The 288,358-nt window shown below is 34.0% G+C and overlaps 1 protein-coding gene across 3 annotated transcripts; it reads left to right on the plus strand.

The window, feature by feature from the left end:
- The first annotated feature begins 10,044 nt into the window (after positions 1-10,044).
- Positions 10,045-202,118, plus strand: LOC118200071 (CD151 antigen-like). 3 transcript variants are annotated; one of them, XM_035371990.2, is made up of 9 exons: positions 10,045-10,156; positions 132,913-132,967; positions 173,903-173,974; positions 178,140-178,331; positions 178,846-178,920; positions 184,326-184,421; positions 193,406-193,579; positions 198,002-198,085; positions 199,533-202,118. In XM_035371990.2, the coding sequence occupies exons 3-9, from the start codon at positions 173,909-173,911 to the stop codon at positions 199,578-199,580; spliced, it is 735 nt and encodes a 244-aa protein (XP_035227881.1). In that variant the 5' UTR covers positions 10,045-10,156; positions 132,913-132,967; positions 173,903-173,908; the 3' UTR covers positions 199,581-202,118. The 3 variants fall into 3 exon arrangements, with proteins under 3 accessions (XP_035227881.1, XP_035227883.1, XP_035227882.1); XM_035371992.2 differs by lacking the exon at positions 10,045-10,156 and adding an exon at positions 59,764-59,851; XM_035371991.2 differs by lacking the exon at positions 10,045-10,156 and adding an exon at positions 132,682-132,780.
- The last annotated feature ends 86,240 nt before the right edge of the window (positions 202,119-288,358 follow it).

The raw sequence follows: 288,358 nt of genomic DNA on the forward strand, positions 1-288,358 counted from the left end.
AGTATCCAAATTAAAAATGACCAATTAAGAGGCATTGTAAATTATAGTTCTGATTTACATTTTTATTTTTATCTTGCATGTACATAAAAGACGAATCCATATTTAATGAAGAAAGCTTTATAGATTTTATAGAAACAAAAGAGAAAACTGGTCTGGTTTAGCAAATAAAATTCTTTTTAAGTTAGGACCAGGATGGCCTCGACATTCAAAATGTTCGAGGACAAGGTTATGATAACGGGGCCAATAATGCTGGATTGTAGAAAGGCGTGCAAGCCATTATTTGTTAAAGAAATGATCAAGCTACATATATTCCTTGTTCAGCTCATAGTTTAAATTTACTAGTATGCAAAAATGCCGCTTCAACAAATTCAAGTATGTTAACATTTTTTGGCACTGCACAGAGGATTTATAACGTATTTGTACCTTCAACGAGTAGGTAGGCTGCACTTATCTCCGTTTTGAAAATAACATTGAAAGGTCATACGGATACGCAATGGTCATCAAGTGCAAATGCTGTTAAAGAATTAGATCTATAAATAACACAAGCACATAGATTATTGAAAGCTATGTGATTAAATCACAAATCTTTGAAATGGGTCGAAAATGAGAGCATTTTGAAGCAAATCAATTTTAAATTTTTATGTTTGTTATCTGCATGGAATTTAATACTGCAAGAAATCGGAAAAAAAAATAAATAAAGCCTTGCAGTCAAAAACTGTCTATAAAGTCGCACGCTTAATAGAGGAACTATATCTTTCATTACAGGAAATGAGAGAAAATATTTCTCAATGCATTTTCGAAAAATGTAAAACTTCAGTTTTACAGATTTTACATCATCAGAATATGAAGACAAACGAAAACGAAAAGTCAATAAATCAAATTGTGAGGAATCAGTTGATATAAATTGTAGTTTTTCAGAAAAATATATTTTTATAGAAATTAAAGAAGTGTTCGACGTTTTAATTTCACAACTGAAATGACGATAAGAAAAGTTAAATGAAATCTCTTCCGATTTTCAGTTTCTAACTGGTGAACGATAAATGTCATTAGATTTAAGTTATTTAAATGTAGCAGCTTATAACTTAGCACTTAAATATCCGAATGATATAAACGCTGAAGAAATTCAGTCAGAAATATATAGTTTTAAAAACCATACTATTTCAATAATTCCGGACACAAAAGCAGCTACAAGCTTAGAACATTTAAAAATAATTCATGATTATAATTTAGTTCTGTCCTATCCGAATTTAGAGCAGCGTTAAATTTTTTTAAAGATTTTTTTAACGTTGCCAGTTATTGCAGCTAGCGGCAAAAGAAGCTTTAGCAAACTTAAAATAATAAAATACTTATACGACATCTTCACTAGGCCAAGAAAAACTTTCACACATGGCCATTCTCTCTATAGAACATAAGTAATCGAACAGATTTTGAAAAAAAAAATATTGATGATTTTGCTTCTTTAAAAGCAAGAAAAATTAAATTATAAATATGCTTGAAAAATTTATGCCATAAAATTTTGAGCAGATGTTTTATTTATACTACTAAATATTATTTGCCATTTTTCAAAAAGCATATTTTTAATGTTTTCCATTTCAAAATTGTTAATCATTTTATGTTTCACTTTGTGGAATATACAAATTTATAATTAAATATTACTCTAAGAGTTATTGTATTTTCACTTGAAATAGTTACTTTTAATGTGCATAAAATGTATATAAATATAGTTAGTTTGTTCTATATGTGCGATAACGCATATAGTAGATTCTTTAGTAGAACGCAGGCGGCTGTATCCGCAGTGAACAGCTAGAATTTTGATGTCGTAGAATGTTGAAACGACGATTCACAATGAATAGAAATTTGGCAGTCAAGTATATTTAATTCAACTTTTACTTCAGTAAACATGTTGGCACATTAATTGTGCCTATTCCAAGAGGTTTATATTTTTGATAACTTTGCAGCAAGAAGGAAGCAGAAGACAGACAGCAGTCCAGCTAGGCGAAAGCGTCGAAAGCAAATGTGTTATGTTCAGGGTGAAATCTTAATTCAGACTGAGTTAGTTTTGGTTCTCAATGCATTTTGATTAGATAGTTAATATTACTGTAAAATTATTATTGGCTGCTTGAGTTTTAGTTCCATTTACATCACCAGAATTATGTAAGAGTCATATGATATGGATTAATCTAGAAATGACGCAGTGCAGAGACATGTTACTATTTTTAGAATTGAGAAGGGAAATTTGCTTTGCTAATTTAATCTTTAACATATTCTTTATTTTTCTTACCTATATATATATATATATATATATATATATATATATATATTGCGCCTGTTTGTATAATGTTATGATTTGAAACATCATTTAGTATTATTTATTTATTCTCCCCCTCCCCCCCCACAAATAGGTAAATAACTAATCTTGTATTGTATTGTATACAGGGGGGCACATTTACCGCTTTGCCTCAGGTGAAAAAATACGTAGACACGGCTCTGTTACTGATGTTATATCAAATTATATTAGTTGATCATAGCAAAGTACACAGAGATTATCTGTTGAAGGTTAGGGATGACTTCGTGGTGGACTTTATAAGAGAGGGATTCTCAATTAGGAGAAATTCCCCCTGAAGGGAATTTCATGATTTCAAGGGAAGAATGCGATCAGTCATTTATTTAGGTGTTAAGTATTTAGTTTTTGTTCATGAATACAAAAAAACTACTTTTATTTAAATTTTGGTATTTATCAACATTTTCTACAATTTTTGTTGCTTAATTTATAAAGTATATTTAAAATAATCAAAATCCAAATAAATGGGTATGTAACATGTATTTTCCGGGTTTTAAAAGGAAGAAGGCTGATCTAGCGATGCTGAAAAGGGGTGCATAGAGCAAAACAAATTGAGAACCACTGTTGTATGGGGAACTGACTCGTATTCACATTGTACATGGAAAAAAGCAGGAAAACACCCATTGGTATCTGAGAACTTTATACCACGCTTTACCTACTACCTGACTCTCCATGGAACTTTTCAACCGATAGATTTTGCTTACTTCTGTTCTGCGTAGAAATAAAAAATACAAATATCCATGCTTTGAACAACTTGTCACTTAGGGATAAATGCGTATTTTTCTACTCTCATGTTCTATCCTGCTAAGTAAAGAAATCCTATGAATCGCCGAAATCGTGATACCTAGGATAGAAAGTTAATAGATGGAAAGAAGCTGTGCATAGAAAGAAATATATATGGGTATAATAGTACACACAGTCTGAACATGTTGTTATGAGTAATAAAAATATATAACATATAGACGAGAGTTTGCATTATGATGTAACAGTAACATAGTGAAATATATATTTTAAACGCAGAACAGTGATACTCATTCTGCGTTGTAAACTAAAAATATTCATAGTTTATTTTGTATGTTGAGGTCTGTGAAACTTCATGTGAATTTGGCATATTTACTAGTGGCAAAAACATCCGGGGTCAAAATTAATGCTAACGCACTGTCTTTTACTGATAGTTTAGAACATGAACAATTAAAAAAAGTTTGGGGCATGACACCAACTTGCCACTTAGCAGCTCTCAATATTTCAAATAAAAAGTTAGCTTATCTCAGACTTTTCATGCGCACAAATTTTTTTCGTCACAACTTTCCCTTTTGACAGTAGTGGTGTAAGCTGCGAAATTTGCTCATGCAGTTATAGCTTATTATATGTATAAGTCTCGATTTTAAAACAGGGAGTGAAAATATGAAACAGGGATTTGAACTAGGGTCTGCCGACGGTAGAGTTACCTTTACGACATTGTCTTAAGGAAAAGGATAAGTCTTGGTATGCTTATAAGTAATTATCGCATTCACCATGTGCACTCTATTGATGTAAGTGGTAAGATGTCCAGCTAGCACTTGGAAGGTCTGTGGTTCGAATCGCGGCGAGGACGCTTAGGTTGATTTTTCGTGTTTCCTGGTCCAAGATAACCTGAAGAATCTCTTCATACTAACGCTACTTTCTCATAACAGTTTTATGGAGGCCATCATTCAAACTTGGTGTTCTTTGGGTTGATTTTTTTTTCCTGTAAGAGATAAAAGCAATTGATAAAATGCTTCAAAGAAATTACTAATTCAATATATAACCAACATACTTAATTCTGAAGTTCGTTTTTTTTAAATGTCAACTATTATATATAGAGAGACTATTATATATATATATATTATATATATAATATATATATAATCTGTTATGGAATACATTTACAAATAAACACTTTCCTCCACTTTGAAGATTTATGCTTTAGATCAAAATTTCGGCACTGATCATATCAACTAATCTAAAGCAGACAAAGTGCAAAGAGAAAGGATTTTGTTAAAGAAACAAGAATTAAGTTCAGCAGTGCGAGGAGATCCAGTGGAACAAATATGGAATGGAGGAGAAATAAATTTTCCAAGGAAAAAAAGGGGGGAGGGAAACACGAAAGAGAAATAACCATGTTTATGCCTTTAAAATAATTTTGAATTAATTAACTTCCGGAAGCATTTAAAAATATTTTTTTAATTTTCTGTAGAAAAAAGCGGTTATTTGTTTAAAGAGCACAAATGCTTTTTAACGATCCTACATCTCTCTAACAGTTTGTAAAAATACCGTGCTTCTCTTTTTTTCTGGTTTTTCCTCAAAAATAGAGAGAAAATTTATCGACTTACATATCTGGTTACTTGGCATTTTTAATTATGTGACATTAAGTTTTGTTATCGGAAACAATATTCTGTTATGGAATACATTTTAAGTTCTGCAAGGATTAAATCAGGCTGTAAAATAAATCCAGTATTAAACATAAGGAAATTAGCCTGAACTGAAGTTTTTCAGTTTTGTATTGTACCGAAATGGGAAATGCAACCCTTTTTAACACGTTGCTGAAACAATCAAACTGCTGCAGTAGTGGTGTCATGCAGAGTTCGTGTTTGAGGGATTCGTGTCTGATTATTGAGGTTAGCTTTCTAACGAATGAAATCTTTCAGCTTCTTCTGTTAATCTGCGCTTCTTTAAAACCATAAAACGTAAAAAAGGAAGTTGTTGTTGTGACTTAGCTCAGTTTTCTGACAGTAACATCAGTCCAAGTCCACGAATTTTGTCATGGTAAAGAGTGCAAGACTGCGCCTGTCGTTGGGAAGACCTTTGAGCACCAAACAGGTGGCAGTACGACTTTTGCTCAGTTCCGCCTCCAGTTTTGATGGAGAGCACGCCGGAGGAACGAGTTCGGTCTCCCACCCCTCTTCTCCTACCACAAGCCTCTCAAGATGACTTATGGTTCACCGAATATTTATATATAATCACCATCCTAATATATATAAAATCACCATGCCGCACAGACACTATACCTTTACAAACATCCATGCTTTCTCTGGAATCTGGAACGCGGCCCTTAGTTACGGCACTCAGCGTCGCTGACTATTATCCTGGTTGGACAGCAGAAAAGAAAGTATAAACATAAAAGGAATCTCGCCGCAGGAACTATTTATTACCTTCGTCTCCCCGATGTAGATAGTACACCGAAGTGAATTGTGTATATTTACTATTTGTTGCTCATGATTACTATTTGATGTAGGAATACAATACTTCCTTAACTGAATGCATATTTATTTAATAAACACGCTACTTCTTACATTGGATCTTTCCTGCATTTCTACTCTTTCGTCCAGGGGCGTAGCTAGAGTTTCCAGCGCCCGGGGACAATTGAAGAATTTGCGCCCCTTTCTGTGTGCCAAGAATATAAAACGTTTCATTAAAAAATTTCGTAGCATGAATTTGGCGCCCCTTGGACGCTGCGCCCGGGGACAGATGTCCCCCCTTGCCCCACCCTAGCTACGCCACTGCTTTCGTCTTTTCTGCCAGAATATGTAAAGTAAGTTTTAAATCTAATCATTGGCGATCTCCGCTTTCCCACGACACACTCACCTGTTACTGTCTGCCTTTGAGAGCTAGTGGTACGAGATGGTAAGATAAATTTAAACTTTGATTTGTAAACAAGTAATCTGAGTTATTGTGTCTGTCCAGCAGCAAATAGAGGAAGTTAAATTTTGTTAATTGTTTTAGTTTTGTAATTTCAAGGTTGAAGTTCAAATAAATCCTTTATTTGTTTTACGTTGTTGTATTTATATACTTAACGTTCTGGTACTGAAATGCAAATCCGGGACGATTGTGTTTCTATGTGTTTAGTGAGCCAGTCTAGAAGGTTAAACTAATGTTTATATTAAGAACCTTATACATAGTGTCTCCAATTAAGTTGAATTTAATATTTTACATAGTATTTCCAATTAAGTTCATTTCCATTTAAACAGCGTTTACCAAACGATGTTCCAAGAAACTTCAGGTTTTCGTAACAGTATTGTGGTTAAAAGAAAACAGCCAAAACTTTCCCCGGAGTGTTTCTTTCTTTCTTTTTTTTTTTTTTTTATTATTTGATGAGTCCGAGTGTATATTGTTTTTATTTATATTTTTTTAGTTTATATGTCTATAAAGGCGTTCTTACACTTCGAAACTGCAACTTGCTTAAAAGGATCATTTTCATAAGATTTTTGTTTAAATTAAAGGGCGATTTTAAATATAACATTTGATACATTTACATTATTTCACTTGTCTTCTTAATCAGTTTTAATTTTAAATCTCGTTCAGAGGTAATTCTCGATAATGGAATTATGTTGTTGACAGTGGAAAAAGTTTGGATTAATTTCCAAACTCCAAATGAATTTTTGCAAAGAAATCAAAGGCAGTTTTAAATCTCGCAATAAAATTTTAATATCTTTGATATTGAATTCAGAAGATAATGGAAATTTTTCTCCAAAAACGATGACAGTAAACATATCTTGCATTTTAAATTCATTTCGCATACGAAAACTATCGAATTACTAGTTGCACACGTGGTATGGAAACCTAATCGATCTGCTATTATAAAAAAATGAAAAGTCAATTTCTAGTTTTCAAATGAATTTTGAAGGAATAGGAAGGAATAAGAATAATTTGTATATGTAAATTTGAAAGATGTTTTACGTTTATCTTTCATTAGTATATGTTTATGAAATAACTGAAAGACGTTTTATTTTCATCTTTTATTAGCACATGTTTACGAAATACCGTTTTTCGTAACGTACCTCTTGATAAAACCTAAGTAATTTCATAAATGATATAAATAAACTGATATAATTTAAACCAAATTTGAGAGAGATCATGGCTAAAAACTATACTGTATTTTTATAATCGAGAAATGTTAATAAATGTCTTCATGCCCCCCCACCCCAATTTTAGGCAACCTAGTTACACTTAATAAACTGCGCTATTTAAAACTCTTTACAATTGTTTTTCTTTTAGCATATGTACTTTGAACAAAATTTCCTTGCAGAAGTAATAGAGTAACTGAAAATCGAAACACAGGGTAACTTGCTAAATTGCTACAGGAATTTTCGTAGCTTCTTTGACTAGAATCCTACAGCACGAACTGTAACGGACAAAAATAGAGAATCAACTAATATTTGAATTAGTATTTCAGCATGAAGCTGAACAACTAGAATGATTAGCAGAAACCGAGCTTCTGTTCCTTGCGGCCTGAGAATACAATAATAGTTCAATTATTTACGATTCAGTTATTAAAACGTAAAAACCTGGCTTCTGTGCTCACGCACTCTCAAGTACTACAAATAAAAATTAGCACACAAAGTGTCAGCTCAACACTCCAGCAGAGCGAATCAAAATTACAATGCTCCAGTCTTCAGATTCTTCTTACTTAAGTTGCATTTTCTGGTGACGTAGAAAATAAAATACCGCCCAGACGGTATACTAGTTAGGGGATCCAACTACGATACCGAAGGTCCAGGTTCGAATCCCGTAAAAGGCATGGATGTAAATTGTCTGCCTCCTCATAAGGTAAAGGTGGCTGCCTATTAGGTGCCTCCATAGTAAAATGACCACAACTTCTGGCTTTAGTAGCGGCGAAAGCCTAAAATGGCTAATGCCCGCCATTAAAAAATAATAATAAATAAATAAAGTGCAGGAAACAACAAAAGAAATAACGTGCTAACTTACATTAAAAAAATAACATGGCTTATAAAGTCTCCGCAATAATATTAAATTTAGAAACTCAGCTTTAAAAAGATATCTTCACGATAGAAGAGCATGATTTCGTCCTGTTCAGAGATAGTAATAAAGCGTTCATGTAACACTAAGAGTAGTAGAAAGACACGATAGGTTTGATTTGTTTTATTTAACTATGGCAAAGCACTCGAAGGCTTTCTGCCTAAGAGGAAGGCCGTCTTCTTGGAGGACTTTCTAAAGGATAGTTCGCATACACGTTACACATGAGGAAAACCACGAAAACGCCCATGCATCCAACTCGTTAGTCAAGATTCAAACTTTCGGGCCGAGCTACTAGTGTTCAGGGACTTTACCACTTGGTCGCTGGTGAGCCTGATATCTTTTAGATTTTTCACAAAAGTCTGTAATTTAGTTAATTAATTTATTTAACTTCTCACGTATAGTATTGACCTAATATAAAATTTCTATATTATTTCTGAAGTTTCTGTCTATTGCTGCAATCTTTTTATTCGTGCAAAATTTCGATCTGTTTATAAGCAACCTCAAAAAAGCGTCGGCAACTCATAGGCGACTTTGTGAATTGCCAAAACATTTTTGTTTATCTACCTTTGAGGCTCATAGGTACCGTTCCATTTATAAATAATAACAAAAAGAAATATTTTGTGAAAAATAAAGAAATTTTATGAGGGGAAAGTCAATAAAGTATTTACATTTTTACAGTCGATGGTAGCTTTAAGTCCACGTGTGCAGTACGCGCATGCGTAGATTAGTTGCTGTCTCGTTTATACTGCAAAATACGCCAAAAATAAGGCATTGCAATAAATGCTGAAAGTGGGGATCCTGGTAGTCAGAAAATACCAAAATTTCAATTAAAAATGCTTTTAACGGTATAACTTTTATGAGGAAAACAATTAATAATTATTTGTCAATACTATTGGTTATACACATGCAGTTCATACTCTGTTTTAAATACATTTCTACTGCACTTTTATAAATATTATACCTATGTCATGCAATTTTTGTTGAATTTTTCTTTTAAGTAGTTTTAACCTCTTTCAAAAATTTAAAAGCAATAAGAAATAAAGAAAGGTAAATTTTTAATAAGGGATGAAGAATAAGTACTAAAAAAGACCATTTTTGATAAATGATAAATAATTTTGTACATCTAACTTCAATATACGGAAATCGAAGGGAGCTGAAAAAAAATTTCGGCTACCAAAGATATCAATTTCAAATTTATTATTTCAATATCAGATCGACTTATTGATGATTTTGACTAAAGGAAACTCGAATAAGAAAAGTTATGTTCGGTTACTTTTGCTGAAATAAATTATTTTAAAAACTAGTTTCACTAGAACAGTAATTACTGAAATAAATTAGTATTATTTTTTACAAGCATTCCCGATGCAAGTAAATTTTTAAATCGAAAAAAGCTGTACTTTATTTTGAGGTACATTTTCTAAATTTAATTTTGATTTGAAAAATTGTAGTGGGATAATTTTAATGGAATAAAATTGCCTTGATTATTGAATTCTACCCTGCCTAGACCAAATATTTACTGAAATTATTAAGTTTTCTGGTTAGAGAAAATGTTCATTGGAATTATTATATTAAGTATTTTACCATCCAATTTCAATAAAACCTTTAAAATTATAAATTAATAAATTTTTGAAAAACAATGAAACAGATATGAAAAAACATATTTTATTATCATTGCAATTTGAAATCATGTGAGATTCCTTTTTTAAAACCTACATGCAAATGCTGTGCAAGGATAAAATTACGAAATGAATATACGCTTTATCCACGAATCAATTTCCCATCATACTATATTTCTAAGATTTCCTTAGCACCCAACGTGGGGGAAAAAAGTTAAAAAAAAAACGGTCTCGCTGTCGACTTTGGCGATGACAACAGTTTGGCAACCTCAAGCAGGTTAGTAAAACTTCCACTTTAGTGCGATTCAACTCAAAGCAGAAGGCTCCATGCCTTGGTACAGAGAGAGATGTGTGTGTGATGAACACGGCCTCACACTTCTGCATTCGTGGCTACCCAAGATCCGGAGCTCCTAGTGAGCTTCAGGTGAGTGTACATTTTTGGTTACTAAGCGACTGTCAATACTCTAAATAACGGACGAACATGGCGGCAGTTTCAAAATTCCACGGGAATTACTGCGCCTGCATTCCTGACGCACACAGCGATATCTTCTACCATCTTTTAACTATTCACCGAAAACATTTGTACTTTTTATAAAACTTTTGGCCTAAAACTGTGAGTATCCATATTGGCGTGTGGTTTATGCTGTATACGGCTTTAAATAAACAGATAATATTAAACAGTAGCAGTGTTGACACTGTTTTCCAGTGGTGGCAAAGAAAAGTAATAGTTACTGACCTTCCGAATGAATCGGTTTACTTGTGAGCAATAGTAACCTTGACAGTGATGTGATTAGTGATTACGTGATAAATTGCATCTTGGTGTAAAAGTCTACCGAGCTTTTTATTTTTTAGTTTTAAGATAATATATACTTAAATGAGGGAGGGAGAAAATGCTGCTTTTGGGTGATGTAGTTGCAAAAACAAAATGTGCATAATTGCGGATGAATGCAAATTAAGCTTAATACACGCTTCGAATTTCTATCTTCAAAAAATTTTAAAATACATCAGACAGATACAGATGTACGAATTTGTTATGTGCATATTCATGGCTTCTGAATTTTTTACTTTAGAAGCGCTTAAAACTATTCTAAAATTTATATAGATATTTGGCAGCTATATTTATTTCATTAAATGTTTGTTTCTTTTAGCTTTTTTATACATATTTACGTGAGATTCAACGAATTTCACATTTGTTGGAATACAATTTTTTGATAGCGTGATTTTCATTTTTGATATACATATTGATAGCATGATGAGACTATTCATAAATCGAAGACTGTCAAGATATTTTTCTTTTCTCAAATCTATATTGGGTGCTATAGTGTTACTCATTTATAGACGGGCATTTATTCCTAGCTTGATATAATTCTGAATACTATATTTCATCTGCGCAAGATGCAATATTTTTTCAAATTTAGTGTTATGCGTTGATAGCTCATTATAAATATTAATATGTTTCCGGTTCCAGTAAAATTCGTCAGACTTTTTACTTTTGGACAACACTGTATAATTCTACTGCACCAATATCGTTTTCTTAACTATGTAACATATAGTAAGCTTTTATATTTTGGATATATTTATTGACAGCCTGATGATTTGTCAATATACTTATTGATAGCATGCTGGAAGTTTAAGAATATTAAGCTTTCTAAGCTGCAATAATTTTTCATATTTATTTAGAAACGTTTATTAATTGCATGATATGACTATACTGGAATAATGTGAGGTATTTCTTTTCTTACATATGCAAAATGCGGGAGATTTTCGCACTTATTGATAGCATGATAAAACTAACTGGAAGAAGTATGAGAAATTTTTTCTTATTGTAGCTGTTTATGTAGGATTCCGAAATCGCATTTTTAAATAACTCATTTCTCTGGTTATACTGCAGTAGGGCAAAATGTTGCTTACTGATAACTGAATAAGCAAATGGCTTGAAAAGGTCTTGTTAATTCGTTGTACGTACGTAAATAAGCATCAACAGAAATTTTATTGTTTGGGCTTTTGGTAATGTTGAATTGAACAAAATTAATACACCTTTACACTCTATGTGAAGAAGTTTATTAGAAACGAGTATAGAAACTTTTTCCTAGGCATATGAAATATTTTACTGATATTTATTAGTATATCTAATTTCATTATTTTACAATATTTTAGAAGTGCCCTTAATTATCTTCCACGTTAATATTAGACATCATTGAGTGCCTTACATTTCAACCGTGCACACACAGGCAGGGTAGGAATTCACATAAAATCCCATAGAATGAAAACGTTTAGTACGAATTGAACGTGCAATTAAGCTTCGCGAATTCAATGATTTTATGTACTCGGCGCCTTGTTTATATCAAAGTTTTACAGAAGCACAACAGATAATTTACTTCTATAAATTTACTTTGATAAAGTAGAATCTTGTTATAAACTTAATATAAAATACTCAGGATGGATTAATGTTATTTAAAGACGTTATTTCTAATAGCAAATCAGTGATATTCAAAGCGTTTCAAAGGAAGAATCTGTTTTGTTAAATGTTTCCACGAAAATTTAGAGGTTTATCAAAAATTTATATTTTTAAAATTTCTTTCATCATTTTGCAATATATTCATTGGCCTTCCTCAGATGTTTCAATAATACTTTAATAAATTTATATAAATTACATAAGCAGCATACTTAAATTAATGAATTATCTATTGTTATAGGTAATTCATTAATTTGATATATACCAAATTAATGAGTTCCATTTAATTTGTTGGCTCGTAAATTGTGCTGTATTGATGATCGAGTCAATACTTTTTTTTTTAAGAATCGAATGGTTACAATATTCGCTCATTCTTTTCTTGAATTTGAATTTCGTTGTTAGCCAAGATCCGATTCATACTAAACTCGGTATTCGTTTGGCAATGATCCTTTGACTTTTCTTTCTTTAGGAAAAGGAAAAGTGTAAAAATGTTGTTAATAAGTTGAATAAAATAAGCATATCCTCAAAAAAATTCTTTTCTCAAAATAGTATTGCTTATGACCCTTACATTATTACAGCTGCAATTTATTGACGAAGCTAATGCTACCGCTCGTAGCCATATGTAGTATTTCTTTGTAAGGAGACTGTATGGTGTGAAAAATATTTCAAAATTTCCTTCAGAAAACAAAAGAGGTGGCAGAAAATGTTGGAGAAAAGCTGAAATTTTGCCTGTAAAGTATTCGAATGCTGTTTATATAAGGAAAAAGATTCCTTCGCGGAGAATTTTTCGAATAAAAATCATATATATTTTATTATTCTAATAAAAACAATAAATTCGTTGTAAAATATTTCGGCCAATTTTTCGAGTAAACATAGATTTTTTTCCCCCATTTAACTTATTAAAGCACAATGATTTATTTCTGGATGGTCTGAAGTACGGAGATTGTATAAAAAATTAGATTCGATATTTACAGAATACTTCCACGCTGAACGCTGGAACTGTGTTCATAAAGTTCTTCACTTCATTTTGAGAAACACTTTAATTGAATGTCTAACATCATATTTAAGAAATTAAAATCTCTAGCCACCTTCTTCGAACATTCTGTGTGAAGTATTTTATTTAGCGACACAGTATAGAGTAAAAGCACTCATTCATTAGGCAGCGTAATGAATTTTTACCTGTCCCGCCGAGACGGTATAGTGGTTTGGGGAGCCTAATGCGATATCGAATGGCCCGGATTCAAATCCCGGAGAAGGCATGGATGCTTGTAAATGCATAGTGTCTGTGCGGCATGCGAGCACTCTAAATATGCGACGAGCCGAAAACTCTCTCGAGAAGTTAGTGGTAGAGAAAAAGGTGTAAGGAAAAAATTATATTCTGAAAGAACTCTATTCTGAAGGAGAGCACGCCGTCCCCCCCCCCCCGGCGTGCTCTCCTTCAGAATAGGGGGCGCAACTGAGCAAAGTCGTATTGTCATCTGTATGATGCTCAAGGCTCTTGCCAACGACCGGCGCAATCTTGCACTTCTTGCCGCGATAAATTTCGTGGGCTTGTTCTGATGTCACTTTCAGACAAATGAGATAAGTCACAACATTTTTACTTGCAGTAAAACATTGGCGTTTTGGAAAAGAAACATAGAAATGAAAAATTGAAAACATCCCCCCCCGAAAAAAAAAACGAAACAAAACAAAAAGAATAGAAAATTTGAGAGAATTCAGATTCCAGGAGACTTTTTATGATATTCTTGAGCTCGCAATTTATCAGTCTGCCGTTGGATTCTGTCGGCTAACACATTTTTTTCCTTTTTAATTTTATAGTTACATACCAATTTCTTTTCACTTGCGCTCCTTAAAATTCAATAGTAAAATCAAAATATTTTTAAAAGCAGTGTATGCTTTAGAATTCCTGATACAATATTAAGTGTAACTATTAATCTTTTTATATCCGCTGTCATATTTCTTTAACAATAATCCATTGCGATATCATTGGGTGACAATACCCTTTTATCTGAAAAGTGATACACACAAAGAAAGTCGGGATCGAGATTAATAACACTTCTGTTGCTAAAAAAAGGTGACCTAGTTTGGAGTAAATTTTGACTGAAAGTGCTATCGATTTAGAGGGCGATAGGTTATAGGATTCCAAAAATATTGGAAAATGAATCCGATATAAGACTCTTCTTCAAGATATTAAAAATATTTAAAAATGAATAAATGGTGATAAATGTGAATAAAAGGTGACGGCTAGATATTTAGTGTAGCCCTTTGTTTAGAGATTTTCGCATCAACTATTGTAATGGTTTGCTTGTGTTTTGGGGAACCAAAGTACATTTTCGTATTAGGAAAACACTGGATTTGCACGTTGATTCCGGTTTCCGATAAAGAATTCTGATCCTAAACTGTCGAATGAACACGTATATTTATTTTTCTGCTGTGTTCAATCATACACTTGTTTCGTTCCGGTAACAAAAATATCCACAAAAGCTAGATTTCCTCTAACACGATGACAGAACATCCCTACTCAGCAATGTTTGTTTGTGTGGATTGAATTGGGAGATTTACGATGCACGAAAAGAGAGAGCCCAGAGCATTCGCGCCCAGATTAAGGGCAATGCGGTGCTTGGTATTCTTCACCGTCTCGTCCACATTAGCTATGCCGGGTCACCCGTTTGCGAAAAACATAACTATTTAGGAAGTTAGCGCTCAACGAATAAATATGCAAATTCAGAATGAGAGTTATAAGTTTTATCTTGTATTTTATGACTTTCTGTTATGTGTTTCATTTCGGATGTATGTCGGTATAGATTTAACAGGACTGTATCTATATGGCCATTTCATTACTTTCTCCTCATTGATATTATGGACGTAACTCTTCGTCTGAGGAGTTTTGATGAGTCTATTTCATAGCTTTCATTTCAATGAAATGTATACTGTGACAAAAAGCCGTAGATAATTATCCTTGAAGCGTTGTTACCTACTTCATAATATTCGCCTTGATTGCATCGTTCCGTGTACGGTACAAGATTTAAAGGACATTTTTGCCTGATTGCTTCGTAAATTTCAGCGTATGGGTATGTGATGTTTCAGGATTCACAGATATAATGCTTCCGGATGCAGAGTTTAAGGTATTTGAATTGTATTTATGATCATACTGAATTCATGTCAGACATCGGCCGTCCTGTTCGGAATACTACCTGCCGTAGCGCTCGGTAAGGGATTTGAATTCTACAGAAGGCTTAGATGCTTGTCAGCGTATCGTGTATTTGCGGCATTAGGTCATTTAAAAAAATAGCCAGTACTCTCGAGTAGTTTGGTGCTAGAGGATTAGGAGTGGAAAATCGATCTCCCGGAGGATTCCCCTTGAAAAATGGGACAGAGCTGGTCAAAGTCGTACTGTCGCTTGTAAGGTGCTCAATGCAACATGCTAAGTCCCAGCAATATGTTAGATATCGAGATTTACTTTAGATTTTGAACGAAAACAAAAGAAAAATTAATAGTGATTGCAGATGCATTATTTTGCCTCCCTATAGAGATTAGTAATATTTTTATTCATAAAGTACGTATGTAATGTATAGGCTTACATCACATTTTTAGAATAATATCATATATTTTTCAATAATATCTTTCATAAAACTAAAAGGCCTTTTCGTTTTCCCACTGCGTGCTGTCATGGTGTATTTAGTAGACTTCCGATAAGCAATCAAAAGATCCGGAATTCGAATCCTGGCGAAGGCAAATTGATTTTTCGTGTTTCCTGATTTCCAGAAAACAAAGCAGATAAATGCATTATATTAAATGTAAGGTGAATTTCACATTATGTACACTAGATTTTTAAATTCAAATTATTTTTGTTCGTGGCTAAGGCAGTCACAGATGTCTTCGTTTGAACGAAAAATTTGCTTCTTTACATCAGCTGTTACTACAGTCATTAATATGATAGCATCAATGGTGTCTAATAGTTAACATCAGTTACTGTTGTAGAGTCATTAGATATTTCGAAGCAGAAAATAGGAAAAATAGGCTATGCCCTTGCCAGAATTCGAAATCCAGACCTTCCGATTGCTGGCCGGACGTGCTTTTCTGTCACAACACGAAGACACGTAGTGCCGGCTAACCGGGATAGTAGTTAGTGACTCTAATTGCTGTATCGAAGGGCCTTGATTCGAATCCCGGAGAAGGCATGAGGGCACTCTAAATATGCAGCGAGCCGAAAGTCCTCTCGGGAGGTTGCTGATAAGGGAAGAGGGGTGGGATACCCTCGGACTCGTTCCTACGGGGTGCTATCCATTGAAATTGCGGGCGGAACTGAGTAAAATCGTACTGTCACCTGTATGGTGTTCAAGACTCTTGCCAACGACAGGAGCAATCTTGCCCTTCTTGCCGCGATGAATTTCGTGGGCTGGGTCTGATGTTATTGTCAGACAAGTGAGATAAGTCACAACAACAGCAGGCAAGCGCTAAGGAGAAAGAGAAACATTACATTCTTCCCATCTTAAATTAGCGTCTAGGGAGGATCGCCAATCACCAAATCCTAGTGGTGACGAATTAATTTGAGCATCAGATGTACAGTCATTTAGAATTTATCGAAGAAAATTAATGAAATTCACAATGCCTTCTCCAGGACTCTGATGTTCCGATTCCTAGCCAGACGTATTTTCGAATTACAAGACGAAGGCATGCGATAACGAGGGAGAAAAATCTGACGCCGTTACTGGAGAAACATTTCTTCCGAGATTTCAATAAAATATTTAGTATTTTTATTAGGCTTAGCATAAACTCTGTGGAGTTCGAGGGCAATCAGACTATGGATGATTTGTATTTGAAATCAGAGATTTTTGGACGAGCGTTTTTTGATGAGTGGATATCATCTCATCCTATCCAGTATTATCGGATAGCCCAAAATAAACCAAATCCAAAGCAAGTGAAGTTTCCCATGCTCGGTTCGGTTTGTCTTGAGCCACCCGATTATATTGTAAGACCTCTAGATAAACTCCTTGTCATCCAGCAGCATCCTTCCAAGACACACAAACCTCGTGTTTAATGTAATAAACGAAATTCAAATTTAATTCTCAAAATTAAAAAGGCTACAAGAGAAAATTTTAATCTTTAACTATAGAGTAATAGTAAATTTTATATTATAATGATTTATAGTAATTTGTGTAGCATACTTATATCCGTAGTAGCAAATTAAAATGCAAGAGTTGAGGAAGTTACTATTTATTAAGCAGTTATTTCACTTTGAGTAAAATCAATAAATATTTTTCGTTTAGCCCTTATTTATTGTTTTGTACTTTAGCTTGTATATTTCCTTAACCCTAAACCTGGTACTCCAGTCGTTATTATAACATGGTAAATATTTATAAATTAGTTTCAGGAATGTGACCAGTTGTGCATCTATGTTCTTTTTTCAGTACTATGCAAATAACGTATTTTCTTGTCAAATGATACTTAGTATTTTCTTGTCAAATGATACTTAGTATTTTCTTGTCAAATGATACTTATTCTGAATATTTTACCATTTGAAAATATATGTTTAGCATATGTTTTAACATTCGAAAGGGCGAAGATAAAAGTACACCGTTCTTTATTTGTATGAAGAAAGGGCATTTTAGATTTGATTTTTGTAACATTTTAGAAATATATATAACATTTGCCTTCATATTTAGTTTTATATACTTGCCATCAATCATATGTGAGACGTTGCAAAATTTGAATCGAGAGCTTCGTGAAGGGAATTTAAAATTTCTATTTATACTACTTTTCATTGAGAGTTTTTCAAAATATATTAAACAGAAATATCTTTCATTTTTAACATTTTAAGCAGAAAACTGAATAACTGCACTTCTCATGATTTTGTTGAAATAAATTAATCAGTGTCATCACATAATAGCTATGTTATCGACTCATAATGCTTCACGTTTCCTGCTCACTTTTGTTAATGGTAAAATGGTATTAGAGATTTTTTAAAGTCATCGATGCTTTATATATATATATATGAATTGCCTTGCTTTTATTCCAATTTACTAATTAATTTAGATGCTTAAGCTTACTCTACTCCAATCCTGCAGCTATAGCGCAGGACGGGTTTAAAAAAATTATTCTAATTTTTAACCTATTTGTTTTATAAATTGAACTTGGACTACATTCTAATTCCTAATATTTTTTTATATACTATATATACATATATTTATTGGGTTTATATTTCAGTGATGCCCTTACCCGTAAAATGTTTCTTCACGGTTTCTTAAATGGCAAAGTGGCATTAAAGCAATTAAAATCTTTTTGGGTATAGAAAATCATTTCCACAAATGAAAAAAAAAGTTACCGAAGAAAGCAATTACTGTATCGATGTTAGTTTTAATGCTAGTATATATTTAGTCTAAATATTTACAGTACTTGTTTTCTTGGATTATCATATACGACCAAGCGGATTACGAAAATATTTTCTTATGTGAAATTCAGTATACCTTTAATGAGTTGAAAATATAATACTGATTGTAGAAGGAGTACTAGAATAGAAATGCCATTGTTTTACTTGTAGCTGAAGCAGATGTTTGTAAATATATTTTCTCGTTATCTCATTAAAGAATTTTTATACGATGAACTAGCTATGTTTACTGATAGAAAAATCTGTCTTACTTGATATTTTGCGTTTATATTTTAAGAAACTGGTTTTAGCATAGTTCTTGTGAATTACTACTTGAAAAACATTGGAAAAATGAGCGATGGTGATGATAGCACTCTCGGAAAATAAGCCTTATCACCCCAAGAAACGTTGAGGTTCTACCTCTAATTAAAAATGAAATTTTGATCCCCTCATTTGGCAACGATGGGCTCCTGAGCTTTGATAAGCCACTGGTTTCAATCTAAATTTTCCGTAAAATCCAGGTAGCAAGTTTGACATTTTTTTATTAAAATGTGAATTTAATCGTGTGTGTTTACGTATTCTAACAGCTTTGTTTTATTAAAGAGGAATTAAATTTGTGTTTCACTGCAAGTGGATGAGCTACTCGGTAAGTAAGCTTTTTATGATTTGCTGCAAGACGTGTGCTGTTTACAGAGGTTTTTTTTTGACTGAAGTGATTTTGTTTAAAATTTGCTTCTTCCGGAATTAGTTTGCGTTATACTATCAAATACTGAAATCCCCCCCAATTTCCCACTGTTAATTATTAATGCCAAATTATTTTAATATTAGTTTAAGTCTAAAAGTATGAAGGCATGATACAAAGGTTTCCTGAAGAAGACTGTTTACTTTAAGCTTATTATCGTACTGTGAATGAGCATATTTATAATTTTCTCATAATTAAAATACTTAACATTCCTCTTGATAAAATGATAAACAGAAAGTTAAAGAACTCTGTTTTAAAATTATGAATTACTGTTCTCGATATTTCCTTGACCTAAAATGTTTAGTCTTTTTATGTCTGCAATTTCCACACTTTTACAACTTTTAAAAAAAATTTTTGGGGGTGAATTTACAAAGTAATGTTTTAGGTACGAAATCTGTGCGTGTCATTATTATTATTATTATTGCTGTAATTGAAGAGCTAGATTAACCCATTACTTGCATGGCTTAGAATAAATTAGCGGCTTAGAATAAATTATTGGTAAAAGTATTTAAAGTATGCGATTAGCGGCCTAATTGTCGGCAAATAAAAAAATGATGCAGTATTATTGAGATAAACATGTAAGAAATGCTGAAATAAAAAATAAACATTTATATAAGAAATAATTAAAGTTTTTAAAATAATACACGCAAGAACGAATATTGTAAAATGGTATTAAATTTATCTATTATTTTTATATTTTTTTAATTATATATTTCAATTAAATACGGTTGGCTATCGCACAGCGCCGAAATTAGGGATAAAAGCCTCCCATACTGCCGGAAATTCTTATATAATATTGCCTTAAATTAATAAAGTACCTCAAAAGCTTTACTAACAGCTTATTGAACGCGAGAGCTACCTTTAACACACATAACAGTCTATTAAAACATTCTGCAAAATATGGTGGTAAAGCATACAAGGAAGCCTTTGTGAAATGCTGAGAGAAAATGCCTATATTCTTGTTACATATTCGCTGGTATTCCAACCCGAATCAAACACTGTAAGCTAATACACCATACCGGATCTTTAGCTGTCTTATTCACTAAGCTAATGGAGGTTAAATATCTGATTTCTTGAGGGAATGACTAAGATAAAAATGTCGAATGCACCCTATTTGTGTCACAATGGTGACGTAAAATGTGATCATTTTGGTACTTGCGTGTTATTACAACCACCTTAGGTAAAGTGGTCAAATTTTCAGAATGTGGCAAACTTTAGCAGTCATGAGTATAATCATTCTTCAGGCAACCATGCTCATAACAATCATTTAATCGAGCAACGTCGCCATTTTCATATGCATTCTTTATGATGTAGTCGAAGTTCGAAGAAGTCGACTCGATGATCTAGTCGAAGAAGGTTTTTATAAAGAAACAGTAATATTTTTGGCTTACTTAATTTTAAATTATGGGCATGTGGAATTTGCCAGCAATGAAAGGCTATGCAGTAAAATTTCTGCACGAATACAGAATTCGTTGTAAAAATGAAGGGAATAACGAGAAGATGCGTTTGGTAGATAGCCACTGTTGCCGAGGTTTGCGCGATGCCAGGTCTCTGCAATTCTGTGATGTTTTTTAAGCAGATACTTCTTAAAAAGAATAGCGCAAAAATAATAATAATGCAGAAAGATTTTAAGAAGAATGTAAGAGTTTTATTTTTTTAATGTATCATGCAATCTATGTTGATAAAGTTTGCAGACTTACGACTAACGATTACTTACACACTGCTTCATGTATCCACTCTTGAATGCCAGATTTCCGTAGCTATTCCAGATTTAAGAAAGTATTATTTACTTTCTCAGGAATTATAAAAACGTCTGTTCTAATATAGGTTATGTGGCAGTCGTAACGAATATATTCTAATATAAAATTCCTAGGTTGATAAAGAATCCCATTTACAATTCCACTAAAAACGAGTTTTTTTTTTTTCTCAAAACTTTATAACAATTGCTTAACTGTAGAAGAAATACAGATGATAAAATACAGATTTTTAAAATAGCTTGATATTTTGTTAAGGTTGTATGTGGAGAAAACGTGAAAACGCAGTCCAGGATTAAAAACGCTGTGCTTCTGTAACATAAATAGTATCATCTTAAAAGAAAAATAATCCGTATTGTAATATATACTAGCATTGCAATACGGATTACAATACTGAAGCAAAATGGCTTAGAATTAATTAACGTGGAATTCAGTGTTGTAGACAAACCAATACGCAACGCATGATAAGATATAAACTGACAGCAAGGTTCTCGTAACTAAGAATAAATGAATTATTATTTTTTAACTATACTATACTTTTTCGGAATGAATACAATAACATTTTGCATATCAATAAGTAAATACATATAAGTTTATTGCACATTGTTTGTTTACTTATTTTCCAAGGAAATTGTTTAACGACTGTAGATAATAATCGTCTAACGAGAAACATAAACTTCAACTCGTTCGAATTGTCCCAATTTGAGGTTTCTCAGCACGCTCTGCTGGAATGCTTCACCTTAAAATGCGATGTTCGGTCATGTATTAAATTGCGAAACACCAGATTAGCATCGAGATCTTGTAAAAATCGAAAACAATGAACTAAAGTTATGGCCTCAACAATTGCTTGTTCTCTTTTGGGCACAATAGAAATTAAAAGGAAACTTCTCTCAAGAATCTTTTAACCCTATTTATTTTGGACAATGGCCTATGTTTCTCTGGATGCAAATATTTGTGGTTCATCATTTAACAGTAATGTAGTTTATTGAAGGGTTCTGCAAAGAACTAGTTTAAGTGACTGAACGTGTGTCTGTGGAAATTAATAGCCGTGTTTTGTGATTTCAACGCAGTGCTTGAGTTCTGGAAATGAACGTGAAACCATCTTTTCAAATATTTAGCACAAGTCCTTCTAAACCTTAATAAAAGTGTATTTGGCTCTGTTGCGTTATAGGGCAACAAACGCAATTTTTTATATAGCGAGATATATGCGCCAACGTTGCTTATTATGTTTTTCTTATAACGGTACTCCTGTTTCTAAAGTAAGTGTTGTCAGTAGAAGGTTTTTAAAAGCCTGGCGTTCTATTTCCTTCTGTATATTTTGAAGTAACTAAATATAAGATATTTCTCATATTTAGAAAAAAATTATCACAACTTAAATGAGCTGATGAGGAACGTATGTTGGAAGTATCAAGTTAGCTCATGTATCTTTCTACAGAAAAAGCTTTTTATATGTATTGTGCTACAGCAAAAAAGTGCCCTCTCCAGAGGCCGAGAGGTAAAGTTGCTGACAGTGGTAGTTCGACCTGGGTTCTATTCCATATGAAAGAGTTTTTTTTTCATAGTTTCCATAAATCCATCGTTATCCAGAAAAAGATTACATGGGGTTCCCCCCCTCGGTTTTCCCATATATAACATGGATATTAGTCAGTTTTTTACAAAAAGTCCTTCATGAAGGCATCCTTCCTTCTAGCCTCAACGTGTTTTTCCGTAATCAAATAAACCAACCAAACATGATCTTTCGTAAGTAAAAAAAATTTAAAAAACAAGATCCATTGGCTAAGTATTTTATAACAAATGAAGAGAAAAAAACTGAATTTCTGTATCGTTATATAATAAAAGAAAGTGGAAGGGAGAAACAAAATTGAAGATTAACAACATAATGATTTATTAAAATATTAAGCGAAAGGAATAAGATGAGCATCAGTAATTTCTATCAATGAAGAAAAGTTGCTAAAAGAAATCTAGATTAGCAACAATAACAAAAATACAAGAAGCATACGGGAAAGTAAAAACAAGCAAAAATGTTTGTCTTCTCCAAAACTGTGATATATCAATGTGGCCAAACATTTAACTTCGATTATGTAAGATTTTATTATTAAAACCAGATCGCTGTCAAATGTGAATAGATTAAATCATATGTAAGTGCTACAGTTTGAGAAGAAAATTAGAATCGTTAAAAAAGGTACTTTGGTATTGAGGCAACCATGCGCAAAACAATTCTTCAGGTAACAATATCGATAACTGTAAGTTTGAATAAGTAAATTCACTATTTTCGTACATGCTATTTTGGTTGTATTAGAAACTGTAAAGGCAAATTGCCATATTTTTGTCTCCAGCTGAATTTTTAAATACGCACCTTCTGTGAAATTTTTACAGAAATATATGTTGCCGCAGAGACGGAATTTTCAGATTCACATTTGATGGTGATGTATTTTGGAAAACCTTTTTGGAAATGCAACGTGAAAAAGTGTAACGAGCACCTCGGCATTAGAAGCAGTGCTTGAGTCCCAGAATAGTCGTCTGCCATATACTACAGCAGTCAAATTTTGTGTACTGTTGGAGTAAGGAATTAACAAGTGTTAAATTTTGCTTGGAAGAGTTAGAAATGACCAGTAAGACTATGGTAGTTAATGGCATGCGGGATTTACAACTTTTAAGTAGTTTTATAAATTGTTTCCGTGGTAAATATCGAACTAAAATTAAAATATGTACCTAATAACATGCTTGATATGAAATGAATAACGTTCTCCGATTTAAAATTACTATTCTTTTTCTTCGGCCCACCAGCGGCCGAGCGGTAAAGTAGCTGAACACTGGTAGTTCGGTCCGAGGTTCGAATCCCGCGAACGGGCTGGCTGGATGGGCGTTTTCGTGGTTTTCTCCATCTGTAACGTGTATACGAGCCAGTTTCCCTTAGAAAGTCCTCCACGAAGGCATCCCTCCCCTTAGACAGATAGCCCTCGTGCGCTTTGCCATAACTTAACACACCAACATTATTTTTCTTCAAAAAAATTCGCCAAATTACGCAAGTGGTTGCGATAATACTAAAGTACCAAGAAAACCTATTTGTATAAAATTAAACAGTGAAAAGAGAATAGTCGGTGCCAGAGTGACCTCACAGCAGAAGTATTTTGTACTTATTTTTGTTCAACAAGGTATAGAACTGAAAGGTAAAAGTGATGAGTATTTGTTTTCTTTCGCTGTCCTTTAGGATATTTTACAATATTTTCTTAGCATAGATAAGCTCAACGTAAACCATCTAAATTAACATATTTCCGAAAAATACTTACCTCACTGTAGTCACCTAGAAAGCTTAAGCATTTTCTGCTGTTTAATTTTTCTGTTTACATGTACACACCGTAGTTATTTATATGCAGTTTACATATAGATATATCCTTTATTTAATATGCTAGTTATATTTGTAATATATAAACGGAATATAAGTAGTATATATATAAACAAAAAAGGTGCTTTCTGATTATTCACACCCTCAGGTCTAAATTTCAATAGATTTGCCGAATTTTTGGCATAATTTCGAAAATACATGCTTCTCTGTTAATTATTTATAAGTGCATTGTTTCTTATAAAATGCTTCAATTTATTAGTGTTAATGAAAAGAATAATGCACATGACAGTAAAGATAGTCAAACAAAGGTTTAACGCAGATTCATAAAGTCGCCAATGCTTATTTTCGTAGAGATGCGGGATAATCAGAAGTATCAGAGAAAGGCTTGAAGTATTTATTCATTATTAACAGCATATTTAGCTCAATTATTTCTTATAAAATTATACAAACTTGTCGCTGATGAATACTAATTTTTTCTTAATCAAAAGAGTCAATCTGCGAGTGATTTCGTATTTCATTTTTTTATTCATTCTCCATAGCTGGAAAGAATCTTTCAGTTGCTGTTGACGAATGAGGAAAGTACAATACAGCTTTAACTAATATTGTGAAATCGCGAAACAATTTCTTCTCTTGCAGTTTTTCGAAAACTTTTTTCCACGGCACTTAATAGATGCCGTTCTCTATGAAATTCTTTGCGGTTATTTTCCTCAATAGAATTTGAGAATTGCAAAACATGTGGAAAGCACATACAGCTTTCACCTATAACATTGAAATGCGAAAAGATTCCACACATTTTAGAATCAGCATTGCTATGAGTTTTATTAAGATGCTTATTAGGTGATCTTTAAAATTTGTTTGCTTGAAAACTTCGTTTGGAAATTAGCAGTGGATGGACGAATATTCCCCTTAAAGTGTCTTAATGCCTTTTTCTGAAACTTCACACTCATTTCAGAACTTCCACTGCCGCTAATAGATTTCGACTTCGTACTTATGAAATTAGAAAAAGAAAAATTTATCCAGCCAAAAGCAATATTCTAAATTTAGATAATTTCTTTTGGTAGAGTGAATGTCATGAGAAAAAAATGCCTTACTTGAGGAATTTTCAGCGATATTAAAACTGATTTGGCTTGTTGGCTCAAAGGGGACTCGGCACCTTTTGAATGATTTTTTTTTATTTAAGAACTTTTATCTACTTTTTATGAATAATATTAAGTGGTTTTATGAGACAAAACGTTTTTAAGCTGAAAAAAAAATTGCTATTTTTTAATTTAATTTTTTTTTTAAATTCAACAATTAAAAATTCTGTCTTCTTCCACAATTTTCAATATTTTTGCTTCAAATTTTTTATTGTGTTTATAATAGTGTTCTTAATAACTTTAAGGATCGATTCTGCAATTAATGAAGTTTCTGAGAAAAAATAAAAAGCTCATTTTTATATAAAAAACTTTAAAAAAATATGATTTCAGTGACATTTTCACTTCCAATAATTTTTCTTTTCACTATTTTTTAAAACCCATACTTGATTCTATTAAGTATATAATTTTAAATAAGCAATAAAATTATTAAATAATTTGGTCCATATTTGAACAAGTTTTAGGACTTTAAGTAAAAGGATATATTGAAAAATTGCAAACTGAGAAAACGCAGTTTAAAGAATGTAAACTGTCTGATGGTCATTAAATAATTTCAATTTTTTTTAAAATTTTATTACTGAATTTAAATACATGTATATATCAAGTAAAACTTAGTACTCCTCAATTGATTAATATGAACATAAATTACAAGCTTTTACCTTATCTGGCTAGAAATATTGCAAAAAAAAAAAAAAATCATGAAACGAAAGTAGAAATTTTCTTTACCTATTTTTGTTTACTAAAACACGCTCAAAACAATTTTAATGCATGAATTAATTATAATATATTTTTAAAATGCTTATTATCATTATTAATAATATTAATTTGTCGTTTTATTCATTTTTTTTAAAAAGCAAAATTTGGAATTTTAAGACATAAAACATTTTATTTAAAACCACTCAGCAGCTTATGAGATTTCTTCTCTTATTTTAGCCATTTGTTCTCGTATATAAATCACATTTTAAATTAATTTATGTGCATTTTAATTAAAGAGTTTAATGTTGGTTCCTGCACTATTTCAGTAATGCTACAGTCAGAAACACTATCTCATTACACCATCTCTTTCTGTTCGTATCTAATCACAGATAATTTCAATTTTTTAATAAGCATAGCAAAGTTGACTGATGATACACATAAAAATATTTCCTGAGCTCAGTATAAATATATAAACTTGCCAGTTTAAAGGTGAAACAATTTTTTTTTCCAACTTTAATTTGTTTTAAATAAATCAGTATATACACATAAACAATTTTTTTATAGTTGGAGTCATATTTAATTACACTCCTTTTCATTTACACTGATTTTTAGTAAGTTACTGAAAAAATTAAGAAGTAAAAAAAATAAACACTGAGGGGGGTGTGGCATTTAAAGGGGTGTCAAAATTTTTAAAAACATTTTTATAGCACTTATTATCGTCAGATCATTTCAAAATTTCTCTTCAGTGTAGTAAGGGTATTAAGGTACTTTTCCAGCAAAAAATTGAAAAATCGTTTATTTCATTGAGTTTGGGGTATCGAGTCCCCATCTTTAACTGAACTTATGTTGAAACAGAAATGAATACGTCTAACCACTATCGTGCTATTTTTGTTGTTATTACTCAGAAAAGAATAAAAAACACTACAAATTTATTAAAAAAATAGATCTGGAAGCATTTAGTACCATTGTTATATCCTGGTCGGTTTACAGCAATAAAAGTAAATTAAGTTTAATATAATTTTTTTCTTTCATCAAGATAGTTTTTCACTGAAGACAGGAAAAGTGTTGGTCAACTCCTGACATAAATAAGTGGATCACAAGAATTCTATAACATTCGTAGCAAGAATTCTGCAACTGTCGTGTTGATATATACATTGAAATTTTTTTATTTTGGAAGAACGAAATATTGGAGAAAGTCTTTCAAAGAGTGACTGCAACAGTAAAAATTTTGAGGAAACACATTTTACATTCATGGTGATAGAGATTCAGATTATCATTTGGATTCAGTGGAACTACACTGGATTTTCTAGTTCAATCTGATTAATTTTTAACATTTCATATACAAAAGCATGGCTTAAAAACGGAAAACAAATTAGTTATCATCGACAGTATGTGATGAATTAATTGAAATTGTTAGTAAAAACATTATCACTTTTAAAACTGAAGTTAAGAAAGCAAAGCCCGTGTGTATTCCATACGATATTTAACACATATTGATTCACTATGATTTTGCGTAATTTTTTTAGATAATGACTCAATATGTGAACCGTTTCTTGGTCTGTTGTAGATATCTTTGCATACTGCCGCATCATTGGAAACCATAGTAGTGGACCAGTTAAATTTGTTAAATATAAATATTAAATATTGCAGAGGTCAAAGCTACGATAACGTAACGATCATTTTTTTATCCATATAAAGATATGAAAATCAGGCTAAAACAATATCATCAAAAGCACATTATCTACTTTGTGCAGCACAAAAAGTTAAGGTATACGTATTATAGCAACCAGGTTGGCGCAATTTGTAAGTTTGAGTAAAAAAGTATGAATAGAAAGAAAATGTACATTTATTAATCACAGATAATTTTTAATGCAGTTTTTTATATTATTTTGTCTTAAAATATAAAATAGCAATTAAACCCTTCCGGTTTCGAATTTGAATAAGTTGCAGAATTATTTTTTCGGCGGAAATCTTTTGGCTATTGCTTTTAGCACTGATTGAAAACCGTATTCGCCATAACCATGTACACGTCGACTTATTTTTACTTAAAAAAACATCTCAGAATTGCACAAAAATGGCATTGCGCACACTATTGACTTTATCCATGTACACTGCTATTTTCTCATAAATTACAAAAATTTGCACGAAAATGCAGGAAAATTTTGTGAATCTCCACATGCTCTTTTTACAAAACTACGTATAACACGTAGGGTTGCCGTAAGTAGGGTCGCCAAATTTTGCAATTTATGCGAATTTTGGCCTGGTTGCGTTAATACGTAATTACCAAAGTGGATTTAGTTAGAAATGCCGCTGATCGTTTTGTTTGCAAGATATATATATATATATATATATATATATTTTTAAAATTTAGTAGGGATAATTTATACATTCTCTTCTGCTTCCATCTAGGCATTGAAAATCTAATTTTGCCAAAAATGGAAACCAATTTATTGTCAAGAGACACCGTAGCGCCCACCAATGACCAAACGGTAAAATCACCGAACGCTTGTAGTTTGGACCTGGGTTCAAAGCCAGGTGAACGGGCTGGTTGATTGGGCGTTTTTGTGGTTTTACCCTTGTGTAACGTGTATAAGACGCAGTTTCACTGAGAAAGTTCTCCACGAAGGCATCCCTCCTCTTAGGCAGTTAGCCCTCGAGTGGTTTGCCATAATGAATTAAACCAAATCAAACTTAAAGACGTTTTGATAAAAAGGCCTAGAGGATGTATGCATGAATTGTTTCTAATAGTAAGTTTTTGTTTTAAATTACTGGGATTGTTCGATTTACTTAGAAACAAAAATTATAAATAAAGTATAGAATATTTTAAGATATCAAGTAGAAAAGTATAAAGTAAAGGGAACATACCTTTGGCTAATGTACAAACAGAGTAATTTTTTAAACTAATTACGACAAAAAAATGGCCCACCAGCCGCCGAGCGGTAAAGTCGCTAAACACTGGTAGTTCGGTTCGAGGTTCGAATCCCGCGAACGGGCTGGCTGCATGGGTGTTTTCCCCATGTGTAACGTGTATACGAGCCAGTTTCCCTTAGAAAGTCCTCCACGAAGGGCATCCCTTCCCTTAGGCAGATAGCCCTAGTGAGCTTTGCCATAACTAAATACACACCAAAAAAAATACGACAAAAAATGTAGCATTACACCAAATTTTATGTAATTTAATCATATAAAAATATTTAAATCTACTTGTGCTTTCCTGGTTTCCAAACTGCAAATTCTGTCTACTTTCGAAGTGAATTTTAAATTCCTTAACATTTCCTAAATGTTTTCTTCATTTCATATTTTGCTTCTATTTCAGTCTCCTGTCACTAATCTTCGTGCTTTATTGTTTTAATTTTTCTTTGAGTAGGACATATTATTAAAAGAGAAAGAAAATTAATTTGTGAATTAAGGACTAAAATAAATTTAGAGAGGATTAAAATTTAGACATCAAAGTGCGTTTTCATCTTGAATATACTTAATACAAATCTGAATTTATTCAATTTTAACTTCGTATATTATTTTTGTTTGCGTGCAAGAGTTTTTGCTTAGTATTTTGATATATCGTCTTCGAATGTTCTTTGTTTGTTCCCTACAAATAAGACACGGAAGTAAATTAATGCAAAATAAAAATTCTGATTTAATACATATTATTTACTCAAGCTGTAACTAATTATTTTTTCTTAATGGATTTATTATATTTTTGCTTTTTGTAGTTCTGATCACCTTAAAGTTGGTTGGCTGATGAATTAAATTGATGAATTTTTAGCGCACAACCTAAAAGGTTATTATGCTCCAAACATACTGTTAAATTGCATCATAAGCAAATCATAAAGCAAAAGAACAAAATTCTAAATTCAAATAAAATAATACACTATTTTAGTAGCATACACTTAATTAGGAAAAAAATAAACCAGAAACAAAATTTTAAAGCAAAAAATGTTGAGATACTAATGAATACTGATAAATTCTTTGAAAAGGAGGTACATGAAATTCGCAAGATGAATATTTACGTTTACAGAGTTTGTGTAAAATTCTATAGCAAAATCGAAAGCGATCGCGGCGTTATTCAATAATTTAGCTTCCTAAAATTTGAAAATTTTAGTCGCCAAGGAACAGTATGTTTAATTTAAAAGTAAGCCCATCTGACTATGTTAAATTTGAAAACAATGCTTATCTCCTAACAATGACCGTCAACGTCCTCTTTTAACATTGAAATACATTATCAAAGAATCAGTATACCAGCAAAACGGTTTTGTTTCATCATTGCTTTAATTTTAATCCTTTGTGTGGTAACGACGATTCTTACCAGCAAAAATTCTATCGCCAAATTTACCTTTGGCGGGTCAGTCCTGCCGAAATATTTAAGAATCATATTTGGGAGAAAAAAAAAAAAAAAAAAAGCCTTGATTAGTATAAATAAGTAACTAAAGAAAATTTATAAGTGTGCCTACAGATCTGCGATAAAATTAAATGGTCTAAACGGTACCTTTTGCTTTTAAGAAACTAAGTAAAACAAGGTTTCAAGTGTTCAAAGGCAGGAAATTAACTATTCCGGATTTAGTTTTGAAAAAGTAGTTTGTAAGTTAAACATCTGATACTGTATTGCCTTGGAATCACAAGATGACAGAAAGAAGCAGCAATGTGGTTAGAAGTTGCTCTTGTTCCCCAAAATTTGCTTTGGGATTCAATAGATCGTAGGCCTACTCTGCCTGTGGTTCAGATCTTGATAGCCCTAGAAATTTGGCTAAAAAGCCATCGTTCGCCTCATCACAGAGCCTCCTCTCGTTTTTTTTTTTTTTTTTTTTTTTTTTTTTTTTGTGTACTACTTACAAGTATATTTGCCTAGAATTTCTATTTTTCGTGAATAGGACATTGAAACCGGGATTTACATTTTTTTCTTAACTTTTCTTGGTTGCAGCGCTGTAAAATTCTATTAGCTTCTTTTCATTGGTTAATCTGAAAGCAGTATATGTATTAGTCACCTTTTGCAAAACAATTAATTACAGAACTTACATTTTTATTTAACGTGTTTCATTCCTTTATTTTATCTTTTTCTATTAATTTACTGGAAGAAAAAATGCATTTTTGTAGTGTGTATCCAATTGTGCGCAAGGAGGGGGAGATTTTCCTTTGGCGCGTGGTCTTTCATATTGTTATATGTAATTCTTTTTTAACTTTACAGATTTTGAAGACTCAGGTCACAATATCGTTTTATATTCTTCGTTTTACAAAGCGATGGAATGGCCATTATTTCGCGATTTGTGCAGAGCCAATCTTTTCTAGATCCTGTTTTCAGCGGCCACCTTTGGCCTTCACACGGCTGACCCTGTACCGCAAGTTATTTGACCGCCGATTGTTGTCTGCCACCTACGCTGGAAATACAGCTTTACTTTGACATATGCAGCAATTTATTTTGTCTCTGATTCCTATTGAAATATATCAAAAATTTTATTCTGCTGAAAAGAAAGAAATTTTTCATTCAACCTTCAAGCAAATTCATAACTCTGCTCGAGAGCAAAATAAGCTCTTGTCATCAGCAATTTTTAGCTGGTTGTGTCCAAGGCAATTCAGTGAGAGCTACTTAAGTGTGAGCGAGTGTCTTTTGAAACTCAAGATGAGAGAAAGAAACATATCGGGTTTATTTCACACGTCCTCGTGTTATAAGCGTCATCACTTTGTTTTCATTGTGAAAATGTAGGTTTAATGGACTTTATTTCAAATGTTTAATTCATATTGGATAATAATATATCTTTATTTTCTAATTGGACTTCGGATTCACTTATGAGGTGATCAATAATGTATCGTCCCAAACTCTTTATCACGCAAACTATTCAGTATTTTATAATTTGGCTATACTCCGGACTTTTGAGTTCACTTTTAACGTCTAATAATGTTTCATCCCAACCTCTTTATCACATAAACTATTCATAAAGCATATACACAGCAGACGTTCAGTATTTTAAATTTCAAGGCACACTCCGGATCTGTTCCGTTATAGGACAATATATCAAAATTATTCTAAGAATTATTTTGAAGAGAATTAGGTCACTTAGGTAAGTTATCTTAATAAACAAAGCGCAAAAACAAAATAACGCATTTATTTTTTATTTCGTAACAATACTTACTTTGAAATCAATGACAGTGTTTTAAGAAATAGCAAAACGTTTTTATTTAAGGTTGTCAACAGGAAAAAATATCGGCTAAAATCTGTTCAGATGAGTTTATACTGAAATAGAAAAAAAATCCTACCTTCTTAAACTTTGAAAATGTTGGTTTATAATGGTTAGAAGTTCTACGTTAATTATATCGGGAATCGGTAATTATAAGCGTAAATATCAAGCAAATCACGAATTCAGATATTTGGAGACACCTGTTTTTTAACGGTTTAGAATTTATTTTAAACAAAACGTTTTGGATGAATAACTTATGTTTTATATAACATTCATGAAGAAAAAACAAGATTCCATCAACAACCCCAGACAAGGATTTAGTAGTCTTCGTTCTTCTTAATGCATTTTGAGAAATAACGACATCTTCAAGGTATAAATACAGTTCGCAGAGAGATATTGTCTTTACGATACCATTCAGAGTTTAAATTTTCATCGACCGACACTTACCATTAATTGTTTACTCCACATCAATTCAAAATGCATCTTTTGTCGCTGCAAACAAGGTGATTTGTGTAACGTTTACTTGGTTTCTCCGACTCTTGTTATTGTCACAAATAACAGCACAGATTTACCATGAAGTTCTAAGGCACAAATGATTTCAAGAAGAAAAAGTGGCCGGATAACTCTTTGAACAATGAACCATTGTGAGCAGTGAACCGTTAAGCATATCATCATCTTTTAAGTTGAAGGTGTTGAGGATGATCAAAACGGAGGACTTTACAAGTCATATCTTGTTATTCTGTCCATAAGTCGTGTTTGTGCCCTGTTGAGAATACTTTTTGTTTATTCCAGCAACGTGACATTTTGACATCATATTAATGTTATAAAGGTAAGTTTACTAATTTTTTTCAAATTATCGTTACGACGACTTGTACTTCTGCTACGAATGTTCTGGGTAAGGGGACCTGCAGTCAAAGTTGAGATATTTTCTCACCTGTTGCTGACATCTGGATAAAGATTCACTGTCGGATATTTGTACATTATTTGAAAAACTTTTCCTCAGGTAACTAAATGCTTAGATTTGTTAGTTATAACATTATTCCAGGAGTTTCAAATGGCGGCTGACATTTTCCTTTAAACGCCAATCAAAATGCTAAAGTCGAGAAGCACTGATATTTTGATTCTTGTCAGATTATCAACAGCTGGATCATCTGCCTCGGTGCATATTTTATGGATTTCCCTGTCTTTTAATGCCCTTTTGAGAGGAAGATTTTCTCAGAAAGTCGTTTACAGAAACTTCCTTTTCCGTGATATATGTGCATATAGCTTACGTACAATTAACTGATAAATGAATATACTAATTCAGAAGTCAAACAACAAAAATCAGCGTTATATTTAAAAAATTTTCACAGGACTAGTTTCGATGGTTTTACCGAACCATCATCTTCAGCTGCAAAACCGCAAATGAACAAGATAGGAAATAATGTTTAGATAAGATAAGAAAGCCTGGACAAGAATAAGCAAGTGGCGCCATCTGTTGGCGAAACCAGAACTAAAACATAATTTCTCTAAAAGCCGAAGGCAAATTTGGATTGGAATTAGGATCGTTAACTAGAACAGAAAGATTTTTATGAATGTGAAATGCCTCTAGAAAATCCAGTTCTCCAATGGAAGATGTTTTTTGAATAATTTTGGCAGCAGAAAAATTGAAAGTGTGATTTTTGTTTTCATGTCAAAATTGTCAAAATGTGTTTCCAAAATAAATATTACAAGCAAACTGAGGGATTAGCCATGCGAAGCCCCCTCAGTCCCATCCTGGCTGATATCTACATGCATTATTATGAATCAAAATTGTTTGAAACTTTAAAATTCCCGGCATGGTTCCGCTACGTAGACGATACTTTTACCCTGTTTGAAGGTAATAAAGATGATTTGAATAAAGTTCTTTCAACAATGAATTCTATTGATCCTGCTATTCAGTTCACTTTTGAACTTGAGACTTGCAATTCTCTTCCGTTTCTCGACATTCTGGTCACACGTAACACATCCAACTTCAGTACTACAGTTTACCGTAAACCTTCATCGGTTTGCCTTCCACCACACTTTAAATCATGTCATCCGACTAAACAAAAGTTAGCTTCATTTTATTCCTATGTTTTCCGTGCTCTTCAAGTTTGCTCCTCCAAACTAGCCCTTGATGAAGAACTAAATTATTTAAAAGCAATAGCTATTGACAGGGGCTTTTCACCCAACATTATTAATCAAGCAGTTAAAAAATTCTCATCTCAAAACACTAAAAGCCACACTCTTATTTTAGGAGATTATAAAAATTCTGTTGTCATTCCCTTCTTTCCATCAATTAGCTATAAAGTTGCACATATTTTGCAGAAATTTAACTTTCGGGTTGTTTATTCTCCCATCAATAAAATTCCAACTTCTATACTCAAGGACCCCATTCCGGATATGAATTCCTGGGGTATTTATAGGATTCCTTGCCAGTGTGGTTTAATTTACATTGGCCAAACTAAGAGAACCTTAAAATTTCGCGTCAAAGAACATGAGGCATATGTTAGAAAAAAGGAAACACAGAAGTCTTCTGTTGCTGAACATTGCTGGTCCGAAAATCACACTTTCAATTTTTCTGCTGCCAAAATCATTCAAAAAACATCTTCCATTGAGAACTGGATTTTCTAGAGGCATTTCACATTCATAAAAATCTTTCTGTTCTAGTTAATGATCCTAATTCCAATCCAAATTTGCCTTCGGCTTTTAGAGGAATTATGTTTTAGTTCTGGTTTCGCCAACAGATGGCGCCACTTGCTTATTCTTGTCCAGGCTTTCTTATCTTATCTAAACATTATTTCCTATCTTGTTCATTTGCGGTTTTGCAGCTGAAGATGATGGTTCGGTAAAACCATCGAAACTAGTCCTGTGAAAATTTTTTAAATATAACGCTGATTTTTGTTGTTTGACTTCTGAATTAGTATTTATTCGGCGTGTTATTGTGTCTTAAATGAATATACGTTAATAAATTCAGTAATATAGTATATATATATAATGCATTTTTATGTATTCCTATTTACTTTTTATTTAATATAACGCATTTCTATATATTTATTTTATTATTTAATGCATTGATATATATATTTATATAATGCATATAATAATTTACTTACTAAAGAAATATTGATTATATTATCTCCTAATATAAATTTAGTAAAATGTATCATAATGCCTTTTTGGAAATTTTAATCCGAGTTCTTAAGCAATTGGCAGCTATGAATCTACACTTTTTATGGAGAATTTTGTGCATTTTTAAATGGATGTTTAGTTTAACTCTTTTAAATATATTATTAATTTTTTGTATCTTGCCAGACGAACTTATTAGTCGTATGGGAGATTTAAATAAATATCATCAAAAAATTATAAATTAAAAAAAATTATTAATTTTTTTAGTTTAAAATTTATTTAGTCTGTAGGTTCCACATAAAAAGTTTTTTAAAAAATCGGAAAGGTCCCAAGAATTTAATATAAACAATGAACTGAAATTTCTAAAATATGTATAATGATGAAATTATATCAAAAGCAAACTCTTAAGTCGTAAGCAAAATTTATATTAAGAAATATGTGGTCATATTACGAAATATGTCTTAAAAATTATTATGAAAATAATTAAATAAAGGTTTGTATAAATGCTCCAAATTAAAAAAAAACTGTAGATAAACCCGAGTATTAAAAAGGAATTACCTTCATTACCATATCATCTACTTCATTCTTAGAAAATGCAAGTGGAAAATTAAAATTATTTTTATAGTGCCTTTGCGTTTCTCTGATTGCATTGTATTTCTAATTCTATAGCTTAATATATTTTCTTACCTTATCATTATGTATTTTTACAGTTATTTGCGACGTGATCTAATGAGTTATCTTAAAGTCTATTAGCGTTGAAAAATGATTTCCAACAGCTTTCTCTTAAATTCTGTAACTGATACTTTTTTGAAATCGTGATGAAACAATTATCTGCCGGTGCATAAGAAGTGTGCATGTGTGTGTGCTGTTCCAGGATCGTGATCATATGAACTTTTCTTTTTTAGAAGCGTTGAAATATAGGATGAAAAATTCTTTTTATAGCTACATAATAAGAGATTAATTTACACCCTGAACAATGAATCAAAAGCGAATCATATGTTGCCCATCACGACACTGTTCCAGGCAATAATTCGGGACTCTTAACGCGGAGCACGAGTGGAAGAACGACGAGGGAAATCGTTTTTCTGTTTCTCCTCCATCTCCCCCCGTCCTCCTCCGTTAAGATTCATTTAGTGAAACTCGATGGGATTCTCATCACCAAAATCGAAATATTGAAGATTTTGTCGTGACATTAATTGTTAAAACGTCTAGCGATTTAAAAAAAAAATTCACTCAAATATTATAGTGCCACAACAGGAAGTAACGTACTCTTTCTTCAGTCACGTTTTCTTTCTGTCGTCATTATCTGTTTGCCGTATAGAGAAGTACAAAAACCATAAGTGTAAAGCATTGACTGAAACACACGTATTTGACCTTCACCTATCCCAAATCGTCTATTTTTGCAGCGATGTCACTCTGAACATGTCTAGTATTAATAGCAGACAACACTAGTTGCTTGATAAATTTCCCACTGACGGACGAGATCTCCCTACTTTGCTTAGCATCGAATTGCACTCTGCATATATTCGTAACATATGCATTTAGGTACCTTATTAACAAGTGCGTGAAAACTGCGTTACCTAAGACAAAATTTTCATACTGAGACTTATTTTGTGAAGTCTCTAAAAGAGTAAATAAAATTTCACATTAAAAATAGTATAAATATAGAAAGTATGTTATGTGCAGAAATATACAATCTTGTATAGTAGCGCCTCCTTTTAAAAGCCCTGGCCCACCAGCGGCCGAGCGGTTAAGTCGCTGAAAACTGGTAGTTCGGCCCGAGGTTCGAATCCCGCGAACGGGGGCTGGCTGCATGGGCGTTTCCGTGGTTTTCCCCCATGTGTAACGAGTTTCCCTTAGAAAATCTTCCACGAAGGCATCCCTCCCTTTAGGCAGATAGCCCTCGAGGCTTTGCCATAATCACCCACACACCCTATGTGTAACGTGTATACGAGTCAGTTTCCCTTAGAAAGTCCTACACGAAGGCATCCCTCCCTTTAGGCAGATAGCCCTAGTGTGCTTTGCCATAATTAAATAAACCAAACCAAACCTTTTAAAGGCCCACCAGCGGCCGAGCGGTAAAATCGCTAAAAACTGGTAGTTCGGTCAGAGGCTCGAATCCCGGGAACGGGCTGGTTGCATGGGCGTTTTCGTGGTTTTTCTCATGTGTAACGTGTATACGAGCCAGTTTTCTTAGAAAATCCTCCACGAAGGCATCCCTCAGGCAGATAGCCTTTGAGGCTTTGCCATAATCATATAAACCAAATCATACCAAGCAATGCTCCTTTTAAATTGGCTACCGCATATGCTTTTGGCGGTTAAAAAGATTGGGTGAAGAAGTTTCTCAATTCTGACGACTAAGCGCGGTTGCCGCTCTAACAAGGAAGTACTCAACTTTATGTTGAAAAAATGTACAACACAGAAGAGAAAAAAAAGAAAGGAAAGCACTTTTCAAATAATAGAATAACGGTAATATTGTGTTTTGTGTAAATTAAACTGCTGGAGTATTTTTTATGTCATGAATTTTTATTAAACTGTTTCATAAAATAATCATTATTTTATTATTTGAAACGTTATGTTTACTTTTATAGATTTCGTAACTTTAAGAATGTTACCGCACTTCGTTTGCGTCAAACACGGATAACCAGCATTCAGGTATGTTTTGCACGATTAGCAGTATGTCAAGCCATATTAACAGAGAATTATATCTGAAAAGATTTGAAAGTACTTTTAATGGAAAACGATACCTTAATGGCAATGGAAATGCTGAATTTTGTTTAGTATCTATTATAATACACTTTTTATAAACTTGGAATAAAGAAAATAACTAAATTGTGCATTTTCAAAATATACATATTTCCTTTGATGACTACCCACCCCCGAACTTAGATTTACATATAAATATTCTTAAGGTTGGCATTGTTGGACATTTATGTGAATAAATTAGAGTCGGGAAGAGGTGAATAGCGTAAAATCTTGAAAAATTCACTTCAAGCGTCCTGCGCGAGATCTATGAACACCCGGCTGAGTATGTTAATAGTTGAATCACAGTAGCAAACAGGGAGAATGCTTTTTCTAATTCTTTCCAACTTTTTCAAAATTAAAATGAGCGTTTTTGGTACATTAATGATATCAATTTTTATTTTATTGTTTTGTCGTCTTGATTTCCTTCATATTTTTTTGGTATGCAACCACGTTTTTGGAAGCACGCATTTGTGAAAACACGTTAAATACGAAGTTTGTTTTGAATTTTTTTTTTTAAATCAATAAAAAGTACAAATCTTCGGTATCTCTTCTGCGTTTAAATGAAGATTTTCCTTTTTTTTTTTGGTAAGTGATGAACAGAAGGACAGAATATCCAGTACCTACATTCTGAAAGTTTTGTTAAATAACCTTGATAGAAAATAGACATTTGTGCCTCAGTGACCTACGACCGTTTCGCCTTAACATTGAATACGATATTAATGTCAAGAACTTGTGTGAATCTAAGACTGATAGACTCATAAAAACTGAAACTCATAAATTCATTTATGTTGCATATCTCATAAAGAAAATGTAGAGATTTAAATAATTAATATTTGGAATGTTAAGGAAACGACAGAATTTTCAGTGAACAGAAACAGTTTCAGAACTTGAAATTTGTTGATGCTGTGGGATTAGGAGTTCTGTTTTCGTCCGGCTGACGATCTACCGTAGCATGTATCTCGGAAAGGGTAAATTTTTCAGCGATATGGCTAGTTGGAATGATTCCCCCAAATGCCACGAGACATACTTTATCCGCTTAGGTAAGAAGTCGAAACTATGGCGTGAGACAACATTTAAGACTCCAACAGAAGCAGCATTGAACTTCATCCTCATGGCCATTAAATAATGACCCAATGGCCGTGGTAAATTAGATCAGTTCTAATTCCCAGCATCAAGCTCAACTGTGAAATTTTATTACCTTTTTTATACGTTAGTCAATTTGCTTTTTTGAAATTAAAAGATAAAAAAAAAAACTTATCACTTGTAGTCTGAAGTTCTACGCTTTAACCTTGAATAGTAAATACTAGAGTTTTTCAAATACTGTGTTTTCGGAAGTACTTTACTTATGGCTTGACCTTGATTGAAGGATGACCAATTTTACCGATTTTCCCTATGTGTAAGGGAAGTAATTAATCAACCAATGGACCGATGTTTGTATTCAACGATATAAAAAGAAGAAAAAAAAATTGCTCTTTTTTTAAAGTGTTTTCACACGATATTCAATCATCCTTGCCTTAAGGATTTTGAAAGAATGCGTTTATAATGTGTTTTTCATGCGAAGGTATTCAGCTTTCACTACGAATGCAATCAAGGTTAACAAAATGCTTCATTTTGACGAAGTGTTTTTGAAAGACTAAGTGTATGCTTATCTAAGTGTAGTTATCACTTAGATGTAATTGTAGATAAGTGTTAGTAATGTTCACTTAGTCATCTTATTCTCGAACGAGGGTTTTATCCCTTATTATTCCGATTGAAAAATATATTGCAGATTTTACAAAATCATTTCATGTAAAAAATGCTTTTAATTACAGTATGTACATTTCTGATGACTTCTGTTCACGTGTAAAATATCTTAAAAGTTTGAATAAAGAATAAAATATTAAAGCAAATTATCTTAATATTATCTTTAAATATTAAAATAGCAGTATTAAAATTAAAATAGCAAAACGAGACAGGGACTGAACTAACTGCCATTATCTCCCTCTTTTTTCACAGAACAACACAGCTATTTTGGCGTCATATGAGTTATAAAATTTAGAACACTTTCCGTGTCAAGACTAATACCAAGAAACCGACGAGTTAAAAACAGTAAATTAAACGATTTTCTTTTCTTTTCTTCGTTAACATATATATCTGCCGTGAAAATTATAGTGACGATCTTTCGAAAAGTACCTTTAATTTTTTATGTACTATCTCCTTACAACTTTTTGTTGTTATACTGGCAGGATATTATTCCTTCTATTATGAGGATTCAACCAAAAGCGTTCATTTTTAATTTCAACAGTTTTACATCTCTTGTGATGCTAAAGCGGTGTGAATTGGTTTCACAACATTTTCTTTTTATGTCCGCAAATCGGCAATGATATCTTTTCTGAATCTCGTTTATTTCTTTTCAGAATTTAGGCGTGTCAATCTCGTTTTTCAGGTGTGTATTGTTTCTCGTTTTGTCTTTGACTGACCTTGAGCTTATTTTAACACTGCCTTAGAAACAGCATAACATTCAATGAACTCCAGTTCAGAAGCTTTAATGTTGTTTTAATTCCTGTCATCTTCTAAAAAAAAAGGTTGACCACAATTTCGTTTTTCTTTCTTGTTCAATATGTAGTCACCAAAATGATTTCTTTTTCATACTGAGAGATTTTTTCTCTATCAATTAAGTGAAATCTTATATGAAACACCTAGACAAATTTCGATTTTGTTGGAGATTATTGTTGCTCCATGAACTTGGGCCAAAATCACGACGTTTTGAAGTTTGTTAAATAATTTCATCACGACATGCATCCATTAGGGGCCGAGTAGATAAGATCGCTGAACATTGGTTGTTCAGTTATAAGGTATTTCTCCCGCCTTTTTATCATGCCTTCGTGGTGTAACAGTCAGCACACTCGGCGCGTATTCGAGAGGTCCGTGGTTCGAGTCCCGGCGAGGGCATTGCTCATTTTTCACCTCTTCTGCTTAAAAAAAAGTAATCTCTCTTCAGTGGCGCTCGAACTAAAAAGGTGGTGGATAATGATTCTCCTTCACCAAGATTTGGCGGTAGAGGTTTCTTAATCCTCATTCGCATTTTAAAAGGAGTATATAAGCTATTTTCCCGCCTTCTTAGCGTGCCTTTGTGGTGTAATGACCAGCACACTCGGCACGTATTCGAGAGGTCAGAGTCCCGGTGAGGGCATTGTTTATTTTTCATGTCTCCTGCTTCGAAATAACCTAATGTCTCTACACAGTCTGGGTTCAGATTCCAACGAATGGGTTGGCTGCAGGGGAGGTTTCTTAGAACGTCCTCTACTAAGGCATCTCTTCCCTTAGCAAAAGAAAAAAATCTCCATAACCTTAATAATCCAACCAAAGTTCTCCTAGACGCACAGTACCATTTCGGACTTTTGTTATAAATTTCACAAGCATCCAACTTCTAGATGAGTATCTAGGACCATAAAGAATTTCATAGAATCTGTTCATATTGGTATGCCTTGTATACAATGAATAGATTCGGTTGATACCTTTAGCATCGTCTATACATAAGAATCCTATCACTATCGACAGCCCAACAATAGCCGAATAGGTAAGACTGCTGAAGAGTGGCACTTCCAACTAAGTTTTAAACTGGTGAGTGGGCTGGCTGCAAGAGTTTTTCACCATTTTCCCATATGCAACCTAAATACCGGCTAGTTCTCCATAAAAAATTTTTCTACGTAAGCACCTGTCGTACTCTTTATATTTACTAAATAATCCAACCCAGTCCATCATCAGATTAGGGAAAACTATATAAAATTGGAAGTGAAATACGCTAATGTAAAAGTAGGCAAGAAAGCTGTCTTAGTTTGGCATAGAATTTGAATACAACTATCGATTTCGAGGTGCGATCCGACACAAGTCGCTTTCTTTGAAGAGTTAAGAAAATTAATACACTGTTTTGATTTTTTTCATATTCTTTGGTATTGAACTACTTTTCTCAAAACAAGTGTTTATACAAACCCCAAAATAAAGAATTTTGTATTTTTCAGACAAAAAGCTTTTATTCTTGAAGAAAAGGTGCCTTTGTCTGATTGCCCTCGTAATCGATAGTTTTATTACAACGCCCAACTCAGGTTTGGCTTCTGCGTAATTTTAAAAATTTATTCTTGTTTATCACTTTTAAGCCAACAATTCAATTAAGGAAGAAACTTGAAAATCTGTGAATGAAACTTGAGTAACTTAAAAGTGCAATTACAGTTTTTAAGATTTATTTAAATTTTGAAATAGGAAAAGGTTTCTTGCCGTCGGCAAACACACATCAGTTCAAATTTGGTAAATTCAAAAAGAAAAAAAGTGACCTTTAAATGAATAAATTATAATAAATGCCTGTTTATTATACAGGTGGGACAAAAGTTTTCTGCTTGCATTAATTGAGCTTCTCCTAGTTTGTCGTCATTAAGTTTGTTGCACGTGTATCATCGTCTTAGGATCAGCGCCTAAGTCTTCAAACTCAGAACCATGGAGGGGACGACGTACCCTGGGTTCACCAGTTCCCTAATCGGGTAAGACCTCGCCTGTTCACTCCCCAATATGTTAAAAATCTTCTAACAAGATAAAATAATAAAAATTTAGAAAAAGCTAAGGAAAACTGATATGTCCTCCTCTTCACACAAGCAGATGGTTTGTAATAATTTAATAGTTAAAAATGTGAAAAATAGATACATAGACTATATTATTGCAATACGGTAGGCGATATAATTGCAACTTATAGACACATAGACAATTTATCTAATTCGGATGAAGCCGTTTTGCCTAATAAGGCAAAACGGCTTCATCCGAATTAGATAAATTGCCTGTTTTTTAAAGGTTTAAAATTAAACAATAAGTAACATTTGTAATAATAATGACTGGTTGGAAAACCACCACATTATTATCACTGTTAAAAACTGCGATACCACCACCACCACCACCACCCTTCCGTTTTCTTTTCATCTTTATTTATTTATTTATTTTGTTAAAAGCAAACTTATTCAATAGAGCATTAATATCTAAAACCTATGGCCAGTAATATTCATAATTAAGACATCAGTTATTAAAATTTGTTAATATGCAACACTGTTATAAAGGAATTGGCATGCAAATTAGTTCGCTAATTTATTATATCAATGAAATGAATCTGTGCAGGTACAAAAGATACTGCAGAATCGTTCTAAATATTTTTTTTTAACTCTGCAAAAAATGTTTCGCAGAAAATTGTGAGAGCATTAACTTAAACCTATTAGCAGGTTTTGGCTAGAATGTATTATTTAAATTACTTTTTTAATATAATTTTGATGCTAAATAAATCGGCCTATTTTTGTTCTAAGTCTCTACGTAGAGTGGTAGAATGAACTTGTCTAACATTTTTTTCTTTTGCTTTCCTTCTGTTTCATACACATTTCAACATTTACGACACACTTTCAAAAATAGCACTTCTTTCTATTTACTTAATTTTGCCCATTTTCAAAAAAAAATTATTTTTAAAATTAAACTTGATATTTTGAAATTAATTTTGTCTTTTTTACATTTCGTAATTTCATTAAAAAATGGTCTCGCTTCTCATCGCCCAGATTAATTTTAATAGGCGATAATTCTTTTACTATTTTATATTTGTTACTGGTTCATTTTATTTGCTTTATTGTTTAATTTTACTTTTTTTTTTTTTTTTTAACGGATTCATGTATTTTTGGATTTTTCGTCATTATTTACATTTTTCATCATTCTTTTCTTTGGTTTTCTTGAATTGAGCTGTTAGCTACAAGTGATGCAATTAAGCACATACAGCTCTTATGAAACATACCTGCAATAACTGCGTTATGAAAACATTGTTGTAGCTTTCACTTTCATAAAATAAAGAAGTGTTATATCTGTGGCAAGTTCTTACGCAATATATGAACGATGTTGCAATTTTCATACAGATGTGCTTCTAATTTAACGAATTTTATACTGCATGAAGCAACTCATGGATTTCAATGTTGAAAATTCGGATATTCAATATACGTAACAAATTTCCATCTAATCAATTGATCTGAAATAAACATATGTGGTGCTTTAAAATAATATTAAATATGATACTATTGAAATCCGTATTCGAGAACAGCTTATTAGTTACCGAATTGTGTTACAGAATAGTAAGCCACGATTTTGACGAAGTATTAAATACATTTGGCGATTCAGCGTAGCATAATAACCACAAAGCAGTGGGAAAAAATCTTCATATGTTTTGAGAAGGTGGTTGACATTGCAGATCAGAAAAATCTTCATGCAATAGTAATACGGTAGAAGTAAATTGATTAGGAATAAAAAATTATGCATATTTTGCTTCTTTTCTACTATGTTTTCAGTCATTAAATGTATTTGTAGAGCGACTGTGTTCAAAGCTTAACTTAAGCTTGGCGATAAGTTAAATTATGTCCATAAAATTCGTTCTGAATGTTAAGTCCGATAATCTGGCTTATTTTGATAAATCAGCATTGCCGAAATCTCGAACTTGCCGGCTTTTCTAGATCTGTGTGGTATGAAAAGATATGTAGTTTATAATGTGGAAAATACATGGAATGTGCCATATTTAAAGTAACATAATATTGCGAATCGTTAGACAAATTTCACTGGCCTAAAACAAGATTAAGGAACTAGGCGTTGCGGTCTTTTTTACGGGTCCTCAGTATTTTCTTTAAATGGAAGACTGATAGGATGCGGAGGGGGAAAATGCTAGCTGAGTGAAATGCCTCATGCCTTATTTGCAAAATTGACCTCTGCATTTAATATTTTGGAAAATTATTGCTGAATGTGATGGTATTACAACTGCAAACAGTAATAATTTTTGATGGGATTGCATATATAAAAACATTATGTAAATACTGTTTATTCTTGATTACTGCTAATAACATAGACCTTGTAGGGATTTATATTTATTTTAACTAATAATTTACATTTTAGTTCAGACTTTCTTATAAGCCTTCATTCCCCTAATTATCAGTGTCAGAATAGTTAAATTTGGTAGCGCGCGTGGATGAATGCAAATTGTACCTTGAGGAGGAAAGTTTAAATACCGAGGTTTTGAAGGGAAGTTAGAGTTGGGCTCTAGCTGCCGTCTCTGCCGTAGGTACGTTTGCTTATTGCATTTATCTGCTGCCACTAGTTTTAGAAGGGGGTTGAAGTTCGGGATCTCGCTGAGCCCTGTAGGTTAATTTAGTACTTGTTAAACATCTCAACTTTTGATTTTCAATTACCTGCTGTTCAGTTATCGCTCAAGTAGAGGCGAAGTTTGGTAGCGTTGAGTTGACGCAGTGTAAATTTTAAAGAGTTAATAGAGGGTTTGAACCCTTCTTCTGTGTAGTTTCTTGCTCCTCCTGTATCCAGATAGAAGTGAACTCAACTGGACACTACAACCTAATCACAAGTAAATGAGACAGTGAGCCTGTAAACATGACTACAAAGCCTTATTTCCTCAAATTTTGATCAGACTGTTTTCCCATTTATCGAAGTGTAAGTTGTTGCTATTATTATTATTAATTTTTCATGCAACTTACGCATCGACAGTTCTCAAAGCGCTGTCATTTGGTAACTAACAGAATCTTTAATGAATTTTTTTATTCATATTTAACCCCTTAACTGCCGCGGGCGTATATATACGCCTTGCTCAGCCGATGCGTTAACTGCCCCAGATGCGCAGCCGATGCGTTAACTTTGCGAATAATTTTAGGTGTAGCAGCGCAAAGCAAATGATAGCAGTTTGGAAGGACGTATATATACGCCTGCGGCAGTTAACGCATCGGCTGAGCAAGGCGTATATATACGTCCGCGGCAGTTAAGGGGTTAAAACTGGGAAATCTGAAAGCAATTAATGTATTTCTGAATCAGTTAAATAATTATTTTATTTTTAATGTATGCATTATATACGTTAATATAAATTAAAGCATATTTAATTTATATTGCTGCGTTTCCAAAGTTAACAAAATATTTTAACGTCATATATTACATTATGATATATTATGAATCTTGTATAGAATCGTTTAGTTTTAGAACAATAAAATTATTTTTCTAAATGTTGGTTTTAGATTGCACTTTTGGTTTTATAATAATATAATTATTTCTTTGAATATTGGCCTTAGATATGCACTTTGTATCATTTCGCATCATAATAGTAAAATTATTTAAATATTATTTTTAGACATATACTTTCAATGGTTTAGTTTCATAATAAGATTACTTCTTTAAATATTCGTACTTTGACTCTTTTGTCATTATAATAATAAAGTTGTTTCTTTAAATATTGGTCCTAGAGATGTTTTTTCAATCATTTCATTTTATAATATTAAAACAGTTTCTTTATATATTGATCTCAAACTTGGCAAATATTCTTTGCACATGTTAATCCACTGCTACTAAACTTAAAACCTTCTTTATTTCCAATAAAGCTTGTATATTTTAATGCTTATTTTTTATTTAATAATTTGATTCTTTGAAAATAAGGAGAATGCTGAATGATTTGGAAAAGAAATTCTAAATCACCCTCAGCTAGGAAGCCTCTGATTCTTTAACCTCTTGAGATTAATAAAGACTCGAACAAGTGAATGCGTATGGATTGCATGGGAATAAGAATGAAAGAATTAAGTACAGAATAAATCTAACTTTAAAGTTGCATATATAATTTTGAGATTTTGGAGATAAGATTAAACGAAAATTAAACGAAATCAAATAAATAATATTGAATAACGATTAAACGAAAGCGGATGATTTATTTTATTGTTTTATTTTATAATCTAATTCAAACATTGCTCAATAATGAGCTATAAAATTAACAAATTAATTAAACTCATGACATTAATCAGAAACTTCACTGTACACAGGTACAGGTAAAAGTATAAGGGACACCAGCGATGTACCTGGGACGACTGGTATTGCCTTCTCATACTATAACTTAATCTTTAAAAAATATGAAGTTTTGTAAGTTTTTACAAAGAAAGGTTGAGGAAATGAGCAATTAAAGCTTTTCAAAGGATCTAGACTTTATCTATTATGGTATATTGTGCAATCCCACCGTACACACAGTATCCAGTATTTATGAAAGGACATAGTTTCAATGCAATTTGAAATTCACAAATTATATTGAACATCTGTTTTAATGTAACAAAAATAACAGATAAATATAAATACTGGGAACACAATGTTATAATGAACTGTAATAATAATACGAAAGAACTATCCATGGGGTTATTACATTTATAAAGTTGACAAGTGAAATCCTTTTGAACATATTTTCACAGGATGTAAAAGTTCATTAAATTTATGCTGTATAAGAACTTATACTTGACGGGTATCTAAACCGCGGGAGGAGAGTCTTTGCAAAATGTTTTGAAGTTTCGGATACTGATGTTTATCGCACTTTTCAGAGAGAAACTGAGAGGGATTATGTTACATGGAAGCACAAAATTCTTGTCCTTTTTTCTGCTAAGTACTCGATATTTTTTTCATTTTTATCCGAAGGTGTTTATTTGCTGTTGCATATCTTAAAAACGGATCAAAGTTCTTAGTCGGTTCTTTAAGATGTAGTTCCTCTGTTATGGATCAGTCAAAAATGTAGTGCTCCCTATAGCCCCTATCTCCACATACACATTTATCACTTTCAAAGCTATTTCTTTCATAGAAATACGTGGGGAAGGAGCCGTGTCCAGTAATATACCAATTTATGTAAGGGTTAATGCTATTGTTCGTCTCTTTGATGCTTGGGATAAATCTGAAGACTCTTCTGCCTTATTGTGCGTTTTCCCCCCACGTTTTTTTACTGTATGCAGTATTTCGGGTAAACACATTGTTAAGCATTAATAAATATTGATATGTTGAATGCGTTCATACCACACACAGTGAGAGCAAGGGCGGCACTAGACTTTTTTTCACGTTTGTGCGATCTCTACAAGACTTTAATTCTGCTGACCCTTTCCTCCTTAAATTCTAAAAGTTTTCCAGTTCGTTGCGGCGGCAATGGTTGTACCGCGTCTGGCAATAGCCCTGAATAAAAGCGTAGGCTGAAATCATATTAGACATGTAAATCGTTTAGGTAATTGAAATGTGTCCATTTTAATATTCTTTTCTTGAAAAATTTTCACTTTCTAAAAAGTCTTCCAATAATTAATTTTTACTATTTTTGTACAGAAAGTAAAATTATAAAATCCTTTTATTTGTAACTGTTGTACTTTGCCATCGGACAAACTCACCGTGCATAGTGCATATGGCAACATAAATAATAGTTTGAATGCAAAAGAGTTTGAAAAAGTGAGAGATTTTGTTGCAATGCGTTTTTTCTTTGCACTAACAAGTCTTTCTCTGATATTATAATGATGGTATAACTAAGAACAAAAGCAGGAAAATAAGAGAAGAATGTGTAATGGAGCGTAAAGGAATCCTCCTTCCTTCCTCCCTCCGCAGTAACCACTTAATTTTTTTAATAAATATCCTGTTCTTTTGAATGTAATTTCCTGTTTCTGAGACGTACTGTATCTTCCATTTGGGTAATCTAGCAGTGGATTTTCCAGGCTATAAAAGACAACAGAAAAGAGGTCGGCTGAGATAAATCTTGATCTGTTGCATTATTTCCGAACTGATTTGTATATTATAGTGACTATCAAAACTGCTAAAATTCTTTCTTACGAGTAAAAAGACGATGTTATGTCGGTTATCAGTTGCAGACTTATTCAGTGATATGGTTGTATAACCATATCAAGTATATGCTCATGGCATGTATATGCCAGAAAATTTGCCGACTGAGCCTACGAAATAACTTTGAAGGATGTAAATATTTTGCGAATTTCAAAAATATTTTCTAAAGTAAGTGGATACTTCCATAGATAGTGGTTATTTTTAGGGTAAGGTGGTTCAAAGGAGCTGCATTCTGAAAACTTTTGATTCTCTATCTAGCCAAGAATTTTAAGAGCGTAACATGAAGAGTTTTAGCATGACGCTTTGCTGCTTTTAAGAACTTCTTAATAAAATATTTAAAGGATGTATGAATCATAAACAGTAAAACTATAAAAAAATATAATGCCAATATGCTTAGAAATCCATTCAATAAAGGTTAAAGAACACATTTAGATCCAGCAGCTGCCGATCGTAACACGGCTCAATTCTGTTATTTCGACTCGCATTCAGTTTCTGGAAACGGGCTGGCTGCATGGAAGGTTTCGTGGTTTCTCCATGTGTTACTGAAATACGAGATTGCTTCACGTAAAAAGTCTTCTACGAAGGTATATTTCTCTTGAGGCAAATAGCCCTTGCTTTCTTTGGTTTATCTAATTATGACAAAGCACGCGAGGGAAGAGATGCCTATGTGGAGGACTTCCTGAAGGAAACTGGTTCGTTTCCATGGTACACATGGGGAAAACCACGAAAACACCCATGCAAGCAGCCCGTTTGAACAAATGTCGAACTACCAGTGTTGAGCGATTTCATGTCTCTGCCAGTGATGGGCCTTCGCACGCTTTACCGTAAGCCAAATATGCATATTGCTTTGGAAATCTTCTGTGAAGGATCTCTCCCATTAAGCAGATAACCCTTTTCTGTAAACACCTTACTTTTAAATTGTTTGGCTTTTGATTTTTATTACAATTGTCGTATTATCATTCCATTTTTTGCTTTAAGTAAAGAAGTAACAACCGTAATCCCTTCGCTGGGATTCTATCATCTGTCCTTAGCAATCTGTACTTTTTGCTTAGTAGATACGTAGCCGCAGGTACTTAAAATCCTTATTAATAACTGAGATTTAGAAGCTCCCCCACCCGTCAGAAATAATTTCTGAATGAATGTAGTTGAATGGTAATTTAAGAAAGATGATGGCTTAATTTAAGATTTAATTGGATTGATTAGGCGCGAAGATGAGAAGAATGAGTTCAAGAATAAATATATGTGTCGTATTGACACAAACTAGCCTCTGGCGGCGAATTTTCGCTTTTCCGATTCTTTCCTAACTTGCTGTCTCGCTTTGAAGAAATGTTCTTAACACTTGGAGGGGTGTTGCTTTTATGAAGGTAATTTGTTATAGCTCATTCATAACTGAAACTGCTGATTTTTATCTATGGATTACTAAGGAAGAGGAAGCTCATAATGCTCATTGTGATAAACACGTTGCTTGTTTTCTTGACAGTTTCTCGTTACTCCATTTCAGATGGAGTATTGTAAATCACGAAATCGGAATTACAAATTGCATGCAGCAGTTTGCTTTCATCTTTTTCCTTGTTTTCGGAAAGGGTAGGGAAAATTTTACACAAATAATTTTTGAGCAGTGAGCTTAAGTTTACCGCAAGGTATATGAACAACTAATGTGCTAAATATTGATATGGTGCTGTAACTGATTTGTAATAATGCGTTATTCATTTAATAAATACGAAATATATTAAAATATTATAGAGAATTTGTTAATCTGCTTTATAAGAACTTAAAAACCCCGTTATCTTTTTGTTTGAACTGTATTATCAGTTTTATTTTCCGTTAGCTCTCACCAAGATGCAAATGTACGGGTACATAAGAACAGGATCCTTGAAACTTTTTTGACAGCGACTCTGATCGTTGTGATAGTTCCCTCGAGCAGCTTCGAGACTTACGTTATCCGGCGTTAGCTTTCTTGCTAGCCAAATTAAGTCATGCACTTAGTTAGAATTTAACTGAAGCTTGTTAGGCTTTTGCACGGTAAACTCCAGCATTAATATTAATTCACTATGTTATCTGTAGATTAGCAATCTTCGGAGATTCAAGCCGCAAGAACAACCGACGCATAAATTACCCTACAGTCTTCAAGAGATTAATTAAGGATTGAAACTCTACAAATCGACCGTGCACATGCCCGGAGTAGAATTGGGATTGATTAAATCTTGGATTCCTGGCTTACCGTTATATCACAACAACACAGGACCTTTTTTATATTTTTACATTAAAAACCTTTTTTTTTTTCCCATTTCCCGCCATCTAAAGATGACTGAGAGTAGTGTGGAACGGTGCATTCTATACTTTTCTTAGTGCGTATAGTTCCTGCAGGAGAAGGAACTGCAACATGGTCTTCATATTCAGGTTACAAATTAACGCTTGAAAAAATTTTAATCAATGTAGTTTTGGTAAGCTTACTACTAGTTTTTAAATTAATCCGTAGGATTTCAAGGTACAGAATATTATCATACATTTTAAGCAGCTGATAGGATTAAAAAAAGTATTATTCTATCATTAATTAATTCCAGGTGGAAAATTTTGCAACTGTTTTTAATAGAAAAAAAAAAGGCAATTATTCAAGGCCGTGGTCTAATTTTTTTTTTTTTTTCCGCCCAGGGATCCTTTGCCTTCGAGCAACAAATAGGACCGCTAAATGAAATGGCAAGCGTTTATTTGCCAGGACAGGAAATCTGTGTAATTGAGAATAATACCCGATTTCAAACCTTAAGAAGAAGGAAAAAAATTTAAAAAGATTTTAAGATAACCTTTTTTAAAACATATAAAATAATTAATGAACTAAAAGAAGAGAATTTATCATATAGTTTAATAGGAACGAAATATTATAAAATTCATCTAAAATTTTATCACGAATAATAAAGGCGTGGTTGATAATTTTTAAAGGTAAAGGCTTGTAATTCTGACAATACAATTCCATTGGTACATTTCATTATTTAGGCGGCCGCGGTTTTATTAATCAGGATGTTAAAATTGTATTTGAATTTTGTAAAAATAATTATTAAATATCTGTTTCCTGTTAAACCATACGAGTAATTATTTTTTCTTTTCAGTTCATTAATTATTTCGAGTTTTAAACTAAAATTTGCTTTATAAAAACTTAATTTTTTTTTATTTTCAGATTTTTAGTTTCAGTGAGTCATTTTCAATACAATTATTCAACTGAAAAATCATTTTTCAACATAAATAATTCTTTTATTCACAATAATTATGTTACGATAAATGTTCGAACTAATCAGTACGTAAAAAGATTTTTTTACAGCTCTGTCCCATGATTCAAACTATAAAATTATGAGAGTTTTAGTTTGTTCCTGAAACTAACGTATGTGCGAAAAATCGTTTAAGCATTAAATTTTTAAAACATTGCTTCACCACACTGTACTGTCATCTACAAGGAGTGTGTTTGCATAACTTGAGCTTGATAGCTTGTCAGGTAATAGTTTAGAAATGGATGGCAAAGTTCTGAACATGGCGACAGAGACTTTGAGCGATTTAAATAAAATTTTATAAAAACGCATTACTATTGTTTTGAAAGAGGATAAAGAGTTTATTTTATAACCTCCGAAAATTTCAAATTTTCATGAGTCTAATTTAAGAATAAAATACTACGTTCCACAATAAAATTAGGAAAATCAGCTTTTGAAATGAAATGCTGAGAAAAATGTATATAATTTTATAAAACAGAAAACATTCAAAACGACGCCATAGATTTTATCCGAATAGTTTTGAACTCTAATCAGTCCTGTTATTTGAGATTAATGAAATGAAACGAATCGTACATACAAAATGGATTTATAAAAAGAGGGAGAACTAACATTTATAAAACTGCAAAAGACTTCTGTGGTACACTTATTTTCTTTGTAATTCTTTGCAGCAAGAGGAGTGAGATAAATAACTAAATAATATCAATTCTGGAGAAATCCGTACAGAAGCAAGAAAATAGTGTGACATAACATCATAGCCTTGAAATTTTGTTTCTAGGCGATGCCCAAGGAAGAATCGGTATTTTCCTTTCTGCTTTATTCTGTATTACATTAAAAAAAACTATAAATCGCTTCATTAATTCTCGCTTCATTATTTTCATAATTCTTGTTTTAATAGAAGGTGAAGAATTTGTTTTATAACCTGTGATAATTTCAAGACTTTGTAATCGATGCATTTTTATGTGCTGAAATTTTCGAATTATAAGCATAAAATATTCGAAAAAATCGAGCGATTTTCGAGAATTCCCCCCCCCCAATCAAAATTACGTTAACAAATTTCGTATAAGTTTCATTTAAAAGTTTTTTTCTCGTTCCGTCTGATGGCGCAAACAGAAAATTCTGATATTTTTAGTTTGCGGGTGAACCGGAGATATGTATAAAAAATCATTTCAACCTTAAATTTAAAAAAAATTTGAATCGAATAAAAAAAAAAAAAAAAAAAAAAAAAAAAGATGCTCCACCTCATTGTATTGTTACCCACAAACAATGTATACAATGTGTAAACTCGATAGCTTGTCAAGAAATTGTTTTAAAAGTCGATGATAATCACGACTCGTCCTTCTGTGCTGTTTTAGAGGACATTTATGGGCAATTAACTTTGGGTAAATATTTATATATGACTGTGGAAATATTATTTTTTCTTGCTAATTTGACCATTTTATAAGTTAAACTATAGACAAATTGTGATGCAGTAATGTCACCGGATGATAAATCTGTTGAACATATACTAATAAAACAATTTCGTTCTCGTTATTGTTGTACCCTTTTTATTCCCAGTGATTAAAACTTTCTAATTTTCCTGAAAATATTAAGTCTCCATATTTCTAAGTGTACTGAAATTAACTAATGACTGCTGAAATAAGTACAAATTATCAGTTTGCGACAAATGAAGCGAGAATGTGCACCATTTCTATGGCTAGTTAAATGACTAATGTGAATGCAGATTTTAAATGCGAAATGGGAATGAAAATAAATTGATGTAGCAGTATTTCATTTTTTATTCTATTATTTTTTCTTAATATTTTTATTTTATAAATGCGTTGTTAGAAATATGAACCTTTGGAAGAGAGCTATACTTTGATCAATATATTCATAGCATTTCACTGACTGAAATATATTCTCTATAGTTCGATTAACTCTCAATCGTGCTTGTGCATTCTTTCACTTCAATTTCTCTTTATTCTTTCTCTCTTTTTCTTGTGTGTGTTTGCCAGTCATAGTTTTATGTTCAAAACTGAAATCAATGCTGTCTGATTTAAAATCAATTGCTGTTAATATTTCATTTTTAATTCTGATAAAGGAAATGACAGAATGCTTAAAATATCATACCATTCTAATTTTGGACAGCTATTTCAAAGTAAACTCAAGTATATCAACAGGTTGAGCTCTGTTTAAATTAATTTAACAGTTAAGGAGGGGGAAACACATTTATTTAACGGCACTTGGAATCAACAGAAGGTAATATTCATTTTGGCGCCATATACAGATGGTCGTTCGTACTTTATGGAAAAAATTTCCTATTTAAATTTTCTTAGCATTTTGAAATACAGATTTGGTATTTTCAATACAATTGTCTGCTACTCTTTTGTTTGGATCGGAATGTAGAATAAGAAATTTATTTTGGAAATGGTTCCTCAAATTGATAGATGGCTCGAAAGTTGCGTGAATGCACTTCCCCAGGAAAAATCTTCTTATCAATAAATTGTAAAGCAGGGTAAAAATCGAAGTTATTGCATTTCAAAGAAAAGTATTTTTTATTATATTAAAGTTGACAAGGAAAAAGCGTCTGGCTGAAAGTAAAAATGAAAAAAAAAATCGCCGCAAAACCGCATCCTTAGACTGTTTGAATGCGGGTAAGTGTCAAGAAAGGTCAAGTCTCTGTTCCTGACAGAAAATCCATCGACTCAAAGATTCATTGCATCGTAACTGAAAAGATCTTCTGCCACTCTAAGCAAAACAATTCGTAAAGATTTGAAGTTAAAATAGTTTAAACCTAAAATTCCTGTACTTTTGCCAAAGTATCATGCGGAAAGAAAAACAAATTTTTGAACAGTTAATGAAAAGCACGTGGCTGCTGATAAATGGAAATGTATAGTAACAATGGATTGGGCATGAGTGTATTTAAATAGCTAATAAAAAGAGATCCATTTTTTTTTTTTTTTTTTTTGCTTAACTGACAAAAATGACCGCAGGACATGGCTTCATCGATATACAAAAATGTTTATGAGGTCTTCATGATAGTTGCAGAACTATGCTACAAAGGCAAATTAAAACTAAAAAAAGTTTCAGGTAAGGCTGAAGTTAATTCACTTTACTATCCGCAGAATATTTTAGAACTAATTTTTAAGTTGAATTCCAGCCTTATGTGGAAAGTAGATCAATAAATTTGAGCTTCATAAGGACGAAGCCTCTAGTCACACGTGACAACTGCCGCTTATTTAGCTAAAAAATAATCAGAAACGTGTCCCATTTAATAAAATACTCGTAAAAATCACCTGACTCTTAATCTATGGACTTTTGCGTTTTTGATTTGCTAAAATGAGGCTTATGAAAACAGCATCCAAGGACACCGAACGGAATTTAGTAAAATTGACATGTCGGGGATAAGAAAAAGTTAAATTTCATGCAAAATCCGAATCAAGGCTATCAGATAGAAGCAAATCGTTATAAGATATCCTCCCTTTATGCATAAAAATTTATTATCAAAATCGTTTTCATAAAATGCGAATCAACTTCTGTAGCGTCATCCGTCGGTAACAGTAACCCGCCATAAAAATGCAGGAACCATTTTGCAAGTTCTGCCTTTTTCATAAAGGTGCCTGCACCTTAATAAGCGAAGTAGTTTTGCATAAAGATATCGTGGCTTTATTTCATTCACTGTTTAATTATCTATTCAGTAAAGCAAACGGAAAAAAAAAAAAAAAAAAAAAAAAAAAACTTGCATACGTTATAAAGGTTCGGGCATATGTATGAAGTTTGCTTTTTTTCAAGTCAAAAACTGATCTCTGTAAGTGTAACACATTTATGTTAGGATGCTTGCGGCCGATCTGTGTGTATGAACAAGCAAATCAAGGCTGGGCACCGTTATGAAGCGGTCCGCCTTAAAAACTGCAAGCACGAGAACGGAATTTTCGTCAACCTTTTTAGTAGAACTCGAGAAACACGTGCGTTGCAGTAACAGGATTTTAGGTGGTATTAGGTATGCGAATAATCCTGACTTCAGTAGAAACCGAATGGGAGTTTATACTTAAACTTCAGCAGTGTAGCGGTTTTATGTGAGGGTTTTTTTTTTTTTTTTTTTTTTTGCTTGGTTTGTATACATAAGTGAATTACTTGTGCCCGTCTTATTTGCAGTGAATATTAATCTTTACACCTAATTATAATTAAGAACAAATATTACAATTTACTTTGTTACTTATATATATATATGAAAAGGCTTTTTAGAACAGTAAAAGGTAAGGAAGAACGTAACAAAGTAGTCAAGTTATTTTGAAGTTTTATCTGTTGGAGTCTTGTATATATTGCATTTGAGTTGCAAAAAAAAAGTCCGTTTTGCTGTCTATCCAAAGTTATGATGAGAGGGGCATGCAAGAGAAGCTCATTATTATACATACTTGGGTTCAAAATTCGATATAAAATATTTTGATATGTCACGAAGAAAAGATCAGATTTTGCATTGGAAGCCGCCAGCCAGAACAGGTTTTCGTCCCCACCCTCAAGTCAAGCGTATAGCAAGAAGAGGCTGGAACTTTTCCGAGAGGAATCCTTTGGCAGATTGCAGGACCTTTTGAATGCGAAAGTGATGAACGGATAGAATCGATCGAACTTAACGAAAAACTCTAAAAAGCGCAATCTGGCAATAGTGCCACGGCTACAAAATGTCAGTGGAGTTCGATCGACTATTTTTAGAACCATCTTCGTCTTTGGGATACGTGCAAAAATAGTATAATATTAAAAAAGAATAAAAAAGTCTGAACTGAATCACGAAGGTCCCAGTTATTTCACCACATTCAAAATTTAAATCTAATGCTCTTTTGGGTGTGGCTGGCCTACAAGCGGGACTCTTTCTTCCCCTTTCTCAACCCACCTCCTCCACGCTCTCCATTTCCCTTGTTTCTGCTAAAAGGTGCAAAATTTTATGACCTACCAATCGGAGAATCTCTTACGCGCGAATCCAGATCTTGAATAAGATTCTCAAAATGGTAAATGGATTCTTTCCACGGAATTTATCTGTTATATTGCGCACAATAGTGCACATCATGAATCTATTAAAATACCTGCTCTCGGCAATTTTTTTTCCTATCCATATTTTTCTACGTTTACTTACCTCGGTTCTTTTTCCATTAATGCACTGCAGTTTTTCTCTAGTTGCAAGCGTGTCTTTTTTAAAATCATCTAATTAGCGCAATGGGTATTCTTATGAAGAAATAAACAATGTTTCATTCCAACTCTGAATTTAATGTCGGATTATAAATAAAACAGATTTTTGCTAGAAAATTATTGTATATTACGTTAAAATGAGATTCTAATATAGGCTGTGCGTATAAGAAAGAAGAAACTAAGTAAAGTAAATGAAGCTATTTCGCATTTCAGTTGGAAAGCCTTGCAGACATTTTTTTTTTAGATTTAAGAAATTTATATAGTTTTTTAATCTCATTTTTTAAAAAGACCTGTCTTGCGTTGTTGGTAGGGTTTGCAATATAAGTTGGAATTATTTTATTAATATTTCTCATGTATGCTAAATTGTTCTTGTTTAATAAGTCTTGCATTCTCTACAGGAATAAAAACGCGATTGGTAACCACAAATATGCATGAGCATTCCGAATGGTGTATTGACCCCCCCCCTTAGTAGCTGATCGGTAAAATCGCTAATACTGTTACTTCGACCTGGGTTTAAATCCCAACAAACGAGCTGGGCCCGCGTGGGGTTTTTCGTGATTTCCCCTTGTGTAACGCGAATGTAATCCAGTTTCCCTCAAAAAATCCTCCCCCAAGGACATTTCTCTCCTTTAGGTAAACAACCCTTGCGTGCTTTGCCATAACTTTTATTTGGATGGTGTGTTAACGAAACAATATAAATGACTATGATTCCCGCGACAAGTCTTTTTTACATTTCTCCTTTTTAATTTTTATCAATTTCAAGAAACGTATAATAAAATAAAGAATAAACCAAAACGTTAGTAACTGTTTAGAAAACCAACAAAATATTGTATGCTCACAAAACAAGCCACGAAACTGCGTTCTTGAATTCTTCATATTTCCATTTACCTATTCGACAAACTTGCTGACTAGTTCAAGCATTTTGGCTCAATACCATCAACATTCGCGCTTCTAGCGGTTTCCGAGTATTTGTCCACGAGAAGAACAAAACTTTGCTCTTGTGCTTATCTCTGTATTTGTTCATAAACCGACAAATGCTGAATCAAACACTGATTAAATTTGAAACCGAATAAATCTGAACGAATGATCCGAGATCTAGTTCTGTAAAGCTTCACTGGCAGTGTACACTAACATTTACCTTGAATATATTTTAGCAGCTATTTTACTGAAAAAGTCGTAGATCTTCACTTCAATAAATGCTGTTTCTAAGAAGTATTTGTCTGTTGTGAATTTCATTATTGCTTCCATCAATAAATCATAAACCTAACTGACTTGATTTAGCAGTTAATGATGTGAACATACAATCTGCTCAACAAAAATCTTTATTCCCTAATTCTTCGTTTGTAGGGAAACCAATTCACTTATTTCAAAAGGCTCGAAAAATTTGGAGTAAACAGTAAATAACAATTGCATTTATTCAATATAATAGGAAAGTCTGCATACTTAGCAGAAATTAGCAGCATTTAATAAATTATTTTCGAAGTCGTTATGGTTACTTTAGCATTGTGAAATGGCTTTTGACATCCCTAGATCTCCATCCACTTGACTGGTATCTGAGAGTAAGGACACTTCAAGGCTACAATGTAGTACAGTGTTAATTTTTTCTATGTGGAGACTTGAGACAATATTTAAATATTATTGTATCTAACATAATACAAATGTGAAATAAACATTTTCTATTATAAATGACTCTCAGTTTTCAGTATTGAATATTATTTCTACTATAAGGTACTTCGCCTGTGGGAAAAAATATATTCTATTTTCAGTCACACTGTATTATAGAAGTGTTTCTAATCTAATTATATGACACACAAATATTTAAGAGTGTATTTCTAACTCACTTTTGTCAATTAATTTTTGTTTGTAATTCAGATGCTTCAAAAACAATCCTTTTGACACATTGCACATAAAGCATTAGTTTAAAATTTTGAGCTTTACTTTAATTCTAAATAAATTTCTTGTTCAGCAACAAAGATAAAAATTTAACGAAGTAAAAGCTGGTAAAACAAGTGGCAGGAGAAAACTATTTTTGTGCTTCACATGCTGCAAAAACAATCCAATTTAAAATTTTCGGTTTCTTTCTAATTTCAAATAAATTTCTTGTTGAGTAAGAATGAAAAATAATTTATGAAGAAAGAAAAGTGGCTAAAATAACCAGTAGGAGAAAACTATTTCTCAAGGATTTTCTAGATTTTTTCCCATGCAGTTTTAAGGATGACTTAAAATAGATTTGCCCTTTTATTTTACTGTATACACCGCTTTGCTCCTTGAAACTGCGCTTAAAGTGCCGGAATGACTATCTTCCACAAGGTACAAAGCCACTATCGAAATGCATTTCGTGCGCCCTTTTGACTGAATCGTTGCCGATCGCTCATTGGGTGTGGTCCTCGCGCTCTTTTGCCTTGTTGCCATGACAACTGGCCCTCACCTCCGTCGTTCCTTCTCTGGCCCGGGTCCCGAGCTGCAAATGACTATTGCCGTAATCCAGGCATCACAAACAGTGAACGGACACGGGAACTGGGTATGTATGCTTTTGAAGTTTCAAGTTTTAGCATATCCGCAGAACATGTCATCCGATGTATTCTTGACAAGTACGCATGCCGCGGAATAATATTATTACTGATCACTCTATTTTCCTTTTTACGATCATCTGGGTTTATTGAAGGTCTATCAAATTGTGAATTCTGGGATAAGTTACAGAAGTTCTGAAACTGTTACCGAGCGATGTTTTCATATCCCGTTTGAAAATGGTATTTTTGGCAATCAAATACTGTTTAATTCTAACGCTGGTAATAAAAATAAATTGTACTAAATCGCATGGTTCAGTAATTGGAAATTAAAAAAATCAATGTCTGTAATTTTCAATAAACTGCAAAATGTATGTTGCATTAATCCGTCTTTCACTTAGCCGATACCCTCTAGAAAAAAGAATGTATATATATACTGGTTTCATTGATTATAACAGGTGGTTTAAATTTAGATGTTTTAACGAGGTGTTTTAATTTAATGAGATGTTAATTTGAATTTATTTCAGAATTCCATCTTTTCTCTTTATATCTGCAGCTTACACATTATTGACTTACTCCTTTGTGTTGCTTACACTCATATACCTAGTTTTTTGCGCTGAAAATATATTAAGGCCCTGGCTGAAAATTTCGTGTATAAAGGTAATTTCAGGTTGCATTTAGTTAACTTCATAGAAACCTAATTTTAAATTACAGTTGTTTAAATATTTAATAACAGTGCGAATTTTCGACTTTTTCTCTAGTTAGGATATTGAAATATTGTAGTTTTATCACAGAATCCGATACTTATCAAATCAATTGAGAACATGGAATTTTTGGGTTTCTTCCCGTTTTGTTAAGCGTAAATTCGTATCAGGTAAAACCTTCTGTGAAGATAATTTTTCAGAAGCAAGGAGCCCTATTGTACTTTCCCATTATCATTCATCAGTTTATTACAACATAAAAAATGATAGCATTTGCTATTATTTAAGCTCACTATTGACGGCAATGCTGTAAAACACAAAAAATTCGTTTCAGTAGTTGAAAGACGTGGTAGCTTTCTGAATATTTGTAGTCTGACCTGGATTCGAATTTCTGAGAATTTGATAGCTGCACCGATTTTTTTTTCCTCCAAATGCATAATATAAATACAAAGCAGATTTCCTTAGAAAATTCTGTACGAAGACGACCCTTCCCTTATGCAGATATTCATCGTGTGACCTTTGTCATATTCAAAAAAGCCAGCAAGCATGAGGGTTTTCACGATTATTCTCGGATGTAACAACTTTCTGCGGGAAGCTGGCGAGTATTTATCTGTAGTGATCCTCTACCCATTGGATGATAGTTTTAGTGTGCTTTCCCTATTATCCATTTATCGAATACAATTTATTTACTTGAATTACTTAACAGTATGTTATACCTGTAGTATTTACGTAACATGTTCCTTAGCACAATGTCCTTAGCAATATTATGAATTGGTACAAAGTGATTAGATGTTTTTCTTGTTCAATAACAATACAGCAAATATTATACCAGTATTTTCACTTAATTAGCCATATATAATGCAAAAAATAAGTCTACGGTGAACGTATATGTATAAATCATTTAAATTATGCAAATATTTCCATAATTCTATTCAATGTGAAAAATGGGTTTCTGTTTCTTATCAAATTTGCCAGGCAAGTTTTTATAGTTTGCTTAAATCGTTATTTATCACCAATGGCTCTCGGTAAAAATCTATTACACTGCCATGAACATCCAGAGTACCGCTTAGTACATAATACCGAAACTTATGGGTCAGGGTTTAAAAACTTTTATGTTGCGTTGGAAATTCTTATGCATCTCACTTTGATTTAATGCGTGTTGCCGTGTAATATATACCCGCGTGTTATGTGGATTCAAAACCAATCATAGGTAGAATAAGGCAGAACACTCACAAAAAAGAAGTGAACACAGTAGGAATAGAATTCTTACTTGTAAAAGTTACAAGGAAAGAAAGCTACTTTATATACTTGGTTTCTTAGAATCTCTTGAGAGATATTACTTATTAATATTCAGGGCATATAACTAACTATAGCTAACATAAAGATCATAGGTGATTTCTGTTTTGAAGCACAAAATGTTTAATGTTTTATATTTTTACGCATATTTTACCATTTTTCAGTTAATAAAATTTGTCTTTTGAAATTTTTTTACTGTGACACTGGGTTAATAAACTTTATTTTGAATGATTCTTGCCAACGAGTTACATGGATAATTTTGAAATAAATTTTAACTGAGAATACAAGCAGCAGCATGTATTGTCAACACTAAAGTTTAATGTAGCCGGGAGTTTGAAGGTAAAACTCAAACATACAAAGCATAAAATTTATTGTGTTTATACACCCTATTCATTGTAATCAAAAAGTTAATTTCCATATCCTTTAAGTTATCTCAGACGATTCTAGAATGAAGAGAAAGGCTGTAAGCAAAGTGTAAATGTGTACAGTGTTCTACTACGATTTAAAAAGGGATTATTACAGTTATTGCAATACTCAGACACAGTTTCAAATTCATTCGACTACTGCATTCTACATGAGAAGTCTTCGCGAAAGTCCAGCATATAACCACTTAAGCATAAAAAAAATTTCTATTTTCAGTTTTAATTCGCGATGTTTTTAATTGGATTCTAGCAAGCTGTAAATTGTTTTATTGCCTTATATAATCCCATTTGAGATTTTAAAAAAAGATTCATTTATAATATAAAATATTTAAATTTCTTTTATTAGTAACGTAAAGATTTATCATTTAGTGCTCGTTACTGTTACGTAGTATCTGTTGATTATCATCTAAGTAGTTTTCAAAAAATAGTGAAAAATTTCACTCTTTAATATACTGTGCAGGAAGAGTAATAAACTGCTAAAATGATATGAGCGGATAATAATATATAAATAAATGCATTTATCGAAAATATGCTAGAGCTCTTGAAAAGTAAATGGAATTTTACAGCTTTTATTTCGTGAATTATATTTCAGATCCCATATGTTACGCATATATTATGCATACAAAGAACGTATTGCTAGTACCCAATAGGCCATGTATGGTAACCAGTTGTTAAATATTTAATATGGCAGGATCGTGTGCCCGCGCCCCTCTAGTCCTTACCATGGAAGAATTGCGTGAATCAAATTTATTTCATATTATGTTCAGGTTTGATAAGAGTACTGAAATATAACTCCGTCACTGATATTTATGTGAATGGATTATTTTTGTTTGAACAAGGAATAAATTTTACGGCATTTCCATTTGAACGCAGTTGTATTTTTACATTCAGTTAAATTCCACTGCTTTTGAACTCCAGTGTGTAAAGAGGATTTAATGAATCAAAACTAAAAAATTGTTTTAAATAAATTTTACAATTATTTCCAAAAATACAATTTTTCTTAAGGGATTGGTATTTTTAAGTGATTCCCAAAGTTCCTGTGCAGGATTTTATCGAGTTCCATACGTATATTTAATCTATGAAATCCTCTAGTAAGCTGAAGCGATTATTAGAGCTCTGCAAGATTTGATCAGAAGAATGCTATGTATTTCGAATAATTATCGTGCAGGCTATTAATCAACGCTATGAAATGCGGGGGTAAATTATTTCTCATAAAAATATCTCATTATATTAGCTTTATATACATATTTCTCTGCAATATAACTATTTAAACGCCTTGACTACAAGCATAATGAAAAGTGAATGTATGAGTTAAAAAGCTTATAATCATAATGGCATAGAAAGTTCACAAAAACTAATATTACTAGTTGAAAAATACGTTATTACAAACAAAATATGAAATATTATGCTCCAAAACGTGAGCTAATTACCTTAAATGAAAAGTTCAGAAACTAAGTCATTATGTAGAAGTGTGCCTTTTCTTGCACGTGTTTCCGTAGAGAATCGCCCTACCAGTGGCCGAGCGGTAAAGTCGTTTAACACTGGTAGCTCGATCTAAATTCGAATCCAGGTCACCGGCTATTTGCATGGCAGTTTTCGTGGTTTTTCTCCATGTGTAACGTGGCTACGAGCCAGTTTCACTTTGAAAGTCCTACTTCACAAAGGCATTTTTCCTAATCCTGATCCCTAAAGAAAATCTTATTGCCTCAGAAACATCTTTCCTCGTCCCACTGAAATCCATTTTCCTCTGCCCCTGCATCAGAATCTATGTTGAATTATCAAGAGTAATGTCCACCATAATATGTAGCATAGAATGTATATTTTATTAAATATAGCAATGAGTTTTCTAAATTCTTAAGCACAGCACAGCACAGTGCAGTGATCAGTGTAATATTACGAAATGTATAGTGCAACGAGTATGTGTAGCAATGTTATAAGATATTTCTCCCGCCTTCTTAGCATGCCTTCGTTGTGTACTAGTCAGCATACTCGCCGCATGTTCGAGAGGTCCGTGGTCCCGGCGACGGCATCCCTCATTTTTCACGTCCTCTCTTCCAAAATATCCTGATGTCTCTACAATGTATTAACATGCGATGTAACCATGAGAATGTAATTACAAAGTTATTTTGGGTATGTTTTCAAAGTACAGCAAAATTTACGCAACAATGAGCTTTTAGATAATGTTATTCCATCAAAAGTATATGAAATGTATTGTGTCCTTGGTTCTGTTTCCTGTATTTTGTATATTTTACTTTATACAACTCGTGCTGAATAATCTGATACTTTGCCTTTGTATGACCATATAATGTCTTTATTTTGGAGTGTAGCTTTAGATCCGGACGATTAGTCTATGCAAGCCGCCTGGGTGTGCGGACCTGCTCTCACCTGTCATAAAAAGCCACATGTTGTCCTCACCCTCCGTCACTTTTCACTTTCTATAAATACGAAGAATGAGAGGGGAATTAACATAAATATATTTAAAGAGGGGGACAAGCATATTATTTACTGAACTTGCATTAGAAACTAGCAATAGTTTAGTTTTAATGTAACTTGTGTTACTAAAATCTGATTAATTTCTACGAAGTAGAAACCTACTACATTGTGCTAAATTTGCTTGGAACATTGATTCAATAAAATGAGTTTTTTAACTAAGGTTTTAATTACAAATGATATTGTATAATATAACCAAATTGCATTTTCCCAATTTTGCTTCATTTCAAAGTTATTTATATCTCAAAATTTCCATTTAGTTTTCCTTTAATAAAATGTATAAATTTACTGTAATAATTTTGCTGTTACGGTAATGAGTTGGATAACTCGGTTTGAAAGCAGTCTATTGAAGAATGTGCTGGTCTAAGACAAAGTTTCGTGTAAAAACACGAAAAGATCATAACTTAATTATTAAGTATAATACACTGTACTTTTTAATAAACAGAGCTCGTTTAAACCTTAAAAGAGTTGAGTTCTGTCTCTCTCTTTTGAATGACTTACGTCTCGACTTCAGAAAGTATTTTTAAAACGCAGTATTTCATGTTTCTATTTTCAGTGCTTTTTCTCTTAAAATTATCGATTCAGCTTAGAATTCTGTTAGCTACAAAATTACTTACTTTTCTTCCATCATACAAAGTACTCCGCTCATAAAAAGTTTAATTTCACGCTCCTCCTCAAATGATGAATACGAAATTTTGTACTTTGTAACAGAGAAAAGCCTCTATATATTAGTATTCCCCTTTTATTCTTATGATTGTGTGCGTCTCTTCCCCCCTCTCTCTATATATACATATACACACACACACACATACTTTTTAAATCTCAAAGAAATAACTAAAGATGGACAACTGAATCGAAAAAGGAGTAAGTTATGTTCGAAATTTTAGAGTATGGTTTGGGAGAGGGAGGAAAAAACCTTCCTCTGGTTGGGAAAAAGAAACTTCCTTTCTATTCTGGCTCACATCGCATTCAAAGTGTTTTTAAAGCAGTTCTGAGCGAGAGGTTCGTGACACTTCTTCATTGTGTGTCTACCTTTGTAGACATAATTTATGCAAAACCTCATAATTTCCGGAAAATGTTAACTCATGCCATTCCTAATCTTACTGTCTCAGGTTACTGACATTTTCGGCTTTCTTATTCTTATTTAACTGGGGTTTAAGCGACATGTAAAAACAATGAAGTAGTGAGCTTCTTAAAGAAAAATGAAAGTTTTGAAGTTTGGTAGCTTAGCGACAAGGGTTAAGTATTGCTTGCTTTAAATAGTTATAAGTTTTCATTCTTCGTTTGAATGGCAAAAATCAAATAAAATGTTACTAATGGGGAGACTAAAAGAAAGCTATGCTGAAGAATGCATTCTAGTATCTATGATCAAACTTCTGAAAGAAATTTGATATAGTGGTTTGCCATTCTTTAGCTGCGTGTTAGATAAGAGAGCAATTCCTAACATTTCAAATTTGGATGGGTTATTGAAATTTTTATGGTTCTTTCAGGAGAGCAGCTTGCGAAGTATGAGAGCATCCACATCTTTTCGCCCGATATTTCTTTTATCTCCGACCAGAGACATAAATAAATAAGAAGACAGGTTTCTGATTTCAAATGAGAATTGGAGAGTTCCTATCACAAAAGCTGTCCCCTTTGTGAGAAAAACAGGTATTGCACGATCCTATCAGCAGATAAATACTTCCTAGAAGCAATTACTAAATTACGGCAACGAGGGACTGGCGATAAGAGTGGGATGAACAAATCACGGCAGACTTTTCTTGGGTGTGTCCCTACTTTAATAATGGATTCCGTTAATCGACAAACTTCTTACAAGGAGACGTCATTGCCAAAGACGAACCTTTATCAAGAAATGGCAGTATCCTATTAGACTTTATCCAGGACTCTAAATAAATAGTTAAGTTATGCTTTATTTGTATCTTATGAATTTCCTGATCAGTTTAGAAATGCTTCCGATTGAGAACGAATAATTCTAGGCTAGGTAGTATATTACCGCGTGGACCTTTTCGAATTTGTTAGTTTACTAACTCGTTATCACTTCGCCTTTACGTTTGCCGCCTCTCATTACAGTTTAACAGCAAGTGAACAATAGACGCATTGTTTGACGATTGCAGAAAACTTGTATATACTATCTCATCAGATCTTCCTGTTCTTTGAAATGCAATAATGAGTGCAGTATTGACAGAGAGAAGTATTCTTGCCTTAGGGAAGTATTTTATAAATCCTGTTACAGTTAAATCGGAGTGGGATCTTTCAAAAAGTTTTGTAGGGCATATTTCTTGTTATGGAGGTAAAGTATGTGCTAGTCTTTATCCATTTTCTGATCACAATGATTATAAAAGAATAGATCTCTTCTTTTTCCTGAATCAGATCTTTGTTCATAAGGCTTGTACTCTTTAAGATATACGAATTCAGAAACATTTATCACTGTTTTAGGGAGGCTGCAGAACACTCGACATCTTCAAAGAGATGCTGAACACGAGATTTAATAGAAAAGAATCGTCCTTGCAAGAAATGGCTGTAATGACTGCGCAGCCACCACATAACCTACGCGTAATATTATTCTCGTAAATTACAAGTATTTCTAGTTTAATGAATTTCTTATATAATTTTTAGGGTACTTAACGTACTATCCCGTCGACCGTGAAAATTGGCTACTTTCCAAACATGAAATTTTGCGGAGATGAAGCATCCACCAATCGGTCCTGTGGAATTCGCATTTCTGTCTGCACCTTTTGTTATAAAACATTCATCAGTCTCTCTTTGCAGTCCACCAAACAGCCGCCGCTGAGAAAATATTCAACGAACTTCGTTTCTTGCCCTTCGTAAAAAGGTCTCGTCGTATTTTGTTAGGCAAACCGATTTTACCGTAAGTTCTATTTAGATCGTTACAAATACAAATTTCTTGCAGTAATCATTCCAATCTAATACTGCTTCCTCGGCTTTACCAAATTGTTCATTTCACTATTCAACAGGTCCACCAGCGACCGAACGGTAAAGTAGCTGAACACTGGTAGTTCGACATGGATTCGATTCCAGGCTAACGGGCTGGTTGCATGGACGTTTTCGTGGCTTTCCCTGTGGGTAATGTAGATACGAGCCAGTTTACCTTAACCTTAACATTCTTCACAAAGGCAGCCCTCCCGTTAGGCAGATATCCCTAGTTTACTGTGCCGTAATCAAATAAATCAAACCCCATTGAACAGATGTTAATTCTGTGGACCAGCTGTAAACGAACCGGAGTACAGACATATAACCATTTTTTTTTTCAAAATGCAAGAAAAAATACAGCAGTAACAGTTGATCTATATCCTTTTTCATAAAAACAAAAGGTGGCTTAGAGAAAAATTGGGATTACATAAAACGAAATTGCAGTTTTTATGAGTGTATTGTAACTTCACGCTTGCTCATAATTGTTGCTAAATTACTTTGCTTAACGAAAATTAAATGGTCGACGGGATACATAATATGTAATTACCATTTTTAGATTATTATTGTAAGGTAATAAAAGTTCATGAGACTGCTAAAAATGTATTTTTAGCATTTGAATTACTCCTGTAAAAATTCATTTAGCATACTAATTGCAAAACGATTATAAATTAAAGAACACACACTTGTAAATCACAAAAGAATATCACTGAATGCATTTAAGGGGAAAAAATGAAATTCGAATTATTCTAAATTATATAAACCGACTCTTAAGGCAAGTTGAAAATGACATCAGAAATCCCAAATTTGGAAATTGGATATCTCTGTGAATTTTTTGTCGTACGGAAGTCAAACTTTCAGCTTATGTTTCCATACTCTAAATATAGGTAATGAGGGACTATATAAAACCTTCGATTTTGTAATTTTTAGAAAATTAATTTTTTTAATTTAAAAATGCCAAAACAATCCGAGTCATTTAAAACACTTGCAATCAAACGTATATGTCTACAACCAACAATTGCAAAAATAAAGACCGCGTAACGACTTTTGGGGATACATTGTGTTATATATATCCCCACACATTAATTCTGGTTGAAAAAGCATGATTTTTAAGGTAGAGCCTGTTTTGGAGAAATACTGGAGAACAAATCTCCGAACTATAAACTTTCCACTTTTTGTTTATTTGTGGCAGCAAGCTTTTTAATTGGTGACCACCGGCGGCCCAGCTGTAAACGTCGCTGAACACTGGTAGTTAGAATTGGGTTCAAAACCCGACAAAGGGCCTGCTGCATGGTTTGTTTTCGTGGTTTTCCCCCTCCCCGTCATGTGTAACATGGATACGAGCTAATTTCCCTTAAAACGTCCTCCACGAACGCATACCTTCGCACAGGCAGATAGCTCTGAGTTTTTTTGCCTTAATCCAACTAAATCTTTTGATTGGGATCCGTGCAGGCAGCAGAGTACACCACATCACACATCTGGCATTTTCAGTGCCTAGGAACTAAATAATATTTGAAGGTAGACAAGTAACTTTAAGGCTATGTTTGTACAGATTAAAAAAGCAATTTCCGAGCTCAAATTTGCGTTTTAGACATGAGAGGCAGTTCTAAGAGATTTTGAAATTCTCGAGTATGTGGTACGAATTTTCAAATTCTTTTCCAACAGTATCGTATTTGAATATCGGATGGGAGAATTGTTGCAGCGTTCGTAAGCTAATTCTGAAACAAGATTTGTTCTCTAAATCTAATTCGAGTTGAGTAAATGATAAAACGAAGTTGCTGTTTTAAATTAGGCATGCTTGGTGTGCTTAATTGCTAAATAATTATGAAATATTAAGTTTATTTTATGCATTAGGAATACCAAACAAAAATTAACAAAATTAATTGCATTTTATTCATCTGAAAATAAACTTCTTAAATATAAATTCCCGTTTGGTAAAGTATGATGTTAACTATGTTTAAAATATCACATTAAGATTGCTTTATTTCACTAGTATGCATGTAGTCGTAAATTGATGGAAGTTCATTATATGAATAACCCATATATATGTGTATATATATATATATGTAAGATAAAATTATATGAATCAGAATTATAATATAACTATAAACATTAATTCTTTCTCTCTATTCTAAAATCGTAATAACTTCTCTGCATTGCGTCATTCAAATTAATCATGCGATCTTACGTAACCCTTAATACCAGATGCCTCTTGACGACCAAACACCGAATTGCAAACAAAAATTTTTCTCTTCGCGTGCTTCCATTTTGGCATAACTACGCACTTCAGCTTTTGCTCTCTACCGTGCTAAAATGTAATTTCGCTGGCTTGCTTTCTATCCCAACAATATCAAAAATGTAAATCTTCTGTGGAAAGGCACGACTAGAGTGCCAAGTAAGCCATCCCAGTGCTTTTGAAGGTCGTTAATCTCTGTTTATAGAATGTGCTTCAAGAGCGCACGCGATAAATTTATTTTCGATTTCTCTCTTCGTTATTAAGGTTTCGCTCGCCAATCAAAAAAATCAAAATTTGAATCTCTGACAGATTCAGAATTATTTTGTTTCAATCATAGTGCGTTAAATTTGTCTCTTCAGTGAAATAAAACTCATAGTGCTGTGAATTTTAAAATTTTACATTGTTTTGTGAATTAAAAACGTTTTTAATTACTGCAACTAGAAATATCGTATGAAAATTGCTCATCATTATTATTATATTGGAAATCCGAATACATAATGCTGTTTCTTCTTATATTGGATTAAAATTGCAGCATTGTTCTATGAAAAATGAAAGATTAAATATTATGTGGTATTAGAAATTCGAATTTTCTTAATTTCGTTTAACAAATTAAAAAATTTTAAGATTTTATTTAAGGAAGGTTATTAACAGGATTAATATGTTTTTGAATTATTGTTCAAATACATTTGGGTTAATATTTTGAATTTTTTAATTGTTTTAACAATGAGATAGTTCTTTAAAAATTTGAAGTCTAAAAATTTTCTAATGATTTTAAGAATGAAATGAATATTAGCTTTGAGAGCTCTTTCGAATGCAATTTTGCAATTTTTTATTGGAATTATTTTTATTTTTTAATATAATAGTCTTTCTATACATTGTGTACTGTATTAGTGCAGCTCACAAAAGCCAGTTACCTTATACAAGAAACAGAGGTCTTTTCGAGTAATTGCCATAGCCTCCCTCGGTCAGTGCGGCAGAAAAACACATCGTTTAGCTCAAGTGGATATGCCTTGTTGATGGAAATGTTTATTTAGAAGTACTGCGAGGCCTTCCACTTCAGTAAAATAAAGAATTGCAAATGACAGTTAAACTATAATTTCTGCAATATTACTGCTATTATATTTTCGATGAAATATAATTTATGAATATGAAAATTAGTATCATAAATTTTCACATGTTTTACAGTTAATTAGAATTAGTAATAGTTATGTAAAAGCTTTTACTTGCGATATTCTGCGAGAACCCTGAAGAATTAAGATTATGTGGTCTCTAAAACAGACAGACTTTTGGACTGTAATACTGAAAAATTTAGCAGGACTCTAAAAATTACATTATTAAAAAAAAACTTATGCTAAAAATTATTCTTTTTAATTATTTAATTATGTTGATCAAAATTTTATGATTTATATTTCTTTTCATTTGCTACTGCTTTAACACTTTTTCTTTAAAAAGGCTGCACTCTCCCTACGCCTTTTTTCTCCTTGAAGGAAGGAATAAGAAAGCAGAATAAAAAATATGTTAATATAAATTATAGTTAAAATTACTTCCTTTAACACTTAATGTTAATTTGGTATTTCCTTTCTCCATTCTAAAAGAAGTAATCTTTTTCTCCACTGTGCCATTTCGAGACTAAGCCATGTTGTCATAAGACTTGCATAACGCTGGTGATGTGAATGGAACTACAATTTAAACGACCAATGATAATTTTACAACGGTATTTACTATACATTGAGAATCGAAACTGACTCATTCTGAATTAAGATTTCAACCTGAACACAGCATACTTGCTTTCTACACTTCGGCCTAACTGGACTGCTGCTTTATTCTTACTGCGTAAATCCCAAAACTGTAAATGTTTTGAAATAGGCAAGAACTAGTGCTAAGTTGTTTGCGGCCGCAACGTGTTTACTGAAATAAAAATGAATGTTTAATCTTCTTTGATTGCTAGGTTGCTCTTCATTATGGACTAACATCTGCGAAATACAGTATTTCTACATTTACGCTATCGGTGCTTCTACGTCATAACGTCCACGTTTGCTTTTATCCCAGTGATATATATATATAAACTTGTTTTCTCTTTGAAAATCGTAATAAAACTATGAAATCTGAAACTGAATTCGTAAAATAAATAACTTTGTAAATTATGAATTCATACTAATAATCCGTCAATATGTTTATTCATATTAAAAAACTACAATTAAAAATGCAACCATCTTATTATCCCCTGCCATGCAGTCTTGAAAAGGAGTTAACAGATACGTGCGGTGATGAAAATGCATTTTAAGTACAAAACTAAATTAAACCTTTGCAATTTAATTTGGAAAGGCTTATTAAAGAATTACTTATGAAACAGTAACTGTAACGTTCACGAAAAAAATTAAGTGTGCTTTCCTTTTTTCGCGAATATTCACTGATCATCGTCATGCACTTTTCTTGTCACGAGTTACTTAACCACTGCAATTGTAACTCTTTTAAAACGCTGCCGCTGTGTAGTTTAAGCCTTAGCAACAATTATCTCTTATAACAATGAGTTTTCTCATTACTATTTATGAAACACAGCTAAAAATGGCTCCGGAAAAATCGCTTTATTATTATGTTAAGACGTAATAGAAACTTGACAAGCCCCAAAATCTTCATAACGAAGCATATCGTGACTTTAAGAAATTAGAATCTGCATGTTATTACTCTACGAAAAAAGCGCAAGAAGTAAGAAAAATTCAATTTCATAATTTTTGTTACTTCGAAATAAATGCTTTTGTAGCACATCTTGTATTGCAAATGATAAGGCAGTATTTATAAAATTTGCATAAAATAAAAAGTGCCTTTATTGTTATAACTGAAGATTTTATGAAATATGCTTCGAGGGGAATGAAGTTAAATTAAACGATAACATGTCTGTATGGCTAATGAATACTCCAACTGCTGAAATGAATGTTTACTGCATCGCGAGGTTATAAATTTGGACTTGTACTTATTACGACAAAACAGTTGGCGGTTTTTTCTGCCTTGGAAAGGATATTCTAAACAAATGTTTCTTTAAGAGTCCATTGCATTATTTCATAGATCTTCTAACGAAGCAAGATATTAAACACTAATTAAAAGATTGTGTTTTTGTTAGATAATTCTAACCTAAATATGCCTATTAGAAGTCAAGTGTATAATGTTGTTAAGCACTGGTAGTTTTACCCAAATTCGAGTACCGGTGAACGAGCTGTCCGTACGGGAGTTTTCGTGAATTTCTCCATGTGTGATATGAGCAAAGTACAGTTTCCTTTAGATAAACCTCCATAAAAGCTTCTTTCGCAGCAGTCGCTTACTTTACTATAATTGAAGCAATTCTAATCCCATACGTAACATGAATCTGAGCCATATTTTCTTTAGAAAGTACTCCATGAAGGCGTCCTTTGCTTTAAGCAAAACTGTGTACTAAAATCAATCAAACTAGTTTAGGTTATGCTGTTGAATCGATTATATCTAGGCATGATGTCTAACTTCAGGCTGTCATGATGCTCATACCCATAGCATGTAGCGTTTGTATTCATCACCAACATCCAAAATTTAATTTTTGATCCTGCGAACGTTTATTAAGTAACGGTATTTGCAGACTTCCAAATCAACCTGTATGATTATCTTAGTTGCGCTTTAACTTCCACTTCAAATTCCTTGTTTACATCTTCATGTCCTTTCTCTGATAATACATTTAAAACATTACTTTAAAACTGGACAGCAGTTTTTGTCCCATAATTGTACTTTATTGTTTTTGGTTTCTACTCATTAGTAATCGTGTGACAGGAGCAGCGAAACCCTATATTTAGTTTCAGTTTCTAGTTCGCTATAGTGATAGACACGGGCTGGGTGCATGGAGTTTTTTAAACCACATGCCCAACAAAAGTACACCACTTTCTCTTGGAAGGTTGTCCAGACAATCCTTACGTTGCCACAAAATTTTGAGTGCAATTTGTATGTTACATTATAGAATGTAGATTGCTATAATTAAAATGTTTTTCGTTTGATTTTTTTCAATAATTTTTTACTTTTGAAGAATAATTTTAGGATTCAAAATTCTGTGGATTTTTTATTCCTTCCTAATTATCATTTATGCATAGCCTAGAAGTTTGAAATTCAAATATATCATAAATATAAAACATAATAAACCAGGATTTTCAAACTTTTCATCACATAAAGACCCACCAGCGTCCGAACGAATTAAACCGCTGAACTGAATGTTAGTAATTAGTCTGGTTTTCTTCCCACGGGATCGAGCCGATTCCGTGGATCCTCTTCCTTTCTTGAAGTTGTGAATAGTTGCATCGTGATAATATTTGTGAATTTGACTGAAAAGTTAAAAAATGCCGCTCAAAAGTAAAACACGTCTAATCAGATTTTGAACAAATAAGCAGCTTTGAGATTGTATTTTTACGTACGTGGCATTACATATATAGACATAAACTTTAGTTATTGAATTATTCATAAAATTCAAAATACATTTACCATTCTAGGTACTTTTTAGATAACCCCTTTGTGAGTCGCGACTCCAACTTAAGAATAAAATATTAACTAACACTTTTCTCATCGCAGCCGTAAGTCTTTCTAAAATTACCTAAATATTTTTTCTCTCCGCTGTAAACTTTGAGTTATTGTCAATGCTGGTGAAAGGGACACCCGACAGTTTTTGTAAACATATTCGTATTTTAGTCGGCATTGAACAGCAGGTGTCCGCGGAGATGCTACTCTGTATTTCTTAGCGTAAATATTTCATATTTATAGATTATATTTTACTTAGGGTTAAAATGCTTATAAAAGAAATTGTTTTGGAGAATTAAATTTATGAGTTTGTTCTACTTTATTTGTTCAAAGATCCTTCACACTATATCTTTGACCAGATCTGCTGTTTTCCTCATACTGTTTAGTGCTTGTAGAGCAAACAGGAATGGTTTTTAATGGCTGTTCTGTTTGAATGTTTTTTAACTGAAATTTCTCATTCTTTTTTCCCACGATCTTTCTGTTTTCCTGGTACTGATGCGGCAAGGCAAGTTTAAGGAAATGGTGGAGTTTGCTTTTATAGCGTGGGGATTGTGTTAATCGTTCCATTGGCAATCCAAGAAAGGATGGAGACAGCTTTTCGAATGCAGAAATCCCTCAGGTGAATACACCCGGAAATGACTCGTTGCGTCACCTCATGGGCCCCAGAGGTCGACTAGCTCGACAAGGGCCCCCTCGCATTTTTATTGTTCCGTGCGCGCCACGGGGGCATTCCAAAACATCCGAATAAATTATACTTCTGACACCGTTCGCCGTTGCTTTTCTTTTTGTCCAGTTTACAAACATCAGCCCTGTGGCCAACTTATTCGCGCGAACTAAATTAAATTCCTTTGAGAATATGCTCACATAAATTGAAGAAATCTGCATATTCAGTCATATGTAATCATATCGAGAATGAAACTTTCTTGGAGGTATTCACCTGTGGTCAGTTACCTTAATCTTGTCGATTTGATTTTGCTTTCGACAAGCAATCTGTTTAATTGTTGTGAGTGCTGAAGAATAATGCTTTCTTCAAGTAGCATTCGACTGCTTTGTTTTCAAACTGCAATTAACTTAAATGATATCTCCGATGTATGGCTGTTTTTGTCTAATGAAGCCCCTAACTACTGTAATGAATGTTTACATCATGACTTTTGTTATCATTATGCCTAAGCTGTTATTATCAGCATGTTTATTACTGTCATTATGTTAAAGCTGGGAATTCCTGTCAGATAACTCCTATTTAAAAAGAAAGATTGATTTGTTCCCCATTCGATTGCTTTCTGAAATATCTAAAGTTAAATTTAGTTTTTCGCGCTACATTTGTTTATTGCTTAGCACAGTTCATAGATCAGAATCTATAGATCAGAATCTGTTTAGTTTAAAATTGTTTGAGATGGACATAAATATTTTTATCGCTATTGGAGGAAGCTAGACATTTCATTGGTAAGTGGATTTATTATCTGAGGGATTCAAAAGTAACATTTTCTGAGTAATTTTAATGTATCTCGGCTTTTAATTTGTTTCGTGTAGGATTCGCTCATATAAGAGATACAAATTTTGGTACAAATAGCCGCATATGCTTTTTTTTTTTTTTTTTTTTTTTTGTAACAACAACCAAAATAAATAAATAAATAAATAAATAAAAATCAGGTAATAAAAGAAAAATATTTGGCAAAAGATTTTTAGATAATCAGTAGTTCATCTTAAATAAAAAAAAGATCAAAAAGTGATATAAATATTCATGTAGTTCTTGTGCGGCAGTTAGAAGTAACTCCCAAACTGAAAAAACTGGATCTGAATTCCAAAGAGGGGCATAGAACCGTTTGTGTGATTGCCTCTTCTCCTTTTAAGTCTAGTACATGTATCTTTGTCTCCCGCGGTGCACTTTTCCCTGTGAATGCCAAATCAGCAAGTGCCGGCTGACTGGAGAGAAATATTCTAGATAAAATTCGTACTAGATTCCTCGCATTACCAATAAATTAATTTCGACTTACTAACTGCAAAGTGCTCACCTGTGCAAGATCAATACTGATGGATTTATAAACCACATACACTTCATATTTTTCCTCCCTCTTATTTATTTTATTGTATTCTTTTCCTTCCTATTTCAATAAAATCTGTATCAGTTCAAAACAGTAAATTTTTCATAATGTCCGTTTATAAAATATTTATATTAAAGGACATTTAGGGAGAAGATTTAAATCAATATACAGCTAATGAAGAAAAAAAATTCGTAACTCCAAACCTATTGTGCCAAGCCAAAACCACGAATTTATATTTGTTTGGTATATTCAGTTAAGTATACTACTTTAACTTCCTTTTTATGCTTTATTGTAAGCTAAGCTGTATAAGAGAACATTAATGAAGTTCCACAGAGCTTAACTCTGGGCATAAAAGCTTCTTCTAGAGGGAGAAAATTCTGGGCTTGTTTAAAAGCGAAAGTTTTGGTTTGAGGTGTTATTTGATTATGACAAAGTACGCCAGCGCTAATTTGCCTAAGGGAAGGGAAGGCTTTGTGGAGGACATTCTAAGGGAAATTTGCTCGTGTCCTACGATACCCGTGGGGGAATCCATGAAAAGCCCATACATCCCTTTCACAAGAATTCGAGCTCATGTCGAACTACCGGTGTTCAGTGCCTTTACCGCTTGGCCACTGTTTGGCGCTTAAGGCATGGAAAAAAAGAAAGGAAAACATTGGGCTTTCAGGATGACTGAAAGTAGGGCATTAGTGAAATCATCAACAAATGCTAAGAAGAAAAGTTATTAAACTATTTAATCTAATTCCCTACTTTTTCTTCGCATTTCGGCAAAATGTGGATAAATTGTACAGAAATAATATAATGTTCAGAAAAACGTTTTCAGTTTGATTTTTGCAAAGGGGGGGAAGCTTATTTCTGAAGTTCAGACAGATGCATAATTTGTAATAGCAAAGTACACGAAAAACTGCTTTTTTGGAGAAATGCCTCTGTGACATTTCTGGTATTTACATCAGCCACTAAGGATATCCCGAAGATACTTATGTAGCTACAACATTTCGTTGTTCTGAATTAAATCTGGAGTGAAAATATCAATATTCAATAGTTTCAGTCCCTTGTAATCGAATACTTGGTAACTCCAAAATTATTATAAAAAATCTTTATATTTTCTATGTCATTAAATATTCTCATTATTAATATACTAAATAATCTGAATATGAGTGTTGAGGTTATTTAATATGCCTCCTCAGGTCTCAGGTTTCTGAGGTTATTTAATATACCTACTTTATCTAAAATGTGCGATAATTAGCATCAAAACAATTTTAACGTTCACTTAAAAATATTATAATTATCTGTAATATAGTTACGTTTATCAACAAGGCTGACATAGGTTAAAAATGAATAAACACAGGTTTTTTTTTTTTTTTTTTTCTGATTTCAAGTCCGATGACGTAATGGATTATTTGGATTGCGACAAAGTACATGACGACTATGTGCCCAAGTAGAGGTGTGGCTTCGTGGAGAGCTTTTCGAAGTAAACAAGCTATATATACACATACAAGTATAATGTCGTCATAACAGTGTCTTGGGGTTAAATTTTGATGCATTTTATTTTAAAATGCAGCTGTGAATTTACGCAAGCAATTTCAAATTGTAAGATTCATCAAGAAAATTAGTTGAAATAAAGTGGTAGATTATAAAATATTGTAGTCTACTTCCTTGCAGTTTTTCATAACAGCTCCATTTCTGCCTTTCTTTCATTTTCCATTTATTTAAATGGAATTTATCTTTTCGGCTGACCAACGATAAGGAATAAATAAAAAATTTACAGTTTTCTTACGTAAATGTAAATATAGTTATAAAAATCTAGTCTTCATTTTAAATTCATATTTCACTGAAATAGCATCGAAAAGGCGTGATAAAAGAGCATTGCAATCAAAATACAACCACTGCAGGAATCTGAAATAATTGCTGTCAGCGCTTTATTTAGTTACCGATTTTTTTTTCAAAATTATTACCTTCAAATTTCGTTTTCGGTATACACATATGTACACATTTAATTAAAAATGAAAGTTGAAGTGAATTACGAAATTGAAGAAAAAACACAGGGAAGAAATGTAAGGGAAAAAATAGCTGTCATACAGATTTTTGTCTCTGCAAACGTAAAAAACATAGATGAGATAAAAAAAAAAAAGGATGAAAGAAAAAAGAAGAAAAAAAAATAAGAAGAAATAAGGTATAGATGAAATAGATAAAAAGTTCTCTCATGTCGCGGCTCATCGAAGTAGACGCAACGCATGACATACAAACAATTACTACCAGTCACGTTTTGGAATGTTCAGCTTGAACCTTATGCAATTCAGTAAAATTTAGAAAAAAAATTATCAATTAATAAATACCACCTCTTTTTTATGTATATAAAAATGTGTAATGAATACACATATATGTGTACATATATAATTTTGCATCATGTTGATAAATTTTTCGTTAATGTTTTCTAATAAGTCATGTTTTCCGTGCCAGGTTAAAATTAGACGACAAATTCTAAAAGTACCATGGGTAAATGAATCTCGTGCCTTAATTTTAGTCATGTCTTTAAGCCTTAATTTTAGTGTTTAATTTGTTCATAGCGTTTTTAAATAGAATTGAAGAACTGTGTGAACTAATTTAACTTATTTTATTTACTGAGCACTTAACTAACGGATTAAAATGATGAAAATCGCTCTTCTCTTTTGGCTTGTTGCTGAAACAAATTCGGGGAAGAAAATTTCGTTGTATTCGGGACAGACCTTTTATTCTTAAATGGGAAGTTGGCGTTTTCTTAAGGGGACTCGTACACCTTAAAAACCCATAATATCTTCGAATATGTGATTGTTGCAAGAATTGGGATAATTTATTTATTTTAAAAGCAATTACTTCCAACTTTTTACCGCTGACTACATAATATAGCTGCTTTCTGAAATAGTAATTAGAAAGTTTGTGTTGCCACAAATATTTTTATAATTTAATCCGATTTTTGACAAAATATTTCGTCAAGTTTCCACCTTGCGCGCACAGTTTGAAAAATTCTGTTGTATAATTTAATTCCATACTCAATATATAGCTTTTATAACATTTGGAAACTACTATGAACCTAAAATTCTAAGAATTTCATGTTAAATTTTTATTTTATTTGGAGTTGAGTTTATAAAATGTATTTTGTTAAAAAAATCTGTAATGTTTTCGTCCATAAAATTTTTTAATATTAAAATATTCATCAGATTTTGGGTTCAGTTAGAAAATAGTGCCCATATAAAGAATTCCATCAAATTTCAAGTATGTACCATTAGCCATTTTTAAAATAGCATGCGCGCAAGGTGGAAACATGACGAAATATTTTGTCACAAAGCGGATTAAATTAGAAAATTATTTGTGGCAACACAAACTTTCTGGTTACTAGTTTCCAAAGCAGCTATATTATGTAGTCAGCTGTAAAAAGTTGGAAGTAATTTCTTTTAAAATAAAATATTCCAATTCTCGCAACAGTCACATATTCGAACATCATAAGGGGTTTAAGGTGTATGAGCCCCCTTAAAGTAAAATTTTAACAAATGAATGTATAAGTGTGCTTCATACCACCTTAAAATGTAATTAATGATGCCAAAATTCGAAAATGAGACAAAATTCGACTGACCTTTAATTGGCAAATGGTGAAAACGTGTTGCTTCTGAGCAACCGTGCCAGATGAAAGGTTAAATTACAGTTCCTTTTAAATTTTGAACTAAATTCTGGCAAAGCACGCTACGGCTGTCTGCCTAAAGGAATGCCTTCATCTCAAATTAGACTTAGTGCATTTCAAAAGAAATTCGAGACCATCCATATTGGGAATACGTGACCTTCCGTATTCCTAATATGGATGGTCTCGAACGTACAGAATATTTGCTTCCAATGGACAAGTTGACGCCTTTTATTTAGTTTGCAATCATTTCAAATCAAAGACTGGCTCATTCACCGAGTAAATTAGACCAATAAATAAGGCAAGTTCATGCACACCAGTGGCCTTGTAGTTCACATTGCTGAAAATTGTTAATCCGGCCTGGGTTCAAATTCCGGCGAATTGGCTATGAATGGTAACGAAATCTTCACGAAAGGCAACCGTAAATATAAACCATTTTCTCTTAGAAGGTCTTCTACTAAGGCATCACTTCCCTTAGATAGGCTTAAGATATTTGAATACTGCAAAACACCCAAGGGCTATATGCCTAAGGGGAGAAATGCGTTCATGGGATACTTCCTAAGGCTTCATTCAGATGACGGTTTTGTCGTCATGCTTTGTGTTCTAAAGCATAAAAGATAAAAGTAATTAAATCCATTCAAACCTATTTAATAATGTTTAAGCCATTGCCCATCAGGGAACAGTGAGTTGCATAAATATGTAGCTGATTCAGCGAAATCATCGACCGATGTATCCATCACTGTGATTGGTGGTTCTTATACCAGCTTGGCATAAAGCTAAAAGGTTAGAACTTGCAGACAAAATCCTTAAACCAGCTTTTGTGATGTAGCAAGGTCTGGTTGCTTGGCAAGGATGCTCGGCTAAAGCCTGTCGTGACTATAAAACCACCGCGTGAACGAAGTTTAAAAGAATCTGACTCGAAACATTGGACTTCGGGAAATCTAGGAATCAAATCGAAATTCCAGTATTCAACGGTCTTAACCACTTCGCCACTTCTGGGCCTCACTCGGTCAGAAGCTCTTGTGTGTCTTACTATGTTCAAATAATTCATTTGTTTATTTCGTTTCGTTTCTTATTCTCGTTAAAATGAGTGTGCTGATTGCGTGGTCTTTTTTTTTTTATACAAATGGCTGGCACTTGCCTATAACGGCATTGGCCACTGCTAAGGCCAGAAGCGGTGACCATTTTATTATGCAGGCACCTAATAGGCGACCACCGTTACCTCCTATGAAGGGATAGACATTTTTACATCCATGCCTTCTCCGGGATTCGAACCCGGGCCCTTTGGTATAAGCAGTCAGGCTCCCCTAACCACTATACCGTCTGCGCGGCGCGTGGTGTGTTTGTTTGTCTGTTTCTCATATATAGCGTGCCTATGATCCAGTTTCTTTTTAGGAAGCATTAGAAAGTAGTTCTACATAGCAAATAACTCTCGAATGCTTTGCCGTAGAAAACACCTAAAGTTTACCAATCTAAGACTAAAATTTATTTTTATAATTAGCACTTCATAAAAATTACCAGTTAATCAAAACTGGCCCTAGATTTTTGAGGAAAATGTTGAATTTTGACATCTAATAGCATCAAAAATGCCCTTTACGGGACGAGCGATAAGACTGGACTGCTGAACATTGTGTTGGAGTTGCAAACAAGTAACTCTATTTCTGACTGAAATGCAGAGCAGTCATCCGCAGAAATTTATGAACGCTATACTCATCGATATTCGCTTGCAATAAATTGAACTAATTTACAATTTTTTTCTTGCGAATATTTTGAAAATGAAGTGTACAATCCCATGGAAATTTAGCAATCTACTACCCATTCTACTGAATATAAATCTTTTGCATTTATTTCCTAATATTTTCGTGATTAAATAAACATACGACGACAGAAGTTTATGTAAGAATTCCGAAAAGCAGAAAAAGGCTTTTCCAAAGCTCAGAATGTAGTACATCAGGTGCACGAGAAGAAGCAAAAAGATTATTGCTTTAAACTTGTAGGAATAATCATTTATTAATTTATATTGCGAGATTTCAAATGAAATCTGCTCTCTGCGGAGTAACCTCCAACGATTCTTTCCCGAATAAAGAGGAGAGGGGAAATTCAGTGTTCTTCATTTGGTTCTTATTATTTAGATTTCGTGATATAGATTAACTTATGCACTTTTTTTCCATGATTGTTTTCATAGAGATGCACACCTTATCTTAGCGCAATTTGACTTCAGAAGATGGACTCCGGCTCAAATCCTGGCGAATGGGCAGGCTGCCTCGAAATTTTCTAGGTTTTCGCCATATGTAACGTGAATAAGAGTTTCCTTTAAAACGGTTTTCATGAAGGCACCTCTTTCCTCAGGCAGATAGCCGTCGCGTGCTCTGCCGTAATCTAAATGATCAACATCAAGAATATTTGCTATATGGTAGTTTAATATTTTTTGCTATGGGCAAATTTAGGTTAGTCTTCCATCACGGACTAACTTAAATATTCAGAAAAGTTCCCTTACGAATTATTGTTTCTTGACGGTAATATCAAATAAACATGCATTGTAGAGTAATGCATACATTTATGTGCAACAGTGTGCTATGAATTAAATTTAATATACTACATTAATTTTTTGAAATATTTTATATTTATGTTTGAATGAAATACTTCATGTTATTTAGGATAGCTACCTACAAGGGTTTTTTCAGTAGTTCCAAAATGTATAATTAAAAAAGGTAAAATTAAATATGGATAAAGTCGGCTTTGATTTATTTGATCGCAGATGTTCAAAATGTCGCTTGAAAATTACATTATCGCATAAACTTTTATTCGAGGAAAGAAGCTAGTAAATATTAGAAGTAGGCTGGTCTTAACTGCAGTTTGCTGTGTGACTATTCACAAATAATTAAGGCGAGCTTTTAGTCTTCCTAGTAATTTCAATTAGTTAGTAGTAATTTCAGTTAATTAGTTAGTAATTTCAATTACCTGATCTTAAAAAAAAATGGCTTTAAATAAACATTCATTAGAATGCAGTTGCTATGTTTAAAAACATAAATAAAATAAAAGCGAGCTCATTATTTCATTCTATGGATCTAAAAAACAATCTATGATGTTCTCTTACTTTTGCTGTTTCTCAGCAATAATATCATATAAAGGTACACTGAATAGAAAAGTAATACAAACTTTTATGTGCGTAAAATAAAATTTGATATAATGATTCAGTGAGATGCTACATATTTTATGTTATGGCTATTTTGTATGATACTAAAAGAGTCACGACCTGATTTTTAATTAGTACATAATTGAGGTACATTTGCTTGTATGATGTTCTTTTTAAGTATCTTGAATTTAAATTTTAAGGGGAAATTTGAATTTTTCCTGAAAAAAAAGCTCTCCAAAAAATGTATTTTGTTTCCGCAGCAGCGTTCTCTATCAAAGATAAATAACTGTACTGGAGATAACGCCACGAATCTATTAGCCTTCGACGCACCAATAATATATACTAATTATTCAGAGTTGGCACATAATGTTTGACAAACAAAAAATTCAGTTAAAAATCTTCTAGAATTGATGTTGCTTGCTTCTAAAATCTCCTAAAATGAAAGAATAATCTGCTTCTTATGCTATAAAACACAGACTAGAAGAACCTCCAGATAGTCTCCCTCAAAACTCTAAGGAAATATGCTGCTTGTCAAGTGCTCCGTTGGATAGCCACTAATTAGAGCACTTACATTTAATTATCCACTTTCGCATTAGATAGCTAATGCAATATTAATACAATTCGTCTGCTGAATAAAGAGGCGAAAATGTAGTCTGTGGTTTGATTCCCGGCGAGGGCATTCCCCATTTTTCACGTCTCCAGCTTCCAAATAACCTAATGTCTCTACAGTGACGCTCGAACTACAAAAGGTGGTGGATGGTGATTCTCCACCACCAGGATTTGGCGATTGGGTTCCTAATCCCCCAGTCTCCCTTTAAAAGGGGGAGTAGGTAAGTTGTTTCTCTCGCCTTCTTAGCATGCCTTCGTGGTGTAGTGGTCAGCACGCTCGGCGCGTATTGAGAGGTCTGTGGTTCGATTCCCGGCGAGGGCATTCCTCATTTTTCACGTCTCCAGCTTCTAAATAACCTAATATCTCTACAGTGACGCCCGAACTACAAAAGGTGGCGGATGATGATTCTCCACCACCAGGATCTGGCGATTGGGTTCCTAATTCCCAGTCTCCCTTTAAAAGATGGAGTAGGTAAGGTATTTCTCCCGCCTTCTTAGCATGCCTTCGTGGTGTAGTGGTCAGCACGTTCGGCGCGTATTGAGAGGTCCGTGGTTCGATTCCCGGTGAGGGCATTTTTCACGTCTTCAGCTTCCAAGTAACCTAATGTCTCTACAACCTTTTTTCACATCTCGCAGCTTACTATTCTTTTACCAGAAAGATGATTTAAAGAAACGTGTTAAATTTTTTTCAATTATAAAACTAATTTTAAATAAAAGCAACTCAAATAATCCACAACTGTTTTGCCAAGACATATTTTGTATTTTATTGATGTAATGTTTTTATGAAATTTTGAAAACATTTTAGGACATGACTTTCAAGAAAATTAAATTAATAATTTTCTTCTCTTGCTGGGAATAAAATGCTGAATAAAACTGATATTTATTAAATTAAAATCAAAGGAGATGGCATGTTTAAAGATAGACGAAGGGATGGCAAGTAGGCAAAAGTGCAGTAAGATACTCCTCTAAAAGACATAGCCGTAAGCTATACGTGTTTTCTTTTACCTTGGCAGTTAACAATCCGTCTACCATGTGCATGAAATTCCTGACGCAATTTTTTAACCCTCTGACCACGGGTATCAAATTCATCGAAACGTAAAACAAATTAATAGCTATTCTTTCTGCGAAACTGATCGAAGTTAATTCCAGTTTCTCCAACGCGATAAGAAAGTTTCCCGCGTATATTCAAGATAAAAGGTGGACTCTTCATTCAAGGATCCCGCACTAAAAGAGTTAATTTTATAGTGCTACGTCCCATTAATGGATAAAACTTTTATTTATAGAATTTAATATTTTGTGGTTTCATGTAACAGTTTCATAAGTTTGTACTCTAAATGCACTTAATATAAGCACCGAGTATCCTTCCTAGACTGTCAGACGAGTTCTTGTTCCATGTTTAGTTTAACATACAATAATACAAAATTATTACTACAAACAAAAGTAACTAAAACATTTATTTGTGCTTTGAATTTCAGCTACAAGAGCTAAAATGCTAATCGAAACTTAACCACGCGTTTTACCGTAACTACAAGAAAAGTCCAAACATCATCATCAACTGACACAGCACTTTGGTGAGTAGAATCTGACAGAGAGAGAGACCGTACCTGGAATAGCCGTCAACACACACACACACACACACACACACACACACACACACTCTCTCTCACCTTACATTCTCGCTCATTATTTAAAGTGACTTAGCAGTTTCGGAGACTGCATTTGGCGGAGTTCACAGAAAGTAAAAGTGGAGAGAAGATTTAGCATATAGGACATTAGGGTGTTAAAATAAAGTTTAACAGTTTAAGTAAATTTCACAAGCAAGTTTCTGCTAGAAGCTAAGTGGAAGCATATTCTGATTTGTAATTTCAAGAAATCCGATCATCTGTAAAATTCATTTAAAACTCTTGTTATTTTTTTTCCTTTTATTATCACCTTATAGAGACATTAGATTAATTTTTAGGAAGTAGGCAAGATGAAAAATGAGCAATCGCCTTCGCCGGGAATCGAACCACGACCGGACCTCTGGAATACCGGCCCAGGTGCAGAACCACTACACCACGAAGGCATGCTAGGAAGGCCGGAGAAATACCTTATATACTTCCCCTTTTAAAGGGCGACTGGGGTTTTTAGGAGACCCAATCGCCAAATCCTGGGTGTGGAGAATCCTTATCCGAAACCCTTTTAGTTCGGGCGCCACTGTAGAGACATTAGTTATTTTTTGGAAGCGGGAGAGATGAAAAATAGCAATGCCTTCGCCGGGAATCGAACCGCGAACTTCTGGAATCCCGGCCCAGCGTGCTGAACCACTACACCACGAAAGCACGCTAGGAAGGCGGGATAAATACCTTATAACCTAATTAAGGGTAATACAACTGTTGCAAAGAAATTATTTCACAGCATTTACCCTTCTCTTCCCTTTAATGGATACTCACGTCTCATATATTTTTTTCCTGGTGAATTTATATGCTCACAGCCTTCATAAATCGAATCTCTAGAATGTCACATCTTTAGTAAAGATAGTACAGCACTGCAAAGCTTATCTTAGTTTTGATTGTAAGCTTTTGGGGAAGCGGAATTCGTGAGTTTTGCACTTCTCCTCTTCCACTAACTTCTTGAGGCTGCATCAAGACTGAAGAACTGCCCGAATTCCAGATGAAATTTTGTGAGCCAAAGGCACTGTTAATGTATCATCTTGTCTGGGCTTTTCGGCATGAAAGCGGTTATCGTTAACTACCATACTATAGGGAGTTTAAATAATAACTTAACCGGTTAATTGGTAATCAGTGCCCCCCAGTGGTAAAATTAATAAGATCACTTAGTTTGTTCGGGTTCGGTTTTCAGCGACAGAACAGATTGGCCTCATAGGATTTATATAGGACTATTTATTTTAGGGGACAATCTGAAAAGGAGACTCTTGAATAAAAGTTCTTCCTCGAACATCGCATGTGTTTCGCGTAGGCTGACTGCACATGCTGTTAGCTCCGTCTTCCAGTCCTGGAACAGGCCCACCAGCGGCCAAGCGGTAAAGTCGCTGAACACTGGTAGTTCGGTCTGAGGTTCGAATCCCGCGAACGGGTTGGCTGCATGGGCGTTTTCGTGGTTTTCCCCATGTGTAACGTGTATACGAGCCAGTTTCCCTTAGAAAGTCCTTCACGAAGGCATCCCTCCCTTTAGGCAGATAGCCCTAGTGTGCTTTGCCATAACTAAATACACCAACACCAGTCCTGGAACAAGACATTGGCGTTTGAAGCCCTAGTAGTTTTACAGTACAGGAGCAATTAAAATCGGTTGATGCGAAAGTCCTATTAATAGTTAATCGGAGAACAGACCCTTAGATTCTATCCCTTGAGGTACTATCGATCAAATTTGAGACGCAGATTGCCCTTTTGAGCTCTGTCTCAACAAGATAATAGATTCAAACTTTTCGATTTAACGGTTATGTAAAAAAAAGTATGACAAATATTTGAATCAGCTATATTTTGGAATTATAATTTATTTCAGTTTACAATTAAATACCTTACCGTCAGTTTTAGTCGCCGTCATAGTGCATGTGCACTAAATTTAAATAAACAGTATAAAAATTTCTGAGATGTTTGCTTTTACAGAAGTATTAAATATCAAGATTTCGGATACCTTATGCCTAGAGCTTCCGTCTTACGATTCGAAAAGTATGTATAAAAGATTTTGGCTTATTAGGTGGTAATGTTTTTTAAACTGGCAAATGTAGTTTGTTATTCTTCTGGGGAAAACGTTTCGTTTTCTCTTTTGCTTTATGTGATGTACTTAGTTGCTTTTATGCTCTTTGCCATTAAAATGGATGAGGGGGATTTTGCAGGGAATCCACTAGTGCGAAAAGAGGCCTTGAAAGGGTTTCTCGGTAGCTCTTGCCACGAACCACTTATAAAGTCACGCTAATAACATACCTAGTACGTCGAAAAGGTTAAAGTATGAAGTGGAAAGTCAAGGCTGAAGGAAAGTTCACTTAATTCGCCTCTTCATGTGTCCGACACTATATCTTCTTTTCTTTATCTTTTGAAAAAAAAAAAAAAAAAACTGAGGTGTAACTAAGTTTCTTTTTTCAATCAAATTGCTAATAAAGCATTCAAAAGTGTAAAAATGCGTTTTCGGCAGCAGAACGTTAGGACTTTGATAAGAGGTATCCAATCCGATTTGCTCAGAACCATTCAAGTTTTACTTAGGAAGCCAATTTGTGAATCGTTTATAACAAGTTAAAGCAATAACTTCACATCCGCTGCTTTCAGAGTTTGTTGATAGGGATCGCATTGTTTACTCCAAAAATGAGCCAAACGGGCCCTGTGTTGTTGAAATGGAAATGAGAACGGATTGGATTATTTAGGTACTGGCAAAGCACTCGGGGACTATCTGCCTAAAGGAAAAAGATGGCTTAGTGGAGGACATTTTTAAGAGCACCAGCTTATTTCATGTTACACATGAGGAAAAAACTGTGTAAATGTTTTTCCAGCCAGCCCTTTCCCCGAGATTTGAAACCCGTTGGAACTACCAGTGTCATCCGTTTCTACCACTCTGCCACTGTTGGGCGCGGAATGAGAACAGTTTGATTTGATTTTAAATGTATATGATTATTGTCCTAAATTAATTGAACATGCGCCTCCAAGGCCAAAAGCAAATAATATATGATGCCTCCGACAATGAAAGCATTCGGGATTAAATTGAAATTGTGTCTGCCTCATACTAAAAACAATTTTTAATTTGCTCTGGAAAACTCTCTGCACAAAGAGCCACAAATGCATCAGACTGCTGAATTCTGCTAGCTCGATTCAAGTTTAAATCCCAGTAAGCAAATCGGTTGCATGGGTGTTTTCGTAGTTTCCTCCAAGTATAATGTGAATACAAGCCATTTTCCCTCAGAAAATTCTTCGCGAAAATTAGCCTTGCCTTGGGTGCCCTTGGGATATATTTCACTTACTTTTATGACTAAATATATTGTTTTTGTCATATCTATGGTACGGCCAAATAATAACTCAACCGTTTATTGGCAATCAGCGTCCACTACAGCCAGAATGAATAAACCAATTTAGATATAAGTAAAGAGCGAAAATACGCGGCACCAACTCCTATTTTATGACATAAATTTGAGAATAAAATTTAAGATTTCAGAAAATGCAAGTTGCGTAAGAATAATTGCTGTTCTCAGATGACAATAGCCTTTTTTGCCTTAATACCAGACCTCAGTTGTATAAATTCTCAGGTAAGTTTGATATCATGTAATGTACAGAGTTGAAGTGAGATAGGCAGTGCAAAGAAAACCGAGTAGACATGACATATATATTTGTGAAGCATATATGTTTTGCAAAACTTGCATATTTGTGAACAGTTTTTCTGTATGAAGTACACAAAAATTAAATAAGGTGACATTCTATGGTTTGGGTTTGTAAATTAAAATTTGTATTTGTAACTTTGGATGCTATTTTTGCGATATTCCTCCTAAACTGACTGAGCTCTTAAGCTACGTAAAATTTAAGATTTGCATCCTCTTGAGAATATTTGAAGAATTGATTTATATTTATTGAGTTTAACTAACTAATAGGAACTTGAAACTAACTAATAGGAAGTATAGTCTTGGATTATCGGAGACTCTAGTCCCCACTATCATCATCCAAGACCCACTATAGTCGGTGCCACTATAATTCATGCTAATTCCCATCCAATATATCCATCAGTAACAGAGCAAATAAAATTCATGACTAATATTTTGTTTCCAGCTGCAGACTTCTCCATGAATTCTACTTCAATTCTAAGTTACATCATTACGTGCAGAAATTAAGTATTAATATTGGAGGTTCAAGAAGACTTTTAACATCTGGGATCAGTTTTTACCATTTTAAGAGAAGTTTATTTTTAAATTTATTGAAGTATCTGAGATGCTGTATTTTGGTTTCTTACTCTGTTTAAGGTGACCTTTAGTAATTCTCGAAGGGATTTAAATCTGGCAAATTAACTGGCCCTTTCCATGTGCTTCAAGCCATAAACCTCACAGTAATCCATAAAGGACTTAGCTTTATGAACCTTAAATTTTTCAGTCCAATTAATTGGATACCTTTATGAGAATCCTATTTATAAATATTTTGCATTAGGAAGTATATGATTTTCTAGCAGTTCTCTGTTAGCATGCAGATCTTTCAGCATGCATAATCTTTTTGTCCATCTCTATTAGTTAGCTTAAATAACAGCAATCAAAATTACGAGACACCTTTATAGATTTATCTCCTTTAGAATCATATGGCTGAACACACTTCAATGTATTTCTTTACACGCTATGTTGGCATTCTGGCTTACCTTATTTGAGAAAAGACAGAATTTGGTTTCATCAAATCATCTGACAACCTTCATATTCGATAGTACTTATGTTGTGAATTTTTAGCTAAACAAATAAATCCTTTTTTTGAGGCCCACCAGCGGCCGAGCGGTACAGTCGCTGAACACTGGTAGTTCGGTCCGAGGTTCGAATCCCGCGAACGGGCTGGCTGCATGGGCGTTTTCGTGGTTTTCCCCCATGTGTAACGTGTATACGAGCCAGTTTCCCTTAGAAAGTCCTCCACGAAGGCATCCCTCCCCTTAGGAAGATAGCCCTCGAGGCTTTGCCATAACACACGCACACACACACACACATTTTTTTTTTTTTTTTTTTTTTTTTTTTTGAGCTCATGTTAGTGGAGAAGTGGTTTCCGTCATGCAGCTCTGCTTCTGATGTTCATTTTCCTTCATAAGTTGCCTCACTCAAAAATTAATATGTGAAAACATATTTTTAACAATATAGAAAATTCATCTTCTTTGAAATCTCATTTAATCTATGCGAGAAATTCATCGCCGGTCCTGAATGTTCAAAATGGTTTTTGTTCACAGTTTATCTTTTATTCAGTTGAGTTTGAATCAACGGTTTTTAAATTCAAATATTTTTTCCTTAACACCTACAAACTGCACCACGTACATAATGTTGTGATGTTTTGAATATCCAAAATTTGAAACCTTTTCGCCGGCTCATTAAAACTATCTTTCGACGCAGTGATTTTATTTTTTCCAAATTTCGAACTTCAGATGCTACTGAAGAACAAACGAACATTCATGTTACTAACGCAGAAATATTCAAATCAAATTATAATTATAATCTCGGACATATTTCATGTTAAATATTTATGTACAATGCTGGCAGGAATTTCATTTTTTTTATCCGATACCTGTGTTATATTTCTTTTTCGCATTATCTTAAAAAATTTCGTCTCAAACCGGATCAGTTCATTTAAAGGTTTCTTTCCTTTCCAACCTACATATCGGTTGATTTCTTTACAAAGTTTGCCTTTAAGATAATATTAATCAAAATTGAAAGCCGTTAGGATTAAGCAGTTTATTATCAAGCCAATCACCCCCTGAATCAGTAAGAAATTGGCTTTATCGTATTCGATTAAATGGTAATTAACTCAGGTAGTTAGATGCAATTAAATTTATATTTAAATTCATGCTAGGCTTAAAATTCCGAAATTTGTTAGCTTAGCTAGGAAATGATAGGTGTAGTACACTTTTTAAACTGATCCTATTTATTTCCAGAACGTCTAAAATCCTTTTCACTTTCAGATGTATAAAATTTAAATGAGACTAAGTAAATGTTACTAACCGGCATTTAGTTGTGGAAATGGTTCAAATACGAGGTTAGAAGGTCCCTAGAACACTGGTAATTTTCAACTTCGATAGAAAGCGAGCGTAGCATTTAATCAACACTTGGATAGGGAGTCCATAATGAGCATTCTTGAGGTCCTTTTCCGGTGCGTGACGATGTGAATGCAGGTCACTCCAAAAAACAAGCCATTAACGTTTCTCAACACAATGAATGGACATTCTCCTAAATTTCTTTATCGTGGGGATAATTTTTTTCTTACGCGCTGTTGCATTGTCTACTTGACCATTCGCAGTAATTAGTCGAGTGCAGTCAAGGGTCACGCATCGGCCCCTTTGCTGTTTCGTTGAAGATGAGTATCACCTGCCACGAGCTCAGACTTTCAAATTTCAAAATAAAATTCCATAACGTGCTAGCGGAACTGACCTTTGCTCAAAAGTACTAGGCTTGTAAGTGAAGTTCTTCGTGAAAAGCCATTGAGAAGAATGGTAAGGAGACCGTAGGGGACGCGAAAACACGAAACAAGTGTAATTATTTTCAAATTTAGGCTCATCTGCTTTCCATTCCAAATTCTAAGTTTTACTGATAGCAGCAAACACTGTGTTAGTTCTTTAACTACACCTCTGGGACCTGTTTCCGTCAAAGTTGGTGAAATTTTATTTTCATTGCAAACTGTATGAAATTTGGCGCAAAAAGTTATTTTCCTACTATGAGTATTCCATTAGATTCCTTTTTCTCCGACTGTACCCATTCTGTCAACTTCAAAGCAGATAACAAACTATTTTTGAAACCGTATGACAATTAGTCTTACAATAAAAACCTGCTAAGTCACATTATTCTCATTAAAAATGTTACGTTCGTACGATATTCCTAATGAATATATTTGTCATTAACTATTAACTAAGTAAATGTATTTCTATCGGATGCAATGATCATATGTGATATATTATGGTCGTTAAAAATTAAATTATGTATAAAGTCTTTGGTACATTTTTATCGCGTCACAAGGCTCTTCATACATCATTACTTGGTCATGCGATTCAAAAAAACCGAGTGGTTAAGACCGTTGAATAATAGGAGTTCGACCCGGGCTCTATCCTAGGCTAACAGGTTGGCTGCATGGGCGTTTTCGTGATTTTCCCCGTGCATAAAGTGTTATACTGATCAGTTTCCCTTAGAAAGGTCCTCCATAAAGGTATATCTTCTTTTAGGCAGGTAGCCCTTGCGTGTTTTGCAATAATTAAATAAACCAAACCAAAGCCAGAAATAACCAAATAAAAGTAACAAATTAACAACTTCTCTTCCTTAAGACGGGTTTGGAAAAGGTTGGAAGAAAATTTTTGTGGTTGAGTTGGAAGAAAAACATTAGGACACTAATGAGCATAAAAAAGAAAATTTATTGAAACATCGTTTTAAAACTTTTAAAGCTTGTTAAGGAATCTTATATCATGAATATCAAAATCCTTTCGAGAGGTGTTAATAGGTCTTACGTTCGGCGTATACTTCAGAAATATTCTTATATTTATCCTGAATTTTGTAGATATTTTGGACAAAACAAATTGTAGCTGTTACCTGCAGTATATCTTTTTGGACAATTTACAAAAGTATAACTCTCTTTTCATACCAATGTTTTATTTGAAGATCGTGGATTTACAGCATGCTTTGGAACAAATTAATGAATTATAAACGAATTCAATGTAAACTACTGTGTGTTTCAGGCCTTTGAATTAACCTCCTATTGTTTGAAGCTTTGGAAATGCATAAGCCGAGCTGTACAATCTTGATTAAAATTCTTCTCGGCCTGGTGATTAATTGGGCCACTTCAAATTCTCGCCTTCCAGAAAGCACACACTTACTAGAGCGAAGTGACTGAAAGTGGCCATCAATTAAAAGTCTCATAAACACCACTTGAAGCAGAGAATCACTCTTTTTGCTTAATGTCAGTAATTTTATTTCATAACTGTTTAGAATTTTTAACCGGTTAGCGATTTCTCCTGTAGTATTTAAAATTTTAGGTCACAAAGAGGCCATTTGTAATGAAATGGTGCTGAATCAATTGCAGCTCCTCATTCCAATAAATGTGTCCCATCCACATGAGCTACCGATAATTCCGAAATCCCTCGTATTCGAATCTTGTTCTTTTGAAACTCGCATTAACAGTTTTTCATTTTTTTCACAGTATGTTAAAGCAGATTTGAAATCCAAGACATTAATGTTGTTAATTTTGAAAGAGCATTGCTGTTCTAGACCGATAAATTAAATGCTTTCCTATTTTTGGCCACGTATTTGTGTAAGCTGCTTTTCCTTATAATAGTTATCACAATACGTTTCCCTTAAATTTTAGCAGTGTTAATTAGGAAAGAGGGTCAGTAATTCTTTTTTCTGATATTTCATAAATCTCTTTGAGGAAGTGTTAGACTTATTCATTTTAAACTGAACGTGCTTAGTAAACGAATGTCTGTTTTAATCCTTCAGCATCCTTACATTTATTCTCCGATAAATGTAATAATCTTTACTAAGCATTGACATTTTAAAGAAATTGGTGATGGAAAAAAAGGCCTTTAATTGATTTTTAATTTCTGTCACAAAGCAGAGTAGGAGTATATAGACGATGTGCTTATTTCATAATTTCGTCTATTTTATATGGTCTAATTTAAATGGGTACGTTCTAGTCTATAAGCATTATTGCGGAAGTTAATGAAATAATAGAATTTTTTCGAAGAAGTTCCTGATTAGTTCCTTTCATAGTCACACTGGTAGTTCGGTCCGAGGTTCGAATCCCGCGAACGGGCTGGCTGCATGGGTGTTTTCGTGGTTTTTCCCATGTGTAACGTGTATACGAACCAGTTTCCCTTAGAAAGTCCTCCACGAAGGCATCCCTCCCCGTAGGCAGATAGCCCTAGTGTGCTTTGCCATAATTAAATACACCACGCCTTTCATAGTCTTAAAATTTCAAGAGTAAAAAAAAAAAAAAAAAAAAAAAAAAAGATATGTGAATTTAGATATATAAGAATTATCTCAATTATTTAGATCTTCATAAATAACGTTTGAAAGGAAACGGGCTCGTGTTCACTTTACACATGGGGAAAACCATGAAACTTCCTATTCTGTTAGATTGTTAGCTGGGATTTGGGCCTAAGTCGAACTACAGGGATTCCCAAAACTTGAGAAACCATTCAATGTTTTATTGATAAACGTAATTTTGAAAAAGAATAGTTGCAATAGCGTTCTAATTTCATACATTTAATGATTACCTTCATTTGAAATTAAAATTTTGAAATTGAAGTTTGCACTTGAAATTAAAACTTCATATAGCATTTAAACCAAACATTAGCAGATTTTTGCCTGCAAAAATTGAGAATACAGTGAAATGAAGATTGAATACTAAATTGAGAATAAACTTCTGTTGCTTTTAATAAAGAAAGAAATGTCAATATTTTGTTACATGTCTGTTAGCCTTTAATATTGTTTCCAAACGCCGTAACACAGACTCGATAAAATTTTTTAGTTGTATCTGAAGGTATCTTACACTATTCTTCTTGCAAAATACGTTTCGAATTATCTTTGCTTGTTAATTTATATTATTATTGCATAGCTTTTCGATCACGGAACACATGTTCAATAGCAATAATGTCTGGGGAGGTGCGTGTAGTTGCAGCTTACAGTGATAAAGGTACGACGTTTTTATATTATGTGCCGTATGTTTGGAATCAGTTTTTCTAAAATATAAAATTTTCACACAAGCCGAACTTAATAGCTTTTATCTTTAGATTATTTTTTAATATGTCTAAATACATCATGTCGTTCATAATACCACCAACGAAAACAAGCTTCCCTATTTCGCTCTTAGCCATACAACCTTAAACCAAAACGGGGCCTAAGGAGGCCTGAGAACAGTATTTGGCTTCCTCCAAACCTTTGAAACGATCATCAATCACTATCAAATATAGTAAATTGGTTTTCATCGCTGAACATGTTCTTTCTCGAAATGTTTTGTGTCTTTAATTAATGTGATTGAACAAATTCTAAATGCTTTCCTTAATTTTTGCAAACTTATGAGCGGTTTCTTTCTTATTACTTGTGCGTTTGTAACCACCTTTTGTGATGATATTTCGTACGGTTTGTGCATAAATGCGTTTATTAGTAGTTGCAGAGGCTTCTAAAGCAAATTTTAGTGGTACTTTGGGTTTGGTATGGTTTATTGATTATGGCGAAGTACTCCTAGGCTATTGCTTGAGGGAAGGAACGCCTTCATGGGTGACTTTCTAAGGAAAACTGGCTCATATCCACAATATTAACATATGTTAACATATGAGGAAACCCACGGAAACGTCCAAGCAGCCAGCTCCTTCACCTGGAATAAAACTCGGGTGGAAGTACCAAAGTTGAGCGGCTTTACCGTCGGCTCCTGGTGGGGATGTTACTTTGGGATTTAGCTTCGTATCTTTCTTTTAGCAACTGTTTTCAGAAATTTTCTTCCTCCTCCCACTTTTATTTTTAACTAACAACCTTTTTTTCACTTTCCAGTTATTTTCTGAAGACTTGTGTGACGTCGTTAGTTTTAGCAGTTTTATGATACGATTTACCATTCCTTTTTAGCTCTAATACATACTTTCTCACATAAGTACTGTTTCTCTTCAGTGTTTCATATTGTTACGAATTTGGTATTTAAAAAGCTAATGTTAGTTCAATTATAAATTAAATGGTTTTATTTCTCGCGCAGTGCAGCGCGTGACGAATATTAAAAGAAAGCTAAGCCGGAAAATTGAAAATACAAGAGCGCGTGCATTAAATAAATAAATAACTCTTTTTGATTTCGAGAAAGTACTGGAAAATCCTAGCGCGTGATTTTAAAATGTTATAAAAGGAGGAAAACATCTCAGTTTGTAGTAGTTGCTTAGTATGTTGTTGTTTAGAAAATTGCTCTTGTTGATTGTAGTGAATTCGCGGATTAGTGTTCTTTAGCTGTTTTGAATTACGTTCTATTGGACATTTGAGTAGTTAGAAGGTAACTACTGTGAGATATTGTAAAACTGCACGATTGAGAAAATTTAAGCATTTTTGTTGTGATAATAATAAATTTTTGTTCAATTTTCATCGGACGTGCATTCATTTCATAACGAACCCGTACGCACGCAATAATTTTTGGTGTCAGAAGTGGGGTTTGAATGCCATTTACAAGAGTGATGGAAGAGCAGTTAAGACAGCTGATATCAGCCTTTGCTGCATTTAAAGAAGAAATGAAAGATGGGATGAAATCTGGTCAGGAGAAGATGGAAGCTGGTCAGAAAAAGTTGGAAGGCTGGTCAATTAACGTTTAAAGACGAAATAAAAGTTGTTAAGGAATCTGTTAAAGAAGAAATAAAATCCGTACAAGTAAAGATTGAAGAAAGTCAATACGAAATGAAAAGAGAAATTGCCTGCATAATAGAAACCAAATTCTATGCTATGGAAGGCAAAATAGATGTGGTTGAAAATAAAGTTGGGCATATTGAAGAAAAAGTTTCTTCCGTAAAAGTTCAAATTGAAGAAAGAGTTTCTTCGGTGAAAGAAGAAATAGAAGAAAGAGTTTCTTCTGTAAAAGAACATATAGAAGAGCGAGTTTCTGCCGTCGAGCAACAAACTGATGATAGGGTTTCAGCCGTTGCGAAAGAAGTCGATACTTTAAAGAAATTCGTAGCGACGGCAGGGAGCAGGAGTGATGATTTTAAATTCTTACCGATGCCTGCTCGTCCACCTCTGAAGCTATCCACATATGATGGGAAGACATCCTGGCAAGTGTATAAGACCCAATTTTCTGTAGTTGCGGATGCGAATGGATGGGATTCCCAAGCTAAGGCCTGTCATCTCGCCGCTTCTCTGCGAGCAGACGCAGCGGATATACTGCAGACGCTTCCCGAAAACCAAAGACTTGACTTCAAAGCTCTATCCGGCGCATTGGAGCTGCGCTTTGGCGAGAAATGTTTAAAAGACTACTTCAATTAAAATCCCGTCAACAGAAGCCCACCGAATCACTCCATGAACTTGCCACGGATGTTGAAAGGCTGTCCCACCTCGCCTTTACGGAGTGCCCGAGAGAACGAGGGAAATTCTGTCGCTGCAATATTTCATCGATGGCGTCCGGGACCCTGAAATACAGAAAGCACTGCGAATGGCGGATGTTAAAGATGTAAAAAGCGCTCTGTTGTACGCCGTGAAATTGGAGGCAGCCCAGCAAGCAACTCGTAGAGATCGCTACCCAGTCAGAGCTGTGCGAGTACACGAGCCAGGGGATCAATTGATGGCTCGTTTAGATGATTTATTCAGACAAGTCGATGCTTTGATACGGAGTAGCAGTGAGAACAAAGTGGCTGTAAGCTGTTGGAGATGTCGTTCTGAAGGTCACCTACGACGGCATTGCAGAACAACCCAGGGCACGGATAATGAAACGGATGAGTTGACAAGACCAGTGAATGCTTTAAGACGGAATAGTGGTGAAAAGAAACCGACCCTAAAGTGCTGGAATTGCGGTGTTGAAGGCCATCTACGAAGGAATTGCAGAACACCCCAGAGCACGGAAAATAAGGCATACGATTTAAACAGACAATTAAATGTCACGGGAAGGAAAAGGACTGACAAGAAACCAAAGTGCTGGAACTGCGGAGCAGAAGGCCACGTGCGAAGGAACTGCAGAATACCCCGAAGCACGGAAATTGAGACCATTTCCCAGCGACGACGGAGGAAACAAATGAATGACCATATCGAGGAACGGAGGTTGCCAGAGAATGGAAAACCTCGTTTTAAAGCGCTCAAGATTTTTACAGTGAGTGGCAACAGTAACGGACTTTCCATCAATGGCCATGTCGATGGAGTTCCTTGCAATATGATCATTGACACAGGAGCTAATGTTACCATCATTCGGAGAGATTTAGCTCAACAGTTTAAAGATAAACTTATTTGGACGCCATCCTCTGTTACCCTTCAGACTGGGTGTGGTGACAAGATCGACATAGCTGGGAAGTTAAACGTGAACATCACGTTTGGAAGTGCCGCCTACCATCACACGGCATATGTGGCGGATATTACAGATCCATGCATACTCGGACTGGACTTTTTAAGGAAATACAATTTTTCCTTAGACTTCAAAAACAATAAACTGCTTTCAGGATCTGAAGACATGACTATCCATCTTCAGAAGGGATCCTCACCTGGAAATGCCGACGCTTTGTCCGAAAGACCAAGCTCGGGAAGCTGCCGAAATCATACTAGGGTCGAAAAGAAATGCAAGACTACCAACTGTTCTCCATCACAAATGCTCTTCGGTAGTGACCTTCGTCTGCCTTGTGACCGCCTGTTTGATCGCCATACGGATGCGCCTTCATCGCCTGAGGAATACATCCAAGATGTCCAAGCCCGTTTTGAAGTGACGCACCGTTCCGTACGAAAGCGAGTCAGCCTGGCGACGGAGAAAGTGAAGTCCAGATACAACAGAAGAGCTACTAGACATAGATCCAACAAAGGAGACAGGTGTGGTTGTGGAAGCCGATTCAACGAAAAGGACTTAGTCCTAAATTACAGTCACCTTCGGATGGTCCATATATAGTGCTGAACAGACTGAATGACGACGTGGTTCGGATCCGTAAGTCTTCGAACTCTAAACCTAAAGTCGTTCATTACGACAGGTTAGCTCGTTACTATGGCCATAGTACATAATGTAAATAATTGTAAATAGTATAAGACCATGGTCCTTTTTGTTTTTAAATGTGTATTTGATTTGATTTGTATTTAGTATTTGATTAGTATTTGATTTGTATTTGATAGCATTTGATTTGTTTTATTTATTGCATTTATTGTTCATGTTGTTTATTATTGTAATGTAATGCTTATTAATGCATTTATGCCACAGTTGTAAGTTTAGCTTCCTGTCCAGGGATTGTACTGCCCGGGACGTGCAGTCCTTGGAAAGGGGACAGTGTTACGAATTTGGTATTTAAAAAGCTAATGTTAGTTCAATTATAAATTAAATGGTTTTATTTCTCGCGCAGTGCAGCGCGTGACAAATATTAAAAGAAAGCTAAGCCGGAAAATTGAAAATACAAGAGCGCGTGCATTAAATAAATATCTCTTTATGATTTCGAGAAAGTACTGGAAAATTCTAGCGCGTGATTTTAAAAGCTTATAAAAGGAGGAAAACGTCTCAGTTCGTAGTAGTTGCTTAGTTTGTTGTTGTTTAGAAAATTGCTCTTGTTGATTATAGTGAATTCGCGGATTAGCGTTCTTTAGCTGTTTTGAATTACGTTCTATTGGACATTAGAGTAGTTAGAAGGTAACTACTGTGAGATATTGTAATACTGCACGATTATTTAAGAAAATTTAAGCATTTTTGTTGTGATAATAATAAATTTTTGTTCAATTTTCATCGGACTTGTGCATTCATTTCATAACGAACCCGTACGCACGCAACAATATTATATTCTAAAATCACAATTGAAATATAACAAACAAGTTGTGTCAAGGAATAAACAATAGTTGTAAACTGTGAAGATACGAATTTATCGTTAAGTCTGCAGCCTCAAAAGATAATGACAGTTAAACACACTTTTTTGTTTTTCAAAAATATATTTTCAGTCTTATTAATAATAAAATTTGTGTAATAGCTCTCTTAAAAGTTTAGAAATTAACACGTTTTAATATGATATTTTACGTATGTGAACAACTAGACGCTCGGACCTTTTGCATGATTATACAATTTTACAAATTTTATGTCGGTAGCTTGAAATTTACTAAATTGAACCCCTTAATGCACTCAACTGAGTTAACTCGGGTAACAGAGAACTAATTATTTTCTTGCATCCGAGTAAATAAGTTCACGAATTTGTTTTGTCAGATATGAATACAACAGAATATATCCGCTACAGTTTTGAGTTATAAAAAATGGCAGAAAAAAGACCACTCTTTTAATTTTTATTGATGCGTTAAGAGGCTAACTATATATATATATATATATATATATATATTTTAAATATATATATATATATATATATATATATTTTAAATAAAGCGAAGCGTATTCTCAATTTTTGAGTCGTTGTACGTGTTGAGTGATTTTACCGCTCGTCCGCTGGTGAGCCTTTATACTGTGACTTTTACACGAACGAGAAGATAGCTCTTTCGTGATTTGCCATAATCAAGTAAACCAGACTATACTTTAAACCAAATGAGCTTGTAAACAATATTTCAATGTGCTGTGTAAACTTATACAAACTATCGATCGGTACTAATGATGCTTGCATGTCTAAGAGGTAAAAATTATCAAACTTAAATCAAATTAAGTCGTTGATGGTATAAATGCTAAATAAAATAAACAATTTTTTAAAAACTTTTCCTAATTTCCTAATTGTTTCATATACAATTAGTGTATTTTGTATGGAACATTTGAACTTATTCAGCCCAGAATTTTTGTAAGAAAACGGTCGATAATCTCCCACTTAACGTAGGGCAATTAATTACTTTATGAGTAATATATCCTCTTTCCGAATAAAAAAAGGACATGTAGAAAACACGGCCTCTAACCAAGCCGAATAACTGCTTGCATAAGGGCGAGAAGTGGACAAACGCGTCACTGACTTTTTCACTTTGTGAAGCTCTATCACTTCAATAAATCATCCAATTTTTCTCAAATTGTAATCATTTGTTTTTCTGTACATATACATCACTTCTACCGATTTTCGTCCCATTGGGATAACTCCTTGGTGCTCCTTTTTTTTTTTTTTTTTTTTTTTTTTTTTGTCTAAGAATGTATTTTAGTTACACCCTAATTACACTTAATCTAAAATTAGGGTTAACCATCGCTAGACGAATTCTCTTTCCATCTTTAACTCAGAATCTGATAATACACGGTGATTACAACAAATGTAAAGGCAACTCAAATATTTATTTGTATAGCGGTTTGAAGTTACAAAAGTAAAATGTTAAGATAAATTTTACATTCACTATGTTAGGATTGACAGTGCAAAAATATTTCTGTTATTTACAAAACGATATTAGAGATTGAAAACATGGCTCTAATGCTAACGCGCTTTCTAATGTAACTGCAAGCAAAATCAAAAGCCAAACTCACTAGCAATCATCGCAGATAGAATCTGAGAGTTAAAGTGATAAAATATATAAATTCTTATATATATATACTCTCGCTTTATGTATAAATTAAAATTATCATACGTTATTTAAACTCATTTCATTTGCATTTTCTGGTGTAGCTGACAGAAAAGTAGGAAAGATTCAAGGTAGAAATAACATGCTTAATTAAGCGCATAAAATTCAAGTTTGATATGAAAAGAAGATAAGAAATATCGTGTTAAATATGCATAACGTATTAACAAAATAAGATAAGTAAATGTATGATAAGAAATAAAATACTAATTGAGTACATAGTAAAACGAAGGAACGTGTAATAAGAAATGATGTGTTAATAAGTAAAGAAAGCTAAAAGTATCAATTAATAAAAATAAATTAACAATTATGTAGTTTATAATTAATTAATAATAAAATAAGAAATAACATGCTAAGTATATAAAGTTCGACAAGAAACAGCATGCAAAATTAAGTATATAAGATTCAAGTTATTCGTGTTAGGTATATAAAATTCAGGATGAAAACTATTCTTTAAATGTAATTAAGATGAACCTTACACATTGAGTCATGTTACTAGAAAAGGCATAAATAAACTTGAATAAAATTAGGCTGCAGATCTATAGCATAATCAATGGTAGAGGTTTAGCTTACTAATTTCACAATAAATTTGTTGCTAATTTGAAAATATAGAAAAACATCCTACTTAGGATGGAGTAATTTTATAATTTCGAAGTCATCAAGCAAAAATAATCGCTCTTTTTGAAGGAATCTGTGACATAATCATTATTCGTAATAATTCCGCACGAGCATACTCCTGCATCATTTTCTCACTTTATTCTTAAATCTATTCTTTAATTTATCTTCGCATCAAGCAAACTGCTATAAGGTATTTCTCCCACTTTCCTAGCGTGCCTCCGTTCTGCACACTGGGCCGGTATTCCAGAGGTCCGTGGTTCGTTTCCCGGCGAAGGCGGTTTCTATTTTTCATCTTTCCTACCTCCAAAAATATACCTAATGCCTCTACACTGCATTTCAGAAATTTAAGGTTAACCCAAATATATTAATCAGATTGGAAATGAAACACGTAAAATTAAACAAAAAAGCAACCTTAATTTGGATAATAGATTTGGTATAAGACTGTCGTTTTCGCGGGTGATCAGACACAAGTGTTTCTTCTTCGCTCCTCCCATTTTTGCACCTGAAGAAGAGCGATCTGTGCCTTATATCTACCAGACTCACCAGTGCCCGAGTGCTTAAGGCCACTGAATACTGGAAATTCGACTCGGGTTCAGTTTCAGACGAATAAGCTATAAATGTGGTTGGTTTTCGTGTTTTTCATAGGTGTAAAGTGAATACGAGCTAGTTTCCCTCAGAAAGCCGCCCACGAAGGCATCTCCCTAGGCAGACAGCCCTCGTGAGCTTTGTTATATTCAAATAACTAAATGTAACAAATTGTGGGATTGCATTACTTAGATTGCGGTAAATCACGAAAGAGTTATCTGCCTAAGGAGAAGAACGCCGTCGAGAAATAATACTTTTTAGGGCATCTGTCTCGTATTTCACGTTGCACAAGGAAAAAGCAACACAAAATTCTATCCAGCGAATACCCTGTTTCACCTACTAGAGTTCATCGGGCTCTTTGAAGAAAGAATTGTTTTAAATTTAATCCTTTCATATATATTTTTAAGTACCTCTTTTCGCGGTATAATACACAATACATTTAATTCACTTGATTAGAAATATATCTAAATGATTATACTGATACTTGCATCATTATTGTCACTAATAAAAGATGTTTCTAAACTGGTGTGCTATATATTTCAACACAGAAATATTGTGGTCGCTGCATAAAAACGATTTCATCGATCAGGTAATATTTTTCCAGATACAGAAAGTTTTGTTTGTACAAAGGCTAGTTTTTTGAACGAAAATATGAAATCTTTACAGGGTATCTACAGGTACACTCTCGAAGAAATGTATCAAATCCAGCAAGAAAAAATGTGTAATTACCATTCGTAGTTAAAACACTTTTTTTTTAAACTTATTAGGAAAACCCTTTGAAAAATGCACCCAATATAACTTGTTATACACAAAAATTATTTGAAAAATTCTCACACTACTGCAGGGGGCTCCTCCGGTCGTTAAGACAGCTGAATACTGGTAGTTCAGTCTGGCTCGTATTCGAACCCAGGCGAGCGGGCTGGTTGCATGGTTAGTTTTCCCCATGTGTAACGTGAATACAAGCTAGTTTCCCTCAGAAAATCTTTCTCGAAGATGTCGTGACTTTGCCATATTCAAATAACGTACGCCTATAATAAGGTACGCCTATAACGAATACTTCTGCATCTGACCATATTTAAAAATTTTGTGTAATATATGAAGTGAAAAGCTTTTTAAGTGGTTTTTCTAAATAACCATCACAGTACAATTCGTTGGAAAAAAAATTGCTCTCCATGTGCAATTTTTGTTATTTTCAAGGCTTGCATTAACTGGTTTACCTAACAAATTCAAACAATTATTGTTTAGGTACAACAAATCTTGTGTGGATACTTTTCATTCTATTTCTGACTTCCCTTCCTCAAGCACTTCTCTTTAGGTAAGGTGTATTCCTACTTGAATTTACCTACATTTAGATAACACCTATTCTTTCACTAAAGTATTAGTATATACAGTGCCTTCAGTAATCTAATTTCTAGATTGCCTTTAAGTATCTTTACGAAGCAGATGTTTCAAAGTTTTTGTTTCTTTGGAATCAGAAATTCATGAAATACTTTTCACAATCAGTAGTAAAAAATAACACATTTTATTCCGGCGAAGCAACTTGTTTAAATATTTAGTTCGACTGAATAAAGTAAATTTTTTATTATGTAAAATTTGTACTTCAATTTTTTATTAATATCTCCGGAAAGAAACATTGGTAAGGAAAAGTTTCGACATTTACTAGAGAATATGATTTTGATTAAACTCATTACATGATATTTTTTTAAATCGAAAAGTAGTAATTTAAAGCTAAAACGAGGCCACTAATAGTGGAATGGGTAAGGTCACGATAATTATTCACTCACTTGTTTATAATTCATTTCGGGCTGGCTTTTCCGTGGTGCTAAAGCTCACTGGTTCCATTTCCATGAGTGTTTGAGTATTCCCACGTGTAAAACGAAAAAAAAAAAAAATGAACAGTTTACCTTCTTAGAAAGTACTCCATTAAAGCATCCTTTTCATACGCAAATATACTTTGAGTGCTCTTCAGCATCAGTAATTCAACCAGTTTAATATCATATTTACATAGTGTAACGTGCAACTAAATATAGTTATTAAAATGATCTCATCATTTCAGATATCGTTTCTAATTATTGCATTTTTATATTAAGCTACCCCGTTCTTGACTTCAGTCTTTTATATCAGAATTGGTATAGCACAAATAGACTTATTTCTTGGAGTCTGCCCTCGATTTCACGCAGCTGGAACACGGCAGTAAAGAACAGTTAACATGGTTGAAGAATGCCCTTTGCCCATTTTATGACTACCTAAAGTTACGTAAAAGAAGGATTAGGGATGTTTTAACCGAACCCCTAACACCGAATAATTGCCGACAAGTGGAATCGGTGATGTTTGCAGGATTTTCAAACTTATTTTTTTGCGCGAACTTGTCGACAGTTGTTTCTACCAGCCTATTAGGAACATCGGAGGATTATATTAATGCTGCTGGTTTTCATGTTTGTGGCCATCTCTTTCAAAACTCGTTTTTCGCATTCAGAAAAAGCGCTGGAGCCTAAAATCTGCAAAAACGGTATTCAGAAATGGTGCTAAAACAATTTGCATTGTTTTGCACCCTTCGTTTTGTTGGTGAAAAGCGGTGAGAACCGAGTAACCTACATTTCAAGATAGTAGCCCCCGATAGCAAGGTCTGCAATTTAACGCCAACACGCCGGGCTGTTTGTATTTTGTTCTCTATGGGATCTTGGAGCGATTCTTTCATCGACGAAAAACTCCACGCTTCTTTAATAACCGCAAATCCCTCTTATTTTTTACGCTGTCGGAATTTTCAATTTTTGAGAACTGTATTTTACTTCTTATCATGGCCTACCTCTGCAAGAAATTAATTTGGTCTACTGAATGAAAACGTGAGTGCTAATATACTAACATTCTTTTATGACGTATATTTAAATAATATTCAGCTATGTAAAAGTAATATTTCTATCTGATCTGGTCATTTGCAAAATGTGATTTTCTGAGCATTTCGAAAGTAATGTAATAGATTGGAAGATGGTTCACGCTGTGCTCATGAAGGTATAACGTTGCGCGCCTCTAACTAGCACGCAACCAAGAGGTGACTGTGAAAGCTTGTATAAAACCACAGAGTCTTATAAAGGGTTTAAGTCCCTTTCTATTCAACGTACTAATTTACAATTGCGTTCTCTTGACGCTTACAAACGGTGCCAACTCGGCAGTCAAAATAAAAATAAAAACCTGAAAAGAAATTAAAGACAATATTCTAACTACGAGGCTCTCTCAAATAACTAACTCACCGCGTTTTACAATACGGCTGCTAATTCAGCAGACTTGAAGCTCACTGGAACAATTGCAACTACTTCCCGCCAAGCACATAGGCCGCAACGCGGGGTTTTTCAAATCTCTATAACTACCTCCGCGCTCGCTAAGTAAGAATAACTCTCTCTCACCGAACTTGTTTCCTTCTATTTAAATCATACTACTTCCGCTGATAATTTGAATGCTTGCGCGTTCTACTCAAATTTACATATTCTGGCATTGGCAGTTCCAGGGGAAAGTAAGGATTGACAGGAAAGATAGTTTAAACTTAAAATAAATGTTAAAATAAATATAAACCCTACATTTGCCGCTGCCAGAATTTGGAAAACTTGGAAGCAGGTCCTACAAACGACCTGTTGTAAGTTTATCTAATTCTGAACTAACTGGCGAAAGCCTCGTTTACACAAAAATAATCTTATGTAACAATTAAAATTCTGTTACTCTTTACAAAGGTTTCTTCTTACAGCAACTTTTCCTGGACTTCATCAATCAATCTTGGTCTTTCCTTCCAGCATCTGGAAGGAATAAGTATCAGTATCTTTCTACATACATATTATAATTTACACTTTCTTGACACAATAAATTTTTGTTTTTAACGTTTCGTTTTTCTTACTTATTGCTTACTTCACATTCATTCAATTTTTCAAGCATTAATTTAACTTTACCCTGGCTCTCCACCGTGTGTGGTGTCAAACGGGAATATTCGTGTTTTAGTCTTACAACACTTCCCCTAACCACCATGATTTGTTAGAATTCAACAACCAAATAGACACACCTTACTCGACATTCTACAACTCAATGAGCTACTTTAATATTCTTAAAAATTTAAATGTAGGTGGAGAACCCTACAAAACACATTCATTCTAACTTCCCCCTCATTCATCTTTTAAACATGCAGGCTTTCGCTCTAAAGCATGACTTTACAGTTTAATACTTAAATTTTGACTTCATTGCTTTTAAGCATTCACTTTTAGCATCTACAATTTTATGCTTCTAGACTAAATTCTACTTTTACATAACATGCAAGTATTTACATACATTTACAAAAGTTTAATACATATGCTTTTTACAATTTACCATAAAATGAATAAGAGAAAATAAATTTTTACTTTACTCATTCTTCGCCAAGCTGGCGGTACTGGAACTAAAATTCTTATTAGTACAAGAATACGAAGTTATTTTTATCTCCGGCCAAATTTTGGCTTTAACATAACAGAATTAGTCTTTCGACCAACAGAAAATGCTTGTTTTTAGCTTTTACACTTAAAGAAAATAATACTTTTGCCTTAGCTAAATAAAGTAAAACAAAACTAAGTCTCAACCGAGACATATTGACTTTCGTCAAAACATAGAACTTCGTACTTATGCATAACATTTCGGAACAAAAGAGAAAAATATTTATAGAAGGTTTTAACTTATCTTTGAGTTTTCGATGCTTGAAACTCCGTCATCCGTTTTTGACAAAATTGATCCCAAGTTAGAGGTGTCATGGATGTCAATCTTCTCCTTGTTGATCTCCAATTGTCGTCCCCGTTGATCTTTCTTTTGCGTCCTCTACATGCTGGCCTCTTGACGGAGTAATCGTCTGGTTGTTGGCTTTTGCGTTTCTGCCTGGGACGGCTGGTCTTGACGTCCTCCGGTCTGGAGTCCTTGAATTTCTTCTGTTCCTCGTACTTCTGTGCCTCCTGTCGGCGTTTCAGTTTCCGGAACGGCGGCCTTGCTGGCACCTGACTCTGTGGCCGTGTGCACGTTCTTCTTGATGTGTAATTCCTCCTGCCATCCTTTGTAGGTGGTGTTTTTCTTTTTACCACGGTTTCTTTACCCGGTTCATCTGTACTTTTGTTTTTCTTAAACGCCGGAGTTTGATAATCATTTTTTCTTTTTGATACCGACGTCCGGGTTGTAGAAGTGCTAGGTCTCTCTTCAGTTCTCCGTTTCTTGGGTGGTGGAATAGTTGTTGCAGTCTCTGGCCCTTCTATTTCGTTTAGACTTGAGTCCTGCAAGAAACTTTTAAGGATTTCAAAATCATTGGGATTATAGTATTTTTTCACCTGGTCGGGACTTGCTTTACAGATTTCCCCTCTCTCGTTTTTAAGATATAAAACTACTCCTTTGATTTCCTGAATTACATAGGGGCCTTCAAACTTTGGAGCTAGCTTTGCCATAAAATTGTCTGGGGCACTTGATAAAGAAAACTTCCGTTTCAATACTTTATCACCAACTTTAAAATCTGCTTCACGGCGTTTTTTATCGTAATAAATTTTCTGCCTATTTCTTGCCGTATCCGAGGTTTTAAGCGCCTGATCAATTAGTTTTTGCACGTCCTTTTGTTTGAATTCCTGCTCTCTTTGTTGCACAAAGAATAATTTATCTAAAGGCGTAATTAACTTTCTGCCTAAAAATAATTCTGCTGGAGTTTTTCCCGTAGTATCATGATGTGCCGTTCTTAAAGCATAAGCTAATTCATTTATGTAGCCATCCCAGCGCTTGTGATGTGTGCTAACGTAACTGCGAATTATTTTTACAATGTTTTTATTAACTCTTTCTGCTATGTTAGCCTGTGGTCTATACGGAACCATTTTGATATGGCGTATATCAAGTCCATTGCATATGTTTTCAAATATTTGACTAATGAATTGTTTTCCGTTATCGCTAATGACTTTTATCGGTGCACCGTATTTTAAAATGTATCTGTGTAAGAATGCATCTGCGACTGTTTTGGCTGACGCGCGTTTAAGTGGAACAATTTCTATCCATTTTGAAAAATGATCTACTATTACTAAAAGAAAACGATTTTTATTTAACTCGCTCTGGGGGAAGGGACCAAGGAGATCTATGCCTAAAATTTCATTCGGAAATGTAGCGCGAATGCTATTTAAGTACCCGGCCGGGCTGTAATTAATATCATTTATTAACTGACATTGATTGCAGGACCTGACATACGCCGTTACTATTTTGTATAATTGCGGGAAATATACCGCCTCGCGTACCCTTTTTAAAGTCTTTCTGACCCCGAGGTGGCCCGCTGTTTTTTTTTCGTGCAACTCCCTCAAAATGCTTAATCGAAGCGAGGCTGGGATGACTGGCTTATACTCAAGATTTTCGTTCGTTGTTTTCGTATAGAATAATAAATTATCTATTATTTCATAGTTTTTTGCTCTATTTCTTATCGCATCGATATCTGTATGCTCAAAGCCTTCGGGGTCTTTCAAATAAGCATAGATATTTCCAAATTCAGGATCAGCTTTCAGTTCAGTAATAACCGTATCTCTAGAATCTAAAATTTTTGAAGTCAACACAGCGCATTTAAGTTCATTACCTTCCTCGTCCAGTTTTATACGAGAAAGTGCGTCAGCTACATTGTTTTCCTTACCCGGTTTATATTTTATTGTGATATTATATTCTTGGAGTTTTAAAGCCCATCTTATTAACCTGGGCGTTAGGTTTTTTCCCGAGTAAAGTCTACCAACAGCCGCATGATCCGAAAAGACAGTTACTGGCGATTTGCCGAAATAAACTCAAAATTTGTGTACAGCCATTAATACGGCTAATGTTTCTCTTTCTGTAGCTGTATAATTCCTTTGTGTTTGATTCAATGTTTTACTAAAAAATGCCAGCGGATGGTTATTTTGCATAAGAACCGCACCCACCGCATAGTCTGATGCATCTGCCGCAATTTCCAGGTTTTCGTCCCCCTCAGGGAATTTTAAAACAGGGGCATTAATAAGCGCTTCTTTTAATCTTTCAAAAGCTGTGTTAGCTTCAGCTGTCCACGTAAATTTACTCTTTTTTCTTTTGATTACTAAGAGTGGTTCAACAATATTAGCGAAATCTTTTATGAAAGATCGATAGTAAGAACATAGTCCAAGGAAAGACGAAAGTTTCTTGGCGGTGTTGGGCGGTGGGAAATTCTTAATAGCTTTTATTTTTGAATCTTGCGTTTCTATACCCTTTTGCGAAATTTTATAACCGAGATATTTAAGTTCTTTAGTTGCGAACTTGCATTTTGAGGCGTTAATTGTAAGACCGGCCTCTTTTAATAATTTAAAAACTTGTTCGAGATCACTAATGTGTTGTTCCAACGTACTACTCGTTATAATTATATCATCTAGATAAATTAAAGTTGATTTTCCTAGGACAGGCTTTAGAACAATGTCCATAGCTCTCTGGAATGTTGACGGGGCCCCACACAACCCAAAAGGCATGCGTAAAAATGCATAAGTGCCCGATTTTGTTATAAACGCGGTTTTATGTATATCTTCGGGTCTCATAGCTATTTGATAGTAGCCAGACGTTAAGTCCAAAGTAGACATATATCTCGTCGATTTGATCTGTCTAATGATCTCGTCTATAACCGGCAAAGGGTAAACTGGGAATTTAGTTATGCTATTTAGTTTTCTATAATCGATAGCAAACCTCCAAGCCCTTTTATCCGAAGGAGGAAACTCGTTCTTTTTCCTACATAGTACGACTGGACTCGCGTATTCACTATTTATGGGCGTTATTATTTTATTCTTTAACATCTCCTGAATATGTTCTTCGATGATTAGGTCTTTTTGTTTATCATAACGATACGGTTTAGTCCTACAAGGTTTTTCGGCATTTAATTGAATCTTGTGAGTTACAATCTGACAGTTTCCCGGCTTTTCTGAAAACAAATGAGAAAAATTACTCACCACTTGCTGTATTGCTTTACTTTCCTGGTCATTCAAATGGCTAAGGTCCAATTCAGGTGTCTCCACCGGTTCCACCACCCTCTGGTCCATCTCCAGCACCACGGAACTATCTTGAAAATTTAATTTGGCCCTCGCGGCCCTTAAAAAGTCCATACCTAAAATAAGAGAGTGTTGGAGGTGTTTCACCACAAAAATTAATACTTTGAGATTTTCCTCTTTTACCTGTACGTTTAATGCTACTTTCCCGATGCAGTGACATGTTTTTCCTTGCGCCGCTATAATTTCCGTATTTCTGGTTTTAAAGAGTCGTATCCTATAAAAATTCTTTTTGAAGAACTTTTCACTCATGAAATTGCCTTCTGCCCCTGTATCGATGAGGGCTTCTACTGGTACATCGCCAACCAGGACTTGTATAATTGGTAGCTGTGAGTTTTTTACGATGACTGTATTTAGATGTCTATTTGAGGGTTTTTCTAAAACTTCCGGGGTCTGGACCCTCCCTTTCACAGGCCCCTCTAGTCGTTTAAAGCTTTCCTTTCAATCTGTGTCTTCTGGGTACGCGGATGCTTATTTTCAAATTTTCTTTTTGAGCCTTGCCCTTCAAGTTTCGATGCGTTAGCTTGATAGTTCTTTCCCCCATATGAGCGATTTCCATTTCTTGTTTCCTCCTTCCTTCTGGTACTTTGAGAATATGTTTCCCCTCTCGCTCTTTCCGCGATTCTGCGATTTTGAAACTTCACCGCCAATTCGAAAAGTTCCTGCAATGTGGTTGGGTTTCTAATTTCAAAGTAGTCTTGGACAGCGGGTAACAATCTTGGTAATATTATTTCAATAATCTCCGCATCGGGTTTTTTCCCATACAACATATCCGTTAGCTTGATTTTTCGTAAAATAAAGTCCGTCAATTGTGCTGTATCCCGTTGATAGAAACTATATAGCTCGGCTTCCAGCCTTGCGCGATCTTTCACTATCGGGAAGGCCTTTACTAACGATTTTTTGAAATTTTCAAAAGTATACGTCGGGCTTCCAAATTCACCTAGAAGAAATTTGCCTATATTTTTCCACCATAGCGCGGCCTGTCCTCTTAGTGCTGATGTGGCGATAGCAACTTTTTGTCTTTCGGGCACAGGATAGAGCTGAAAGTGGTTTTCTATACCTTCGAGAAATACCGCCACCGAATTTTTTCCGTCGAAATAGACGTTTGGCTTGATTGATGCTCTCAAAGTCTGGACCAGGTATCCAAATCCTTCTAACTGCGTTGTCATTTCTTGGTGTTGTCCAGCGGCTTCCATCCAATTTTCGGCCATTTCAGTTCGATAAGTGTTCGGGCGCCAATATAACGTTGCGCGCCTCTAACTAGCACGCAACCAAGAGGTGACTGTGAAAGCTTGTATAAAACCACAGAGTCTTATAAAGGGTTTAAGTCCCTTTTTATTCAACGTACTAATTTACAATTGCGTTCTCTTGACGCTTACAAACGGTGCCAACTCGGCAGTCAAAATAAAAATAAAAACCTGAAAAGAAATTAAAGACAATATTCTAACTACGAGGCTCTCTCAAATAACTAACTCACCGCGTTTTACAATACGGCTGCTAATTCAGCAGACTTGAAGCTTACTGGAACAATTGCAACTACTTCCCGCCAAGCACATAGGCCGCAACGCGGGGTTTTTCAAATCTCTATAACTACCTCCGCGCTCGCTAAGTAAGAATAACTCTCTCTCACCGAACTTGTTTCCTTCTATTTAAATCATACTACTTCCGCTGATAATTTAAATGCTTGCGCGTTCTACTCAAATTTACATATTCTGGCATTGGCAGTTCCAGGGGAAAGTAAGGATTGACAGGAAAGATAGTTTAAACTTAAAATAAATGTTAGTTAAAATAAATATAAACCCTACAAAGGAATGAAAACACTTTTGTATTAATATAGTTTTTTATATGTAAATAAGTTAATTAAACTAGGACATAACTACATGTAGGTTTTATAATGAAAATAAAAGTATTCTTAAAAAATTGAAAGGCATAAGTGTAATGAGTTGCTGAGTTCTTGTTTATCTGTTTATTTTGAGTTGGCAAGATGGTTTATTTCGTATCTTACTTTGAAGATTAAATGCATTTTATGTGTGTACTGTTTATAAAATGGATATTTATATATGTTCATGTTTATAAAATCGATATTTATATAGAATCGCGATTCCTTTTTTTGCTTTTAAAATATTAAGCATGTGACTTTATACACGGTATTTTAAAAATAGGGCCGTAAGATTTATTTTTTTTTATATTTAGATCCTTGGGATATCTTCCAGCTACTAAGTCTCTCCATATAAGGTACAGCATTTGTAAAAGCAGTTTCAATACTGTAGTTGCAAGGAATGGTCAAAGCCTAGGGATATTGGCATGTCATTCCGGGTTATATTCTCTGCATAAAATTTTGAAGCTTTTTGCAAGCTTTTTGCTATTTTTTAATTAACCAACCAAGCAATCAGTTTATTGGAAAATTTTCATAAAAGATATTTCAAAAGTATTGGAACAAGCTTTAAGTGAATGTTATCAAATATACAAAAACACACTTTTCTTCAGAGTGTACGGTCACAGCTTAATCGCTTAGTGCATGGAGAGCGATATTCATTTTCCTACTCACGCCATCATTTGTCATTCAAAAAGCAGATTATGATGACCGCTTTTTTCTCATTCGTAAACCGATCGATTCCAATCGCTAATGAAATTACATTAGCCTAATGATTTAGTTGCGAATGTATCGTTCATTAGTTGCAATACTAGCATAACTCGAAAATGCAAATTTTCGTTATGACCGTTCCCCAGCATTGTAAAATCGTCTTCTTTGCTGGACAGCACCAGAGCATATTTTAGTTCAGTACCGTACTATCAAATGGCAGTAGTGTCTCTGTTCTATTCTTTGGTTTCTTTCGTACATTACGTGCAATCACTTTTCAGTCAGAGCCATGTGGTTGACTGGAACATTGCGCGTTTTATTCATCAACAGTGACCCTTGCGTTGGTTTTGCTGAGAGATTTAACCCACTTGCTGTGCTTAATCTCAAATTATACCTTTCATGCTGTTATACGATAGTTTGTTTCATTAATTTTGAAATAGCCCATGTAAAAGGTATAGTTCACAGTACTTTTTACGGTATTTTTCGGTGTATGGAATGAAACTAACAAGCGATTCCGTGTCTTTTTTTTATCTTAACATCTCTGTTCTACATTGGGAAGCAAAATATTATAAGTACTAAACATATAAGCTAAAAACTTAGGCGTTGAGAGCTATATGTTGATTCTTTCATATTAAAGATGAGAAACTTGTAATTTTCTTGAGATTTAGTTAGTTAATAGTTCCTTTGGAGTTTTAATAACTCTTTACTGATATTTCTTATCAACAGATTTCTAGTTTGAGGTTAGTATGTGGAAGCATTTTTTAAGCTTTTACTTATACGCAGTTAATAACTCAGCATTACTAGCATGAACATCGTACAGAATATACTTTTTGTAACTGTACCACTCAAAAACGATACTAGTCGCAGTAGTTAAAGAATACTGGGGTGACGTTTCAGATATTTAAATAATAAATATACTAGCATTTACTTACTATTTAAGCAATAAATTAGAAAAGAGAAAATCTCTCACTAAAAATTAAATGAGCAAGATTTAAAGAATTGTTGTATTAGATATTAGTAATGATTAATATTACATAAATAAATAACATTGCATGTGTTATACATTATTATACATGTATAATATTATGCATAACTGGGAATAATTTATACCTTAGATTTTGACAACTGAGAGTCAACTTACCTAGTTAGATACCAACTTACCTAGTTACTTTGATAGTCAAAAATATAATCTCCTGAGTCAGTTTCTTGTTCGTTATTTAGGTAGCTAGAAAAAGCACTTAAGTCTAAATATTTTAAATTTTTAGACTTAATAGGGACTTTCCAGTTTCTTGACAAACGATACTAAATAAGCCAACAATTAGACTGCTGAGCTAAGTCTGTTATGGAAAAATGTTATGTAGAGTCACTGAAACGTTCTTAATCTTTTAACAAAAAGAGGCAGCAAACTATCACGGAAGATTTAATATCTGATGTTATTCACATTCTATAGAACATTTCTTCATTCGAACCAGCATAATTTATGTGTTGCATTAATAATGCAAATTTTTGTTTAGTGGCCATATCTTTTTTTTTTTTAGTTAGTTATTGATAACTCTGTGAAATCCCAAACTGTAATGTGTCTTTCCAATCTGTATAGTAAAGTCTTTACTGCAGACCTTTTCTAAGTTTTACTGTATCAACTTAGGAAAGCTCTACAAGTTGTTCTGTTGATGCTGCGACAAACTCAGAAGAGTGGAGATCAAGGGGAACAATAATTGCAATGGAGCATTATATCGCAAATCACTCTTAGTCAGTGAAAATCTGGAAAATAAAGCAGGGTCGAGAGGATAGGGAAGGCGGCAGTCGCTTAATCGCTGATTTCTTTCATAAGCCGATTAACCATGTTTGACATGTACACTGGTGTCCAAAATTTAAGGATCAGACGGTTTTTGTTTTCAATATAACGTTGTGAAAAAGCTTTTTAAATCAACAAAAGTTAATACCATAAGATCCTCAAGACGTAAGAACATGAGTAATGTAAGCAAAACTTCCCCAAAAAGCAATCGAAATGATAGAAAGGAACTTTATTGAAAAAGCAGCACGGAGTGCAGTGCACCAGAAGGCAGACGCATCCATGTGACAGGTGCTCAGCAAGAAATATCCAGCATTTAGTAAGGGATATGATCTCCCCTGACTGCCGTGCAGGTTTCACATCAATTGTCCATGCTGAATATGAGGTTGTCAATGAGTTGTTGAGGCATTGCTGTCCCTTCATCTTGTAGCATCAATCGCAGCTCCAGAATCCATACCGCTTAGTTAAATGCAAAGTTAAATGCTGCCACCCATCTTCCTCGAAAGTTCCATACATGCTTGACGGGATTTAGATCTACAGACCTGGCCGGCCAATCCATGTGTTCAGTATCCTCACTCTCCAACATCCAACAGCTCTTCGACAGCAACTTTGCGATGAGGTGGAGCGTTGTCGTTCATGAAGAGGAACTGAGGACCCATAGCACCTGTGAAAAGACACATGTAAGGAAGGAGAACCTCGTTATAATAGTAGACCCCAGTGACTGAACCTTCTTGGAAGATGTGAAGGTCGGTACGGCTACCAAGCACTATGTGTCCCCAAACGAGAACTCCTTTATCTCCAAACCGGTCCCTTTTGATGATATTGAAAGGGTTATTGCACGTTCCTTCGCTCTCCTCAGATGTGTATGCGTCTAGAATCGCAACTCCGACTAAATCTTTCATCCGTAAAGAGTACGCGACCCAAATAATTATCTGTCCAATTATGGTGTTCCCTGCACCACAGAAAACGCCTTCTCCGATGAGCACGCTTTAATGTTTTACACCGTACAGGTCGTCATGCAAATAGACCACTATTTTGCAACCTCCTGGCCATGATAAAACGCAATATCAGTCATCCAGTCGCCTGTTCCATGTGTCTTGAGATTTCTCCACGGTTTTTTTTTTTTTACTGTTCCTTCTTGCCTATAGGGTAATGTACCGACAGTCGACTGCTGTGGTTGCTCGTGGACGACCACTGCTAAACCGTCAGACAGCTGTTCCTATAGTTTGAAATGCTCTCCAAAATCGTGAAATGATGCTGTGAGCAATCTCTAACTTCACACAGCCACACTTCGATCTTCCTCAGTCTTTCCAACGATTCGACCGGTTAAAAGGCAAACGGATGTCGTGTAACAGATTTATTGTTCGATATTTCGCACTGATGTAAGAACTCGACGTCGTTTAAACTGATATATGCAGTGCAATAGCTTCCCCAAAATGCTGAGCTCACATCTCCAGCAATATTTATACCCCTCCGACACTCCCCCAATACGTCTAACTGCATATATAAGCATGTGCTAATGTACCTCACTCAATTCGATCTCCTGATTAGTCTTTCAGTCCATTCTGCCTCTTTGTTCCACTTATAAGCTAATTTTTCAACTTCGTCCTTAATAGTTGCACACCAGTGTAAGTAGTATCGCGAAATGTATGAACTGGGATATTAAAACTGACTGCTGGGGACGAGAAGTAGAACCTTTTCGGTGGTAGTCATATAGAAAAATTATTTTCATTTTCAATAAGGAACGACGTGGCTGACTACACGAACGAGGAATACTGATTTGCATTTGATTTATGGTCGAGCGTGTAGCAGTGAATGCTCAGCACAATTGATGTACCAAAAGCATGTCGCACAAAGGTCAGTAGACAAAAAATATTAGACTCTTTCCTACGCTTGAGTTCAAAGACGTCACTTGACATAACAGAAGTAAGAGAAACGAAGGCACAAAAAGAGAGTAGGTAATACTTGCTTTTTGAGCAGACTATGAGTCGGTGACGTCGCGGAAGAGCAAAGTAGTCTTTGTTCGCGTGACCACCTTCAAGATCGATCGACGACTACTCTCTGTGGGTTGTGAAATAATGTCCACTGCTGCTGCTTTAAACAATAATTCTAATAATTTCTCTTTCCTGCAGCACAGGCTGTATTCTAAACATGCTGTGAAATAAAATGTTGTTTGCTTATTGTTCTGTTTTTTATTTTTAGTCTCTTCTCAATGTCAGATCTTGCAAAGTATTTCCGTCGGCTAAACGAGATTTCACTTAGCATGTTCCTTAGTAGGTATAAGCAAGAACAATATATGCTGTCACCCTCCTGAGTTTATTGCCGCATTAACAGGACACCCTATATATTAACATTTTGTCATAAAATATTTTCAGAACTTATATTATATATATATTCAACATGAAATAGAATTCCGTTGAAGAGAACTTTTGGTCGGTGAAATTAAGACATGACTCAAACTACTGCAGAATAAAATGTCGATGTATTAAAAAAAATGGAAAATAATAGGGATGGTAAGGGGGTAAGGATATTTTCTAAGTGTAGAAACTGCCCTACAGTATGAAATTAAGTCCAGAATATATTTACATAATCACATATTGGCAGCATTTCAGAATACTGAGGAATATTCACAAACAAAATCATTATTACTAGACTGGAAATGATATCTGAACAGCTAATAAAACACTCCTGTTTCTTTGAAGGATACGACATCAATCAATCAGCAGTTTAATAATCTAGAAAGCTAATTGGGGTATCCTGAGTAGGATTTAGCAGTTGTTATTTAGGAGGTACTAATTATTTTCATTATTGTTAAACATTTCAACGTTTATTTTGCTTTAAATTTAAATACCTGCATAAAATTGATAATCAACTCAAACTTTAAAATGCTCGTTTTCGTAGTGATATATCATATCGCTATTTTCCAAGTTGTCGAACTATAATGTTGAAATCATGCATCAAAATAGTAAGAAGTGAAATCTTCATTTTTCTAGTATGCGAGTTAAACGAGGGACTTTATCTCATAAAATGAGATAGCTGGAAATATTAAATTACAGTTACTTGCATTTTATAGATAAAAGAAACGTTTAAAATGTTCTTTGTAGCTGTGCAGAAAGCGAATAAAATCTACAAATTGTGATTTCCTTAAAAAAAAAAAAAAAAAAAAAAAAAAAAAAAAATTGCAAGCAGATTTTGTGGCAGCTGTGCAGATTAGCTAATTTTTTAAAGAACAATAAATTCACAAATGAGGCAACATTTATTACTTATCCATGTGCAAATGTAGCTTGAATGGGAAACACCTATTTCTAGTAAACTAGTACTACTTTAATTGTTAATTTACAGCCACTGGATTGCAGTTACACTGGACACTTGAGCCAGATTAGGTCAGTCTGGGCCCCTAGATACAACCGTTTCTCTGGGACCCTTAATATTTCACTTGCAGCTCTCTTATAAAGGTGGAAAAGACTATTATAAAGTATAAGAGGATCTGGAGCCCTAAGTATGAACCCCCGTAATCAGGCCATACTAATCACTGGTGATTAAGTTACTGGTAAATCTTGTCATCATACAAGATGAGTTAAAAAGAATCATCATGTTGAAATTACTTTTAGCGAAAAATGTAATAAACGCATTTGGTTGAGATACAACAGCCTGAATTTCGACTATCTAAAATTGTCACATTTTACAGATGCTGTGTGTTGAATCATTTTCTTACATGCCTCACATCAGTTTGTAGTCCGAAGAAAAAAAAGGACAACGTATAAGTTCTGCTCTTGCAAATTCTTTTGGAGGGAGGGGGACTATGTTAAAGATATTATTTTTGAGCTGCACTACGATCTGACTGTAAAAAATTTTAAATCTACATTATCCATGCCGTAGTATGGAATGTCCTTCAAGGTGTTAGATTTAATGGACTATATGAACTGGATGCGTAAGACGTGAGGAATAGATCTCACGTAGAACCTCAGTAAGAAATACCGATAGTTAAAGTTTAATTTGATGGATCACAGGTAAACATGCGAGAGTTAAATTATTTGCTATAATAATTTGTAACCATATAATTCTTTTTTGATTTGCATTCTATTAAAGAAGTTGATTTTTGAATCTCTGAAAGAACTGAAACTGTCGTATTTGAATTAAATCCCACAAAATGTGTCACATTTTATTTAACCTTAATGCATAGTAATAATAATGATGAAAATTCCTTTGCCGCCTCCCCCCTTTTTTTTGGCAAGGAAAAAAAAAACCTTGAGCGTGTTGAAGTACGATTTCCCTGTAATCCCACTTCATACTATAGTAAGGGGGAAAACCACTGTAATTTATGCTAAGCATGTATCCCGGTGGTTTGTATGGTAGCTATTTAACAGTAAATAAATAAATAAATAAAAATAAAAAAAAGCTGAGTTTGTACTTTAAATTAAATTCATTGTATTTGAGAAGGAAATGCTCATGTTTCGAATACCGATGTATAGGTGGAGCTTCAAAGTAATCCCAAAAGACCACGGCCTAGTAACCTTTAATCTTGGAAAAGAAAAGGTACTTCAGGTAGTCCTCAAAAACTGATTTTTCGAATTTGATTAGTTAGCAGTTTTGACCTACTGGTATGACATAACTTGCACTTGGAATTAAATTCGTATGCACCCAACAAGCGTGCATTTTTAGAGAGCTAGTTCAAGAAGTCCAGTTGCCTTTTATACTAAAAGAGACTAATTTTAAGCTGCTGTATCATGATCCAATTAAATATTTCTTTCTAGAACTATAGAATTAGTTGTTTACTAAAATCTCTTTTACGATTTCCGAAACAATTAAACATCATTTGAAGTTGAAAATCACATGAGTATTTTCTTTTAATACCAGTAGTCCTCTGAAGCGAACTTTCCATAGCCAGAAAAATAAAATAAATAGTTTAATGGAAGAGATTAGTAATTATGTGCAGTGGAATTTAGCCTTTGATTAAATTTTGATTTGTCGAGACAAATATATGTAATTAAGGAAATAATAAATTATTTATTATTTCAGGTTTTCTAATACTTTTTGATTTTTAACATTTCTGAAATTCGAATCTCCTCTGATTTTTAAAAACAAGTTTCATAACTAGATTAAATACCAAACGTGGAGATTTTAAAATCAAACTTTCCGTTTTTTGTTATTTAAAAATGCTAAATATCATTTGACACAGCTCTTAAATTTCGCCAGAGTACACCTTGCGATGCTCTGGCTGTTCTCAATTTTTGAGTGTAATCATAATTCAACACAGTACCTGAGATAAGGTCTTTTATATACCTCAGATAATGTATCCTGTCTTTTTATTCATTACTTCACTATATGCTATTAATTTATTATTTCATTACATTTTATTTAATTAGCCATTATTTATTGCTTTATTCATTTTAAAATTTGCATTTCCTCGATGCCTTTCATAGGGGTCAGGCACCTATTTTTGAAATTAAGACTAGATCCGACACTTCACGAGTTTCCTTATTTCTGAACAGTTAAGAGCTGTTACACAGTTAAATTTACGACATTTATTTTTATTATATACATTACCTAACTACATGGATATTTTTAAAATCGTGTAAAATTAACCAGAGTGCGGCTTCTTTTAAAAGTTATCACTGGGGAGTAGTTTTCATTTTGGGGCATAAGACATTTTAATTCAGATTTTCAAAGAAAGAATAACGCTATAATGTTAATGTCTAGAAAATGTACAATTTTAAATCCTTTCAAAGACTATGTGGAACTCAAAGCTCGTAATGGACTGCTACATTACTAGAAATATGGTAATATGTTTGCAAATGCAAACATAACTGCTAGACAATCATAATTTTCTCATTTTATTCTAACAACGTTACTAATAAGTGTCATCTAACTAGGAAATTTTAAACTAAAATATACTTTATGCCTTAGCCTTTTTTATACGTATCTTGGTGCAAACTGCACACTGCCATGTTCCTTTTCTGATTCTGAAAAAGTGTATCCAGATTTTAGGGACACCTTGCACATGCGTATGGAAAAAAATAAGTTATTAATAACCAAAACGGATAATAATGTTTGATAAAGGAAACGCCCTCCCTACTCTTTCAATCCGAGGGGGAAAAATAATCCAACCGCTCAAAAATAAATAATAAAAATAGTCTCAGAAAAACGTGAAAATAGCATCTAGATTTGTCGCAGTGCTGATAGGAACACAGAGCTACGTATAGGATTGTTGGAGGTATATATCATCAGATATCGGCTAATATCCAAATAGCAAATGCAGTTTAAAAAGATATGTAAATCGGGAGCTGAAGAATAAGTACGGAAATTGGGGTCTGGGAATGTCTTTTAATCGAAAATCCTTAATGACCGGCAGTTTTCATATTTCAGCTATTTCCTTTTTTTCCCTTCCCCTTCTAGTTACAAGATTGTCGATATATGAATTCCGAAGTCCAGTGCGGGGTGGGAAAAGGAAGGAAAAAAAGGAAAACGAAAACAAATCCACTGTCTTGGTGTCCAGTTTTTACGCATTAGACATAAAAAATTGTTTAATTATTCTCGGATTCTTCTTCTGTCAAATGCGCATCAGTTTTCGTTACAGAATCCTTAACGAAGACATTTTTTTCCATAGCCCGACTGCAGTTTGTCAGGATTAAATGCCCAATCCAAAGTTAACCTTTCCGTAATTCTGGACGAGTATGGATGAACAAATAGAAGAAATTCTTTTCTACATGTTCAGCGTTTAATGATTTTAAGTATGTTGTTCAAGAACATTGGGAAATTAAAAATTTTAATCTCCTGACAGCTGCAAAAAATAGTTTTGATATAGTTATTGTGAGAAAGAAATTGATGTTAATGTGGGATTAAGAAAGCAGTCATTGCCTTCCTCACCAGCGGCTTGAGCGGTAAATTCGCTGAACATTCGTGGTTTTCCGCAATGTATAAAATGGATATGAGCCAGTTTCCCTTAAAATACCTTCCACGAAGACATCCCTCTTCTTGGACAGATAGCCCCCGCGTACTATGCCAGAATCAAATAAACAAGCATTGCCCTCTTTTATTTCGCAGTTTTCATAACATCACTGCTTTTGATAGGACGAGCTGATTTTCGAAAAAAACTTTAATTTCTTTTTAAAGCAGTTAAATACTTGCACTTGTATGATACTATATGGTGAAGTGTTTATCTTATTAACTAACCCTTTAAGGATTCACTTTTTCAGTATTCATTATAAATAATATATGATCTTTGTGTTTCCGTAACATTCTGAAGTAAAATGCATCTCGCCATTGAATAGTCCTTATTTTCGTTTTTAGTCTGGGCATATTCACCTAGCCGGATTTTCAAGTATAATTTATATGCACAACAAATCTCGTTCAGAATCCTCAAAGTTTTCTTGAATAAGTACAAGTTCAATTTTTTTCTTACTAATACTTCCGTCGTTTTCACTTTTCTGAATCGGCCCATTCGGTATCTTCATTACAGCTACAGTGAAAAAAGGGTTGCCCCACCAGCGGACGAACGCGAAAGTCACTGAAAAGGTATAGTTTGAGCTGGGTTCGATTTCAGGCAAATGGGACTGCATGGACGTTTTCGTGATTTTCCCTAATGTGTAAATGCGCATAATGAGACAGTTTCCCCAAGCCCTCCATAAAGGCATCCCTCCTGTTAAGCATATAGCATTCGTGTGCTTTGCCGTTATCAAATAATCCCAAAATGAAAAAGCATCGTCTTCATCTTCTGATCATATGGATCTAAATGTCCATTGATTTCCTCAAGATCTCTTAAAAATAGAGGCCTCTTACTGCCTATTTTAAAATAGGATACACCTGCTGTGACTCCTAGGATAAAAGGTGCCTTTTGTACAATAAGAACTATTAGTTAATATTTTTTCACATATATATATGAATATCAGACAAGAATATAAGTTGAGTAATTATATAATATAACTGTATACATGCGAAAAATACCTACCTTCGTAAAAGGCTAAAAACTGTTGAAACCAAAATAGAGAAAATAAAAAAACACCGACTTCACCACAGTGTAATAAACATTATATTATAGTAGGATTAGCCGTGAATGTTCTTGCATTTTTACAGTTATATATTGAGAAGCCTGGAGCACTGCGGATATATTTGGGATTAGATACCCCAAATATATCCGTATTGCTATTTTTTACGATGGAAATACTAGTAAATGACTTGAGACTTATTATCCCGTTAGTCTTACAAACGTTAATATTTTCACGTGAAAAAATTATGAGAGCACTTGATTTAAAAATATTCATTATAACAATCATATCGTTTAAAAGTCCTTTTAAGGCTATTCCTTATTATAAAGAACAGAAGTCATAAAATAAATTAAATACGTGTAATCCCTTCCGTGTCAAGAATTAACTTGATTAGAAAAGTTTCTAAAAAACATTTTAATCAGAATAAAAGGTCTAACCAAACGAAGAATGTGCTAAAGTGAGCTCTAGGAAATGGAACAACCCTGTAGAAAATGACGAGTAGAAAATAGGAAAAGGGGAAATGCCAAATAAATGCAAAACCAAGCAAAAATATTCAAAGTAATTGGAAACTATAAAGCGAGAAACGTTAAGAGCTGAAAATCCTTCAGAAACATTTGAAAAGGCGGAAATCACGAGATGCAGAATGATTCATAAAGGAGGCAAAAGGTGAAACGAGAAACTCGTCTGTGAAAGTGAATTGAGCAAAAAAATTGAAGGAAGGGTGGGAAGATTTGTGTGAAAGATGTTTTGTGAATTTGTAGGCATCTATTTCATTTGTTTAGAGTTAAAAAGCTTGTGAGAAACTTTAACTAGAATTTCTCATTTCGCTTTGACAGGATTTTTTTGTTGTCCTGGTTAATGTTTATAACATCCGAGTTAATGTGCAGGCATAACATCCTGTCTGAAATTCTGTTTATGCTTTTAGGAACTTACATTTAATGAGAAATTTCTTTTTATCAAATATTAATAAATATTTCAAGTTTTCCCTTCCTGCTTCTTAAAAAAAATTTTTTTTTATTCTTTACTTATTGCAGTTACAAGAGGTTTTACTATTATGATTAGTCCGTGCGGTAATATAAAACGCGCTTTAATGTTTCAGATTGAATTATGCGTTTTTTGTGGCAAAGTATTCTGGCTTTATCTGCCTTAGGGTGGATGCCTTCTTGGTTAAATTCGTAATAGAAACTAGCTCCCATTCGTATAACACACGCGGAAAAACCCCAGAAATCTTGTGCAAATATCACACTAGTGGTTGGAGTTACCTTTCAAAATTTTGTGTGTCTTTTTGCTACTTTTGCTATATTTTGTGCCTTGCCATATTAAAAATAACATGTAATCTAAACTCTTGTTTTAACTAGACGCTCAAGAAGTGAGCTAAAGTTTGAACTGTGTGAATATAAATGTGGTTCGATTTGGAATTATTTCAGAGTTTACTCACGCCAAGCATTTTTTAGCCTTGCGCTGTCTTGCTCAAATATATTTATGCGGCGTAAGAAGTGATATAGTTGCGTTCTTTGCCAGCTTTTAGGCATATATTCTTCATCCACATTCAAAACTCAGGAGACTTGTTCTGGTTGAAAGCAAATTTTGTGGAATATCTCATTATAATATCGCTTTTCCCCCATGTGTAACGTGCATACGAGCCAGTTTCCCTTAGAAAGTCCTCCACGAAGGCATGCCTCCCCTTTGGCAGATAGCTCTAGTGTTCTTTGCCGTAATCTCAATAAACCAAATCATTATAATATCGCAAGCTAATCATGTTCTAAAGAAATCAGTGTCTTGATTTCCTTTATTTAATGACATAATGTTCATAAGAGTATTAAATAGTGCTCAAAATTTTAATACAAAATAACTCACGGAATTTCGACTATGAAGTCTCGCATCCCCTCCCCCCAAGACTTGGCGAACAAATAGCTTAAGAATCGCTGCGCTACTTATGAAACAACTGTTTTCCTAACCTGGAAGAAAGGGAAGTATTGGATTTTATGACATTTTAGGCAGGAAAGAGCATTACCCCACGGTACATTTCTCGTAAGCAACTCTTGCTCCCAGCTTTTTGGAAATGCTTGAATCACAAGACGTCACTTTCTGAATGAATGAAAATACAGATATCTTATCTGAAACACTGTGACTTTTCGCTAAGAGGCTACGTGAAGTCAGGGGTATCCAAGGTCAGTCAACTTTTTTAATATTTTTTTAAAGAAGCTCTCCTGCGGTATGTATCAAATATCTGTGATGAAATATTTTGTATGCTGCTCATGTGACTTTGCTTGTCTCCAGATGATATTCAACAAAGATGGCTGCCACATTCAGCTTTTATTATAAAGGTCTCATACTCTTGTTTGGCTGTAATTATATTTAAGGAATTTTATCAAGCACATTTTCTCCATCTTCGAATGAGTTTATTTATTTCAATATACATTTTTTTTAATATATATTGAAATTTGCAACATCCTGAACAAATGTTTTAAAAGTGTATTGACGTTACGGTCACCTTTAATGTTTCCGCTCATTTTCTGAAAACTTAAGTTGTCACTAATTTCGCCCTTATAAATTTCGGCATCGCAGTCTGTGATTCTGGTTGTGCGGATGAAGTCGTCTTATTCAGAGTGTGCACCAGTTTTTGAAAACTGAATGACATACGTAGTCTTAAAAATGAATTAAGATAATTTCATGATCTCGGGAAATGTTTTAATTCTTGGTAATAAAAAGTCTTAAGAACATATCCTGGGGAAACGGGTTCTCGAAAAAGAAACCCTAGTTTCTGTTTGTTTCAGCAGCATGGTTGGTTAATTAACTGATAATGGGACGTTCACTTGGTTTGTTAATTAATTGATTAAGGAAAAGTACGGAGGGCTATTCTGCCTAACAGAGGGATGATTTCAGTAGAGGCTTTCTGAGGGAAACTGGTTTATGTTTGTTACCCATTTAGAAAATCACGAAACTCTCACGCATCCAGCCGCTTTCGTCGTAAGCTGCACCTTGGGCGAGCTACCAGTACTCCAACAGCTTTACGTCTGCTTTACTGCACTTAGCCACTGGTAATTTAACAGTATAATGTAATGTAGTTTGTATAATGTAAATAAGTGCAGGTAGATACAGGGTGATCAGCGAATAAGCCCTGATTTCAAAATTAAATATCTCTACAACAAAGATCGATAGAATTATGCGGTAAACTGTACGTTTATTAGCAAAACTGTAAAAATGGTGTACAAAAGTTAAAAAAATTTAGTTATAAAAATCGTTAACAGATGGTGCTCTAATCGCAATGACCTATCAATAGCCTTTAAAAATGTGCTTTGAATTCGAAAGTGATCAGTACGACTGTTGGCTAGTGAAATAAAGGCTAGTGTAGAAAGTGAAATAATGTATTCCCATTGAACAACGTGTTTTTTTTTTTTTTTTTTTTTTTTTTTTTTTTTTTTTTCTGGAATTTCACTAATTAGAACACAGTCTTACGGCAACACATCGCAGTTTTCAAAACCGATTCAATGTTCCAGTTGGACCCGATGTGAAAACCATTCGCATGCTCTTCGCGAAATTTGAACGGACTGGCAGCGTGGCTGATGATCGAAAGGGAAATGTTGGGCCTAGGCAAACTGTAGTCACTCCTGAAAATGCAGCCAAAGTTTCTGGAATTGTTCAGCAAACTCCTAGGAAAAGCATCCGACGGATGGCATCAGAGACAGGTTTGAAGTACACAAGCACGCAAATAATATTAAAAAATAGCCTACGGCTGTTTCCATACAAAATCCAAAGTCATCAGGCCATACCCATGAAAGCTGTGCAACAAAGGGTATGTATGCGCCAGAGGCATTATCGGACCACTTTTCGTACGAGAAACGATAACTACTGAACGTTATGTTACAATTTTGAAACGATTTGTCAGCACTCAACTAGCATTAGAGGATCGACTAGGTATCGACTGGTTCCTGCAAGATGGGGCTCGACCACATCGAACAAACAAAGTTTTTCACTTTCTTCATGAATACTTTGGGAATAGAGTAATTGCGTTAGATTATCCTCAATTTACTGACACAGGAATAGCTTGGCCTCCATATTCTCCCGATCTGAGTCCTTGTGACTTCTTTCTGTGGGGCACATTGAAAGACGCTGTCTATCGAAACAATCCTGCTACTCTAGATAAGCTTGAATCGTTGATTGGTGTTGCAAGCGATTCCATTTCCGTCGAGACATTGCAAGACGTGATGTCAAATTTCATTCTTCGTTTACGCCACCTCATTGTTTCGAACGGTGAACATTTTGAAAAATTGTATTTTGATTGCAAAGGCTGCTTCACTTTATTGTTTTTTTACTCCTTTCAGAGAAAGAGTTTTCAGTGCAGAGCGCTATCTGTTAACGATTTTCGTAACTAAATTTTCTAAACTTTTGTACACCATTTTTACAGTTTTGCTAATGAACGTACAGTTTACGCATAATTCTATCGATATTTGTTGTAGAGATATTTAATTTTGAAATCAGAGCTTATTCGCTGATCATCCTGTAGTATTACTTATATCAGTTTGCCGTGTAATACTTACGTCGTCCTTGTTTTCGTAACTGAAATTTGCACACTTCGCCATTCGTTTTTCTTAAACGCTTTATGAAGCACAACAGTTTATGCAAAGTCTTCGTTTCAGGAATAAGCTGTTGTGTATTTTCAAAAGCTCCTACTGTCTAGATTTAAATGGTATTTTAATTCTGTGTAATTGCGAAAATAAGTATATAAGTTATAATTGTATAATAGGGAAAACAAAAAAATTTAAATTTATAACATTTAGTAAGATATACATCATGTGCGTATAATGACTTTTTAGGACACCTTTAAAATTACCCAAAGAGTTATAGTTTTTGCGTTTTTACAAAAATTGTGAGGATTTAAACTAAAAACATATTACAACCGCACCCAGGAAAAAAAATGCATTTTTAAAATAAAGAAAATTTTTATAGCTGTATGCCGTTGGCTTTTCTACATCACATTCAAAAAAACAGAGCTCTAAATCTTTGTCTTGATGCACTTTATCCCCCTCCCCCCCCCCGAAAAAAATCTTTTTTGATTCACTGATATTTTGAAATATATATATATATATATATATATATATATATATATATAATGACTTCTTTACTGTGGGATTTGTAAGCTTACCAACAACTCTGAGTAGTTGTCAGCTGTACTGGGTTAGTAATCTCATGCTTCTCTAAAGTCTTGAACTCTCCCTTCAAAAAAATTTCTTGAGGCAAGAATGCTTTCCAACATAAATAAATCTCTAACTGTACCACACCCTGTATTCGTAAAGTGCTATTCAATATACCGCAGCAAAGCTGTAAATGACATTCAGCAAGCGGGGCGTTTCACAGAAGAGTGGAAATGTTCGTACACTCATTGCAAAAATATCCTCTGATGCGATTCTTTGGGGCCACTTTTTGTATTTTATTGATGCAAATTGACCGCAGATGTATTGAGTGATGGCTCAAGTTTTAGTGGAAATACTTCTTCACACCGGTTTCGGTCCAAGAGTGTTGCACATTGCAATGAGATTCGGCGTGGGGTGTTGTCCTCCAAAGGCACTTGAACCAATTTTGATCAGTCGCAGCATCTGGGAGTCAGTCACCGGTCAAGCATAAACACTCTCTATTTCAATGGCCTTCGATTGGACGGGTTTTCTTTCATGGCTGACACTGACACAGATTATACTCTTTTCCACTAGACGAGTGTGTGGTCAATAAACTCAAGTCTTTTGATTCCCTCATCCAAAGCGTTCTTACAAAAATCTTTATTTGCATCTTGTTGGGGAAATTTAGATCTGTCACGCTGCAAAAAAAATAGGAATTCCTTAGCTCTTTAAGCATATTTTGATTGTAAGCCTTTTATTTGATAGCTAAATAATTAACTTAATAATTAATGATTTGTGTTGGTGAAATACGTATGCAAAAGAAATATACACGTGGGAAAAACATTTTACATATGCGCATATTTTTGGAGATTATTATAAGTACTTGAAATGACGAAGTACGTCTGGGAGACTGTTACGAAAACGCCTGATGATCGCTTCTAATATTATAAATCAGAAAGCTCGAGTTATCTCGTTAATCGAATATCAAATCTTTGTACTATCCTACGTATCTAATTTAAACAATCTTTACTTTCGATCTAGATCTGAATGCTGCGGTTTTGGTTCACTGAGTTTCCAAATCGCGGCATAACAGCCTTTTGTTTTAAACTGCATTATGTATTAGATTTGTATCCATAAATTCTCTATTGGTCAATTTTTTATAACCTTTTCTGTACCGCTAGAATAATTTTATCTAAAGTTATACATAAATAGTTCAACTCGTATGAACGCCTTTTGAATTCTTCCGTGCGTGAAAGAAAATTGTAAACAAAGTATGTAAAAGTGCTGTCTGGAACTAGTTATGTAACACTTTCTTCAGCGTTCCTCGATGGTACTGAGAATGCTTTTGATCTCTTTGAAGAACATGTTTTATGGGAAGGAAGAAATAGAAACGAAATTGAATGTTTTTGTATGTATGTAAGTACAATACGTAGTTTATTTCTGAGAGCCGTAAAAGAAATCTTCGAGCACTGAAATGTTTTTAACAGATTTTCTGTGTTATTATTTGGGCCGTTTAGTCTGAATTTATTTTTTAAATACCTTTTTCAATCACTTTCTTTTTTTATATCGCCCCAAATCGCACCTAGGGAGTCAGTTTCGTGTTATCCAGTGTATTATGAAGTAAATGAATAATTAATGAGTAAAAATTAGAACTTCAGGCGAAGCTTTGAATGATGAAGCTGGAAAAAAAAGTGTTATGTTTCTTTAAGGCGTAATTAAAACGATTCTTTAATGATCTTTTCTTAAAAGATAAATAAAAAAAAGATAAGATTCTTTCTTAAAAGATAAGATTCTTGAAAGACTAAACTGACCGAATAATAAAATCGCCCAAAAATTCTGGTAGATCCATTTTGCATTGGAGAAACTGCCAACTATGTGCATTGCCTCACTTACAAGTGCATTAATTATGTCCCTTGAGCTCTGTTACCTGTGACCGACAAATAAGACTGCTGAAAATTGGTAGTTCGACCTAAATTTTAATCCGGGTGAATGAGTTAGCTACATGGCGTTTTCATGGTTTTAGGCATTATGACGTGAATATGAGCCATTTTTCCCTCAGTAAGTCCTCTACGAAGGCATCCACCTTAGCTTTCAGTTAAAACTGGAATGGAGCTTAGGCATAGATTTCTTGTGAGCTTTGCTCTTTTTTGCATACGTCAACTATGCAAATTAAGCGTAGGGTGAATTAATCAGTTTTATCTAAAGAAGAATAATTTGTTTATTAGGAAACAATGGTAAAATTTTTATTACAAAATCATCAGCGTTAAAACTGTCTAAGGGAAATAAAGATATTTGTAACAACATGCAGATGCTATCGTAGTATTTGAAATTTGTTTTTTCTAATTCACAATATATAAACATACTGCAATAGAAATGAAGTTTTGTATGACATTTTGCGTGAGTTTAAACTCAATGATTTTGTTCAAGTTCTAAATATTGTTCTTTTATTATAACTTTTCTCCATTTCTAATGCTGTTTATTTTTCTGTTATTTACAGTTTGCTCTTTTTGTGTTGAATAATGAATTAATTTACAAAATCATTTGAATTTATTCTCTAGATCAAACGCTTGAAAATACGGATAAATAGTTAATAATATTTTTCTGTTGATTATAAAATGGCTCTTTCCTGCGCGTTTTTAGCTGCCTGCGTGATTTTAAACTTTGATTTTTGCCACATGAACCGGGATTTTGAATTAACCATGAATGTCGTTTCGTCATTACATCGGTAAGTAGGGAGTTAAAACTGCAATACAATCCAGTCTCTTTCAAGGCTTATCGGATGTTTCTGTGATTATTTTGTGGTGCAGAATTGGTAAAAAAAGGGGGAAATCTTCAACCATTTACAAAAGAAATCTTTCTTTCTGAACAAATCATAACTTGTCATGACTGACCCTAAGGGGTTTAGTTTTGATTGTTTATGGCAAATCACTGGATATTTATCTGCCTAAGGGAGAGATGCCTTCATGGAGGACTTTTTAAGGAAAACTGTCTCATAATCATGCTTTGCATGGGGAAAACTGTCCATGCAGCCGGCCCGTTCGCTGGGATTCAAATATCAGACTGAACTACCGGCGTTCAGCGACTTTATCCACTCAGCCGTTAGTGGGGCTTTCATGTACGGGGAAATCACGCAAGCATAATCGGAAATTATCAGATTCTGTACAATCAGCGGATAATTTTTGCTTCCTTAAAATTGTTTTAACAGTGTACTGGTAAAAAGAGGCATTACCTATAACACTGAGATTTTATAAGTACATAGTTTCTATGCTGTAGGTTTATATAATGTATTTTTACACTAAAGAATAGGAAAAATTTATCGAGAATATAAGAAGGAATAAATAAATTTATCAAGTAGGATGTGTTTATAGACACTGAAGATTGTGTCATTTATCTGTAAGGAAAAAATCCTGTCTTCCGGTAGCTTCATCTGTATTTCCAAGCATGATACAAAACAGTAATAATGTTATGCATGTTATTAACATGAAACTCTAAAAAGAAGAACTTTTGTAATGGATTTATGTATATTTTAAAACAAATGGCAAAATGGATCTGCACGCATTTTACCCATTCATGATATAAGCAATTTTTTTTCCTCAATGTTTTCAATATATCTAAGCTTCGCGGCTCGTGTGCAAGATATTAAACTGCTTGAAACTCAAAGTTTTAATAGTTACAGAAGAAAAAAAAATGAGGGGGGGGACTATAAACGGAGGTCCACATTTCAAATCTGCCTTATTCAAGCGTCATTTATACTGAAAAATTTGAAGTATGTTACCCTGCTTAGGCCTTTTAATATCGTCACATTTAAACAAAAGAAAATCTTTGCGGAGGAAAAAAAGGCTACTTTAATGGCTGCTTAAAAAGTCGTGCGCTAGTTTAAAATTAAAAATATACATAATGCTAGAAAAAGGAAAGCAGGAATTGGTATTGAAGAAAACGCATAACATTTTCTTCCTTAAATATAAAATACAACATAATGTAGCTAATTTTTTAAATAAAATTAAAGGAAAAATTTTTCCAAAAAATTCAGCGTAAGCAGGTTTTTATAAATTCATTTCTTCCACTGAGAAATTATCCACAACTAGAAATTTGCTGCTCTGAACATCAGCCTACCTCACTAAAATTTTTGCACGAGTTCAATATAATCCCGCTAGAATGGGAATCGTAACTGTTTTAGAATGTGAACTTAAATAACCATCAGATAAATCCCGCATCTGCAGGTATTCCTGTGCGCGCCATCTATCGGCATCCAGGCAAGGTCTCTTGACTGAAGTCTGTGCTCAGACCGGAAATCTTTTCTAGTCAATCGGCGGCCACCTTCGAAAGGTGATTTTCCTCTCGCCTATTCAGGGTTGGTGTTTTTCGACTTGACTTTCAAACGATTGGAATTTCTGATATTGTTATTGTGTTGTGCATGTGTATACAGGAGCTATCTGAGAGTTTAATGCTAAAATTTTTTTGTTCTCCTCTCTTCCTAATTTAGGACGTTTGAAGTGGGCATTCAGTACTTCTGACTCTGGATTACATTTTCTGATCCGGTAAGTGAATATTTACATAGTTACTTTCTTTTGCCTATTTAACTTTACGCCCCCCCCCTCCCCTATGTCTTCCATTTTTCAGCTAGCAATAAATAAGTGCTCTACAAGACTGGGATCTGGAAGATGTTTTTGAACATCCAACTAACGCATCTTTTCATCGGTGATGCTTAGGATGCTCGTTTTATTGATTTGTTTTCACTTGGGCAAATCCGGAGCACTTTTGTGAGAGGAATAACAGGTTCTATCAACAATCATTAACAGTACTTTCCATCAGCAGCTTTTTAAATATTAAATTTCTGAGAATGAATCATTTGCCATATGTGAGAATGTGATGATTGATTAACACAATATAAAACCTGTTGCCTTTCAGTATCATTTTTATTTTACCTTACTAGTGCGGATAAATCAAACGTAATTCGTCATGAAAGAACAAAAAAGAATTTTGATTCTTTTTCGACAAAGAGATGTTGCGTTAAATGCTAAATGAAGCTAAATGCAAGCTTTTAGCGTTAAAATGTGAACATTTTCTGAACAACTCCACGTGTAGGTATGTTTGATACCGCAGTTATCTTTTGTCGGCTCTGTTGAGAGCTAAGGTCTTCAGTTTTCTTATCGATTTAAGTTTTCTTTGTAGCTACTTCAGGTTGCAGAAAAGAAGACTTTTACTCTTAAATTATCTGCTGCTCCTTTTAATTGAAAAAATACAATTTTAGCTATATAAAGTCATTTTGAAACTTAATTTTTGATTCATATGATATTTCTAAAAGTGTTAATTTAAAGTGTATGTGATGATTAGATTCTTAGTGTTGTTTGATATCCTCTAATGTCGAGAATAATCACTACATACTTTATCAAACCTGTTTATTAAACGTTTTATGTACAATCTCTTAATTACAGCAATCCTTGTTAGTAAACTACTCACCTCATCATAGCTTCATTCATGCCCTAGTTTCTTGATTTCTCTATTACGTCGGCAAACAGAAAGGTAGAATATTTTATACAATAAATTTTAATACAAACAGGAGCTTTTTCAGTTCATTTCAGAAATAATATAACCGCCAAACAGAATACGCTTTGCAGTTGAATAGAATGATTCATCTTGTAGAAATATGTAGTTATATGAATTTTAACACAAAAAATTTTAATTTAAGCAGGGGCGATTTGTTAACTTCATTTCAGAGATAACGGAAGCATTAACTAGATTACTCTTTGCAACTAGCAGGACGATTCGTCCTGTAGCAGTAAGTTAGTTTAACTGGTTTGCAGAGTACTTGTAAGCATTATTGTATTAAATATACTTGCAATTATAGCTTCATAATACTGGAAGTTTGTTGAACAAAGTATTACAACTCAAAACACTTCCAAAAACTATCATTTTATCTGTTTAATTCTTATAAAGACAACTCAATTGTATTTTGTGAGCTGCAGAGTTTTATACTCTTTGTATGCAAAGTTGAGTTTAGTTGCACATTAGTAATTGTTACTATTTTAACTAGAGAGCTTTTGAAAGTCCTGTCCACATTAAACGTGATTAGTGAGAGCTTTCTTTATGATGCAACAGACTTCCAGTCTGCTAGCCAGCTGAACCCACTCACACATGGATAACTAATGTTCTTTCCTTAGAAACGGATCCTTGCCTTTCTACATCGATACTCCTGAAGATGGGTTCTTGCGAAACGGCGTTCTGAAAGCACGCTGAATTAGTTTCCACATTCTGATAAATGCAAAAGTTTTTTTCTGCTGGAGACGCCAGTTGTGAAACTTTCCAACCTGCAGAAGACAAGTGGCGATAACTGCAGTATTTTCTCCAAAATAGTACAAATCCGCATACAAAACGTATTAAATTACGTAGAGTGAAACGGATAACATGCCCTTAACGTTTCAGCGCATGTTTTATCACCAAAATGTTTAACTATACTAATATTTTTATTGCATGTCTAAGGTTAGATTAGTTTATTCGAATATGGCAAAGCACAGGAGGACTATCTATATAAGCGAAGGGCCTTCGTTCAAGGCTAACCGAAACTGATTCTATATTGTCAGTGCGGTAGAAAACACCCCGCACTAAAGAAAATACTAATATTTTTGGAAAGTGAAACATCACGAATAAAATAAATGGTGCTGTCTGGAAAGTTCCCTTTTTACATAGATATATTCATTCGAAACATCTGCCATATAAAAAGCTTGCGTTTAAGTAAGCCCTATAAACAAACAAATGCTTATATATATTTCATCGTGAGCTAGAAGTTACCTAGACATATCCAGTACATGAGTTACAACATATCATAACTATACATGTAAAAGGGCAATACAACATGCATAATTCTTGTGGTAAATCTGAGTTGTACAGCCTAATCAGCCCACGAATTTAAGAGTGCAAGATTGCATATGTCGCTGAGATGAGCCTTGGTGATCATATACGTGACAACACAACTTTGCCTAGTTCCGACCCAATTTTGAAAGAGAGCACCCAGGAGACGGGTCCTAGGGTCTTCCATGCTCTCGAAAGGACTTTGAGCTCGCTATGTAGTTTGATTGCCTCCATGCCGTACAAAAACTATACATTTATATACATCCATGCATTCGAATTCGGTCCCTTCGATACAGCAGTCAGCGTCACTAACCAGCATCCCGTCTGGACGACACCTCTAAAATTTCAACTTCTATATACAATTTAGCCCAAAATATGGAATTTCAAATGCAATCAAGCATTTTCTAGCTACATTTACAAATACAGAGAATAATAATACCAGGTACATTAGAGCTACGGATTATATTCCAGATTCAGGTTGGTGCAATTAATTGATATAAAGCTCTAAAATATTTCAATGTGCTAACAAACCAAAGTGTACTTTTATAAGATATAACACACAAAAAAAGAAAAAAAAGAAAAGAAACTGGTCGAATAAATCATTGTACTTACAGAATCAGTTCTCCATGACATTATCACCTTCAAAGTAGTCCCCTTCTGCATTCGGAGCTGCCATTGCTGATAATAGTGCTGGTTTTTAGAAGGCCCTTCAGGAGATTCTCCGTTTTTGCCTTAACCTCTTCAACTGAGGTAAAATGGCTTCCCTTTAAGAAAAAATTAACTTTATGAAATAAAAGTCGCATGGAGCCAAATCAGGTGAATAAAGAGGATGTCCCATCTCAGTAATGTTTTTGCTGGTCAGAAACTGCTTGACAGATAGGGCCGTGTGAGCGGGTGCATTGTCCCACTCCACAACTGTGGCCTTTTTTCCCTAATTTTTTCACGAAGTCTTTTTAGTACTTCAATGTAGTAGTGTTGATTAAAAGTCTTACCACTGGGAACCCACTCAATCATTACAATTCCGTTAATGTCGAAAGAGACAGTTAACATTGCCTTGAATTTTGATTTTGACAAGCGTGCTTTGTCCCTTCCCCCTAAAAACCGCTTATGCCATTTAAACACACGTGCATGAGACAAAGTTTCATCTCCATAAGCCTCAGTTAACATTTGAAATGTTTCCGTGGCTGATTTCTTGAGTTTCACAAGAAACTTGGTGTTGATTCGCTGTTCGGTTTTTACATTGGACATTTTTTCCGGCATAATGCAGTTGCACATGTTCACTGAATGACGCAGTATTTCCAACTGGTGTGATCGGTTAAGTCGAAACTGGCCGCATGGATAGAGGAGGTGTGTGGGATGACAACACCAAAACAGTTGTTGCCAATTCACTGTTTTTTCCAACTACACAGTCTAATATTTTGTGTGTCACACCTCATATATTCTCTTAAATAATTTAAAATGTTATTAAAAGAAGCATTCAAAAAGAACTAATGAATAATTGCTAAAATAGATATAAATGAAGACTAATTGCAATCAAAATTAGCATTCTGATACAAAACTCATTTTCGAATGCAATGAGGTATTTTAACATAGGTATTTTAAAATAGATTATATTCATGTGATTTTATACAAGAGAAAAAAAAGTTTACCAAATGGCGTATAAATAATAATCTTAACATGTTGGGCAGCAAAAATCGAGTGAATGGTTGGAGTTTCAACGATGATTGAAAAGTAAAATCCAAATGTTAGTTATATACTTTGATTATGTAGGAGTGAGAGAATCTAATGAAAATTTTTCAATAATATATTGTCAGAAATTAAAATTAAGATATGAATATTAGCATAAGAACTAAAAATATTGTTGTAAAAAGTGTTAAAAACATATTTTGGGACGAAGAAGGCAATAAAGAGATGCTTAAAATAAAAGGGTTGAAAATGTTTCCTTGAAAAGAGGTTTTAGGAATGTAGTAATGTGTCATATTTCACAGTCGAAACAGTATTCATTGATAAAATATTATTATTTAGTTATGCTGCATCCTCTAAGGAATGAATAATTAAATTCTTTTTTAAGTGTGCAAATTTCTAGATGAATTAATTTTTTTTAACTCTTAGAAACAGGTTTTTTAATAAGAAATGAAACTCGTGTCTTATCAGAACAGGAAATGTTGCCAATCGACGCTTCATAATACCTCTAAATCAAAGCTATTGAGGCTAGAAACTTTTATAGCTTAATATTTCCATTTTAAAAATTCCGTCACTGTAAGTATACTCCGTTGCTAGGATATCTATCATGGCATGGACATTTATCGTCTAAAAATTTTTATGAATATTTGCACCATTATTATGAATAGCTATTTCTAAAGGCATATATTACGTTGCTTGGTACAAAATAATCTGTTACGCATCGCCAAATAACGAGCTTTTACGGTTTGTTAAGTACAGGAAATATGAAATTGTTTAAGTTTAAAAATAAAATAGAAACTTTCTTATATAAAGAACAGGTTTATAAAATTATTTCAATAGCGAAACTATTAGACCACACTAATTTGAAGGCACAAGTATTAAATTTAAAAAAAGAATTTTAATTAGACTGCTCAAAAAACTGTAAAAAAATAAAAGGAAAAAAACTCAAATGCAGGAAACGTTTTAAAAATTTGTCATTAGTATTACACTCCTCCAATCCTTAAACGCTGCAGTGGATTAATTAATGCCACCAACAAATATTAAAATAAAGTAAAGAATTGCTATATATGTGAATGTCTGAAAAAAAAAATGTGCAATGCCTTCGCCGGGATTGGAACGCTAGACCTCCCAAATACACGTCGAGTGTGCTTCCAGTTACACCACGAAGGCATGCGTAAAGGAGGGAGAAAATATCTTTTGTAAGTATCATACCGATTACAGTTCTATAGGATTGGCGGATTTAATTAAGGCAAAGTAAGCCAGGGCTTTCTGTCAAGAGAGGGAATGCCTTTGTGGATAATCTGACAGAGCAATAAAACTTACATGAGAGCTACATACATCCAGGAAAATTTAGTCAAATATTTAAATGTTAAGAAACGTGAGTAAATGACCGTGCAAAAATTCCTTGGCTCTTACTAATTTTATATGGTACTAACACAGCTTCTGATAATTCTACCCTTTTAACAGGCTCGCGATTCCAGGCGAGTCGGGTGAAACTACTTTCTTCGATGAGTTGTCTTTCAGCGAAGTATAAAATTCAGAATATCACTTTCACGATTGAATATCACTTAAAGAAAAAGATAATTTTACTCATCTCACCTGTAATTGTCACTATGACAAAAAGACAAAATTACTTGGTCTAAAAGATCCATGTTGTTAAGCGAATGTTATGAGTTGGGGATTATTTTTCCAGCGTCAAATCTGGCCATATTCTTCTAGCGTATTAAAGAATTACACGCCATTTGTATTAAAGAATGATATCCCGAATATCTTATTCTTTATCTACTACCAAAAGCAGCTTTTCCCTGGATGCACTAATAGTAAAATTGGGAGAGTGCCAGTCATCCTGTGACATGAAACACTGTGAAGTTCAGAACCTCGACCAAGAAAGCTATTTTATAAACTAAATATTTGGAATACTGAGGAACTCTTACGAAGTTGCGATAGATATGAATTATCAACAGAGAGAAAAGTTTTCCCCTTCTACTTTCTGGCGCCAGGAGTCTTACCTGGATACCAGCCGGAGCCACATGCAAAACGATCGCCGTATCAACCACTCACCCTACCTACCTACACTCTGCAGGCCTTCAGCTTCCGTGGCTCATTTTCCGCGCTCTCTTCCGACCAAATGACCCCTCCCACCTCCTCTGTCCTTGATCTCGAAGGAGTGCGTCTCGTCACCTGCAAAATCATTGCACATGTTTTCCGATTATTTTTGGGGGGCGCCACTGTAAAATAGCTTTAGTGGAGTAAAACTGGAAACAAGATGTGTATACAAGAATTGTGAAGTAAAAGGACTTGGTCGGAAGAACCTCCTTCTTTGATAATAGTGCGATGTAGTACTTCATATATTTTGTGAAAGGCCAGTAGATAATAACCTGATTCATACAGGTATGAATCTCTTAAAGCCTTTTGAAGCAAGATGATTCGTAATGTTGACTTGAAAGAAAGTTTCGTAGCTACAGTTTATAAATATGGATTAAAATGTTTAAATCAGTATTTCGCAAAGGGTAATAGCGCCCTGTGGGAGAAGATTTGAATTACCTAGAGGGTATCAAACATCAAGAGCGAAGCAACAGGGACTTTGGAGAGAAATCTCACAGTAATTTTGTAATAGTATTATAAAATTAGGCACAATTTGTCTAATACTTGAGTATATTACATATAGATTATTCTATATGCAATATGTAAATACATGCTTTGATCACCTCCCAAAAAAGTACATCATAGTATCATTTCCAAGATCATGCTTAAGTAAACCAATTTGTATTGATAAAAGAAAACTAAACAAAACAAAAAAAAAAAAAAAAAAAAAAAGCATATTGTTGAAAGCGAGGATTTTTTAACGTCTGTTAGGGAATATTAATTCGAATACTGATAAATTATTAATTCTTTCTCTAATTATCCGTTCCTTGATTAAATATTATTTCTGCCGTAATATAATTGTATTTCATCCTATTATTTCCTTATGACGGTATTTACATATAAATATTAAGAAGAAATAATAAATATTAAATAAATCCTTTCTTATGAAATAAAATTACGCAGTTATTAATGGTAATGCAGTAATATCTGCATATTAGTTAATATTATAATAATTAATTCATGTATGTATATATTTAGCTTAGTTCGAAATTCATTAAAAATATTTCCCCTAACGTGCCATAATGAACTTCGAATTGGGCTAATCAACTATTTAACTCGATTAATTAGTTAGTACTTTTACTATGTTTTAAATATACTTAATTAGTTTAGCATATAGCTTACTATTATTGTTGATTTTTACTTGTAAATAATCAAATGTTGTATTTTTCTCTTTTAGCACAATTCATTGCGACTAAATTTGCTTATGTTAAAGTTTTCACGGAACCACAGTATTTTAGCAACTTTTTAGCATGCGTACTAAAATTTATCTTCTAATTTCCTTAATTTTGCAGCACAATGCGCAAAATTTTTGACCACATAGGTCTTATATCGTTTGTTCTTTCTACTTTACTTTAAATTATATATATATATATATCCACACACATACATTTGCGTAGCTGATTGCTTAGGTATTGAGATATTGATCCATATTGAAGAGGACCCACCAACGGCCAAGTAATAAACTCGCTGAACACTGGTAGTTCGGCCCCAGGGTTCAAATGCAGCGAATGGGCTGGCTGCATGGTCATTTTCGTGGCTTTCCCCATGCATACGTACCAGTTTTCCTCAGAAAGTCCTAAACAAAGGCATCCCTCCCCTTAGGTAGATAGCCCTCGAAGCTTTGCCGTAATCAACTAAACCAAAACCATACTGAAGAGCGAACTTGGGAGACGAGGCAGATTAAATATTCATTCTTATTTTAATAAACATTTTGCGGCTACAAACAAATTGGCACACTAATCGTACCTTTTCAAACACATTTGCATTTTTGAGATTGTTGTGATAGGAAGAAAGCAGCTGGGCAGCGTCTAAGCATGAACAGAGCTAGAAGCTGCGCGCGTATCCAATATGGAAGCTCACTAAGAGAAAGGCTTCGGCTCTCGAATTTGAGTTCCGAATTAGCTACGTCATCATCGTTATGTAAAAGCCATATGATATAGATTAAACTAGAAATGAAGCAGTGCCGAAAAGTTATTGCTACTTTTAGAATAGAAAAGGAAAGTACTCAAAATGATTAACTAAGGGACTACTGCTAATTTATATTATAATTTTGATTTACGTATTTTATCTTGCATATACATAAGATGGCCATAGTTAAAAATTATCTTTATTTCACTTTTAATGACTTTCCATTAACTGACGTTCTTGACGGAAGGGAGATAAATTTTCTATTTAACGGTGCAGCTTTTGAAAGCTGCATTTCTATCATTAGTGTCACCGTTAGTACATAATTAAAATTCTCTATGATTATTTCTACGCTCTGCAAAAAAAAAATAAATTAGAAAAGTAGAAAGCGTGTCTCAAAGGTGTAAAAAATAATTTAAAATAGATAAATTTATGATCTTAACATTGTGATAACTTCTGACGGTAGAAACGACTTCAGCGGGATCTTTCCAGAACATTTAGCATTACGTTACCTAACCCTGTACTTAGTCATTCACCTTCCAAATTAAATAACTAAATAAAAATATATCGATGTAATTATTGTTTCCTAATTCTTGCCTCCCTCAGCAAATTTTCTGCGGATTTCTATGTTGTTTCCTGAGTGACAAATAAAAAAACTTATATGAAGAAATGACGGGAAATTATAATGCATGGAGCTCCATCAACAAAATATCGAAAGCTAGATACCCCACATTTTCTGCAATAGGTCTCTTGTGAAGATTTAGATAATGCGAAGACATATTAACAGAATTATTCTCCAATATTCCCAAAAGTACTTGATTTTATCCTAAAACATGTCATTCCTGTAAAAGCTTTTTAAAAGTTCATGGGATCAGCCCTTATCCCGTCATTCTTTTATAAATTATTTATTTAGTTATTATTTATAACCATTAATTTAAAACTTCAGACATTTTTCTATTCAGGACAGCCCGGGCTTCTTTCAATCCCGCACATTTGGTAATTCCATCTGTAGGTCACCTGTGACTAGTGGCCGTTGACTAGTAACCGATGACAGCCAACAGTGTTCTTCGGTTTAATCCAGTTTTATCAATTTCTAAATTTATTGCATTGTCTTAACCTACGACCCGACAGCCAGTACACGTAGATCACCTATTATTAACCCTTAGCTCACCTATGATCAACTGTATTTACTGTCTGTGTCTTTCTCTTTAATTTTATTTTTAAAAAACCATCTAGATTTATTGTGCATCTCCCATAGGTCGATTATAGATGGATGAATATTATTGATCACATTATCATCACCCATTATCAATTTATAAATATTGGCTATGACCATCAATCAGCCTATATGTCAGCCTTGACAAGCATCAGTGCGCTTCAGTTGTATTCTGTCATGTATACGCAGAACATTTTTCATAAAAAGAAGAAAAAAAGGGGAGGACAGTTCTACTGCGCGGATTGACAAAATTCAAATTGTGTTTTTCATGTCTCGATAGCGCGACTTAGGTGTTATATATTAGATTTATATATATAGTATTAATCTAACATAGGTATTTTGACACAAAATTGGACTTTTTCTGAAATAACATACCAATTTTTTTTCCATATTTCAATTCTACGACTCACTCAAATTTTGTATAGATATTAAATTTTGTAAAATTTGGTGCGAAATTTACGGAGAAATTCAAAAATTTATCTTGGCGAAATTTTTTTCAATTTGCGCCAAGAATAATTCACTTGGCGAACTCTTAACATGTAGCAACCAATTCTCCTTTCCTTTCCATTATGCCGGAGAGGAAAAAGGTACCACGTTCCTACCTTTTTACATTGTGCATGAGCGGGAAAAAAGTCACATCGTTTCTACTTCCAAATAAATTTAGCAAAGTGTCTAAACCACGTTTGATGTTTTATCGCTTTCAACAAATATGCCAAATTTCAAAACTCAAAAATATATAAATTAACGTATATCTTAGGAAATTTTGAATAAAAAACTAATTTTTCCAGGTATGCTTAGAAATACGTCTACTTTAAGATGATGGTAAAAATTTTATAGATTATAATTCAAAAATTTTTTGAAAAATTTATAAAAATTATTTAAAAATAAATCATAAAAGATGGGTGAATTTTATTTGGAATGAACCTAAATTTCAAAATGTGAAAGGAAGAATCAAATAAGTTTAATAAAAAAGAGAGATTAATAAATATATATCAAACTCAATTAACATCGAGGAGCTAAAATTTTGAGAGCTAATTTGTTAAAAACTATTCGTGTGATTTTTACAAAACTTGGTAGTTAGGCGTAATTTGAGCCGTAGAACTGAAATATGTAAAAAAATTGGTATGGTATTTCAGAAAAAATCCGATTTTGTGTCAAAATCCCTATATTAGAACAACGCTATATATAAATCTAATACATATCCTAAGTCGCGCTTTCGAGAAACGCAAGTTGAATTTCGTCAATCGGCTCAGTAAAACGGGAGATACAGAACTGTCCCCTTTTTGGGAGGGGGCGCAGAGTACATATAAATATGTGGAAACGAAGCAGCGTGTATTTAACAATTGACAATAAAATCCATTGCCGTTGGTTGAACGTTACACAGATTCTACAAGCTTAGTTGCGGTAGCAACTAATCGCAAATAATACCTGGTAACTCCACCCATAGGCCATCGGTGAGCGGTGGTCTTAATATTACCCTGTAACCATCGGCTTGACGGTCGACGGTGTATTACAGTGATAGACAGAACGCCAGTGACTGTGTAATTGTTAGTCGCCGGCCCCAACAGCCTAAATGTTGATGGTCCGTGATGGTCAGCCCGCAGATCACTGGTGCAGGGCGAAAAAGTAAGTTTAGATAGTATTTTAATTAAAATGAAAACAAAAAACATTGTTGCTCGTCAACGCTGTTGGTAACCAAGAACATACAGATGTATGGTTACAAGCAGTCAACCAGTGTGAGCAGTGCAGTCAATTTAGTAGAATTTAAACTAAAGCCTACTCTCTAGCTTAATAACGTTCAGATTTTTAATTGGTGATATTTATGGACTTTTGAGTACCCGCAGGTCTCCGGTGCAGAGCAGTGTAGTTAGATTGTTAAAACTAAACTGAAGAATACAGGTAACGCGAAGGCCATTCGTTCCTACCAGTGCTGAATGGCCGGTTTAATTTGGATGGAGAGTTACTAGTGTGGGGCAATGCAATATATGTACAGTGGCAACAACTGATAAAACAAGTAGATGGTAAGTACATTGTAGCGCAACTTAAGATAACATTCTAAAAATTTGGAGTCCCTCCAAAGGATACTGCTGTTGTCAAAACACACCATAATGTTCAGATAATGATATACTTATGAATTTTAAGTAATTTTCCCTCCTCTGACAAGAGCTTTCCTCTCTTTATTTTATTTAATTTTACTTTAATTCATCTTATTTTTGCGAAAGGACAGAAATTTTAAGATTTCTAATCACTAGACGTGGACAAATTATTAGTTTTAATGGAAATATTTTGGAAATTATTACATTTAGTTAATTTAACATTTAGTGAAAAATCCTTTATTCATTTTAGCGTTTCGAAGCGTTTAAGCAAATTTTACCTTTCCAAAGGACTTTTTTTATATGTTGTGATGTTAATTTTTAGTATCTATTATAATATGTTTTAATACTCACGTTTAATATCCATGCTATTTAAATAAGGCATTAGATAGGTTTCGTTTGTTGATTATTCGGCTTTGCTTCAATTTTCTTTTGGGTATGTATCATGAATTTTTTGATGAATTGATATACAAACTATTTCTAGCCAAGTAATATTTTTACATTAGTTTCAGTGAAAAATTGCATACATTTTTAGCTTTGTGGCACGGAGCACTGTCCTGTACGAAAGAAAAAATTTTATCAGTATACTAGTCTCGCATAAAATCGTAGTTTAATAATATACTTGTCTCATAGTTTTTGCATTATATTTCCTAGTTTTTCAGTATTTATAATCATCCAGAATTTTAAAATTGTCTTCTGGTCACCTACGAATATATTGAGGTAGTTCTTTAATAGAGATGAATGGTTTATCATCAAAACCTACCCAAAGATAAGTAATCATATTTCTGTGATTTTTAAACCAAAAAAAAAAAAAAAAAAAATTAAGAGGCATATACAGAAAACGGAATTTTAATTAAAACTAAAAATTAAGGCAATTAAATGAAATTAGAAATGTTTATTCGGGTGTTTATTAGTAAAATATCAGTGAATGTTTTATTCACTTTATTTCATTTGTAATATCCTATTTTTTACGCATTACAGTCTAAAGATGTAGCAATAAATAGCCTTTCTGTCTAAAATGTAAGGTTTTCAATCTAAATAAATTTAGCCATAGCTGTAGTTTTGGTATTTTTCTAGGCTTACAAGCTTTTGATTCTGCTTTAAATAGTGGCTTAAAAATTCATTGTTAATTCATAGTAGTAGTTTTTTTTTTTTTTTTTAATCTTCTGAAATTGTCCTTCTAGTTAATAAGCACACGTTTACCAATCTGCTTTGTGTCTGGTGTCAGATTCATTTGTCTCTCTCGTTTTCCTTTCCCAATTTGAGTGTAAATCACGCTCTTAAACACAGCTTGTAGAGACTTTGATCTCCCCTCGCAAAGAAGGAAACGCGAAAAATCATCTATACTCTCACCAGGATTCGGAACAATGATCTTCCATTTGGTAACTAGACCTTCTATCTAAGTTCTCTAATTCATGATTTGACTGTTACAATACCTGTGTATACAAAACCTGTGTATGCAAAAGGGTAAGTGGCGTTGCATTAAAATACTTGTTGAAACAAGACTGCCGTCTACAAAAAATGTTTTAATGTACAGATAAATACCATGACGCTAGGTTTTTCTGTTTTGGGTTACGGTTATCTAGAAAATCACTTTTATTTATTTAAGCGCCGTAATCTGTCAGCGATTACGGCTGTTAGCGATCTGTAAGCGTCGTAATCTGTTAGCATATCATGGAAAACGAACCTTCTTCTCATAGAAGATTCTTCATAAAGGATGCCGGCTAAACCATGTAATGTTCCAAGAGACTTAATAACTTTCGCCCAAGTTTAGTGTTTTTAACAGAATGCATTTATTTTAAATTGGTTAGTAGTTTCAAGACCAGCGTTTTTTCTTTGTTGAACCATTCCTCTAAAAATCGTTCCGTACTAGTTCATTCAAGAAGACAACAGATTTTCCCGTTCCCAGGTTATGCTTCTGCCGACTAAGTGGACTGCCTGTGTGGGGTTTCCGGTGTTTTCATATCATGGAAAACGAACCTTCTTCTCATAGAAAATTCTTCATAAAGGATGCAATGTCCACGACTGCGCTATATTTCCGGGCCTCCATCGCCCTGCCTTTCAAGAGGACAATGCGAGACCTGTCACGCTGTCCGACGTATCGTCAAGATACAGACTGTTCGACTCTGCCTTGACCCTGCGCGCTCTCAAGATCTCTCACTCTGAAAAGAACACTAGTCGTTTTAAATCCAAATAAAATATTTATTCAATTCTTTGTACTGCAAATGCCATTTGTGTTGACATATAAGGATTAATCTAGAATAACCGTTGTACTGGTTTAACATTCATTCCTACGACAGAAATGCCACTTGTGCTGGAAAGGATTGTGTTTGCATTCGACAGTTACTCGAATTATACACTGATCCAAAAGTCGGTCACATCAAACATTAAAAAATTTGTGGAAAATTACAAAGTTGATATTAATGGTAAATTGCTTCAGTGAATGACATCTATATTTTTATAGGTAAGATACCATTTTATATATTAGTTACAGTTTATGCTGTTAACACTTATGTCCTGTTGTTTAGTGCAAAAAGGAGATGATTTTTTCCACGCAAAGCGAATTTTTATGATTAAGCATTGTTTCGTATCGCATAAATTTGATTGTGATGCTATCTTTCTCACCCTCGTTGTTGGCAATTGCAATATTTTAATTCTGACATCGTCCATTTTGTTCAACTCGAAGAGATTGGCGGCTACTTCATTTCTTACGGTTAATGCGTCCAGTTTCTCGAAATCAGAAATTTTGTGGCTGAGCATTACTTCGCAAGACGAAAATCATTGTCTTGTTAGTTTCACGAAGATTTGGGAAGGTTTTTCTGAACTCTTCAACAATTTTCCCGTAAGAATGCGTTCCGAAGCAACGCTCAACCAAACAAATTCTTTCTGCCTGGAAAAACTAAACTCCGTCTGCAAAAATTTGGTGTGATTGAATTTTGGATAACCCTGCGTAAGAACAAGGAACACTACTGGGATGACTTGTGTAGGAATACGTGTTCGTTAATAAGGGCATGGTAACTAGTGTTAATGTACTCGATTGGGTGATCTAAAACGAAAAAGGGTTAAACAGAAAATGCTAGGTAGATTCAAAAGTAAATATATATTTATAATTGTTATATGAAATTACGTACATTTGCTTTGTTTAACGGAGTTTAAAAATTGACTTACCGTACTATGTTTTATTTTTTCTTCAAAATAGTAATAGTAAGCTGCAAGCAATTACGGACGTAAACTCCCAAGATGTAAGATTTTAAGTTCGAATGCAAAGAAAATCAGGCTTAATGGGTTCATTAAGTTTTTTTTTTTTTTTTTTTTTTTTTTTTTTTTTTTTTTTTTAGCTGATATCAAACTTGCAAGTTGAAAATTGAATTTGCAATTTAAAATGGATTCATAGCCAGGGGTTACACAAATTTGCCTATTAAAGGGTGGGGTCCAAACATTTAATGGCGTGATTTAACTTTGGCAGCAAAATGTTGACTGCCGGAATACTAATTATCTGGGCGAGTGGAAGCTGCCTCAAGCTGTGTCTCTAAAACCTTCAAAAACTCTTGCTTTAAATAGTCTTTATTAAATAATATGCATCCTAGTGAGAGCCAACGAAAGGAGAATTTATAGTACAGATCTAAATCGTAAAATATGGGTTATTTAACATAAGTTGTACAATAACATAGCTTCGCAATATATCCGAAAAGAACAATTTTCGATTTTGTATAAATATGTCGAAGAATAATTAACCAGCTGAAAGCAGTTTATTATTTGTAATGAACCTCATTTTCTTTATAAGCCTCAAAAAGTCCTCAACGAAGGCAGTCGTGCAGGTAGCCCTCAAGTGCACTGTTTCAGTAAGCAACTTGATCTAACCTTTTGTAGAATTTTCTTCAAACATAATTTGTTCCCCAACTGGTTATAGTATTATATAAAGAATGTTTGTATTTTCATTAATATTTTGTTTCAATAAGCAAAACTTAACTTGAGCTTTTGCTGAATTTTTTCCAAACATAGTTCGTTCTCCAGTGGGATGTTGTATCACATAAAGGAAATGTTAGTGTTTTTATTAATATTTTATTAAATCTGATACAGCATCTTATTTTTCCCCCTCCTACGAATATTCCCACGAAAGTATCAAAACATTGGTATTTGACTAAAGCATTATTTTATCTAGAAGATGTATATACATATTTTACGGCAAATGCAATTTTTTTCCTAGACAAATCAAAAATAATTTCATTATTATTCTTTAAAAAACTACTAAGCTAACAAAATGCATTTATTCATTTACACTGCAGTGCATCTACAATCCTGTTTGAAATAACTAGAGCATAAATTACTTCAACAGAGTTAAAAGTTGTTTGAGTGCTGTTATTTCCTGTTCTAAAATTCTTTCTTTTTTTAAAAAAAAATTACAATATAAAAACGTAATTTATTTTTCAGGAAACCGACGCTTTACTCCATAAAACTAATCACCCCTTTGTACTTAGTTCACTGTTGTACGGAGATTCATAAATATTAAACATGGCAACTCTATTGACCCTGCTCCTACAACATGATAGCTGAAGGAAAGCATCATTACAACGAGAGAAAATAGTTGTATCCATCACAGGAATTTAATAAGTAAACAGATAATGGTTTTATATTGTTGACCAGGTTTAAGAAGTAACAATGAGTGTACAAATGCAAGTAAGATGAACAGATCTGAAGGTCTCCTACTCCTATTCCCTTACCACTAGCCTCTCAAAAGGACTTCCGACTTGACAGTATTTTATGTACCGCATGCCGCCAAAGTCGCCTATACATTTATAAACGTCCATTAGACTCGGGCCGGCTTCCCTACCATCAAAGGCTTCCCTTCCATAGGCATAAATTGATTGATCAGCCAATATATATTTTTTATTAGAGGGCACTAGCCATTTTTAAGCTTTCGCCACTACTAAGGCCAAAAGTGTGGTCATTTTATTATGGAGGCACCAAATAGGCGGCCACAGCTCCCTCGTATGTGAGAACAGACAATTTACATCCATGCCTTTTCCAGAATTCGAAACCGGGCCCTTTGGTATCGCAGTCGGCTGCCCTCACCACTGTACCGTCTGGGCTGTTGATCAGCCCATATTACCGGTGAAGTTCGTGGGACATGTTCTGAGTGAATAGTCACATATTCTAACATGTCTCGGATTGAAGGTTAAGGCTTTCCGAAAATTACTATTTGAAAGCTTTCGTTATTGTTGTAACATAATAGTTCCAGAAAATCATATCTGTCTGAGAAAAGGGTTTTAATTATTTACTCGAGTAATTCAGCTGTAGACAGATTAACCATTTTTTTTTTTTTTTTTTTTTTTTTTTTTTTTTTTAATTTTCTATTATTTTAACATCTAAAGCAAAATATAGCTAATAGAAGAGAATAAATTCCTCCGTTCATTTCCTTGGCATGTTTCAGTTTGGGAACTTCAGTACCTGGTTTATATTTTCAACCATGATTTCTTTCCCATACTGTAACTTTGTAAATCTAATTCTATATTATCATTAATTGTAATCCTTTCTGTGGTTCACATTAAAAAAAAAAATTTAGAAGGAATCGGATGGACCTCCAAGTGTTAATTTATAATGAATAATAATATACTAAATTTTCGATTAAAAAGAATTATTTCAAAATAAATTCCGTTCAAGTAGTTTTAGAAATGCGTGAATCATTCGCAAAATTTGAAACTTATTTAATTTGTGTAATTTTTCAAATGTCCCAGCTGGAAACTTACTATGGAACTTCCTTGAAGAAGGAGAAACGTAGTTTATTATGTTGGATTAAATACGATTTAAGGACTCAGTTTTATACCTAGGTTAGATATGGACATTTGTGATTGTAGTGGGATTAAAAAAAAACCTCTCCTAAACTCTTATCTAGAACTTAGAAAAGTATAGAAGTGTGTGATAACTTTCGCATTTCATACTCCGAGAGGCGCTTTTTATCCAAACTGGATGGAAATCTGGTAAAGTCACTAGCCTGCATGAGGCCGAAGACTGCTAAAAATTGGTAGTTCGACCCAGGCTCAAATCATGGCGAACGGGCAGGATGCGTAAGGTTTTCAGTGCGTTTTCAATCTGCGTAACGAATATGAGCCGTGTTCTCTCAAAACTTCCTCCACGAAGTCATTGTTAAGTAGATATCCCTAGTGTGCTTTGCCGTAGTCCTGTAAATTTTTACTATCGTCATCACTGATGCCATAACTGTATGACTAGCTAAATATGCATCCCTTACCTCCTCGAGATTATTCATCAGCTTGTGCAAACGTAAGGTCCCTGGATAAACAACAGCAGCATTATTTCCTGACCATATAGGTATAATTTTCGTGTTTCGCAAAACTACTTTTTGTATTTTCTACGCCTGCCTATACATCTGCTTGAAAGTGAAACATGTCAAGATCTCGTCTGTAATGTAAATATATCGACAGTTGAAAGGCTATGCATGAATGCAAATAAAAGCTCCATAAAAGTGTATCATTTCTTTTCTCTTTTCCTGAAATTGCCCGTCCGAGTTTAAAAAAAAAGTTGCTAAGGTTAAGAGGGGGAAGAATTGAAGCATACCTTGTACGCAAATGTAGGTGTCCTTGAAAATTTTCTGTTCCAGCAGTTGAGAGTATTTCTTTCCTTTGACCTAGAACTTGTTTCCAGGAATTTGAGACTCAGATCATCGCGAGTTCGGTTTTGTCTTGTCGGTTGTCACTTTTGGCGATGAATCGCGTGATTTGAGCGTCTGGATAGTGAAATCCTTGACAGCACTTATTTTTTATTTTCATCAAATATACTGTGACCCTTCATACCAGATACGTTACAGAAGTCGAATTTCTAACATGAAATTTCGCCGTAATGTCGATAAAATACAATCGAACTTGAATTAAAACCTATAAAGGAGGTCACGTCTCCATGAGGAGGATGCCACAATGGTTTTAATTTGTGTACATTACATTATCTTTCGGATTTAGTATATAAACACTAATTATCTTGGCAAAGAAGTTTTAGTTTTGCTGTGTAATAGTGGTCGAATAGCTAAAACCGCGAAACGTTTTTTTTTAGTTTCTGATGAATTCGATTCTCGATGGTTGCTGTGTGTTGAGTTATGGAAAAGAACACGAGGGCTATCTGCCTAAGGGGAGGGATGCCTTCGTGGAGGACTTTATAAGGGAAACTGGCTCGTATACACGTTACACACGGGGAAAACCACGAAAACGCCCATGCAGCCAGCCCGTTCGCGGGATTCAAACCTCGGACCGAATTACCAATGTTCAGCGACTTAAACATTGGTAAGCTCGGCCACTGGTGGGCTCCCCGATGGTTGAACGAACTGGCTGCTAGAAGTTTTCGTAGATTTTCCCATTTGTATCATAAAAATTGCTGCTTAGACGGTGCAAATACGAAGGATTACGTCATTCAAAATTCGATGGCTCTATGTACCGTTGTTTTATCATAATGCGAGAAATAGATATACATTTATGCAGATTTTTCATTATTTAATTTCTTCAAATATAATTCAAGACTCTAACATTTGGTGGCAACAGTTTGAAAAGTGAAACGGACATTTATAGTGATTGAATGCAAAATCGCAAAACGAAAACAATTGTCCTTCAGGGATAAAGCCCCTTTGGATTAATAACTAACAAAAATAATTCTGAAAGGTTTTTCAGATTTTAAATTACGCCTAAAGGGGCGTTTTTTTTTAAAGTTTCGGGTGTTACTTTTATTTATTAAATATCATGTTCTTCGCACTTAAACCATAAAATTCAATTCAACAGCTATATCGCAAAATAATTTTAAAATGAGCATATCTTTAGAATTTCCGGTACACGGTTCCGCGGCGCTGGAGATAAAAAGGTCCCCCCCCCCCGCAGAGTGTGGCCATTGCTCGCTTTTAAATTGTTGAGTTCGTTAAAGTTTTACAAAATATGAAATAGAGAATAAAACAAATTTCAAATTCGGGCTTCCAGATGCCCATATTCGGGTGGAAACATATGTTATTCAAAACTGGATGGCTCTATGTACCGTTGGTTTTATCACAGTGCAAAAAACATGCATACATTCATGCAGATTCTTCATTATTTAATTTCTTTAAATATAATACAGAGCGATAATATTTGGTGGCAACAATTTGAGAAGTGAATCGGACATTTTATAGTGAACCAACGCAAAATGCCAAAACGAAAATAATAGTCCTTCAGGGCAAATTACCCCTTTGGACTAAAAATCATGTTGTGTTTATCAAAATAAATATAATAAGGAAAAGTACACTCCACACACAAAAAAATTACGGACACATCACACAGTTAAGATTAGACGGTATAATAGTTAGAAATGACGGTTAGACGGTATAATAAAGACGGCTGCTTAGACGGTATAATAGAGATGCTGGCTTCTGTACCAATGGGCCCGAGTTGGAATCATTGAATGTTTTTAAGGGCATAGAGTCTGTGTGGCAACGGGGCTCTCAAAATACATCCGTGTTCGCAAGACTATTTGTGAGCTCAAAAAGAAGTGAGGACTATCATGGAAAACTTTTAGAGTTTGAAAACGCATGTCTGTGAGGTTATGATTGTGCGATGAACTTGTAAGCAGGGCCGGCACCAGGCCAGCGCAACAAGTTCGCGGAATTTTTAGAATTTAGACAAATAACGAGCAGCGTATTTTAGGGATGGCAAAATTGTTGTAATTTAGAGGTGGTAAAATTTTGTTGGATTCGGTTGAGTCTGGTCTGGTTACTATGCAAGGTGCACGCTTTCGGGCGTGCAAACCGTGAAAGCCAGGACTGACGACAACACCTATTGCTGGAGTCAGTTTCCTTAGTTTCAAGATTTAAGCTCATGTGGCTAAGTCCATCGTCATTGCTATGCATGTATTACATCGGTCAATAACTTTAAGCATATTAAAATCACACTAATACTTCACCGGTTATTTATTAAAGCACGCGAACGGTTATGGCCCAGACATGACAGAATGATACAAAAATAACTTTTTTGATATGTTTTCATTTGAGAACCCACACTTTACATTTACGTATATTCTTCCCTCGATGGATTCCTTTGTACTGTACACTTAAAATCTGATCCTTGCAACATCATTAACTAATTACCAAATAATTCGTGTGAAATGTTTTATTTATTAATTATAAATTGCTGAGATTTACACGTCAATGAATTTTTAGAATTAGAGATGGCCAAAAGTGTCTGCTTACAATATATGCTTCTATAATCACTACCAGTAACACTTACTTCAAAAATCAGTTCCTGTTCAATAGTTATTGAAACCTCCAAGCTATTATTTGATGTCTGAAAAAATATTTAAAATAACTTTTTCTAAATGTTCCTAATGAGAAACGTTTAGAGATGAATTAATTCTTCAAGATTTTATTTTTCGTAAGGAAAGTGGAAACGAAATAGAGGCACTTGCCTTTTCTCTTGCCTATTTAAAATTCGTAAATAAATTTTTTATTGGTGATGTGCAAAAGTGAAAGTGAAGTATCTGAGCGGTGCAGTATCTTAATTACATTGTAGCATTTTTCCTGTTATTAGCCAGCATCGCAAAACATTTCAATCGTTAATCACTGCTTAAAAAATTACATTTGTGTTTTGAAGTGAAAGGTAGTCAACAACGACGTGATTCGTTTCGAACACTGCAGACAACTTGGAAACCTTGTTCCGAATTGTATTGGAGAAGGCCATATAATGTGAGAAACACTACCACCTCCATTAGTCATTCTCTCTTCGTGACGTGATTCATCAAGACAAGATTTTCACGGTCGTGTGAAATTAAATTGAAACAGGGAAAGAACTATCAACTTCAGTGCAACATTTTATTATTGGTATTTCGTTTTAGTTGGTTTCTTTTCATTTAATTATCTCTCATGGAAATGCAAGCCAGTAGTAATCAGCCACACTTATATCTGTGTTCTGTTTATTAATCATTCATTATATTCGTCTTTCGTTAAACTTTATTTTTTAATATTTAAAAAAGAAAATTTTTCAGCTCTAGTGCATGTATGAAATTTCTTTAACAAATAGTCAGTGCATTCCTCATCTGGTCTCCAAATTTGTTGGACTTCATTCTATGTTTATTTTTTGAGGGGAAGGTGCCTTAAAGAATTGCTTTTGTGTCACCGTCAAGATCACCGTGATGAAATCTGCATTAGTCTTGTCGCCCTGTCAATCATGCTTTGGATGTATACATCAACATATGTACTACAGATGTGCTATTCGATCTCGCAGTGATTCACTTTACTCAGGGAGTGAACGTTGATTCCTCAAAAACAGGCAGTACTCTTTTAGTGTAGCCCCAGCTCTTGTTGGAAGCGTGCCAAAAAGTTCGATTCCTATTTTAACGGAGGAAAGAAAATCCTTATCCTCCCATGTTAACAGCGAGTTTAATTTTTATCATTTCCCAATATTTCGAAGTTTTTTAATTCTAGAATTGTGTTGTTAGCTCTATGTAGAAAGGAGATTTTATGGAATTTCAAAACTATATTTGAAAGAAATCTGTCCAGGGAGTTGGCGTTTGGTTGATCTTAGTTAGCGTGTTAGCGTTTGGTTGATCTTAGTTAGCGTGTTAGCGTTTGGTTGATCTTAGTTAGCGTTTGCTTTGATTCTTCCAATCCCACTGCTCGGTGGATTCTTTTCGCTCTCCGTTCTAACATCTCTAACCGTTCTTGATTCACTTTTAGTTCCCGATTCATTTCTTAACCAAGGTTATTGTTGGCTTGCGGTGAATCTTACCCCCCCCCCAAAAAGGGGGAGCCGATTCAGTTCAGTCAGCGAACGGTTCTGGTCTGATCACATTAAAGAGCGTTTTTGCCCGTTTCTGTCATTGTAGACTCAAATTAATTGTAGATTAGGTATGTATCGCTGGACAAAGATTTCACGTAGATCATCTATAATGTGTGACAAATTAAGGAAAGGAATGAGGCAATCGTGTATAATTAAATTGCGTGATATTTTTCATAAAATTTTGGGAGCTGTGTACAAACATTTGTATTGAAAACTACGCTTTTAAGTTTATAAATGGAAATCTCTAAAAGATGCTTTTATGCCACAAAGAAAGTAGTATGTAATTGGGAGCTTGCTTTAAATTCCTATTTGTTGGTTTGTTAAAATTCAAAACTTTTTATATCATTTTTTTTTCAATTTTAACAGGTTTATAAAGCCAATTTCTAGACAGTCTGTCTTCACTGCTAACGAAAAATGCATACCTCGGTTGCGCAGTACGTGTCGCGTGACAGAAATGATGGTTCGTGACCAAGGTGTCGTACCTCGGTAGCGCAGTAGATAGCGTATGAGCAAAAGTTTTTTTGAGCCTTCTTTGCATATTGTGGGTTAGTTTTTTTTCTTACTACTAGCTTAATATGATAAATAATATCTTTAATATGTCTTCAATATGATAAATAAGAACTCGGTAATTGCTATCTTTTTAATATAAGGCTAATACAAAATTTTTAATTTATCATACAATAATATCAAAACTGCTGTTTTCTAGGAACTTTCATTATTATAATTCGTTTATTGAACTAAAACTATGCATCTGTGACCAATCGTGCTTTGAAACATTCTACATGTGACACGATGGAATATACTATGAGGTTGTCCGGAAAATAATGCAGGTTTTTGCAATTGTTTATCTTTCTCGTACATTTTTAGCAACAAAAATATTTTTAATTACATTGGTTTATATATATCATTTTGAAGCTCTATTTTCACTCTATATTTCTATAATAATCATTTTGTTCCAAAATTATTTTAAAAAATATTTACTAGGTGGTTTTGTTTAGATGTCAAAACGGGATTTTCGGCAAATTTACTTTTATGATTACAAGCTAGGCCACAGCGCAGCACAAACGGCTCAAAATGTCAGCAAATGATAGGGCGAGAGAAGTATTAATGAATATACAGTTCAACGGTGATATCAAAAGCTTCGTCATGGAGAATTTGACCTGGAAGATCAAGAGCATCGTGGACGCTCTTCAGCTGTTGATGACGACAATTTGAAGACTTTAGTTCAAACAGACCCGTGCACAGCTGCTCGAGAGCTTGCGGAGGAGCTTGGTGTAAGCAAAACAGCGATTTCTGATTACTTGAATCCTATAGGAAAGTCAAAGAAGCTCGATAAGTGTGTGCCTCACGAATTGAAGCGAAAATAAAAAAAATCGCCGTTTGAAGTGTCGTTTGCTCTTCTCCGCAACAAAACGACCCTTTTCTTGATCGAATTGTTACGTGCGATGAAAAGTAGAATCGCTACAACAACCGGTGACATTCGGTTCAGTGGTTGGACCGCGGTCAGACACCACAACACTTCACAAAGCCAAATTTGCACCAAAAGAAAATTATGGTGACTGTTTGGTGGTTTGCGGCTGGTCTCATCCACCACAGCTTCCTAAATCTGGGCGAAACGATTACGGCAGATAAGTACTGTCGGCAAATTGACGAAATGCACCAAAAATTGCAGCCCATGTGCCCGGCATAGGTCAACAGAAAGGGGCCAGTTCTCCCCGACAATGCTCGGCCGCACGTCCTGCAATTTACCCTACAGAAATTGAACGAATTGGGATACGAGACTCTCCCTCTTCCTCCATACTCGCCTGACCTTTCGCCGACTGATTACCACTTTTTCAAACATCTGGATAACATTCTGAAGAAGAAATGCTTCAGAAGACGAAGCCAAAAACGCCTTTGACAACTTTATCGCATCCAGAACTCCAGAATTTTATTCTTCCGGAAAGATAAACTTGTATCTCGTTAGCAAAAATGCATTGATTCGGCTGGTGCTTATTTTGATTAATAAAATTGTTTTTGAGTTGAATTATCATACTTTAAAGATATAGGTTAAAAACCTCCATTATTTTCCGGACAACCTAATACCTGACAAAGAAAATGCAACGGCATGAAGGTTTGGTTGCATAAGTGTGCAAATTGCAGAGAATACGCATTTGAAAGATTTATAAATGATCTGAAATGCAAGTTCTCAGATGATAAGTTAACAGATAAAAGCGAAGGCTATGTCAAATGCGTTACGTGTTCGTACATTTTGTCGCCGTGTTTTTTGTCTGAGAACACGCGTTTAGTTGAAGAAATGCCTACATCTCATAGTCCCAGCAATCAGATGTTTTCACGAAAGATTTAGTTTTATTCCTAGTAACGGCTGATTTGTTCTTCGATCAAATAGCAATTAAAATACACTTACATGTGATCACTGTGCTAAGGTTTCGGAGAAGATGGACTAAAGAATGGAGCAGAAATCGTTTCCAGAGCACTGGCATATTTAGAGGGCGTCAATACGTTTGAATCAATGCTATGTGTTTGCGGCCCCAAAAATGCATGAGTGCCGACGTTATCCAGAATGTGCAGATAGCTTTGGATGCTCTGATCTATTCGCGAGAACAGTTTCTAGCCAAATTGGTCATAAGTGGCTTTTACGAAGTTGCTATTATGCCGCTCTTTAGGAAACCTGCTGTAGACACAAAGGTGACCGAAGCAAAGTATTGGAGTTGTGTTGGGACAGAGCCCTTGGGACTACTGGATGGTACATTGTAGCAAGTCTGTCTGGGTTCACCAATGAAAGAGGCCGAGTCTGTAAGCGACACTGAGACAAGCCCAATCTTGTCTCTAAATTCGGAAGGGCCCCTATTTAACCTCTAACGGGTGACATCCCACCCCAATCTTAGACCTAATGGCACCGACCTCCGAGTGGAAATTCACTCTAATGAAAATTTGTTTTTTCAACCTTTAAAATGGATCACGTTCATCCTTCTAGGGAGGAAAAGTATATCGTGTGAAATGACACACTTCAGGTAGTTTTATTTACTCCTTTGAGGGATGATAATCTATCTTACATGAGGGAAAATTCGTGTATTCCAAACTGTTAGGTGTTTTCTGATTATGCTTTTTTACTGGCTGAGTCATGATTTTATGTTTATATTTGAGCACCTCGGGGGCTGGGGACGAGGGTCTCCCACCGCTATGTCTCTACCACCAAACCACACGAGAGGACCCTTCACTCCCCATATATTTGGAGTACCCCATGCAACGAAGATACTATACATTTACAATCATCCATGCCTTCTCCAGGATTCGAATCTGGGCCATTCGGTACGGTAGGCAGTCACTAACCACAATCCCGTTTGGGCGGCATTTAAGTGTATGCATATTGTAACTATGGCATATTGTAAATATGGTTTTTTATTGTACCATGTATCTTTTTTAAGTTTATCTTATTGCATATATATGGTATGAATAATTTTAAAAATCTACTTTTCTAATTTTCATAAAAAGATTTGTAATTTCTTAAAAAGATAATTTGATTAGTAAAACTTCTTTTCTTTATTTTTAAAGGGAGATATAAATAGCTTTTATCGCGGAATCTATTGAAAAAGGATTTTAAAGAATTATATTCAAATTAAAATATTTCAGATTTTGGACCAACATGGAGAAATTACCTAAAAAGAAAATAGATTGTCTACCTGCGCATAATATAAACTATCTAGTCAAAAGTATCCGGACACTTAGTGATATGGACTCGGAGATTCCCGAGGCATATACCCTGGTTTCCAAAAATTAAGGACAAATAAAAAACTGCAATATGCAAATTAGTGGCGCTGCAATCGAAATACGTCATCTGCGTGGAGCATAAAATTGCATGTTTCAGAGCAAGCCTGCAAATTTCGTTGTGATACTGAGATAAGAAATCTGGAATAGCCAATTTGTAACAATGACCTCCAGGCATCATTTTCCCGGAGAACTTCAATGGAGAGCTATTGGGAAACTACAGGCAGGACAGAAGCTATTGGAAAACTACAGGCAAGTCAGATAGAAGTCGCTAAATGCGTATCCTTCTGTGTTTCTTAGTCTTTGGCAACAATTTCTAACCACAGATTCAGTATCCAGAGGGTTTGGCAACAATTTCTAACCACAGAGTTTAGCATCTAGGAGGTTCTGCCAAGGACGGCCAATCGCTAATACGAGCGATTATGACCGATATTTGTTGGTATGCGCACGATTCAATAATACTAATGATAATTAACTTCTCCTCATAATCATCTAATCCTTTCACTTATCTGAAAAAAATATACCCTTACCTTTTCATCTCATTTTTTTTTTAAACTTTATTAGATTTCAGCAAGCAAAATAACTTCCTCCCTCCCCTTTTCCGTTATTCCTCAAAATTAGTATGGCAATGAAAACATTTTGTAACCGAAACCACCGAAAACATTTTGTGTAAAACTTCTAAACTATTTCCGTCAGCTGTTATACGTATTGAACATTACACGGTATTGAAACACAGCCATTACGCAGCATTGAAAAAGCTGTGAATTTTATTTTCTTCCCTGAGGGATAAAATCCGTTTTATAATAAGACTTCACTCGCTAATTCGCTCTTTCCATCGATTAGTTGTAAAATTAGATATATTGTATATGAATTTGGCAGTTGTATCATTTTATCTCCTGCTAATAAAATTCGCAGCTCGATACCAAAAGACCTCTAGATACGGATTTGTAGTAGTCCTTGCCAGTGTGGTTTAGTTGTATTGGTCAAACTAGCAGAGTCAAAATATCACTCTAAAAGGCGTGGGCTTATATTCGGAGAAAAGAAATTAAATTCTCCGTTGGCCATCATTTGTGGTAAAAAGGTCACATCTTCTTTTCTCTGCACATAAAATTATTCAAGATGCTTCTTACGTTGGCGAATAAAATTTCCTGAAAGCCTTTCTGATCCATAAAAATCTTTCGGTTCTAGTTAATGATCTCAAGTCTCTACTCCTAGCTCATCATGGAAAAGCATGATCCTACGCCGAACAGCAAAGCATTACAACCGGATAAAACATTTTTAGATTGGAGTATGCCTGTTGACTTCGAATAAACCAAAATGGATACTTTGACTGATATGAGTAAAGGACAATCTGCAAATAACGATGGAACTGACAACAACAACAAAAAAAAAAGGTGATAGAACTGCAAGATCAAATACCCAAAATAGAAGCAAAAATCGAAAGCACCCGCTACGTCCAGCAACAAATAGACTCTAACTGCCCCGCTTTTGCCCCGGACAAGTACATAGCTCTCCTGGCGAAAACAATTAGAGATATGAAGAGTAAAATGGAGCACCTTGAAGGATAAGCGTGATTATTTTATGTCACCGTGTGCTAACACACCTTTGTAACCCTGCTAGTAAATCAAACAACACTACTTCTAAAAGAAAACATGATATTTCGGATAATTCCGATGATAATTTAACTCAGGATGAAGGCCTTTACTAAACCTACGTGCGTAGGTAAAATAGAAAAAAAAGCACCGCAATATTACAGATGTTTCAAATGTTACCACAAAAAATAAATTTAGCCCAATAGACTCTGACAACCTAGATACTAATCCACAAAGTGAGAATGATTCTGATACACAACTAGGCACATCTATGCAACAAGCTAAATCAATTCCACCCATAATAGTCAAACCAACAGAACACACCAAGCAAAATTCTCTTTTAAGCAGTTAGCAAGCCAAACTTCCACCAAATTTTTCGATAAAGTTAGTGGCGAATTGTTGAAAATCTTCCCTAATGCACCAGATGACCACAGAACACTTACTCAATTTTTAAAAGATAACTCCATCGAATATTACTTAATTAATGCACGTCACCAAAGACCTATTAAGGCTGTTATTCGCGGACTACCAATAGATATGGAAAGCTCAGAAATCACTGAAATTCTTACAGAACTAGGCTACATACACAGTACGCAAAGTTGTTCAAATGACCAGAAATCGTGCCAGGCAACCCATGCCACTATTTCAAGTCCAACTACTTCCTACACCCAACATTGACATAATTTACGATCTTACACATTTTTTATTATTCATATTCCAAGTTGAAAAATACGACAACAAAAATCTCATACCACTATGCCATAACTGCCAGAAATGGCACCACTCCTCTGAAAATTGCTTCCTTGTTGCATGTTACGTGAAATGTGCCGGAGAGCACAACTTCATTCTGCCCACAAAAAGGATTTATTGAAAACCCACTCTGCGTTACCTGTAATAGGTCCCACCCAGTCTTGCTGTTGTATAAAATTCTTCAAACCAAAATCAAATACTCTTCATTCTCCTAGAAAATTGTATTCTGAAATAGTCGCAAACAAAACACACAACCCACCAAAAAATACACAACAAACAGATAACACTAACCAAGATCAACCCACCCAAACAAATACTACCTCACACATAAAAAAACACTCATTAGGATTTACAATTTTTAAAGCCATAAAAGAACCCGAATCCATCTTTGGTATCCAACTGTCAAAACTGACCTATCTAATTAATAAAAACTTAAATCAAATCAGAGCTGCTGCAACTGTAATGAAAAAAATGTATATAATTTTCTTAATGTTTGAAGAGCTCAATAATACTAATGATAATTAACTTCTCCTCATAATCATCTAATCCTTTCACTTATCTGAAAAAAAAATACCCTTACTTATTTATCTCATTTTTTTTAACTTTATTAGATTTCAGCAGGCAAAATAATTCCCTCCCTCCCCCTTTCCCTTTCTTTCTGCTATTCCTCAAAATTACTATGGCAATGAAAAGAGCCCCTCCCCCCTAGCACACTATGGATCTCTCTCTACCCAATCACCTTCTCCTCAGCACCCAATAGCGATTCTGTCTCACTAGCTCCTGCCTTGCGACTCCTCACCTCTCATTAAGCGTCGAGACATTGTTCTTACCGCCCGCTTGGCACCCAACTTCTACTATTCACACGAGAGTATATTTTTGTAAGGCTCATCGTCATCAATAAGGAAGGAACACTCTCAACATTCGAGCTTTTGCTATCACATCGTTCGATTTGCCATTTGCTTATCCTAGGACCTTTCACTCATAGTTACTTCTTTTCCGTGCTAGATTAATATTCGAAAAGTGAAAAAAAGTGTTCTACTGGGATAGGGCTATACCCAAGCGCCCAAGAAAACTGAACGATAGTTCACTGACGAAATCTCTACTTTTTTAAAACTCATTAACTTTTTTTTATTCAATAGATGGCTCTCCAGGCTTCTTTCTATCATTTAGCTGAAGCATTCCCAACTTTTCTGCTGCTTGTTTTACACAGACTCGAATTTCTTTTTTGCCAGTTCCACTCCTTCAGCTGCGAAAAGAAGATTCTATTTATCCTTCAGAGTTATTGTACTGCAAATGTACTCAGCTTGTGCTGATTCCTCTTGCCTTCTGGTACAAGTCTGTTGTCTATTATCCAGGCAGGCTGCAGATTGAAATTTTGCCTGGCTAACTCTCCTAGAGTAGTTTTAAACGAGATCGCTTAAAATCTATCTTAAGGCTTTAAACTTTGTGTTAGTGTTAAAATATATTTGGGGATGGGTGTTCAAAATATATGAAATGGCATCCTTTATATCACGTAATAATCTGAGATATATTATATATCAGTTGTTAAGTTTTCAATCTATACAGAAAAGCTGATAGATGTTAAGAAATGGGCCACCGAAAACATTTTGTATAAAAGTTCTAAACTATTTCCGTCAGCTGTTATACGCCTTTTAATGCACTGAACATGCCTGAATTTTCATCAGTAATTAATATATTTGGGCTAACAGTAGTCCAAAGCCGGTTATAGATGCACAAATGCGATTAATTTATGAAATTCGAAATTATAAAATGCAAAGATATGCGCAGCATTTCCTAACGTTTCCGAAGATTGATCTGATAATCTAATTCGATTGGTTATATTAGTCATGAGTAACAGTGCCAAGTAGATTAGCTGATTAAGGCAGGGCATATATGATGGCTGTCTGCCCTCGTGAATGAACTGAGGAAAACTTCCTCGTATTCTCGTTACATACGGGGAAAAACCAGGAAAACGCCTAATGCGGCTAGCCCGTTCATCGGGATTTAACGATTTTATCCATCGGTCATCAGTGGGCCCAGTAATAGTGCAAACAATTGGCAGATTTATTGGTAGCGCAAGTTCAGAACAGCAACTAAGTTTTTTAACATACATTGGAATTTCAGGTAAGGGACAGGCAAGAGGTAGCCCCGCTGGATCATAAATTCGTCACTTAGCACAAAGTTTCAAAGAAAGAAGTCTTAACAAGTATTGGGTAAAAAGAAACAATAACCATGTAGAAATACTAATTTCACCTTTATCTGGAAATCTAGGCACTATGAGTTGTCACATTAGGATGACTGAACCCCAGTGGAGCAAGTCTGGGTCTCTAAATGTAGCGTTCTTGCAGGATCTCCAATTTTCACATTCTTCGTTTCCATGAGGAAGGAACAGTATCATGAGAAACTAAGGAATAATTTTTGAAGAAAACGAATGTAGATGGTCTTAGAAGAAAACGAATGTAGTCCAAGAAATAATTGAAATAAAAGAATTTTATTTAATGGTAAAAAGCAGTGTAATATGTAGCCTATGGTACATACGACGATTCGGAAATTCCATTTAAAAGCAAAGAAAATAAGAACACGTGTTTTTTTATATAGTATATAAAAGATGATTTTATAAGATGAAATTTTTCGCTTGTGATTACATTTCAAATATATGTGGAATGTGTGTTGAAAATGCAGAACATAAGTGCTTAAAGAGGAAATATGAATTCTTATCGAATAATTTCTTAAAAGTTTGAAGAGTGCTCTTCAAGTAGAAATCGGACTGTTGTTGAACAAAATTGTAAGCATGTAGTATACGAATCAATCTAGTGGGAAAACTGATTTTAATATGAATGAATATTAAATTGGATAGTCATCTAAATTCTGATGTCGAGAAAATATTTCTGTTTTCATTTTTGTGTTAGAAAGCTAAGACAAATAGAGAAAAAGAGACAATTCAGTGAGGCATCTAATTCTACTATATAATTGACTAATTGATTAAGTATTGCACTTCCAAGTCTCAGTAAATAAGTCGGAACGAAATTTGTCTTGGCTCTCTTATTAATCGGCCAAGTATGGAGCTTCAAAACGCTTTTCCCTTGACAAGTTCTGTTATGAAATTCCAAACAAGGGAGATTAATTTTTGTAGAATTACCTTCTTTATTAATTACTTCATTCAGATCAATATCTTAGTATTTTTGTTTTTATGCAGTTCATATATTAATTTGCTTGGTAAAATTCATGTCTTCTAGCTGATAAGTTGGATCTACAATACTTTTAAACTTCACTTAAAATTTAGGAGCACTTTGCGCTAATTTATTACTTTTAATACAATACTAGCGTACTTTCTTCTTCTCTGGTTGACTACTTCTTTTCCCATTAAATAAAAAGTACATATATATAGTGGAACACTCCATGATGAAAGCCCCACTTCACAAACAATCCTGTTCGCGATTAAATTATCTGAACAAAAAATGCCGCGGAGGAAGAACGGTGTCTCGAATCAAGAACGTTCAAACTAACAGCATATGACTTTGAAACGTCTTTTGAGGTTTTCGATGCCACATAATTTATACCCAGAGACTTCTGAAATATCATTTTAATATTTTACATTGCTTAAGTCTCATTAACAAAGCTTACCATGAGTTCGTTCTAGAAGAAACTATGACCGGGTTGGGTTGCATTCAAAGACTTTCAGCACTTTGAACATTTAGGATATCTTTTGTTTTCCACGACACCTTTGTTTCTAGGAAAACCTTTGGACTAGGAAGTTAATAATGAAGACGCAGCTACAGAACTAGCAACACAAGATGATTGTGAACGAAATGTCTTCAAAAGAAGCGGAAGAAAAAATAATGATTCGAGTTTTCTAGCGAAATTTGGACAAAGTGGAACAAGGAGCAAGTTTTCACGTAACGATATCATTCTGATAAAGCATAAGCAAGCTCCAGCGTAAATGTTTTCAATGATAATGTCATGTAAAACTCTAGAAATATTTTATAAAACATGGGTACCGGCAATGGACAAATTTTGAGTGAAACGGAGGCTAAGTGATCCTCAGAGTCGAATTTATGCATAAAGAGAAAGAAAAGAATATAAGAAGATTCCTTTAAAGGACCTGATATTTTTATCCACTTTCCTTTTTACAGATTAAGCAAAATAAGTTTTCGCCTATTTTATCTGTTTAATAATGTGTTTGCAATTTTTTTTTTACATTTAATGATTTCTTTTGTTTTGGGATAATGAACATGTGCACAGAATACTGTAGTTTAAGCAGTTACCTGTGGTCCAGAAACGAATTAATTCGTTTTACATTAATTCCTCTCAGTAAAATGTTTCGGTTTTTGAATATTTCGGTTAACGAATGGCCTTCAGAAAAGAATTAAATTCGTGAACCGAAGTTTCACTCTATTTTTCTTGCCGAAAATTGGCCTTTCAGCGCACAGACTGTTATCTATGACATTGTCACACGCACTGGCTATTCCTAAAGCATTCAGCGGGTAAGATGGGATTAAGATATTTGCCGAATCAGATGACCTGTGTACTTTTTTTTTTTTTTTTCGGACTAGCCTGCCTTCACTTTCAATATTCCTGATATCTTAAACTGCCCTTTAGATTATGTTAGTTCTTCACTTTCAGCAATCGAATCGTGCTGTTTTGTTACTAAAATGTAATGAAGTAAAAAATTAAAAGCTACGAAGCTTGCTAAATGTTTAAAATGTTTGTTTATGTTAAACGAAATTTTTGCGTCTGTTTCTTATCTAAACCCTTTCAGCCCTGGATGTTTTGAGATGCGAGCCAAAAGATAATAATAATAAAGATAATCAGATTTTGTATTACGCCCAAAGGGTGTTTTTTTTTTTTTTTTTTTTTTTTTTTTTTCATTTACATGCACGTTTCGAGAGCGTTTCGGCTAAAACTATTGAAAAGCAGCATATCTTTAGAATTTCCGATAGACACTCTCGCGGGCTGGGATAAAAATGTTTTATTCCCTAAAGTGTTGCCGCAGCTCGTTTTGAAATTGTTGACTTTTTTTAATCAAAAATTAAAGTTTTACAAAATATGAACCAGACAATAAAACAAATTCGAAATCCAAATCCGGGCTTCCAGGAGCCGGCCTATATTACTCAAAATGATGACTCTAGGTACCGTTGTTTTTCACAGTGCGAGAAACATGCGTATAGATATTCATGTAGATTCTTCATTATTTAGTTTCTTTAAATATAACACAGGGTGAGAATATTTGGTGGCAAAAATTTGAAAAGGGATACAGCCGTTTATAGTTATTCGACTCAAGATGTTTCGAGACTAATAGCCCTTCTGCGTTAATGTCCATTTGGGTTAAAAAAGATTCTAAAAATGTTATTTATGTGTGTTAGAAGAACTTCCTTGAAACATATTACCAAGCTCTTACTTGAGTTGCAGAAACTAGGATGTCGTGGCAGTTGCCACAATCAGGTCTCAAGGTAAACAGTCGAGTGGAAAAATACATGTGGATAAGCCGTCTAATGAGACCTCTGGCTGTGAACAGTAAAGCAGTCTCTACCCCTACTGATAAAACGGACTTCTGCATACAGAGCCAGCGCCAGAACCGATGCATCCAGTGTGGGTGCACTTGGCGGCAGAATTTAAATTTTTAAAGAATTCGGAAGGAACCGAGCGACAGAATTTCGGGCTGCCAGAATTTGCACCCTCTGCAAATGTCTGGTGCTGATCATGTCTACATATTTCCGAAAAAGTTAAGACTAAGCAAATGACTTTACAGATAGTTTTAATGCAAGGGAATTCAAGAAAAATCTCAAGCTAACAAAAGGATTCTTTTATCATCCCGCATCACTGCATGGTAATTGCGAACAGATAGTTTTAATGCAAGGGAACTCAAGAAAAATCTCAAGCTAACAAAAAGGATTCTTTCATCATCCCGCATCACTGCATGGTAATTGCGAACGACTGAACTGAATTTATTTGCGTAACTGTTAAAGTATGAACGGATATTCGAAAAAGCTTTTTTTTTTTTTTCTTAATATTCATCCCAGACATTTACTTCCAGTAACGAAGTTTTTTAAAGTACCATAAAGAATTTTAAAAAATTAATTTCAGCACGGGAGGTAGAAGAGTTTCTTTAATACTATACTTTTACTTTTCTATGGTCGCCTTACAGTGAAATATGTTACTGTTAAAATCTTCATTGTGCTTTAATAAGTTAAATGCAAAACATTCTGTAAATTTATGAGCAAGTTCGCAGCCTACCATAGGGTATCAATAAAATTTTGCTTAAATTTAGGAAGATACTGCAGCATGAAAGTTGCTGGTTTTACCGATTTTGTTTCTATACTGAGTAAAATATTTTACAGCTGGCCCCGTGAAACTGTTGATCACTAGTATTTTCAAGAATTTTGTACATTAATGTAAGTTGCGTTTTTATATTTAAGTTAGCATAATGAATGTTTTGCTCTACGGGAAATATGTAAAAAGTTAAATTTTATATTTAGGAAACAGTTTTACCACTGAAGCTCAATATGCGCTCATAAAATCCACTATCCTTATTTTGAAACGTTGAGCTATTTGAATATGCAAAGCACGCAAGGGCTATCTGTTTATGGGATGATATGCCTTCGTGGGAATACTTTTGAAGGGAACTAGTTCGCATTCGCGTTAAACGTGGAAAAGGCCGTGAAATCACATGCTGCCAGCCCATTCTCTGGTTATTTGAACTCGGGGTGAACTACTAGTATTCAGCGTCTTAGATACACGATCACTTATGGGCCTTATTTCTGAGAAACTCTGTTATTAAACGTACATGTCTGAGATCAACGTTAACGTTTCTAAATCCCCTGTGTGTTTTACACAGTCATCGGCTACGAGCTTTCTGATTTTAAATGAATTTATTTTTTATTTATTTATTTATTATTATTATTATTTTTTTTTTTTAAGAATCATTTTTTACTACGAGCTGCGTTCAGACATTTCTGTCATTATATAATGTTATCTAGTAGGCTATGGCAATCATTTTTAAATCTTATAAACGTGTTTTATTGAGAAAAGATTTTTCAAAAATATCTTTTAATCTGAAAGTAGTAGTTCAATGCAACTATTTTTTGAATAAAATAAATGTCTAGCTAAAATTTACCCTTTGGCATAATATCCTTAAGTATTGTATAGCACTCGTTCTTTATAGATATTTTAAAATTATTTACGTACGTACTACATTATTGTAACATGCTTTAATAACTTTATTGTCTACTTCGTTGAAACATTTGATTTTGAATATTATCTATTTTGCTGTAAGAACCGACATTACAAATTTTTACTCAGGCCATAAATGCTGCTATATAATTTAATATTTTTCTCCAAATCCTTTACACCCTCCAAAAAATGAAATAAAAGATTAATTAGCTTCAATTACCTTCAAGACCAGACCACCTTTCTTTCATTCTTCGATTTGTACTGTAGTGCCATCTGTTGGTGAAAATAGAAAACATACGAAATGTTTTTGCTAAAGTAATTTTCAGTTAAGCTCTAGTTAATAATTAATTACGGGGAAGCTAATAGTTGTTACAATAAAAAATAATTCTAGCAGTTTAATAATGATTTAACAACAATATGACCAAACTATTAAAATTAGTTAATAACAGAAGGCAAAGAAAGTAATGAATTGCTTTTAACAGCAGAAACTGCCCTAACAAACAGTGCGGACATTTGAGGGTCATTCTGATTTTCGAATCTTTATGTGCCCCTTTAGATGGGCCTCCGTTTGACCTGATTTATCGCGTGCCATAAAATAAAGTTTCCAAAATATAATAATAGATTGTCTTAAGCTCATTAATAACGTCTGTTATGTTGTCCCCCCCCTTTTTTAAAAAATTTTTTTATTGCTTTTATGGTTCTACGATGCTTCTTTCTTGGTCTTGTTTTTAAGAATTAATCTTTCTAGAACCATGGAAGTTCGCCTAAAGGAGGTTTCATTTTATATAAATATATCTAAAAACATAATTATAGTGTAGAAATTTAAGATGAAAGAAAATTATCCTTACTGAAGAAAGTAAATTTAAAACCACTAGCTTAATTTCGTGACGCCATGATTTAACACATAAAGGTTATTATAGTACTAGAATGTAATTAAAATGGTCAATTTGTGAGCTACATTGTAATTTTGCAGCAAATATGGATCATACACGCGACCTCCGCATTTCGACCCTGCCTCTCTTTTGAACTATAATCCATACATTTACCACGAAGTCCATTTTTGATTTATTTCGGTTTTGTATATATAAGTATAACTTTTGTTTGTTTTACTGTTTGTGGAATCTATGTAACGTTTACGTAGTTTTCGCAAGTGATGTATTCTGTAACTTTTTTTTTTTTTTTTTTTTTTTTTTCGGTCTCAAAATTTCGTACCCAAGCTGAGAAAAATTAAGTTTATATTTTTCTGGTTGTAATTTAGTGCCCTGGTATGGTAATAAATGGTATCGTGTTTTTGAGTACATTTAGGTAAGTTCTACGTCTGTTACACTTTTTTTTTAAATGAAAGTTTAAAAATTGCTGTGGTTGATAAGCACTGTTTTCGAACGGTGTTCTTTAAATGATTAAAATTAATTTGTCTTTTATTATTTTGTTAACAACGGCCAAATTAAAAAAAAAAAAATTAAAAAAAATTGTCCCACAAGCTATTTTGTGCAGAGTATTTTACATGGAGTCCAGCAGTGCATTTTCGACCACTAATTCCTAAAATGTTTTGCAGAAGGCGGATTTTCAGTATTTCTCTGTAGAGTGTTTGAAATTTATGACGACGCTTCAAGGGAGCCAAAATGTTATTGCAACCCTTCTTGCTTGCCCAGAACGTCTTTTGACAGCAGCAAGGAAGGCTGCGACAGAATTTGAATGCCGTAGGCATATTATTTTGGCACACAAAATTGTTTATGTAAATGTTTTCATCTTCGAGTATAGTTTAAGGACTGTATATGTTGTAGATAATTCCATACAATAAAGAAAGAATAATAGGATTATGAAAACTCTGTTTTTGAACCCTGAGATTGTAGAGACATTAGGATTTTTTTGGAAGCAAGTAAGATGAAAAATTAGCAACGACTTCGCCGGGAATCGAACCACGGACCTCTGCAATACCGGCTCAGTGTGCAGAACCACTACACCACGAAGGCACGCTAGGAAGGTGGGAGAAATACGTTATATACTCCCCCTTTTAAAGGGCGACTGGGGCTTTTAGGGGACCCAATTGCCAAATCCTGGGTGTGGAGAAACCTCATCCAACACCCTTTTAGTTCGGGCGCCACTGTAGAGACATTAGGATATTTTTAAAGCAAGAGAGATGAAAAAATTAACAACCGCCTTCGCCGGAAATCGAACCACGGACCTCTGGAATACCGGCCCAGTATGCAGAACCACTGCACCACGAAGGCACGCTTGAGAAGTTGGAGAAATACCTTATATACTCCCCTTTTTAAAGGGCGACTAGGGTTTTAGGGGACCTAGTCGCCGAATCCTGGGTGCGGAGAATCATCATCCATAACCCTTTTAGTTCGGGCGCCACTTGTAAAGTCATTAGGTTTTTTGTTGGAAGCCGAAAAGATGAAAAATTAGCAACGGCCTTCGCCGGGAATCGAACCACGGACCTCTGGAATACCGGCCCAGCGTGCTACCGTTACAGCACAAAGGCACGCTAGGGAAGTGGGAGAAATACTTTCTAAGATTACTAATTCATCATTCCTATCATAAGCCGTAAGGAATAGCAAAGGTATACAATGACTTAACAGTTAATTACATTTATAATATACTAAAATCAATTCATTGTAAGCACCAAAGCGACATTAGATTCAAGTATTTCGTATTGCAATAAACCTCATCAGTTGGAACGAGTGGAAAATCTCCAAATGAAGATCTCAGTAGGCAATGTATTATGTTGTTCCAAAATATTTTCACATTCTTTATACTTGAATTTATAATAATAGCCGATACGTAGTTGATTTGATGACAAAAATTTAAAATGAATGCTAGCAGTATTTTAGGATTTAATTAGCAAATTTCATTGTAGAGTTTTTGGAGAAAACAAAACTGAATTTGAGGTTGCTTTATAAACCAAACCTACAGCTGCCTTTTACTCCAGTGTAAAAGTAAATCTTGGTACACTGCAGAAATAAATTAAAGCACAAATTTCAGCTACATAGTTTTACAAGAAACAACTGAAACAACATAAAATTATTATAATGAACAGCAATAATTTTGAATGGAAAAATGGTCGTCTTATTTTGCCGTAATTAGAAATCATTTATTGCCGTGTACTAAAGTTGCCATTTTAAAGCATATTGATTCAGTTCGAAAGATTATTTCCTGAAGGGATTGAATTAGGATATTTAATTACGACAAAGCGTACGAGAACTACCCGCCTATGAGAACATCTGTGATGGACCTCGGCCATACTTGACTTACCCGTGTTACAAAAGTTACTCATCGAAGTCATCCCTCCTCTTAGGTAGGTAACCGTCGTTCTTTGCCATATTCAGATACCCTAAATTGAATTGCTCGTGAATAGAAACTCATGCAGCCAGCACGTTCGATACCTGAGATGGAATCTGGGGTAACTGCCAGTATTTCGTGAATTTAATCATCTGCGAATAGTTGGTCTGTTTGATGTAGCAATAACAAAAAGGCAGTTTTATCGTAGATATATAAAAATAAAACTTAGTTTATTTGAGCATTAGTGGAATTTTGAGCTACCAAGCATAAACTGAAATATTAATACAGTAAATTTGTCATGGCTACCACCTGTAATAGTGACCAGTAATTCTAAAAACGTAAATAATAGGTTTGAAATTAATATCTCCAAGAAAATAAAATTGTCCGAGCTGGTTTTTTTTACGGAAGTTTCATTGGATATGCTGTGGTTATACTTCTGTGTTGATTCATTAAAGTTAAGTTTATGCCAGCTGTTTTCTTTTCATAAAAAAAGCAAATCCAATGACACCTCGCTAAGAAGACACCTACTTTTCCAAATAGTTATCTTCAGTGGTTGTAGTCACCTCAGAGAACATAACAATTAGTGAAATTTAGAATTATTTTATAAAGGTTTCGGAAATACTGCTCATTTTTGGAGATGGCTGTCTTTGGAAAGAAAACACAACGATAGGTTTTGCTGCATAACCGAATTCGCGAACTTTAAAGAGAGTGTCTGAAATGTTAAACAGTGTGCTAAAGTAAGAATGGTCTCATTTTAGCCACAGAAATAAGATTTTCAAACTATGTAAATAGTTTTGCTTGGCTAGTGTTTAAGCAAGAAACCATAACTTCCGAACCCTGGATCAGTGAATAACGCGTTCTTCCTTTTAAAATAAATATACCCAGGAAACGTTCTTATAGAGTCAGCAGAAACCTACATTTCCACTGCAAATTAGTTCACACGAAGAAAAATGTTGGAATTTATTTTTTTAACGCTTTACTAATTTTGTACCCGCTGTGAGAGAGTTAACACGTTGGATACTAATCGTGTATAATGAAAGCGATTACCTAGATACCAGAGTAAAAATCAGTCTAACTGAATGGCTGACAAAGTATGGCGCAAACAGTGAAAAATTATGGTTAACTGACTTAAAACATGGTTACAAATAGATAAGTAAAAAATTGAAATTAGAAATTTTCATGGTATCTAAATTTATCTATGGTATCTCGATTTATCTATTGGCATCTATTTTGGTATCTATTTTCATAGTATCTAAATAATATAAAACATGTTTACAAATAGGTAAGGAAAAAATTGAGTTTACTTGTGATTTTCATGGTATTTAGATTATATAATTACAATGAAACTTTTCACAGTTATCTAGACGACCACCTCTGAAAGTGATTAATATTTCTTGGAATGTAACACTGATAGTCGGAACCTCAGAATCGTCTAGAACTATCTATCTTCGTGTTAGTGAAGTTTCATTGTATATGTCATGGGTATCTTCTGTGATGTCTCAAGAAACGCCGAGACATCAAGTTTAAAAAGAAAAGTATCTTATTTGTTTGTAAAGATTCTTTTCATACTCTGATCGTGTGTATACTAATACTTATGTTTCGCTTTTAATCCACATTTCTTGCGGATATCCACACAAGCCCAATATACAAAATTATAAAGTAAAATCAGGCACTCGGGATTCGAGTATGCCACAGACATACCACACGTAGGGGTTTTATCCACTGGGCATCGCTTAGCGAAACTACTAAAATATGTCTTTGAGGTCCAAGGAGGTAATCACAGCCTTAATCACCATTTAAGCCTTCAAGTCCTAAGACCCACATATCACTCTAATTCTTCATAGTCTTGTTTTCCCTCATAAAACCGAGAAAGGCTTGAAAAAACAGTGTGTCCGGGATCTTCATAGCCCAGTGGTAAATGATCAAAGGTGTGATACTTATGTCCACTAGTGGATGTATGAAGACGAGGGGCTGGAGGCATCTCACCTGAACTTTTGGAGTCTCCCATCTTAAGACACAGACTACATTTTCTATGTGAAAAATATTTGGGAGTCCTTTGAAACTGCGACTCGCTCCGCATAGATCTAGTTCTGCTCATGGCAGTGAAATATACTAAGCACATCAGCTAAAAGTATTTCTCTTTAAATTTTTAATTTTTTCATAATATTATTCATTTAGATGTATATGCATGTTTCTGATGTTTTTTGAATTTCTTTTACAGGTCTCCATGATGGTCGAAGGATGTGCCAAGGGGGTGAAATATGGCCTGTTTGTTGCCAATACTGTTATACTGGTAATATTTTTTTTTTTCTTATAAGTGAAATTATTCTGAGGGGCATAGCATTTGTAATCGACAATGAGAAAAGTAAAGTAATTAATGTAATGAGTTATCTTACATGAATTCAATAAATGTAGAGTTCTGTCTTAGCATTTCATATGCTTTGCGAACTATTCCGTAGAAGAACAAAAAAAGAAACCGGTTAATTTTGTGAGTGACTGGTTTAGGTACTTGCCTCAATCAGTTACCTTAAATGTGTGTACTAATCATTTATTGCTGCAAAGCGGTCGTTAATTAAGAACAGATGATTTTCTATCTAGGAAATTGAAACATTGTCAGTACATAAAACGAGATTTTCGAGTTCCGATGATTTTGAACCAGAGCAGATTATCAAATTTTAAGCCATTTTAGAGGTGCTGATTTCAAACATTCCGAGTAATGGGACACAAATGAGAAATATATCGAAGTTCGAAAGAAGATATACTGGTTGGTGCTCCATCTGACTGGCGTATTTGTGACAAAGATAGATCTTTTTTATGTATCGACAGTTGCAGTATCCAATGGTCATACCTATGTCATCCAGTGGTCATACCGCCTTAGTAAAGTGAAGAAATGTATCCCCTCGGAGTAAAGGACAAGTAAAAGGAAGTAGTCTGAAAAGAATGTTACAATGTTAAAAAGAATTTGTAGAATCATTAGGTTTTTTTAACGTGGAGACGTGAAAAATGTGCAAAGTTCTTGCCGGGACTCGAACCCTGAACTTCTAGAATACGCGTCGAGTATGTTTCCAATTACATCATAAAGAAATGTGGGAAAGGCGGGAGAAAAATACCTTATGTAATCCCTCCTTTAAACGGCGACTAGGGAGGGGAGGATCCAATCGCTAAATCCTGGTGGTGGAGAATTATCGTTTACCCCCTTTTATTTCAGGTGCCACTGTAGGGTCATTAGGTAATTTTGAAGCAGGAAACATGAAAAATGTGTAGTGGCTTCGTCGGGACTCGAACCCTGGACTTCTCGAATACACGTCGATTATGCTTCCAGTTAAACTTAAAAGGTAAGCGGAAAGGTGGGAGAAAAACACCTTATAAATTGTAGCCAAAAAATATAAAATCGGGATTACTCACGCAAAAGCAATGAAGCATGAAGTTGGAACCATAAGCAAGCAATGAAGCTTGGATTGATTGCTGTTTAGTTGCAAAATCATGAAAGTTTCTGAGGACATTGATTGTTCTTTTATGATCATATTATTTTCAAAGTGTGCTAATGAGTTCTAAAAGGCCAAGTCCATACTTTTCCTAAATGTATAACACAAAGATGCCATGTGTCAAGATGACAATGGACTAATATACAAAAAAAAAAAAAAAAAAAAACTGGTGACGAAGTGGTTTGAAGAAGAGCATGAAGTAAGCATGAAAACCTGTCATGTTTTGCATGATCCTTTGACCCTATAATATCATTGAGATTGGCTGAACGGGCAGAGTTGGATAACGTTTCCTCTGCATTATCATTAAATAAAAGAACCACTGCTTTGCAAGACAAATGACTAAAATTACATTCAATGATCATAAAGACTTGTCATGTTAATGAATATTGCAATTCTGGCTTCCGAAAAAGGGCTATACTGACTAATAAAACATTATAACCCAAATTTCTTTCTCTAACCTATAAGTCTTTTGAAAAGAAAGTGACTTGTATTCAAGTTGTACATGAAGAAACCCGAGGAAGTTATGTGCAGTCAAGGCATTTAACCCTGGAATCTGTAACAGAACTCGAGACAAGCTACCAGGGTTCATTGACTTTTCAAAAAGCAAAGGCATAACTTAAAAGACTTGTGTATGTTTCTTTAACAAAGTTCAAACGGCTGAATATGAAAAAAAGTGCAAATATCTAGCTCGTTCTGACTTGATGGTAAGCCTAATAAACGATAATATAGTATGATTCTACTTTATCTTAGTCTGGTAATAAACTAATTTTTTCTTTTGATTTTTTCATCTCATAACATGTTGCACTAAGTTGATCAATCATTTCAATACTTTTTTTAATTTTATGACTTGTCATGACTCTTCGGTATGCATTATTTTAAAATTTTATACCATTTGATCTCTTAAACTGTGTTATGGAATATGTAAGAAAATCATGTTTTGCATCTACAACTTTAATCTGCCGAATGAAAACAAGTGAATCAATTGTAATCATTTATTGTATTGTAGTTTTCTAGTGTGTTTATTCTTGATGCTATATTTAGCTATTTCAAAGAAATGGAATGGATAATTTGGATAATTTTTATCTACAAATTACAATAGAAAAATTACAAAAACTGATTATCTAGTTCAGTCTAACGTTCTGTTAGCATTAATTATATATTTTATATACATAGTCATATTTACTATTTGAGAAGTGATTTCGAAAATTGATTGACCAACCAGTTATTTATTTTTTACTAGGTTACATTATGGCATAAATATGAGTATAATGTAACAATATAGCAAGTGAAATAGACATATATGAATCTTGTTAAAAGATTTAGAAAAGTATTGCAAAATCAACAAATGCTTTAGGAGTTTTAATGACTAACAGAATCTTAATTTTAAAAAAACTCATTATTATTAACTGAATGCTTTAAAACAAAAGATTTTTTTTGTTGTATTCATTTTAAGTTTTTCTCTAAGCATTGAAACAAACAAGAAGGAAGTTTTAAAATTCAGAATATATGCTATTTTGATATAGTATAGTATTTATAAAAGTGCTGAAATATAGTGAAGCTCATATTACATTTAATCTTCCATAATGAGAAACAAGTTTAAAATGTGAAAAAGAAAATACTGAAATGCTTCCGTAAGAGCGATGCAGCATAGACTTTGTAAACAAAAGTCTCTTTTGCCAGTCTGAGTGATAATCGATTACTGCTTGGCTTTCAAGTCTGTTATAGTAAGGAAAAATGGAAACCTAGCTACGCAGGTTTCGTGGAAATGCAGTTTCTTAGAAATGTCGCTTTCGACATCCAGTCCCGCGTAGCGGAAGCATATGTGGATAAGGATTTTAGACGTGTGTAGTATCTATGAAATTTTCGTCCATAAGTACATTCTCGTTAAGCTGCTCGCGTGAGACTGCATACTGACTATTGAGGAACTACGCAAGCATTTTTACTTCCTGCAAAATGAAACTTTCAGAATTGTCCAATTAATGTGATATGCAAACTACAGTATGAAAAACTGTGGCATTATTCAGCATACAAGCCTAAAAGGTACCTAGATGTTCTGTTACCTCTGAGATCTGCAGATCTCGCATCGGTCAAGTGTTTATGGAACGTGATTGGCCGTTGTTTTCTCTATCTGCCTCAGCCTGAGGACAAACTGTGGAGGATGGTTGAAAACATTGTCTCTTTGTCGCTCAGGACATTACTCACGTGCTAATTTCACCTGTGTTTAGATGGGTTGCCTAGTAAACAGCCACAATAGATCATCCTATTTCTTACTGATAACCCTGCATAGATAGCCATAATGCATTACCTTTTTGGAATTTAAATCACTTTAATTATACCTGCATTTTCTGTCTGCCTGTCAATTTTTATTACATTCTACTTCCTCATTCAATATGTTGAATTTTCTGTGTCAGTCGGAGTCTTAAAAATAAGTCAAACGTTTTATAATTTATTCTTTAAGATATTCCTTGATAATGAAGCACGTGTTCGATGGTTTGTATGTAGGAATTTTGAGATTAAGAAAGGGATTTGAAGAATTTTAGAAGTTCTTCATCTCTCATTCGAACTTCGGCTAACGAGCGCATATCCTATCTCAGCAATTTTCCCGTTTTATTTGGGCGAATGAATAAAATTTTGCTAATATGTCACCATTCTATACGGATCCACATCATAGAAAGAGATAAGTGTCTTAGAAGTATATGTCCGGGGTCACTGAGCACTTAATACTTTGACTCCAATTTCAGTTCTGGAGAAGAGACTAGCTGCATGGATATTCCTCTGGTTTTCCTTCTTTGTAAACGGGAATATGAAATGGTTTCTCTTGGAAAGATCTTCACGAAGGACTTTACTGTTTTTAGGCAGATAGCTCTCATGGTGCTGACCATTATAACATGTTAACATGATACTGGTCACAAAATAACTTTTGCACCTTTTTCTGCACCTGATATTAATGTTTCTTTATTTCCATCGTATTAGATTGGAGGCATCGTCGTTTTCAGCGTCGGAATCTGGACGTTATCGGACCGATCTTTCATGGAAAGGCTGCTGGGCAGCGATCTTTACGTAAGCTCAGCATCTATTTTAATTGCAACAGGGATCATAGTCACCATCATCTCTTTCCTGGGCTTCCTTGGAGCTATTAAGGAAATCAAATGCATGCTGTTAACGGTATGATGGTTATGTTCTTAGTGATAATTCTATCATTATTTATATGCCGATGCTTTGACTTAGTTTTAGATCTTGAAATTGCGATATATATTTTTTTAACTTCGTGCTTTATATAGAAAGCAGCTATTTAAAAGGTGCATGCAGTTAAATCATACACATCACATCTTTATCTTGTGTATGATTTAAGTCATACCTATGCCATTTTTACCAATGTTACTGTACTACAAAGTTTGTTCTTCCCGATCTGAAATCTTTGAGGATGTGACGTCATAGACTCTTAGTCTGCTGTAAAGCAGCTGCTTACTTTAGGGACTTAAATGTAGCTGGTGTTTTCATTTCTCCCACTTCTCCGGTGACATCGCTGAACTCGAGCTTTGTGAAGAGCATAACCTTGTATGTCTAATGACATTGATTTTTACCATGTGTATGATTTAACTGCTCATCGAAGCGCATGATTGCTTCTGTGATTATTACATATTTATCATAATTTCTATTTCAAATTGTTTCATTTCAGTTCTTTATCATTCTCTTCATGATCTTCATCACTATGTTGGTGGGAGGAATTTTAGGCTATGTCTTCAGAAGTGAAGTAAGTTGAAGATTCATGAATTTTAGGTGGAAAATATCTTCCGTTTTCCCTTCTCATCTTTGTATGTCCAGTAGCTTTACAAAACGTGTGCATTTCTATGAGTAATCCTATTTTTTTATTTGCTGCAGATGATCTTTTAGCTTCAGAAAATATATTTTGTCGTTAAAATAAAATGTCTATTTTCTGTTATGAAGCATGAAATGTAAGCTTTAATGTTATATGGGATTAGTTATAGAAGTAAATGCATCTTAAATTAGAGACTACTTATAAGCAAAACTCGCGCTAGATATCTTAATCTTTCACCTAAAATATAACCTTAACCTATTTGACCATAAACTAGTCTAAGAATTGACCCTTACTAATCAACATTTGAAACATTTATAATTCTAAATTTAGTGGCATGATAATGTATTCCAGTCATTAGTATTCTTGCGTTTGCAAACAAAATGTATTAAGCTATTTTTGCAGTTAGATTAAATAGATTTAAATAAAAGAAATATTTCTCGAGCAAAATAAGATACTTTATTGAGAAAAGTGTAGTGTGCTTTGGTACACATTTCATACAGAAATATACTCGTTGCGAATGTATCTTCTTTAGAAATTAATGCTTTAATAATAATACTAATGCAAAAACCAGTCTTAAAAACTGCCTCTTTTTTTTCGAGTTTCGATGAAATAGATTCAAAATTGTTTATATTTCCTTATTTTTAATCATCTTAACAAGGGAGTCATTTATTTGAAATTTTTAACAATTTAATTTTTTCAATATTATAAAAAGACTTAAAAATATTCAAATTTTTTAGTATGCGAATATTCGTCTGGGATCACCTAACTTCCTGGCTAATTTATTTTAGACTCTCATCAACTTTAATGTGCTTACCTTGCAACAATCTGGTACTTACTTCAGTTTTACGACAGAAATGTTCACTGATGTTCTTGGCATACAAAACCTTATATTAAATATAGAAGCGATGAAAAGAATATGAATTGCTGAGTGCAGCAAGTCAGGAACATTATTGCTGTACTCATCTATTATGTGAAGAAAATCAAAAAATTAATATCAATATGATGATTAAAAAATTTTCAAAGTTGCATAGTAGAGGTATGTACGACAGACATTATATGCCCTCCATCATGATATTTCTTTTGCAGGCAGAACCACTGGCCTTATTAGAAATTAGAAATATGTCAGCAAACACTACAGTGTCCACAGTACTTAGGAAGTTGCGGCCCACCACTTGCAAAGTAGTAAAAACTGCTCAATGGTGATAGTTGGAACGATTTTATATCCAAGCTAACGGGTTTTTCTCATGGGTGGTTTTGTGCTTTTTTTCTATGAGTGTCATGAATAAGAGGCAGTTTCCCATAGAAAGTCTTCCAAGGGAAAGTTGTTTCCTCAGGCAGATAGCCTTCATGTATTTGCCTTAATAAGCTAACCTAACCTGGGAATTGCTTAAAGAGCAGGAAAAATTTGTTATCCGATTTTAAGGTTTTGTAGGTGAGAAAAACCGCAGAAATTCATTGGACAATGGCTAAGCAATTAGAACTTTTTAATCAGAAGTTCTTGTGTATTAATTCAGTAACTTTTAGAGAGTTCCTTTGGAAGGTACCTGCTGGAAAGAATTTTATTTAATACAAGAAATGAGATCAAGAGGTGAGGTATAGTGCAGTACAGTGCAATGGGAATTGGTTATAAGACATTTTTATTGCTGTTGTTGAGGCGTCACTGTACCTGTACTGAATATGAGAGACACTATGTTAAAAAATTATGTATTTTCAGTCCTGTATATTCTGTTAGTAAAAAAATATTAACTTTTATCTATTCTTCATATATTTTAAATTACGCCTTCAGTGTGAAATAAAATTAAAAAACTAATCACTAGAATGAAACACAGGTCAATCTGATCGAAGAATTTAAAGAACTAAAGTCTTTTAATTTAATTCTTAAGCATTTAACGGGCTAAAAAGAAATAATAAAGACATTTAGAGAGGTTTTTTTTTTTTTTTTTTTTTTTTTTTCCTTTTATTGATAGATGGGGAATCCATCAGAAAAGCAAACTGGTTGGTAACAAAACTGGTGTGTCATTCAAGTGTACCATTGTACATCCTAGCAATTAAACAAATGTCTCCTCTAATACAATATGCCCAAATTCGCAATAAAATTCTTTAATGAAGAACTGTTATGTATAAGTACATTTAATTTCTAGCTATGTGGCGATATTTAAACTATTGGATTCACTTATTGCTCATTGTTTCGCACTTGTATAGAATTTTATAGCAGTCAAAATTTACTTTTTAGGCGTATTTCTCGAGTAATGGCACACAGGATTCATAGGAATCGAGAGAAGAGTCCTATTTGCTTGGACAGATGATGTTACGCTTGTTTTCGGTTTGCTCCATTCTTTGTTTTTGGTACAAATACGGTCATGGCTTCACCCTTCTTTGCTTAGACAGGAAATCTTCTAACGAGTGACTTCCCTGACAGTCTTGTATAAATGATCTGCCATATAGACTCATAAGCCGGTGTCAGAACCCAGCCGTGACAAAACTGAATATTTTTAGAAATACTGCCATTTTTAATTGAACTTCTATCGTATGGATAGCACTCAAACTCTAGTTATTTTTTAGCTTTCAGCTTTTATTTTTTTAGCTTTTATTTTTTAGCTGCGTTTTTCCCACTATCCGTGCTCAAGATATAAATTTTAAACATTCTGCACCTTATCCAAAGCAATAAGCGGCTGCCAGTGCAGCGCTGTTCGCGATTGTATGCCACTCAGCTGATTACATCCCTACTGTGGATATGTCATGGACTTAGACTTTTGAACTTTCCTCGGTCTTATAGTAGTATTTAATTCCCTACAATTTTATGTATTTTGTAAACATATTGCTGCATTTATATCAAGAATCATGTATAGTACTCCCGATGATCAGTAATGGCTTGCATAGGCACAGAGTCGTAGCTAGGGGTTTTCAGCGCCCAGGGACAACAAGATTTCGCGCCCCCTACTGCCTGCCAAGGATGGAAAACATTTAATTCTAAAATGTCGTAACATCAGTTTGACGCCCCTTGGATTCTGCGCTCGGGGACGGATGCCCCCCCCTCTAGCTACGCCCCTGCATAGGCACCCTCCCAGGTTCGTAACATTCTGGTTACAATCCCGCTGCTAATTCGGCGGCAACGTGATATCTGCTCCAGATTAATAATGATGGACTTTTTCCAATTACAAAGACTCTCCTCACCGTCAATAGAGGGCGCCACCACCTTGACAGCTAGATGGCTATTCCAGCTGTCAAGTTTCCTTAGCCAGTCAGTGGGGATTTTCACCTCTTGTTTTGTCACATATCGTTTATAGCATAAAAAAATTTGTTTTTCATGTTGCGCTTACTAGCGTATTTCTTATTAAACGCCATTGGCCTTAGAGCTGTACCATCCATACGTTAAAACTCTTAGTGCAGGGCTTCTCAACCGGTGGTACGCAAATAAGCAAAGTATTTTTAACTATTAAACTCAAATTAAAACCCCAACATCCTGATTGAGTTTTTTCTATAACTATAGTAAATTCATGCAATCTGAGCTTTGTTCAAGGACTGCTTAGAAAGAAGAGAAATATCTGTCTGAATGGCAGTTTTCGTGGTTTTCCCTGTTGTACGTTTTACAAATATTATTTTACCCGTGGGATAAGGAGCATACTGACGAATGCACTGCACTATTATCTTTTAATTCTATTTTTCTTAAAGTATTGGGAAGCAAGATCAAGACTAATGCCTTAGAGGCCAACTGTCTGGCATTTATATAAAAAAAATAATCCCATCTGTATCCAGGTACCCTTCTTTGATGATTTTTTTGCTCCTGACGAAGAGGGACTTGTACCTGTTGGCCATCAAAATGGATTTTCAGTTAAATCTACTCTATGCACAATGTTGTTCTTTTGCCTAATTTTAAGATTTATATTTAGTTATGAATTTAGCATTCAAAATTGACGTCGAAAATAAAAGAAATGCTTGACATACTATATAGACTTTTATCTGCAGCATAATTTAAGACTTTCTGTAAGTTAACGTGTTAAGTTTTGGAGAAATAAACAATTCATTAAGTACAATCCATGTCATTTGTTCTTTTTTCTTTTCTTTTTTTGAGTAAATTATAGTCTAATCAGGAATTTTTTTTTTTTTTTTTTTTTTTCTCAAATCCTTTTATTTCAAACTTTTTCCTCTCGCAGATTTAAAAAAAAAATTCTATTCAAATTTTTCGAAAACCCAAATCTCCGGTTTTTTTTTTTTTTTTTTTTATCCTCTTGAGTAAACACCTAGTTTGCTGAAAATGAAGCACATTATTGGTAAGATTTGCCAGACCTGCGGATTTTTTTTTTAAATGCACAACGAAATAATGAAATAAATTTCGAGCTCAATAGCTTTACGACATATTTCAATATACAAGCATGAAAGACAGTGTATGATATTACTTAGAAATATAAAATTCTAATTATCTAATTAGTATAAGGAATGCGATTTAAAATGCTTTTTTGAATGCAATAATTTTCATGACTCCTATTAAGAGAATTTCTGTTCTGATCAAAGTTTGTTTAAATTTAGGAGGAAATTTTACGCTTTAAGGCCCTAACTTGTGTAATACTAACTTTAAAATTCTTCAGATTCTATTAAACTGCCAAGTTAGCTATCGCTTTGTGGAAATACGACGAAGTCCTATGAAGTTTTTAAATAACCCCCCTTTTTTATAAAGTTTGAACTTAAGGCTCAGCTTATGCATACTCCGCTACTTGTGAATGTTATATAACAGAGTGAGTGAGTGACGGGAGAACGCGGTCACCATCCTTGTATCACATGAATAATTGGTATTATTAAATTCAGGAAGATGAATTTATAGTTTAAAGTGAATTCGTTGCGGGAGACTTCCCAGTTTCACCCAACTAAGCGTTGGCTCAAAATTTTTAATGACGTGATTTAACTCCGGCTGTTAAAATGGCTCTTAACATAACATTTATTGGTGAGAGGAAGTAAAGCTGTGACCGTTGCTATTAAATGCTCTCTAAAGTATTCAAAACTCTCACCTTAAATTGTACTAACTTATTTGCATCGTGGTGAAAACTAACGAAAAGATGTAGTAAGTATAAATAGTAACTATAGTACCAATCCGAATCATAAAATTGGGTTAACTTACTTAAAATATACTTTATAATGTAAGTTTTCACTCGCAATCAAATACGGTTTGAAAATTCTCGAATGTTCTTTACCCTACGTAAATTATTCTAGTGCTTTTTCTTTGCCATATGTCTGTATTTTATGATTATATGTATTTTAGTGATTATCTGTATTTTATTGTTGTGATTTGAAGTAATATGAATAAGAAAAACTGCATCTGAATTCATAACTTTTTCTTATACTAGGTGGATGATAGAATGTATTCAGAAATGCTGATGACCATTAAGATGTACCAAAATGATACTCAAGTGACGGATGCATGGGATGCTGTACAGAGCATCGTAATGAACTTTCTTGCTTTTTTTTTTTTTTTTTTTTTTTATATATATAAATGATTGCATTATTTCGTTTCTTTCCTCCTAAGTTACAGGCTTTCACATCAGTGTTCTTGTCTAACTACTAATTGCTCCGGTAGCAACGGTAGTGTTTTTAGTAACAACTCTTTAATATAATTATTTTTGTTTAATTTTAGATTGCAATTCTTCATTTATTTATTATTTCTGTTTTATTGTAAATTTTCATTGCTAATGAATAAAAGATAACTGTTCAAATCTGTCTGCATTGGCATAAAATACTGTTGCTTTTAAACATCCAGAAACGTAGGGAGTTTTCCTGTTATGTTTTTACCACCAATCCTCAAATTCCATATCACAGATTATGTTCTTACTGCATTAATATAAATATTAACAAGACATAGTGCACAATAAAAATTAAACTTTATTTAGGAACATCGCGCATACTCCCCGACAGCCTGCCTGTTTCGCTCTGCTCGCTACTCGTAAGAAATTTCTCCTCTAGGGTTGCCACACTTATCGGAGGGCGCAAGGCGCGCTCCTTATCGCCATCACCACAGAGTTTCCCCCCAGTTCCTTTAATGACTATTCAAAGGAACGACATAGGTTATGAAATTATCTTAGAGGATCCGTACTGTCGGGTATTTTTTACATGATTACAAAATTAGAATATAAAATTAGAAAAGATCAAAATGCAATTCAATATATAACAAGGTATTGACACATATAATAAACATGAAATAACAAGAAATATGTTAAGATATGAATTTTAAAAGAAATGTTTTAAATTGTTACGTAAGAAGCAAGTTTCTTAGGGAAGTGAACATGTCTTCCCGATCTGGTGACAGTTTGTGTCTTAGAGAGTTCGTTTGCAGATTTATTCTGCTGAACTGTCTTTAAGTCTTTATTTGTTTTCAGTTCAGGCAAATTAGAGTCCGAAAGCAAATAGGCTGGTTTCACACGGTCTATAGACACAGTAGATTTCAGACCGTTAACATCAATTGTGAAAGTTTTGTCTGTTCTAGAAAGGACTTTATGCGGACCTGTATATGGTTGGCACAGAGGTGGCTTTACTCGATCGACACGTAAGTATACATGCGTACACGACTTTAAGGTAGCACTTACGTAACATTTTTCTTGGCAATGTGCAGATGTTGCTATTGGATTCAACTGTTGCATTCTATGCCGAAGATTCGTGATAAATTGTGTGTCATACGGAGATATCTTAGATGACGTTATCATATCACTAGGCAGCTTGAGAGTTGTGCCGTACACCAGTTCAGCACAAGATGACTGTAGATCTTCCTTTACGGCTGTCCGAATACCAAGCATAACAACTGGTAGTGTTTCAGTCCAGTTATTGGTCTCGTGAGCCTTGAGAGAAGATTTTAAATGTCGATGAAATCGTTCAACAATGCCGTTTGACATTGGATGATAGGCTGTTGTTGTGATTCTGTTCGTACCCAAAATGCGCGTGAATTCTGCAAAAAGTGCGGATCTCATTTGAGAACCTTGGTCTGTTGTTATGATCGATGGGCAGCCAAAACGAGATATCCAACAGTTGAAGATGGCTCTGCAAATGGTTTCCGTTTTCATATCCGGGATGGGAATGGCTTCAGGCCATCTGGAGAATCTATCTATTAGAGTCAAAAGGTACACATTGCCTTCTGATGGAGGTAACGGTCCGACGATATCCATATGGATTTCTGAAAAACGTGCATCAGGAAGAGAGAATGTGCCCAGTGGGGCTTTAGTATGCCTAGTAATTTTCGATTTTTGGCAAGATTCACAGGATTTCACCCAATTTTTGATATGACGTTTCATATCGGGCCATACATAACGAGAACAAATAAGCTTCGTAGTAGCTGCAATTCCTGGATGTGACAGATTATGCAGATGATTAAAGATGAGTCTGCGAAAGGAATTTGGAACAAATGGACGAGGAATGTCTGTTGATATGTCACACAGAATATTACCATCAGAATATTGGCACGGTTTAAATTCCAGTTTCAAAGATGATGTGTTGTTTTTGAGAAGGTCTTGTACCTCCGGATCATGCCTTTGAGCTTCCGAAAATTTTTTAAAATCCAAAAATGGAGATTTTGTTATGGAATCAATTTCGATTCTTGAAAGAGCGTCAGCAACGACGTTTTTTGAACCTTGCACATGCCTAATATCAGTAGAGTACTGAGAAATAAAATCTAAATGTCGCAATTGTCGAGGTGAACATTTATGAGGGTTCTGTTTAAAAGCGTATATTAACGGTTTTTGATCCGTATAAGTTATAAAATTTCTGCCCTCTAACATGTGTCGGAATTTCTTAATTGCAGAATAAATAGAAAATAATTCCCTATCGTACGCGGACCATTTCTGTTGACTTTTATTGAGTTTCATAGAGAAAAATGCTATAGGTTCCCATGTTTGTTGAGACAACTGCATAAGTGTGCCGCCTATTGCGACGTCTGAGGCATCTACCCAGATGCTTAGCTGGGCTCCGGGAATAGGGTGTCTCAAAAGGGTAGCCTGAGCAATGGCATTTTTGGCAGCAATAAAGGCTTGTTCAGCATTCTCGTTCCAATTTAATTGTGGGGATGAATCCTGAACACGAGAACGAGATTTCTTTTTATTAATATAGCCTTCTAACAATTTTATTAAAGGAGAAAGAATATGTGCTGCTTTAGGTATGAAACATCTATAAAAGTTAAACATGCCTAAAATCGGCGAAGCTGAGTGAGAGTGGTAGGTTGAGGAAAATCTAAAATACATTTGACTTTGTCAGGAAGAGGTTCAATTCCGTTTTCACTAAGGTGAAAACCTAAGAAATCAATAGATGTTTGACCAAAGGTGCATTTTGAAACATTTATGCAAAGTCCATATTCCTGAAGTTTGGAAAATAAAGCTTTCAAATGCCTGCAATGTTCCTCAGAATCTTTAGAGGCTATGAGCAAGTCATCGACGAAATCGTAAACACCTTCTAAATCCCGCGTGACTTCATCTATAAAACGTTGAAAAGTCGCGGATGCATTGCATAAGCCGAATTGCATACGGGTACTTTCGAATAAACCGAATGGTGTGCATATGGCGGTTTTGTGGATGTCGGCTGGGTTAATTGGTATTTGATGGTATGCCTTAATCAGGTCGACATGACTAAAAATTTTAGTACCGTGCAATGCAGCAGTAAAATCGGCTAAGCATGGAATAGGGTATTTGTCTTTTATTGTTTGAGCGTTCAATGCTCGATAATCTCCTACAGGTCTCCATTCCAGACTTCCCTTTTTTGGAACCATGTGAAGTGGGGATGCATAATTGCTGCTCGAAGGTCTCAAATGCCCCAATTGCATCATAGTTTGAAATTCTTGTTTTGCTATTTTTAAGCGATCTGGAGCTAACCGACGAGGTTTTGCAACCACAGGTGGACCTTTAGTTATGATATAATGAACGGTGTTATGTTTAACAGGTTGGTTAGGATCTGGTAATCTAGTAACTGAAGGAAATTCTTTTAAAATTTTGTGATATGGTGTATCACTAAATACAGTTTTTACTGAATAAATGCTTGCATTTTTCACGCAACCGACGGTTTTAAAATGCGTTTTTAAATCTTTGAGACATTTGTTTCTGAGATCAGGCACCAATTCAAAGAAATGGAGAAAATCTGCTCCAAGAATGGGTGTACTAACATTTGCTATAAGAAAAGTCCATGTAAACTGTCGTCTTAATTTGAAATCCAAAGAAAGTGTTTTTTGACCATAAACATGAATAGTAGAAGAATTAGCAGCGAAAAGTGTTTGTTGGGACGAATTCCGTTTTTGAGAATTATTTGCTGGAAGTAAGGACACGTCAGAGCCGGTATCGACCAAGAATGAAAGGTTTGTTCTACGGTCACGAACGAACAGGCGACGTGAAACTTGAGGCAAAGAATAAGTCGCCTCTATTCTTTGCTGGTTTCGTTTCCCTGCCATGAACAAGGTTTTGTACATTTGTCATCTCTACACTTTTTCCCAAAACGTCTATGATACCAGCAAACAGAATAATCTCTCCTTTTGGAATTGCTTCTTTCCTTATTGCGATCTCCGCGATTTGGCGAGCGACCACGAGAAAGAGAAATGCGATCAATACGTTTGTTTAATTTTTCTATTTGTTTAAATAATTTATCCTCAAGAGACTGATCGACTGTGCGAGAAACGGCACAAGTCCCTGGGGTTGGATTTACTTCTAAAATTCTGTCGGCAATTTCTGCAGCTTTATCTACAGTTAAATTGGAAACCGCTGCCAAAATAGACTGAACAGTCGAAGGCAAACGTTGAAGGAATAATTCTAACATTAAGTTATCAGGAACATTTAAAGATTCTGCTCGACGTTTCATATTTCTAAGCAAATCGGAAGGTTTTCGAGAACCTAATTCTTCTCCAGATAATAATTGGCGAATTTCTTGCTGAGAAGATTCTCCTGAACGATTTATTAACTCAGTTTTAAGCTTTGCATATGGATCAATAGGGTCTGGTTTCATAAGTAAATCCCGTACTAGTGATGCGATATCTGGAGGAAGATGAGAAACTACATAATTATATTTAGTAATGGATTCTGTGATAGGTTTGGGGGTGGCAAGAGCAAAGATACTTTCACACATAATAAACCATAAAGATGGGTCTGATCGGTTATAAACCGGAATTTGGACGGCATAAACATCAGACATTGTGCAAGGTTTTTAAGCCAAAATAAAAGGAAAAATTTAACTAAAGAAAATGAAATTAAATGATAAGTAGAAAACAGAATTATAAAATGATCTATAATTACTACTCATCTGTGATCCGGAGGACGAAAACCGATGTAATCCATTACTTCTGGTTTGGAGATCTTGAGTGATGGCTTGTAGTCAAAACCGAAAGTGCTTGAGAACTGTTCATACGATTTAACACAGTCCGGGTTACCATTATGGTGTTTTCTTGTATGTTTTTACCACCAATCCTCAAATTCCATATCACAGATTATGTTCTTACTGCATTAATATAAATATTAACAAGACATAGTGCACAATAAAAATTAAACTTTATTTAGGAACATCGCGCATACTCCCCGACAGCCTGTCTGTTTCGCTCTGCTCGCTACTCGTAAGAAATTTCTCCTCTAGGGTTGCCACACTTATCGGAGGGCGCAAGGCGCGCTCCTTATCGCCATCACCACAAACGTACCCGTTTTGCTCTAATATGCTAATCTAATAAAACGTATCCGTTTTGCTCGTTTTGCAAATCTCTAACGTATCCGTCTAATCCGTTTTGCTCTAAAACGTATCCGTTTTGCTCTAAGTATCTAATAATTTGCTAAACGCATCCGTTTTACTCTAATTGTCTGGCTGAAAGGAATGAGATTATTTGTTATTGCACCATTAACTGTTACCTTTGGTGAAAATTTTTGTGGTTGTCTGAGCCAAAAATGGAATAGCTGTTTACTTGTATGTACGGTATTTATTGGACGTGATTATGTATGTCATATTTACATGGTTCTGCTTAATGCCGTGATGAATATTTTACTTTAATTTTATTGAGTTATTCCAGTTTAATTTGTTGTATTGTTTTATGTTTAATATATGTCCACTACTGTATCCACTACTGTATCAGATTTATTGTAACATTTCTTTCTCGCTTGAGTGTCTTATATTGCTTTAAAAATGCACAGTATTGAACTTGTACGTGATGGTGTAAAAAATCATTTTTAATGCATAGCTCTATAATGGCTTTTACAAATGTAAAGAATTAATTTCTTTTTGGTATTTTTGACTATACTTTGAGTGTTTCTATTCTTTATATCTCCTGACAACATTTCTTGTTTTAACTAAGGTCAGTTCGCACATTAGGGTGTGACTGCATAAGGCTTCGGAGAAAATCACAATTACTAAATTCCTACTTGCGTAAACTTTCGCCGAAGGCAACTTTCACGTATGTCAGGAAATTATAGGATCTTTTAGAAGTTTTCGATGTCAGGAAACTGAAGAAATCCGCAGTACCCTTGCTGGAATATGAACTCTGAATCTCCCGAATACGCTTTAAGCTTGCTTCTTGGTACACCCAACGACTTCATATAACAGGTAGACGGCTCACCCACAGAGAATTCGTCTGCTAGGGTGTCTCCAACATATACCACGTGACTAATGCTCTTGGCGCTCTTGGGGAGTGATAGCTTAGGCTGTTCATCGCCAGTTTGGCCCGCTTTTGATATGGCAGGCAGCGCTTTTTATTTCCGTCTGCTAGCAGTCAGCAGACAACGGCCTCGAATTAGGTTGTTCGATTTTTTACAATTATATTTAGATATAACTTAACCCTTTTTTTCCTGAATATTTTATCTATATTTTTAATAATCGCTTTAAATTATTTGCACCATTGTTTAAGATGTTTAGGTTAAATAATTTTAGGAAGAAAATATAAAATAAGTAATAAAAAATTGAGATGGAAACTTTAATTTTGAATAACGTTAAAAAATTAATTGCACTACTGTTATAATATTTGAGAAGGTAAAAAAATCTCGTTTAATTTTAATGCATTGCATCCTAAAGAGAAAAAGAAAATCACATTGTATTATATGTATTGATGCCATTGATTGCCTCTCTTTTCTTGAGATTATATTACTGGAACAAAATAATGCAATCTTAATTACTGATTTCCACACTCATATGTATGTCATGGCGGGGATCATTACATCTTATTAACTATAACATTGTTTCATAAGAATAAATTGAATTTAATTTAAAAAATTAAATTTAAATACAAATTTAATTAAATATTCTTTGCGCCATTGCTGCAAGGAATGAAATTTAAATTTAAACAAATTTAAATTTAATTTTTTAAAAATAATGATGATTTTAACAAATAATTAATTAATTTAACAAATAATTAATAAATTTTTAACAAATAATGGATTGATTTTGCACTTGATTTGCTTATGCTTCTGAATTTAAATGATATTGTAGATTAGTTCGAGTATTAAATCTTTTATATGTTTGCACATTTTTTTTAAAAACTATTTTGGCTTTTTTTAGGATTTAAATTTGCTTTTTTACTTTTATACGTATTTGTTAAAAATTAAATTGAAATTTGTTTAAATTTATTAACTATAACAAATATTTTATTATGAATATGTATCAAACGGTAACAAACTTCATCTCAGTATTTATTATTAGGATCAAAACGATATTACAGTTAAAAATTCTCTCACTCTCCTTTTTTTTAAATACTATTTAAAATATGGTAAGTTTTTCACATCACATTTTTTCAATTACAATAAATTTCTAATAGCATCGTAGATGAGACAGAATTATAATCCAGATTATTTTAATTGATTTTATAGAAAATAATGATAAAGCATTGAGCTTTATAAAAGTAATCTGATTTTTAAAATAATGCTGTTTAACTGTTTACGTTCAATGTTGCATGAATCAAGATCTTCAGCTTTTTTTTTAACAAAGTAAACATATCGCACAATCTTTTCTCAATAATTTAATGCTAATAATAGCATTTTTCTTTTTTTTATTGCAGGCAGTAATTGTTTATGAAATCAAAACGCGTACAACTTGGCGAAAAAAAGTTAACGCGCGCAGCTTTCTATTTCAACGGAATACACGGAAAAAACATATAAAATTCAATTATTTGTAAAGGGTGATTCCAGTAAATAGTGTCACAGTATTTAATACATTTTGATGCTAATAATACATGCTGAAAATGTCATATACGGCGGCAATTTTCTTATACAATATGGCTGAAACTTTCCAACCAATTCAACAGAGATAGTAAAATGACAAAAATACTGAAAATAAAATAATAAATCATGCAGTTTTAACTTACCTATGAAAGGTTACAAGTCCTCCTTTCACGAAACTTTCTTTACATCCGTAGGCGCTGCAGCGAATAACCATTTTACTTAAATTTTATGTGACCAAGCAGAGCAGCAGTCTTTCGTCCCATAGAAAGCAATGTAAAGTATTTCCGGACTTTCGGAATTCGCGCAGCAGTCACGTGACACTAATGTTGGAACCGGTTGAAGGTTGCAATACGTTCTCTACCAGTATACTATCTCGTTGGGTACACCACGAAAGCGTGTGGAAATAGAGGAGAAAATATCTTCTATAATCCTCGTTGTAACCCTTTGAGTACTATCGGTGCATATATGCGACCAGGAAAAACCATCGGTGAGGCCTATGGACGCATATGTGCGTCCGACGATGTAGTCAATGGGCGCAAATGCGCATTCAATGAAGACTTTGGCTGTTTACTGCTGTTTCATGTGTACGTTCGGCAATTATTTCTATCATATATGTCCAACACTCGCAGAAACCTCATACCTCGTTCGTTGCTTAGCAAAGAGAAAAGACGAAGTCTCATTTATTTGGTTAGTCATTCTGTGGCCGCACACTGCTCACGTGAAGCGCTTCAACTTAGAGCAGTTAAAGGGCACTGGAGATTACAGAAACCAGTCGGCAAATCGTGTTGGTGATGAATTATCGTCCACCACCTTTTAATTTGGTCGCCAGTTATAGAGTCTTTTACAGTTTTTCGATGTCAGTAAACCTGAAGAAATCCGGAATGCCCTCACTGAGATTCGAACACCGGACCTCCTGAATACGTGTCGAGCGTGCTCCCAGTTACATCACGAAGACATGCATAAAGGAGGGAGAAAGTGTCAATACTGATTTCAAGAACAGGGATGTTAAATGCATGAAAAAGGGTATTTCCTTATACTACTTTTTTCATGCATTGGTATTACATGCATTAAGAGAAACTTCAACTCGTATTCAAGTTCAATTTTCAACTCAACTAATGTTCAGTAAAATAATGAAACTGAATTAAAAATTCTCAGTTGAACATTTCTTACAGTACTTGCATTTGCTTTTATTTTCTTTTAGTAATCCATGTCAAAATATTCGAATTGTTTTCAGACAAGAATGTTGCTCATTTTAGTTGTTACTATATTATTTATATTTTTAGTTCAAATGTTGCGGCATGTCAATGGAAAAGGACCCAGGCTATGAAGTATGGTCGAAACGAAATGCTCACTTTGGAGGCATTTACAAGATACCAGCCACGTGTTGCAAGACCAAAGATGACGGATTGCGTGACAGATGTCAAAAGGAACCTACTGAAAGCAACGCCTACTTGGAGGTAAATATCTACGTTCTAAACACATGTTTACAGTACAAAGTCCGAAATCCGTAACCATTATCCGGAACAGTGGCGTAGCGTGCATAACTGGCGCCCGGGGCAAAATACCTTTTTTGGCGCCCCCCTAAAAAAACACTTGCAGTAATATTATGTATAGAATATATTCGTAATAAGAAAATAATGCAAAGAATAATCAAATGCTGAATTTTCCATAAAATACTCTAAAATATATTAAGAATAGTCATTACCTAACTACACTAGCATTGAATTCGGAAATGTATCTGTGTCGGCGGAAAAATCAGACATAGATGATCTAGAATTAGTTCAAAAGGTATTTATTTTAAGTAGATATATTTAATTATAATGATATAATAATATATTAATTACTATGTATACATTTTTCTTGTCTTGGATGAAGCAAATTTATGAATTACTTCATCAAAGTTGATCATTTCAAATTTTTCTCATTCCACATTTAAAAATGCTAGATGACTTAGGGGGATCTTGTCCCATCGTTGATTGTAAATATGTCAAAATTTATTTTAATTTGCTAAACGAACGTTCTTAGCTATAATTTGATATTGAAATAGTAAGGAGTATTTGAACTGCGACTCTTAGGTTTGGAAGCACATTTTCTTCTTAGATCTGTAATAGAGTTTTAGGTTCAGTTTCTTTTCTACTGCGAAGTAACATCTTGCAGTCACATTCACAGATAAACAAATAAACGTAGGTATAGTAAATAACTAAACTAATAAAATTCAGGCTTAATTCAGTACGCAATTGGAGCAAGACAAAATTTAGCGAAACAACTTGGCTTTCGTCGCCAATCTTGTGATACACAGCTAATAATGTACAGGGTGATCAGCAAATAAGCCCTGATTTCATAATTAAATATCTCTACAACGAAGATCGATAGAATTATGCGGTAAACTGTACGTTTATTAGCAAAACTGTAAAAATGGTGTACAAAAGTTAAAAAAATTTAGTTATAAAAATCGTTAACAGATGGTGCTCTAATCGCAATGACCTATCAATAGCCTTTAAAATGTGCTTCGAAGTCTAAAGTGAACGGTACAACTGTTGGCTAGTGAAAAGAGGCTAGCGTAGAAAGTGAAATAATGTATTCCATTGAACGACGCGTATTTTGGTTCTGGAATTTCACCAAATAGAACATACTCCTACAGCAACATGTCGCAGTTTTCAAAACCGATTTTATGTTCCAGTTGGACCCGATGCGAAAACCATTCGCATGCTCTTCGCGAAATTCGAATGGACTGGCAGCGTGGCTGATGATTGAAAGGGAAATGTTGGGCCTAAACAAACTATAGTCACTCCTGAAAATGCAGCCAAAGTTTCTGGAATTGTTCAGCAAACTCCTAGGAAAAGCATCCGACGGATGGCATCAGAGACAGGTTTGAAGTACACGAGCACACAAAAAATATTTAAAAATAGCCTACGGCTGTTTCCATACAAAATCCAAAGTCATCAGGCCATACCCATGAAAGCTGTGCAACAAAGGGTTGACTTTGCGAATCAGATTCTATCAATGGTCGACAACGACAGATTTGATGTGATCTGCATCTGGTTCACAGATGAGGCACATTTTCATTTGAATGGAATCTTTAATAAACAAAACTGGAGATTTTGGGTTACCGAAAATCCTCATTTGTGTGAAGAAAAAGCACACTGCATTCGCCTAAAGTTATGGCATGGGCTGCGGTATGCGCCAGAGGTATTATGGGACCCTTTTTTTGTACGAGAAACGATAACTACTGAACGTTACGTTACAATTTTGGAACAATTTGTCAGCACTCAACTAGCATTGGAGGATCGACCAGGTATCGACTGGTTCCGACCACATCGAACAAAAAAAGTTTTTCACTTTCTTCATGAATACTTTGGGAATAGAGTAATTGCGTTAGATTATCCTCAATTTACTGACACAGGAATAGCTTGGCCTCCATATTCTCCCGATCTGAGTCCTTGTGACTTCTTTCTGTGGGGCACATTGAAAGACGCTGTCTATCGAAACAATCCTGCTACTCTAGATGAGCTTGAATCGTTGATTGGTGTTGCTAGTGATTCCATTTCCTTCGAGACATTGCAAGACGTGATGTCAAATTTCATTGTTCGTTTACGCCACCACATTGTTTCGAACGGTGAACATTTGAAAAAAAATTGTATTTTGATTGCAAAGGCTGCTTCACTTTATTTTTTTAATTATTTTTTATGACTCCTTTCAGAGAAAGAGTTTTCAATACAGAGCGCCATCTGTTAACGATTTTTGTAACTAAATTTTCTAAACTTTTATACACCATTTTTACAGTTTTGCTAATAAATGTACAGTTTACTGCATAATTCTATCGTTTTTCGTTGTACAGATATTTAATTTTGAAATCAGGGCTTATTCGCTGATCACCCTGTATAACAGACGCTATTAAGTTAGGCTAAAATTATCTTTACTGATTCTAAGGCATTTCAATTAATGTAGCAGACTGCGCTGCTGTCTGATCTTCTAATTTGATTATTTTTTTGCAGACTGTTATTATTACGGCAATTTTATAAAAAGTAAGCTTGAACTTTCGATTATGTCTAAAAGAGTTTCCAATTCTGGAGTTGCTAAAGTATCTACAAAACGAAACCGCGTTACGAAACCGTGTTTCGATGTCCATTAAACAAAGAATGGAATTGCTTCAAAAAATGGATAAAGGCATATCCGTCTCCTAATTATTAAGTATGGCATTGGAAAGTCCACTGTATTTGACACAAAAAGGAACTTTTTGAATTTTTTGTGGAAGCATCTTAAACAACTTACATTGAAAGAAATGTTTAATAAAGTAAACAAATATTAAGCTTTCTTTTGTAAATTTTGATACCCTTTAGATCATAATTGTTCTTTATTTCATAAATTACGATTTCATATTTTTAATTGTATAATTTCTGCATGCCATCTTACCAGATTTAAATTGATGATCTATTATCCTGAAAAATCCCAAATCCGGAATCGCCGAAGTCCCGACCAGTCCGGATTTTGGACTTTGTACTGTATTAACTTACAGGAAAATATAAAATAATGACAAATTCGTAACAGGTAAAATACTTATTAAACCTTTTTAATTACCACCAAACGGTGCGAAAGTGTCATCAACATGGCGAATCCAGAAAGAAAAGTAATGTTTTAAAAAATTTAATCTCAATAGTAATGTTAATTTCAGTAAGTTAATACTTGTTAAAATAATCCTTCGATTTGGCTGAGGAATTAATCCTTCGATTTGGCAATAGAAATTGTTTGGAAAACAAAATGAGCCTGATGTAGAGAAACTTCAGTTAGGGAGATTAAGTCTTCAATTTCATGAGTCAAATGGAATTCCCGAAGTTTTGTTTAAAAAAAAATTTAGAATTTCTCCAATTGAACTATCAGTAAAAAAAACTGATTTGACATTAAAAGAAGGCATAGCTAAATTCTGAGGAGAAATATTCTTTAGTTTATTGATAAATTCAAATGATTTTTTTACAATACAAAAGTTGGAAAAGTACTGTAAAATATCTAGCATCCTTTAAATAAAAATATCCTAAATTGTTATTTTACTTGCTGTTTTCTTAGCAAAATTATCAACAGCATTGTAGAAATATATTTAATATCGGAGGGCAAAGTAATGAAACAGACTTTTACAATGCCGTCAATAATTTTGCTAACAGAAAAAATAGCATTTTAGAATGTTGGAATTAATGTTTTACTTTATACATAAGCATAATTTTCTCCCTTCTGTTTGCAAACGCTTCGCAGCTTCTTTGAATAATGAAATAGGCTTAGAAAATGTCATCCTCGTTTACTCCTGTTCCTATTTTGTAGACAATATGGTAAAAATGCTTAAATGCAAAATACTCATCTTAGGTGCTTCTTAATTGATTGTTTTTAGAAAATCTCTTCTGACGACTACTAACACTTCCAGTAATGAGGAAAATTCGCAATAGAAATAAAATATTTGAAACTGCATCTTTTGACCTTATTTTTGTAACAATCTGCAAAAGTTTAAACCGACCGTTCTTTCACATCTCTATTTCGCCTTCCCAACAGTAACAGAAATAATTTTGAAGTGTTTCTTTCTCATATGTTCCCATGAGCTAACCTCCATATTTCTCACTCAAAAGTTTTGATGGAGTAAGAAAGTCGTTCCAAGAACATGAAGTTGTTGAAACCATGTTGGAATTTCTTTGTATATTCGGCCTAGGACAGAGATTAAGGTCATTCAATCTTTCACTCTCAATTTTTCGCAAATAGGATACATATGCTGAGGACAGTCACTAACTGGCTATTTTTCTTAACTATTTCAGGGTTTTATTTCAACCTCTGTTGCATGTCACTATGATGGGAATTTTTAAAGTTAATTCTTAATTCTCATACTTCTTTATACATTTTAGGGTTGTTATGAAAAAATGAAAGATTTTGTGGAGAAACATGCCAAAATTGTTGGAGGCATTGGAGTTGGAATTGCCTGCTTACTTGTACGTATTTTTTACATTTATTCTTTCATATTTAATTTTTTGTATGGGTACTAAAAGAATCTTCTATTTTAATCTAATCTAAAAGATCTATATCTAAAAGAATCTTCTATTTAATTATTTTAATCTTCTATATTAAGATCCTAGTGTTATACCTCTGTTTGTTAATTGAAGAAATTTTAATTTTAGATTGAAATTGAGTTTAAATTTAACTCATCTTCACTCGCATTTTTTTTAACAAGAAAAATGTGTAAAACCTAAATTTTTGTCATTTGTTTTGGGAAATACTGCAATTATTTTTAAAATGCACATAAGTAAATGGCTGGTTTGCATGTAATTTAAGTGGTTACGAAAACCTGTACAGTATAAGAGTGTGGGTATGCAAGCAATCAAGTACGTTGTCTTATTTTTAAGCTCTCTCTATCAAACCAAATCAAACTGAGTATTAAAAAAAAAAAAAAACTGTCTTTGACATGAATATTAGTAGACATGAAACTTGGCAGATGCTTGTGATTTGCCTTCCGGAATGAATTCAGTCGTTGATGAGTTCTTAGTTGATAATACTTTCTCCTGTAGATGATTTTCTAATTTCTCAAAATGCCCCAGATTTGGATGCGTCAGTATAAACAAATCTGATTCTTTCAGAGGCTCATCAATGGCAGAGTGCTTAATGTAAGTGAACACTGGTAGCTCGTGAACCTGTGTTCATATCCCATATAGTTGTATGAGAGTTTTGTTGGTTTTTCACCACGTGTAATGCATAAAATTTAACCGATTTCCCTTAGAATTTTCTCTACGAAGGCACCCTTTATTTCAGGCTGATAATGTTTTCGTGTTTTGCTTTAGTCAATTCATCAACTAGCCAAACTTTTCAGTATGTTGGCTGTTCTTTTCGAGTCTGCAAAGTGTACTAATCTGCACATGCATTATTTCTACTTTATGCAGACTGTATTATTTTATTACTTATCATATTTAATGTTACTATAGTTAATGTCTGCATATTTCATTTGTTATTTGGTTTGATTTTTTATGCAATCTTTGCTCCCAGAAAAGCTCAAAAATTTTTCTTGTATAAATTAATTTTCTTTATTTCTTTGCTTGATGCCATTTCAGATAATGAGTTATTTCAAAGGAAGCTCAATTTTTGAACAGAAGGAGCGTACGTAGAGAAAATTTTCTAAAACGACCATCCACATTTCGATGGTTTTAATCTTCTGTGGATGCAGTCATCTTTGAGAGAGGACGTTGAATACAAATATTTGTTGCCTGAAATATGGTTACTTTCACAGCTTGTCATCATGAGAGTTAACATTACATTTGGAATCGTGCCAAAATTTAAGATAACGTCCAACTTGTGCAGATTTCAAATGTTTAAATTTATTACTTTCTGTTTATTATGTAACTCTTAATATTTAAATGCCACTCTTATAACGTGTATATTTTTTGACAGTTGGTAGGCATGGCTCTTTCCTGTGCATTATTTTGGCTTATCAAGTAATGATATAGCTGGAAGATATGGAGTTGCATTTATGCAGAGAAGGAAGTCAGAATGGAATGTTTAATTATTTGAGATTCCCTCCCGTCTTCAAGCAGCCATCCGTAAACTGAGACCTCATGCAGTGTTATATATGTAGTGTCACCAAGTTCATTTTTTCAAGTCACCAAATTCTAAATCTAAAGCCAATTGGATGTTTGTAATGAAAACAGAAATTTTAGGTATGAATAAGGATGAATATTTTTAAATCATTAAATTATTAGTCATTTTTATTATAAAGTCATTAAATTATGTTCTTGCAATTTTATCACTAGTTCTTACAACAGTTTGTGATTTTCATTTCCTTTTAATACATCTGCCTAGTATCAGAATCTTTTTTGACAATATTGTGTTTGAACTGAGATTATTTGAACCCTGTTGTTCTTAGAACGTAAGTGTATTATTGTTATATGTTGTCCTTTTGAACATAAGTGCATTAGTTTCTTTTGAGAAAATAATAAAAAAAAAGGACTTGGTGAATTTTAGCAATGAATCCTGTAGCTGAAGAGCTCGGCCGAAAATACAATATTTGTTCGTTTTGTGAGTAAATAGCATCACAAAACAAATTGATTGCTCACCGAGTTTAAAAATATTTTAATAGATTAACTGCATAAACATTCAAAATAGATGAAACATGTATTTATGCGATTGTCTGCTATTAAAATGAAGTAAAAAGTTGTTTGAGCTTCAAATGTTTATCAGTGTTGACCATATTAAGCTATAAGAATTTTTAAAATTTACTGTTTTCAGACAAGTTCTTCAGTTTTCCCTCCAAAAGTGCCTTTTTTAAAATGCCCAAACCTTCAACCTGATGCGAAAGTACATTCCATATTCTGTTACAGCTGCTTCTATCTTTGTCAACATATTGTCCAAATATTTGTGTGACTTAGATAAGCGGAGGTCTGTCTTGAAACGGTACCAGAATGCAAAATTTAAAATTGCATTCTGATATATCAGTATTATTTTATCATAGTGCTGAATCTAGATTTAAATGTGCAGGTAATGCTGGATTTATTAGTGGACCATTCCATTGTATCAAACAGAATCTACTGTTGTTATTTCAGTGCACTTCCTATTATCTTTCACAAAAGTTTGAAAAGTAAACAAGTACAAAATTTACAATATATTTTTATGTAAAAATCATCACTCTGAGAGTGTCCGTTTTAGCTAAAGTTGCTTTTACTTGGCCTTCAATACTTCTTTTTTTTACGAAAATGAGAGAGAAATTTTCGTTTATTGTTCAACTGATGTTCGAATACAGTCCTTAAATTCTAAAATCTGGCTAGGTGCACTGCAAGAACAGATTACTATGCAAATGGATTATATAATTGTTATAGAATATCGAGTTTATTTTGGAAAGACAAACATTTCCTAAATTTGTATAAGACATTAAAGCAGTGGCACAAAGATTTAGCCCTTTCTATTTTTCACCTACTTTCAAAATAGTTAAATTGTTACAAAGCTCTTTACATCGCCATATGTGCATATGTGTGCTAGCTTTTGTAAGTACATGTATATGCACTTTTGCTGATCATGTTTATGCTTGAGTCATCTTAGATTTCGATAGTACTTTTTTTTCTGATTATTTAAACTTGTATAATTTATTTAATGTATGTTATGTATAAAGCTTATTTGTAAGTATCAATTACTGCTACAGCAGCATGATATTGTGGCATATATATATATCCTTCCAAACATGGATCTCGAACTGTTCCCGTCCCATTGACTTTCATTGTACATAAAATCAATGTTTGCCTTTCCATGTACTCACAAATGAAATTTTTAATCTGCTAATTATAATGTAGCATAATAAATCATTTACTGCTCACTCAAAATCTTCATTTTGCAGTATTTGTAAATGCAGCCAGTTCAAAGTAGTGATAATTTAAAGCTTTGTAATTTTACTACTTATTAGATATAGATTTGTATGTTTAGCTTTGACATAGAAACTGTATTTTGAATGTTAAAACTTTGTGATTGTAAAATATGGTTGAGTTTTTTAACTTTTTGAAATTATTAAAATTTTATTGTAATTTTTTATTTATTTTGTTTGTAAAAATGTATTGTGCTGTGTTTTAAAATTTGTAGATATGCTTTTTAAAGAAATCTGGAATAATATAAAGGATATAAATCAGTGGATAATGAGAACCAATAGCAAGTGAAATGTATGATTTATAAATAATCATAAAATTAAAGAAGTAACTATAATTTAGAATAAAGAATTATTTTAGACACATATTTTTCAAAACGTTCAATTAATATATATTTGTTGAGGGATAAGATATTTATCAAAAGGATAACTTTTGTAATTCTGCAACTGTATAATATGTTTTTCTGTTCTCTATGCTTGTATTTTATACATAAATGTTCCAGTTTACTATAGAAATGTTATTTGTAATGCTCCATGCACAGATCTATAGATAAGACACTTAATTTATTATACATTATCTTGTTATCTGTTGCATAATTATCTTTGAGTGTAAATTAAATGATTTTAATACATTTTAATTTGTATTATTTAAAATTCTCAGTTACACTACAACATAGCATCTCAACCTTTTACTGGCAAAAGAATGAAGGTAATTAAAAAATGTTATAGATTTCATCTATTTAATCATTTTTACCACTTGTGTCTTATTCATGTATTTAGATATAACTGAAACACATCTCTGTTAGATAGTCTTTATGTGCTTTGCTATATTCACACAAACAAAACATATAAACCTCATGATTAAGCTGTTACCTTTTCTTTATCTTTGCTTGATCTGAAAATCTCGGTATCGAAGTGATAGCATTCATTAGCTTTTCATTTTGTACAAAGGCATAACGTATTTATCTGAAATATTACTCTCATAACCAAGGTGAAAAAAAATTTGATTTTTTCTCAATTTGTAATAAGACCTATAAGAAGGGCTTTTCATTGCCTGATCGAGTCAATTTCTGCATATTCTATGTGCTTTATGTAAGTAACTGAGCTCAGCATTCTGGAAAATGCATAAAAAAATATTTTTAAAGCTCTATCTGAAGCATCTCTACCTAAAGATATTATATAATATACACTGTAGAGACATTAGGTTTTTTTGAAGCGGGAAACGTGAAAAATTTGCAGTGTCGTTGCCGGGATTCGAACCCTGAACCTCTCGAATATGCGTCGAGTTAGCTTCTAATTACATCAAAAAGGCATGAAGAAAAGAGAGAAAAAATACCTTATAACTTTAATATTCTAAGAGCATTCATTCTTAATGTATATTAGCAGTATATGTTAAGTAACAAACTTGTGATAAATCTTTCCATTCTTCTTAAGAGCATTTGCTTTTAATTTTACTAAAACAAATATATCAAAAACTTGCCAACAAAATGACAAAATTTAGCCTTGGAGAGAGTATGGAATCATGCGTTATGATACAAAATATCTGAAATGCTCTATTCAGCTTTACTGATATAGCACTACATAACAGTTAAGAAAATGACTCAAAATATAACTGAGCACTTTCAGCCAATATACATTCTTCAAGAAATGCAGTATCCTTATAAATTTAGGAAAGTCCTGGAAAAATGACTACCATTTTGCTAACATGTTCTCTCTTTCCTTTAGTAACTTTTTTTATTTTCTTATCAATTTATAAATTTACAGTTCCCTATAAAGCAGCTTGAGGAAACTATTGAAAATACAAATGAGAAGTAACTCATTAATATAGTCTGCTAATTTTTAGACCTTTGTTTCTTGGCTTAGACTAAGTATCACTATATGAGTTGTCACCTCATAAAGCTACACTAACTGAAAATTCAGGCTCTGAATAACAAGCTTTAAAAATTAGACAACTAAAAATTTGTTTTTACAGTTTCGAGTTAAGTAATAAACTTAAAAATGGGGCCATCTGTTACTTACAGATTGACAACATAAGGGTCAGTATTTATAATACACTCTTAGACAAAAAAAAAAAAAAAAAAAAAAAAAAGAAGACTCATCAAGAAAGGAGTTATCCGAATGGGACAAAAATCGGTAGAAGTGTTGTATATGTACAGAAAAACAAATGATTACAGTTTGAGAAAAATTGGATGATTTATTGAAGTGATAGAGCTTCACAAAGTAAAAAGTCAGTAACGCATTTGTCCACCTCTGGCCCTTATGCAAGCAGTTATTTGACTTGGCATCGATTGATAGAGATTGCGGATGTCCTCTTGAGGGATATCGTGCCAAATTCTGTCCAACTGGCGCGTTAGATCGTCAACATCCCGAGCTGGTTAGAGGGCCCTGCCCATAATGCTCCAAACGTGCTCAATAGGAGAGAGATCCGACGACCTTGCTGGTCAAGGTAATGTTCGGCAAGCCCTAAGGCAAGCAGTAGAAACATGTGCAGTGTAGGGGCGGGCATTATCTTGCTGAAATGTAAGCCGAGGGTGGCGTGACATGAAGGGCAACACAACGGGCCTTAGAACTTCGTCGACGTACCGCTGTGCTGTAAGGTTGCGATGGATGACAACCAAAGGGGTCCGTCCTACTATGAAATGAAATGGCACTCCAGACCATCACTCCTGGTTGTCGGCTTGTCTGCCAGAAGACAGTCAGGTTGGTATCATACCGCTTTCAGGGGCGTCTCCAGACTCGCCATCGCTGGTCGGGGTTCAGTTCAAAGCGGGACTCATCACTGAAGACTATTCTACTCCAGTCAGGGACATTCCAATGCGAATGAGCCCGATACCAAAGCAAACGGGATTGACGTTATACAAAGGTCAGTGGTAGTCGGCGCTAGGGGCGGCGTGACCTCAGCCCCGCTTTCTGTGAGCCGTCTATGAATGGTCTTTGCGGGCACTGAAGCACTAGTTGCACGTACAATCGATGATAATGATGCATTTGGGGCTGTGAGTGCCGCTCTGACGATTGCTCGGTCTTCACGTTCTGTCGTTTCTCTAGCCCTACCGCGTCCTTCTTGACGCTGTGTGCGGCCCATGGTTCACCGATTCCTGCCAACATCGTCTAATAGTGGCATCGCTCCTGCTCAAATGTCGAGCTATTCGCCGATAAGATCAACTGGCTTCTTCAAGCCCAACTACACGACCTCTCTCAAATTCTGATATTTGCGCATATCGTTCGCGCACCTGTACGCGAGGCATAGTTACTGTCTACACGGAATGAAATTCGTGAAGAATTCATAACCTGGAATTTTAATTTCTTCTCTTAAATATCCTGCCAGTTGCTCAGATCAGATACGCTGTAGCGACAACCGTTCATTCATTGGCAGCCAAAATGTAAAATTTTGCATTTTCCGTCGAAACCTGTATGCATATCAATTTGTGTCCAATTTGCTTTATGTCTTCTCGGCGCGTCGTTATTTTTATTTATTTATTTATTTTTTGTCTAAGAGTGTAATATTCAGGATTTAATTACCTTTCGGTAGTTATTTGCCATTTACACTATGTGTTTTCTAATGAAATTATAAAATGACTCAATTAACATGACATTCCTATTGTGTCACTCTTAACTCATTTATATGACTGCTAGATTACAAGAATTTTATGCATTGAAATTGTGAAAAAAATTTAATGTGAGTTTCTTGACCCTAGAAAAAGCTCTTCATTAAACTATGACTTTTATGGAAATAATGTAGCTCAACTTGAATTGAAAAAATAATTAGCTCTAAGAATATTTGAAACTCTTTTACACTAAAATACATTTTAGCTGATTAAAATTGAGTAGTTCTCTTTCGGAATTTTTAAATTTAGTCTTTTTAATGTTATTTGAGCAGCGTTGTAATTCCAAATGGACTTATCTACACAAAGAGGTAAACTTGCTGTAGTAAACCCTTATTTCCTTAAAATAACACTACCGTTAACTGTAGCCTAAAGGAAAGGTTAGTAATGCGTTGTTGTCTATTTGTTTCCAGGTAGTAGATGGTAGTAGATGGAGTCCTAATTGAAATCGCTTAACTATGTGTGGCTGTTACAATCAGCGATAGTTACGCATATAATATAGGGCGCGGCAGCGTTCATAGCGTAATTTGACGTGCGTAGCACAATGACGTACTGCATGAATGCGCGCCAGCTCGTGCCGCATTCATGTACTAATGAGCTGCCATTTCGAATGTGACAGTGATATGGATCGTTCGGAAGCACAGCATCGTGCCTTTGCTGTTAAAAGTTATTCCAAAAATAACTATTCTGTTATTGCTACCCAGCGTCTATTTCGGCAACATTTCAACTTGGGACGTTATGGGAAAGTTCAAGATGGACTTACTATTTCCAGGTAGAGTAATTTTCCGTTTTGGTGACATTTCCTAGCCGCCTCGCTCACCTGATCTTTCATGTGCCGACTTAGGGGGCACCCGAAGCAAGAAGTTTTCCGAACACGTTGTGCCACCATTCCTGAGTTGAAGGATAGCATCCGAACTGCCGTCGGCAGTGTCCCAGGGAATACGTTACGCCGAGTTAGGCAAGCTTCCAACGCCGCCTAAATGAATGTGTTGTGCAGAGGGGGCATCATATTCAAAAAGTAATCCACGCAATGAACAATAACTTACACATTAGTAAATAGCATACCTTTAACTATTAATTGACATAAGAGGTAAATAAATAAATTACAGCCACTGCCTTATGGTGTGCTTTTAATATCCTATTATGAACGCTGCCGCACCCTATATAATGTATGGTTACAGCCGAAAACATCGCGGACGAAAACGTCGCGGAGAAAACAACGCAAGGCAAAAACGTCGTGCTACAAAACATCGTGGGAGAAAACATCGCAGTTCTAAAACATCGTGGTACAACACATCGTCGTCGAAAATAAAGCGGTTCAAAAACTTCGCAGTTTAAAAACATCGTCGTCGAAAATATCGTGGTAAAAAATAAAGTATCTACAAATCATCGCATGACGATAACATCGCAGACATGCTTTTTTGCAGGCTATAATAACTGTAAATGAATATTCCCATAATGATTTTTGAACGCAAGATGTAAAAAGGGATAATTTTTACTTTCATACTTTTTATTAACTAATAAATTTTTGCTGAGAAAATAAGAATGAAACTTAAGCAGAGAAAATTAACGCAACTTATAGCACTTAATAGAATTTTAAACCGACATAGTTAACTAACAAAGGCCATTAATAAATCATTTTTATAAAGTTTCTCCTGGTAATTTTTCATGAAAAGTATAATCTATAATTTGCATTTAATTTTTTATGCTTAAGTTTCCTTCTTACTTTTTCAGCAAACATTTATTAGTTAATAAAATATGTGAAAATAAAAATTATCCTTCTTTACATACTGAACTCACAAATCATTATGGGAATATTCATTTACAATAATTAAAACCTGAAAAAAGCATGTCTGCGAAGTTATCGTCATGCGATGATTTGTAGATACTTTATTTTTTACCACGATATTTTCGACGACGATGTTTTTAAACTGCGAAGTTTTTGAACCGCTTTATTTTCGACGACGATGTTTTGTAGCACGATGTTTTAGAACTGCGATGTTTTCTCTTTGCGATGTTTTCTCCCACGATGTTTTGTAGCACGACGTTTTCGCCTTGCGTTGTTTTCTCCGCGATGTTTTCGTCCGCGATGTTTTTGCCGCGATGTTATCGGCGGACACCATAATGTATACACACACAATATTAAACTGTGCGGTTTATTTAGTAATTAAACTCTTTTTTTTTTTTTTTCTCATTCAGCAATTTTATTCGGCAAAACGCTCTTTCATAATAGATTATCAAATTTTAAAAATATAACAAAGAAATTGGGTCTTATTTTCGAGTATATCCGATATGTAATTTTTAAATTATTAAAATAATAATAAAATATTATACATTTTACAAGATAAGGCAATTATCTTCTTTCAAATTCCACAATGACGAAACCTCGTTGACACTTGCTGCTGACGAATTTATTGAATGTTGCCTTGCCCATTCTTGATGTTACTTATTACATTAATAAATGCTGGAATGAGGTTTTAACCGCAATTAAAATTCTTGAAGCAAGTATTTGCAAAAGAAACATTAGAAAGGCATTAATAGTTTGAGGTTAATGATGATAGTGGGCCACTTACTATAATTTTATTTGAAGAGCTGAGCAATAAAGAATTAGTCACGTGATCAAAAAACAAAATTATATTTAAATTTGCTACGCTTATTCCTTTTTTTTTAACCTATTTTTGCAAAAGTTACAATGCTCGAAATAGTAGCTCAAATTTTACAAGCAAAAAATGTCTTCTACTTTTGATTCGAATAGCCGACAGAGGAAAACAAATGCATCAAGATAATGAGATATATACACAACCACGCACAGAAAATGGCGCACTAGATGAAAGTTCAGAGTATATTTGGAACAATAAGTTATGTAGTTGTTTGTCTCCTGCGAATCATGTGATATGGGAATTTGATAAAACGATAAAACTAGTCTTAATTTAACTTTTGAGACTTTCTCAAGTATACGAAAATTTTCTATTTACTAACAGTATAAAAACTGAGAAGCAAAAATACCTCAGAAACACCTTCCAGATCATTTCAGCAAAGTGCTGTGTTTACTAGCGGCTTGATGAGAGCCCTACGTGTAGCCAGTTTGTCTTTCTATCATATTGCGATAGAAACTCAGCGCGGTGCAATAACCACTAGTCGAATTTCGAAATTATAGTTAGAAGAATGAGCCACCGTCACGCATTAGTTGCCCCTGAATTCATAGATTGTTACACTCTGGATGACATACGGAGAAGTATGGAGGCTTAGTATAAATGAAGTCAATTTTTTACTTGCTGTCCGAAGTTAAGCTGTATAACAGTCGGATAACAAAAAATATACGTCTAAAAACAATTTACAAGTTCAGAGAATGCTTTATTTAGCAGTATGATAGTTAAAACTTTAGAAACTTTCAGTTTATTTCTTCTATTTCTAATTAAATATGGAATGATACACAGTTTGGAATATCTGAGGTTATAAAAAGGATTTTGTTTAGCTGAGTATTTTAATGCTTCCTAATAATTTTACCGATTAACTACAAGCAGGATGCGTCAAAGTTTTTGAAGTACCTTTTTCATTTCTTAATGAAATAAATAAAAATGATAAGGTAATAAAGAATACTTTTCACAAGCTTTATATTATAAGAATGGCTTTAAACCTGTCATCGCGAAAAGTTGCTGTTTATGGTTTATCCAAGCAAAGACCTTTGATGACCTCCTTTGATGAACCTCTGATTAGACCTTTGATGAACTGGAAAATATGTCAGTTATCTCAAGTTCATTCCCAAATGTGGGTAAGTTTCCAATTGAAAAATACTGATCTGATCTCAAAAACTGATCTGATTCCAATTGAAAAATACTGATACTATCTCAAGTTCATTCCCAAATGTGGGTAAGTTTCCAATTGAAAAATACTGATCTGATCTCAAAAACTGATCTGATTCCAATTGAAAAATACTGATACTATCTCAAGTTCATTCCCAAATGTGGGTAAGTTTCCAATTGAAAAATACTGATCTGATCTAATTTTGGTTTATAGTTCCGAGAAATTTAGCTACTTTTATGCAACAGTTAGATATTCTTCTATATTTCATGCAACAGTTAGATATTGCAATGCTCCACAGAGAATAAATAAATTTGTAATTTCTGTGTAAGTATAGGAAATTATCTTCTCAGGCGATCTCTATTGCATACATATTTTCGCATAAGACCAGTTGACAACGATCCCTCTTTAAAACAAATGGCTAAGTAAAGTAAACCTTCCCAGACCAGAAGTCCAGCAAAAGTTTAGATTTATTTTATTATTAAGGTGACCCAGGGCTTAATTTCTAAGATTAGAAGTGCCGGAGCCCTATGGAAGACCGTCAGCAAAGAGGAACAAGAGTAAATAAATAAATAAAATGACTATTAAACTCATTAATAATTTTTAAATTAAATAGTTAATTATTATCAAATTAATTAATAGCTATTTAATTAGTGCTTATAAATAATTTAAACAGTAGTTATTATATAATTATAATTTAATTCATAATTATTAGATGATTAATTATAATTTAATTTATAATTATTAGATAATTATTATTTATTGAAATAATTAAAGATTGAAGTAATTAAATTATTAAATTTAAATAAAATGCAAAGAGATAATTTGAAATTTAATACGCGATTTTTAATATAATTTTATTGTTAAAATAAAATTTTCGAGATAAAATTCCTACTGAAATTGTTATTCAATTACATAAAAGAAGTGCCGCAGCCTTCTTAATCAGGGCTCCGGTGCGTTCCGGCTAGAATTATAATTTATTACAAAAACTAGGAAGCACTGGAGGCGAGATCCGGTGGGCTCCGGCACAATTTAAGCTCTAATCCTAAGGGGAGGAAGTTCTTTTATCATCACAAAAATTAAATATACTTGAAGTATAGCTGATGAAAATTCCAGGGCGAAACAGAATGAGGGTAAGAGTGGGTGGAAACAAAAAATGAGAGGGATCTTGGTGAGACTGAACGTTTTCTTTGACCGCAGATCTCTGCTCATATAATTATAGCCATCAAGCAGATGTATGTCGGGGGTAAAATGAGTCCCGATCTGACTCCTAAGGATGAATGTAAAGTTTCTAGTTACGCTTCCACCCCATTAGTGGATACAGTGGGAAGACGATGTATAGGACGTGCTTGAGCAGTTTATCTCAATATTTCACTCTTATAGTACTCGCTGTCACTTATAAGAACACAAATGTTCCTTCCTGCGAGGATAACTAACCGTAAGCATCGATAACAATACACTAGATACGATGGCATGGCTGGAAATTTACGCGTTCCTAAACAAACTCCCCCAAATTTATTGCTTTTCTTAAAGGGAAAGATTTCCGCATGTGAGTGAGGGAACTTACTTGAACATCTCATGTTCTCATGAGTTCGTATTTCTAGGGAAATAGAGTATTGCAAGGTCTGCTTATTATTGAACTAAAACGTTAGGAATTCTAAAATTTTTTCCCTTTAAATTGTGGTTCAGTTTTATAAAAAGAAGTAAGGGAGCTCATCTTATTTAGGGCTTTGGTGCGCTCCGGCTAAAATTGTAATTTATCTTAAAAATTGAGAAGCACAGGCGCAATTTAAGCACTGAGGTGACCAAACTTTTTACAATGAAAAGGAGGACGAAAAAATGTAAGAAAAAGTACAATGTAAATAAATAAAACATTTTATTAATTAAAACAAAAATTATGCTTATATTATAATTAAACGGGTATTTTTCCATGAAAGGAACATTTTTTGTCGATATATAATTTTTTAACAATATATTGGAAATTTCGGAACAAGAAATATCCTTGATATTGAATTTTGGGATAAGTGCTGCAAGCTAGAGTATCAACATTCAGTCTTGATTTCTCACTTGTCCAAAAATCATTACAAACTGAAAAAAAACTCTGTCAACTGTTGCATTAGTTCTAGGGCAGCACAATGTACGTTCAACAAGAGTAACTAAATTTTTGAAATGGAATGTGTTCATTTTTGGGAAATGGTTAAATATTTCCATCGATCTTTTATTAATTTTAACATGTTGATTTTCCCATTGATCTAATTTATCAGAAGTTAAATATACATTCAGTTTTTCTAATTTCTTCAAACAGATAATTGTCATTGATTTTAATATCAGGCATTTCTTTCAATAAAACCTCAAAACAATTTTCAACATCTGCCCAATTTACTTGCAATTAAGTAATAAACACCATTGAAAACTATTATTTCCTTTGTTACTTGTTTCCGACTATTGTTTGATATATTGGAAACATGTTTGGTAAAGATTCTACACTTCTTTGGTAAACATTTTGTTATGCCGTCAAACTTAGAGGATTTGATTCCTCTAAGTTTGACAATTTCCTTTTTATTCTTAAAGGAATAAATTTTTCTCCAAATCGTGATTTATATTGAAGTACAAAATAAGACTAACTTCTGTAGCTAAAATATGTTTACTTTCAATCTTTTGAATCGTTTTGTGGAAAGTAGATGCCCGATTATGTACAAATACTTTAATATCTCCGATAATTCATTATTGAAAAAAAGGTTCCAGAATTTTTTAACATTTATCTAACATTTTAACATTTTTGACAATTTTTAACATTTTGTAACATTTGTCTAACATTAGTTTTTTAACCTTTTTGTAAATTACATTTTGTTAATATGTCATTTACATATTAAAAAATATGAACAGAGAGGCTCAAATAATTGTAAAATATGCTCTTCAGCAGTCGATGGAGCGAGCCATATAATTTTTGAATCTCCTAAAAGTTTTCTTGTATTCAACATTTGCGTCTTAACAAAATTGTTTTAAAGTAGCCACACGAATAGTAAACCTATTATTATAATAACCACAAATAGTAAACCACAAATAAATTAGCAGGGCAAATGACATTGTGTTGATTGCATTTGACAAAATATGTGCATTGTAACTTATTCTTAGTATTTTCCTTTGGAGTAAATCTTATAATTTTACATAGATATTATTCAATCCTTTGAGTCTTCGCCCGCCAGAATTTGTGTTTGTATTATCAGCTGTTTAATGCGAGAACTTGAGATTTCAGCTTGCTTTCATTTATTACTGTGTATAGAAAATTGTCTCCCGTATTTCCAAAACGGATGTTAGCACGCAGAAATGTAACCTGGTTGACTTACTAGTAAGTGTTTTTTCTTTTACTTTCAATGGTATTATTTTTTCTCTTTATTAAAAAAAGCCCTATTATCTAAGAATGTAGCATGTTAATGCAATTAGAATTTAAAAGAAAACAGCTTTCAGTCAAAACAAAATGTAAATTTGATTAGTGTAAAACTTAGATTTCTTATTCTTTCAATACACATATATTCTTAAAAAACACACTTTTTTTTTTAATCCTAATTTTGTACAAAATGCTAAAATACAAGATTTTATGCTGAATCAAAGTTCTTTTATCACTTATAAATGAGTTGATTATCTTTCTTGACTGAAAATTATTTTCTTACACCCCAGAAATGTTTTAGCTACAACATCACATTCACTTTTAGAATCCACGATGCCTTTGGCGTAGGTAGAACAATAATAATGAAAAACTTCATAAGATTGCTGTACACAATTACATAAGTCATGACCACAGTCTGGAAATGTTTCTTTAAAATAATGGAAGTTTTGACATTTAATGTAGCCAATATTGTCTATACTTTGATAAATGTGATACAGGTTTAAAGAGGTTTGATTGATTTTAAAATTGGCATCTAAACTTCCAACATTTCCATTTGATGGGTAATGAATAAAACATAACACAATACTTCCAAATGCATAATAAAAGGCGAGAAAAAGTACACAGTACTTATGTATCATGAAAATTTCCTTACACATCATTTCAATGAGCTTTAACTATTATATTTTACAATAACAAATTTTGTACTTCTAAGCTTTCAGAGTAAAATATTTAGCAGAATTTATGAGATGTACAATTCTGAAAATACACTTTGTTAAAACGATTCTTGAAACTGTTGGGTAAGTAAAGAAATAGTAAAAAGAAACGTCTGTTAATATAAATTATTCCAGTTAGAATGAAGTAGAAGCAGCATATCATTTCACTTTTATATCTACCCGGGAGAAGAAAATGCTATGTTCATGAAACAAACAGAATAAAAACAGGAAACATTTCTAAGAAAAGTTGAAATGATAGAGAAGAAGAAAAATCATTAATAACATAATATGATAATCTGATATATAAACATAGATCATTTTTGCTATTAATTGAATTTATTTTTTGAAACTCATTGTTACACCATATCATTTTTTAACAAATTGAAATAGTCTAAAATCATTGTTTTTACATTGAGATAAATCAGAAATAATACGTTCCATTGATTGTCCTTGACATCGTTTAAGCAGAAAATAGATGCAATAATGCCTACATACATTTAAAATAACACTTTGGAAAGGAACTTTATTCCATTTCACATTATTGATTTGAAAACCATAAACAGATGGAGACATCCCATATGAATCGAAGAATTCGGCTGTTGATTTGTTCTCGATGAACCAGGCAACCCAATGCTGCCCAAGTTTATGAGGATCTGTATTCATAACAAAACACGATGGAGTAGCATGAATAATAGGTAAATGATCAGCTGAAAACACACCTTGGAAAAAAGGAGCTGTCTGTGAGTCCTGAGATAAAATTTTTTGAATAACCGAAGCATACATTTAAAAGTCTGACAAAACAGTCCTTGACTTATTTATTTCAAGACTCGAACTCCGCATAAACGAGAACTGATATTGTCTGTTCCAAAGCAACACCAAATTTCACTTCAAGTCTTAAATTGCTGTGACGAATAAGATTAAAATGCTCTCCATCACATAAATCCGGACTTAAATCGACTGCAAATAGCGTGTATCCTTTAGAATAATCTTCTCTAGATATATAAATTTCTCGGTCTTCTCTGCTAGTTCAAAGAAATAACCCCTGGAATGCTCTAATATAACTGTTCAGATCAAAATTAGGCTCAACTGGATTATAAGGTAAAGGCTGTCTATCCACGTAAACCCCTATAAAATTCATATGGTAATGTTTAAATTCGAAAGGCGATTTTTTATAATTTCCGTTTAAGGCATCGTTATCTAAACAAGCCACAATGATACGTTTGGGCATCTGACCCACAAATACATTATCTTGAACAAAAGACATATTGCCTTGAGGAATGGAAAATACATTGCATAGAACTCTTTGAATAGGATATTTTGCGGAACCTTTTTTCAAAGCTTTAGCATGTCCTAGAGAAACAGCTAAATAATCTTTGCTCACGAAAAGTGAAACGTGTTCAAGTGCGACTTTGTAGTCACCATTTTCCGCCATTAAGCAAATTTTGCTGCGAATAAGTTTAAATTTGACGCCCACTAAATTCAGTAATTAGCGTTCTTTATGAAATAAATCCAAATGCAGTCTGCCTATCATATCTAGAGTAGCACTTAATTTTAAAAATGCAGCTCTTTTATTAAATCCTTCATTTCCATCAATGTTCATATGGCCTGGTGTATCTTTATAAAATAATTCCGAAGTTAATTGCGATACTTTAGTATCATAACCATGATTTAGTAACGTTTCTATAAGTGCTCGATACGGATATGTATTATCTGAAGACATTATCAGCCTTTCATTTAATTTCCCATCGATCTGAGAAAACAAAGAATAGAGAAATAAATTAACTGGTCCAACTTTTGAATCTGTTTGCAGGTGTGAACCATCCGAGTTGAGAATTTTTGCTTTTACATACAGGTGAGTTTCTGATAGATCTAAATAATCTTCCCCTCCAGAAATGTGAAATTCGGTAGGACCCCTACACTGTAAAAAAAAGGTCGTTCTTTACAGGCAAAAGTTTTGTAAATTTACAGAAATAAAAAATTTACACAAGAATTCCTGTAATGGTAACAGTTTGAAAGCAAACTGTGGCGGGTACAGCTGATTCGCCTGTAGCATTGCAAATAATGTTTTAGAAGCCGCGCGGAAGAATAACGTTATTGACTGGAGATTAGCCAATCAGGAGAAAAGTGTTTGAAAGCTAGTCGCAGAAAAAACATGGCTGAATGCCTGTTGATTGTATAGCGCTGGTAAGTAAGAAAAGAAATATTTTTTGTTTATTTTATGCAGATTATTCTCATGCACTTTGCACTGTTATATGTAATGAGTATGTATTTTAACGTTTAAGCTTTGCGATTAATTAATATCAGTGTTCGTAATATCTAATGAGTTGAAAGAGTGCAAAATATTTATTCCAAATGCAGATCTAATAGTAGTATTTTGTCATTGTGCATCCGATAAATTACGCCTTAAATTCACCGTATTATTATTTATAACTAATTATTTCAAAATTTTATCACTGTTGTGGTATTTAATTAAAACGGTAATGTGGTTGTTGAAAACAAAATTAATCATGTTAGCGTCGTTTGCAATTCGTCTGACCAAAGAACGTTTGACATCTTATTCCCGGCAGGCCTTGAGAGAAAAGTTTATGTAAACATTTAGAATTCTGAATGTAATGTATATATTTTTTGCTTACTAGGTTTAGTTATTCTTTTTTTAGGATTACCTGATTAATGATTCAGTCTAATATGTTTATGTAGAGATGTGTTATGAAGTAAAATTACAAAAACTTGAACAACGCAGTCTTGCGAGAATCTCGTTTATTCTTTAGTAATAATATTATTCTTTATTCTTTAGTGTAATAATATTATTTTTTTCAGTGATATTAATTTCTTACGAAAATGTTATAATTCCAAAATGAAGTAATTATATTTATCAAAAATATGTCGCATCATACTTTTCGTAATGTTTTGTTTTACTAACTAGATGCAACTTAAATATTCCATATATTTTAATATACCAATATCAATAGGGGAAAGATGGAAATAGCCTAAAATATTTTTCTAAAAATTCTTTAAGCTAGTTATAAACGAAAACTAAAATTTTGTACATCCGTATTTCCGAAAATATCATTTCATTACTATTTTATAAATGGCAAAATTTATTATATTGTATATATAACTACAATTGCATACTTATAAGTTTCAAACATTTAATGTAGAATTTATGTTGATTTTATTTTGCCCAGTTTTAATACAGTTTTGAAGTATGATAGTCATGTTACTAGGATAGTATGAATCTGCTAATACAAGTTTAATACATTTCTTGACAAATGTTTCTCTTATTCATACAAAATAATATATAAATCATAAAATAAGTTTTCTTAAAAATTAATTATGATTGTTTATTGGAATTTAAAACGATTCTATATCTGTATGTTAGAATTAAAAATAAAATAATAATAAATTTTTAATGAAGCATTGATTTTAGCATTAACAATGTAAATATATATATACACACATGAATAAATGGAAATGCAAGCTACTTTTCCTTACAAAGCCGTTCATGATTATATACTTCCATTTAGGCTGATAGCCTTTGCATGCTTTGCCATATTCTATCAATCCAAATGATGCAAATATGGAAAAAATTTTACTTTCTTTGAAAGTTAATGCAGGAAATGAAATTCAGTGCATTTGTAAACTACATTAGTTCTCTTATAGTTTGGCATTTAATTGCGCAATGATTTACTAGTCCAAACTAATGCAGAATTCAGATATCGTTCAAATAAAAGAAAATTATGAAAGTCTGATTCTTAGACGTATATATGAAGATTTATTTTTTTAAATATTATTTTAAGTTAACCAAATTAATTTCAAATTTAAGTGAGTATTCATGCCTTTAAGTAGCATTATTTTTGGAAATCTTAAATTAAATAACTGAATGCAATATTTCTTGTTAATAAAAGAAAAGCAATGTTATGAAAGACTAGCGAAGTGGATTTGCAAGTTCTAATTACGAAAGGTCCCATGCTCTAAGGAGTCATTTTTAAAAATACTTAATTTAAAAAAGGGTATTTAACGTGAAACTTCCAAACTTCACACATGTGGAATATTAATTCTATATATTTTATCTCATTCTTATTTTATTGATTAATTTCATGGCATTTCGTGTGACACTAGTAGTAATTATTAATTAAATTTTATGCAGTTTCTGATCTATGTTTTGATTTTGCTATTAATTACGTAAGGTTACATAAGGTTTAAAATTATGTAATGTACAAAAACCTTCTGCATCTATTATGCAGAAGTGAATGAAATTATGCCAGTGAAATTTTTTAAAATCAAAAACAAATTTCTGTGGAAAATTAAAGTTATAAATTCTGAATGCAAACAAAGGAGTGAATTCGAAAGTTATCAAATAAGCCAAAGTGTTGGTAATTTTTGCAGTTTTGCAGAAGAATTTTTATATTTTGCAGAATGGGAATATGATGTTTGGTTTCGTAATTATTAATTAATGCAACTGCAGTATTGCAACTTAAGCATGTAATTTAGCTTAAAATTTATTTGAACTTAATTTTCTGATTTATATTGATCACGTATATTTCATGTCATAAGTCTTTAAAAATGAACTTAATTCTCATCCTATTTATTAGCACAATTTTTTTAAAGAAGAAAAAGTCACATTTGTTTTGCTTAGTTGCCCACGAAGATACATGCCTGTATATAAAGAGGAGTTATGTTTACTTGCAGACTTTTCCCCCTCCTTTTTACTAATATTATAGTATGAAAATCGAGGGGGAAATTAAGCAATCAATTTAATTTTGAAGGATGTGATTACAGTAAGATCATAACCACTCAAAAATATTCATGAATGAACTACTGGTAACTATCATAGTATTATTATTTAAAAGAAACCTACATTCCAACAAGAATACTTAGTAATATTAACATTTCAGTATCTGATAATAATAAGTTTCATTCCTACTTCCCTATACCTTGAATTTCACTCTTATTACTGTCCACTGCTACTCCCTAGACCTCAAAGCATTTAATGCATCTGGAACTGCAATTTGTGTCGTCTTCTACAGCATGAAAGTTATTACCGTTCAGTTTGTACTACCACGAGCAATGATCTTCAGAATTACCGTATTGCGTTACATATTCCACCCCACCCAGCTTTACAACCAGATTCTGAAAATTTAAAAATAGTTGCATAATTTCCCCCTTGTTAATGCATTCAGAAAATGAACATCTCATGATTTTAAAATGGATTTATCGACATAATGATTGTTTTCGTCATACTAACAAAGGCAAACTTTTGCACACTAAAGGCCCCGTTGAACCTTTCTCTTCTAACTGTTAAATATTATTTCAACCTAATACAAAAAATGATCTATGATAGTGAAAGCAAATACCAACTGCCATTCACCAATTTTGCCATATCAGCTGCATATTCACCTTCTCTAATTATTTATGTATGATCTGAGGCCTAAGGAGTTGCAAGAACAACAATGAGAATGAGAGAAATTCAAATTATAAAGAAGTAGAAATGATATAACTTATTAGATGTTGCAATTATGTGTATTCTTATTGAAATATAGGTTTCTTTTAAAGAAATAATATTGTGATAGTAGTAGTTTATCCATGATTACTTTTCATTTGTTATATTCCTACTGTGACTGTGTCCTTTGTAAATTAAATTATTCGCCTAATTTTTTCCTCTTAATTTTCGGAAGATAAAATTAGTAAAAGTAAGTGGGAATATGGCATCAAGAGCATTAGATATCCCCATTTTCTTGAAGCTGTTTACTATTATTGTTTCATCAATGATAGGCCATGCATCCAAAATGCACTAGCAAATCAGTTAGTAAGATGAAAACGACGACTATGCGGACGAAAAATTTAGGTAACTCGTTTTGTGAGCGCCTTGTTAAGGAAGACAAACATTACCTAAATCATGAAAACAATTTCAGAATCCTGTGCTAAAAGAAAGCTAGGGGGGGGGAATGTTTCCTGAGTCCCAGTGATTCATTTGGACCAATATGTAATATTGTTTTAGAAATTTAAGGTAACAAATATAATATTTTTCGAATGCTAGAACAGTTCGAGAAATTTATTCAAGTTAGGAATTCTGAATATAAGTAAACTGTATATTATATTTAATAACTATGATGGCTTCATTTATGAAAATATTTGCATATTGGCTGTTTTTCTACAATGAACCTTCTCTAAGCTAGCTATACATGATTCCAGAAGATTTTGATCTTCAATGATAGTGGGCAACCTAGAGAAGTTATGTTTACTAATTAGTTATTTTATGAGGAATGCTGGTTAAATTTAAAAAGTGATTGACTGAGGTAGCTTGTCGTAATGAGACGGTTCACTGTAATCCAATTTTTTAAAGTATTTAAGCTGTTCCTAATTACTTAAGATATTATAAAGAAATATGATTAAAAGTGTTATATAAGCACATGTTTAAAACATCTATTAAAATAATTTTTATAAGCTTTTTAAAGCATAATTATGATTTTAAAAGAAATGTTTTTTTTTCTTTATTTAGAAGACATGATTTACAAAGAGATTTACAAACCATTCATTTTTTCCAAGCAGTCGAAACGAATTTTTATGAAATGTTATATTGTGTTATTTTTAATTAATTCTTTTTTCAGGTTTTATGTAAATTTTATGAATTAAGTAATAAATTATTTTTACTTCTGTATTTTAATTAGCATATTATTTGCTTCACAGTGTTTCACAATAAAACTATAAATTCAATAAACTTTCTTAATTAACATGCTGTAATATATATAGGGCATAAAGTTTGTTTTCTGTTGTCACATGTATATTTCACAATTTTGTATGCAAATCTCTAAATTTATAAAAACTAGGAATACTTTTTTACTTTATACTAAATGGTCAATATTAAGCTTAGATTTATTACATATCATGTTTGTAAAAAATTACAGGTAAAATTAAAATGCATTAAATTTTAAGCTAAAGTGAAGTATTAATTTTTGAAACAAATTTGTTAAAGGCATAATTGTATTAAGCATTAAGAATTTTAATGGAAGCAAGGCTTTGAAAATTAAGGTCAGTTGGTGAAGTTTTATACTTATTCAAAAAACATGACATTAGGCTTTTAATGAAAGACTTCTATCTGTTAATTCAAAGGAAATTATTTGAAGGTAAGGTAAAAATGTTATACATTTACCATCTATTATTTCAAACAATAGCAGACTGTTGATAAATATTAAGTGCAGATAAGAATAAAAAGATTAGTTGAACGTTGTAATTCAAGCTTATGAACAAAATTTTGAATTCCTTGCAGTAACAAAATGAAGTTCATTGCTATGTTGAATTCTTTAATTTACTGAAAATGTCATTTTTTAGAAGGAGAGAATATAATATTTTTGAAACATGAAGAACAGCTGTTCTGAGTTCTTCATAGAAATATTTCACAAAATGTCTTTTACTGTAATAATATGATCATATCAACATGCAACACGTTTACTCATATAAGTTAAATCTAAAGCAACATGTGTCTATTTTAGCTAAAATTACTAAAAGAAAGTTCTGGAACATATCTTATTAATTGACACTAAAACATGCAAATAAAACATACTGTTTTTTAGCTATTTTACAGGGCAAATATAAATTCCAGATGCCTTTCCATTATTTTATGTAAAGGATATACATGTTATTTAATGTAAGGAGTAGCATATCAATTTGAACTTTTAAATTAATCAAAATGATAATATGAGAGCTTTTCAATAATATCAGACATAAGTTTCTCTTCATAAAACAAAAATACTCTGCAACAGAATAATGTTACTTTTTGAAAAAGAACATTGAATGCTGTTGAAAGCACATCTTTTAAATTAATGCTATTCTGAGGTCAAATTAGCTAATTTAAAAAGCCAAACTATTATGCTTTACTTGCATATATCTATATAATGATATACATACATACATACATGCATATATATATATATATATATACAGATATCATTGTTTTACTCAAAACATATTGATTTTAATATATTTTATTATAATAAGCATCATTTTAGACAAAAAATCTATTACTTTTATAGACATATCCTTTAGTATTTCACCTATGAAAAATATATTCTACACACATAATTACTTACTGGGATATTAGAAAGAAATAATCTGAAACCTTTACAAATACAACCATTGGAATTTTACGTAAGAAAAGTATCTTCTACTCACATAATACCTTGCTGTAATAATACAAACAAATAACCTGTAACAGTTACAGATATATCTGTTGAGATTTTACATGAGAAAAACATGCTCTTTTTACATAATTGTTTGCTGTAATATTACACGCAAATAATCTGTAACTATTACAGATATATCGTTTGGGATTTTACATGAGTAAAATATGTTCTACTTACATAACTATATGCTGTGATATTACAAGAAAAAGATCTGTAACCATTACAGGCAAAATTCCTGTAAAGTTACAAAGAATACACCTGTTACTTGTTACTCAAATAACCCATGGCATCCCAGTTTCCATGAGTTTTCTTAGTAACCTTACAGATTTTTTTTTTTTTACAGTGCATCGCTAACATTTGCTAACGGATGAAATTGAACCCATTGTCCTGTTTCAACTACTGTTTGAGTAGGAGGCGTCAGAAATAGATTCAGTTCCGATTTGACGCATTCGGGGGAGTCTTTCAATACAAATATCATAATTACGAATAAAAAATATCACGTCCTTTCACCCTCCTAGCTTTCGAAGAAATGATACGTTTTGGCATTTTCCGCTTTCTTTTGCGTTTTCCGCTGCCTAACATGTCATGCGCTTTTCTTATAGCTCTATGAGCTAGTGTTTTGCTCGCTTCCCGAGTTCTTTCTTGAGCTGAGGTTTCAAAATCTTTCCCCGTTAACACATCGCTCGCAATATGCGTTCCGGTTCGCAAAGCTTCTTTCCCTATTGTTTTCGCGTTTTTGATAAAGAACGGCATCGCAGTACGAAACAATCGTCTAAAAAATCCTCCAAATCCATACCCTTTTTGAAAAGAAGTTCCTTGATAATAAGGAAGCCCAGATCCTACTTGGTAGCATAAAAATCTTCATAAGCTTTTGTGCAACAGTTGTATGCAACATACATCTTTGAAGTCTGTGATGTGAATGTCAGTTTTTGCGTCATGTGTTTATACTTATAAAATTTGTTTCATTCTGAAATGCAAAACATGCCACACTTTGCCTCTTTCGAATGGTACTAGCTGCCCTGAGTTAAATCGAAGTTCTACTTCCACTGTCTGAAAATGTTGGTGAATCACGGGAACATACTGCAGACGTTCATAATGAGCACTTACCATTTCTCCATCTTTTCCATTAACTTTCACTATTCTCAGTAGTGGTGCTTGAGTATCACCTACGAGTTGTGGTTCTACGATATCTGAATATACATAAATAACTGGGAACGACGCATGTGGATCGGCTACGTACGGAGTATCAGCCACGCCCTGAATTTCTGTCGGTTCAAATCCTAAAATTTCACTGATTCCTTCTGTCAAAATTATTTTAATATTTTTTAATGTTTTTACTCTTACACGCTTCGTCACATTGTTGTAATTGAATTCAACTTTACCTCTTAGATCGGGAATTATGATTGCTTTAATTAAATCTGGAATGCGTCTTGAAATAGTTTTCCCATCCCCCAAATCGAAAGCCAAATAAATTGTTGCTTTCGTTTATATTGTGCCACGAAAATGTGGGTAAATTATTTCGAAAATTCCTACCTCGAACTCTCCATTGAGATTTATACTAGATGGTAACTGCGTAATTAAATGGGAAATTTTATTTTCAGGAAAGTAGTGTAGAGAAGAATCGCTTACGAGTGTCATATAGAAATACATGTTTCCAACTAACCATTAAAAGCATATTTCGCAGCTTTATACCATTTTCACATCAGAGAGCCAGGCGTTAAATTTTTTAGGATACCCTTCGAATTTTACAAAATATTCTGTTTTCCCACCTACCTTCCGTTTCTTCAAAACATTTTCAACAAGATAATACCCGCTATCATTCACTTTCTGTAATGCATGCTCATAATATGAACCTTTAATGATTTCATTAGATAAATCTTTTAATTTATAAACAGGAATCTCGCATGTTAATACTTCATAAATGCTAAATAATTCTCGAGACCAGTTTTGCTTATAACCTTTTTTTCGAATTTCATTTTCTGTTTGCTTATTCTTACAATATCCCCCACCTTAAGACGAGGTGACTTAGGATTTGCAATACGTCCATATAAATTTTTCCATGCTAACTTTTCATTTTCTTTCGTTACAGATACTGGTTTCATTTTAATACTTCTATGTACAGAATAATTGTAACTATGCTTTAAGTCGTCTAAAACATCTATATACTTACGTGTATTGAACTGTGTAAAATATTTCCACATCTTTGTTTTAAGGGTGCGATTAAATCGCTCAACAACACTCGCTTTCAGTAAAAAACAGAAAACAGAAAAACAGAATAGTAGTAAAAAACAGAATTTTCAGACTTTTTTAATAATTTTGAAAATTTATGTTTAGAAATTCCTTCCCTTTATCTGTTTGTAAGAATTTTGGTTTGCGTTCAGAAAATATTTTTTCAAAGGCATTTATAATGCTTTTACTAGTTTTGTTTTTCAAAGGTGTTACCCATGCATATTCCGATAAGATATCAACACATGTTAATAAACATTTAAAACCATTATTATGCTTTGCTAAATTGCTGAGATCTACTAAGTCTGCTTACCATTGTTGATCTATATGACCAACAATTACGTGATTTTCTTTAAACGTTTTTTCACAGGTTTATGAAGCGTGTACGCGTCATTACTTTCCAGCCACTTCCCAATTTTACTTTTTGAAACTTTCTTTTCCCCGATACGGTACAACGCATTTATTCCACCGAAACTTTCCGGTTTTCTGGGATCTTTATAAATTTCTATAATACTATCTATAATTTTTCTCACTTTTACAAAATGAACGCATTCACTTTCACACTACATGCATAAATGATAGAAATTTCTCGAAGAAGTAAAATAGAGCTTCCTGATCAAGAACAAGATTACTGTAGTAGAAATCAAAGTTGAGATAAAAGGTTCAAATTGTTTAATATGTACATTTCCAGACTTGTAAAAGATAACACGACATGTACCACATTATTCAAGATAGCACGAATAATCATAAAACTAATATTAGATATGTAAGATACTGACCAAGAACGAGATCAACCCACTAGACGTCCATTATTGAAAGTTGAGATAAAGGGTTGAAATTGTTTATATGTATATTTCAAAGTTTGGAAAAGATAAAACGTCACGTACCACATTCATTAATGTTGTTTAAGAGAGGACGCGTAATCATAAGAATAATATTAGATAAGTAAAATACTGGACCAAGAACAAGATCACTAGATGTCAAAGTTGAGATAAAGGTCTAAAATTGTTTAATATGTACATTTCAAAGCTTGCAAAAGATAACACGTCATGCATCAGATTGGTTACTAACGTCTAAGAAAGTACGCGTAATCATAATGCCAATATTTATTATCGTTTACGATAAAAGCAGCATATAGAAATATATAGGCCATGGGAAGGGACTTTATTATCATCTGGAATAGCGTCATAGCTGGGAGCAGTGGTGTTGAAAGATGGATCCGATAAAAGAAATAAGTAATTTTATAATTCTTTATTTAATTCTCTAACTTCAGAAAATATTAATTGATTAATTCAATTAAATAATAAAAATTCTTTAATGGAATCGTATTAAGTAATTTGATTTATATACCAATAGAAATAAATCTCAGGTTTATAGAAAGTAATTAATTATTTCTAAATAACATAAAAGTTTCATTAACTAAAATCCTATTGTATTTTTAGAATGAACGGTTAAAAAAATTAGTGTAGCAACTTAACATCCAGGTTTAATAAAATGTTTGTATTTGGCTAATTAATAGTTTGATGCTGAACCATGGCCATTAACGGAGGAGCAAACAGATAACCTGCTGGACTTCGCTGAAGTGGCAAATTATTTTTCAATACCAGATCTGTCTGACTTTGAAGACGAAGTTAAAGAGAATGATGAAATAGCTACCAATGTAATCATTTCTTCTTCTCTAAATCAAGCAAGGAATGGAATCTTAAGTCCCTTTTTAAATTATTGTTGATGTTCATAGCATCTTTAATGAAGAAGTAGTATGAATGTAATTTTAGGGGTGGGAAAGAATTAAAAAGCAAAATACTATCTTTTTGGGTTATAATTCTGCTTTTTCTAACTTGGTTTCGATTATGTTGTAGAGACATTAGGATTTTTTTAGAGGCAGAAAAGATGAAAAATAGCAACCGCCTTCGCCGGGAATCGAAACACGGACCTCTGGAATTCAGGCTCAGCGTGCTACCGTTACACCACGAATGCACGCTAGGGAAGTGGGAGAAATACCTTATATACTGCCCTTTTTAAAGGGCGACTAGGGTTTTAGGGGACCTAGTTGCCAAATCCTGGGTGTGGAGAATCATCACCCACCACCCTCCTTTTAGTTCGGGCGCCACTGTAGAGACATTAGAATTTTTTTTTTTTTTTTTTTTGGAAGCAGACAAGATGAAAAATATGCAACCTCCTTCGCCGGGAATCGAACCACGGACCTCTGGAATACCGGCCCAGCGTGATACCGTTACACCACGAAGGCACACTAGGGAAGTGAGAGAAATACCTTATAATATTTAATACTGAATAATATTAGATATGTAAGATACTGACCAAGAACAAGATCACTAGATGTCAAAGTTGAGATAAAGGTCTAAAATTGTTTAATATGTACATTTCAAAGCTTGAAAAAGATAACACGTCATGCATCAGATTGGTTACTAACGTCTAAGAAAGTACGCGTAATCATAATGCCAATATTTATTATCTTAGTCTATAACTTCGAGAACTGTTTCTGTGCTGAATGAACGTCTATGTATCTTTCTCCTTAGCATTTATATTGATTTATGAGAAAAATAGACAGTGATTAGGAATGTAAATGTAAATAAAACCAATTAAAACAATGAGAGCAATTATGCTTGTTTCTTGTTTTTATTGTGTAGCAAATATAATGAGTTTTTTAATTCATTATATTTTTAAAGGATAAAATTATGAAGGTGTGTTTATGAATCAATCAGCGATTGCTTATTGATGTATATATATATATATATATATGTGTGTGTGTGTGTGTGTGTGTGTGTGATGTACCAGCTTTAGTCGTAGCTTAAATAATCAGACCATAAGTTTAAAAAACAGGATCCATTTATTATTATTCAGGAGAAATAGCAGTTACAAAAATCAGATATTCGGAGTAAATAAAAAGAATTACTAATAACTTTTTGTATGAAGTTTACTGCATCGTGACATTTAAGAAAAAGCCCCTATATTCCTTTTGCGAGTCCTTTTATAGCCTCTGGAAAGGCGGAGCTTCCAAGAAATGACGTCAGCTTCATCAGCCAATCCAGTTCCCTTTAAATATTTCCAGAACATTCTATAACTGTACGTGTAAAAAAGGCGGGGAAAACAACTTGACTACGGGGCTGTGGATTTAATTCCACGTACTTTCAAATAAGAGAACGTCGCCATTAAAAATGAAACGAACATACAGTTAGAACTTTAACGTGTATTCTTGACTATGGAATTTTATTATTACATATATATATATTCTTATTAGAACATAATTTTTGTGTTATCATGTTTATGTGGGAACGTTAAAGTTCTGTATTAAAAAAATCTCAATTGAGATTGTCTTTAAATACTAAACTAAAATTCCAGATGCTTCTTCCCTAAATTTTACTAAAACTAGATTTTCAGAACTAAATTTCCAGGTACTTTATATCATAAGATGAACAAAAATATCTGAAATAAAATGTTTAAAATAAATCATGCATAACAAGAAAGTCAGTTAATATTAGTTTTGTTAAAAAAAAAAAAAAAAAAAAAGGACGTAGAACATATTTTTATGATTTAGTAATTTTTTCACAAACATTTTAGAGGTTAAAATTAAATTTTTTTCCTTTTGTAGTGGAAATGCAAAACTTGCCAAAAATCCTTGCCAAAATCTGGCTCGAAATAACATGTTGAGGCATGAGAGGCTACACTCTGAGAATGCAAAACATATTAAATGCTCCCACTGTGGAAAGGGATTTGCTCGTCGGTATGCTGCCAAGCACCATGAAACAAAGTGTCTGAAAAGACCTTTAACTTCAGAAGCAGACGCAAACTCCCATATATAAGCATCTCTACCCCCAGCCAAGAAATTAAAGAAAAACTTTCCTGATTGTCAGGAAGCTCTTAACTCCTTCAAACAATATATCATTTTACCCGAAGATGGATCCAATGAAGATCTTACCGTTTTTCTTTCAACTGTTCAAGATAGTGTACGCGAACGATTACGGGAATATTTAACACTTAATAGAGGTATTAAATGGTACTACGTTGTTAGTGCGAAATTCATAAGGTTTGTAACCGAAGAAGAAATAGAAACAACTACAGCCCATTTTAGAAGTACATGTATGTTAAATCTGGATGGAAGCTTTGATGATAATCTCTTCGTAGCCGTAAGAAAAATTATGTCGTGTTATGACGAATTCTTGGAAAGAGGAAGTGGGTGGATCTTAGACAAAGTAAAAAGACTCGAGTTAAAAGTAGCAAGTTATGTTCCTCTTAGTGGTTCATCATTTCTGCATTTGCCTCAGAGACTAGAAAATACAAAGTCTATTCTAAATATTGTAAATGAAGATAACAAATGTTTCCGTTGGTTTATCCTTGCCCCTCTTCATCCTTAGAAGGTGTTGGTGTTTTTAATTATGGCAAAGCACACTAGGGCTATCTGCCTAAGGGAAGAATGACGAAAAAAAAGCTAAGAAATGCATCGCTTCTCCTGCATTTCAATCATTTTCCATTTTTGACAATGATTTAGTAGCTGTAAAAATGCAAATCAAGACATTAATTTTAAATCGGTCTATATATGCCGGATTCTCAATTTTAGATATTTCTAAAACACTTATATATCAATTTCACTATGATTTCATGAAGATGAAGTAGGAAAAAATGCTCATCTTCTTTTTACAGATACTGATTCTCTGTGTTATGAAATCTCATGTCAAGCTTTCTACCATGATATGCTAAAAGTTTTGCATATGTATATGATACGTCTGATTACCCTACAGAGCACCCTTTAGACAGCCAGGCAAATAAAAAGGTCATCGGAAAGATGAAAGATGAACTAAACGGGAACATTGTCATTGAATTTATTGGGTTAAAGAGCAAAATGCACTCTCTGAAAACTGAATTATTCAAGAATAAGACTGCAAAAGGAGTTTTAAAACCTGTAATTCAGCGTGCCTTAAAACATGAAGATTATAGGAACTGCCTTTTCGGAAAAAAGGTGCATAGGCACAATATGATCAAAATTGAAAGTCATAAGCATCACCTTAGCACGATTTTATTGCGAAAAGTGAGTTTATCCCCATTAGATGACAAACGATTTTTGTTAAATGACGGGGTGAATAATCTAGCATATGGACATTATGGTATAGGTCAAATTTTATAATATTTTATTATTCGTATATAGTTCAGTGTCCTTTTATAATCATTTCATGTCATCTTTATTTTATATCATTTAACAAATGTCTTTTATGATACTGAATATTGTTTGCATTTTAATAAATTAATTATTTGATTTAAAAGTTGTCTTTATTGTATATATCAAACTTATTCTATGTAGCAGTTTTGTAGATATTCACTCATAGGATAAATATAAGTAAGAACATATTTATTCATCCAAAGAGATTGTACTGTGAAGGAAACATTTTATTATATACTAATGCCTGTTTCAAGAAATGAACTGTATCAGTCACTTAAAACACCTACTTGATATACGTTTTTAAGAATTCAATATAAATAAGAAAGTTTACACATTATCATATAACTACTGAACGGCTAAATCACCAAATTAATAAAACCTAAGTACACGTCCTTTTTCTGTGACGTAGCAACTAATCCTACTCGATAAGGCTCCCTGTCCCCATTTTTAGATAAGCCTCCCTCCCACGGCTGACCATTCCTTCTCGGGAGCTACCCTCAACTCCCGATTCCTAAGCTCCCGATCCAGAACTGTCACTTTCCTCTACTCATGAGATACAAATTAATTCATCAAAATTACATGCACGCACATAAATACAAATGTCTAAAGAACAGATGATATAATACATTAAACAGTCAAAATGTAAATAGTTAAGTACAGTTAAATATCAAATGCGACACAAAAATTTTACATAGCACAAAAATAAAAATAAGATGCAATACGAATTGAGAATAATAATTGCAGTAGCGGAAAGTACAAGATAAAATTAAGTAGGGAAATTGGAGTCACAGGTGAGGTGGGCCGCGAGTGGTCTAATATCAGACATGAGAACAACGTAGTTTAAAACACTGAGCTTCTTGAAGTGTTCACAGTTTCTCGCATTTTTGAAAAAAAATATCGTTCATCTTATGCAGGTACTCTTCAACCGTCTCGATTTTTAGGTCCTTGTGAAGTGTATTATTTGAGACCAGATAATGTGCATCAGTCATAGTCCTCAGAAGCTTTTTTTGGGTGATCTTCAGTTTCTGAAGATCTCTTTTCCGGGCTGAAGCCCAGGCAGGCGACGCGTAAGCAAAAATAGGCCTAATAATGGCAATGTAAATTTGCCTTTTTTGGCGCAAGTCCAAATTCGAGTTTGCATCCAACAGTGATGTCAACCTTTGAATGACTCCTAGAGTTTTCCCTCTTACATACTTTATGTGCTCAGACCATTTGAAGTTTTCAGTGTACTTAATTTCAAGATAGGTTGCTTTTGTAACTAAAGGAACTTCTGTGTTGAAAAGCTTAAGTTTGGTAGCTGGAAGAATTCTGGAGTTTTTTCTTTTGAAGTTTGGTAGCTGGAAGAATTCTGGGGTTTTTTCTTTTGATAATTAACAGTTGAGATTTATCAGCGTTAATTGCCACTCTCCCTTTTGTGCACCAATGCTCAAGGTGCGGCATGAGGAAGGCATCTCTGAATACAGAGATTAACATATTAGTTTCGAAATATCGAAAAGGAGGACACTTTTCGACGAAAAACAGAACCTACAAAAAAAAAAAAAAAAAAAAAAAAAAAAAAAAAGACTCTCATTCCTAAAGGAGGATGATTAGACACCATATTAAGACATTTACCAGTACAGTACATATGAATAAATTGCAAGGACTTACAAAATGTCATTTTAATACAGATCACCAACAGTAAACGGTTTATTAGAAACTCAGCCATTCACGATGAACGTAAAATATTGCAAATAAAAACATTTATGGACAAAATAGCCAAAGAGTTCTTTAAAAATGTTCACAAAGTGGAAAATGGCAGTATATCAGAATTAAACTATGACTATAATGATATAAATAACGCCAGGAGACCTGCTGCATTACTAAAAGCACTTAACTAAATTTTGTTAGTTGATCAGAATTTAATCTCAATAAAATAATATGTTCACAGCTTTATTAGTTAATGTATATTTTATTAGATTACCTATTGCTCCTAATGTTAAAATGAATTAGTACTCTTCACCTAATGTATGCAATAGTAATCGGCCCCCTTTTTTTCGGCTCAACCAATTCAAACTTGTATGGCTCTGAAACACCTCCCCTTCCAATATGCCTGCCTGTAGCTTTCAAGCGCTGCACTTTCTCTTCTGAACTTACTCTTCTTTTTCGAAGCAGATGACTAAGCCCCCCACTGATTGAAAAACTGGCTCCACCGCTACAGTAGTTCGCCTTACTTTCCATGGAAAGTCAGGAAATGGGATTGTGCAGTTGGAAATGGGAAATGGGATTATGGGAAATGGGAAGTGCGAAATGGAATTTTCTCTTATCACTGCATCTACTTGCGGACTACTCATCTTCGACTCTCAAGACAAATAATTGCTATCAGCTTATTTTCATCAATTTCTTACATCCCTATTTTGGCTATCTCCTACAAAATTACGAACTGACAGTTATAATGCCTTAAATTATGCTATGCCTATCCAAAGATATTCACAAGTTCTACATATTACACACAGGGTAAGTCGATGCCCAGGAACCTGCTTCGTCACCTAACGAAACTATATTAAGGCTATCTGCGTAAAGTGAGGGATATGTGGCGTAGCTACAAGGGGAAATGGAAGGAAAGCTGTTCTCGGGCGAAGCATCCAGAAGACGCGAAATTTATGTTCCCCATTGCATTTTGACTAACAGGAGCAGGCGCGAAATCTTCAGTTGTCCCTGGACTCTGAAAATCCTAACTTCGCTTCTAGGGAGAAGGCCCTCAGGCAAGGACCTTCTAAGGGAAACTGGTCGTATTACACCATGGAGGTAAGAATAAAAGGAGACGCCCTCCTCCCATTACGGTTGACACAGTGCTACCCAAGTAGCGTCTAGCATGGCTCATGCTTAACGCAAGCGCAATGACAAGCATTTATTGGCTGGCGTTCTCTATATAAATTTGGTGATGTATCATGAGATTGGCAACTAAAGACATGTTGTTATTCCACTAAATTTTGTCACATTGCAGAAGTTAACCCTGAATTATCAGTTTGTTCATTTCTTATAGTTAACGTGATTAGTATGGAAAGTAATTGTGTGCGTTTGGAATGTTCGAAGTCCATGTTCATTCCGACGAAATCTACGAACGCATATTACTAAGTGTCGTCCTTCGAAATTAGAGGAATCAGCTTCTACATTAGAACTGTTTTGCAAATTTAACAAAATTTACTTCTTACACATGAACATACAGAACATGGTAAAAGTTACACACCTAAACTCACAGAAGATGGTAGAAGTTACAGCTATAAACAGAAGAGCTCGTTCTATGATTTTACATCTACAAAAGCTAGAATTGCTGAATCATTTTGAATACTTCCATGATGTATGTGTAGTAACTGAATATTGTCAGTTCCCTTCTTTTCAAGAATTTACTGTGTGAGAAAAAGACATTGAAACCGAGACAAAATGCAGTTTTTTAGTCGAACGCAGTGTCCGAAAAAGAAATTCAAATACCCACTTCTTTTTTGTGTGTCATCATTTTGGTGTTGATACACAAGAAGGTAGTGGTGTTAGACATTTAAAACTACAAGGGTAAAAAAAGTTAAATGGATTTTCTCCAGCAAATATTAATGTTGTTGAAACTGGTGCGAAAGACTGTGTTCAGTGCTTAAGAACTCTTGTTGAACATGAAAATGAAATTGCACATATATTTCTTTCCAAGGAAGATAGAATGTATTTAGCTTCCAAGATTGCTGTTACTATTCCTTTCGAAAGGATTTTAAGTGAAATTCGTGATTCTGTTGCGGGAGATCAAACACGTATGCATCTAGTCACTCGGCATGATTTACATAATATTGAAATTCTATTCAATCTGTCATCAGTGAGACACGCACATGATGCAGTAAGTGTGCAGTCATGGGTTCCTGTAATGCAGCACACAGATAATTCTTGTGTACTGTTTTACAAACCACAAGAACAACTAGGTGACATGTACCCTGACTTTACCTTGAAGATTTTGTTCTGATAATTATGAATGAAGCTCAGGGTTACATGCTACAAAAATTTGAAATGATTACGTTTGTGTTGATGGAACCCATGGTTTCAATAACTATGTGTTCCAACTTATAACACTTTTCGTACTTCATAACCTTCGTCAGGGGTTTCCATGTGCATTCTGCATATGTAGCAGAAGCGATCACAGTGATGGCACTATTTTTTTGCATATTCAGAAAGCATGTGGAAACATTCCCCCTGACGTATTTATATCCGACATAGCAAATAATATTTTTAACTGGTGGTGCCAAATCATGCCAGTTCCCCTCCCGAAAAAAAAAAGGTTTTACTGTAGCGGGCAGGGAGAACCCAATTAAAGAAGTAAATAATAAAGAAAAGCAACTAGAGGTTTACAAAATAATCCGAACTTTTTTGGAGGAAAGAGACGTTTTAACTTTCGAAAATATGTTGGAAGAAGCAACTAAAACGTTACTGACAGACAGTGATAAAAATGCCTTTGGGCACTATTTCACAAGTTATAAGGCACAAAATGTGACATCATGGGTGTATTGCCATAGGTTGCAGTGCGGAATTAATACGAATATGCATTTAGAAAGAATGCACGAGACTATTAAATATCTGTATCTTAATGGGAAAATAGTGAAACGTCTATATAAATCAATCATAATACTAAAGAATTTTATTAGAGATAAATTGGCTGATAAACTGATTATTATGAACAAAGGTAAATTTTGTAGCAAATTACAAAACCTAAAAAAAGACATAAGCTAACTTTAACTGAATCCTATTCAGTTATTGAAAACGAAAGAGGCTGGCACGTTTTAACAAGTAATTGTTCTGAAATCTATCTTGTCGAGCAAAACGTAACCGATTGTACCTGCCAACTTACTTTTATTGAATACAAAGCAAGTATTCACGAATATACTTGTACATGCATTGATGCATGTATAAAATTTAATATGTGCAAGCATATCTATTCTGTATGTCAGTACAGAAAAGATAACAAATGTAATGATCATAATGATTCACTAGGTGATTTATCAATTGATCATGATAAAGAAAAACTTACTGAGTAGGATATAATTTTGTCAGAATTAGAAAAAGTGCACCTAGCACTTCCAAAACTCTGATGGAAAAAGTTCAGAATATGAATGAAGGCTTTTTACCTCTGACACGTTTGATAAAAACTGATGCTGAGTATCACGCAATAAAAGATTGTTTGATACAATGCAACCGACAATGGATGCAGTCCGTGCCCAGAATGGCAGCTTTTCTGAACTTGAAACTGCTGGTCCTTCTACCAAAAACATTATACCCCAAGGTGTGACAAAGAAAAAAAATTGATGCACCCCAGAAGCATTTACACTGCTGGCTATTAAAATTGCAACACCAGGAAGGAATGATCTGACGAACGTCAAAATCACATGAAAGAAAGAATTTAGGATATGCAAATGATTAATATTTCAGCGTATTTAGATGACTCAAGAGGCAGAAAGGACATCTGAAGCACTGCATAAAAGAAATGTTGTATAGTGGATTTCTCATTCAGAAAACACTTTGTATGGTCGCAGTTTGCTCAGAATATCGTGTTATACCTCGAATAATAATAAGAAATGCTTACCAACAAGTTATGGGATTCAATAGAGGCAGGATCGTTGGTTATTTTAAGAGTGGTTATCGTTCTTGATATTGCCCGTCGCACTGGTCAACATCCAACCACTGTCATGCGAATATGGAATCAATGGGTTGCTGAGGGTTATACTGAACTCCATGGAGGATCTCAACCCCCTTCCATGACTAACTCTTGAGAAGACAGACATATTGTAAAGTCAGACTTGCAAAACCGTACAGCCATATCACGGACCATTAGTCAGGAAATGGGCATATTTGCAGCATGCCCAGCACCCGCTCTTACGGTTCGTCGACGTTTGCAATAGCGTGGCTATCAGCACGGTGACTATTACTTCGCCTTACCTTGACATTGCAGCACACAGAGAGACGGCGACTCCGAACGACAGGAGTGACTGAATGTCGTGTTTTCAGACGACTCTCCGTTCTGCTTGCAATATTCTGATGGCCGTATACCTGTCTGGAGGCTCCAAGGAGACAGCACGTCGCCTGCTTGCATGAGATATCGGCATAGGGGTTCTGTACCTGGTGTTATGATTTTGGGTAGCCATTGGGTACACGCACATCTCTAATTCGGATCGACGGCAATTTGAACACAGATCGGTACCTTTCCGACATCTTACGTTCAGTGGTTGGGCCCTGTCTTCGAGGTCCGCCAAACGCCATCTTCCAACAAGATAATGCCAGACTACGTGTTGCACGCAGTGTTCTGACCAGAGGCGTAGCTAGGGTTTTCAACGCCCGGGGACAACTGAAGAATTTCCTCCCCTTTCTGTGTGCCAAGAATGGAAAACATTTCATTTTAAAATTTCGTAACATCAGTTTTGCGTCCTCTGGATACTGCGCTCGGAGACAGATGTCCACCCTTGCCCCACCCTAGCTACGTCACTGTTTCTGACCTTCCTCTACACACAGGAAATCCAATTGCTACACTGGCCTGAATGGTCTCCAGATCTATCACCCATTGAAAACATCTGGTCATGGGTTGCCGAAAGACTGGCCCACCAATCCTCTCCAGCTAATACGATTGATGAAGTGTGGCATAAACTTGAAGCAGAATGACCTGACTTGCCTGTTTCTTTCATCCAAGCCCAATCCGACTCCATGTCTAACCAGGTAGGGACCGTCTTAGCTGCCACAGCTTCGCACCTCTGTAAACCCCCAAACTGCTTACAAATTTAATTATTTTGTCTTCATGCCATGCTGTTTACGTAAAATAACTATATTTTTTCTATTTGTTTTTCTTCATGGTGTTGCAGTTTTAATGGCCAGCAGTGCATTATATATAACCAAAGTAGAAAAAAAGAAAACAAACAAACAAAAACAAAAAAAAAAAAAAAAAAAAAAAACACAAAAATGAGTGTAAACCCACAAACAAGGTAATTCAAATCACTGCCGTACGGTTACTAAATTTTAAAGAGTTGAATAATTAACCCACATAACAAGGCCAGCATCACAGCAAAACAATCTAGAAGACTGAACTTCTTCATACTAGGATAGTAGTATATTATTTCTGTTTACAGGTAATTCTTTGTCTGAATACCCAATAACTTCTATTATAGATTTATGAGTATATATTCTTTGCAATAACTGGTAATAAATGTTACAAAAGAAATAAAAGTCTATATCGATACATCTCATCACTGTATTATTTTATTTAAAAATATTAATTCTGAACCCATTGACTGCTGCGCGCATTTTAAGTCCTCAACATTCCTGAATATGAATTTATTATTATTAGTATTATGTTGAAATATTATCTACAGAAGATAAGATGAGTTACACAATCGTGTTTAATGAATTTTTCATGGTGCGGATAACCGGTGGCCCCCGAGGCGCTGTAGACAATTTTTTCGATTTTTTATTTTTCAAACCATCATAGTAACTAACTATGGTAATATTTAAAAATTTATCTATATTTACTCTAATTATTTACTTAGTATTGGTCGCGTCGCCGGTCACCGGTGGCCCTCAAGACGCTGTTCGTAATTCGAATGTCGGCCACCAGTAACATCCCATGGTATCAGTTCTTTAAATACAATGTAATAATTTTCTAATTTGATTATAGCAGTTATTTTTGTTGATATATAATTATCTCGCAAGTAAACTGCAAGCTACTAATTAAGCAGTAATTCTAAAATATACATAATTTTTTAAAAAAACATGTAAACGACTTAACGATTCTATAATTCCTATTTAGTCAAATAATACATAAACGAATGTTAAAAAGCAGATTCGGTGTACATAAATAGAAGTAAAAAATCAATGCAAAATGTGCTAGATTTATGGTTCAAGAGAAATATTAAACTTTAATACTTTAATTATATATAATTTATAATTTTATAGTAGTACGTTATGAAAATGTCATCAATTTTAATCATATGACAAATCTGAACCCAATAAAACGCATTGGAAAATTTTGGATTATTACAGAAACTATAACTTAATTGCTTAGATTTTTGTTAATTACTGAATATACTACACTGACTACCAATAAGTATTTGGACACCTGTGATAGAAAAGAAAAACTAACTTTATTCAAAGGCAATAGTTGGTAGAGCCTCCACGAGAAGTATTTACAGCGTGGACCCTCCGGGGCATACTTTCCAAAAGTCTTTGTATGATAGTTCGTGGTATTTTCTTCCACTCGGCTTGGAGAAGACATAGAAGTTCATTCACCGATTTTGCAAGGATAGTGCACCCCTGAATTCGGCGATGCAACTCGTCCCAGAGGTTCTCGATAGGGTTCAGGTCTGGACTCTGGGAAGGCCAGTCCATTCGATGAACTCCATTGGTACCATACCAAGCCTTGGTTAACGTCGAAACATGACAACTGGCATTGTCGTCCTGAAAGTAACAGGGGTTCAACCGTGGCCTTCGAGAACAAGGCCTTACAGCTCAGTGACGTAGAGCGCGTGACGTCAGTACAGAGAGTGCACCCTTCTTTGGGTTTGAGGGCAGCTTTGAGTCAAGGCTATTGTTAGTCGCCATTCCTACGACAGAAGTGGTTGAACTGCAATTATTGACCTAAAATCTTGGTATATGCCGTGCTTTTTTCGTAGTCGGACACTTTAAATTTGAGTTTTTTTTGCAATTTGTGGGTTGTTCCAGAAACAATATAATGTCTTACATGTGTTCAGTGCCGCGATGCAACTGAAATTACAATACATATTTTCGCTTTTCCTGTCGATGCAGATGTGAAAGTGGATACGTGCAATAAAACGGATGGACTTCATTCGGACTAAAAACAGCAGGGTGAGGTTTCATTACTATGATTTTATTGATATTTAAAGAAAACTAGATTAAATATTCGATGCGTTTACTATGTCTATTTTTAAAGCTAAAATGATTTCTACAGAAAAACTAGTGTAAAATATTAAAAAAGTAAACAATAACTAGTGTAAAATATAAAAGCAAACAATAAACTAATTAAGTCCATAATACTAGAGGATTATTTAATGTATTGTAAATTTTGTTTCATGTATTGCTGAAACGCTGTGCATTATGATTATATATTAATCATATAACATTAAATGATTTGTAATATCTAATTACTTCAGTTTTATTTTTAATGTACTTATCATTATAGATTTAAAGATTTAAAAGTAATAATGTTTTTCATTTAAAAATTCAAATTTGTGTTTTGCAAAAATTTGTGTTATCATTTTTTTAAACTTTTTTTTGTCATATTTTCAAAATTTTTGTGAAAATTGTAATTAATATTATATTTTTAAAAATATATAAACAAAACTTGAAAACAATATTGTTACACCAGTTGCTTATAAAGCTTAGACTTTTTCCCCCTAAAATTTTGCTGTTACGTTTTTTAAATTAAACTTCATACATTAGCAAAATGCTATATTTTTTAAAAGCTATAGAGTATATGATGTTTTAAATGGATGCAATAGAATAAACAATTAAAAAAGATTAAATATACTGGGAGAATGAAGTGCTTTTGCAAGGGACTTCCGATATCCTATATTATCATTGCACTTTCCTGATCTGATATAGGCTTTACCACGTGTACTTCGGTAACGAGATGTGGGAACCTCGGCTAACTGCCTTGCATATTTTAAAATCTTAAACGTAATTCTGAAGTGTGTTTCTTTCAAAATGTTGTCTATTAAATTTTCAGAGAATTATTATTTTTTCCCCTTTACAGTTCCTTAAGGATACACATAATTAATCCAAAAAATCAAAACTCACACCTAGTTGCAGGCACAACTTTCGATCTAGAGAGCTACGAAATTAACTATTATGATCATAAACTCTAAAGTGGACATATCAAGATTTTGCTAAAGAGTAATATAGAATAGTAAGAATTCATATCGCAATTAAAAAAGTGTTTAATAAAGACAGTCGGCAAAATTAAAGTAAAATGATTTTCTGTGACAGATTAAAAATAGATCTTTGGTTATTATTCTGTAAGAATCTGGATCACTGTAAGTTTAATAATTATTTTAATAATAACAATAGCACCATTTGACAGTTTAAAACAATGCCGACTTAAAAATTATCATTAAAAAATAAATTTTAATATATTTATATCGATAAATAAATTATGAAATATTCCTTTTTAATATTTAGTTTATTATAAAAGATCTTCTACACTAAAAGTTGTTTAAACAATAAATGTAATAACCGAAAATGCTAGTTCTTTCATTTTATCGCCATACTGAAGAAAATTAAATATTATTTAAAAAAGTCTGTAAGAAAAAGTTGGTTCTTGTAAAATGCTCTTTTTTATTCATATTTTTCATGTTTACATATGAATGAAATATAATATGCGATGTTTCGTTTGCAGTTCGAAAGCTTAACATTTTCTCGTTAGGAAGTGTTGGAAAGTTTATCCAATCTATGGAAAATAAATGGGACTAATATAAATAATTATTGATCATCCAGGTGAAAATTTTTATCAAGTATTAAGAAAAATAAGCTCAGATATCTGAAGTCTTAAAGCATGATATATAATAAATAAATATCATGCTTTAAGACGTGATAGTATCATTTATTTATAACGTGATAGTATCATTTATTTAATGATCTCCTATTTACTTTACATCAGAATAACATAAAATTAGCTTTTCTGATAAATTAGCGCGCTGTGGGTTCACTAGCTTCGAATGCAGGAGAAAGATTTCTTCGCACTCCTCATCGTGACGTCACGAGAGAGCTGGACGGCCTTGTTTCTCGAAGGTCACGGTTCAACCCGTAAAACTGCCACAACGTAGGAAGCACATTGTCATCTAAAATAGTGCAGTAGGCATCGGAGTTGAGCTTACCATGAATGGGGACCAAGGGTCTCAGCCCATACCAGGAGAAATACCTCCAGACCATAATTCCACCTTCGACGAACTTGACTGTTGGCACAATGCATTCTGGCAGGAGACGTTCTCCAGGTAGACGCCAGACCCAGACCCTGCCATCCGAACGGTAAAGATTGTCTTGATTTGTCACTCCAAAGAACCCGTTTCCACTGATCTACGGTCCAATTTCAATGTGCTTTACACCCCATTAACCGAGCAGCGCGGTTGGACTTTGTGATCAAAGGCTTATGGGCAGCAGCACGACCATGAAAACCAAGCAGATGTGCTTCCTTACGGATGGTATTCATTGAAACGATACTCCCGGATGCCTGTTGAAACTCCTCGCGGATGAGGACTATCGGTTGGGTGCGGTTCTTCCGAATTTCTCTGAACAGCACTCGTCGGTCTCTACCCCCCAGTTTCGTTGGTCTGCCGACTCGGGGCACATTCCGACAATCACCCCTCACCTTCCACTTCTTAATAACATAGGCCACTGTCGATATTGGGTATTTCAGATCGCTAGATATGTCCCTTAAGGATCGGCCACATTTGTGATACCCGATAATTATACCTTTCTCGAAATCAGAGAGCTCCGAACTGTGAGGCATCTTGCATGCGACTAAAGCCGATGCTGTTTCCTTCACGATATATACCGGCGGAGTCCGTGGCGTACCTTGGGACCGCAGATATCGTCATTTGCATAGGTGTCCAAATACTTATTGGTAGTCAGTGTATTCTGGTACTTTTCCATTATTCACCTGCCATGGAATAGTGTATACTTTTCCATTATGCAAGTGCCACACATTTGTGTGTACATGTATGAAGAGACGAATGGTTTGGTATCAAGATTGTGTTATCATTTGGGTCTCGGCTTGGGTTTGGTTTCTCTTTCACAAGTGCAGAACAGAGCCGTAGCTAGTTTTCAGAGCCCGGGGATAACTGAAGATTTGCGCCCCCTTCTATTTGCCAAAAATGGAAAATACTTAATTCTAAAATTTTGCAACATCAATTTGGCGCTCTTTGAATGCTGCGCCTGGGTACAAATGCCCCATTTGCCCAACCCTAGCTACGCCACTGGCGCAGAAATGTACCCTAATTTTTAGTCAACCCTCGGAAATTCTTCCCTTAAATGGGGGGGGGGGGGAGGGAATTCACTACTGGTGAGAACTGGATTGAATGCAATTTATTTCTCATGTTTGTTATTTAATATCAAAATCATTAAAAATAATGTTAGCAGTAAAATTTTTATTATATATCGAGTATGTCATATCTTACCTTAGTCCAGATTACAGTCACCATTCCATTGAGACGTGTTAAAGCAAGGATGAAGATTATGTGTCTGGTTTTACATCTATAACTTTAATTAGATTAGAAACTTTAATTAGATTAATATTATCTTAGCATGCATGCAAAAATAACAAAGGTAAACATCACATATACGTCATTCAAACACAATCAAAGAAGAATCAAGGGCGGAATATCACAATGGTAACAAGCAGTAGCGTTGCTAGAACTCTTGGGCCCCTGTGCAAAACATTTTCCTGCCCCACCCTCTTCCAATAAATTTACTGTGCTTAAAAAAGGGGTGAAGAAAGTCTAGACTTGCGGAGATTTTTAAATAAAATCCAGTAGGTTTTACATGCAAGTATATTTCGAGATTCTATATAAAACCTGCGCCAATCGAAGTTTTTTTTTTTGTTTGTTTTCCCGCCCTCAATTTAGCAAGCTAGTAAATAACTGGTTATGTTATAAACTGGCAGACGACATATGATAGGTAAACGTACGAAAAAGAAATTACACTAATATATAGCGCTCTGTGATCAACTGAGCTTACGAACATGACTTATGCAATAATATACAAGTCATAAATAAGACCTTTTATAATGTAAATGATACATATGTTAAATATAAAAACATATTTATCATAAATTTCATAAAGAAAACTATTTGAACATACAATTTTTGTAGAAAATATGTATGGTAAAGTTTTCCCCCCTTCATTTTAAGAAAACTTACGTAAACTCTGGTACGCTAAACTACTCGAATACATGATTTTTATACGTGTTTTAAGTTTAAATATGTAAATGTAGTTCAGCAGGACATTCATGGGCCCCTAAGCCTTAACCCATTAACCGCCAAAATTACAAGGAATGTTTCTTTTCTCATGAAAATAATAACAAATATTAAATTAAGCATTCATAACATAAATTCACTTTGAAAATAAAAAAAAAAAAATGCTCTTACTTGTGGAAAAAGCGAGTGTTGCGTTCGCGCAACGTCAGTGAAATAAGACTACGGATGTTTACTGAGTAGGATTGTACTCGTGTGATGTTTCTGTCGAGTGGAGCGCAGGATTACGTTTTAGCTGTATAACGTTTTATGAATCTACAAATCACTTTACTTGTAATTAATTTAATATTAAAATATACATTGTATTTCTTTCGCAAATACCGATTATTTCAATTGAAAGATTCAAGCATGAAACGCTTGATTACAATCATGATGTAAAGCTACATTACATACTTTGCATCTATAAACAGTCTGGCTATGGTACTCTTTACAACAAAGTCTTTTGTTATCAACGGACTTTACGATAAAATGTCTACCATCTCCATGCAATGGTTTTTGAATGCTGAATTTACTAGGTCTTCCTGTTGCTGATCTATTTCTGGCTAATTCTACACTCTCAACAGGAGTTTGCAAAAGGAATAATGCATTCTCGCATCTGAAATCTAAAAGAGACTTTATATTTCCAGTAGTAAAAAAAATGGTGATATTTAGTAAGTTTAGATACGGTCTCACCTCATATAATTTATCAGTATTGTCAAATGCAAATTCTGCTTCATATTCCTGTACTGCAAACGTGTTATCGATTCTCGAACAACAGGAACAGAAATGTCCTTATCAAAAGACGAATAAATTTTTTCTTGAGGTAAAGAATGATATCCTGTAAGCAATAATATTCCAATAAATCTTCTCATATAGGCTTCAGATGCAATAAATTCTGGTCTTTTTTTTTTTTTTTTCCTTAGCATATATATTTGTCTGTTCAATGTCTAAACCAAAAAGAAAATCGAAAATCTGTGCACTAGTTTTACCTTGTATTTTGTCTTTTATAATTTCTCTTCTATCTCTTTCTTCATGTTCTTCCTGAGACATAACTAACAGTTCCTTTGTTATCCACTTCAAGATTTCAGTCTTCTGCTTTTTAAACTTTTTAGTATGACTATAACTGCTTTTAGAAGGCTTAATCTTACTTCTTACGCGAATTTCAACTTCCCAGCAGTATCATGTGGTAAAATATCATTATTTAAAACATTGCCATTCCTTTCTTCTTCGTCACTAGCTTCTGCAATTTCTGGGGGAACAATAACAATATCAGTTTCATTCTGGTCATTATTAACATTATCATCATCTGTTTCTTCATCAAAATATCTTTTAATGTAAGGGCTTTTTCTAATGTAAGATACTTCGTTCTAGGCAATTTTAAACAACCAGAACATGAACCAGAACATCGAAAGGAATGAGTGAAAAAGGAGATTGAGTACCCGTTTCCTGCTGACGTTGCGTCAGCGCAACACCTGTTTTCCCTTCCCTCCCAACGCAAATATAAACATCTGACTGATGTAATGTTCTGACAAACGAAGACCTTGATTAAAAATAGATCACTCATAAAGACGGCGATTCTTTCGTTAAATATTTTCAGCAAAAATACCCGGTCGAAAATTTTGCTTAAAGTATGAGATTAATTATTATAAACAAAATGATTGTTGAAGGCAAATATTTTTTTACAAAAATAATCTTCATAATATTCCCTACACAAAATCATCTGCTCGTATAAAATATCTTAGGTAGTTATATTTATATACGCATTTATTTTGACGTTGCGTCAACGCAACACCAGCGGCTAATGGGTTACCTGGTAGCAAGTATGGTAGTTCGAAAGTCAGCCAATTTTTGATGCTTCATTCAGTGATTCACTCACAAATTCACTCCCACTGAACGAGAGGGAAAAGCTGGTACTGCCATCTTTTGGAGCTTTCTGTTATCTAAGACTTCGTAAGTGCATCTGTTAACCTTATCTTTACATGCTACAGAAGTGTAATGAAGTTCCAGACTTTTCAAGATCAGTGGTTACTAAAAAAATACTCAATTACAATAATTCAACATATTGCGGCAATTTTTTTCTTCAATAGTTGCCTGCATTTGGAATGAATTCATAACTATAATAATGTAATATGCAGTGATGTGCTGTGGTATTTACCGAAGACTGTATATTAAAAAAAATCTGGTAGGTTTCAGATTTTAAATTGCGTTCAAAGGATTTTCTTAACGTTTTGTGTGTTATCTTTATTTATTAAATATAATTTTCTTCGCATTTAAACCATAAAATTCAGTTCAACAGCAATATCGCAAAATAATTTTAAAATGAGCATATCTTTAGAATTTCCGGTACACAGTTCCGCGCCCTGGAGGTAAAAAGATTTTTTTCTCCGTAGAGTGTTGCCGTTGCTCCTTTTTAGACTGTTGAGTTTGTTAATCAAAAATTTTTTAAAGTTTTACAAAATATGAAATCGATAATAAAACAAATTCCAAATTTCAAATGTGGGCTTACAGAGGTCCATATTCGCAGTAGGATTACGTCATTCAAAATTGGATGGCTCTAGGTACCGTTGTTTTATCACAATGTGAGAAACATACATATATTCATGCAGACTCTTCATTATTTAATTTCTTTAAATATAAGACAGGGCGATAATATACGGTGGCAACGATTTGAAAAGTGATACAGCCTTTTAAAGTTTTCGACGCAAAATGCCAAAATGAAATTAATAGTCCTCCAGGGCATCCCCCTTTGGACTAACAATTATAATCCTTTGTAAGACAACTGCATGAACGGTGCTGGTAGAACCTTAGAGAGGTGAAATTCAGTACTAGTATTTATTTATGTTCTTGGAAATGCTGGTCACTTTCAGAAATGGTCATCTTAGAGAAGCGATTGTCAGGAAAGAGTTTGTTTATTTTGGATACAAAGACTAATGAATAGAATTATTAATATGCTCTGATAAATTATTGTTAATATGCTCTGATAAATATGTGAAAACTAGGTAAAGAGGGGAAGTTAAAGTGATCCCTCTATAATAAATAAATAATTTGTTTAATCTGTTAGATGTCATAACAAATAATTAGTTTAATAATTAATAATAAAAAAATTATGTCAAAAAGAGCACAAAGTAAACAGAACAGATTATTTCTCAGTTTTATTATTAATCGTTTTTATATAATATTTTACTTGTGAATGACGAGTATAATGTTTCATGCTTTTTTATGAACTAGCATAAGTATACTGTAAAACACTCTAAAATGAAACATTTCTCAATCTAGTGCATAATCTTTCTCCTAGAGTCTTTTTCCCAATTCTGAAAGTCCCCAAATTTGACAAAGAAATGTATCTGGCATATAAAACCCGCATAACACTCAAGACTTATTTTAAGCAGAACTTCGTAGAAAACTTTCGTAGGGAGGTGACCTCATATTTGTGTTGCAAATTGGGAAAACTATGACAATGCATGCAGCCAATCCGTCTGTTATCGAAAATCGAAATCGAGGCTGTTCTGTATTCATCAGTGTTATCCCCTCAACCCTAGAAAGCCAAAAGGAAGCAGTTATCCCCTTCCATAAAAAATTCTCGATGAAATCTTTATAATTTTCCCACTAGACTAAAGTAAAATATATGTTATTAAAAAAATTCGGTTGTTGGCCCATTAATGAAAATGTTTAGAAATTTTGCAAGTAATGTTAGGAATAAGTCGACCTCTTTCCGCAGATGATGTTTCCATGGTTACGGATCAATTCGGGTGAGGAAAAATAACCTTGAAGTTCCTTATTTTAAAATAATGGACTACAACAGCATTCGCGATAGTTAATCACCTCATCGCAAGCATGGGCGATCTCTGTAAAGTATGTGTGAAAGTCTGAAGTAGTCACGTAATTTGTTAATGAAAGCTTTGTTTGTTTGTTTATAGCTTTAACCATAAATATGTTAAGGACCCAAATGTGACGTCATCATACAGTTTACGAAAATTAAATATTAATTTCATCGTTGTACACTGCGGGAAAAAATGGGACAGTTCTATATCTCTCGTTCTACTGAGCCGATTGACGAAATTCAACTTGCGTTTTTCATGTCTGGAAAGCGCGACTTAGGATATGTATTCAATTTATATATAGCATTGTTCTAATATAGGTATTTTGGCACAAAATCCGAATTTTTCTGATATGCCATGCCATTTTTCCCCCATATTTCGATTCTACGACTCAAATTATGCCAAACTGCCAAATTTTGTAAAAATCGCCCGAGTTGTTTTTAAAAAATTAGCTCTCAAAATTTTAGCTCCTCAATGTTAATTAAATTTGGTATATATTTATTAAACTCTCTTTTTTTATTGAATTTATTTGATTCTTTCGAACTTTAGGTTCATTCCAAATAAAATTTCTTTTATGATTTTTTTTTTAAATTTGTAATTTTAAATAAGTTTTATAAATTTTTAGAAAACTATTTTGAATTATAGCCTATAAAAGTTTTACCATCATCTTAGAGTAGATGTATTTCTAAACATACCTAAAAAAATTAGAGCTTTTTATACAAAATTTCCGAAGATATACGTGAATTTATATAGTGACGCATTTTGAAATTTGGCATATTTGTTGAAAACGATAATAACAGCAAATGTGGTTTAGTCACTTTATTAAAATTATTTGAAAGTATCAAAAATGAGACATTTCCCGCTTCTGTACAATGGAAGGGAAAGGAAAATAGGTTGCCATATATTAAGAAGTTCGCCAAGTAAATTATTCTTGGCGCTAACTGAAAAAAACGCGTCAAGATAAATTTTTGAATTTCTTCGTAAATTTCGCACCAAAATTTACAAAATTTAATATTTAGGCATAATTTGAGTCGTATAATTGAAATATGGAAAAAAATCGGTATGTTATTTCAGAAGATGTCCGATTTTGTGTCAAAATACCTATGTTAGAATAATGCTATATATAAATCTAATATATAGCCTAAGTCGCGGTTTCGACACATGAAAAACGCAAGTTGAATTTCGTCAATCGGCCCAGTAGAACGGGAGATGTAGAACTGTCCCCCTTCCCCCCCCGCGCAGTGTAAATAATGTTTTTTTTTTTATGTATAAACACATTTGCTATTTTCATGTGCAATTTGGTGTTAATCGAAAGCTTTACTTTTACATTTTTGCTAATTTTACCATCGCATGCTCAACTTTTGGAATGTATCATACTGATAGCAACAAGACATGAGGGTTTAAGAGAAGAGAACTATTTGATAAAAGGGTTCTATTAAACCAGAAGGCATTTCTGACGTTGGCACTACAGCAGCAACCATCAAATTTTCAGGAATCTCCCATTTTGGTAACAGCAATGAAAGTGATGTCTGCCGACACCTTTCTCGTGCCTTTATATCTGAAGGAAAGGCGGAGCGGCTGTGCGATGATAAAATCCTAAGCATTCTGCCAAAGAAAAGACATTTGTGATATGTGCGTTATTATTTTCGTAACAATATTGGCAACCGAATTAGAAATATAGTAATGCGTGATTCTATTTCGAGAATTTTATCACAGAGCAAACGATTTGATGCTGAAATGCAATTTCAGTGCATGCAAAATTTCAAAATCAAATTAGAGAAGTACTGTCTCAGTTCATTTATAAATTAAACAACTAATAATTATAATTACAGAACTTTAACACTTAAGGCATTATTAAATTAGATGAAAAATAATAAAACTTAAGTTACAACTTCGCCGTCCAGCCGGTAATAGTGGTTAAGGTCGCCGACTACGATACCGAAGGGCCCAGGCTCGAATCCTAGAGAAAGCATAGGTCTAAATTTTGTGTCCCCTATGAAGGAAGTAACGGTGGCCGCCTACAAAGTGCCTCCGTAATAAAATGACCACCACTTCTGGCCTTAGTAGTGGCGAAAGTCTAAAAAGGCTAGTGCCCGCTGTGTAAAAAAAAAAAAAAAAAAAAAAAAAAAAAAAAAAAAAAGTTGCACGGTAAAAGGTAGCAAGAATACCTGTGAAACAACATCAGTTTCAAACATCTTTCTTTCCAGTTTTACCCAAATCATTGTCAGATTCATTTGCAGACTTCATCTTGCCTGTGTACACCAGTAACGTTTTGCCTATAAATGACTTACAACTAACTATTCATATGAAAGAGAAAAATAATTTTTAAGCAATATTTCCAGTTTAATCAAAAAGTATTTTATTTTCTAAAAGTGTACAAGCACACTTATTTAAAATAATTGGCGCAAAGTCATCACGCATATTTAATTTCCAAGGCCGGTATACTTTCCGAAACTGATATCAGACAAAGAAATTCTACACTCATCATTTCAAAACTATAAAGTAAATTATTTCTAACGGCTTTGAATAAACAGAAATGATTTTACTTTTCAGTTTTAATGAGAGTTAATACATCAAAAGTTTAAAAAAAAATAAAGGAAAAGAACATGTATTGGTCAAAACCGCAGAATTTAAAAAATACCAGTTCACCTACAAAAATTTGAAATCTAACAAATATAACACAAGCATCCCAAGGACTATGATTTCTTGCATACTCGAATACATGCCTTTACGAATATGCAGTTCCGTACATGAGTTAATCGCACAATTGATGTTTTTCATGTCACGTGACGTCGCTAAAATCCCTTGAGAAAGACGCGTAATGTGTGCAAACAAAAACAGCCTATTACATTGGAACAGAAAAAGTCTTATAGAGTGGAACGGACTTGAGTTGTTAGTCTGAAAGGCAACTTATGAGGAGATAGACAGCGTAGGGCAGAGGTTCCCGAGGTGTGCGCCGCGGCCAGTAAGGACAGGGGCCAGGGGCACCGGGAAGCGCCCTTTCCTTGCTTCATGAAGAAAGAAGACTCGCATTGAATGCTCGGCCATACATCATTAATTTTATTAAATTTCTTAAAATAATAGTTCCTTAAATTTTTCGCAGTATTTATACTTCAGGTGATCATCTAATTCCATTTAAATTGTATTTTTGACATTTTTATTTCTCCTTTTAGTCTAAATTCTTGCTCTCAATTTCTTTTTTAAAGAGCTATTTTATTCTGTCACTTGGGTTTTTTTCAGTTAGCAATAATTCTATCTTGTTGCGTCAGATTGTACTCGATTATTCTCATATATTTATGCAGCTATTACGTCCTGCCACATATGATTACTGATGGCATCTGTTGGCATTTATTTTTTCCGCTTGCAACCGTCAGTATCAAACTCAGAAACGGTTGGAGAAGGTCAGAAGGAGTCTTATACGTCTACGAAAAAAAAAAACGTGATCTCGGGGAAATGTTGCAAAAAATCGAAGAATCCATACTGATAATTCACAAAATGAAAAGACTTTTATTAAACAAGCAAATAAATAGTAATGATAGTTCGAGTAACAACAACGGACAACTGACGGAGAATAGAGCAAAAATGTCGTAACTACAAGGAAAGTTACTTTTGATTTTGCTTTTACTTCAGTAGAAGTAAACAATGACGACGGATATATGCACCCAAGTAAGCTAAGGGGATATCTAGAGTTCATTCACCCGAACTTGGCTGGCAAATCTCGCATTTCTTTAGTAAGAAGTTGCAAAATTTACAAAAGCAAAGCAGTGTATTCACTAAACAAGTGTCAGTTCCGAGTAATTCACAGCTAGCGTCTTTCAAGGTAGCTCACAGAGTGATGAAGAGCAAAAATGCTCACACTATCGTAAAAGAGCTGCTATCGACGTAGTTAATATCATGGTGCGTAAACTCATTTCTAATGTACCTGTACCCAACAGCACTATTAGAATCCAATGTATAGCTCGTGTGTACGAAGAATTCAATGTATAGCTCAGAATCTCAATGACAGAGAAAATGAACTCGGTCCGCAACTAGATGAGACTACTGACAGTAATAAAGATGCAAATCTTATACATTATGTACTCTTCCTGGATGATAGTGTTGAAGATCTGTTCTGTAAGAGCATCATCGAAAGTGCAATGACTCAAGACTTATTCAAAATGCTTGACAAGTTTATAATGGAAAATGATTTAGAATAGAAAAAGTGCATCTGGGTATGAACTAATAGTGCTCAATCGTTGTACAGTGGCTATGCGGGACGGTGTCCGCCGATAACATCGCGGCAAAAACATCGCGGACGAAAACGTTGCGGAGAAAACAACGCAAGGCGAAAACGTCGTGCTACAAAACATCGTAAGAGAAAACATCGCAAAAAGAAAACATCACAGTTCTAAAACATCGTGGTACAAGACTTCGCCGTCGAAAATAAAGCGGTTCAAGAACTTCGCAGTTTAAAAAACATCGTCGTCGAAAATATCGTGGTAAAAAATAAAGTATCTACAAATCATCGCATGACGATAACATCGCAAATATACTTTTTTTTTCAGGTTTTAATAATTATTAATGGATATTTCCATAATGATTTGTGAGCGCAAGGTGTAAAGAAGGATAATTTTTAATTTCGCATTTTTTTATTAACTAATAAATTTTTGCTGAATAAGTAAGAAGGAAACTTAAGCATAGAAAATTAAATGCAACTTATAGATTATACTTTTCATGAAAAATTACCAATAAAACTTTATAACAAATGATTTATTAATGGCCTTTATTAGTTAACAATGTCGGTTTAAAATTCTATTAAGTGCTATAAGTTGCATTAATTTTCTATGCTTAAGTTTCCTTTTTATTTTCTCAGCAAAAATTTATTAGTTAATAAAAAATATGGAAGTAAAAATTATCCTTCTTTTCCATCTTACGCTCACAAATCATTATGGGAATATCCATTTACAGTTATTAAAAGCATGTCTGCGATGTTATCGTCATGCGATGATTTGTAGATACTTTATTTTTTACCACGATACTTTCGACGACGATGTTTTTAAACTGCGAAGTTTTTGAACCGCTTTATTTTGGACGACAATGTTTTGTACCACGATGTTTTAGAACTGCGATGTTTTCTCTTTGCGATGTTTTGTAGCACGACGTTTTCGCCTTGCGTTGTTTTCTCCGCGACGTTTTCGTCTGCGATGTTTTTGCCGCGATGTTTTCGGCTGTAACCATGCGGGACTGCAGACATTTATTTACAGCGAAAAACCGCATGCTGTGTGGACCAACCAAGATTATCTACTGGGATGCATTTGCATCGAAGTCGCTGAGTCCTCAGTTGAGTATGGCATTAGAATGTGTCACAGACGTAGGAAACTACATAAAAACTAGACCGCTGAAAGCAGTTTTTTCAAAAACCTGCTTAAGGATATGGAAGCTGAGCACGCGGTTATGTTATGCTATCGCAGTTTACGATTTCTTTCGCGTAACAACGTGCTGTTTCGTGAATTAGGACTGTATCAAATAATTCACACTTTTCTGCAAGAGGAAGGTAATGCGATCGCTAAGAATTTTACCGATCCAGACTTTTTGCTGACACTAGCATATTAGGGAGGCATTTTTGAGAAACTAAAGTTCTTGAATCTGTTACTATAGGGCAATGTGTGCACATCTTGAAACTTAAGATTTCAGCGTTTAGGAATAAGCTGCAGTTGTGGATAAAACCGAATGACGATGGTGTTCAAGATTGTTTTTCTACATTGTACTAATACACAACTTCTAATAAAATCCTCGTTTTATAAGAGTTGGTGTCCCTTTTCATGGAACACCTTTCAAAACTCACTGAATGGTACGCAAAATACTTTGCGGAAGATAATGTAGAGAAATTTGTGTTGATTCAAGATCCTTTTCACTCGCAAAAAGAAGAGAGTTTGATTAGAAGTTTTGGATTTCAATCAGACTTGAGTATTCAACTTTAAGTTCTAAAGCTCTAAGGATCCTCATTCCCTTTGCGATATCCTATTTGTGCGAAGCTTGGTTTTCAGCTATCGATCTAATAAAGACCAAATATTATTCGAAAATAACTGTAGAGCAAGAAATGAGAATAGCTGTATCAAGCCATCTTCCGCGATTTGAAAAACTGTACGGACATTAGCAAGGTCTCCTGCAATAAGTTTCTAATTTGTTACTGAAGGTTTCTATTATTTGTAGGTTTTCTCATCAATTAAAATTATTATACTTTTTCACTAAAATGTTGTTTTTATTTCTGTGCTTGATTAACGTTATGGTAGAAATATTGCAACAGGGACGCCATGAAAAATAACCAAACAGTAAGTGCACCGCGTATTGAAAAGGTTTGGGAACCCCTGGCGTAGGGTATTAATGCATAATCGCCTCTCTAAAATTTCATAGTTCAAATGATTAAAGCTGATGGAGATGAGTGCACTTTTGAACTAACAAGAATTGATTTTGTCTAAATGTCCATTCACAGTTTCAATATTGAAGTCCCCATGAAATAATATTGTTACTAAGAAACCATGGAACGCTCTAAATGATACATAAGATTTTATTCCGGAGTGTAAGACTCTTGATGTCCTTTATAGAAATACGGTACTACTTTGGGAGAGAGTACGTAAATAAGAGAAAAACCACAGACAGATATAATCTTTTCTTTAGAATATCCAGTGTAAATTAGTATCCTAACAAAATGCGTTATAGATATGCGTTCGAGATTTGTTTATTTCAGGATATCAGAGGATTCAGGATTGGAAGTATTTTCTACCGCTACTGGTATTCATTCAATGGAGAAGAAAACATTTTCAAAATGTTTGCTCGATGAGAAAAAAAAATTAAAGATGACATTAAAATTAAGAATTAAATGTTGACCTTTTAAAAAAATCAGTTTTGATTTTGACGCTGTACTTTCACCATTTGTCATATCCGCTAAAGATTTATTTTCAGTGTCAGGAAATTTTCATAGTGTAACAGTGTCTACAGATGACCATATACCATAGAGCTAATTAATTTTAAAAAAATCAAAAATTGTAAAACCAAAACTCTCCGATTATAAAATTGCTGCAAATAATATGGGTAATGTTATGAAAATTCTAAGAACAGATAACAAATATCGAAATATTTTCAATAATTAGGCAACCACCACAGGAAGTATTATTTTTACTCTTGGTGTGAAGCAGTGATGTAGTGTATTCAGCTACGGCAAAGCACTCGAGTGCAATCTGCCTAAGGGGAGGGATGCCTTCGTGTCGACTTTTTAAGGGAAAGTGGCTCGTTTACACGTTACACGTGGGGAAAATCACAAAAACACCCATGCAGCCAGCCCGTTCGCCGGGGTTCGAACTTGGACGTTTATAAAAGACGCAACTTTGTGGAACACATATCACACTCATTCACTCATTACATGCCTATCCCTTGAGTATATTAAATATCATGTGAATCATGCCCATGTCTTGCATCTGCTGCTTCCGTCATTGTGTGGATATAGCTCGTATTGTGTCAATAGTTTTTTATGTCAATATCTCCTGTATATACATGTGAAAATGAAAATATATATATATACATACAAACAAAATTAGTTACTTAGTCGCCAGTTTTTAGCGCATTCAAAATAAATAAAGAACAGAAAATAATTTTTAAAATCTACCGAGTAAGTGTTCCAGATGGACGCAAGACATGATACACTAGGTCAGCATGCAGTTCCACATTCTCAGACACATAAGTCTACTCCTAAAACTTACATAAGTCCCTATTACAGACACTTATCAAATAATGTACAATCAAATGTATTTAACATTTCCTCTTCTGTATATGCATAATACTTAATTTTTTATTTTTATTTATTTATTTATTTTATTTTATTTTTATTTTTTTCCCTATGAGCCTGTATTTTAATCCTATTATTTTGTAACTGTATTTTTGTATCTGTATATTTAATTTGTATTTTTATTTGAATTTTATTGTGAATGTGCAAAATTACCATAGCAAATTGCAACAACAAATGTCAAAACGGTAAAACGAATGCAATCTGCCCTTGTATGGCCATGTAAATGCTCTTGTTAACATCCTAAAAAACTCCCGAGGCGGCCTCTTGAGGCCTCTCAGGGAGTTGTTCCTGGTTAGTGGAGGGCGCGGGACACATGCCTGTTGTGTGTGTTTAACGTAATGTTTATATATGTTTTATGCTGTTTAATGTCGTATTGTGTGTACTTTGTATCATTGTACTGTTATGTTTTGTATATTTTGTGTTGAACTGTGTTTTCTCTATGTATATTTATTTGTCATGTGTTTCAAATGTGTGTGCTTTATTATGTATCATATTAATGTGTAATGTGTATATGTAATAATGTATGTATATAATGTGTATGTAATTATGTATCATATTGATGTATAAGTAGTATTTTATGTGCAAGCAGTAACCCAAGTGTAAGCAGTAATTTATGAGTAATAATATGTAATGTAATGCATATATTTAAGTATATTAATGTGTAAGGTAATGGGTATATGTAATTATGTATCATATTAATACGTAAGCAGTATTGTCTGTACAAGCAGCAAATCATGTGTAAGCAGGAATATGTGTGAGCAGTAACTTACGTGTAAGCAGTAATTAATGAGTATTTTTGTATCATACTAATGTGTAAGCAGTAATTAATGAGTATTTACGTATCACACTAATGTGTAAGCAGTAACTTATGTGTAAGGAGTAATTTATGAGTATTTATGTGTCATACTAATGTGTAAGCAGTATTTCATATTTAAACAGTAACTTATGCGTAAGCAGGAACTTATGCATCATCAGTAGGCAGCAATTCCTGTGTACGTAGTAATTTACGTACAGTGCAACTGAATATGTATGTAATCTTATACATGTAATTTATGCATAAGCTGTAACAAGGTGCAAGCATAGGCAGTAATGTATCATATTAATGTGTAAGCAGTATTTGTATTATATTAATGTGTTATCATGTATCATATTAATGTGTAATGTAATGAATATATGCAATTATGTATCATTTAAAGTGTAAGTAGCATTCTATGTGCAAGCATTAATTCAAGTGTAAGTAGTAATTTATGTGTAAACAGTAATTTACGAGTAATAATGTGTAATATAATGCATATATATATGTGTATATGTAAGCATATTAATGTGTAAGGTAATGTGTATATGTAATCATGTATCATATTAATATGTAAGTAGTATCTTCTGTGCAAGCAGCAAATCATGTGCAAGCAGCTTATGTGTAAGCAGTAATTAATGAGTATCTATTTAACATAATGTGCAAGCAGTATTTCATATGCAAGCAGTAACTTATGTGTAAGGAGTAATTTATGAGTATTTATGTATCATACTAGTCTGTAAACAGTAACTTATGTGTAAGCAGGAACTTATGTATCATCAGTAGGCCGCAATTCATGAGTAAGTAGTAATTTATGTACAATGCAGCAGAATATGTATGTAATGCAATGGTATAACGCAACTATGCACAATGCAGCTATGTAATATAATCCCTGACTGAAACAGCATGCTGTTTCATACTCCGCACTGAATAACCAAATACGTGTAAACTGTGATCCGAATGTTGCCATATGTACAATGCTATATGTAATAATGTATCATATTAATGTGTAACCAGAATTTTAAGTGTAAGCAGTAACTTATATAAGTAATAATTTATGTGTCATCAGCAGGCAGTAACTTATGTGTAAAGTAGCAGTTATGTATAGTGCAACAGTATATGTGTGTAACGCAACGGTGCATTGCAACTATGTAGTATATTCTTTAACTGAAACAGCATTTTGTTTCATACTCCGCACTGAATAACCCAATATGAGTGAACTGCGATCTGAATGTTGCCATATGTACAATGTATTATGCAATTGTGTATCATATTAATGTGTAAGCAGTATTTTTCAGTATTTGTATCATAATAATGTGTAATTATGTATCAAATTAACGTGTAATGTAGCATGTATATGTAATTGAGCATCATATTAATGCACCATATTAATGTAGTCATATTAATGTAAGCAGTATTTCATGTGTAAGCAGTATTTCATGTGTAAGCAGTATTTCATGTGTAAGCAGTAATTTACGTGTAAGCAGTAATTCAGGTACAAGCACAAGCAGTAACTTATGTGTATGCGATAATTTACGAAAAAGCAGAATTTATATGTTATCTGTAGGCAGTAATTTATGAGTAAGTAGTAATTTATGTTGAAGTATCGATAAACTCCCGGTGCGTCCTTATGGGGCCACAGGGAGTTGTTGCGTCTGGATAGGGAAGGGGGTGGGACATATGCCTGTTTACCTCTGTTAGACGCCAGGCGTCCCCGTCCTCCGTCACCTGTCACCTGCCTGTTTACCTCTGTTAGACAGCAGGCGTCTCCGTCCTCCGTTTCCAACCAACCAACCCACTCAATTCATTGCTGATGTCTAAAATAGTTTCTATGTGAAATTTATGGAAATATTTCATATTTAAATGAAAAATACAAAAATAATTTTAAATCTATGATTATTTAAAATATATATACAATGAAAATCGTTTAACACGAAACTGAAGGGACTGAAATATTTTTTCGTGCTAAAGGATACTGAAGACAAAAACATATTTTCAACAAAATTAAGTTTATTAGAGTACATTTTATTTACCTAGATATGCATATAGGAATGTATTTAATAAAAAATCAATGAAACAAAAACAGCCACAAGAACTGCATTATTCATTTCATTTTCTTCGTCGGAATCTGCATGAATGATATTTTTTAGCTTTGAACAAACTCCAAAATGTCCTTGTCTGCCATAATTGGGGCTGTACACACATTATCATCAACTACTGCAACTGTTATTCTTCGGATAACACAGTAGGACAGTCCATTAATACAGAAACTTTCTCAAACGTTTCATAAAGTGTCGGCTGCGTGAACCCGTAAAATATATTATTCTACCTATGTCTATAAAAGACACAACTTTGGAAAAGACATATTACACTCATTCACTCATTACGAGCCTATCCCTTGAGCATATTAAATATCATGAGAAACAATTTTTTTATATGAAGGAAATCAGTTATTGGGTGTCAAAGTACTATTCAACCGTCCATAAATTTAATTTTACTTCAAACATTTAAAAATTTCGATTCTAAAAAAAAAAAAAAAAAAAAAAAAAAAAAAAAAAAAAAGAGTAATTTAAATATAAAATATTTGAAAATTTTCTTTATATAAAAGCAACTAAAAGCAAGCAAAGACTCTTGTGCTCAGATGCTTCTTAACGCTTTAAGAACCACTGTTCCCAGATGGGAACATCATATTTAAAAACTTACCGAAAATTTAAATTTATTAATTGAACTTAACTAATATTTTAAGACATCAAATGATTTTTTGAAATAAAATTGGAGTGGAGAAAAATCATTACGAACCGTTTCCTCTTTACAATCGCTGACCGGCGGCCAAGGCTACACTCGATGCAGTTGCACTACCAAGTGCTCAACAAATCGCTGCAGATGTAAAAATAACAAACTGCTGTGCAATTTGAAATGTCATAAAAGTTCATCTTGTTGTAACAAGTGATGATACTGATAATTTTCCCTAATAAACTAATTAAGTAGATAATGGGATTATCTTTTTGTTTGCTTGTTTGTTTTCTCCAAGGGAGAGGAAATTGTCATAAGAGATCAGGAGGTTTCTGGTACTGTGAGATCCTTACTCACTAAAACTTCTCCCTTCAGACTGTAGCCCACCTAGGGCCACCGTACCTCCTTGGCCTTTGTTCCGAAGGACGATCCTAGGCGCCTAAGAGGGGCGGATTCGTCGGAAAACTCCTCTGTGGCAGTTATAATGCGATTATTATTAGCATGGTATACAAACACCCAAAATTTGCTCATAACCTTTTTCTTCTGACTTTGGCCGATCGGCCCATGCCATTTCGAGAGCTGGCTGACCAAGCCCCGAAATCAAGAAAAGATCGGACATTGGCCGATCATTGTGAGGCGATATTGGCTGTTTCGCGATTTGGCCGGCCAATTCGGGAACTGGCCGACTTAGGGCCTTGGCCGTAACATATATATTTGTGTGTGTGTGTGTTTACAAAAATGCATGCAATGAATAATCAAATGTATTTACATCTGAAAAGAATAATTTAGAAGTTTTATGTACACCTGAAAAGAAATGTATAAAAACATTTTAATTTGAATGAAATCATTTCTATATACACCTGAAAAAATATTTTTATGTGATTGAAATCAATTCGATAAATACCTAAAAAAGAAAATATATAAAATTTTTAAAAATTAATAATCGCAGTTGCATGTAGATCTGAAAAGGAAAATTTATAAAAAATATTTACAACATTGAAAAAATAATACAACTTCCGATTCCCTAACAACTCCAAATTCCACTTTAACGACAGACATAAAACCGACTAATATATAATTCTCAAACTGTTTCAGCTTCATCTTGACTTGCTTCAGTTTATCCTAGTCATCCAAAAATCTCAAACGTTTTCATTTTTACGTTGGCTTGATTTACTTCACTTTGTCTTGCAAAAATCTCAATGTTTCAGCTTTACAGTCTCGAGGAATTTTTTTACTGCAGAACCTCTATGTAAACAATATTTCGTGTGAATACTTTAGAACAGTTGGGCAACAAACGGCCTTGCTTCTTGGTGTTTTTCACTAAAACACGAACATTCCTCATAGACGAACATCTTGAAAAGGCTACATAAAGCATTCCATGACTGAAAACTGGTTGCGGTAAATAAATTACAACTTTTTTAAGCTTCTGTCCCTGTGACCTATTAATAGTTATGCAAAATGCAAGCCTGATAGGAAACTGTCTTCGATTGAGCTGAAAGGAGAGGTTTGAATCTAAAGGTGAAAGTTCAACACGTGGAATGAAAACTCTTGATCCAGCATTCTGTCCAGAGACAACTTCACAATCTAAAACGTTTTGCATAATTCTCTTCACAATGAGCCTTGTTCCGTTGCAGAGTCCCACCGATGGATTTAGATTTCGTAGAAGCGTAACTATAACTTTCAAATTCAGACGATAAGGTGGCATTCCAGAAGGCGTCAAGCTATGGATGAAATCCAGCTGATACGTGTCTTGTTATTCTTCGTCATCGCAAATAACCGAGTCTGCACTGTAGTGTGTGAAAACATGACCTGGAAACGTGGAAAGAATTTCTTCATTAAGTTTCAGAGCTTCCTCATTCTTTAGACATAAAACTGTTTTACTGGCCAAGTCTTGTAAGTCTTCATTACCGCAGCCAAACATTTCTTCTACTATTGATCTGTTGACCACACACAAAGATGGAATTTCAATAATGTCTTCGTCCAAGCAATTGTCATTTTTTAAGACGACCATCTCCCAACTGCAGAAGCCATTCTTAAAATTCTTGTCCTTCCGGACGCAATCGCATATTCGTAGAAAGTGAGCATTGTTTGAAATGTGGCCACAAAAAGGAATTCCTGAGGCAGCTCTCGATCGCAGAAGTTCGGTTTCTATGTGCGACTACAGGTAATGTTTGTCTCCAGTCACCTCCTAAAACTAAGGTTTTGTCGCCAAAAGGAACATCCTGTTCGGTCAAGTCTCTCAGTAATCTGTCGACAGCCTCCAAATTCGTAATGAGGCGTCATGGTGCATTCATACCATATAAGTCTTCAAGTACCATAAGTTTCGCAGTCTTCAAGTACCTTCCTTCAGCGCTATCTTGTCTGACTTTTCCAAAAGCGGAACGGGCAATTTGAAAGTAGTGTACAGTTCTTCCACCAGTCAACAGCACAGCAGCAATACCTGTCAACGCAACGGGAACGGCAACGTAGCCCATTCCCCGAACAGCATGAAGAATCGTCTTGAAAAGGAAAGTTTTTCCAGCTCCAGCAAATGCATTAACACAAAATGTCTTCGGTGTGTTAGGATTCTCATCTCGCACAGTTTCCAAAACCAAGTCGTAAACAAATTTCTGTTCAGGATTCAACATTCGGTTCAACACTTGGGCTTGTTCGTTTTCATACTGGACATCAAATTACGGGACGTCGAGTGAAACAGCGTCATTCGATGTTGGCTGAGGGAGACCTAAAGAAGACAACGAAACGCTGTGCACTTTTAACTGATCTATACTTCTCAGTGCAAGGCTGAAACTGTCTTCTAAGGAATAAGATCTTGCAAAATCTTCAGAAAGAGATTCTTTAAATTCATTCCACAAAGCGCTGGGTTCCGTAGGGTTGCAGAAAACACAGATGAAGCAAAAGAGCTGTCTCAGCTGAGATGGCATTTTGATGCTTCTCTCAGAGAATTTTTTCATTCTTCGTCGTCTTGCAGGAGATGCCTTGCACGGCAGGCTTCCTTAAACTTTGAATACTCCACACCTTCATAAGTTCTTAAGTCGGCAAATCTCTTCGCTCTTTTAGCGTGACACAGCAGAAACCTCAGATGGAAACGCTAAACATCTTTCGGGCTAACAGAATACATTCATGAAATGATGTAATCTCCAAGTGTAAGTCGTGTCTGCCAGTCGTAATTCCTCCAAGTGAAATGTTTAGGAACTTCAGCATGCAGGAAACGATTCACTTCAGGAACTGTCCTGTTTAGTTCAAACCATCCGGTGAGCAGTATTTTTCTCGGCAGCTCTCTGCAAAGCATTCCTTTCTTCCCATTCGGCAAAATAGACGGGCTGCATGTTTTCCAAATAAACTGGTAGTCGTATGATGGAGTGCGACTTTGAATGCATTCTCTTTTCAAACAGCTTCCACACTGCTTCAGGAGCAGACACATATATTGCATTTAAGAAGCATTTGATCTCGTCCCAGATTAAAGTTTTATCTCCAGATTCTTTCAAAACAACTTTAGCTGCATCATGACCCTTATATACATATTTGAACAAATTTACTTGACTGATTTTATGGCGCTTCATACTTCAGGGTTTATGTGGGCGTTGTATTTTTTCGATAGATACGAATTGTAAGGAACGACGCATCTGTTATCGATGGCATGACCCTTGATCACGATAAAGTTTCCGTCGTCCGTTCTTCTGTAAAGTGGATAACCATTCACGTTCTCTTTAGTTTCGGCCTAAAATGGTTTCGGAAATCCTTTTGAACATACACCATCACGCATGCAAGGAGAGTTTCGATTCAGTTCACCGCAGGGTCCGTGAATCATCGATGACTTCACAATGTCGTGTAGCATCTGGTAGTTCAGCACACACCAATGAGTCGATGCACTCTGCATCTCTTATTTTATTTTCTTTCGCTAAAAATAACAAAAGGTGCATATGAGGTAATCCTCTCTTCTGAAATTCGATGACGTGTATATCTGCAGTTGTCGCACCCAAGATGTGATTCTTTGTCAAATCATGCAATAAAGCTGTTTTCTTCAGGTCAAATACCTTCGACACAATGTCCGGGCGATCATGAGCCTTCTGTCCTGGGAATAAGTTTTCTGTTATTTCCGGCCATTTAGGGTTGCACGTGAAACTCAAAATCAGATCTGGTTTACCAAAGTCACGCACAATGGCCATAGAGTCCTGATAGTTTTGCTGCATACAGCGAGGGCTTCCTATAAACCTTGAAGGAAGTACAACCGGTATTCCAGGGCGGACGCCCGTTGCTTGACCAACTCTGTAAATGTGATCGGCAAGACCCATGTAAGCTTCCACTCTGAGATTCGTCTGATGGCTCCGGAGGTGTGCAATCCTGTTGCCTTCCACTTTAACGTATGCATCCACAAGATACTGCTGAAACAATTTCCGGTCATACAAAATGGGGTTGTAGCAATCCCGTCGTACAGACACCCTGTTACTGTTAAACTGCAACTCTGTGTATTGCTGTCCTTATCTGAATCCTTGATCACCGTGAGGAAAGAAAAGTACGTACGTCATCGGTTCCAAGTTGGGATTTAAAGTACTGATGTTGATGAGACCAACACCTGTTGGATGGATCACAATGTCTCGGTTCGATGGAGGAGCGCCATCCGTACTCTTGAAGACAACTGCAACTTCATTTTCTTTTGAAGCATTGTAACGTGCCCTGTGCTCGCCCATAGCAACATTTTCTTCCTTGATGTACATGCGGATATCCTCAGCAGTTTCGGCACCTTGTTCTCGTAGAGTTTCTTCTTCAAATTCCTTCAGCATCTTATAGGCTTCAGCATATGGATTAATGTTCCTTAAAACTTTAGCCAACTGTCTCAGCAGTTCGGCATTCAGAGCAACATTTCCAAATATATTCATTCTCTGCCTGAGGGCTTGATCCGAATCTAAAATGTATAGCTGAGCATACTGTTCTTGACCGGGATAAGGCGGATGAAGGTGGATCGTTCAATGATATATGTCACCATGAATCCTGAAACAACAGGGACCCGAACCTGTAGGCATTTCTATATTGGCACCCAATGAAGCAAAACTAAGAAGACAGGTATAAGTACGTACGTTAGCAAAAAACTCTTCAGAAAATGGGTGGTTCCCATTCTTCTGGATATCTTCTTTCAGCTTCGACGTTTTTCCCATTGTTACAGGTACAGGTAGAAGCTAGGCCAGCACGTTGAACCTAGCTAACTGTTAAACTTTCCACCCCAATTTTGAGGAAGAACACCCCGGGGGTGGTCCGAGGTTCTCCCGCCCCTCTTTTTTTACCATCAACCACTTGAGAGGACTTTCTGAGATAAATGAGTTCTGGTATTAATAGTGTACACAAATCATATTGAGAGAAGACTGTCCTTGAAAACCTATTGTTACAGCAGTGCATGTATCTTCCTCTTCCTTTCCTTTCTCCTGTAAAGAAGAATCCATTGCAGAGATCACAGGAAGCTTCCATTGAACCGGCACTGTGTTGCTCAACATAAACTTCGAGTCCACATCTTCCTGCATAGTGAAGAGTGCTACGCGAACGTTGTGCTGCATTCATGCCTAGGTTGTCTTCTCGTATAGACATTGTTTCATCGGATCGAACTTGTCTGTGACGTGCAGCGTCTTGCGTTCTTCGGGTAGCGGCATCCTGTTCCGACTCTTCCACTCGAATTTGAGGATGACGATGAGAGTCCAATACGGGCCTCCTATTGGTTTCTTCTTCAGTTTCTTGAGCACTCAGGTTTGCTTGGTATTGCTTTTGCGTGCTTAGTCTCGTAGCAGTTTCTTCTTCCGTTTCTTGAGGACATAGGTTTGCTTGGCGTTGCGCAGCCATGTTCAGTTTCCTGGCGGTTTCTTCTTCATTTTCTGCAGCTCGCCGTAACCTTTGGCTTCATCTGAAAACAATCGACATAAACAGAAAATGAAATCCTAAGCACAAAATAAACAAAAAGTATAAATACAAAGATAAATTTAGAAGTTCTGAAATTAAAATTTAAAAGCAAAAATTAAATAATACATCTAAAACAATATAGAACATTCGATCGCCTTAAAACGATAGTTGTTATCGCACACAGTAAAATGTAAAAAATATAAAATGCAAATGCAATTTATCAAACAACAAAAACAGAAATATATAACACGAATGAATAAATCTTTAAAAAAATACAAATCAAAACATTGAATATATCACAAAAGTCACAAAGTTAGTATTTCGAAGAATATTAACTACCAGAAGCATAAAAGTCTAAATACTACTTTAAATTACTAAAACTACAAATATAAATGCAAAAAACAATCAAATATCCTGTAAAAAGAAATAAAGATTAAGTGCAATAAGTAATAAAATGAATATTTATGACTTTGAAATCAGAGAAATTTTTGTCACGCTCTCCTTCCAAGACACAAATTAGTAAATAATTTTTTTGTTGCCAAACCAGGAAACAAAACCTTTGTTTTTATGTATGACATCATTACTATAACAGACAACTGAAACAAAATAAATAGACAAAGTGTCTTTTATGACACTTCATGACAAGACACTTTGTCTATTTATTTAAAACATTTTGTAGCGAAAAAGTTTCAATGGTCTGTTTCGGAGAAACGCGTAATGGAGTTAGCTTGATTCGACGTTCAATTAGAAATTTCCCTTGAAAAGCCAGATTGGACTTCGAATTCAGCTAATTTACCATTTTCCGCTTTATATTTTTATCTGATTATGTTTGTTTTATGTTTTAACTTGTTCCATCGTTTGATTTTCATATGTTTTAACTTTTCAAGTGTCACATCGATAGGTATTTTACTGTATTTTTTGCCATTACTAGTTTCCAACGCTTAGTATTTTACTGTGTTTAATTTCTCATGTAGCATATTTTCTCACCCTTTCATTGACATTGTTTTTTAAAAATGTGTTGATCTTTTCTTGGAGCCACAGCTCCTGGTAACTTTTAGGCCAGCTTTCTACGATTTCTAGTATATATATATATTAATGTAATTAATAATTTATAATTATTTATAGTAAGAATATTATTTATAATAAGAATTTATTTTTTATTCTTAGTTTTTTAGTGGCGAATGGTTTTTTAGTGCTGATTTGAAGCTCCAGCAACTGCCGAGACTGTTGCCACGCGAAAATTAGCGTTTTCGCAGTTTTTTCATTAATATCTCGCCTGATTAAAGTCGTACGAAGATGAGAATGGTATCGATGGATTCGGAGATTTTTTTGGAATCCGACGATACGTGTTTCGAAATCCAACTCGGCGCCGTTCCACAGATATTCGAGAAAAAAGAATTTGGCACATAGCCAAATCCCTTTAATAGGGAAAACCCAACAAAGAAAGTGGAAAACGTAGGGGAAAATTAGTTTTTGGTTAATATTTCGGCTAATTAAATTCGCATGAAGACGCAAATGGCCAAAATGGGTTGCCACGGAGATCCTGAATCCAACGGTGTGCTTCGCTAAGCCCGGAAGCTAGCCGTTTCGGAGGAAATGATGTTACAAATAAACAGACAGACGAGCACGGATTTTAATAGTATAGATCACGATATTTTCTGCCTTAAAATTTATTTTAAATTATGCGCTTCTGAAATTTTCCACCAATGGAAGAAACCGCAAAAATATTTCAACAGGACTACAGTATTTTTCCGCAAAATCTCTAAAAGAAACAGCGAGAAAAGAAGTTTGAATAGATTTGCCGGTGTTGTCGAGGTTTTGCGGTGTCAAGTCTCTGTAATTTTCTGATTTTTTTTTAAAGCGAAAGCAGATCCCTGTGCACTCGAGGAGAAGAACAGAGTAAACAAAAATGACAAAGGTTTGGAGAACGTAAGTATTTTTTATGCATACCGTTAATCCTGATTTAATAATTAAAATCCGTATTTTAAGTTGCTAAAGTATGTTTTCTTTTCATGTGTTGATAATGTTTGTCGACTTACGATAAATATCGATAACTCGAGAATCTTTCTTAAAAAAGCTGCGAAAACCATAACTTGAACTCGATAAGTAACTTTTACTTTTTCATCTACAAATAAATAAATAAATAAATAAATAAGTAAATAAATAAATAAAAAAAATCGCTAAATTGGACCAAGATGGTTACGTTAGTATAATTTTTTTTCTCCTCCATATTGTATAAGTTTTTACATTGTAAGGATTATGTTAATTTTATTAACAGTTAAATTTTAAGTTAAAGTTCCTTTCCTGTCAAATTCTTAACTTCAACTTACTACTTCCGGCCAGAACGTAGTTTTGGAATTTGATGAATATTTAATGAGGAGGAGTGGTATTTAAACCACGTAGTTACTTACTGAGACAGAGAGAGAATCAGAGTTTCTGAACTACGCGCGTCTGCATTTTTGGCCGCTCTCTCTCTCTCAAAGCTGTTTTTGCGCTCGGCCGTACTCAGGCCCTTGCTAAGCTTCGTAGTAAAATAAGTTAAGGGGCCAACTCGATTTAAACCTTGATAGCTTCGGCTGTACTTCTTTAGTTAATCTTAGTTTTAGTTTAATTCTTAGTCTTTTAAGTTCAAGTCCAAAATGCGGTCTTTACTTGTACAATCCCAGGCGGAGTTTTGTTAAATCTTATCGAAATAATAAAGGGTTAGTTACCCTTCTCTCTTGTTGTTTCTTATCATTGAACTCTAGCGCTTATTCGCTTATCAGTTCTTAGGTTCCTCACTCAACATTAACTTAGAATTCCAAAGTGAGGTACCTTACAACATATTGCATAGTTTTAGTTTGTTATTCATGTGTTTAACCGAGTCATATATATATATATATTTTCCTTGCGGGGACTGTTGATCAACATGTAAGGATTATGTTAATTTTATTAACAGTTATTTTAAGTTAAAGTTCCTTTCCTGTCAAATTCTTAACTTCAACTTACTACTTCCGGCCAGAACGTAGTTTTGGAATCTTGCTGAATATTTAATGAGGAGGACCGGAATTTAGGCCACGAAGTTACTTACTGAGTCAGAGAGAATCAGAGTTTCTGATTTACGCGCGTCCGCCTTTTTGGCCACTCTCCCTCTCAAAGCTGTTATTACGCTCGGCCGTACTCAGGCCCTTGCTAAGCTTCATAGACAAATAAGTTAAGGGACTAACTCGATTTAAACCTTGATAGATTCGGCTGTACTTCTTTAGTTAATCTTAGTTTTAGTTTAATTCTTAGTCTTGTAAGTTCAAGTCCAAGTGCGGGCTTTAGTTGTACACTCCCAGCTGGAGTTTTGCTAAATCTTATTGAAATAATAAAGGGTTAGTTACCCTTCTATCTTGTTGTTTCTTGTCACCGAACTCAAGCGATTATTCGCTTATCAGTTCTTAGATTCTTCCCTTCCAACATTAACTTAGAATTCCGAAGTGAGGAACTCTACAAACAATATATATACCTTAGTAGTTTGGCACGATTAAGGCGATATTTGTTACGTCATGCCACCAGAGCATTTATTATCCAGCCAGGCTGACTAACTTTTCATAAAGTATATATTTTAAATTTGAATTTTATTTTAAGTAAATATCCTAGATATCCACGCTGCCTAGAAAATTGACAGTGTTCTGAGACGTTAGGTTTTTGCTTTTTACACTAACAAGGAAGGCCTTCTAACCTTGGATTCTCAGTTCTTCTCAAAATATGAAACTTTTCACCTAGGAATACAAAAGAATAAAAACATTAGTCGTTATTATTCTATAAACTACTCGTCGCCAGAAAAAGGTATTTCATGTAGAGTGTTTGATGTACAACGGCGAATTTTCTAACCACATTTAGTAGAATCTTAAAATTTCATAAAATCACCAAAATATTGCTGCATTGCCAAACATTTGTCACTTTCAATTTCTGATTTGCATTGATTTAGCAATTAACATTGTTAACGTCATGCATAGCTAACACTAAAATAAGCAAAAAGCATTTGCAGTTTTCTGCGCCTATTTCTTAATAATTTCAATGTGTTAATGAATTCTTAATATTTCAATGTGTTATGCGTTACCTCAGTTTTCCAACAAAGCTACAGTTCACACTTAAGTCATTGGATTCGGAAGAAAGAAGATACGGTTGATTCTATACACTCGAAAAGAAAGCTGTTAGATTTAAACTAGCTGATATGTTTTATTTAAGTTACTATTTATACGTATTTACTTAAATGCGAACTCTTGTCATTATTTCGTAAAATATTTTCATTTTTCAAACTGCAAATAGCTGATTGCCAGAGTCTAAAAATTACGCACGCCAGGGATTAAAAAAAAAATAGATTTGAAAGAAACAGAAGATATTTTAAGGGAATCTAAGTTGTATTCATATTACGCTGGGGAAAACGCAAAAACTCTCCTGCACCTAGTCCGATTGTCAGGATTTGAACCCACTTTCAAAATGATGTGCCCAATGATTTCAGGAATCGACCGCTGGTGGACTTGCTTTCTTGAAGCTTGCTTCAATTTGCTAACTGCGGCTGGTATAAAACAAATGACTGCTTTGAATTTTTTTTTTTTTTTAGTCCAAAGGGGCTTTGTCCCTGAAGGACTATTGTTTTCGTTTAGTGATATTGTGTTGCAAATTTTAAAAGGCTGTGTTACTTTTCAAATCGTTGACACCAAATTGTATCGTCTTGTATAATATTTGAAGAAATTAAATAATGAAGAATTTGCATAAATGTATGTATGTTTTCCGCATTGTGATAAGACAACGGTACCTAGAGCCATCGAGTTTTGAATGACGTAATCTTACTGCGAATATGGACATCTGAAAGCCCAAATTTGAAATTTGTTTTATTATCGATTTCCTATTTTGTAAAACTTTAATGAATTTCGGATTAACAAACTCAACGATTTAAAAGCGAGCAATGGCAACACTCTACCGGGGGGGGGGAATCTTTTCATCTCCAGCGTGCGGAATTGTGTATCGGAAATTCTAAAGATATGCTCATTTTAAAATTATTTTGCGACATTGCTGTTGAAACGAATTTTATGGTTTAAGTGCAAAGAACATGTTATTTAATAAATAAAGGTAACACACAAAACGTTAAAAAAAACGCCCCTTTGGACGTAATTTAAAATGTGAAACCTTTCATATTTTTGTATTTTTGTTTTTTATTATTATTTATACGAGTCAGTGCCCTTAAAAATTTATCCACGAAGGCATCACTCCCCTTAGGCAAATATCCCTCGAGTGTATTTTTGCTTTTTTATTATTATTTATGAGTCAGTGCCCTTAAAATGTTATTCACGAAGGCATCACTCCCCTTAGGCAAAAATCCCTCGAGTGCTTTGCGGTAATTAAATAAACTAAACCATTTTAGAAACGCGCTTGAGGAAGTAGATTTTACACGGAAATTATGGAAACCAAGTAAATACGATGGCAAAAACCACTCCAGTTGCTTTGCCTTACACAATTAACCTAAACTAACCATCAATATTTTTTTCTAAAACGTTTTAGCTGTAAATTTTTGATGTATGACTGGTAGCATTATCATGATAGAGCTCGAGGGTTTTGCTGATGAGGAAAAGGAGTTTTTTCTTTTTTTCCTTGTATAGCAATTATTTATAAAAAATGATTTTTAATAAGAAAAATAGCACTTAATTTAATTGCGATTTACGTTCTTACCATTTAATCCCCTTTGTGCAAATAATTATAACTCTTTTTCTGAGAATTCTAAATGCTTGAAGCACTTTTCTTTTTCCTTTTCCCTAAATCTTGTTTTTCTTGCTTTATATTCCAGTCATTTATCTACGACATATCATTAAAAGTCAAACCGCATTTCTTCGCTTTTTTCAAAGTGTTACCTAACATGCTCTTCTGCTTAAGCAAGTTGCACATTATGCTTTTAGATATTTTAAGACTTTTATTAATTATTTGCCTTTTTTCCTTCAATGTTCAACGTAAAGTCATTGTGATAGTTTTTGATTAATGAATTTTCTGTTGCGACCGAAGACTAGTATTTGAAATAATTCGGGAAGTAAGTAGTAGGCAAGTTTTCCTTTATCATATATAATATTGCCTCTTTTGCATTTAAAACTTAATTCACATAATTTTATCCATCGCAGCTTCTTATTTTTTAAGCATAGTATACTTACCATCGGAAGGAGTTCATCAGCTGAGCATTGGTAGTTCGGTCCGAGGTTCGAATCCCGCGAACGGGATGACTGCATGGGCGTTTTTGTGTTTTTCCCCCATGTGTAACGTGTATACGAGCCACTTTCCCTTAGAACGTGATCCACGAAAGTATTCCTTACCTTAAGAAAATTCCTTCTCTTAGAGAAAAAATAAATCACTAAATTGGACCAAGATGGTCACGTTAATATGTAAATACCAGGTTTTAACATTTAATTTTTTTCTCCTTCATATTGTTTAATTTTTTTCATATTGCATAGTTTTAGTTTGTTTTTCGTGTGTTTAACCGAGTCATATATATATATATATATATAAGGAAAAATATATATATATATATATATTTATTTTTCCTTGCGGGGACTGTTGATTAGCAATATCTATTCTTTAGTAGTTTCGCACGGTTAGGGCTAAATTTGTTACGTCATGCCACCAAAGCATTTATTATCCAGCCAGGCTGACTAACGTTTCATAAAGTATATATTTTAAATAAATATCCTAGGTATCCATGCTGCCTAGAAAATTGTCAGTGTTCTGAGACGTTAAGTTTTTGCCTTTTTCACTAACAAGGAAGGCCTTCTAACCTTGGATTCTCAGTTCTTCTCAAAATATGAATCTTTTCATCTAGGAATACAAAAGAATAAAAACATTAGTCGTTATTATTCTATAAACTATTCCCCGCGAAAAAAAAGGTATTTAATGTAGAGTGTTTGATGTACAATGGCAAATTTTTAACCACATTTAGTAGAATCTTAAAATTTCATATGATCACCAAAATATTGCTGCATTGCCAAACATTTGTCACTTTCAATTTCTGATTTGCATTGATTTAGCAATTAACATTGTTAACGTCATGCATAGCTAACACTAAAATAAGCAAAAAGCATTTGCAGTTTTCTGCGCCTATTTCTTAATAATTTCAATGTGTTAATGAATTCTTAATATTTCAATGTGTTATGCGTTACCTCAGTTTTCCAACAAAGCTACAGTTCACACTTAAGTCATTGGATTCGGAAGAAAGAAGATACGGTTGATTCTATACACTCGAAAAGAAAGCTGTTAGATTTAAACTAGCTGATATGTTTTATTTAAGTTACTATTTATACGTATTTACTCTTGTCATTATTTCGTAAAATATTTTCATTTTTCAAACTGCAAATAGCTGATTGCCAGAGTCTAAAAATTACGCACGCCAGGGATTAAAAAAAATAGATTTGAAAGAAACAGAAGATATTTTAAGGGAATCTAAGTTGTATTCATATTACGCTGGGGAAAACGCAAAAACTTTCCTGCACCTAGTCCGATTGTCAGGATTTGAACCCACTTTCAAAATGATGTGCCCAATGATTTCAGGAATCGACCGCTGGTGGACTTGCTTTCTTGAAGCTTGCTTCAATTTGCTAACTGCGGCTGGTATAAAACAAATGACTGCTTTGAATTTTTTTTTTTTTTTTTTAGTCCAAAGGGGCTTTGTCCCTGAAGGACTATTGTTTTCGTTTAGTGATATTGTGTTGCAAATTTTAAAAGGCTGTATCACTTTTCAAATCGTTGACACCAAACAGTATCGTCTTGTATAATATTTGAAGAAATTAAATAATGAAGAATTTGCATAAATGTATGTATGTTTTCTGCATTGTGATAAAACAACGGTACCTAGAGCCATCGAGTTTTGAATGACGTAATCTTACTGCGAATATGGACATCTGAAAGCCCAAATTTGAAATTTGTTTTATTATCGATTTCCTATTTTGTAAAACTTTAATGAATTTCGGATTAACAAACTCAACGATTTAAAAGCGAGCAATGGCAACACTCTACCGGGGGGGGGGGAACCTTTTTATCTTCAGCGCGCGGAATTGTGTATCGGAAATTCTAAAGATATGCTCATTTTAAAATTATTTTGCGACATTGCTGTTGAAACGAATTTTATGTTTTAAGTGCAAAGAACATGTTATTTAATAAATAAAGGTAACACACAAAACGTTAAAAAAAACGCCCCTTTGGACGTAATTTAAAATGTGAAACCTTTCATATTTTTGTATTTTTGTTTTTTATTATTATTTATACGAGTCAGTGCCCTTAAAAATTATCCACGAAGGCATCACTCCCCTTAGGCAAATATCCCTCGAATGCTTTGCGGTAATTAAATAAACTAAACCATTTTAGAAACGTGCTTGAGGATGTAGATTTTACACTGAAATTATGCAAACCAAGTAAATACGATGGCAAATACCGCTCGAGTTGCTTTGCCTTACACAATTAACTTAACCTAACCATCAATATTTTTTTCTAAAATGTTTTAGCTGTAAATTTTTGATGTATGACTGGTAGCATTATCATGATAGAGCTCGAGGGTATTGCTGATGAGGAAAAGAGTTTTTTTCTTTTTTTTCCTAGTATAGCAATTATTTATAAAGAAGGATTTTTAATAAGAAAAAGAGTACTCAATATAATTGCGGTTTATTTTTTTACCATTTAATTTCATTTGTGCAAATAATTGCGACCAAAGACTAGTATTTGAAATAATTCTGGAAGTAAGTAGTAGACATGTTTTCCTTTATCATGTATAATAGTGCTTCTTTTGCATTTAAAACTTAATTCACATAATTTTATCCATCGCAGCATCTTATTTTTTAAGCATAGTATATTTACCATCGGAAGGAGCCCATCAGCTGAACATTGGTAGTTCGTCCGAGGTTCGAATCCCGCGAACAGGATGACTGCATGGGCGTTTTTGTGTTTTCCCCCATGTGTAACGTGTATAGGAGCCACTTTCCCTTAGAAAGTGATTCACGAAAGTATTCCATACCTTAAGAAGATTCCTTCTCTTAGAGAAAAAAAAAAAAATCACTAAATTGGACCAGGATTGTCACGTTAATATGTAAATACCAGGTTTTAACATTTAATTTTTTTCTCCTCCATATTGTTTAAGTTTTTACATATTGCATAGTTTTAGTTTGTTTTTCATGTGTTTAACCGAGTCATATATATATATATATTTTTTTCTCTTGCGGAGACTGTTGATTGGCAATATATATTCTTTAGTAGTTTGGCACGGTTAGGGCGAAATTTGTTACGTCATGCCACCAGAGCATTTATTATCCAGCCAGGCTGACTAACTTTTCATAAAGTATGTATTTTAAATTAAAATTTTATTTTAAATAAATATCCTAGCTATCCACGCTGCCTAGAAAATTGTCACTGTTCTGAGACATTAAGTTTTTGCCTTTTACTTTAACAAGGAAAGCCTTCTAACCTTGAATTCTCAGTTTATCTCAAAATATGAAGCTTTTCATCTAGGAATACAAAAGAATAAAAACATTAATCGTTATTATTTTATAAACTACTCCCTCGAGGCTTTGCCATAATCACGTAAAACAAACCAAGCCATTGTAAAAAAGAAAAAAAAAAGTAATCCACGATTTTTTAAAAAGTAAGAAAAATAATAAAATCTGTTAATTCGAGCCTTTTTCTTTTCTTTTCCCCTCTTTTTTTAATTTTTATTTTTTTATCTATTTTTCTTTTTATTTTTTAAAACTAGAGGGTAATTTAGGTTCAATCTGAAGAGTTATTGTTTCCGAAAATTTTATCAAAATTATTCGAAATATATATAAATAACATCTGCACTTATTTTTCTTTTTAAAGCCTTTTGGTAGAATTTATTCCCCGGCAAGTATTATATTCTTCGAAAACAAATGATCTTTACTGAAAATCTGGCAGTGTACCGTGGGTTTATGGTTATTTGAATATGGAAAAAAAAAAAAAAAGTAAGGGCTCTCTGTTTCTGGGATGTGATGTTTCAGTCGAGAAACTTTTCAAGTAAAGCTGGTTCCTATTCAAGACACACTTGAAAAAATCCTTTAAAAACAGCCATGCAGCCAGCCTCTTTGCCTAGTTTCGAGCCCAAGATGAACGATCGGTATCCAGCAGTCTTTAACCGTTCGTCTACTATCTTATATGAGGTTTGAGTTACTAGATGATTATACAGTTGTTAGTGCTTTCTATAAATGTGGATGTAATAAACGTTTAAACTATGCAATGCCACATACTGGATATTCACATGACTTTCATCTTGATGACTAAAATTATGATAAGGAAGATGTTCTGGAAAGATAGCTACAGGCTCTTATTTACCTTTACATGCAAATTTCAATAACTTATTTAACTTTAAAGAGAGTAACTTCTTTTATTAGTTCAAAGGGGCTTTGTCCCTGAGGGGCTATTGCTTTCGTTTTGCGATTTTGCGTCGAATCACTCTGAATGTCCGTTTCATTTTTCAAACTGTTGCCACCAAATATTATCGCCGTGTATTACATTTGAAGAAATTAAATAATGAAGAATCTGCATAAATGCATGTATGCTTCTCGCATTGTAATAAAACAGCGGTACCTCGAGCGATCAAATTTTGAATGACGTAATCCTACTGCGAATATGCGCCTAAATTGGCCTAAATCTGGAAGCTTAAATTTGAAATTTGGAATTTTTTAAGTATCGATTTCATATTTTTAAAACTTTAACGAATTTTTCATTAACAAACTCAATGATTTCAAAGCGAGAAATGGCAACCTTGTACTAAAAAAACATTTTTATCTCCAGCGCGTGAGACTGTGTATCGGAAATTCTAAACATATGCTCAATTTAAAATTATTTTGCGATATTGCTCTTGAACTGAATTTTATGGTTTAAGTGCGAAGAACATGATATTTAATAAATAAAGGTATAAGGTATTTCTCCCACTTCTCTAGCGTGCCTTCGTGGTGTAACGGTAGCACGCTCGGCCGGTATTCCAGAGATCGGTGGTTCGATTCCCGGCGGAGGCAGTTGCTATTTTTCATCTTTCCTGCATACAAAAATATACCTAATGACTCTACAAGTGGCGCCCGAACTAAAAGGATTGTGGATGATGATTCTCCGCACCCAGGATTTGGCGACTAGGTCCCCTAAAACCCTAGTCGCCCTTTAAGAAGGGGAGTATATAAGGTATTTCTCTCACTTCCATAGCGTGCCTTCGTGGTGTAACCGTAGCACGCTGGGCCGGTATTCCAGAGATCCGTGGTTCGATTCCCGGCGAAGGCGGTTGCATATTTTTTCGTCTTTTCTGCTTCCAATTAACCTAATGACTCTACAAAGGTAACACACAAAATGTTAAAAAAAACGCCCCTTTGGACGTAATTTAAAATCTGAAACCTTTCAGATTTTCTTTTTTAATTCAGTTTTTATGTATCAATTAAACTTCAGTAACTTCTTTGATATGTAAGTTTCAGTTAAATGTACTTCAGTATTTTTCAAAATAAGGTAAAATATTTTAACTAATCAGAACAGGGATATGAAAGTTTTGAAAAAAGAATATCTGTCACCCTCCTAGAGCAAAAGTGCAATTATTTATTATGTTCAATACGCACCAATAAGTTAAATACAAAAAGTTCCATACATTTAAGGGTAAAATTTAGTGAGATATGAGTGATAAAATAATTCATCGAGGTACAAAAATAACAGCTAGAGCATTATGGTTTCATTAATTGCTATGAAGAGTTACATTTCTATCATCAGTACCACCCGATGAGATTTAGAGAACATTTATTTTCCCTTGAATCGCAAGCATGCAACAAAAACTATTTGATTTAGCAAATATTTTCTCAGTATTTTCACATGTTTTATGGAGCTTTACATATTTAATCTAATTAAAGCATAATGAATATTTTTCTATTGCTCTACGAAAGCATATAGGAAATTAAATTTGGAATGTTTTAAAACGTTCTACTCCTCTTATTGAAAGTATTCTGATAAAATTTTCTGCTTCATTTAAAGGGACTCTGTAACTAGGAAAACATGACTAATATTAATAGATAAGAAAATAAAATTTATAGCTACCTTTCATGATTATTATCAGTGTAAAATGATTGAAATTATGGGTATGATTTCAAAGCCAATTACACTTACGTTTAGGGTAAGCACACACTTGAAGAGAAGGACCATAGTTACGAAAAGGAAAACAGGTAAAAAAATTTTAAGAAACGACAGACAAGTTAGAAGTTACTCTTATTATACTTACTATATATAAATTTAGAAGATTACTATATTTTAAAAGTAAATATTGAAGTTATACGGAGCTATAGAAAAATTGTTGTGGTACAGTTTTCCATCTTTGAACAAATTATTTTAGTCAAAACCTGATTTCTGTGAGAAAAATTCACCAGAAAAATTATATCCAAGTTGGAAAGAAACGTTCTTGATAGCTGTAAAGCGTGTCACAAGATGGTTTTGATTTTATTTATAAATAAATAAATGGTGCATTCATACCATATAAGTCTTCAAGTACCATAAGTTTCGCAGTCTTCAAGTACCTTCCTTCAGCGCTATCTTGTCTGACTTTTCCAAAAGCGGAACGGGCAATTTGAAAGTAGTGTACAGTTCTTCCACCAGTCAACAGCACAGCAGCAATACCTGTCAACGCAACGGGAACGGCAACGTAGCCCATTCCCCGAACAGCATGAAGAATCGTCTTGAAAAGGAAAGTTTTTCCAGCTCCAGCAAATGCATTAACACAAAATGTCTTCGGTGTGTTAGGATTCTCATCTCGCACAGTTTCCAAAACCAAGTCGTAAACAAATTTCTGTTCAGGATTCAACATTCGGTTCAACACTTGGGCTTGTTCGTTTTCATACTGGACATCAAATTACGGGACGTCGAGTGAAACAGCGTCATTCGATGTTGGCTGAGGGAGACCTAAAGAAGACAACGAAACGCTGTGCACTTTTAACTGATCTATACTTCTAAGTGCAAGGCTGAATCTGTCTTCTAAGGAATAAGATCTTGCAAAATCTTCAGAAAGAGATTCTTTAAATTCATTCCACAAAGCGCTGGGTTCCGTAGGGTTGCAGAAAACACAGATGAAGCAAAAGAGCTGTCTCAGCTGAGATGGCATTTTGATGCTTCTCTCAGAGAATTTTTTCATTCTTCGTCGTCTTGCAGGAGATGCCTTGCACGGCAGGCTTCCTTAAACTTTGAATACTCCACACCTTCATAAGTTCTTAAGTCGGCAAATCTCTTCGCTCTTTTAGCGTGACACAGCAGAAACCTCAGATGGAAACGCTAAACATCTTTCGGGCTAACAGAATACATTCATGAAATGATGTAATCTCCAAGTGTAAGTCGTGTCTGCCAGTCGTAATTCCTCCAAGTGAAATGTTTAGGAACTTCAGCATGCAGGAAACGATTCACTTCAGGAACTGTCCTGTTTAGTTCAAACCATCCGGTGAGCAGTATTTTTCTCGGCAGCTCTCTGCAAAGCATTCCTTTCTTCCCATTCGGCAAAATAGACGGGCTGCATGTTTTCCAAATAAACTGGCAGTCGTATGATGGAGTGCGACTTTGAATGCATTCTCTTTTCAAACAGCTTCCACACTGCTTCAGGAGCAGACACATATATTGCATTTAAGAAGCATTTGATCTCGTCCCAGATTAAAGTTTTATCTCCAGATTCTTTCAAAACAACTTTAGCTGCATCATGACCCTTATATACATATTTGAACAAATTTACTTGACTGATTTTATGGCGCTTCATACTTCAGGGTTTATGTGGGCGTTGTATTTTTTCGATAGATACGAATTGTAAGGAACGACGCATCTGTTATCGATGGCATGACCCTTGATCACGATAAAGTTTCCGTCGTCCGTTCTTCTGTAAAGTGGATAACCATTCACGTTCTCTTTAGTTTCGGCCTAAAATGGTTTCGGAAATCCTTTTGAACATACACCATCACGCATGCAAGGAGAGTTTCGATTCAGTTCACCGCAGGGTCCGTGAATCATCGATGACTTCACAATGTCGTGTAGCATCTGGTAGTTCAGCACACACCAATGAGTCGATGCACTCTGCATCTCTTATTTTATTTTCTTTCGCTAAAAATAACAAAAGGTGCATATGAGGTAATCCTCTCTTCTGAAATTCGATGACGTGTATATCTGCAGTTGTCGCACCCAAGATGTGATTCTTTGTCAAATCATGCAATAAAGCTGTTTTCTTCAGGTCAAATACCTTCGACACAATGTCCGGGCGATCATGAGCCTTCTGTCCTGGGAATAAGTTTTCTGTTATTTCCGGCCATTTAGGGTTGCACGTGAAACTCAAAATCAGATCTGGTTTACCAAAGTCACGCACAATGGCCATAGAGTCCTGATAGTTTTGCTGCATACAGCGAGGGCTTCCTATAAACCTTGAAGGAAGTACAACCGGTATTCCAGGGCGGACGCCCGTTGCTTGACCAACTCTGTAAATGTGATCGGCAAGACCCATGTAAGCTTCCACTCTGAGATTCGTCTGATGGCTCCGGAGGTGTGCAATCCTGTTGCCTTCCACTTTAACGTATGCATCCACAAGATACTGCTGAAACAATTTCCGGTCATACAAAATGGGGTTGTAGCAATCCCGTCGTACAGACACCCTGTTACTGTTAAACTGCAACTCTGTGTATTGCTGTCCTTATCTGAATCCTTGATCACCGTGAGGAAAGAAAAGTACGTACGTCATCGGTTCCAAGTTGGGATTTAAAGTACTGATGTTGATGAGACCAACACCTGTTGGATGGATCACAATGTCTCGGTTCGATGGAGGAGCGCCATCCGTACTCTTGAAGACAACTGCAACTTCATTTTCTTTTGAAGCATTGTAACGTGCCCTGTGCTCGCCCATAGCAACATTTTCTTCCTTGATGTACATGCGGATATCCTCAGCAGTTTCGGCACCTTGTTCTCGTAGAGTTTCTTCTTCAAATTCCTTCAGCATCTTATAGGCTTCAGCATATGGATTAATGTTCCTTAAAACTTTAGCCAACTGTCTCAGCAGTTCGGCATTCAGAGCAACATTTCCAAATATATTCATTCTCTGCCTGAGGGCTTGATCCGAATCTAAAATGTATAGCTGAGCATACTGTTCTTGACCGGGATAAGGCGGATGAAGGTGGATCGTTCAATGATATATGTCACCATGAATCCTGAAACAACAGGGACCCGAACCTGTAGGCATTTCTATATTGGCACCCAATGAAGCAAAACTAAGAAGACAGGTATAAGTACGTACGTTAGCAAAAAACTCTTCAGAAAATGGGTGGTTCCCATTCTTCTGGATATCTTCTTTCAGCTTCGACGTTTTTCCCATTGTTACAGGTACAGGTAGAAGCTAGGCCAGCACGTTGAACCTAGCTAACTGTTAAACTTTCCACCCCAATTTTGAGGAAGAACACCCCGGGGGTGGTCCGAGGTTCTCCCGCCCCTCTTTTTTTACCATCAACCACTTGAGAGGACTTTCTGAGATAAATGAGTTCTGGTATTAATAGTGTACACAAATCATATTGAGAGAAGACTGTCCTTGAAAACCCATTGTTACAGCAGTGCATGTATCTTCCTCTTCCTTTCCTTTCTCCTGTAAAGAAGAATCCATTGCAGAGATCACAGGAAGCTTCCATTGAACCGGCACTGTGTTGCTCAACATAAACTTCGAGTCCACATCTTCCTGCATAGTGAAGAGTGCTACGCGAACGTTGTGCTGCATTCATGCCTAGGTTGTCTTCTCGTATAGACATTGTTTCATCGGATCGAACTTGTCTGTGACGTGCAGCGTCTTGCGTTCTTCGGGTAGCGGCATCCTGTTCCGACTCTTCCACTCGAATTTGAGGATGACGATGAGAGTCCAATACGGGCCTCCTATTGGTTTCTTCTTCAGTTTCTTGAGCACTCAGGTTTGCTTGGTATTGCTTTTGCGTGCTTAGTCTCGTAGCAGTTTCTTCTTCCGTTTCTTGAGGACATAGGTTTGCTTGGCGTTGCGCAGCCATGTTCAGTTTCCTGGCGGTTTCTTCTTCATTTTCTGCAGCTCGCCGTAACCTTTGGCTTCATCTGAAAACAATCGACATAAACAGAAAATGAAATCCTAAGCACAAAATAAACAAAAAGTATAAATACAAAGATAAATTTAGAAGTTCTGAAATTAAAATTTAAAAGCAAAAATTAAATAATACATCTAAAACAATATAGAACATTCGATCGCCTTAAAACGATAGTTGTTATCGCACACAGTAAAATGTAAAAAATATAAAATGCAAATGCAATTTATCAAACAACAAAAACAGAAATATATAACACGAATGAATAAATCTTTAAAAAAATACAAATCAAAACATTGAATATATCACAAAAGTCACAAAGTTAGTATTTCGAAGAATATTAACTACCAGAAGCATAAAAGTCTAAATACTACTTTAAATTACTAAAACTACAAATATAAATGCAAAAAACAATCAAATATCCTGTAAAAAGAAATAAAGATTAAGTGCAATAAGTAATAAAATGAATATTTATGACTTTGAAATCAGAGAAATTTTTGTCACGCTCTCCTTCCAAGACACAAATTAGTAAATAATTTTTTTGTTGCCAAACCAGGAAACAAAACCTTTGTTTTTATGTATGACATCATTACTAGAATTTAAGGTAAAATTTTATCTTTAAAACTTATTTATTGAAATCATCAATATACATACATATATATATATATATATATATATTAACAAGCAAGGGAGTTAGTTCAATACTGTATGACCAAATTGGTCTAGATATTTTTTTTTTTTTTTTTTTTTTTTTTTGCGCGATATGCTGCAAAATTAAGTATATTAGACATCGTAGAAAGCTCGCCTAAAAGTTACCAGGAGCTGTGGCTCCAAGAAAAGTTCAACACATTTTTAAAAAACAATGTCAATGAAGGGTGAGAAAATATGCTACACGAGAAATTAAACACAGTAAAATACTAAGCTTTGGAAACTAGTAATGGCAAAAAATACAGTAAAATACCTATAGATGTGACACTTGAAAAGTTAAAACATATGAAAATCAAACCATGGAACAAGTTAAAACATAAAACAAACATAATCAGATAAAAATATAAAGCGGAAAATGGTAAATTAGCTGAATTTGAAGTCCAATCTGGCTTTTCAAGGGAAATTTCTAATTGAACGTCGAATCAAGCTAACTCCATTACGCGTTTCGCCGAAACAGACAACTGAAACAAAATAAATAGACAAAGTGTCTTTTATGACACTTCATGACAAGACACTTTGTCTATTTATTTAAAACATTTTGTAGCGAAAAAGTTTCAATGGTCTGTTTCGGAGAAACGCGTAATGGAGTTAGCTTGATTCGACGTTCAATTAGAAATTTCCCTTGAAAAGCCAGATTGGACTTCGAATTCAGCTAATTTACCATTTTCCGCTTTATATTTTTATCTGATTATGTTTGTTTTATGTTTTAACTTGTTCCATCGTTTGATTTTCATATGTTTTAACTTTTCAAGTGTCACATCGATAGGTATTTTACTGTATTTTTTGCCATTACTAGTTTCCAACGCTTAGTATTTTACTGTGTTTAATTTCTCATGTAGCATATTTTCTCACCCTTTCATTGACATTGTTTTTTAAAAATGTGTTGATCTTTTCTTGGAGCCACAGCTCCTGGTAACTTTTAGGCCAGCTTTCTACGATTTCTAATATATATATATATTAATGTAATTAATAATTTATAATTATTTATAGTAAGAATATTATTTATAATAAGAATTTATTTTTTATTCTTAGTTTTTTAGTGGCGAATGGTTTTTTAGTGCTGATTTGAAGCTCCAGCAACTGCCGAGACTGTTGCCACGCGAAAATTAGCGTTTTCGCAGTTTTTTCATTAATATCTCGCCTGATTAAAGTCGTACGAAGATGAGAATGGTATCGATGGATTCGGAGATTTTTTTGGAATCCGACGATACGTGTTTCGAAATCCAACTCGGCGCCGTTCCACAGATATTCGAGAAAAAAGAATTTGGCACATAGCCAAATCCCTTTAATAGGGAAAACCCAACAAAGAAAGTGGAAAACGTAGGGGAAAATTAGTTTTTGGTTAATATTTCGGCTAATTAAATTCGCATGAAGACGCAAATGGCCAAAATGGGTTGCCACGGAGATCCTGAATCCAACGGTGTGCTTCGCTAAGCCCGGAAGCTAGCCGTTTCGGAGGAAATGATGTTACAAATAAACAGACAGACGAGCACGGATTTTAATAGTATAGATCACGATATTTTCTGCCTTAAAATTTATTTTAAATTATGCGCTTCTGAAATTTTCCACCAATGGAAGAAACCGCAAAAATATTTCAACAGGACTACAGTATTTTTCCGCAAAATCTCTAAAAGAAACAGCGAGAAAAGAAGTTTGAATAGATTTGCCGGTGTTGTCGAGGTTTTGCGGTGTCAAGTCTCTGTAATTTTCTGATTTTTTTTTAAAGCGAAAGCAGATCCCTGTGCACTCGAGGAGAAGAACAGAGTAAACAAAAATGACAAAGGTTTGGAGAACGTAAGTATTTTTTATGCATACCGTTAATCCTGATTTAATAATTAAAATCCGTATTTTAAGTTGCTAAAGTATGTTTTCTTTTCATGTGTTGATAATGTTTGTCGACTTACGATAAATATCGATAACTCGAGAATCTTTCTTAAAAAAGCTGCGAAAACCATAACTTGAACTCGATAAGTAACTTTTACTTTTTCATCTACAAATAAATAAATAAATAAATAAGTAAGTAAATAAATAAATAAAAAAAATCGCTAAATTGGACCAAGATGGTTACGTTAGTATAATTTTTTTTCTCCTCCATATTGTATAAGTTTTTACATTGTAAGGATTATGTTAATTTTATTAACAGTTAAATTTTAAGTTAAAGTTCCTTTCCTGTCAAATTCTTAACTTCAACTTACTACTTCCGGCCAGAACGTAGTTTTGGAATTTGATGAATATTTAATGAGGAGGAGTGGTATTTAAACCACGTAGTTACTTACTGAGACAGAGAGAGAATCAGAGTTTCTGAACTACGCGCGTCTGCATTTTTGGCCGCTCTCTCTCTCAAAGCTGTTTTTGCGCTCGGCCGTACTCAGGCCCTTGCTAAGCTTCGTAGTAAAATAAGTTAAGGGGCCAACTCGATTTAAACCTTGATAGCTTCGGCTGTACTTCTTTAGTTAATCTTAGTTTTAGTTTAATTCTTAGTCTTTTAAGTTCAAGTCCAAAATGCGGTCATTACTTGTACAATCCCAGGCGGAGTTTTGTTAAATCTTATCGAAATAATAAAGGGTTAGTTACCCTTCTCTCTTGTTGTTTCTTATCATCGAACTCTAGCGCTTATTCGCTTATCAGTTCTTAGGTTCCTCACTCAACATTAAATTAGAATTCCAAAGTGAGGTACCTTACAACATATTGCATAGTTTTAGTTTGTTATTCATGTGTTTAACCGAGTCATATATATATTTTCCTTGCGGGGACATGTTGATCAACATGTAAGGATTATGTTAATTTTATTAACAGTTATTTTAAGTTAAAGTTCCTTTCCTGTCAAATTCTTAACTTCAACTTACTACTTCCGGCCAGAACGTAGTTTTGGAATCTTGCTGAATATTTAATGAGGAGGACCGGAATTTAGGCCACGAAGTTACTTACTGAGTCAGAGAGAATCAGAGTTTCTGATTTACGCGCGTCCGCCTTTTTGGCCACTCTCCCTCTCAAAGCTGTTATTACGCTCGGCCGTACTCAGGCCCTTGCTAAGCTTCATAGACAAATAAGTTAAGGGACTAACTCTATTTAAACCTTGATAGATTCGGCTGTACTTCTTTAGTTAATCTTAGTTTTAGTTTAATTCTTAGTCTTGTAAGTTCAAGTCCAAGTGCGGGCTTTAGTTGTACACTCCCAGCCGGAGTTTTGCTAAATCTTATTGAAATAATAAAGGGTTAGTTACCCTTCTATCTTGTTGTTTCTTGTCACCGAACTCAAGCGATTATTCGCTCATCAGTTCTTAGATTCTTCCCTTCCAACATTAACTTAGAATTCCGAAGTGAGGAACTCTACAAACAATATATATACCTTAGTAGTTTGGCACGATTAAGGCGATATTTGTTACGTCATGCCACCAGAGCATTTATTATCCAGCCAGGCTGACTAACTTTTCATAAAGTATATATTTTAAATTTGAATTTTATTTTAAGTAAATATCCTAGATATCCACGCTGCCTAGAAAATTGACAGTGTTCTGAGACGTTAGGTTTTTGCTTTTTACACTAACAAGGAAGGCCTTCTAACCTTGGATTCTCAGTTCTTCTCAAAATATGAAACTTTTCACCTAGGAATACAAAAGAATAAAAACATTAGTCGTTATTATTCTATAAACTATTCCCCGCCAAAAAAAGGTATTTAATGTAGAGTGTTTGATGTACAATGGCAAATTTTTAACCACATTTAGTAGAATCTTAAAATTTCATATGATCACCAAAATATTGCTGCATTGCCAAACATTTGTCACTTTCAATTTCTGATTTGCATTGATTTAGCAATTAACATTGTTAACGTCATGCATAGCTAACACTAAAATAAGCAAAAAGCATTTGCAGTTTTCTGCGCCTATTTCTTAATAATTTCAATGTGTTAATGAATTCTTAATATTTCAATGTGTTATGCGTTACCTCAGTTTTCCAACAAAGCTACAGTTCACACTTAAGTCATTGGATTCGGAAGAAAGAAGATACGGTTGATTCTATACACTCGAAAAGAAAGCTGTTAGATTTAAACTAGCTGATATGTTTTATTTAAGTTACTATTTATACGTATTTACTTAAATGCGAACTCTTGTCATTATTTCGTAAAATATTTTCATTTTTCAAACTGCAAATAGCTGATTGCCAGAGTCTAAAAATTACGCACGCCAGGGATTAAAAAAATAGATTTGAAAGAAACAGAAGATATTTTAAGGGAATCTAAGTTGTATTCATATTACGCTGGGGAAAACGCAAAAACTTTCCTGCACCTAGTCCGATTGTCAGGATTTGAACCCACTTTCAAAATGATGTGCCCAATGATTTCAGGAATCGACCGCTGGTGGACTTGCTTTCTTGAAGCTTGCTTCAATTTGCTAACTGCGGCTGGTATAAAACAAATGACTGCTTTGAATTTTTTTTTTTTTTTTTTTAGTCCAAAGGGGCTTTGTCCCTGAAGGACTATTGTTTTCGTTTAGTGATATTGTGTTGCAAATTTTAAAAGGCTGTGTCACTTTTCAAATCGTTGACACCAAACAGTATCGTCTTGTATAATATTTGAAGAAATTAAATAATGAAGAATTGCATAAATGTATGTATGTTTTCCGCATTGTGATAAAACAACGGTACCTAGAGCCATCGAGTTTTGAATGACGTAATCTTACTGCGAATATGGACATCTGAAAGCCCAAATTTGAAATTTGTTTTATTATCGATTTCCTATTTTGTAAAACTTTAATGAATTTCGGATTAACAAACTCAACGATTTAAAAGCGAGCAATGGCAACACTCTACCGGGGGGGGGGAACCTTTTTATCTCCAGCGTGCGGAATTGTGTATCGGAAATTCTAAAGATATGCTCATTTTAAAATTATTTTGCGACATTGCTGTTGAAACGAATTTTATGGTTTAAGTGCAAAGAACATATTATTTAATAAATAAAGGTAACACACAAAACGTTAAAAAAAACGCCCCTTTGGACGTAATTTAAAATGTGAAACCTTTCATATTTTTGTATTTTTGTTTTTTATTATTATTTATACGAGTCAGTGCCCTTAAAAATTTATCCACGAAGGCATCACTCCCTTAGGCAAATATCCCTCGAGTGTATTTTTGCTTTTTTATTATTATTTATGAGTCAGTGCCCTTAAAATGTTATTCACGAAGGCATCACTCCCCTTAGGCAAAAATCCCTCGAGTGCTTTGCGGTAATTAAATAAACTAAACCATTTTAGAAACGCGCTTGAGGAAGTAGATTTTACACGGAAATTATGGAAACCAAGTAAATACGATGGCAAAAACCACTCCAGTTGCTTTGCCTTACACAATTAACCTAAACTAACCATCAATATTTTTTTCTAAAACGTTTTAGCTGTAAATTTTTGATGTATGACTGGTAGCATTATCATGATAGAGCTCGAGGGTTTTGCTGATGAGGAAAAGGAGTTTTTTCTTTTTTTCCTTGTATAGCAATTATTTATAAAAAATGATTTTTAATAAGAAAAATAGCACTTAATTTAATTGCGATTTACGTTCTTACCATTTAATCCCCTTTGTGCAAATAATTATAACTCTTTTTCTGAGAATTCTAAATGCTTGAAGCACTTTTCTTTTTCCTTTTCCCTAAATCTTGTTTTTCTTGCTTTATATTCCAGTCATTTATCTACGACATATCATTAAAAGTCAAACCGCATTTCTTCGCTTTTTTCAAAGTGTTACATAACATGCTCTTCTGCTTAAGCAAGTTGCACATTATGCTTTTAGATATTTTAAGACTTTTATTATTTATTTGCCTTTTTTCCTTCAATGTTCAACGTAAAGTCATTGTGATAGTTGTTGATTAATGAATTTTCTGTTGCGACCGAAGACTAGTATTTGAAATAATTCGGGAAGTAAGTAGTAGGCAAGTTTTCCTTTATCATATATAATATTGCCTCTTTTGCATTTAAAACTTAATTCACATAATTTTATCCATCGCAGCTTCTTATTTTTTAAGCATAGTATACTTACCATCGGAAGGAGTTCATCAGCTGAGCATTGGTAGTTCGGTCCGAGGTTCGAATCCCGCGACCGGGATGACTGCATGGGCGTTTTTGTGTTTTTCCCCCATGTGTAACGTGTATACGAGCCACTTTCCCTTAGAACGTGATCCACGAAAGTATTCCTTACCTTAAGAAAATTCCTTCTCTTAGAGAAAAAATAAATCACTTAATTGGACCAAGATGGTCACGTTAATATGTAAATACCAGGTTTTAACATTTAATTTTTTTCTCCTTCATATTGTTTAATTTTTTTCATATTGCATAGTTTTAGTTTGTTTTTCATGTGTTTAACCGAGTCATATATATATATAAGGAAAAATATATATATATATATATATTTATTTTTCCTTGCGGGGACTGTTGATTAGCAATATCTATTCTTTAGTAGTTTCGCACGGTTAGGGCTAAATTTGTTACGTCATGCCACCAAAGCATTTATTATCCAGCCAGGCTGACTAACGTTTCATAAAGTATATATTTTAAATAAATATCCTAGGTATCCATGCTGCCTAGAAAATTGTCAGTGTTCTGAGACGTTAAGTTTTTGCTTTTTACACTAACAAGGAAGGCCTTCTAACCTTGGATTCTCAGTTCTTCTCAAAATATGAATCTTTTCATCTAGGAATACAAAAGAATAAAAACATTAGTCGTTATTATTCTATAAACTATTCCCCGCCAAAAAAAGGTATTTAATGTAGAGTGTTTGATGTACAATGGCAAATTTTTAACCACATTTAGTAGAATCTTAAAATTTCATATGATCACCAAAATATTGCTGCATTGCCAAACATTTGTCACTTTCAATTTCTGATTTGCATTGATTTAGCAATTAACATTGTTAACGTCATGCATAGCTAACACTAAAATAAGCAAAAAGCATTTGCAGTTTTCTGCGCCTATTTCTTAATAATTTCAATGTGTTAATGAATTCTTAATATTTCAATGTGTTATGCGTTACCTCAGTTTTCCAACAAAGCTACAGTTCACACTTAAGTCATTGGATTCGGAAGAAAGAAGATACGGTTGATTCTATACACTCGAAAAGAAAGCTGTTAGATTTAAACTAGCTGATATGTTTTATTTAAGTTACTATTTATACGTATTTACTTAAATGCGAACTCTTGTCATTATTTCGTAAAATATTTTCATTTTTCAAACTGCAAATAGCTGATTGCCAGAGTCTAAAAATTACGCACGCCAGGGATTAAAAAAAATAGATTTGAAAGAAACAGAAGATATTTTAAGGGAATCTAAGTTGTATTCATATTACGCTGGGGAAAACGCAAAAACTTTCCTGCACCTAGTCCGATTGTCAGGATTTGAACCCACTTTCAAAATGATGTGCCCAATGATTTCAGGAATCGACCGCTGGTGGACTTGCTTTCTTGAAGCTTGCTTCAATTTGCTAACTGCGGCTGGTATAAAACAAATGACTGCTTTGAATTTTTTTTTTTTTTTTCGTCCAAAGGGGCTTTGTCCCTGAAGGACTATTGTTTTCGTTTAGTGATATTGTGTTGCAAATTTTAAAAGGCTGTGTCACTTTTCAAATCGTTGACACCAAACAGTATCGTCTTGTATAATATTTGAAGAAATTAAATAATGAAGAATTGCATAAATGTATGTATGTTTTCCGCATTGTGATAAAACAACGGTACCTAGAGCCATCGAGTTTTGAATGACGTAATCTTACTGCGAATATGGACATCTGAAAGCCCAAATTTGAAATTTGTTTTATTATCGATTTCCTATTTTGTAAAACTTTAATGAATTTCGGATTAACAAACTCAACGATTTAAAAGCGAGCAATGGCAACACTCTACCGGGGGGGGGGAACCTTTTTATCTCCAGCATGCGGAATTGTGTATCGGAAATTCTAAAGATATGCTCATTTTAAAATTATTTTGCGACATTGCTGTTGAAACGAATTTTATGGTTTAAGTGCAAAGAACATGTTATTTAATAAATAAAGGTAACACACAAAACGTTAAAAAAAACGCCCCTTTGGACGTAATTTAAAATGTGAAACCTTTCATATTTTTGTATTTTTGTTTTTTATTATTATTTATACGAGTCAGTGCCCTTAAAAATTTATCCACGAAGGCATCACTCCCTTAGGCAAATATCCCTCGAGTGTATTTTTGCTTTTTTATTATTATTTATGAGTCAGTGCCCTTAAAATGTTATTCACGAAGGCATCACTCCCCTTAGGCAAAAATCCCTCGAGTGCTTTGCGGTAATTAAATAAACTAAACCATTTTAGAAACGCGCTTGAGGAAGTAGATTTTACACGGAAATTATGGAAACCAAGTAAATACGATGGCAAAAACCACTCCAGTTGCTTTGCCTTACACAATTAACCTAAACTAACCATCAATATTTTTTTCTAAAACGTTTTAGCTGTAAATTTTTGATGTATGACTGGTAGCATTATCATGATAGAGCTCGAGGGTTTTGCTGATGAGGAAAAGGAGTTTTTTCTTTTTTTCCTTGTATAGCAATTATTTATAAAAAATGATTTTTAATAAGAAAAATAGCACTTAATTTAATTGCGATTTACGTTCTTACCATTTAATCCCCTTTGTGCAAATAATTATAACTCTTTTTCTGAGAATTCTAAATGCTTGAAGCACTTTTCTTTTTCCTTTTCCCTAAATCTTGTTTTTCTTGCTTTATATTCCAGTCATTTATCTACGACATATCATTAAAAGTCAAACCGCATTTCTTCGCTTTTTTCAAAGTGTTACATAACATGCTCTTCTGCTTAAGCAAGTTGCACATTATGCTTTTAGATATTTTAAGACTTTTATTATTTATTTGCCTTTTTTCCTTCAATGTTCAACGTAAAGTCATTGTGATAGTTGTTGATTAATGAATTTTCTGTTGCG

Source organism: Stegodyphus dumicola, chromosome X2, assembly GCF_044657685.1.
Source record: "Stegodyphus dumicola isolate Sdum_Otavi_A_Nest chromosome X2, ASM4465768v1".
NCBI classification, from domain to species: Eukaryota; Metazoa; Arthropoda; class Arachnida; order Araneae; family Eresidae; genus Stegodyphus; species Stegodyphus dumicola.

Coding starts and splice junctions, on each gene's coding strand:
- LOC118200071 (XM_035371990.2), top strand. CDS start 173,909: ATGATGGTCGAAGGATGTGCCAAGGGGGTGAAATATGGCCTGTTTGTT. Junction 184,422..193,405: donor GGGATGCTGTACAGAGCATC/GTAATGAACTTT, acceptor TTATATTTTTAG/TTCAAATGTTGCGGCATGTC. Junction 198,086..199,532: donor TTGGAATTGCCTGCTTACTT/GTACGTATTTTT, acceptor ATTTTTTGACAG/TTGGTAGGCATGGCTCTTTC.